We start from the raw sequence: 288,358 nt of genomic DNA on the forward strand, positions 1-288,358 counted from the left end.
CAAAAACATTCACAAGTAGCAAATAATAACACAAAGGAGGAACCTCTTTTTTCTCTTATTTAGTTATTTTTGATTTGGGGAGCGGTAATTGGCGAGGCTTGGGCAGCACTTCTGAGGGTAATATGGGGACCAGGAGGTGCCAGGAATTGAACCCGTGTCTTCTGCATACAAAACATCCACTCTATGAGTTATTTGGCCACCCCAGGATGCTTCTTTGCTAAGAAATATAATCATCCTTAAAATATCTGCTTAAGTCAGTGTCTAAAACAAAAAATAAGAAAGAGTGAGAGAGGAATTGAGATAGAGAGAGAAGAAAATTATATGCCCCAAAGACAGGAAGGGTGTTGGGTAAAGGGTTTTTACACTATTCAGGATAACTGCTTGCACTTGTCCCTCATGGGCAGGAAGCACCTCTGGATTGAGCTCCTTTCCCTAACTGTTCTCCACTCATGGAGGTTCTCCCACTCTTCCCAATAAAGACCTTGGGGCAGAGAGTCTTCTTTTGGTTTGGGCTACAGCTAGCCTGTCTGCCTGCTGCTACCTTCTGACTGCTGGCAGAGAGCTTGTGGTAGAAGTTCCTGAATCTATTTTATCTCCCTAACCTGGTGTGGATTATTTCCTGTGTCAGAGTAGCTTCCAGACCCACATCCAGACCTGTGTTTCCTATTCTCTGCACGCCCCCACCCCCAGTATAGGAACATGAAGCTTCCACTTCAAAAAGGGAGAGGAGGGCATTGGGAAAGGTAAGAGGGGACACTGGTGACAGGAAATGTGCTCTGATGAAGGTTATTGTATATTGAATGACTGTAACTCAATCATGAAAAACTTTATCTATGGGGAAAAAAATCAACTGTATTATGACCCATCTTGTAAACATGGTGTTTAAATTTAAAAAAAGAAAGAAAAAAGAAAAGAAATTTGCTTAGTAAATTTGTAAGTCTGCTAAATTCCTACCTGCCCCTGTGAGTCATCATTTCCATTAAAAGTAAAATAATTTCTTTGATTTACTAAAAGCAAGCTCTTTTTAATTTCTCATATTCTATTACATAATACCTAATTTTCTTTAGATAATATTCTGAAAGGTTTTCACACTAGCATGCATTACATGATTTGAGGAAAGCTACTCTAGAAATGATCAAGCCTATTTTCCTAATGCTAATTAGGATGCATTTTATATCTTTAGTGGCCATTTAAGTAAATCACAACTCAGCATATGAATGTCAGTGATTTCCCTAGATATGTTGGTCAAATAGATAGTTTTTATTTTATTAACTACAATTTTAATGCAATGCAAGATTGTTGTATATTATGAGCACAAAAGCAATCAGAACTGATCTATTTTTATCCATTTTGTTGAATAGTATTTTAAAATTTTATCTCTGCCTCGAGTAGAACAGTTCCCATCAATAAGAGCAAGAAAGGCTATCAAGGAGATTTGAAGTCTCCATTGAGAGGTATAACCAAGGTGGCTCTGAGTAGGCATAGGAACAGTGCAGGGAAAGCAAGGAAGAGTGCCCCAACATGGTGACCTTCACAGTAGAAAAACCAAACTTTGGTGGCTGAAGCAATAGAACAGATGATAAGGTATGTGCCTAGCATGCAGTCAAACTCCTAAGCAGCCCATAGTGCTCAGCATCTGGAGGTGCAGATGTGGAGAGACCTTTATACCACCTAGGAGGACTGAAAGTCCCTGATAAGAGTCACATTACTAACCATCCAAGCCCCATTAGTGAAGAATGGCCAAGAAGATTGCTTGCCTTCTGAGCATTGCTTGAGAGTTTCCCAAGTCTCACCAAGAAATGAAAAGCAATATTCTGTGATTCTTTTTTGTCTCTTCGTTTGTTTTGTTCTGTTTTGTTTGGGCCACACCTGGTGATGCTCAGGGGTTATTCCTGGCTCTGCACTCAGAAATAGCTCCTGGCTTGGGGGACTATATGGGACGCTGGGGATTGAACCCAGATCCATCCTGGGTCAGCTGCCTGCAAGGCAAATGCCCTACCACTATGTATGGCTCCAGCCAGCTCTCTGTGATTCTTATGGAAGATGACAGAATAAATTATTTCTGCCCAGAGAGGACTTATGTATTTTCCTTGCTTCCTTCTTTAGTGACATGCTCAAAGAATGGGCAATATATTCTTATGTCTTTGCTAACCACTAATATCATCTCTCTCTCTCTCTCTCTCTCTCTCTCTCTCTCTCTCTCTCTCTCTCCCTTTCCCTCTCTGTCTCTCTCTCTCTCTCTCTCTCTCTCTCTCTCCCTTTCCCTCTCTGTCTCTCTGTCTCTGTCTCTCTCTCTCCCCCCACTTTCCCTGGATATTCCTGGAACACTTTTATTATAATTATTTGTTTAAAAATAGCAGATGTTGGGCCGGTGAGGTGGCGCTAGAGGCAAGGTGTCTGCCTTGCGAGGGCTAGCCAAGGAAGTAACCAGGAGTAACCCCTGAGCATCAAACGGGTGTGGCCGAAAAACAAAAAAGAAAGAAAGAAAAATAGCAGACGTTTAATAGAGGATGTATGCATGCATTCCTGTGTATGTGTGTACATGTATCTCTATGTGTCTGTTCTGTGATTTCACAAAAAGAGAAAAACAGAAATGCTAAAATAATTGTTATGGACTCTAGATTTCCTTGGGATAAAGGGTCATCTGGAAATATAGTTTCTCAAAATTCTGAGTGGGCACCTTCAAAACACTAGGAATCTAGGGCAAAGAAACTTTAAAACATACAGAATTGTGCCTCAAGTATTTAGGAATCAACAAAAGAGGCAAAAGACATATACAAAGAAAATCATAAAACACTACTAACAGAAATAATTGAGGACATTAGAAAATGGAAATATGGTGATGGTGGTGTTCTTTACATGACTGAAACCCAAACACAATCATGTATGTAATTAAGGTGTTTAAATAAAATATATTTTAAAAAAAGAAAATGGAAATATACCTGTTCATGAATTGTTGGTGCATTTTATTATCTGTTACACTTAAACATAAATTTTCTTTCTTAAAGATTTAAAGAATTATTTAATATATTTTCAGTCATAGGCAAAAGAGAAGATATTAAAAAGACTATCATTAGTTTATAAAATTCCAGTTCCAGTGATATATGGTATCAGTTGCACTTTTACTATACTTACTTAATGCTGCTTTTTTGTTTTAGATAAATTTCATTTTGAGAAAGTGAAAAAATTTTACTTGTATAGTTTTGCATTTGGGGTTTTTTTTGAGAGGGGTCACACCCGGCAGTGCTCAGGGGTTACTTCTGGCTCTATGCTCAGAAATCGGTCCTGGCAGGCTCAGGGGACCATATGGAATGCTGGAATTTGAACCAATGACCTTCTGCATGAAAAGCAAATGCCTTATCTCCATGCTATCTCTCCGGCCCCATATAGTTTTGCATTTTAAATATACAGATGTATATAACATGAAGATAATCTTTCAAAATGATTCATGATTGATTTTAAGAGGAAGAGAGCATGAGATTATATTTTTGAGATGTATTATTGTAAATTAAAATTGTAGTGGTATAGGGGCCGGAGAAATAGCATGAAGGTAAGGCATTTGCCTTTCATGCAGAAGGAGAGGTTCGAATCCCGGCATCCCACATGGTCCCCTGTGCCTTCCAGGGGCAATTTCTGAGCATAAAGCCAGGAGTAACCCCTGAGCACTGCAGGGTGTGACCCAAAACCCCCCCAAAAAATTGTAGTGGTATAGAAATCTTTAAGTAAGGGCCAGAGCAATAGTACAGTGGGTAGGACATTTGCCTTGCAGGTTCAGACCCTGGCATCCATATAGTCTCCCAAACCTGCCAGATGTGATTTCTGAGTGTGAAGCCAGGAGTTATCCCTGAGTGCCACCAGGTGTGGCCCCCAAACCAAAAAATATCTTTAAGTAAGTTTTCAGTGATATTCAACAAAAACTCAACTCAATATATAAAGCAGAATTGTTCATTTTCAATGCATGCCCAAACATTTTTTCATTTGTTCAGCTAAATTAATATCCCCAAACTTTGAAATACTGTCCCTTGAAGTTCTGGCTGAAGTAGTGTGAGTAAGCCATCACCTTTCTCTAATAAACAGTGAAGTATTTTTTTTTTAGAATCAATAAAAGTCAAGTGTAAACATGCCACTAGTTCCTCTTTAGAGAAGGAAATGAAGACAGAAGCTTTTCTGAGACATTTCTCCTTGAGTCTTTAAAGACCCTTTATTGACTGATGTCTGTAAGCAGAGTCCAACTCACCATCAGTCCTCAGTCTACTCTGCACTAATCATCCAAAGCTCCCCTGAATCCTGTAGGGTGTTGATACTCAAATAGCCACAGAATATGGTCTGTCCTTGGAAATGTCCTTCTGGGTTTGCGTCAGTGGGAAAGTTCTCTCAGGCTGGGTTCTTCCCACTAATCCCAATATTTGGATAAAAGCAGAGCTAGTGACTAACACAGTTCTCTTTTTTCCCCAAGAAACACCTTTATTTTTTGATGCCTGAAAGGTCCAAGCCATTGACTCCTCTGTGTCTGTGAAGTTCTATCTCTTCTGTTCTTCAGATATCTGCACTCTCTTCACGAAAAACCATGACTTTGATCTATTGCTATTATGATCATCTATCAGCATATTTATGGACTGTCAACTTTTTTCCAGAAAGAGCTATATTAATTAATATATTATATTATTACATTATCTCTAAATATAAATTCATATTTATAAATTCATATTCATATTTATTAAGAGCATTTCATATATATACATAATTTTCTATCACTGCATATATAAATAAATTATAGATAGCTATATAGGCAGAGAGAAATACTATGGGTATTCAGAAAAAATATTTTGAAAACTGAGTGTTTTATAACAAGATGGAATATTTGAGAAGGCAAAAATATATTAGGAGCTCGGAGATGACATGAAACGGTGAAATTTATGGCTTTTCAACAGAAGATATTTCTTTGGAATATTTTAATGGGGTACTTTGGGAGGTATAAAATGCTGCCTATAATGTGTGGCATGAACTTAAGTGATATCTATGAGTTGTATTCAAAATATTGATGTATGCAACATTGCAAAATGTAACTGTTTACTGTTATAACTTGTGATGAAAATGGATGAAAAAAAACCACACTGTTTAGTAGCATAATGAAGACAGAAGTAGTATCTACTTCCTGCCCCTCTTTATGGCCTCTTATGATGCCCCAAAGCCTCACCCCCCCATAAAACCACAAACTATTTCTTCTCCCTCTTTTTCTGAACACTGCAGACAACTGATGTACCTGCTAAAGGTTTCAGCGATGCCTCCCATCTGAAAGGCCTCTATCAATCCACCTCCTAGAAGCTACTAGGAAAAGTAAATTGTGTGTGTTAGAAATGAAGCTTAAAGACTACAGCATATGAGGAATTAACTCATAACAGTCTCTCTCTCTCTTCTTCTTCTTCTTTTTTTTTTGCGAAAACACCACAGATGGGACCATTAAGCAAATGTTTTCAGACAAAGGATCCACAAGAGTGGTTCTCTTCATTTGCACATAAGTTCACCAGATATAAATCAGTTATCAAAAGTCCTTTGCAGGCTGGTGTAGACTTCCAAGCTTGACAATGTGCATACCTGGCCAGCTGTGTCCCAAATGCAGCTTAAAACCAATTCTGCAGAAAGGGCTAAGCCAGACGCTTATTTAATAGTGTTTGCTCCTGAGAATTTAGTGCATTTCTACCCCTGTCCACTGGTCTCCAAATAGTCATTGTGACAATTGTTTAATTTCCTTTATATCATAAGTCTAAAAAGAACTGTGATGCTCTGTGATGAGTACTTCTACCCAACCTCATTGTAGACAGAGGCCAAATTCAGTCAATTTTGTTTTTCTTTTCCTTACACATTCTAAGTTATTTAAGGTACTATAAAAATAAAAGTTAAATTTTCTAAATTTAAATGTCCAGTGCCCTGGAACAAAATGGGAAGATGGGAGCCAGCAGGAAGATATTCTGTCAGAGTGGATCCAAGTCCAGAAAGTGGCAAAAGGCACTCCAAACTTCTAAGGTACCTCCTTTGGGGTAGGTTGTGTCTACTCCAAACCTCCAGATCTCTGTGAGGGACTGAAAGTTGGTAGCAACAAACCTTTTAAGGAAAATAGGGTAGTCTTCATTGGGGAACTTGAATAATACCTTCACTTAGACTAGGGGAATGTCTGCTCCTGAGAATGTCTGGCCTTCTATGTTCTCCTCCAACCAACACCCAGCACATAAGCACCATCCCATCTTTTACCTGTCTTCTTACTTAAAGCTCTATCATTTACACATTGAAAATGGCAGTGACTCTATGCTTCAAGAGGTGAGTTAGGAAACCTCCCAGCAGGCTGAGGACTTTCAAATCAGCCAAACTCAGTGTCCCATATCATGGGAATGGAAAATGTTTCAAACCATGGGACCAGAGTCATGAGCACTGAAGGTGCATTTTACTAGGTACACATGGTGGCAATTTTTCAGTGTCACTCAACCTACTTCTGCATTTTCACAAGGCCTTAAGAGTTTCTGGAACTTATAAGTCTCTAGCATATGAGGAGCAATCTTGAGAATAATACAGAGTCACAGTCAACATTTTAAGAGCAGAAAAGTCCCTAGGGGTGGGGATGGGGCAGGCGCAGAACTGGGACAGGTGCACTTGGAACTTTCTCTAGGAGTAAGTAACTTCCTGGTATGTTGCTTATTTATTAAATCCTGGCTGCCTGTTTTTTTTTCATATATATGGAAGTTTAATGCCACATAGAGAGGTTTTCTTACTCTGTTGATCCTGCTTATTACAAAGAATACTCATTCATTCTATTAAATGAGTGACTATTGGAAATTATAAATAAGTGTGAGAGGGTACCAGTTATTTAGATGTCTAATTTGAAAGAAAATACATCACATCTTTAAAACAAATTAAGAAATTTGGAGAAAGTTTCTTTTTTTGGGGGGGGGGGTATCACATCCGGCAGCGCTCAGGGGTTACTCCTAGCTCTACACTCAGAAATCACTCCTGGCAGGCTCAGGGGACCATATGGGATGCTGGGATTTGAACCACCGACCTTCTGCATGCAAGACGAACACTTTACCTCCATGTTATCTCTCCTCAGGAGAAAGCTTCTTATGGCTGGAACAGTCCTCTGCTCTTTGAAAAGAACTCTTCTCAAAGCATCCTGCCCTCCCTCAGGAATGTTCTTGAGAGTGAGTTTCCCCTGTAACTCCAGGTAATATTTAACCTATATCTTTCTTTTTCAATCCATTTTTCTTCTTTATGTTACTGGATAGCACTGAAAAGTGGCTGCCCTTTAAGAATAGGTTGCTAAGTGCCCGTGATCTAGGTTTCATCACTGCTTGTCAGTACTTAGAAACATGCCAGATATAGTAATGATTTAATATTTGCCAAGATAATTTGCTTTGTCATTGATATATAATCTTACTACATATTTGTTAATATATGTGTATTATATGTCATTTATGAAATTATATCTTTCATATATAAAGAAATCAACTTTTTCACATAAATTATAGTTTATAATAAATAATTTCAAATACTTAAGCCTTTTATTATTCTCCTCTGTTGAAAATATGTTGCTCTTAATTAGAATTCGCATTGTAGCTCACTTCCTTTCATCGGAAACAACACAGAAGAGCAAGAGAAGACATGTAGTTTATTTTCTCACCTTTCTTTGCTTTTACTGAGTCAGATTTGAAAATAGAAATTCAATAGATGATGCACATAAAAATACAGGGGAAATAATTTTTTTCATTTTTCTCTGTTCATTCTCTATGTGGAATCACATGCAGGAAGTCAGTCAAATCAGACACTGGGAAGAAGAAATGACAAGGCGAAGCTGCAGAGAAAACTGGGAAATTTCCATTTGCTTGATAACTTTTCTTATAGTTCAATCTAAAAATACAAGAGCAAAGATGGGAACAGAAGAGGAGAGAAGACTACCCAGAACCAGAATTCTGAGTGTGAACATCAGAGGACAGAGCTTCCAAAGCACAAAGCTAATATAATCACAGTCCTCTATATAAGAATCTTCCATGACAGCTCTTAGAACAATAAGCAAAGCTAACTTTCAATAAATACAAGAAATAGCAGCCAGTGGCGCAGTACATAAGTCAGGTGCTTGTCTTGTGTGCAGAAAACCCCAGTTCAACCCCTGAGCATAACAGTGTGATCTCTGTGCACTGAACCAGGAGAAAGGCTTGAGTACAGCTGTGTGTGACCTTGGATAATCTTAATGTCACTGCCAGTCCAGAAAATTAAAAATACTTTGGATGAAACTATTTACAAGAAAAGCATGAATGAACATTCTAATGCACTGTCAAGAAAGGGTGAAGAGGAGATGGATTTTTATTTCTCTCTAACCTGGCTTATGGAAAGTTTAGAACTTAAGTGCTCTTATATATGGCTTCCATTATCACTTTCCTAAATGGTTCTTAGTGTCCTTCTCCTCTGAGTGAGAGAATGGACAGCGATTAGGAGCTAAAAAAAAGCTGTCTCTGAAACCAATGTTCACAGATAATGCTATCTATCCATCCATCATCCATCCATCCATCTATCCATACATGCATGATACATCTGTCCATTCATGCATACATATATCTGTCTACCACTATCTCTTCATACATACATATACCTATCATCTATCCATGTATCTATCTACACACCCATCCATCCATTCATTCAGATATATCTAAACATCCAAAAATATATCTATCATTTATCAACTTATCCATCCATGCATCCCTCTATCCATCCATACATCCTATTCATTCTAAATTCATAAATCCATTATTTTTCTAACCATCCATTTATCATCTACCTATCCATCCATCTTTTCATCCATCTTACCATCCATCCTTCTATTCATTTATCCATCCTTCCATCCATCCATCTATTCATTTATCTATGCATCCATCCATCTATGAATTTATCTATTTACCTACTAGCTAGCAAGCAAGAATCCAGTTGTGGAATTGGATGGGTTTTCTTGTTGGACTATTTGCACCCCACACCAGTAGCACTACATATCCCACACTGTCACATAAAACTCTCTTCAACATTGCCCTATTATAGTGTTTTACTTGAACAAAGCCATGTGTATGGTTACCCTTGGATATTATTTTGAAAGGATCCTCTCATTCAGGAGAAGTACACTTGTTCCCCACCCACACTATGATCTTAATATTTCATCATGATTTCTAGACTTTGCATTAGCTACAAAAAATCCTCTTCATCCCACTTCCATTTTTGAATTTTTTTTTTTCGTTTTTGGGCCATACTCATTGTGCTCAGGACTTACTCCTGTCTCTAAGCTCAAGTGTCACTCCTGGTGGTGCACAGGAACAAAATGGGCTGCCTGGCATTGTAACAAGATTTACCTGGTGTAAAGCAAACACCCTGCCATTGTATTTTTTTCACAAGCTTTTATGCAAGTCTGTAGATGTATTTGTAGAGAGATCCTTCAATAAAATACAGACAGTGCTTTGGCAATGCATCAAATGTAGCAAGCTTCATTTTATAAACATTATTTATTCAGTGTCACCTGGCACAAGATTCTTTTTTCTGAAGAAAAAAAGTTTCATTTGAATGTGATATTACAATCTTTCATTTCTAAACAAGGCGCAATCACAGTGCATTGATGGAGGCACATAAAGTCGACTCAGATTAGAAAACTTCATGAGAATTCTAATCCATGAAATTCCTGTCAGCAGTCTGCCAGATATGAGCCACTAGTGTGCAGATTATATGAGGAGGGATTGATACAAAACAACCTTCATTTACTTAGTCCCAATTTATTTGTTTAGAGTTTTAAAAAATTTTGTGCATGTAGCAAAATATATTTCAAGTCATGATTAAAATTGCATATATTACACTCATACAATTTTCAGGAAGTTACCAGTGGCATTGATATTCAAACTCATCATGTCTGCCATAGATCAAGCAGGGGAGAGGCAGTGGAGACGATGAGAGGGAAACTGGAGGTTTTGGAGGGTGGAAACATGTGCTGGTGAAAGGATGAGTGTTGACCATGGTATGACTAAATCTCAATCATGAACAACTTTGTCACTGTGGAAAAAAAGAACTCGAGATGTAGATCATTGATAATGAAGGCATGGATCCAGACTATCACAGGACTCTAAATTGGTCTCTTCAAGGTGTCCTTCTTTACCAAAATAGATTATTTTGAACTGACATCTGATGACTCAGGATATTAAAGAAAAGCTCTTGTTCTTTCCTCTAGACCTTTTCCACTTTCTCTTCTGCAGGCAGACATTGTCATTTCCCAGATCTGGCCCCTTCTCATAATTGGAAGGAGCAATGGCTGCCCTCTCTTGAGATCTGAGAAGAAGGAAATAGTGTTTGGGAAAGTAAACCCAAGTAACCACAAGATGCATACTTACCTGAAACTGGCCCCTCCTTTTTTTTTATCAATTCTTTGGTCGCTGAATAATTGATCCTCGTTGGAAAAATAATGAAGTTGTTCCATTGCTGCTCTCTTTAGCATTTTAGGTCCTTGTAATTAGGGATTTCTATCCCTACTCAATTTTTAGAATTGAAATCTGCTTAACTGTAACTTACTCATCTATGTTGTTGAATGGAATCTTTTATTTAACCCATCTAGTATGATAAGTTCAGTGTAAATATTTCACTTTACCCCCAAATTAGTGAAGTAGAAAGTTCAAAAGAATCTTTAAATATTTTTAGAAAGAATTTCTAAAAATGAGAATACAAAATATCTTCTATAATAACATTTATAGGCCTGAATATTTGATTTACTAGGTTGTTCTTTAAAAATATTTATGAACTCCATTTAACTTATATTCACAGGAAGTTTAGAAAATAATAAAGATATTTACTCGAGTGAACAAAACCTAACCCTTGTATTCTCTGCTTCTAATGCAAATAATATAAGATACTGCTATTAGCTCTACTGGGTGATATATATGTATGTATGTATGTATATGATATATATAGTTGTGTGTTCAGTTTTATCTATATTAATATTACAAAATGGTCCTTAAATTTATGTAGAAAAGATGGAATATTTTAATAAATACTATAAAAATCAGGCAACAGAACAGAATGGTGACAATAAATTTAGAGTGTACCAAAATAAACTACTAAAATTACTTATGAAAAACAAAGCATGAATAAAATCTAAATTATGGGAAAAGGACTATGGAATTTAGAAAACATAAAAATTATTCTAAAAAGTTATTCATTGAGAGACCACAGTGATTTAGTAGAGGAGAGAGAGCATTTACATTGCACAAAGCTGACCAAGTTCAATCCTCAGCACCCTATCTTAGCAGGGATAAACCATATTGGAAAGCAAGAAGTAAGCCCTGAGCAATACCAGATGAGAATAAAGAAAAAAAATAGAAGAAAGATAAATAGAGAGAAGGAAGGAAGGAGAAGAAGAAGAAAGAAAGAAAGAAAGAAAGAAAGAGAAGAGAAAGAAAGAAAGAAGAAAGAAAAGAAAGAAAGAAAGAAAGAAAAGAAAGAAAGAAAGAAAGAAAGAAAAAGAAAGAAAGAAAAAAGAAAGAAAGAAAGAAAGAAAGAAAGAAAGAAAGAAAGAAGAGAAAGAAAGAAGAAGAAATAAAGAAGAAAGAAAGAAGAAGAAAGAAAGAAAGAAAGAAAGAAAGAAGAAAGAAAGAAAGAAAGAAAGAAAGAAAGAGAAAGAAAGAAAGAAAGAAAGAAAGAAGAAAGAAAGAAGAAAAGAGAAAAGAGAAAGAAAAAAGAAAGAAAGAAAAAAAGAAGAGAAGAGAAGAAAGAAAGAAAAAAGAAAGAAAGAAAGAAAAGAAAGAAAAAGAAAGAAAGAAAGAAAGAAGAAAGAAAGAAAGAAAGAAAGAAGAGAGAAAATAAAGAAAGAAAGAAAGAGAAGAAAGAAGAAAGAAAGAAAGAAAGAAAGAAAGAAAGAAAGAAGAAAGAAGAAAGAAAGAAAGAAAGAAAGAAAGAAGAAAGAAAAGAAAGAAAGAAAGAAAGAAAGAAAGAAGAAAGAAAGAAAGAAAGAAAGAAAAGAAAGAAAGAAAGAAAGAAAGAGAAAGAAAGAAAAGAAAGAAAGAAAGAAGAAAGAAAAATGCCTTTCCATTCTGCCAACCATCCCACTGTGCTGACTACCTGGTGGGATCTCCCGCTAGGTGCAGAAATGCCCTGCCACCTCGCCACCGCCTAGACCTCGTGGACTACCTAACCTTATGGATAACTGTCCTGTGGCCTAGGACTGGATGCTCTCCACCCATCATTCCCTGAGGGCTTTTCTTCAGAGGTGAGTTGTGTTACCCACAAACAGTGGAGCCAGAGGAGCTTTTGTGGCTACATGCACCTTCTAGCCAATGAACACCACCACAACATGTAGAAAAATCCACACCAGAAGTGTGACAATGGAAAATAATGCAGACCAACACCAGGCATAGAGAATGAAGATGGCTATTCTGATGACCAAAAAACTGCTAACTACCTAGTTAGTCTCTCAGATATGGAGTTTAGAGAAGAAATATGGAGGATGTTTATAAAAAACATAGATTGAGTTGAACAGAACACAAACAAGAATCAAGAGGATATGAAGATAGAAATCAGAAAACTCCAAACTGAAATATCAGGTCTGAAAAACTCAGTACATGAATTGAAAACCTCCATGGAAAGCCTCTCCAACAAGGTAACAGCAGCTGAGGACAGATCGGTGATCTGGAAGATAAAATGCATAACAACTTCATACAGCAGAAACTATTAGAGAAAAGCCTTAAAGCAAATGATTAAACAATGAAAAAAATATTTAAAGAATGTGAACAGATGAAAATACAAGTCTTTGATGAGCTCAACAGAAACAACATAAGTAGAGTACAGGCCAGTGTGGGGTGGGGAAGGACACTTAGGATATTGGTCATGGGAATGTTGCACTGGTGAAGGATTTTATATATATATTTAAAAAATCAAAAAAAAAAGAAAAAAAAAGAAAAGATAAGGCCTCCCAATTCTTACCAAAAGCTGTAAAAAAATCATTGGAGTCCCAGTGACACAGGAAAAAACTTTCCAGGAAGAATCATTAGTCAAGAAAATCATTGCAGAGAAACTTACAGAGATAAGGACTGCATGCAACCAAATCCTATATGCCCAAAGAGTACCAGCTAGAAGAGACCCGAAGAAAAGCACCCCAGACACATTGTAGTCATAATGACGAATCCCAGAGATAGGAGTATAGAAATAAAGCAGCAAAATCAAAAAGGGAAATTACATTCAAAGGAGCATCCTTAATATTCACAGCAGACCTGTCACAAGAAACCCTCAAGCCCAGAAGGCAGTGGTGGGATATAGTGACAAAACTCAATGTAATTAAAGCTTCCCCTAAAATACTGCACCCAGCCAGATTCTCTTTCAGGTTTGAAAGAAGTATACAAAGGTTCTTGAATAAACAACAGCTCAGAAACTTTACAGATTCAAAACCAGCCTTAAAAGAAAAACTGAAAAGTCTCAGAAATGGAGCAATTGAGCTTCCATATGAGCCAGACGTCCAACTCTCTGTCATCTGCCCCTATAAAGCCACCTCATGTGCCATATCTCCAACCCCAGGTGAACGAGTCAAAAGAAGGTCACACAGGAAATAATACAGACCAGGCTGAGGTGAAACACGTGTAGTCTGGCAATCTTCTACTTTATATGGAGAGGAAGGAGCCTGCTAGAACTATTCATTTTTATTGAGGTACAGAGACCAACTCCAGGTGGGGCAGTAAGACGAAAAGTAAGTACAAGGTGGCTCAGGTTATCCTGAGCAAGCTAAGCTGCCCAGATATAGAAGTAAGACAAATTCTGATTGAGGGTAAAACCAAGTTGTAAACAAATAGATACAAAAGAACCAGGGATGATCTTTGTTTTGGATGTGAACCAGGTTGTAAAACAAACAATACAAAGAAACCAGGGATAATTTTTGTTTTGGGTTAAAATAAGGTCTAATCTAACATGCCCCAAGGGTATAAAAACATTGTATTGAAAATAATTCTTTAGATACTCATTGTAGCACCTTATTCATAATAGTTGAGATCTGCAAACAACTCGTGTTCAGAACAGATGAGGGGAGAAAGGAGAATGGTTAATACATATAGCACCATAGAATCTGTTAAAGAAAGATGAAAGTTATGAGAAAGATGGAAATCAGTGCAATTTGCTATAAATGAATAAAATGTGAGAATAGTTGTGCTGAATTAAAGACAATCAGGAATGAAGAGACTGGAGAATAATCTCAATGTGTGGTATATAAAGAAACAAATATACAGTAATAATAAACATATGGTCAAAACAGGCAACCAGGACCAATGACCTTAGGGTCTACATATCTGATCAGAGTAACACGGGCAGATAACATAATAAGAGGATATGGAGAGGACCATGGGACAGTGGTTGGTGGGTAGAGAGTTAGAATTTTATATGCTTGAAACTTTATACATTAAGAAATATTGTAAATCACTTGCAATACTAAGTGAAAAAAATGCAATGCTCTAGGAAACAATATTTCTGGGTTGGGTTTTTTTTTGGGGGGGGGGAGTGCCATCATTATTTTGAAGCACCTGTCCTAATATATTTGTTTCTATCATTAAAAAATAGGAAATGATAATCTGTATAAACATTTGTATATGTAAGTGATATTTTGGTTGTTTTCACATTAGTTTCTTCTAAAAAGAAACTTTTTGTAATGCTTTTGAAAAAGTGGAAAAGCCCTTAGTAAGAAGAGATACAAGAGAGTGACTTTTAAGACTTACAAAAAAAGTTCTTTTTTGTTGTTGTTGTTGTTGTTGTTTTGTTTTGGGCTATACCTGGTGATGCTCAGGGATTACTCCTGGCTCTGCACTCAGAAATAACTCCTAGCTTTGGGGACCATATGGGATGCCCGGGATCAAACCAAGGTCTGTCCTGGTTCAGCCACGTGCAAGGCAAATGCCCTACAGCTGCACTATTGCTCAGGCCCAAGAAAGATTCATTTTTAAAAAGTAATTGGCACAAATAGAGAATGACTTTCTCTATTAAAAAAATAGCAATCTTCTTGATCTTAAAGCAGATAAAATATATACATTGGGGGCCGGCGAGGTGGCGCTAGAGGTAAGGTGTCTGCCTTGCAAGCCCTAGCCAAGGAAAGATGGCGACCGCGGTTCCATCCCCTGGCGTCCCATATGGTCCCCCCAAGCCAGGGGCAATTTCTGAGAACTTAGCCAGGAGTAACCCCTGAGCATCAAATGGGTGTGGCCTGAAAAAACAAAAAATATATATATACATATATACATACATACATATATATATATATATATATACACACATTGGATTTTTACCATCTACAAAAGGTCATGATAGAATCAGAATTTGTTAATAGTCGACATCCCCCATCAAGAACTTAAGTTCTTTTATTTTAAATCAGTTCTCACACAAAGTGAAGCAGATCACAAATGTTTAAAATTCATTTGCTTTATTTTTCTAGTATTACCTAAATTTTATTTTATTTAACTTTTACCCCCATTGCATCTAATATTTTATTAGAAAGCATCATGAATCCAAGTTTTATTTTATTCTTAAAACTATGATCCCTAAAAAGTGCATTAATCTGTCTTATTAATAGTCTTTTAAATGACACCAGGTTATAATTGCGATACAAAGTAGTTAAGAGGCAAATTTCAAAGCAGCATAAATGAATACATGCAAGACAGATAAAGGTTTAGAATATTATAGCAAGCCCTTGAGTCTGACTAATAGCTCTCTTTGAGAAATTAAAGCAAGCAAACAAAAACCAAATTCAGTCAGTTTTTGAATGTAAACATTCAGAAATTTACCATCTTATTACTGTAAGACTGAAATAATCCATAGTATGCCTTATCTTTTGTCTTCAAAGTTAAAGTCAGTACAAAAACTTCCCCCTAAAGAATGTATTATGATTTTATTTCTTATATCTAAAGCATAAAAAAATAATATCTTTTGGGGGGTTTGGGGTGTGTCACACTCAGCATGCTTTGTGGTTACTCCTGGCTCTGAGCTCAGAGGTTGCTCTTGGCAGGCCCGGGGGAGCATATGGGATGCCAGGATTCAACCAGGGTTCGTCCTGCATTGGCCGTGTACAAGGCAAACACCTTACCGCTGTGCTATTACCCCAGCTCTATTTTTTGTCCTGATTGTAAGGAAATTTAAGTCCCCAAAGTGTGTTTATAGAGGCAGACACAGATACACAGAAATATTTGGACAAATCTGTGTCAGAAATAAATAATATAAATGTAGATAATATGTATATGGTTTTACTTAAAATTTTTAACTGAGTATAGGCATAAATATGCATAAGTAATATGTGTGTATGTTAGGTATGTGAGAACGTGTGTATGGGTGCATAGCAGGTGACTGACAGTTTATGATGAGAATATGAGTGTGGTGTGTAGCTGTGTTGTGAATCTGTAACATGAGTCTGTGTGACAGTTTTATATGAGGAATATGAGTGTGTGTGTAGCTGTTTTGTGAATCTGTACATGAGTATTATGTCAGTGTATGTCAGTGTTACCTAATATAATTATTGTTGGTATATAATAATTTGAGGTCTTAAAGTTCACCCTACTTTGAGATATAGATGAGTTTTACTTATATGTGTTAGCACACATAGCTCTAGTAGTTTAAATTTATATTATTTAAAAAGATTTGGGCTTGAAAACAGTTATTAGTTTTTTCTAAAAGTAAAATCTTCTTAGTAGAAATTTCCCTCTTCCCCCAATATAAACTGAGGTGGGGGATTCAGAGAGATGACGCAGGCTCAGACATTTGACTCACTGGAGCTCGTCCCTGGCCATCCTCTAGGGTCCTCTAAGCCTTGCCAGGAATGACCCCTGAGCTCAGAGTCAAAAGCGAACCAGGGCATAGCTAGGTGTAACCCTCAAACGAGACGAAAACCTGGCGACAGTAAACTGCCCCCACTGACGATAGCCCCGCAATGATCATGAGACCTGCTGTCCAGATGAGCCACATCTGGGGCTCTGATGTGATGCTCCAGAGGGGAGATGAACCAGAGGGAGAGCCCCCCCCCTCCCCACCTTTTGGTCTCAGAGGCTCAGCCAGTCCCTTGCCATGTTCTAATGGAGAGGCCCCAGGTCCGAACTGTCCTGCACGCAGAGGGCTAAGAGTGCGAAGATATCTGGAAACGGGGTTTTTGAATTCTTGAGGGCCTTGGAAAACCCATGTTCCCCAGATACTGCATGTGGTCCCAGATACTGCGATGTTCCCCCAGATGAACACAGGCCCCTGAACCTTGAGATCCAGTTTGAGGGGGACCCTGTTTTCGTGGGCCTGGTAAGGAATTGCAGGGTTCTAAGTGTGGTACCCAAACCCTTGAGACAGGGGAAGATAGGAACATCTGGGTTTGCATCGCTACTGTGGGTCCACCTTCTGCTGGGCATAGATCCTGAAATTAGGGCACACCGTCTTTTTCCCTGGGGAAGGAGACTTCATGCAAATTTTTTCTCTTTCTACTAATATGTGGGTGTAGCAGCGCTGCTTTCTGGGTTGTCTTGAGAAGTAACTATTCTGAGGAGAGAGCGGGAAACTGCGCATGTCTCCAGGATCTCTTCTTTTGGCATCTCAGAACCATGGGGGACATCCTGTAGCAAACATCAGATACTCTGACTCAGCTTTGGTCCACCAATACTTCACTAAGGGTCATTTTTGCTCTGGGAAGTTCTACCTGTTGGTGGTCAAAACATTCTGTGAACAGACTTTTGCTTTGAGGAGACTTAACTACTCACTAAAGTTTCCTGCACTTTTCCTGATCAAAACAGAACCCTGCTGTCTATAGCAACCAGGCACCATTACTTTCTACATTGCAGAGTTGGCTGTGACTTCGGGGAATTTCTTTTTATCATTTCAATTGTCTTAAGTTGCCTCCCTTTTTTTTTTTTTTTTTTTTTTTTTTGGGTTTTTGGGTCACACCTGGCAGTGCTACAGGGGTTACTCCTGGCTGTCTGCTCGAAATAGCTCCTGGCAGGCACGGGGACCATATGGGACACCGGGATTTGAACCAACCACCTTTGGTCCTGGATTGGCTGTTTGCAGGCAAACGCCGCTGTGCTATCTCTCCGGGCCCTTAAGTTGTCTCCTTGACCCTTCAATATGGTGAGAGGAAATCCTCCCAGATTTCCTCCAACCTCTCAATAAATTCTAATTCCCCATTTTTCTGGCTCTTCTCTGCAGTCAATCTCTAAGCCTCAAGATCTCAATGTCTTCAGCTTCCAATCAAATGACTCAAGAGATGAGTTAGATCATCAAATACCCTTTACTAGATGGGTAAGTTTTCCACATAATGATACTTTGTATGAGCCAGGTGTTTTTTGTCCTAGCGACTGACTGTAATGCTATGTAGAGTATTTACTTGAAGACAGAATGCCTGTTAAACAAATTTATCAATGAGGAAAGCTAAAGTCTAGCAAAAGAATGATGGAGGTAGTGTGTATAATGGAACTTGGAAACCTAAAAGAACTCTCTTGATTGATAAAATAGGAAAACATGTCTTGAAAGCTGGAAGAAAGGCTTCTAAGTCTGTACTTAAGGAAGATGCATTGAAAGATTTCAGAAAGTGGACTCTGAAGCTACATAGTCCTTGGATCAAATCAATAAAATACCTTGACTTGGGTCAACAGTTTATGTGCCCTAAAATTCAATTCCCACTTTCTGAAATGAAAATGTGGGTTAAGTGAGATAACAGCCATAACTCTCTTTATGTTTTAGTCTGATGTATTTTTAGGTTAAAAACCATTCCAGAAGTATAAATAACTAATACCATCATCTTCATTAGATTTTATGGATTGGAGGGACTAAAATACTATAGTCATTTGGGAAAATTTCCTGGGACTGATAGTTAATATTTTTTAGCTATATGATTCATCTAGTAAAAAATAAATAAGTCAAACTAACACCACATTTTAGAAGAATGCAGCTTTCTCTGAGTGAGTAAAACCATGATAACAGCGTGGCCTAGAATTTCTCAAACGTAAAGAACATGAGTCACATGGGACTCATTAAACTTGAGTAATCTGAGGGTCTGAGAAAAATCTGAGAAAAGTCAACATCTCAATGTCTCAGTAGCTGTTAATACTGTTAATACTGGACTTTCACAACTAGAGCTAATCTGAACTCTCTTTTTCATGCTAAAGACTAAATTTAAGAAATGTCAATAAATGGCATTATTTTAAGGCAAGTGATGAAAGGTCAGAAACATTCAGAGAATAGGAGAAATAATAGAAGGCATTGGGCATAATTACCTAGAAGCTAATTTTCCTTATTGAAAATATTTTCAAAGCATTAGGAATAATTTATTCAATCTTAAGAAAAATAGTATTTTTATGCCTTCCATATTTTGGGTGGGATAGGCAAATCATTAGCACATAAAAATACCAACTGGCATATTTAGTAAAGGTCATGTATAAAAAGGTCAAAAATGATTGCTATCTACTCAGAGATGCTAATGATAACTTGCGAGTGGTCTAATATTAATATTTAAATATATGTTTTACATCTTTTGTAAACCTTATTTCAACCAAATGTAATGAATTTAGTTGGAAATAAAAGTTTTCATTCAAAATCTCAGGTAGAAATAGATGAGATCAGTGTATAAATGATCTACTTATAGTAAATAAAACCAAATCAAAAGTAAATCCAATCATAAGAGTTCCAGAACAGATAAATGGAAAGTTTTCTAAAACCAAAAACAAATATATTCACTAGTCAAGGAATTCTTGGGTCATGGCTATAGCATAATGGGTAAGACATTTGCCTTGTACATGGCCAACCTGCGTTAGATCACTAGCACCTCAAATGGTTCCCAGATCCTATTAGGAGTACTTTCTGAGCTCAGAGCCAAGAGATTACTACAAGAGCTGCTGGATATTACCCAAAACCAAACCAAAACAAAAAGTCTATCAAATCTCAGATGCAGAGCCAAATTCTACCTTATATTTATAGTTTAGAATAACATGCATAAATTTTTATTTTTAGTATATTGATTTATTGTAATTCATGATACATATGTACACAATATTAAGTGAGAAATTTAGGATTATAGCAATTTATCATCTGATAACTCTTGTTTTACATTTAATGATACTGCATCAGAATAGCTGGCTTGGGGTGAATTGGCTTATTCTAGTGTCTCATTTTCACACTGATTTCTACAACTTTGCCAAAATCACTATTAAATAAATTACAAGTAACACAAAAACAATACTTTTCTTTAAACATTGCTTGTCAAATGTCAGTACATCAGAACTTGGATGTAGGTAGTGCCTCTCTGTAGCTGCACATACAAGCACACATATGGAGGGGATGGGTTATGGATTCTATTTGAACATTTCCAAAGTATTTTGATTTTCGCTTGGGGAAGCAGGGGACAATCAGGATATTTATCCACAGTGCAATACCATGTTCTCATTCCAAGAACTCTGGCCAAAATAAAACCACAGAGAAATGCTGAACTTGATGAATTCAAAAAGCACAAGCATCCTACAAGGCAGGGTGCATTCGAATCAAAATATTGCAATTGCTTATGCTAATATTTACATTTTAAATAAATCTCAAATGAAAGAGCAGTGTTCTAGTGATCTACAAAAATAATGATAATAGGGAAACTCATTCTCAAAGTCCAAGAGGCTAAACATAAAAGCAAAAGAACTCTGACCTATATGAAAAAGCATCAAACATGTTGGATTGTGGCCTAGATATTGCAACTGGCTGAGCTGAAGGGTTAACACTGAGAAAAAGGTGACAAATCTAGGGTACAAAATTACAATGCCAATCCCGGTCCCCTCTCCCCCCAAAGTGGTAGCTCTCAATTCTGTAATCAGCTGGAGCTCTGGAAAAATATAGCATTTAAAGGAGCTCATCCGATATCATGACCTCCTGCTGGCCAAAGTAGGTTGGGATTCTGTTTTGTTTTCTATTTTGGTGCAAGGCTGTGAACAAATTGTATTCCTTTCTCGGCCTTCGTAGCTCATTATTCTGTAGTCAGGTGAATCACTGCAGTTTGTCTCAGCTTTTTCCATCGTGGCTTGAAGCCTGAAAGGATGGTTGTGTTAGAAAAAGGCTTGTGACTCCCCAGGAGAGATCATGCCTGAAGGAGCTCACGGTGACCCTGGTTGATTGCAAATACAGTCTAAAACTCTATGAGGAGTCACACTTTCAAAATATGCTTGTTCTCTTCTAATCTATAGTGTCTTGAGTGGAGGGGCATTACTACTGGATGGCTCCAGTGCTTTGTGTGTTCAGGGATAGGTTAGAAGAAACCTATTATCAAGAAACAATGGAGGCCTTCAATAACAGAGAAAGTTGAGAACTGGATGTCTCCTTAATTCCCTGTTCCAGAGAATCATTTAAAGTACAAAGACCACTTAGGTAAGTCTTTATTTCAGATTAAGTTCACTTGGGGCAGATGGGGAAGGACCAGGTAGATGAAGAGGGAGGAATAAGTGAAGAAAACAATGGGACCCCTTTGTATCTCTTGTGCATTTTAAAGAAACAAATGGAGAGCAGGAATTGTGGGGCTGAAATGCCTTGTTATGATTTAAAAAGAATAAGCACATTACATCAAAGATTACTATAACTCACCCTTACATATACAGCGGGACATAGAGCAAAGAAAGCACGGAATGCATCTTTATAAGGCAGTTGTATAAATGATTGCCGTTCTTATTTTGTCATTGTCTATAAAACTGCCTTTCTTATTTTGTCACAATTAGAAACGGTGGTGACACTTTGGAACAGTTTTCTTTTTATTCTCAGATATTCCTTTGCATCTGGCTACTTCATAGTTTGCTTTTAGGTCCAAAATTGGAGCCTGAAAGATGAACAAATCCTTAAATACAGACATTCTTATTGAGAAACCTCACAGAAATCCACATGCTTTTTGTTCTTACAGTACATACTATATACATTTAGAAGATGCATGTATTGTGTGTCTGTTTTGACCTAAATCTCAAGAACTTACTGATTCATGATACTAAGTTGGTTAACGCTTGTTCTCTTGGAGAACTGATGCAGCCTTTGCCATAAGCAGAAACATGAGAAATCTTTGAGTTCCAAGGTACTGAGATCTAAGGTTGGGCAGCATGCATAATGACACCATTTCTCTTCATAGAGATTAATTTAAAATCCAGCGTACAGCAATATAGTCTTCATACCTGCTTTTTAAAATGCAGCCTCTGAGGATTTTCTAAAGTAGAAAAACTACTTCAAATTTGGAAAGTTTGGAAAGTTTCAATTTTGGAAAGTTGAAGATGAACATGCGGATCTGGAGTTCACTGTTGAGTCTGTGCATTTTAGAACTCCAAGTTATGCTCTGTGAAAACAAGTGCCATGTTGTAAAATTGCTTTATTTTCCAAGTACAGGTTCTAATTTTTAGGTTAACTTAGCTGAATATGCCCAGAATGTCTCCCAAAGTTGCTTCTTAGAGCTATATCAAAAATACCTAAGATAATCAAGAACATAAATTAATAAAAAGTAGATGTCTGACTCACATAAAAGATGTGGTAAAATTAAAACCTGTTAAGTCCCATATTGTCCCCTGAGCCTACCAGGAGTGATTTTTGAGAGCAGAGCCATTAGTAATCCCTGGGCATTGTGGGTGTGGTCCAAAAACAAACAAATAATAAATAATTATATCTCAATCATATTTCTAAACTTCAATAAGGGAAATCACAGTTATGCAATTTGATAGTTTTGTTTGTTTTTGTTTTCAGGGCCACCCATATCAATGCTTAAGACTTATTTACAGCTCAGGCATAATTGGTGGCTCTGTGCTCACCTCTGGAAATGCTTGGGGGTTAGGATTAGGTTATGTGTTGTGAGGAATAAACTCAGGTTTTCTGTATGAAGGCAAGCACCCTCTAAGACCTGTACGATTTCTCTGGCCCTGGTAACTTATATTTGGGGATGCTGTTCATTAGTATTTTTGGGCTTACCAAATCTCAGGGTTTACTCCTAGCTTGGTTCTGACTCCTGGCAGGCTCAGAGGACCACCTAGGTTGTCAGAGTTCAAACTTGGGTTGACTGGATGCAAGACAAGCACCCTACCTTCTGTACTATAACTCCTATTCCAGTAACTTATAGTTGTAATGATTTATCGAATATAAAATATTGATCACAATGAAAAATTTAGTAGTTTTTTTTTCAAGATATGAACTTTAAAAATTACAACTCAGGGAAGAATCTATAGTACAACAGGTTGGGAGTTTACCTTGCATAAGGTCAATCTATAGGTTTGAACCTTAGTACCGCATTTGGTTCCACAAATCCTCCTAGTAATGAACTCTGAGCATAAATCCAGGAATAAGCCCTGAGCACTGCCAGGAGTAGCCTCAACAAAAAAAACCTCAAAACAAACAAAATCAAAAATCAAAGAAAAACAACTAAAAAACTACAAAAGTTACAGTTTAGGGCATGGGATAATAGCACAGAAAGTAAAGCACTGATCTTGCAGTTCCCTGTGAAGCTCAGTCATTGGCTTCCCCAAATAGTCTCTCTTTTCCAGCACAAACATAAGTGAATTCCAGAGCACAGAAGCCAGGACTAAGCCCTAAACACTGCCAGGTGTAGCCCTAAAACAAAACAAAAAAAATGACAGTTCATTTTCTTGCCCTGTTAAATTATGTCATTTCAGTGATGAAAATAAAGATGAGCATACTAATTATGCTGAGTCACTTTCCTACTTCTATTTGCTTAGAAAATTAAATTTTTTCTTGAATGCTGTTTAGATAGACTATTTTTGGATCCATAAGATAAGGGTCTAGTGCAAGCAAACAAAGGGGGAAATATTCCTTATTTTAAAAAGACTATATGACACCTTAGAAGTAGGAACATAACTTTGCATATGTTACAGGTAGGTGAAATGCCATAGATTGTCTCTTTAAAGCAAATGTTACTACCACAGGAATCTATATGTGCTATTTCAATTCACCAGGTAAATAAAAGATTTGCAATCTGTCAAAGATAATACACTATTTACTAGCTTTCAAAACTTAATTTTACTCTATAGATAGTAAATCGTTAACAATTATCATGCTTTAGATTCACTTCTGGCATAAATAGATTCAAAGTTGAGGGAATGCAGCCAAAACAATTAAGGGGCACATATACATTTTATGGGCAATATTGTCTGATTTCAAAAGATTACTGCCAGATATTTACTTAAGAATTGGACTGAAAAGCAATAGTAATCTGAGCGGAGCTAACAGCTTGAAGAACTGGGCTGTTATTATGAATATCTTAACTAACATTAGCCAAAAGAATGAATATCATTAATAACAAGAAATAAGAGTCTGTATTGAGGAATAAAAATAAACTTCAATTTTGGTCAAGATATGGTATATGGGGCTGGAGCGGTGGTGCAGTGGTAGGGCATTTGCCTTGTACACGGCTGACCTAGGACAGACCCATGGTTCGATCCCCAGGAGTCCCATATGGTTCCCCAAACCAGGAGCGATTTCTGAGCACATAGCCAGGAGTAACTTCTGAGTGTCATCAGGTGTGGCCCAAACACCAAAAAAAAAAAAAAGATATGGTATAAAGCAGAGTGATACAAGAGTGATACTCCCCGTTAAGTGCAAGCCAGGCTGATAAAAATATAATTAAACTACAGTGTATCTTATGATTTAATGTCTCTTAAAAATGAATGAAGACCTATCTGTGAGTACATCAGAAGTTATTGAAGGCAGACTTGGAGGATTCTTGAGGATTCACCTTGACCAAGAAGCATCCTGAGTGCCAGGGAGAACAAGTAGATGAGGTTATTTATATACACATTCTAGAGCTTGTTTTTGTTCTGTTTTGTTTTTGTTTTGTTTTGTTTGTCTTTGGGTCACACCAGGCAAGACTTAGGGATTACATTTGAGCTCTGAGCTCAGAAATTACTCCAGAGAGGCTCAGGGGACCATAAAAGATGTCAAAGATTTCTCAACTCTGGTCAGCAGCATATAAAGCACATGACCTCCCATTGTGTTGCCTCTCCAGCCTGAATTCTAGGTTTAGAAAGAGAAATTTTGTGATTCATAACGTGGACAAAACCAAGGATAATTTGAGGAGTAAAATAAGCCAAGCACAGAAACAGAGACTGTATGATATCACTTATCTCTTGCGTACTTATTGTACATTATTTTCAACATATTTCTAAAATTATTTTGTTGTTGAAGCCCTATGGTTAAATTTGTGTTGATATGACTGATTTTAGTGTATATCTTTGATGCACCTCCACCACCACCAAAATGCTAGAGAGATCGATCTTTAAAAATAAAGTAACTATGAAACAACTATAGATTAATATTTGCCAAGGATACAAGGGAGCTGGGAAAAGATGTTCTGAGATTTCAACCCTTGAATTAGAAAATGAACTTCAAAAGACCTTGGGAACATCCTAGAGACTCAGGATAGTGATCCAGTGATCCATAATGTATACTTGATGTTTGCTGAAAAAAATTGCCTTGTCTTTTCACTCTAACTGAAAAGAAGGTCACTGTGAAAGGAAGAATATGATAATTAGTTTAATTGTGAGTATCTTCCCACAACTTATCAATAACACACCAGACCTCACGTTGTGCATTTAAAGGAGCTCCCAGTCTGATTCTAGATAGCCCTGGATTTTGGAGACATTCTATTCCACCCACTCATGCTCCCCTGACAGAGAATACTTTTTTGCATGATGATTCTTGTACCATCTTTTGTTCCTTTAATAACTTCCCACACTTTTTCCATAATCTTTCTTTGACTAGCGTTAATTATCCTCTAGGTTTCTTAGGTAAATGGAAACAATAATCTGCTTTTGAAAATAATTTACTCTTGGGCAGGGGAACTCTTAGCAAAGGCATAATCATGAATAGCAATCCATTAGTATTTATAATTATTTTAATTGTAACAGCATTTTTTATTCTGAACCTCAAAAGTAATTATTGATTGCTTTTATTAGCAGAATGTTTGGTCCATCAGGCAAGAATAGATAATACTAAATGATATGTATTTTATATAAACTGGGCAGAATATATTGAGTGAATTCAGTTGCTGTTATTTAGTACAAGAGCAAACCAGACCCTTAAATATAAAGGTCTGAGCTAGAAATATCTGTATATTTGAGTCTAAAAAATAGACTCAGATCGAATAAAATATGAGCTTAGTTTAACATTAGTAGTTTAATAATGCTAAATTTTATTCTGACCAGGACTTAAATACCATTGATTCACAGTTGCATGCTTACTTTTCTGTAGCCAAAAGCATTTCATCTTTGAACAAAACCTTAAGTCACCACGGATTTGCAGAACTATAGTTTTATGAACTCATCTAGGGGCCAAATAAGTGTTTTCTACTACATTTAAGTTAAAAAAAAGTAATTTTCTCACCTTTTGCAAGTAAAAGTCATAAAAATTATATAAATACTTTTTTGCATTTATTGAACTGAATGAAATTCTGACCTTGGTAATTAAACATTGGAAATGTTTTCATTGTCTTTCTCTCTTCTTCAATATATGATTCACTCATAGCAGTGGATATATGCAATTGAATTACAAATAGGGGCCAAAGAGATAGTACAGTAGGTAGGGCATTTGTCTTGATGTGGCCAATATGGATTCAATCCCTGGCATGTCATACGGTCTCCCAGTGCCTTCCAGCAGTAATTCCTAAACTCATAGAAGTAACTCCTGAGCACCACTGCGTGTGGCCCCCAAGCCAAATATCTTACAAATAGATAGAAGAAACATATTTAGAACTATATATCTCAAGGGAGGTAGGTATTATTAATATTTATACTTTTAAAAATAGTTAAAATAGCTACCAATTTTAATAATCAGGGGCTCCCATTAAAATTTACATGATAAAAAAGTTTACATGATAATCTATGAATTCCTGTATGTGTACCATATGATATAGTTCCATATAACAAAAGGAGACTCTTGGATTTAATCAATATTTATGTAGAAGAATTTTGTCAGAACTGACTATATATTTAGTGATAAAGCTTCTACAATTTACTTCAAAGTCTAATAATGTGTGCTATGGTATTTAAGGTGAGACTGTTTCCATAGTTACTTCATTGAGCTCAAAACTCTTTCTTTAAAATACAATAAAGGACGGCTTTATAAATTTTGACCTAGCACAATATTTACTGTCATATAAAATATATTTTAATTTTTCTATCAAGCTCACTCTCTCAAACATAACATTGTAAGCAGGAAACTTTGGTACTGAATCTGGAGAATTAATCTTTACTTTTAGAGGGTTTTATCAAGCAAACTAAAGGGAAGCTAGAAAAAGAACAAAATTTTTAACTTTGTAGTGTTTTATTGTCTAATAATAATATAATTTATGTTAATTCTGAAACTCATTTGCTGATCCAAATTAATGCCTGAAAATTAGAAAATGATTTGCAGTTTTATAAACCAATCAAGACTTTCTGTGCTGCACCAGAGTGATAACAGAGTCGTAGGGCATTTGCCTTGCATGCTGCCAACCTGGGATAAACACACATTCTATCCCTGGGATCCCATATTGTCCCCCGAGCCTGCCAGGAATGATTTCTGAGTGCAGATCCAGGAGTAACCCCTGAGCACTGCCAGTGAGGCTCCCAAACAAAAACAAAAAAATCTAAGATTTTCTGTGCACTTTAAACAATAAAAACTTGACAGAATGTCTTTGACTGGTCTTCCTCCCTTTCCCCAGGTCATATCTCACATCTGGGAAAAGCTAAAATATCCTTTGCTAACTCTCCAATTAATTCTGTTTACCATGGTTAAGACATTTATCATTTTGGTCCTGAGCATTCTGAACTAAAAATACAGGATGGTAGAGAAAGATTTGAGCTCTCCCTAGCAAAGATGCATCCATTACTCAGATTGTTGAGAGAATGAATGAAACTTTCTCTACCCACAGAAAGAACTTGGAGCATTTCAAAGAAGAAGAATGACACATTGCAAGTTGTCCGCTTATGTTCATTAATTCCTTGATTAGAGAGGGAAGGATACAAAATATCAGGGGTATGAAAAGATCTTTCTCCACATGTACAGTGCTACAAATCATTTTTATCTTGAATGTTTTAATTTTCATTTTGCATCTGCAGTTAAGGCTAACTGGGATGTTTTAGAAGTACTTTAAGATTTTTTTGACTACTGGAATATTCTACTTCTTCACAAGCCATCTACTGCCTTTACCTTCCTAGAATTACTTCCTTGCCATAGTGGCTGATCATTTATATGCACCAGTTCTGAGATGTAGTCCCAGGAAAATATCCAACATAATTGTACCTTAATGAAAAAGATTATTGGTCTCTAGTTACGGCTTTCATTCTCTTGAGGTAAGGTGATTTTTGTTCTCCATTTTAAATCTGATGCTATTATCAATATCCTTTAGAAATTCTACTTAATTAAAATGCTTTAGTCACAAAAACTGCCAAATAAAAACTTAGGTAGTTTTTTCAATTAACTGCATTTAATTAGAATTATATAATATGAAGTCAATCTACTGCTGTGGTTCATTCTAATCAAAGAGGCTTGGGCTTGATCAAAATAAAGAGAACATTAAAAAGTAATAGATATCAATGGGATAAGATACTCTTTTTCCTAAAGTAAATAAATACCTGACTGACAAAGGTATGGGGAAAACGATCACATTCTTGTTTTGTTTTTGATTTTGTTTCTAACTTAGCAACATTGAATTATACTATTATGTATTTAAGTGTTCATTATCAAAAATCAAGATGTGGGAGCCAAAGTGATAATGCAATGGTAGGGTGATTACCTTTTACGAAGCTGATCCAGGATGGGCCTTGGTTCGATCCCCGGTGTCCCATATGGTCCCCCAAGTCAGGAGCGATTTCTGAGCACATAATCAGGAGCTGGGTGTAGCCAAAATCCCTCCCACCCAAAATCAAGATGTGTAAGTACTATATTAAGTTTACCATTAAAAATCCAATTCCTTTCTTACTCTCCTAATTTACACTTGTCTTTCCTCCTCTTCTCTGGCAACCACTAATTGATTGCATAAAGGAAAATTTTAGTTTTTTTTGTTATTTAGCTCATTTTTAAGTTTTGAATATCTCTAGATATTACGTGAGTGAAATCTTTGTCCACTTAAATTTATCTTTCTCCACTTAGCTTATTTTACCAAGTATAATCTCCTCTTGATAAAGTCTCATTGTTGAAAATGGCAAGGCCATCTCTCAACAAAAAATGAAGTGTGGGCCTAATTTTGAAAAGTTCATATATAGGTACTTACTTAATCTAGAGATTTGGGTGTAGCTTCCCTTGAAAAAAAGCAGAACATGAAGAATAAGCAAAAAATAAGTTGAAATGGTTTTTTGACATTCAAGCTTTTTCAATATTAAGTTAGTTGAAGTTTTTATAGATAAGTACATGGAATCTTTAGAATTCAAAGGGACACAAAACTACCAAGTATCTCATGCCTTTTTGTTTGTTTGTTTTGGGTTTTAGGTTCAGACCAGGTGGTGTTCTGGGTTTGTTTCTGGCTCTGTGCTCAGGGATTGGTAGATTATGGGTGGTACTGGGTGAAAACCTAAGTCAGTCACATAAAAGGTAGGAGACTTGCCTGCTGTAACTTGACTCTAGTCCTCCAAGTCTTTCATGATAAGAATTTATTTGGTGCTGAGGAATACTATCCAGAACCCAAAGAATAACTCAATGATTTTTGTACATTCTTCACATGTGGGAGATATTTTAGTAATGAGGTTTCAATAATGAGACCATATTTTATTTTTTATCGTTTATAATGAGTCCATTGTCCATTTGTAACTCTCCTTAGGCTAGCTTTGATGAGCAAAATGTGGTCAAGAAATAATCTGACATGGAAATGGCCATTTTTCTTTTCTCATTCTAACACTTGCAATAGTTGATAAGATCCCTGATCCAAAGTTTAATTTTGTCATTTAAGTGATCTATAATTGAACTTAAAAAACAGAGTAGAAAAATGGGGTTTGAATATCTATATCAGTATATATTTTTTCTACTTCTTATAAGATAAAATACTATCAGCATCTAATTTCTCACCACATATTATACATAGTTTCATTGTAACTATGACATGGGAAGTGATATTGGTAAAATTATCTCATTCCCTCATCTTCATTTTTGTATAAGTTAAATATATGTTAAGAGAACAAGTCAGTCTACTGCTGATTAAAGGGGAGTGTGATAGATCACAGGGAAAGAGCATGAAGCCTCAAAGTATATATAAAATCAGAAGACTATACTTAATCAGAAAATGTAGTTAGGGCAGAGAAGGGATTACTAGAAAATGAGAATTGGAAATAATCACTCTGGAAAAAACTAGGTTCTGAAAATTCATAAAGTGATATTCCTGATACCCCTTCAGTAACTGTATCGCAAACCACAGTGTCTAAGAGGAAAAAGTAAAGGAGAGAAAGAAAGAAGAGCTAGAGAAATGTTTGCCACTGAGGAAGGCAAAGGAAAGGGCAGAGATGAAGGCAGGAGGAAAACTGGAAACATTGGTGATGGTAAATGTGCACTGGAGAAGGGTGTTGAACATTGTATGACTGAAACTCCATCATGAACAACCTTGTAACTATGAAAAAATCAACTAACTTATGAATAACCTTGTAACTGTAAACCTTGTAACCTTGTAAATAGTGTTTAAAGTAAATTTTCAAAAAAACCCCACAAAATGTTATGTTTACATTGTTAGAATCTATGATTTAGAATTAACTGTAACTAAATGTTGATGTTAGAATATGGTGTACCTTTGCTTAGAAATAACATTAGAAATACCATTGCTTTGGCTTCTGTACTCTGCTTGCTTAAGGAAGTTAACTGCTATAAACCTGGATTTGCTGTGAACCTAAGTGCAGCCATGACAGGCTGCAGTTTTAAGGTACAAAGACTAGGCCCAGAAGAACAGCCAGTTCTTGGAACCAGACCTTAAGGGTAAATGCCAGAAAATACATCCATATAAGGCTAAACAGTAGCTGATCGAATGCCAGATGACACCTTAGGTCTGTAGCAATGGACAGATAGCCAGATGACACAGGACCCTAGGTCTGGGGACTACAGCCTACCCAACTGTCTGTCTGATGCTACATTTGAACTACAACCAATCCTACCCCAACCTTGTACTAAAGACCAGTCATTTTAAAGATTAACTACCCAGAGACTGGAATCCCCTAGCCTAGACTGATCCTTCGCACCTTTTAAATCTGCATGGGAGCCATTCTCACGGTCTTCATTTATTGGAAGATGTTGAACCCCAGAATTATGGAATAAACTTCCTTGCATTTACATTATTGCCTGTCTCCTTGGTGGTCTTTTCGGTGATGGATCCCGAGTTTTGGAGTTTAACACACAAACAATCACATGTAATGTTAAATATTTTAATATAATAAGAAGACAAAAGTGAAGAAAAGGATGTCCTCCTCATCCTTTACCCCTTCCTCCTCTCTTCCACTCCTCCTCCTTCTTTTCCTCCTCTCCCTCCCTCTCTCCTCCCCTTCCTCCTCCTCCTCTTTCCTCACCCAGCAATATCTCAGCTGCATGCAATATGGCAATGAGTTTTGCAACCAGAATTTGTAATTTTGTAAGTCTTATAACTAGTTTAGGAAAAAAAGGAATGAGATAAAAGAGGATGCCATTTTGAAATTCATAGCTCTGTGTCTGTTAATGGGTTAATAATTAGAATCAATAAGAAATGTATGCCTCTCAAGGCAAACTCACCTATTTTAGAAATAATGCAAGGGCGACCAGAGAACTAGTACAGCTGATGAGATGCTTGTGTTATATAAGACTTAACCTGGTCTCCCATATGGGCATCCCGAAAGCCCAGCAAGAGTGATCCCTGAGCACTGATAAATATGTCATTTGGCCTACCCCAAAAGGTAGAAACAAGCTAAATATTTATGAAAAGAGAGAAATAAAGACACTTAGTTCATGCAATTAAAAGCAAAAAAAATTGTCTGTTTGGAATAGCTGTACATTATCTAGATCTACCCAGTCTATATTTTCTATACCAAATTTATAGTTTTCATTTTCAACTTCTTTATTGACAGGGCAAAACCATGCCCTGGTGTGTGTGTGTGTGTGTGTGTGTTTGGGGGGGGGGGATGCTGTGTGCTACTGCACCAGCAGCTCAGTCCACTACAGCCAAGTTTCATCAGACCAAATGATTTCCAATCATACTGTATCATTTAGTACTCCTTTCTCCTGCCAATGATGATACATCAATGCAAAGAGCCTTTACAAACCTTGAGCTATTGACTCTTGTAAACTGAAAGTTCCAGGCATAGTCCTTTAGAGAAACGTGGTCCACAAGCTCAGCTTTAACGGGAAATGCTATTTCTGTTCTGTCTTTCTTTCCCTTGTCTGTCATTTTCCAGAGCTGCAATCTATTCACCCTTTGGACTCTGGTCAGACCTGGGCTCCCTTCTCCCAACTGGCAGAAGTCCCATCTGCAAAGGCTTGCTCTTTTCCAAGAGTAAAATTTTGCATCTCTTCAATAGTCTAGTTGGTCCTGGAATGCTCTGGGAGAGATCATTTCTGTCCTAGTGGCCTGGCCCTGAGGTAAACATTCATTTGGATGCTATTATATGCAAATGTTTGGATGCTGAACTCATATGCATAGCTGACTGAGATAGTATCATTTGTATCTCATTAGCTTGTTTTGATCACTAGGCACTTGGTCTAGAAAACCCTTGGAATTCATTGACACTCCATTGACCCTGTAATACTGGAGGCGGGAAATGAGCAGCATAGATTCATAAACTCTTGTTTTTTATTGTCTAAGCAGACTTGTTAGGCTTGAAACAGGCCCTCAAAAGGCTAGGTGTCATCTGTCACTGGTTTTCTCCAAATTCTGCTTTCAGTGATGCGTTTGAACCTTCTATTCTGATTCCAAGAGGAGAAATTTTCTTTTCCAGCACTGCTACCCATCTGCATGGAGTAAAGAGTTTGAGATATGTGCTTTAAATAAAATAATGAGTCAAAGAAATAACTCAAAGAACATTATAAACATTCCTGAATGCAAGGGATAACCAGAACAAAATGTTGTAGCTTTAAAATAATAGATTTTCTAACAAAGGACAAATTCTTCAAGTTACAATGATGGCTAGAATGGCACTTAAAAGTAAAAAGTAGGAATTGAAATCTATCATCTGAATATTCATTTTCTATACTCATCTCTGTCCCTCTTCTCTCTATCTTGGAGATCTCCCTATCTTTCTCATCTATATATTTACCACCTAACTATATACCATCCATTTTTATTTGTGGAATTTTTCTTTTTGCTATTGGGGAGCTCAGAGTTATAATTTTGAAATTCATTTTAAAAGTGTTCAAAGTTATCTGTGTCCCTGTGTGGTCTGGGAAGGTGATCTTGGCTATGCCCACATGCCTTGTGGCTATAAGAAAAGGAATCTTTGAGTTCAATTTACAGGCACCAAGTTCATCTGACCTTTCTCATTTGCTTGAAAAGCTACTGTTTCTATTCAAAGCAAAGTCTGCTTGAATAGGAAAACAAAAACTCACTGTGAATGAAGAGATTGTATGCAAGAGTTCTGATCTGCCCTGCAGGTCTTTGTCATCTGAGAATCTGTGGATTCCTATGGGTTAAAAGAAAAGAGAGAGAGGAAATGTTTATTGGCAAAGATGTTTAATTACTCTATTGATGCATTGATTATTAATTTGATAACCTGTGTCTCCTAGACCTGGGAGCCAGGAGAAGGTGCCCTTTGAAACTGAAGCCCAGTCACTTATGACCAAGTTGTTCCACTTCCTTCTGCTGTGACCCTTCTCAGAATGGGCTCCCAAAAGTTGTAGAAAACACCCAGAAAGGCGATTTCCAGGACCCCAGAGAGTACTGGCTGTGAGGAAAGGCTGGTCACTCAGAACCAATCAAAAATTAGTTCAGCACTACGAAAGGATGGGTTTTGGTTTGGTTTGGTTTTGGAGCCACACTCTGCAGTGCTCAGGGTTTGCTCCTTGCACTGCATTCAGGAATAATTTCTCGTATTTCTGGGGGACATTTTGAGATGTGGGTCACCAAATTCCGGTAAGTTATACTCAAAGCAAACTCCCCACCCATAAGTTGCACTCAAAGCAAACCCCCTATTCATGGCTTTGTACTATCACTCCAGCCCCAGAGAACCTGTTTGGATGTCAACATTCTCCAAACTCCAAAAAATAAGCTTTGGAAATTTTCCTTTATAAATTTGTTTTCTCTGAAATGTCCTGCATAAAACATGCATTATCCTATCTTGACAGGTACATTACATGATAGCGAACAGCTTACATATAAAATCTTTGCCTGGAACCAAGTGTGAGATCATAGAGAATCGATCTATAAATGAATTAAAATTTTTGTTGTTGTTGTTGATGGGCCATACCTGGTAGCACTCAGGGGTTACTCCTAGTTCTGTGCTCAGAAATTGCTCCTGGCAATTGCTCAAGAAACCATATGAGGTTCTGGGAACCAAACCCTGTCTGACCCAGGTCAGCTCTCTGCAAAGCAAATGCCCTACCTCTGTGCTATCACTATGGCTCAGTGGATTCAAGATTTTATGTTTATTCCTGCAGAAAGATTTGCATTGGGTTTTATTTTTGTGACTTCCTCCATTGATGCCAGTTATCAAATGTGTATATCTGGTAATGGGGGGGACACAAAATAGGGTTAGAGACATGTACTTTGCATGCACAAAATCCTGGGGAGATCTCCAATGCAAGATGTCCTTCAAACATTGTCAGCTGAGGTCCTAGTAGTGCTCCAAAACAGCCAACTCCAGCATGCAGAACCTTTAGAAGCTTCAAGTCTTTGTAGTGGGCCCTAAACCAATATTGATCACCTATTGCATGGAGTATCTTGGGTCTTCTGAGCACAGCTAGAAAGGAAAATCAGATTTTTCAGGATTTTTCTATTGATTGCTGTAGGGGAATCTATTTTTTCTCATCAGCATTCACCTTATTAATATGCCTCTTTTTTCCCCCCTTGATCTTGTCAGGTACTTACTGGTTTTCAATAAACTAGAATTTAATTTCTATTATAATCCAATGTTTTGGGCCTCTTATATTCATACTTCATTTTAAAAACTCTTCTATTTCTTTTCTTTTGTAGAGCTAATGGTCTGTGACAAGTTGCTTTGTGTATGTATTTTTACATTAAAATTGACTTATTGATTTTTCTGTTGAGTGGACAACAAAATTAGACATTTGCTTTTACATTTTTATCATGAATTTTTAGATTTTGAATATACACTTATAATTTCTCCTTGGCTCTAATAACCATATGTTAAGTATAAAATATTTTTATTGCTATTGATGCCATTTTTTAGACTTCCAGTTATGTAACCTAAAGCTTTATTTTAGATTCTAACTTAATATTATTATTTATTTAGTGATAATAGATTCTCATATATATGTTTATTTGTTGAATTTACATTCTTTTTTTTGTTTGTTTTTTGGGATACACCTAGTAATGCTCAGGGGTTACTCCTGGCTATGTGCTCATAAATCGCTCCTGTTTTGAGGTACTATGTGGGATGCCAGGGGATCAAACAGTGGTTCGTCCTAGGTCAGCCAAGTGCAAGGCAAATGCCCTATTGATTTGCCACCACTCTAGCACCAACATTCTTTCTTTTTGTAATGTTTTGTCAGTGGCTACTAGTGTGTGAAAATTTGCTAATTTTATTTAATTTGAATCTCTACTTTTATAAATTAATTTACCATACATTTCTATTGGCCATGACTAGATTTTAAATGTTTAATCAGTTTCATAGGCTACATCAATATTATTCACCACTTCTTCAAGCAAGTAGAATTAAAGATTAAAAAAATGGAACTACCTTAAACTGAGAAGTTTCTGTAGCTCAAACGAAACAGTGACTAGAATTCAAAGACTACCCATTAAATGGGAGCAGTTGTTCACCAAATACTCATATGATAAAGTTTGGTATCTAAGGCAAGTTTTAGAATAAGGCACTGGTAGAACCTGGCAAGAAAAAAAAAACCTAACCCATCAAAAAATGGGAAAAAGAAATGAGCAGACATTTTCTCAAAGAATAAATATAGATGGCTCAAAAGCACATGAAAAAATGTTCCACATCAATAATAATTAGGGAGATGTAAATCAAAACAATAATAAGATATCACCTTATACCACAGAGATTGGCACACATTACAAAGAACAAGAACAACCAGTGCTGGTGGGGAGAAAGGGACTTTCATTCATTGCTGGTAGGAATAAAGACTAGTCCAATATTTTTGGAAAACAATTTGGATATTTATCAAGAAAACTAGAAATTGAGCTTCTATATGATCCAGCAATACCACTCCTAGGGATATACCCTATGAACCCAAAAACAAAATGTAGAAAAATCCTCTGTTTTCCTATGTTCATCAAAGCACTATTTACAATAGACAGAGTCTGGAAAAAATCTAAGTGCCTTAGGACAGATGAGTGGATATAGAAACTGTAATACATCTACACAATGGAATACCAAGTCATGAAATTTGCTTATACACAGATGTATATGGTATCTAGTATTCTGCATGAGAAAATTCAGAGGGATAGACATAGAATAATCTCACTAAAATAAAAAAAATAAAAGATAGTATGATAATAATATCCAGAGATATAAAGATGAGATGATGAGGACCAGTCTATAATAGGAGGCTTGCCACAAATACTGTAGCAGTGGAGTTAGAATAGAGAAGGGAACATTATGACAATGATAGTTGGAACTGATCACTTTGGACAATAACTGAGAGTTGAATGGAGATAAATGATATACACGGTACTCCTTCATTAGCAATAGTTCACTGTGTCTGAAGGAAAAAAAGAATGAGAGAGAGAAACAGAGAGAGGCATTAAATTCCTGCCCTAGAGGAAGGTGGGGGTTGAAGAAATTAGGGATATTGATGGCAGGAAATGTTAACAGGTGAAGGTTGGTGCATATTGTAAGACTAAGACCCAATCGTGAACAACTGTGTAACCACGGTGTTTATTTCTTTTTTACCATGGTGTTAAATAAAAGAAAAAATAATTAAAAATTTCAACTAAAATTATTTGGATTTTACCTTCGTACATGTTATTGGGGGTCTAAGTTCAATATTTTGAAAGTAGCTAGCCAATTGTGCCAACACCACTTGTTGAAGAGGATTTCTTTGCTCCATTTAGGATTTCTTGCTCCTTTATCAAAAATTAGGTGATTGTATATCTTGAGAACATTCTCTGAGTATTCAAGCGTAATCCACTGATCTGAGGGCCTGTCTTTATTCCAATACCATGCTCTTTTGATAACTATTGCTTTGTAGTAAAGTTTGAAGTTGGGGAAAGTAATTTCTCCCATATTCTTTATCCCACTGATTGCTTTAGCTATTCTAGGGTGCTTATTGTTCGAAATAAATGTCAAAAGTGCCTGATCCACTTCTTTGAAAAATGTCATGGGTATCTTTAGAGGGATCACATTAAATCTGTACAATGCTTTGGGGAGTATTGCCGTTTTAATGATGTTAATCCTGCCAATCTATGAGCAGGGTATGTGTTTTCATTTCTGCGTGTCCTCTCTTATTTCTTGGAGCAGAGTTTTATAGTTTTCTTTGTATAGGTCCTTCACATTTTTAGTCAAGTTAATTCCAAGATATTTGAGTTTGTGTGGTACTATTGTGAATGGGGTTGTTTTCTTAATGTCCAATTCTTCTTTATTACTATTGTTGTATAGAAAGGCCATTGATTTTTGTGTGTTAATTTTGTAGATGCCACCTTGCTATATGAGTTTATTGTTTCTAGAAGCTTTTTGGTAGACTCTTTAGGGTTTTCTATGTAGAGTATCATGTCATCTGCAAACAGCAAGAGCTTGACTTCTTCCTTTTCTATCTGGATTCCCTTTATATCTTTTTCTTGCCTAATCACTATAGCAAGTACTTCTAGTGCTATGTCGAATAGGAGTGGTGAGAGAAAACAGCCTTTCTTGTGCCAAAATTTAGAGGGAAGGCTTTTAGTTTTTCTCCATTGAGTATAGACCTCGATATCAGACCTGGAACCATAAGATATATAGAACAATACATAGGCAAAACACTCCAGGACATTGAGACTACAGGCATCTTCAAGGAGGAAACTGCACTCTCCAAGCAAGTGAAAGCAGAGATTAACAGATGGGAATATATTAAGATGAGAAGCTTCTGCACCTCAAAGAAAATAGCGCCCAGAATACAAGAGCCACCCATTAAGTCAGAGAAACTATTCACCCAATACCCATCAGATAAGGGGCTACTCTCCAAAATGTACAAGGCACTGACAGAACTTTACAAGAAAAAAACATCTAATCCCATCAAAAAATGGGGAGAAGAAATGAACAGACACTTTGACAAAGAAGAAATACAAATGGCCAAAAGACACATGAAAAAATGCTCCACATCACTAATCATCAGGGAGATGCAAATCAAAACAACTATGAGGTACCACCTTACACCACAGAGATTGGCAGACATCACAAAGAATAGAACAAGCAGTGTTGGCGGGGATGTGGAGAGAAAGGAACTCTTATCCACTGCTGGTGGGAATGCCGTCTAGTTCAACCTTTATGGAAAACGATATGGAGATTCCTCCAAAAACTGGAAATCGAGCTCCCATATGATCCAATTATACCACTCCAAGGAATATATTCTAGGAACACAAAAATACAATACAAAAATCCCTTCCTTACACCTATATTCATTGCAGCCTTATTTACCATAGCAAGATTCTGGAAACAATGAAGATGCCCTTCAACAGATGAATGGCTAAAGAAACTGTGGTACATAGACACAATGGAATATTATGCAGCTGTCAGGAGAGATGAAGTCATGAAATTTTCCTATACATGAATGTATATGGAATCTATCATGTTGAGTGAAATAAGTCAGAGAGAGAGAGAAAGACACAGAATGGTCTCACTCATTTATGGGTTTTTAAGAAAAATGAAAGACATTCTTACAATAATAATTTTCAGACACAAAAGAGATAAGGGCTAGAAGTTACAGCTCACCTCATGAAGCTCACTACAAACAGGGATGAGCTTAGTTAGAGAAATAACTACTATTTATCCTAATAATGAGAATGTATGAGGGAAATAGAAAGCCGGGCTGGAGTACAGGCGGGGGTTGGGTGAGGAGGAGGGAGATTTGGGAAACTGGTGATGGGAACGTTGCACTGGTGATGGGTGGTGTTCTTTATATGACCGAAACCCAAACACAATCATGCATGTATCAAGGTGTTTAAATAAAATATATTAAAAATAAAAAAATACACCAAAAAATTTCAACTAAAATTATTATTTAAAATTCTTTCTGTTTTTTGTAAAAGATTTTGATATCATTTAAGCTTTACTACATATATATATATACATTCAGAAACATAGAAATTTGACATGATATTTTTATTCCATAAATATAGGACATCCTTATTTGCTTCTGATTTTCATTTTGCTTAGATTCTTTTATTTAATATTAAAATTGCTCCTCAAATGCATATATAAAAATATATCACTTGTCAATTTAGAGTATACATTTATGTAAGACTTTATAACTTAACTTTAGTATTGTAATGTAACCCCTTCAGTCATGTTTATTTTCTAATAATATATCACCTAAGATTTTTAAATAGCTATGCTAGAAATAGCTTTCTTATCATTCCTGAATTAAATGTTGGTTTATGTTGATCAACTTCAGCTGAAAACAGCTATTAAACAATAAAATATAGGTCTACTGACTCATTTATAAATATTGTTGTATTCTAGAGAGTTGTTTGCTTTTTTGTTCTCTTCTTGCTTTTGTTTACATTCTTGGAAAAACTTTTAAAATTTGGACATAAAGATAATACAGAGGCCATGTATGCTTTGTGGCTGACTGACCCAGGTTCAATCCTCAGAACTGGATATAGACCGTAAGCACCATGAGGAGTGTCCCCAGTGCATAGAATAAATTGAAAACTCTGAATACAGTGCAGTGTGTCTCTCAAACAAAAACAAACACTTTCAAATATTCCTGTCACGGGGCCAGTATTTTTAGTACAGTAAGTAGGGGTACTTGCCTTGTACATAGTCTGACTTGGGTTCAATCCCATGCTCCCATTACGGTCATCTGAATAACCCCAGGAGTGATTCCTGAGCATAAAACCAGGAGTAAGTCTTGAACACCACTGAGTGATGTCCACAGAAAAGTTTTAAATATTTTGTTATTAAATTTTACTGTGATTCAATGTCTTTAAATATTCTGCAAAATTTTAGTTCGGCCTTCATATATAGTTTTACTTTAAGATTTAGTCATATCCAATTATGTGATTATTATCCTGAGATTCTTATTGTTCTTATTTTACTCTTCTTTCATTCTGCTATGTCCACACATTTATATGTCAATCTTCAACATCTTTTAATTGCTTTCCTGAGTGCATGTTATAAAAATACTTTTTTCATCTACTCTCTGACATTTCCACACTTATTAATTATTCTGGCAATTCCCAGTATTACTAGGGTGTTTGGGAAATAAATATGGAGATATGGTGAGTGATAGATAGTGCACTCATCTCAAGCCCCCTATGATGTTTTTGAGTCCAGGGATAGCAATAAAGCTGGGGGAAAGGCAGATAATATTTTTCAAAGATGGCTTCAACAATATTTCCAACCCTTTTTGCTTTTAAGCAATGACCCCACATCATTTCTCTTTGAAGTGATAGATTTTCTTTATCCCCTGGAATCAGAGTAGTTTATGACTATTTTGATTAGTAGAATATGCTAGAAATGGCATATTTATTACTTATAATCTGCACTTTTACTGACCAGCTAGATTTCATTTTATGTTTTTTTAAAGTTGGAATTCACTGGAAGAAGTGAACATTTTCTGAGGCTACCAAGTTATTACATGTCCTCCTATGTGGAAATCACTGGAGAGGATGACTTGAGCATGAAGATTCAGAAGTGTAAGAGGAAATAAATGAGCTTGATACAGAAATACTGATGAGACAAGAAATTATCCTCAGTTGATTTTCGTTGTTGTTTTGCTGTTGTTGTTGTTGTTGTTGTTGTTGTTGTTTTGGTCATGGCTACATCATATGAAAGAAACCACGGGGACAGGGGAAATAATGTCTTTACACATTCTTCCAATGGTGTCTTTCAAAGTCTTGGAGCAATTAGTTAGAACATGCATAGAATTCGAATCTGGAAATAAAAAGAGGCTGCTCTGAGAAAGAGTGAAAATGGCTTTGATGGGAAAGAGCATTTGGTAGAAGCAGAAAGGACACCGAGGAGACCATCTCTGGGAGTTGAAAAAATAACACAGAAATGATACCCCAAGGCAGGAAAAACATTGATATGCATTTGAAAGTGGGGAAAAGTTTACTGAAATGGGCACCTGGATAAAAATATAATATAATGCATAAAATAAGGGTAGTGTGATATATTATTTGTTAAAGACTATCCATTGAATAAGAGTCAACATTTTTGCTATCCCATATAAAGGAGAAACAAGGACAGAATAAAATGGGGTTGTTTGTTTTTCAAGCAGAATTTCAAGAAAACATGAAGGAACCAGGACTTAAGGCATTTCCAGTATTTTCATTCCAAGTCTTCCCAGTATATGAAAAAAGTAAAAATTGACATCTAAGTTTAAAATTGACTCCAGTATAAGCGTTGGATTTAGAATATGGACCATGAAATCGTGTTTTAGGATAAGTTCAGATCAAACTGGTAGTTCCAGAAACCTTTATTAAAATTTAGTTTGATGGGACTAGAAAGATGGCAAAGTGGATAGGGTGCTTGCTTGGCATGTGGCTGATCCTGGTTGACTCCCCAGAGTCATACATGGTCCCCTGAGAAGCACCAGAGAGGTCTCTGAGCACTTAGTCAAGAGAAGCCTTGAGCACCACTGGTTATGGTTCAAACACCAAAACCCAACAATAACACCTAAAATTTAGCTGGAAAATGTCCATTTTGATGTTCATGATGTATCTTTAAGATCCTCTCATTAGATATAAAGGAAAACTAAGGTTTTGAGAGAATTGAAATCCTGAACTTTATTTAATACAAGACACAGAAGGAAATCTGTCTACTACATTTTGCATATTATTGTATCTGAAGGATAGGCAACTGTACTATCTGAAGGAAATGCACAAAACATTAATGAAATTGTATTGGCAAAATAATTCAATGTCAAAGAGATGTAAGAATTATGATAAACCTGTAGTAAACCATGTCGAGATACCCAACCTTCTCTAATATGCATCAGGCCCAATTTTCTGAACCTGAAATCAACAATATTTTCTTTTCTAAAGCGTTTTTAACAATGTTTTTGCAAATTTTTGAAATTTACTTTGATACATGCCAAATTTTATCAATGCAGAAATCCCTCCACATCTTTATATTAAACTATAAAACTAAACATCTTGATGATGTACCTGTTGCTATAATTATATTAGTGGCCACTGAAATATATATGAAATAGGCATGAATATAGGTTCAGGCATAGTAGATAAGGGTCAAGTAAATTTGTGTGAAATTTCACAAAAATAGGCCGGAGGGTAGAGCAAGAGTAAGGCGTCTGCCTTGCAAGTGCTAGCCTAAGACTGACTGCCGCAGTTGGATCCCCTGGCGTCCCATATGGTTCCCCCAAGCCAGGGGCGATTTCTGAGCGCATGGCCAGGAGTAAACCCTGAACAACAAACAGATGTGCCCCCCTCAAAAAAAAAACAACGAACAAAAACAAAAAAAGAAAAAAGAAAGAAAAAGAGTCATGTTTTGGGCTGGAGAGATAGCATGGTAAGGCGTTTGCCTTTCATGCAGAAGGACTTGTTTCGAATCCTGGCATCCCATACGGTCCTTGTGCCTGCCAGGAGCGATTTCTGAGCTTAGAGCCAGGAGAAACCCCTGAGCGCTGCTGAGTGTGATCTAAAACCATTCTTTTTTTTTTTTTTTCTCACAAAAATAGATAATTCATAAAAACAAAACTTTCACTTTCTTTTGCGATATGGCATTGTGCTATGGCATAAATCTCAACAATAATGCTTAATATAAAATCTTATTTCATGAAATAATATATGTGCTATTGTGATATTTAAATCTCTAAAAAATTTTTTGTGTGTGTTTTGGGCCACACCCGGTGACGCTCAGGGGTTACTTCTGGCTATGCACTCAGAAATAGCTCCTGGCTTTGGAGGCCATATAAGATGCTGGGGATGAAACCGAGGTCTGTCCTGGATCAGCCACGTGCAAGGCAAATGCCCTACTGCCGTGCTATTGCTCTGGTCCCTGCTCTTCTATATTTATGTATTTATTTTTGGTTTGTAGGCCACACACGTCACGCTCAAGGGTTACTTCTGGCTTTGTGCTCAGAAATCACTCCTGGCTTGGGGGACCACATGGAATGCTGAGTATTGAACCCAGGACCTTCCTGGGTCAGCCACATGCAAGGCAAACACCTTACCGCTGTGCTAGCACTCCAGCCCCAAATCTTTTTAAATTTGTAAATCTTAGTCTGAATATTTATATTTTTTTCTGAACATACTATTACACAAACAAAAATTTATAGCAAGAAATTTCTGTTTCCAATGTTATTAAGCACACATCAGATATCAGCAGTATAACTATCTTACACTGGGGTATTTCTTCTAACAGATCATAAGATTTCTATTTGTCATGGATGAATGGATGTCAACTCACTTCCTTGTTCTTGTGTTGCCTGCATGTCAGTCTCTGTGTGAATATCGTTTCTCATTTCTTTCAGCAAGATTTGACAACAGGACAATTTAGTCCCCTTCTGTGCACACATGATTTCTGCTCTCCACAATTTTCTTTCAAAATCACTTGTGATTGTATTTCATTGATCTTTGTGTTCTTTCTGTGAGGGGATGATCCTCATGGGCATTTGTTCTTTCCAGCAATATTTATGGAGAAACTTTGGTTCTAAGTGTCTAAGAGGCTAGTTTGTAAGACAAACATCAGAGCTTTCTTTTCAGCTCCTGAGTAATTCAAATTGAGAAACAAATGCTATATCTTACCTATAATTTTCAACATACGAGAGTCTATCTATTATATTACAAATATAATAATAGTGTTAAAAATCACTGCACTCTTTTTGGTCTCATTATCTTCACTTATCAAAAATAATATGGGATAGTGTTGGAGAGATTACACAGTGGATAAGGTGCTTGTTTTACACATGACCAACCTGTGTTCAATTTTTGGCACCCTACACAGTCCACTGAGTCCACTGGAAGTGATCTTTGTGGACAGAGATAGGAGAAAGGCCACACACTTACACAGAGACACACACACACAGACACACACACACACACACACACTAAGATCAAGAGCAACTGGGGCTGCCGAAATATCAAAATGGGTAGGGTGTTTACCTTCCATGTGGCCAACAAAGGTTGGATCCCTGGCATTCCATGGGGATCTGCCAGGAGTAATTTCTGAGCTCACAGACAGGAGTAAACCCTGACCACTGCTGGGAGTGGCCCTCAAACAAAACAAAACAAAAAGAAGATCAAGAGCAACTGATTAAAATGAACATAGAGATCAGACAAATATGCCCAAAGGATGAAACACTCTTCTTTGTCAAAACTGGTGCCATAAAAAACTGACAAAAATAAAAAATCTTACTATAGTGCAAGTTAAGTGGTGAAATAGTGAGACTATTTCCTATACTTTTTCTAGAATAGTCATGGAAGATGGAGAATATAATAAATTATCGGCCATTCATTCTGGTGAAAGGGTTGAATATTGCGAATAGTTTACTGTAGTCCAATCAGGATTGATTCTTGTTTTCCTTTTGGAAACCTACTTGGCCAGGTGCTGATTGGTCAAGCTCAGTTTGTTCCTGGTTCTATGCTCGAAGTAACCCCTGGTGTTCCTCAGGGGATCATTTATGTTGCCATCTTGATAATGGATCAGCAGCATTCAAGGCAAGCAATTTACCCCTTCACTATCTCTCTGTTTCCCCAATCAGGACGTTTAAGTGAAAGCAAAATTATCTAGAATTTCTTCAGCAAGATAAATTTCACACCTGTATTAGCTTATGATGTCTGAATGAAAGAACGTACTCTGATTTCCAACAATAAGCTATATTTAGCTTAGATCTCTGTGGTTTCTTTTCTTTTCTTTTCTTGTCTTTTTTTTTTTTTTTTTTTTGGTTTTGGTTTTGGTTTTGGTTTTGGTTTATGGGCCGCACCAGGTGGTGCTGGCTCTGCACTGAGAAATCACTCCTACTAGGCTCAGGGGACCATTTGGGATACCAGGGATCAAACCCAGACTGGCTGCTTGCAAGTCAAATGCTATACCTGCTGTGCTATAGCTCCTTCTCTAGGGCCTCTGTTATTTTTAACTCATTTTTTTTAAAACAATATCTTTATTTAAACACCATGATTACAGCCATGTTTGTAGTTGGGGTTCAGTCATAGAAAAGAACACTCCCCCCTTTATCAGTGCAACCATCCCACCATTAATGCCCTCCAGATGCCTCCTCCATCACCTCCTGCCTGTATTTGAGACAGGCATTTAATTTCTCTCACTCACAATCATTTTCACATTGTCATGATAGTTGTTAGTGTAGTTATTTCTCTAAATTCACTCAACCCTTTGTGGTAAGCTTCCTGTTAAGAACTCAGTTCTCAAGCCCTCTTGTAAAACCATCTAGTCTCCAGACTATTAAAGTGGAACTTCTATTCTGCAGGTTTCCTGCAGAAACATCATTTTAATAAAATTTTTGAATCTGTCTTCTCTGCATGAATAAGTTATTTTCCCTTCTCTATCCTATCTTGCCCTTTGACAAAGATCTGCCCTATCTCAAAGGACTGTGTGAAGACCAATGTCAGAGTGGTTGCTAAAATCCTAGTGTTTTAAGTCATTTTCAACATTATTTCTTTTTACTTCTTTAAGAGGCATCCTTTTAGAAGGAAATGCAATAGTAGTCAAAATTCTGTGTTTACACTAATAACTATTATAATTTTATTTCTTTCATAAATATAATGGAATATTAACTGTAGATGTCAATTAAAAATTATCTCAGGAATATTCTCTTAAAATAATGTATTAATTTTAAGAAATGAGGTTTACTTTGTTTTTTAAAATGATTATTGTGCTGGAGAGATAGTACAGCAGATAAGGCATTTGTCTTGCATGATGCTGGCCTGGGTAACATCCCTACCATCATATTTGGTCTCACAAGCCCTGCCAGAAGTAAACCCTGAGCAGAATCTAGAATATGCCTGTGGAACAACACATGCAGGATCCAAAACAAACAAAGCAGGTCCAAGTAATAATAATAATCAATAGGAGCCGAAGCGGTGGAGCAGGGCATAAGGAGTTTGTCTCCCTTGACTTTGCTAGCCTAGGATGGACTGCGGTTCAATCCCCTGCATCCCATATGGTCCCCCAAACCAGAAGCAATTTCAGAGCACACAGCCAGGAGTAACCCTTGAGCATTACCAGGTGTGGCTGAAAAACCAAAATAAATAAATAAATAAATAAATATTATAAGTGTGATGGAAACATTTTATAGTAGAATGCTACTTTCTGAAATTATAATTTTGAAGGTGTTGGTACAGAAAAAAATAGCTATTTTAAATTTATTTTTATAGCAAAAGCAAATAAAGAAATAAGGACATTTCCTTATATTTTGATAGACAATGAATGAAAGAAAAATTAATTACTTTATTATTAGAAAATACAGCAGTTGTTTTCATTCTTAATTTACTATACTTGATTTAGCAACTTAAAATTTTTAAGTTTGTATTTATTGATGACCTTTTTATTTATTTATTTATTTTGTTTTTTGGGCCACACCCAGTGAAGCGTAGGTGTTACTTCTGGCTATGAGCTTAGAAATCACTCCTGGCTTGGGGGACCATATGAGACACTGGGGATCAAACTGCAGTCCATCCTAGGTTAGGATGTGCAAGGCAGATGCCCTACCGCTTGCACCACTGTTCTGGCCCATTTTTTAATTATTTTAAAATACTTTATTCTTCAAAATTACAAACATGTTTGCAGTTGGGCCTCAGTCATATAAAGAACAGCTTCATTCACCTATGCAATGTTCTCACAACCATCTCTCTCCCCCTACCGCCTGTATTCAAGACTGGCATTCTATTTCTCTCACTCATTAACATTGTCATGGTAGTTGTTAGTGTAGTTATTTATCTATCTGTATTCATCACTCTTTGTGGTGGGCTTCCCATTATGAGCCTGTCCTTTCAGCTCTAATCTCTATTGTCTCTGAGTATTATTACAATAATGACTTTTATTTTTCTTAAAATCTATAGATGAGCGAGACTATTCTGTGTCTCTCTGTCTCCCTTAGACTTATTTCCACTCAGCATAATAGTTTCCATATTCATCCATGTATAAGAAACTTCCATGACTTCATCTCCTCTGACGGCTGCATAGTATTCCATTGTGTATATGTACATCAGTTTCTTTAGCCACTCATCAGTTGTAGGGCATTTGGGTTGTTTCCAGGCTACTGTAAATAGTGCTACAATCAATATAGTTGTGCAGAGGTATTTTTGCGTTGTGTTTCTGTGTTCCTAGGGTACATCCCTAGGAGTGATATAGCTGGATCATAGGGGAGCTCAATGTCGTTTTTTTGAGGAATCTCCATATTGTTTTTTCTGCCACACCCGGTGATGCTCAGGGGTTACTCCTGGCTATGTGCTCAGAAATTTCTCCTGGATTGGGGGACCATATGGGACACCAGGTGATTGAATCACGCAAGGCAGACACCTTACGGCCTGTGCCACCTCTCCAGCCCCTCCATAATGTTTTTTTTTTTTTATAAAGGTGGGACTAGACGGCATTCCCACCAGCAGTGAATGATATTTTCTTTCTCTCCACATCCCCGCCAACACTTATGTTCTTATTCTTTGTGATGTGTGCCAGTCTCTGTGGTGTAAGATGATACCTCATTGTTGTTTTGATTTGCATCTCACTTAAGATTAGCGTTGTGGAGCATTTTTTTCATGTGTCTTTTGGCCATTTGTAGTTCTTCTTTGAAGAATTGTTTGTTCATTTCTTCTCCCCATTTTTGATGGGGCTAGGTGATTTTTTTCTAGTTAAGTTCTATTAGTACCTTGTATATCTTAAATATTAGCCCCTTATCTGATGGGTATTAGGTGAATAGTTTCTCCCATTCTATGGGTGGCCTTTGTATCTTAGTCACTATTTCTTTTGAGGTGTAGAAGCTTCTCAGTTTAATATATTGTATATTAATGTTATATAGTATATGTATTAATAACTATTTATTGATGACCTTTTGATACGGACTATGTATATTTATTTTTTGGTTTTATTGTATAAACATAATTAAACTTCTTTTTTCAAATAAGGTTAAAGCCTCATTTTCTCTTCAAACTTTCCATGAATAGAAGGAAAAATTTATAAACAACACACCTTATAACTTTGGCATTTCTTTCCAGATATCCCGTAAGCTATGCTGATCTATAGATTGGTAGCTATTATGGTGTTAATTATGAAATACAATCTTGCTTCATGTTATTTGAATCACTGTCACATGTTCAAAAGGATGAGAACAGGTTGAATAATGTGGTCTTATGAGAATTTATTCCTGGTAAAGTTAATAATAAGCTCATGCTTCCAAGAAAAACAAATTATCCTTAGAAATATTCATAAAATATCCTGTCTTATCTAAATGTAATATTTCAAAGATTTTCACTTTTATGAAGGTTCCTTGCATGGTCAAGATATATAAAGCATTGAAGAAAAAGAGCTTTCTTGATATTGCTTAAAACCAGTTCCAAGTCAGGGTAATGCAGATAATTTTCTAAAACAGCCTGATATTTGTCATTATCTATTAATAAAATGAAAAACTAGAACATTACAACTTATAACTGGAAATAATATTTATAAATCTTGAAGAACTAAACCAAATATAGAATGCACCAGAAGCACAATTTTCTTCAATTTTGTAGAATTGCCTCTTACTATAGGAGACAGTTTTGAAGATGGCAATAGTTCTGAAAATTAATGATTGCAAAACTCAGATAAACTTGGAGATTTATTATTTTCTGTAGAGGACTACATGTCTGTAGACAAACACTAGGTGATTTGAGTTTCTGCGTTAGAGGAACAAGTGTGTTACACTAATTCCTCCAAGGGTTTTTCTAAATTCCTATTTCCATTACTTATGTTAATCCTCTTAGGTTTTATTGTTAGAGGGTACAAGCTTTTAACCTTTAGAAAACCAGTGTGTCTCTCTTGGTTTGACAAGTGATCATTCTTTCCTAGTGCAGTACGTCTAGTCTGTTTCAGTACAGGGTTTGGAGAACTGTCGTAAAGTGCTAATTTCCAGAACACCTTTTATAAAAAATAATATTAAAGAATATGTTTGTTAAAAGTCATTTTAAAAAATAATCACATCTGGATAAAGCCTTATGTGCTGTAACCTTTCCTTGAAGAAGTTGTTCTTTTTTCCATAGTATTATGTTTTCTTGTTTATTTATTTTATTTCAAAAAAGAAAGAATTGAAGGAGCCTCAGGAGGATTGTTCAACAAGGCATGAACCAGAACTCAACCATAAGCAGGTGGGATGCTCTGGATGGAGAGAAGTGAAGACAGAAAGAAGGAAAAAAAAGAAAGGAAGGAAAGAGGGAGGGAAGGAAGGAAGTTAGGAAAGAAGGAAGGAGGGTAGGGAGGGAAGAATGAAAAGGAGGAGAGAAGAATGGAAAGGAGGAAGGGAGGGAGTGATGAAGGAAGGAAGAATAGAAAGGGGGAAGGAAGTGAGGGAGGAAAGAACAAAGAATGGAAAGGAGGAATGGAGGGAGGAAGGAGGGACGGAAGAAAGGAAGGAGGAAGGATTGAAAGAAGGAAGAAAGGGAGGAATGGAGGGAGGGAAGGAGAAAGGGAGGAAGAAAGGACCATCATAGCCCTGGAGGAAGAGTAAAGCAAAATCTCAGCTCTGTAAATCTCAGTGTTTGGACCAGATACAGAAAGAGCAACTAGTTTCTCAGCTCTGAGCTCCGAGTAAATAAAAACAGAATTCAAAGACCAAAGAGGCCCTTGTCAGTGTAAGAAGTTGATTTTAAGCACTGGTGCAGGAGTGAGGACTTTGAAAATTTCTTGGGACTACCCACCTTTATTTCTTTCCTAATTTCTTGCAAGATGCTTTGTCTAGAGTCTAGAAAGGTATCCACTACCTTTGCCAGGTAACAAAATCTATGTCCTGAGAAATGAAATCAAGCAAAGGGGAGGAAAAGGTTAGTGATGACCATTTCTGTTCTTGTATCTTCAAACTGCAAAGAAATGCATTGTAATTTGTAAAATAAATCCCACTTTGTGAAATCATCTCACCTATCGTATTTCTAACCCCCCCTGCCCCCCACAAACAGGTCTGAAGCAGATAGGATAGCTGCGAAGAATTAATGAACCAAGCCACTCAAGAGAAAGTCATGGAGTCAGTGGCTTCTTCCCTCCTGGTCTTCATGAGCCCGGTCAAACTGACTTTTCTTTATTCTCCCAGGACAAATTCAACCAGGCTGGAGATAGTAGAGTGAGATCCAGGTGGACTTTTACAGATCAAATGAATAGGTCTAAAGGAAAAAAGAAAGATGGGGAATGCCTTTGTTTTGGGTTAATAGCTGTGTCATCTTACAGTAATATTGTCACTGTCTGGAATTATATATTAGTGTATTGTATATTATTTCTATATAGGACATTTCTTTCTCCAGCCAAGTATAGAGATTTCAACAGTCCACTACCAACTTTCAGCATTAGTCTTTCTCAGTCCCAGATCCCCTCCCCATTGTGGATCAGCCTTCTTTGTCCTCTGTTCATTCATCTGGGAATCCCATCCAGTCCTGGGTCGCTGTGGCTTATTCCCTTCTTTGCAGTTCCATCTTTTCGCCCTCCACTCAGCAGGGTGGCTCTTCACCCTCACCTCCTCCTGGGCATGTGGATACAGAGCTCTCTGGGGGGGGTGGTGGTGGTGGTAGTCCTGTTCTTCCTGTTCTGAGTCTTCTAGAGGTGACAGACTCTAGGTTTCCTGGGGGGTTGGTTCCTCACCCTTTTCGCTTTTCTGGCGCTTTAGCTCCTCTTGAAGAGGTTTACTAGTCTCACTACCCAGCTTTTCAGTTGCATGCCTTTCCCCCAATCCCTCTCCAAAGCGCACTCTCTCCCCATCTCTCTTCTTCACTGGATGATCACAAGCAGCCACCAGCAGAGCTCTAGGATTTGCTGGGAATACAGAAGCCTCCGAAAGAGTCCTGGGGCGCGGGATCCACAACCCCAGCACCAGGACTCAGCTCAGGGGTGACGGAAGATCTGTTTTCCTCATTTCCATTTGCCTGCAGGAGACCCCAGACCCGCACCCGCACGATCCGGGCCTCCGCGCCCCCAGCGCGCGCGCGCGTCCACTGGGGCCTCCGAGCGCGCCACCGCCTGTCGCCGCAGCAGCAGGTGCTTTGGAGGTGGCGCGCGGTGGCAGCACGGGCTCGGGGTGCTCGGAGGGGGAGCACACCCCTCCCCTCCCCTTCGGCCTCGTCCCTTTTCAGTGTGGAGGTGACCCCCGGGACATCAGCCCCGAGGTACCCGCTCGCTCCCCGCCCCGCCACGTCGGAGTCCCAGTTCAGGCTTCGGCTCTGGGGATACGGGATCTGCGGTGGAGCCCCAGGATGTGGGGGCCACGGCCTCCTGGGCCCCCGCCGGCAGCAGAGCCTCAACCCCGGTGGGTCGCCCCATCTGGGCCCCAATGGCCACCTCCTCCAGGAACGTCCGGGCTTTTTGTCCCCCGACCCTTCGGGCTCAGCTGAGTCTGGCAACTCCGGGCCCGCGGGATCAGATCAGAGAGAGAGGGGCGCGCGTCCCCGAGTCCCTGGGGTGGGTTAGCATCTGAGAGAGAGAGAGAGAGAGAGAGAGAGAGAGAGAGAGAGAGAGAGAGAGAGAGAGAGAGAGAGAGAGAGAGAGACAGACAGACAGACAGACAGACAGACAGACAGACAGAGACATACAGAGAGACAGAGAGAGACAGACACAGAGAGACAGAGAGAAAGACAGAGAGAGAAACAGAGAGACAGAGAGAGAAGGCAGACGACCTCCGCCATCGGCTTGGCTGGGGTGAAAAAGAGCCAAACTTTGGAGGTCCTGGTCCTGCCCTCGGGCGCGCCCACCTCGGGGTTTCCAAGCCGGAGACCCCGGCTCAGAGCGACTTTCGGAGCCCCTAGAAAGAGTGGAGCCGCTGTTGCTGCTGGCCAGATGGCAGAAGAGGGGGTGGGGATGCTCAATCCGGAACCCCGCAAAATGGATCATTAACCCCCCCCCCCCCCCACCCAGGGAGGAGCGCCCCCGGCCTCCCCGTCGCCTCCACGCGTCCTTTTTGGGCACCGAGGCGCAGCTAGCAACCGGCCCCGGGGCGGCGCACCTTCCTTCTCCCCGACCCGGGGACCCTCCCCACCTTCCCCCACAGCCCCCAAACACTCTCGATCCCACGCCCACCACCCACCCACCCACCTACCCACTCCCGGCCTCTGCCCTGCGACTCGCCCTCCGGCTCCGGGGTTCCTGGAGGGGCGCGCAGCCCCCGACGATGACTCAGGCGCCCGCTGGGTAACTAAGTCGGCGGGCTCGGCCCTCACCCGCCCCCCGGATCCCATCCCAGCACCCAGCACCCCACCCCTCCGCGGACGCCCACCCTGCTGCGCCCCGCCAGCTCCCGCCGGGCTCGATCGAGGCCACTCGGACCCCGCCACCCACGGTGGATGGATGGATGCTCCGGGGCGCTGAGCGCGTCCTCGCCGCCGCCGCCGCCGTCGGTCCGGACTGCGCCCCACTCCTCCAGTCCTCCCCAGTCCCCGGCCCCGGCTCGGACTCGGGGTGCTCCGGCCGGCGCGATGATGCAAAGGAGGAGGATCGAGCAGCCGCCCGCCCAGCTGCTGGGGCCGCCGGGCGCCCGGGTGTGAGCGAGCGTCATGGTGGGAAGGCTGCAGGCTGCGCGGCGGTGAGCGAGAGAGCGAGAGAGCGAGGGAGGGAGCGAGCGAGCGAGAGAGAGAGCGAGCAGGGGCCGAGGAGGACGCACGAGTCGGATTTGGCTGCTGGGTGGGCTCGGAGGATCTCTCTCTCTCTCTCTCTCTCTCTCTCTCTCTCTCTCTCTCTCTCTCTCTCTCTCTCTCTCTCTCTCTCTCTCTCCCCCCCACCCCCTTCCATTCCATTCTGTGCTGGGTTTGCCTATTTAAAAACCTCTCCACGCCGCGCTCTCTCTCTCCCACCCCCCACCCCCCGCCGCCGCGAGTCTTCCCCGTCTCTAAATGGAATTAGTGGGGTTCGGAGCCTCGGGGGTAACGCACAGACATGGTCCATGGACGCAGCCTGTTCCACAGTGAGTACCTCGGATTCCCCCCCACCAGCACTGCCCGGCCACTCCGGGGGCCTCCGGGAAACTTTCGGGATGGATTGCCGCAGGGAGGAAGGAGCAGCGGGACGCAGGGAGGAAAGGGAAGGGAAGGAGCCTCTTCGGTGGGGTTTTTGGGGGGCCGTGCCGAGGGGCTGCGCACGTGCCCGGGGAGCCCGGGCCGGGGAAAGGCGCATGGGGAGAGGCGGAGAAGGGAAAGGGTGAGTGAGCCTCCAGAGCCCGACTTTAGGGGGTTTCTTCATTCACCGCCCCCCTTTGGAGAACCCCAGATCTGGAGCTTGAGCGTTCGCCCGCAGGGTTGCGCGAGGTTTGGGGGGGCTGCGCGGTGCGGCGGAGCTGCAGCCTCAACTCTGTTTTAGCAGCCGAGGCTGGGGGTGATGCTCCAGCGGCCAGTGCTCGGAAGGGAGCAAAACGGACTCCCCAAATGTGCCCGCCAGCCGCCGCTCCGGGGCTGGCTGGGCTGGGTTGGGTTGTGCGGCGCGGGCAAGTCCCCATGGGCGAGCCGGGGTGAGAGTGTTAATCCTGTGACACGCATTTCCAAAGCCCTGCCGGGCTGATGTGTTAATCAGAGTCCAGGCTCTCCCCACCGGGCTGCCAAGGGCAGGGTGTGTAGTGCAAAACCCCGTTAGCACGTCCCAGTGGATGTGTGTGTGTGTGTGTGTGTGTGTGTGTGTCTGCGTGCGTGTGCGTGCTGGGAGTGTGCATGTGTGTGTGTTGTGTGAGCGCATAGCCAATGTCCTGTGTGTGGACTCCGGTCAGGCCGGAGGAGTCAAGGCTTTCTTTCCTTTCTGCTCTGAGACGGACCAGTACCCTATCTAAGGTCTTCCTGCTTTTGCAGAAGGACAGGAAAATATAGAAGAGATGCTGGGAGGGAGGAGGATGAGGATGAGGATGATGGCTAGGCCATCTCTTGGAGTCATCTCCAACCCTCCACGTACAGCCCGTCTTTCTGCTGGAAGTGACTGTGGAGCGCCCCTCCCTCGCCTCAATTCCTGTTAAGTCCATTTATGATTCTGCACCTAGAACTCAGAGCTCTGGGGGCGATGGGTGGGGAGAAAGTCCTGAATCCAGTCCAGTCCCAGTGGATCTTTCTGAAGTCTCCAGAAGGGAAGACTGAAGGGGAACTGACTGGCCCTCGCTGCTCCTCAATCTAGCTGTTGTCAGGTTCTTGCTTTGCAAAAAGCAAGAACAGAGCAGAGAAGCCAGTCCGGGGAGAAAAGATCCCTTTGGATTTCCCCTCACCCCGAGAAGTTTCCCACCAGAGTCATCTTGGAGACTGAACAGAGAGACTCAGTAGAATGTTTTCTGAAACCAGCCTGCCTTTCTCAATGGAATCTTCTGGTTCTGAACCATGAACGTTAAGTTCAAGTTAGGAAGACAAGAGTTTCCTAGCTTAGGGGATGAGGGAGATGGGTTACTTGGAGGTTCATCATATTTTCAGAAGCAACTTTTAATTATATGCAAATATATGTGTCTCAGGCAGCTCTAGTGCTTCCTAATCAGTCTTGTTCTTATGATTTCCCTACCCCTCCATCTTCCCCCCTCCCCGGATTTGTCTGAGTATTTATTTTCTACCATGCAGTAGTCAGCATTGGCCATGTGTTAAGGCTCAGCTCCGGGGTGTGTGCTGTGTTGCTCTTCATTGTTTCCTGTTCCTTTTCTTCTCTTCCCCCTGCTGCTCTCCTCTGCTCTCTTTCTTCCTGGGAACCTCCAGCCGCCTTTCCCCAAAGTAGCTTCAAAACAGTGGCCCCGGAAGTCTCCTGGAACATGCCTGACCCGAGAGCCTTGCATGTTGCCTTTTGAGTTCTGAAGTCCGAATTGGCCCAGAGATCTGAGGCCTTCTCCATTGTTTCACTTGCCTGACTTCCTGAGAGATGCCTAAATCTTCCTGATTTCTTCCTTTTGCAGCAGTTTTACAAGTTCTGAGACACCTCAGAAGTGTAGACAATAATGCAACTAACCTGCCTAGGTATTGATTTATCTTTCAACTACTTTATGTCGGTGTAGAATTGCTTAATTTCAGTGTCTCTTCCTGTTGTTCTTTTCTAATTTTCCTTTTCTGTTTCAGTTGTAGCAAGTTTAATCATCCTCCATTTATCTGGGGCCACCAAGAAAGGAACAGGTGTGTGTGTTTTTTTTTTGGGGGGGGGGGCTGGGAAAATGCTATGGGAAGATCTTTTGCATGTGTATTTGCAAGATCTCTATTTTGCACACAGCGTCTTCATGTTTTGGAATTTCTGAACAGTTCATTGGGCAGGGAATTGATGAGCTTTGACTAAGATGACATATAGACTTTAATGCATTCATGAGTAGTAATCAGAATTTCTGTTTTTCATTTGATGCAAAATTGGATGTCTGCTCTTAAATTTAATTTTAAATTTTTTTTTTTTTTTTTTTTTTTTTTTTTTTGCAGAAAAGCAACCCACCTCAGAAACACAGAAGTCAGTGCAGTGTGGAACTTGGACAAAACATGCAGAAGGAGGGGTCTTTACATCTCCGAACTATCCCAGCAAGTACCCCCCAGATCGAGAGTGCATTTACATCATAGAAGGTAAGTTGAGAGCAGCTGGTGCTGCAGGGAAACTGGGCCAGGCCTGGCCAGCTCTTGGTTGTGGTTGGGCGATATGTCCATAAACATTACTAGATTGGCTGGAGATCATGGCATAAATACATCTGCATGAGCCCAATGACTGAAAAATATGAAATCCAGCTAGCCAGTGACATTATTAGTAATGGGTTTGAACGCTTAAATTTTGGAAACTTGAAACAAGACATCACCTCTCTTTTGGGTAGTGGATTGATTGATTTGGAATTCTACAGTAATGTAAATGTATGCTTAGTGAGAAATGTGTGAGGAAGCTGATGCCTTCTGAGATGAGTAATCATTAGAATCATTCTATATTTTGTGGTTGTTTCTTAGGTAATGAAACAGAATGCATGTTAGTAATGTTAGAAATAAATCTGGAAGGGTCTTTTCCGAACATCAGTCTGAATGAAAAGTTCCTTAGTTTGTTTTAGCAAGGATCATGTTCATACTTTTGTGCCAAAGTCAGAATTTCAAATGATGAGCTTCTTTTCGTTGTTTTTCGAAAGAAGAAGATACTCAGAACTGTTTCCTTATCTTTAAATGTTCTCCACTTGTATTTCTTTGCACACCCCTCTGTGTGCAAAGATATAAGTCTATTAGAGTTTATAAGCATTATAGAGCAGAATTTTCAGCTCCTCTATATATCTCTCACACACATAGACACAGTTATACAAATAAATGAATGTAAAAGAAGTACATGTTCTCAGCATGTGTCTCTTTCCCCTAATCAAAGGCCACGCTCATTTGATAGATCCTTCAAAGATACCTTTTACATTCAATTGACTTTTAGAATTTTTATTTAGAAGGGATCTCTCCATTTTTAAAGTGATTTTTGTGCCAAGACTCTTTCCTCTTAGGCTTAAAGTTCAACTTTTAGAAAAGCTGGCTCACTCTACAAGTTGTAGGGAAAATGGATTTCTGATAATACATGATAAAATTAAAACAAATCCTAATGTTTGATTAATATTTTTCTTCATGATTGATAGAAAAAGGGTTGAAGTAGAGAAATTTTGGGTTAAAAGTATTTTTCTATCATGTTACTATTTTCTCTGAGAAAATAGGGAAATGTGGGGCCAGAGGGATAGCACAAAGGACCTGGTTTGATTCTGGGCATCCCATATCATCCTCCCAGGCTGCCAGGGTTGATTTCTAAGTGCAGAGCCAGGAGTAACCCCTGAGCTCTGCTGAGTGTAGCCCCAAAACCAATCAATCAATATATAAGTAAAGTTTAAATAAAGAAAATAGGGAAATGTGTTTAAAATTTACAAAGAACTTAACATATATGACAACTTTTTTTTTTTTTTTAGACCAAAGCTATGACGCTCAGGGGTTACTTCTGGCTATGTGCTCAGAAATCGCTCCTGGCTTGGGGGACCATATGGGACACCGGGGGATCGAACTGTGGTCTGTCCTAGGCTAGTGCTGTCAAGGCAGATGCCTTATCACTCTGAGCCACTGCTCTGGCCCCAGTATATGATAACTTTTAATCTTGAACGTGAACATGTTTGTTTAACCCATTATATCAAATGGAAGCTGAGATAGAGTATTTTGCCTAATATAATTATATTTAACATATATAACATATACATAGTATGCATAATATTTATAACATATATAAATTGTTTTTTGAATTAGGAGTATGTTAAAATTGCAGATCATTGGGGCCAGACAGAGTACAGGGACAGATGGGCAGACAGACAGACAGGGGCCAGTGTTCAGGTGCTTACTTGCAAGTGGCTAATCCTGATGTGATAGCATATACTGCATGTGGTCCCTGTAGTGGAAGCGTCATGCCCCCATCCCAGGAGATTGGAGGGTCTGGAAGCATATGCCGATGCAGGAAATAATCCATATATGGTTAAGGGGATAAAATAGACTCAAGAACTTCCACATGCAAGCCTTCCTCTCCTAAGAAACAAGTTAGCTCAATATTTTTCCCTGAGACCCAGGGTATTTATTAGGAAGCACAAGAACACATCCTGGGGTTGAGAATAGATAGGGTAAAAAAAACAATTAAAGGATACTTCCATCCAAAGGTGCTTTCTTTCAATGAGTGACAAAGATATCCTGAACAGGAAGGAACCCAGTTAACTCAACAGTCCCCAGAGCATCTGTTGGAGTGATGCCCAGTGGTGCCAATGCAGAACAGAGGCAGGAATAAGCCTTGGACACCACTGGCTGTGTCTCAAACCAAACCAAATTCCCCCAAACTTCAAATCATTAAAAAAAAAAAAGAATCAACTACTTTTCTCAAGGAATTTAGTAAAGACCGATTATGAAACCTGGAGTTTCATTTAATTGTTTATTATTACTTTCAATTAAAAAGCATTGCTTACATTTTACTTACTTATTTAGGTTGAGGGGGTTCATACCCGGTGATGCTCAGGGATTACTCCTACCTCTATTCTCTGGAATTACTCCTGACATTTTTGAAGGATCATATGGGGTACTGAAGATCAAACCTGGGTTGACTATGCAAGGCAAGCACCCTACCTGCTGTAGTGTCTCTCCAGTCCCTGGCATTTGGTTTTAATACCTTACACAGATACACAGCTAGAATTTCTTTGTAGCTAAGCCAAAATCAAAACTGAAAAGTCGGGAAGTCAATAAAACCTCTAATCACTGATAATCATACTTCTCAACTCTCTCTGAAATGCTTCCCATCGGCTACTTTGCATTTGCACATTGATTTAATAACTATTGATTGACCAGCTATTAAGAAACTATCATTATTCCTGGAACGACTTAGAGACTACTGAATAAATTAACCATGGTAGCTCATGTGATAGAATCTACAATACAGCTTGAAGACTCTACCATGTTCAGTAAAAAAATTTAGCACGATACCAAGGGAAGGAAGAGGACTGAAGATAAAAGATGCTTACTTGAGAAAAAGGATTAGCGATAACTGTTCCTGCAGATTTGGTAATTTTGAAATCTGGTTAGTTGGGTACCCCCGATTGTATAGGGGTTCAGCACAGAACGAGGGAGAGGAGAGGAAGGAATGTCTCAGAAAACAGATGTTGGTATATATTATTTCTATCTTACCGATGAAAGAATGCGATTCAGTAGGGCGCTGGGAAATCATTTACTAGAAAAAGCAGAAAGAGATTTTGTGGAGTAATTGAAGGACACGTATATATGCTTCAGGGATTGGAAAGACCAGGTCAAATTCCAAGACTGAACTACAGAAAGACTTGGATAATGAGTCAAAAGAAATAATTAGGAAACTTCACTGGGAGTGACCAGTCCAGGGAGGAGAGCCTAGAGAAGCCTGGACTCTGTCAAAATAAGGTTCATTGATATGTCAGAAGAAATTACATTTTTGTTTATGAGGTGTCTCCTAAAGATTTTGACTCTCTGAAGGTGTAAGTCATTGAAGAAGTCTCAGCTAGGATTGCATATTTATAGGCCATAAATACAGGGATTGTTTTGAGCCTGTTAAGAACCAAATTATTCAGAGTGTGTGGATCATTATTTTCAACCCTGGAAACATTCAAATAACTGCATCTGTCTGGGATTTGTGATTTACTTGACTTTTGCTGAAGCTTCGGTATCTTCTTACTTTATTTCCACTGGTCATGCTACTGGATCTTAAGCACTGGAAGAGCATGAGGAGGAATAAGAATTTTGAGGGAGTTTCTGGCAAATAAAATATAAGAAAAGAGTATCCTTGTCTGGGAACAGAGAACCAGAAAAGTGAACTAGAAAATTCAGAAAAGTTGCAGCCAGAGGAATAGCACAGCGGGGAGGGCATTTGCCTTGCATGTGGTTGACGCGGGTTCAATCCCCTTCATCCCATATGGATCCCTGAGCCTGCTAAGATTCATTTCTGAGTATAGCCCCAAGAGTAACCCCTGAGCACCACCAGGTGTGGTCTCCAAACAAAAACAAACAAATCAGAAAAATGACTGGATTGGGCAGTTTTCATAAGCAGGAATAAGGAGAAGCTAGTGCCTACGAAGAAATGATGGTGGAAACACTGCATGGATGATGATGCAGTTTATAATTCTTGGGAACTAACTGCAGGTGATTTTAGGATGTTGTTCCATTGATGGGTTTGTGTGCAAGCCATTTCATCAAGAATAGAGGAGTGATTTGGGAGTGTCTGAAGTATATCAAGATCCAAGAAAGTAAGGCAATTTATTTTTGGTTTTCTTTGCCCCTTGTTCATTTGTGTGTGTGTGTGTGTGTGTGTATGTGTGTGTATGTGTGTATGTGTGTGTGTATGAGAGAGAGTGTTAGGATTTTGGGATACCTGGTGATGTATAGGAGCAAATTTTTGCTCTGTGCTCAGAAATTTCTCCTGGCAGTGCCTAGGTAACTCTGGGTGCTATGGATTTTGTAGGTGAATCATTCATTCAGCCCTTTAAGCCATATCTTAGCCCTACCTTCACTTCTTTTAATGGGACAGTCATGTTTTATTTTGAAAGGAAACTTCAATTCCATAGAAAAGGTAAATGAAACAATACCTTTGAGAACAAACCAGGGCAAATCATTGGTCAAGTTTCTTGAGGAACAGTCATTCATAGACCCTTTCACTGTGTTCATGGGGTGTGAACACCCCTGCAGAGCAGGGACAAGATTCTGTCTATGTGTTCATTGCTACTGGACATACTTCTATCTGAATGGGACCAAGGATTACCACAGAGATTCTCCTCCAAACAGAACCACATTTCAGATGAGAGATTGCAGACTTGTCAGTGAAAAGCTGTTGGAAAGTGAGAGCATGGGAGGTGGAGAAAATGTAGATTTAGGGAGTCAGACCTATTTGATGTTTCATATTCCACCAGAATGTTGCCTGCTTAGTCTACAACCCAAATCACATGACAGTCCTCATTTTTAAAAAGTTATGCTACTTCAAATGTTCAGCTAGGTCTTAGAATAAAGAGATAGAACAGCAGGTAAGGTGCTTGCTTGTCTTGCTTGCAGCCCACCTGGGTTTGAGCCAACAAATAGAAGTGATTCTCAAGCCTCAGACTTAGAAGTAAATTTAAGCACTGTCTAATGTGTCTCAACAACAATAACTATTTAGCTAGCATAATTTTTATGTAAGTGTTATGAGTTAATGTCTAAAAGTTGGACCCACCGATAGTGAATTGTTCTTATATGATGATGTGGAGACCCAAAGTCTGATTGATAGTGTATTTTGGAAGACAACTGGGATATTTGTTTTTCCCATGTTCACAGAACTTATGTGACAATAAGAAGGAAGTTACCTGAATGCATGTTAGTAATCATGTATTTTCTGGTAGGGAGGATAGAATTGACCAGTTTGAGGTTATTTAGCACAGAACCATTCTTATTCCTGAAAGCTTTTAAACCAGGCACTTATTGTACCTAAAAGCATTGTTGGAATTTCTAAAACTAATGGTCAGAGTACTTTGCCTATGAAAATAAAAGTTTTCTAACTAACCTTATACTGGTTTATTGAAGAATAAAACAAGCATCCATATTATAGGATGGTAGTATTTATAAATGGACCAAATGAATATTGCAGAATGGGGTTCATTTTGTTATGAAATTGAGTCTTATTTTTGGAATATGACTAGGGTTAACCCTTGTTTTTCTAGCGTATTAAAAATGGTTTGATACTCTGCAATCTATCATTATGGAAGTGTCTTTTATATTTTTGCAATCTAAATAATGGTCAATAAAATCATTCCTGAATTTTCTTGGAAGAGTAAAGCATGTTTCTTTCCAATGTCTAAAGAATAAAAAATATCTCATGTGATTAAACATATACTGGTACTTAGCTTTATTTTTCTCATTAAAATGGTCAAGTCTTTTAGAACACACAAACACATCTTTCACATAACTTTTAACATTGATTGACCTATAGTCAGTTCATTTTCAATATCATCTTTTGAGAAAACAGATGTGGAGACTCATCCCTGGTTGGCTGCATGCAAGGCAAGGGCCCTCTCCCAGCAGCATTACCTCTCTATTGCATTCAGGTCCTTAATTTTCAAGCCATCAGGGTGAAATGTAATTGAGATTTAAGAACTGGTGCTTTGCAGATGGCAGTTGTTTCAGGATGATTATTGTTGGCCCACTAGGAGCAAACCCTGCTCGGGCTGGTTTTTGCACTGTCAGGTAGCTGGGATACATCTGAAGAAGTTAAGTTAAGGGAACAGCTAGCTATTGACTAAGTAGGATAAATGTGTGTTGACAGTTTATAATTCTGGCTATCCTGGGGGCTCCTGGCTAAATATCTGTCTGGAATAGCAGAGATTTGGATTGTTTTTGAGAGAGGCAGGAAAGAACAGAATCACTAGCCAATACATTTCCGTCTTGACATGATTCCAGTGAGCTTGCAAACATCCCAGAAAACAAACTCATTGCAATTCATCTAATAAATTCAGCTAACAACGTTTCTTTTGAGACATCAGCAATGCTTAATAAAATGCTTTGTATATAGATAGAATTTTTGTCATTAATAAGTAAAGGTAGAAAGGAAGTTTTTTTCAAAGCCTGATTTTCTTGCATATTAGAAGTTAGCATTTTTTTTTTTTTTTTTGGTTTTTGGGCCACACCCGGTGATGCTCAGGGATTACTCCTGGCCAAGCGCTCAGAAATCGCTCCTGGCTCAGGACCATTTGGGATGCCAGGGATCAAACCCAGGCCTGTCCTGGGTCAGCCACATGCAAAGCAAACACCCTACCACTGTGGTATTGCTCCGGCCCCTAGAAATTAGCATATTAGAGATAGTCACTTCTGAGAGTGGTAAAACGCTAGAAAGCCTCTAACATTAAGCTGTCATAGAAACTATGGCATATGAAAAGACTTGATCTGGACTGTGTGACAGTGAGGAAAATTTGGAAGTGTGACTGGGTGAAAATATCTTCCAGAATCTTCTATGTCATGTGTGCTGATCATCACTTATAGCCAAAAGTTGCTGCTGGACTATTTACAGTCCCAGATAGACCTATGTTGTGTTCCAGAAAAAAATATTTTAATATCCCTGGATCTGAAATTTTAGCTAATCAAGACACGTACGTGATGGATCTATTTGAGGGTTCATATTGTATGTTAATCAACTCAAATCAGTTCTAACCTGAAAGCTTATATTCAGAAAATATGTTAAAAGTCACAGAGAAGGGGCCGGAGAGTTGACATGGAGGTATGGCATTTGCCTTGCATGCAGAAGGATGGTGGTTTGAATCCCGGCATCCCATATGATCCCCTGAGCCTGCCAGGAGCTACTTCTGAGTCTAGAGCCGGGAGTAACCCCTGAGCGGGGCCAGGTGTGACCCAAAAACAAACAAAAAAAGTCACAAAGAAATGCACCTTTCTTTTATCCCTAAACGTGACTCAGCAAGCTGTTAATATAGTGATTTGTTTGTTTCCTGTGTGATATAGAAATGGTAAATTTTGGTGCAAAATCATGAATTTTAAAAATCATTTTATAGAAATTCTATGGAACTCTTTTTATCATTTAGGAAACTGAATTTTGCATTTTGTATTTCTGTACATATCACACATTTCTAGAAGGTATATTCTTAATAGTTGAAGAAAAAAATGTCAAGCTAAAAATTTAAGGAAGGCCCTTCTAAGACCATTGTTTTCTTTCAGCTGCTCCAAGGCAGTGCATTGAACTTTACTTTGATGAAAAATACTCTATTGAACCTTCCTGGGAATGTAAATTTGACCACATTGAAGTTCGAGATGGACCTTTTGGATTTTCTCCGATAATCGGGCGTTTCTGTGGACAGCAAAATCCACCGGTAATCAAGTCCAGTGGACGATTTCTATGGATTAAATTTTTTGCTGATGGGGAGCTGGAGTCTATGGGATTTTCAGCACGATACAACTTCACACCTGGTAAGTAGGAACTCAATTTCTTTATTTCCTTATGGCTTTCATTCCTCTGTTTTCTATATTCAGTTTTCAAGATGTATAAGAAAACTTGATGATTTTTCCAAGCAATTTCTAGTTTGATTTAGAGCCAAATCTGTGTCTTTTCACTTAATGAGTTCCGAAAAGGGAAAAAAAAGTTATAGTATTGCCTTTACTAGGAGTAAAGTATAAAGACTCTACCTGGTTATTCAAAGCACAATTAATGAAATGGATCTCACTCCTCTGAAATTTATTATTGGTGGAGTAGTCTATATTAGTGATTGATTATATATTGAATCCCAGTGAACTTGAAAAGGCAATTGTAGAATTATGAAATGCATTCTTTCAAAGGGTATTTGGCTAATTTAGAAAAAAACTCAATGGATCTGGAAATGACCAATTCAAGCAAAAGTACCCTATAGAAGACAGATTAATATATTTTGAGAAATGCAAATATCTAAGCTTTAATGAAATGACAATCACGTACCAAATGTAGCCTAAAATGGCATTCGGTATATCTTAGAAACTATCCTTCTTATGCAATTATGCATTTTATGGCAATTTTTCTTTTAATCTGCTATTATTGAAGAGAGTCTGTGATGTGTTATGGACTCATTTTATGATGGAATCCGGATTATTACAACACAAATGATCTCTCCATCAACTATCTGTTTGGAGGGCTTTACTCAGCAATGTTCAGGCTTTACTCTTGGCTCTGTGCTCAGAGTTCACTGCTCTCATGGAAAGAGAGACCCTACATGATCTGCAGATCAAAGCTGGGTCAGGCACATACAGGATGTGAAACTTTCACTCTCTTCTCTCCCTTCAGCACAAAGTTAGTTCTAATTTTACCTGCCAGAAAGTCTCCCTGGAGCCAGTGGAGACTGGGTAGAGCCATTTTTAATGGGAAAAGGAGAGTTTCACAAAGGATATTGTTTCTCTATAACTGCCTACTTTTCAGTTGGTATATATTGTGCTTCTTAAATAGTCATAGGCAATAGGTGATGTTGGGGTATATGTAAAGTTCCCTGACATTTTTGTTCCATGTCTGGAGCTCTGGGAGTGGTTCTGAGGCTCAGTTTCAACATTCACACTTGAGAAATAATGAATGCATGTGTTACGGTGATTCTTCTTCCCTGTGGTTTGTGTAAAGTAACTCAGATATTAATGGCACTACATCTAGAGACCTTCCATACTTGGAATATTTTCACAGAATGTCTAAAGGATTGTGTGTTTAACAATGATTTGGAGAAATTAAGGAGTTTCAGATGTGGTCAGACTGATTTGCTATTTCAAAATTGCACAGCCATTTAGATTATGTGACCTGCTAGATTGTAGATATTGGGTTTATATCAATAATGATACAATCATGATATCATGATATCATGGTTTAGGGGTCTTTCATTTATTTCATCCTGGACTTGATGATCCTGGATGAAGCCCAGGGTCTAAATTGGTGATTTTAAGATGACTCTGGGGTTAGCTAAAGGACTTTATTATTTGCGGACTATCCTTGAAAGCTCTCTCTGGGCCAGCTTTGTGGAAGACTGAAATCTGGAATCTGGGTTTCCAAAGAAATCCGCTTTGTTCTGTGTTGTCCAGTTTGTTTTCTTTATCTATGTAAGATTTTACTACCAGAAATAGCAGAATGTAAGAAGTGTTGTTGGAGAAATGAAATCAAGAAATGAATTTAAGGATGTGTTGAGAATGGTTGGGTTCTCCTGTCTGCATTCCCAAGTGGAGTCTGGTACTTGGCATCAGATGGAGTACCAGGCCTATAGCACCTCCAAGTATGCACAAGTTGACATATTTCTTTGTTGTTGTTTTTGGGCCACACTCGGTGGTGCTCAGAGGTCACTCCTGGCTCTCAGCTCAGAAATCATTCTTGGCAGGCTCTCGAGACCATATGGGATGGAGGGGCTTGAACCCGGGTCTGTTCTTGGTTATCTGCACGCAAGGCTAACACCCTATCACTGCGCTATCACTCCAGGCCCACAAGTTGGCATTTTCATTTGCTTTAGTGGCACAACAATCCACCTTCACTATAGAGTCGTGATGTCTGGGCCAGGTAGATAATTAAATCTGTGGAGGAGGTTGGAAGAGTCTGGAAAGAAAGCTAGGTCCTAGGACTAATGAGGGAGCCAGGTTTAAGTTTCATGTTGATCAGCTTTTGATCTGAGCCTATGATTCCAGTGGTCATAAAGGTAAATAAAGTCAGAAAAAAGTTCCTTGAACCTTGATTCAGTACTAGCTTTCTTGTCTATTCGCTGTCCACATTGGCCATGACCCTTCACAGTTTAAGTCTTACGATTTCTGCTTGTAAGCAGGATACTATCCACACCTCTCAAGATGGCCCGATGGTGGTCAACCAATTCTTATTTTGGATGCTTTTGCATTCTGTCACTATTTATTATTTTTTTTTACTTGTTTGCAGAACTAAGGGGTAAAGGTTTTAGGAGCATATATGACTCATGTTTTGAAAATGACAACTTGTAAGGTTAGAGAGTAATATAGTGGATAGGGTGCTTGCCTTGCATGAAAAGGACAACTTGTTTGAGGCTATTTTGGGGGGGAGACATGGAAAAATAACCCCTCTTTCACCTTTTATTTTCCTGGTTGAATTGGAGGGGATTTCCATTGCCAGAAAGGTCCCTGATATTCAGGCTATCTTAGGTAGAACTACAAAGGTTGAGAGTCCTGGGAATGCAGGTAAAGGAGCTACTGGCCTCACATTCTTTTAAAAGTCACAATTTTATATGAAAGTGGTTCTACTCATTGTTGGAGGCTTTTCTAATCTATGTGAAAGCCAAAAGAGCAGTGCAAAGGCCAAGAGGTATATTTATTCTTTTTGTGACTTTTCACATCTAGAATCTGGTTTTTAAGGTCATTACACATGTTTGAGATCAGGATGCTGAGTGCATACTTGAGCTTAGAAATGGATCACAGAAGCCCCAGTCAAAATTGCATATAAGTGTACATTTATGTCCATAATGTATATACATAAATCTACATGCTTAAATATACATATGTGTATTTTTGATAGAAATCCTTAATAATTTAAATTGTCCTGTAAGGATGAGCACCTGGTATTCAGACTGTAAAAGGTGAAGAAACCAGCGACTGAGGTTTAACTTCCTACTATGCATATAGAGTAGCATCTGGCTAAGGCATTTGATTCATATCCCTAACCTGAATCATTGTTTTCTACAATGATGTTCTTGGTCTTAAGCCACCAGCTCAGTAAACCACTCATAGGCCCAAATTCCAAAGCCAGTTCCCAATGTCCACATCACTTGGCTTTTACATTCAGGTGCCAATTTTTCATACAAATGGCTCCACACTTGCTTCTAGATCTCCTTGAACTCTTTGACATGCCCACTCATGCTAAAATTAGCCTCAAAACCAACTCTTGTTGCTTTTGGTTAGAAATTTTATTTGAGTTTTTCCATGTCTGTTTGTGTTGAGGTGGTGACTGGGAGTTGTGCACCTTTGTTGTGATGCTTACTGGTTTTCACACTTGCCAGTGACTCTAGGACAGTTCCACATGGCAGAGGCCACATGTCCATGCAGAGAGTGACAGGCTTCAAACTCATGGCCTCACTTTTACAAGTGTCAATTCTGTTACTGTTGGTATCTCTACTTGTCAACTGAAGCTAGAAAAGCATTAGCCCCTCAGAGGTGACAAGTAGGAATGGAGAAGAGTGGAGAGAAGAGCCAGAGAAGATGCCATAGAAACATGCTTAAAAGTTTAGTTCTCTCTTGACATACTTGGATGATTCCTGACTTATTTTTTTCACATGGATTGTGATTATTTTGGAGGACTGTCATTACTGGGTCCACTGTGCTCTGATGAATCACCTTGGATTAGAGTCCAGCATGCTAAGAAGGATGGTGATATTGAGTAAAAATGAAGGAGAAATCAGGCAGCAGATCTCAAGGCTGTGGAAGTGAAGGATGATGGATGAAGAGGCTTCCAGAAGGGAGGAAGACTGGCACCTCATGGAGGGAAAGCTCCTGGCAGTTGCTTGCAGAAAAAGCTTCTCTTCATGTACAATCTGACTTATGCCATGACGTCTGCACAGCAGACACTCTGCCACTTCTGAGAAGGGAGGTGGATTCACAATCACTGACAGTGTTCAAAGTCACAGAAGGGAAATTGGAAAGCATAGGGAGTTTAGCAATAGCAAAGCACAAAGCATATGACAGTGCTCGTGAGAATAGAATTCTCTTTTTTCTTTTCCTAATAAGGCAGTTGTTTCCTTAAAATATTTAAATCAATTTGCTCCGTAAGAATTTATGATGAGAATTTTTTTTAATGATAAAAGAACTTTAACAATCCTGGAGTTATATTCATCAAACTCCTAATAATGATTTGCTGAAGCAGGAGAGGTATGATAGGAGGAATGAGGAAGAATGAGAATTCCTAATGAGTCCCAGAGGAATCTTTATCAGCATTTAAATAGTGATTTAATTGTTGAAAGGATACTTTATTTTTATATGATTTATATCACCAAACCTACTTCATATTATGAGATAAAAAGATAAATATATAATTGGTTCTTATGTGAATTATTAGAAGACCATCTAATTTTTCATACTCAGCAAATATTTTTTACTCAAAGTAAAAATGCTTTCTGAAACAAAAGCATTTTTCTCTGATAAAACCTACCTCCTGCAAGCTTTAAATTTCCTTTGCTACTAGAAAGGGGTCAGTCAGGAAGAAAAGGGTAACAGCATTGGCATTACCGGGGACTTTAATCAATACTAAGTTAGAAAAATAACCGAATGCTTTTCTCCTGGGGAAAGTAATCTTTCCCATCTTGTGAAGAACAAATATATCTGGTTCACTTTATTGTTTACTTCGTGGTAGAGGCTTCTGCTATTTACAGATTACAAGTGGATTTTTTATGCAATTTTGCAGTGTATGTTTATGAGATATTTTGATGGTATTTTTATGCCCAAATTGGATAAGAATAAGATTCTGTTGGCTCTAATGGAGGCACTTAACCAAAGTCTCTGCCTCAACATAGCAAATGAGTGAACTAAATTTAAACTTTGGAAGTCGGATAACATGTTCATGCACTTGAAATTATTATGCTTTGCACTTCCAACTTTTGTCTAAGGAGCTCCAAGTATTTGAAGAACATCCTCTCAAACTCTGTGTTGATGGGCTTTAAAGACAATGAAAATAAATATTGTGGTGCAGTGATTTTAATAGAATATTTTAAAGTGATTTTTATGCATAGTCAATCTAACATAATATTTAGGTAAAATATTACCATGGAGCTAGTGTTATTTAACTTATGTCATGCAAACTATTTCTCTTATTCTCTGATCTGAATGCCTGTATATATTAACTGTTAAAAGCTCATTATTTCTTAGGAGTCAAGGATGTATCTTGGTGCTAGGCTTTGCCGGTATAAGACACTCTATTTAATACCTAGCACCAGCACCATTTCCCCAGAAATAATCAACCCAGCTTTTGAAAATTTCTCATGAGTGTTCTGAAATGTGTACTGGCAAGAGAGAAAAAAATGTTGCTATTATTATTTTTTTCCAGTAACTAAAGATATTTTCCTTACAGACACCCCCCACCCCCCCAGCTCCACACATGTTACTCTGAGAAATACACAAAGTGATTTCTGAGCACTAGGGATGGTCATTGAGAACTGCTAGGTCTTACGCAAAACCTATCTCTCCCACTGATTCTCAAAAAAAAAATAAAAAATAAAAAAAGAAGAGGCTTTACAGGCTTAGATTCAAGAAGGAGTTTATTGCTTACTTTGATTTTGATAGCGATGAAAAATTGAATTGATTTAGGCTTGATAAGATTGATTTGGCCTCTTCATTCAATTTATAGTGTATATTCCAAATATACTAATGGTAAGTGCAAAAAAAATCCTATTAAGTAGGAAACACGTAATTTTTTTTGAGGCATACTTCTTATAAACTAAAGTTCATTGCATGATGCTCATGATAATACACTTCAGTCTTTCGCTGGCATTTATCCTGGAGTCCACCACCGGCAGATTCCCATCTATCCATAGAAGAGAGGATTTGGGTGTGGGGGTAGTGGTGGGGAGGAATAAGGAATAAACAGACAGAGACGAAATGCTGATGGGTCTAGGTGGGTGTACAGGAGAGAAGTTGAGAGTGGGAGAAAAATTTCCAGGATTAGCTTCCATCTGTGCAGACAACATTGAAAGCAGTCGCAAAGGAGAAAGAAGATTTTTAAGAAGTTTTCTGTAACAAAAGCATTTCTTCCTCATTTGGGTGGTTCCTGGAGAGGTAGAAAACAGTGTGTTAATTCTTCCTTGATGGTTCATGGAGGAACTGTATATTTTCAAATATCGTCTATGTAGAATGTGTGTCTGTGGGGCTATAATTTTTGTTATGAGTGTGTGATTTTTTTTAAGATCTGAAAAATACCTTAGATGATCTTGTTCCATAGGAAAGACGAAGAATCCAAATGTTTGGAGAGAAAGGGTTGTTCTTATTAATGAACTGTGTAGAAGCTAAGCCACTGCATGTTTATTAGTTATATAAGCTCTGTACTGCTACTCCTGCCACCAAGGGTAGAGAATATGACTTTAATTACATCACTTATGGCAAGTACTTTTAGTACAGTTATATTAGGAAAGTTAATTAAGGGATAATACTGTATCACCCACATTTCACCATTAACTGGTGTCTGCATTTCAAACTTTACCTTTTCCACGCTGTCTAAAACTTTTTTTTCAAAGGCAACGCTCTCAATGCCCCCTGCCTTCTCCCACTCTTAAAGAATTCTCCCTTTCAATCCATCCAAACCTGCCCTGCAAGGATTTATTTCCTGTTCTCAGTATCTTCTTTCACTGCCACGGTCAGTTGTTTGTATAATGAGTTCAGGTACTGAACACTAACACACAGCAGAAATCTTTCATTTTTTTCTGGTAGATCTACTACAGTGGTTCCTCCGAACACACAGGCATCTAAAAGTTTTGTGTATTACTTCTTCACTGCCCAGTTGGCAACACCATCCATCTCTGCAGGGCTGTTGTGTAAAGGTATGCATTAAGACCTTCACACACTTCAGGGAGTAAGTTGGCTTTGTCCCATTCCAATGATGATTCCCTGAAGCAGAGTCCTATCTGGAGATGAGGCTCATGCTCATTTGTGGTTTGGTGTCTTAGGGATCAGCTGTCCTTACTAGTTATGATCAATCACTTCATCACACAGACCCTCAGTTGTCATTCAAACATCAAAAGATCAACAACCTTCTTTGTGGAAATTGTTCTTAAGGGAAATTGCACCTTTTGAGCCAAGAATCAAAGAGAGGAAGAATGACTACATTTTTTTCCCAGTTGATGTTATCTTGAGTCTAGTTAATATTCTATTATCTCCATTTGTATTATATTAGCAGTTTCTCGGGTTCTTGGAAAAGCCTTCTTCAAAAGCCTAACATTTATTTTATTGTTTCACAGTCAAAGAATGTGGGTTTCTAATTATAAAAAGCCCATGCTTTGCACCTTAGAGAACATTATTGTCTTTTCATTTTTTTACAAGTTCAGTTTCATCATAATTTGCTGATTGTTTGAGGTTTGCTAGTTTATTTTTTACTGTGAAGAATAAATCGGAATTGCTGGAAATGTAACTCACTTATGATTGTCTGAACCAGAATTGTTTCGTTAATTTAAAAGTTTTATATAATAATAGTAGCTCTTTAGAGTTTATGTTGCTATTATTAAGGTCAATCACAGAATAACCAAATATGCCATAGTTATATTTGCTGCTGATCTTTATTTAGCTATCTATTATGCAAACACTGGAAATTCAGCATATACAAAACTGTTTCTTCTCTTTAGTACTTAGAAAAAAAGTGAAATTATGTTTAGTAGACAATGAATTATTCCATAGCAAAATCAATAAATTTGTAAATATATTAACTTCCAGAGCACTAGGAAATCAAACTAGTAGAGCATTGGATTGAGGTTTCCAATGGGCTGCTTTTAATACAAGGATATTAACTTGGATCATCTGGAAGGATCCCATAGTCACAAATGTTTTTCAGAGCAAAAGAGCAAGGTTGAAGAACCAATTCCAGAGAGATGTAATGTAAGACAGACTCAGTGATCCAACTTCACTTTGAAAGATGAAAAAGAAGGGCCAGAGTGATACAGAGTGTATAGGGCATTTTTCTTGTACATGGTAGACCTGAGTTTGATCTTCGGCATCCCACCCTTTTGTGTGTGTGTGTGTGTGTGTGTGTGTGTGTCTTTTGGGTCACACCCAGCAGCGCTCAGGGGTCACTCCTGGCTTTTACGCTCAGAAATCGCTCCTGGCAGGTTTGGGGGACCATATGGGATGCCAGGATTTGAACAGCTGTCCTTCTGCATGAAAGGTAAATGCCTTTCCTCCATGCTATCTCTCAGTCCCCACCTGGAATAATTTCTGAGTGCAAAGCTAGGAGTAAATCCTGGGCACCATCGTGTGTGGCCCCCCCATAAATGATGGAAAAGGGAACCATCAGCTAATTGTGGCAATTCTTAGAAGCTGTAAAAAACAAGGGAATTTATTCATCTTCTCTGAGATTTATTGATACACTGTTTTTAATTTAAGAAGACATAAGCTTTAGATATGCAAAACTGTAAGAATGACAATCTGTGTCATTGAAAGTCACGAAGTTTATAGAAGTTTTTACAATAGCAAAAGGAAACAGGAAGTTATGCATGACAGGAAGTAGAATGATTCTTTAAAACTTTACCTAAAATCTTATTCAAGTTAGGCAGTGGATGAGAGTGGCATATTTCTGAGATGCAGCATGCAGTAAATTGTTCAAAATTATATGAAGATGTCAATAGCTGCCTTGAAAATGCATCAAGAAATGAGAAATGGGGGCATGAGAGATAGATATGGAGGTAAGGCTTTTGCCTTGCATGCAGAAGGACGATGGTTCGAATCACGGCATCCCATATGGTCCCCCAAGCTTGCCAGGAGCCATTTCTTATTGTAGAGCCAGGAGTGACCCCTGAGCGCTGCCAGGTGTGACCCACCCACCAAAAAAAAATGAAATGAGAAATGTAGTAGAGAAAAATATATATGCCTTTCCAATGACAAATAATCATAAACAGTCTGGTGATAGATACAGTCATTCAAAATGCTGAGTTGGAGTTGCTGCATCTGTAGATCTGTATTTGGAAAGTGGAAAAGGGTGTCTTTCTTATATTGAATCAGAAAGTTTATCAAAATTGTGTTCAAGGATGTAGAATGCACATCTTAATATTTAGTGGAATACATTGCTGAGCCAGATGTTGAAGGTTCAATGTTGTTTTTTCTTGATTCTTTATGAGAGGCTAAAGGAAGACACATGTTGAGAGGAAAACTGTTTTAGCCAGAAGAAACCAACATTCTGAGACTCAAGGTTCAATATCATTTAAAATTTAGGAGACCTAAGTTTAAAATTATGTTTGTTAGAAATTTTTTTTTATTTTTGGGTCACACCCAGCAGCACTCAGGGGTTACTCCTGGCTCTATGCTCAGAAATCGTCCCTGGTAGGCACAGGGGACCATATGGGATGCAGAGATTCGAACCACCTTCTGCATGCAAAGCAAACACCTTACCACCATGCTATCTCTCCGGCCACATAGAGACCATTGTTAACAGAAGAGTAAAACACACAAGCTCAATCATAAATAAGTAAATAGAAGCTCTTGTAACTTAGCAAACATAATGATAAAAATAAGACAAATGAACTGAAAGGAAAATATGAATAAAGACTTCAACAAAGAACACTTAAGATACTGTCTTTTACAGAGAGAAAGGAAAAAAGGAAGTAAGGAAGGAATGACAGTAGGAAGGAAGAAAGAGGGAGGGTGGGTGGGAAAGGTTAGGAAGGGTTAGGAAGGGAATGAAAGAAAAAAAAGAAAAATCTAAATATATAAGTAGATAGTCTTTCAAAATAAAATTATAAAAATAAAAGATATAAATAATTCTTAGAGAATAAAATTATTCAGTGGGGTCAGAGCTATAGCACAGCTGTAGGGCATTTACCTTTCACACGACTGATCCAGGACAGACCTCAGATCAATCCCCTGGTGTCCCATATGGTCCCTCAAGCCAGGAGCGATTTCTGAGTGCATAGCCAGGAGGAACCCCTGAGCATCAATGGGTGTGTCTCCCAAACCAAAATAAATAAATAAATAAATAGAAATAAATAAAATTATTCAAATATTTGGTCTCATAAAAGTCATGTTAGAATAAACTGTATGGCTCAGAATTCCCTTCAATCATTTCAGCACAGCCTAAAATTGGGATAATATTATTGAAGCAAGACTGTTGGAGTATGCTGTCACCTGAGTAAGGCTGTTGTGAATGTTGTATTGGCAGAAACATGATCAGAGAATGTGAATGGAAAGGAACTGGTCAGTCCACAGAAGTGCCAATGTGCAAGAAGGACTTTGATAAAACTACTCAGCTCTATACCATCTTTAAAAATGGAGAAAGACTGATTCAGAGAACCTAGTTTCAAACTGACAGTAAGGCCTGGAACTCAGAAGTTAGAACAGTCTCACAGAAGTCTTCATTCACACCCTGAAATTAACTGGTTTTCATAAAATGATTGGGATTAGAGATTTTTCTTTCCTTTAGTTTTCCCTCTTCTCAGCAGGAGTGTTAATAAATCACATTATCCGACAGCCATACCATTGTTTTTGAAGTTTGGGAGATGGTTTTGGAAATACAGGTTAACATACGGAGAACACGTATCCTGGAGTGGGTTATCCTAGTAATTTATTCATATCCACTTCTATGGAGATGGTCTCTGTTGAGGTCTTGTGATTTGGACATTGAGTTAATGTTTAGCAAGTTGAGATTTTGAGACTTTCAGATAGCTTGGGATAGGGTAAACATATAGACTTGAAACTTGGTTGAGCAATAATTTGGAGCATGATAGGAAGATAATGAAGCAAGGAGAATTTGTAGCTGAAAGTCTAGAACATACAGATATGGGGTGTCACATGACAAAGGAATATCGAGGCTGTGAACAGAATTTAAGTTGCAGATTGGTTGCTTCTAAGCAAAATTATTCTAGATGATCTGGTGGCTAGAGTAAATACCATGGTATTCAGTGTGGAAGAGGTAGGCAGAGAGAGGGTCAAATGTCTTGTTTTTGCCTTTGAAAATAAAAGAAGCTTGGGATCAGGAGGGTGGTCTGTCGAGGTGAACAAATGATGCAATTCTGTCATCAATACTCCATAAAAGGGGCCCACATTTATTGACAACTTGACTTGAACTTGGGGAGACCCAAATCAGAGTTGATCTTAAGAATTATCAGACAGAAAACTTTGCATCGAGAATCCACACAACATTAATTTTAGACACTGAAGGAAACTCATAGAACACATAACACATTTTTAAAAAGAGAAGCGAAAATTGAAAATGATTTAGAATATCAGGGGTCCTCAAACTTTTTAAACAGGGGGCCAGTTCACAGTCCCTCAGACCATTGGAGGGTGTGACTATAGTAAAAACAAAACTTATGAACGAATTCTTATGCACAGTGCATGTATCTTATTTTGCAATGAAGAAACAAAACAGATACAAATACAGAATGTGGTTCACGGGCCATAGTTTGAGGACCACTGAATAATACACAAATGAGAAAAATGAATTTCTTGGTGGATCACAGAACATAATAATTGGGATCATTCATTTGAATTTCCAGACCACCTTCATCCCATGTACAGAAAACCCAATTTTATAGACATAGATATTCAACGTCTATATGTGGCTATATTGATGCCATTTAACCTCAAATGAATACCTTCAATAGGCATAAATATGTCAAAAATTCCAGCAAAGTAACAGATTGCAATTCTCTCCAAAGATGGGCATAGGACGGTGGTATTTTTGTTGGTGGCAATAATAGCTATTTGTAGAATGAGGCACCCAGAAAGCCTCTGTCTCCTCTTGGCATATCTGGCTGATGCTTTTGCTTCAAAAGAGCGATGCTGTCTGTTCCTGCTTGCTCCTTGGCTGCCTTCCCACCCATCCACAGCTCTGCTGACTTGCTTGCAATTCTGCATTCCTGCTTTCTTCTGGCATTTTCCCTACCCCGAACATTAAAACATCTCTCTGCTACTGAACTAAATCACCAGACTTATAGAACGATTGTTACAAGGCAGGACTTCTGCCCCCCCCTACCCCCACCCCCAAGCACTGAGGCAGGTACCCACCCAAAGGCTGAACTCAACTTTGTTTTTTTTATTTATTCATTTTATTTTGAAGCATAAATATGTCATTTCTGTTCTCTTCACCATTGATCATAACTCAAATCAGAAGATGGTTTCACTTCCTGGAAACGTTGCTTTTGAAATTTGCATTTCAAAGCCCACGTGAGTTGGTCTAAGAGATTCAGAGCAAAACATTCTACAAAAATCAGGAAAACCTGAAACTCAACCCAGACACCATGCTTGCGTGCAGTCTGAAAAGCTTAGGTCTTATCCCAGCTCATTTTGGAGGCAAAGAAGAAATGGTAGTGGTCAGTGGTTGTGTTGATGTCCAAAGCCCAGGTTAGCATTGGTGGGTAATGTCTGAAATGCAGGTTTCCCTTGTGCACTAAAATGACTTCGCTTGCCAAGATGTGCTGTCATAGATAATAGCTTAGCTGGTAAAAAAAATGATTCCAGGCTTTATTTGAATGTGCATATTAATATTTTCTTTTAATAGTCATCTTAAAATAACACTTCTATCTCAATCTTACAAAGAAAACTATCATTTATAGAGAAGGCAACTGTGTTGATTTAGTGATTCTCACCATTTTCCTGTCCTTTCCACTCTGCCCAGACCATTTGGATGCTTTTGGATTCCTGATCACCCTCTGTCTCTGTTCCATTTCATCCTCTTCTCTCTTTAGAGCATTTGCTCTCCCCTCCATCATTTCTTTATTGCTTACCTAAGCTGCTAAGCCTCAGGACCTTTTATTGCATTTTTTGATTTTCTTATTTCCACTTTTCTGATGCTCCCATGTTTTTACCCCTTTTTTGTTAGATAAAAGAGCTATAGAGCATATTTCTAGGTGAGCTATTCATGAGTCCTAAGTAATGAAAATATAGAAAACATGTCATGGCTTAACATATGGATCTCAACATGCAACTGTGTTGGCCCAGATTGTTGGCATGTGGTTTCATTAACACAAGCTTCAATGTTGGCATCCCCCTGTTGAGGACACACCTGTATTATAATGTCCTTGAAAATAGTGCTATGGTAATATCAGAGTGAATCTTTTGTTTTGTTTTGTTTTTTTGTTTTTTGTTTTTGGGTCACACCCGGCAGTTCTCAGGGGATTACTCCAGGCTCTATGCTCAGAAATTGCCCCTGGTAGGCTCGGGGGACCATATAGAATGCCTGGATTCGAACCACCGTCCTGCGTGTAAGGCAAACATGCTACCTCCATGATATCTCTCTGGCCCTCAGAGTGAATCTTCTATATACAAATGAGATGCTTAGTTTCCTACTCAAAATACCAGGGCCGACACTTACTTTTTGTGCTACTCTATCATGGTCTATCCTGAATTGGGCAGCAGATTTGTCTTCTAAAAATTTATTGTAGATTGAGCAATTCATGGCAGTCTCTGTTTTCTGTTAACTTGGGGGATCAAATGGTTCTAAGGATGCAAGTAATTATTGTTTTTATTACTGATGAAATGGTGTTCTATGCATGTAAGGCTCACATGTTAAATACTTCAAGTGGTTTCGAGGTAACTAGAATTTCTTCATGAGGAAAGCAATAACTAGTCATCGGTTGCTACCACTGACAGTATCCCTTCAACTAAAAGGGTTTATTTCATATTTTATTTAAAATATACTAAAATGCTCAAATTATTGTTGAGGCTTATTCATATAGGTCAGTATTTTTTTTAAATCTCAGCATGAGTCCATTTGTCTTATCGTTTTAATGATTTATCTTATAGTTTTAATAATTCCATATACCTTCATATTTCTGTCTACACTGTGTTTATGTTTTTCTCTTATGAACTATAGTTAACGAGAGATTTCTATAGCACTATAAATAAAAAATACTTCACAATTCCATGGGCACATTCAAAACTGGGCCGCAATGCTGGGTTGCCAAAGAGAAAATTCAGTCTTGGAATATTCTTATTTTCTGACTTTTGGCAGTGGCTCCTTACTTCATGTCTTAGAGTTCCACTTTCCTCTTGAGACCAGCCCTGGACGCATTATCATGATGAATTTTTCAACCTAATGAAACTGTCTGGATACTGACATGATTTCAAATGTAGCTTGATGTTTGCTGAGACTACAGATCAACCCCTGCCCGATTATTTCATAATGTCATTCAATAAGATTCAGAGATGATTGACTCATAATTGGCCTCAGCTGGACACTAAATGCTGAGATAGGAGAATGATTGAGACCAGGGTCTACTCTGGAGGAAACCACATTGTGTTTGAGCAACCAGGTCTATTACCCAGTGTGGTGAGCTTCATGTGGGGCTCATGATCGTGTGACCTGAGAATGTTGTTTCCCTACTTGCCTCATCCAACTGCCTACATCCTCTGTCAGTTCTGATGTTCTCTTTTCTTACACATCAAAGACCATCATGATGCACATGGCAGGTTATGGTCTTTCCCTCCATCAACACCCAATTTCCCCCAAAGAAGAAACTTTGATTTATATTTAGTTGTTTTTGGCTTGGGCTAAACCATGAGTACTTAGAGCTTACTTCTAGCTCTGTACTTAGGAATTACTCCTGATGGTTCTTGTGAGATCACATGGAGTGCCAGGGATCAAACCCAGAGTCATACAAGGCAAGCACTTTAGCCACTGCACTATCTCTCCTGCCTTTCCTTACATCTTTCCATTTCTAGAGACTTAACTCTCTAACAGTTGCTGATGTTTGCTAAAATTTATTTTATTTTCTTGGGTGAATAATCAAACAGTCAATGAGTGGAGTCCAGTAGTCAAAGATGGAATCAGAATAATATATTAGACCTAAAAATTGTTTAGCAATTATATAATAACTTTTGGTTAATAGATATGTGATTTTATTATTATTTTATTTTGATTTGGGGCTACCTTTGGCATGTTCAGGACTTTTCCTGGCTCTGCATTTAGGAATCACTCCTGGTATTACTCAGGAAACCATATAGGGTACCAGAGATTGAAACTAGTTTGCCCTATGCAAGGCAAGTTTTCTACCTACTCTACTATCTCTTTAGACCCAGATAGGTGACTTTAAAGATGTTGAAGTAAAAAAAAAAGAATGGGCTGGTACCAGTTCCAATTATTTATGTCTGGGTCTCCTACAAATATATGTGATTTAAAAGTTTTATTTCACTGTTACTGATTGGAGGGAGATAAAGTACTTGTCTTGAAGCTGTCTGATCCCACTTTCATTACAGAACCAATTATCATACTTTTCTGATTCCAGAAACCCAGGATAAAAATCACCAAAACAAAAAACAAAACAAAAAAAGATGTTGAAGTAAGGCTGTAATAATAATGATAATAATAATAATAATTTAATTTAGATAACAGATGGTTCTGTAAGCTAGATAAATGGCACACACCTAATCACAGAAGTGCCAAAAATACTAATATTTTTTACTTGAAAACTAACGACACGGTTGCAGTCTTTGATTTATCAGATTTTGAGAACCTATATAGTAGAAATACAATTGAATCACAGAAAAGAAAAAAAATCAAATAAAAGAATGCACTTAAGAAATTAAAAAAAAAAGAAAGAAATTCTGAGAACTCCCAAGGAATAGATAGTACAATGTGTAAGGAACTTGACTTGCATGTGACCAACTTGGGTTCAATCCCTGGCATCCCATGTGATCCCTGAGCACTAGAGATAATACTTGAGTACACAGCCAGAAGTCATCTCTGTGGCCCAGAAAACAATAAAAATGAAAGGAAAAATAAAAGAAAATGGTGAGAACTGAGATTAGTATTTGTAACAGTGTACTGAAAGAACCAATATGGAATCAAGAAAATATGTTGTTTAATGGAGTGTCATATAGAAAGATAGTCAGCAATAAACTGTGTCTAGTTATGCTCAAACTTACTTTGTGAATAAAACAAGTGCTATGTTTGTACCAGGAGATAGTACAGTGGACACTGGTGTGATTCTGTTCCCCAGTGTCTCTGTATACAGCCCTGAAGACCCTTCAGCATCAACCTGTGACATGAGTAAGCTGCAGGTCCTGACCATATCATGGGCAATCCAGGATATTTTATCCTTGCAGAATTGTTTGAGAAATGATGATGCAAGCTCTGGACCTCCTGAGCACCTCTTGGAATTGTTCACTCTGCAGAAGATAAGGGAAGGGGAGAGGCATTACTGTTGCTATCTTTGTGGGCAGGAAAATTGGCAGAGACTTGGCCAAATTTAGACCAGAGGCAAACAAGAGCAGTCAGAAGGAAAAGTCAGAAGCAAGTGAAGGACTAAGCAAAGTCCAAATAATGAAGGTGCCTACTTATTCTTAGGAAACACAACAGATGTTGGGGCCTAGGTTCTTGTCTAAGCAAATGAGAATAAGGAATTTCTCATCTAGTAATTTTTTTTTTTTTTTTTGGTTTTTGGGCCACACCCTGTGACGCTCAGGGGTTACTCCTGGCTATGCGCTCAGAAGTTGCTCCTGGCTTCTTAGGGGACCATATGGGACGCCGGGGGATAGAACCGCGGTCCGTCCTAGGCTAGCGCAGGCAAGGCAGGCACCTTACCTCCAGCGCCACCGCCCGGCCCCTCATCTAGTAATTTTTTAATTCTTGCAGGTGTGTGCCCATGTGTATGAGCATTTTATCTGAGTTTCCTTGAGCTTCTATTATCTCTTTGCGCCCAGTGGGCTGTATATATACTGATTTTATCATTGAAGTAAGATATGGTATTTCTTCTCTGTTACCTTCTGAGCTTTTCACACATGGGAATTTTCTTCTTGAGTTCTGGATAATAGTTTTCACAAAAAAAGTGGCTCTTTGAGACATTTCAGAAATGTTCTAGAATAGGCAGAGGGGTTTATAGGGAATACTTAGGTTATTTAGCTTATGTTTACTATTTTTAATATTTCTTCCTGCATAACTTTGCTCTACTCTTTTAAGAATAAGCTTATTTGTCATACTAACTCTAGAAATATAGTGTCTGTTTTTTAGAATGATTTCTTTTAGTATGTGAGAATTTAGTACATCTTTTTAGGAAATCTATTTTAGGCTGTATATGGTTATTACAGAGAAGGTGCTTACTTAAAAAGTGGTTGATGAAACTTCAATTCCTAGCACTGTATCTATTTCTCTGAGTACCATGGGAGTAATCCCTGAGCACTATTGGCTGTGAACCTCTCATAAATAAACAATAGAACTATATTTGTTTTATCTTAAAAGAACTATAGCAAGGAGTTAATTTTTTCTACGAATTCATTTTTATCCTTGCAATTCACACAGTATTGATTTTATTGCTTTAGTCACTCTTATATTTTTCTCCCCTCTCTGCTCAAAATCTACCTCATCCCCAGCTTGTTTTTATCTATTAGAAAGTTATAATTTTAAATTGTTATACTACTCAGTAATAGTCCTATTCATTATTGGCTAAAACAGATGGTTGAACTTAGAATGAAGAAACATTTTAGAAAATAGACTCGTATATTTACAAAAAAAACCGTTTTGTATCAAATCATGTGAATTTATCAGATAAAAATTTTACTCTCTTAGTTTATCTATGAAATTATCTAGAAGAATAATATGCGATAGATACAGTCATTCAAAATTAATTTCAGAGATATACAGGTATAATTAGGCAATGATTCCTGCTTTTTTGCAATGTCAGGTGTTATTCATCTTAATAAAAACAATGAATTATTGAGTTTTTATTATAGACCAGGCATTGTTCTAAGTATGCTGCATGCAGTAGCTCATTTGATTTTTATGGCTACCTATGAGGCAGTAGATCATCACGATTCATCTTTTGTATTAAAGAAGATTTAAAATGTTAAAGTGCTATGTTCAAGGTCGTCTCTCTTACAAAGCTGAGAATTGAACAAAAGAAGTGTTTATGCAAAGACACCATAACAGCTGTCACTGTGCTCATATCTGCTTCAGCTCTTAGAATTTCAGAAACACTTTGCTATTCTTGTTTGATATTTTCTGGTGGAATTTTGAGATGTTTTAGTGATAGGAAATGCCATCTTTTTTAATATATTCTATCAACTGTCACGACAAATTTCTCCCTGGATTAAAATCAAATCTTTTTGGTCATATTTCTCTTTTGTTATGGATCTTGTCATCATCATCATGATCATAATTATCATATTTTATCAGTTTAGAAATCAATGATGTTGGGCTGGAATGGTGGCACAGTGGTAGGATGTTTGCCTTGCATGTGGTAACCTAGAATGGATCACAGTTTGATCCCCCACATCCCAAAATGTCCCTCAAGCCAGGAGCGATTTCTGAGTGCATAGCCAGGAATAACCCCTGAGTGTCACTGGATGTGCCACCCCCCCAAAAAAAAAATCTATGATGCTAACATCACTATTTATAATCCATAATTTATCAATTTTCAGCCTATAAAATAATGTCTATATTAGTCAGAAAAAATGTAGTATAGTATCAGGGGTCCTCAAACTTTTTAAACAGGGGGACAATTCACTGTCCCTCAGACCATTGGAGGGTCTGACTATAGTAAAAACAAAACTTATGAACGAATTCTCATGCACACTGTATATATCTTACTTTGCAATGAAGAAACAAAACAGATACAAATACAATATGTGGCCCGCGGGCCATAGTTTGAGAACCACTGGATAGGCCATAGGGGGAAAAAATCATTCTTTTGTTTTGTTAGCTAGTCATATAGTACAATTCAAAATGCTCAAATAATGGTTTGTGGCCAGGAATGTTTACACAACAGACTGTTTTGTAAGACTCTGGGCTTGACCTCCATTATCAAACATATGTCCCAATAATAATAATAAAATAATAATATAGTAGCCTCCAATAATTTTTATTTTGAACATTCATTAGGACTATTTAACATTTTATGTGCTTGGAAAAATATTCTTTGAAAACTATTAAGCAGTGGAAAAATTGCAAATCATGAGAAAATATCTTTCTCTTTTTCCCTTCAAACTTTTATGTATGAAAAAAGCAGCCAGCTTTACTTTATGGTTTCCAAACAGAAGGCCTGTAGACTGTTTTTCTTTCAGAGTGCTTTCTCACCCAATTGACCAAGTATAACCCTGGTTTTATTTGGGGGTGACATTGAGAGCACCCTGAAATCCTAGGAAGAACTAAGGGCTGGCCAGTAGGATGCTTCAACTTCAGATCTTAGTGACTTCCCAACTTTATGATACAGAGAATAGAGGGAAAGGAGGGAAGCCAGGTGCCTGGGCTCAAGCTACACTTGGGTCAACAGCCAGATATTAATTAAAACACAACAATTAGCTCTTCTCAGCTCAGCTCTTGATTTCTCATCTGCCAAGTGCTGGTAGCAATAACAATTTTGCCAAGACTAAGAGAACATTGAGGGTCTGGCTTGATATGAATCTTTGCATCTCTCTCTTTTACTCTCTTTGGACTTTTGAGCCATACATTCCTCTTTTTCCCCCAAGCTTACTTCCAAAAATACAGCAGTAGTGTTGGGGTCTCAGACCCTAAGTATCTTTGAAGTTTGGGTGAGAATGATAATTTCAAAGATCAAAATGTAACTTCCCTGAATATCTAATGAAATAGCTGTTTTCTTCCCCACATATCTTATTTCTTTCCCTTATTTTAGGTTCTTTATAATCATTCCTTTAATATGGCATCAGCCTCCTTGTCCATGGTTCCCAAGCTAACAGGAAGAGTGACTACAAAAGGAGAATCCTACTGTCTGCTAAACAGAGCCACTGTGTTTTCCAGATGTGTGCTGCTGATGTGTATGTGTGTTGTGGTGGGGAGGGCAGGTACCTCTGGCTTTGGGTGCATCATTAAGAGAGGATATGGGGGCCCCGGAGAGATAGCACAGCGGCGTTTGCCTTGCAAGCAGCCGATCCAGGACCAAAGGTGGTTGGTTCGAATCCCAGTGTCCCATATGGTCCCCCGTGCATGCCAGGAGCTATTTCTGAGCAGACAGCCAGGAGTAACCCCTGAGCACTGCCGGGTATGACCCAAAAAAAAAAAAAAACCAAAAAAAAAAAGAGGATATGGGACTTGGATTAATGTGGACAGTGGTGGTAGCAGCTGGCAAGCTAGCAGCCTTCTAGCTGTTGTCTTAGCCCCATTCATCTTCTTCTCTTGTGTCCCAACTCCTCCTAACTACTCTGATAGGATACTTTTTTCAATCCTTCTGCCTTTAATCTCTACAACAGACACTGAGCTCACCAAGAAATTGATCTTTCTTTATATTTATAATAGCCAATGCTTATAAATATATATATTATTGTTTATATCCCAGAGCTGGAACTTTGCAATTTCTAAGCACTTGCCTTGTTTTTAAAAAATTTATTTGTCTTTTAAATTTTTTGTTGGTGCAAACACCAACAAAATTAAGTTTACAATATATATTTGTGGAAAATTTCTGTAGGCCACTAAGAGAATTCCTGAGATATTTATAAACACCCCTGATAATTATTCTCTGATTTCTTTATCTGGTATGATACTTATACTATGAAGTGTTTTCCTGGCAACCAGAGATTTGTTCCTCTTTTTTTGAGGAAATAAATATATGTGTCACTCTGAAATGCAAATTGCTCTACCCATTGAATGAAGTTCTCCATGAGGCAAAATTCCTCACCAATTAAGATTTTCCCTGAGGGCCCGGAGAGATAGCACAGCGGTGTTTGCCTTGCAAGCAGCCGATCCAGGACCAAAGGTGGTTGGTTCGAATCCCGGTGTCCCACATGGTCCCCCGTGCCTGCCAGGAGCTATTTCTGAGCAGACAGCCATGAGTAACCCCTGAGCACCGCCGGGTGTGGCCCAAAAACCAAAAAAAAAAAAAAAAAAAAAAAAAAGATTGTCCCTGAGGGCCATTGTACAGCCAGGTCAGGAGCTCAGAATCAAGGATTTGCATGTAGGAGACATCACACAGGATTCTAGGATGAGTCTTGGAGATAGTAGAGGAAGATACAGGAGAAAGTGTACAAAAAACAAAAGCTACATTGGGATAGTTTGACTTGAGGGTTTCCTTTCCTTCTCACTAAAGAAATCCAGAACGTCCTAACTGTGTATTCATTGAGGATGTGTGACTCTCCATCAGTGGAGGATGTTCCATTTGGACGCAGTGTCTGTTGGCTTCTATTTTTGGTCTCAGAAGTTATCACACATCAGGTTGGTATTTAAGATCAGCGAGCACTGCACAAGCTCCTGCTGGAGGTCAGCTCCTGGAATCTATACAACCACAACTGATTCTGTCCATGAGTGCGGGGACATTCAGAGACCAACATCATTGTATAAATGCAAAGCCTTGTGGTTGAGTTGGAAACAAAGCAACAATGCTCCCACATCCGTTGTGGATGTGAATATTGGAGCTATGTGAGTGATGAGCCTATTTTGCTTTTTGAATCCTTTTTAATATGGATAAAACCTTCTTCAATCTCTCTAATGCTTTGGGAGAGTCTAAACAGTCTGATGAGAAATGAAGGAAGAAAGCATTTCACAGACTTTTGAGACATTATCCAAAAAGGAGAGAGAGTTTCCTTATTTTGAAGCATGTCTCTGACCCTGGGGCTTATGGGCCTTTGCATAAAAGCTGACCCTGTAAAGCCCGGGCAAGTTCTATACCCATTCCTAGAAATATCTGCAAGATCGTTTGGATCACTGACCTCACTTTTTCTTGACTTTATAATAATACAAGCTTAAATTTGCTAATGGTGGTATGATTGTCAATGCTTTGTGAACCAGTAAAAATAATAATGACCAAAATAATCTCTTTTGTTTCTTTATGCCTCATTCCCTTTAACAACGCTAAATATGCCGGGATTACTATAACTATTATAGAATAATCCTTTTCTTATTCACTAGAAATTTGAATTAGTATCTTATAATTGAGATAAATAGGTACAAAATTTGTAAATATTAAATAAATAATTTAAATAATCATTTCTATTAATTATTATAATTATTCTTACTCTTAATAAGGAAATAAATAATTTCTGTATTTTTGAGCCCTTTTTCACAATGTTCAGGAGTTCTTTCAGTCCCTCTGCTCAGTAGTGACCCCTGCAGTGATTGATTTTTAGGGTCATGTGAGCCCCAGGGTTTAGAAATTAAAAGGAAAAAAGAAAAAGCAGACTAAGGCAAAAGTGTCTGCTTCTTTCTTGAAGACTTGTGAGCTAAGTCTGGGTAAAGTAGCACTGGTGGGTGGACTCGTGTGGGTGCGAGAAATTCTCACTTAAAACTGCATTTATGGGTTTAATAAGGACACTTTGATTTCCGGTGGGCCTCTTTTTCCCTGTGCAGCCAATGGGCCTTTTTGGAAGATTGAAACCTAAAGAGAAACCTCAAGTCTCACCAGAAACTGTTTCCGAGTGTCTCTAAGTGTCTATTTGACTGTGGATGGAGTTCAAATTGCTCACATTGGTAGAAACTTTTTCTGAGAAGTTTATTTCGTGCCTGACACTCACAGATTCATCAGCAATCTAGAGAGAACAGTTTTCAACTTTGGAAAACACACAGCCTTTTTTCTCCTTTTCTATTAAGTCACTTCTCCAACCATGCACTTTTGGAGGAGAGTACCTGGAAATTTGTAGAGGAGGGAAGAGATATTTGCAAGTCCTATCAGCTGTCCTTGGGACCTTGGTTGTTACGGCTAGCTTGGTCCAATTATGTTAGAAAACTTCTTTGAATTCTCTCAGGAAAGTGGATGCACAGACAGTGAATTATGAAATATGATGAACTGCACAAGGTTATGTGTGAGAACAGTGTTCTGGTTTATTGTGAAGAATCAGGGGGATATTTAGGGAATTTTTGCCAGTCACATTTTTTTATGGTATGAAAAAAATGCTCACGTTTTGTTTCTTTACAAAATCACCGCATCTCTTGTTAACAGAGCCTTTATCAGTATACTTTGTTGATCTTCCAAACAGTTCTCAAGGCTCTGGATGATTTGTAGACTTTATGAATAGATATAGTTTGACACTGAACCCAGAGGATAAAAAGAAGGTAGAATTTGCATACTGGACAGGGCTTTCTACATTGCTCGTTAATTGTGAGCTGAAATTAGACGCCGCTCCACACCATCTTGACTTCAATGTGGGATATACAGATTCCAGGACCTTTAATGCAGAAGCGTGAGATCAACAACAGAGACTGTGAAAGATATAACTGTATGGGCACTGCAGACAATGACCGGGATTAGACAAATTGGTTTGCCTGGAGCCTAGAAATGGTCTTCTGTCAGGAAACTTCAGGGGTAGGGTCTCCTTGTTCTTAGGCCAAAGTTTTTCCTTTCCATGACCCCTGTACTTTGGTGGGCCCATGCAAACAATAATTGCTACACTAACATGTTTTTGCAGTGCTCCTTTGACTCCAAACCTTTAAAAAATTGATGGTCACTATCACTAACAGGTATAAATAGCACAAACCTGAGAACAATAATCCATGTTAATTTATAAGAATTGTGTCCTTGTGGTGTCTTATAAATAATGCACTGTATGCAGTACTGAATAGTTACATCATGCTGATATATTTAATTTTGTATGTATCCTGTAATTATGTTATAATGTTTTCAGAGTACTTACTGTAAAGAACAAGATATACCTTTGATGTACTATACTAAGCATTGAATGTGTCTGAGTTTAGAATGGTAATGCTTCCTTAATAAAAAAAAAAAAAAAAAAAAAGAAGGTAGAATTTAAGATCTCAAAGCATTTCCTCTCTGGCCAAGCCCTAGGTGTCAATTCCTATGCAGATTAAGGGATTTCGAAAGAAGCCAGGTTTTCCAATCAAATTTCCATTTTGAAAGGAACAGGTTTTTGCTTTAGGGGCTATATCACGGAAAACTAACTTCCTAGAGTTTGATTAAAAAAAGTTTTTTTTTTAAGAGGAGCAATAAAAGGGACACATTTATATGAAAGAGATGCCAATCTATACCTGGTAAAAGTTTTCTTAACAACTCATTGCTACTCCTAGGCCAAACTTTGGATGTTAACTCTGAGGTAAAATTTAGTAGTTAGAAAGTTACATCTGACAGCAGTCTGTTTAAAACTGCAGGGCCTTTTAAAAGACTATAAGGATTAAAGTTGTTTTTAAAATATCTTTTGGTGCTGAGTTTTCCAGGTAAAGAGAAATTTAATCAAGACTAAATTTTCCTGTACTAATCCTTATAGTTTGAAGTAAATGCTCAAATATATACACACTTAATACAGCAGAAGGGAGATTCATATTTAGGCCAAATAAATGTTCATTAACTAAGCATGAGAAATATCACCTTCTATCAGAAGTCTTGGTCAGCCATCCATGCTGAAGAAAGGCTTCTCAACAGGCCTTTTGACTAGACTTATTAGACCTTGGGAGTACTGGGGTGACACCTGGTAGAGATAGAGAACATACAAGAAGATGCTAGTGTGTAATCTACACAATTTAACATTTAAGGGCTGATGTTATGTGTCTTACATAGCTAAAAATTGAGTCAGCATAATAACAATAATTTCCTAGAGATTAAAAAGCTTAAGGATCTTCTGCAATTTACTCAAAAGCAGTGGAAAGAAAGGATTCTTTATCAGTGAAGGCTACAGTTAGAGATAAAATAATTTGAGAAGATTATATCTCCTTAGATCAGAGAGATTAGCCTAGTTTGTTTATAAGTACCTATTTGCCTTTGTTAAAAAATAAGATAGGTTGAAGAAAAACTTACCAATGATCATTGAGAATAGTAGGTGAAAAATGAAAACCCTGAAAATCAGCAGTTAACTCCTTTGTAGTGATTCCCTTGGGCATTAAAACAAGAAATTTCTTTTATTTATAGCATATCTTCACAATGAGAAAGATAATAATTTTGACTCACATTTTGCTTTACAGAACAAATGAGGTTATTGATTATTCTTAAATCCTGGCAACTCTTTCTCTCACTTGTTTTCGCTGAGGTGCAACTGAGGTGCACCCAGAAAATTCTCACTAGGATCCGTCCAGCAGTTGAAATTTAGACATAATATTGATGATGCCTCAACCCAAGCTTGTTGAGATTGTCTTCAGACAAAACAATTGAAAACTTCTTCAAACCTATTTTTCCAATGCTCTCTTTGTGATCAGTCAATACCAATACGATTTAGCCAGAAATTTGAGTTCAAATCACAAAAACATTTTATTTTCTTTTTACTACTACTGTGTTTCCAGGAAGCCTTTCTCACTTTTCCTCTTTTTTTGTCCTCACATATTTTGTTTGCTTAGTTCTAAGTATGTCTTATACCAGTTGTCTGTCTCATTTTATACTGCTCTATATTTTGAAGCTACTGCTGGATTATGTGAAACAGAAATTGAATGCTTTTTATCCCTTGACAAAGACCATTCGGTAGTTTAGGTTACCACTTAATCAGTCTGACTGCCCTGTGCCTATTAGTTATTCCCATCTTAAAATCCTTTCTTTCCCTATCTCATTCCAGTACAAATTTTTATTTTTAAAAATCTATCTACATTACAACATCTTGGTTTTTCTATCTTTTGTCTAGAGTAGCTTAGAATTCTCAATTCATGGGATCAGAACAATAATGGTTTATAAGATTATAATTAGAGTACTTGTATTGCATGTAGCCTACCTAGGTTTGATTCTCAGCATCCCATATAATCCCTTAAGCAGAATCAGGAGCACATTTTACCTATACCGAGAAATTATTGCCATTTCAGTGTAAGCTAACACTTCCTCATCTATCCATAATTTTACTTATTTTCTCTTGGTGCAATATTACGTTGATTACTTTGAACACCATTCTGTACCTCTTCCTGACTCAAAGAGAGTAAAATCTAGTCTTCTAAGTGCTACAATGATAATGTGTATCTTTATCTCTTTCTGTCTCTTGCACTATCTCAATAGTTGCATCTCTAAGACTACCTCATATGCTATATTTCTATAAATCTAGTTCTATCTAAATTTCACACACTTCTTGTTTTTTTTTCACATTGTATTGTAATTATTTGTTGACATAATTCTCCCCACTAACCTGTGAGACTCCTAAGAAGTAGCTGTGACTCATCATTGTGTTCAAACATTAACCATAGTGTCAACATATGGAAGAATTGACTTCAAGTACTACCTCTTCCTCATCTATATATTGCTCAGCCCACTGCTGTGTCAGCTTGCACCTCCTGCTTCTTCTTCTTTTTTTATTTTTTGGTTTTGCTTCACACCCGGCAGTGCTCAGGGGTTCCTCCTGGCTCTATGCTCAGAAATCAACCCTGGTACAGGCACAGGGGACCATATGGGATGCCGGGATTCAAACCACCATCCTTCTGCATGAAGGGCAAATGCCTTACCTCCATGCTATCTCTCTGGCCCCATCTCCTGCTTCTTAAGATCACATTTTCTTCCTAAGGAAGAAACAAGATAGAATTATAATCTCTTCCTTTACTTCATATTGGGAGAAATTACTGTGAGGAAATCCTTACTTTCCCAACAATAAATTATGCAGTTATCTTTTCTTCTCATTTTGTTCTCACCTTTTTCAGAAATGCTTTCTAAATAGTTCTTAATACTGCCTCATCTTTTGGCTCAGCATTTCTGATTTCATTTTTTTGTTTTGTTTTGTTTTGGGTTTTTGGGTCACACCCGGCAGTGCTCAGGGGTTACTCCTGGCTGTCTGCTCAGAAATAGCTCCTGGCAGGCACGGGGGACCATATGGGACACCGGAATTCGAACCAACCACCTTTGGTCCTGGATCGGCTGCTTGCAAGGCAAACGCTGCTGTGCTATCTCTCCAGGCCCAGCATTTCTGATTTCTTACCTGTGCTACAAGAGCAGGTACTTAACATGTGATCGGCCTTCAGTGTTGCCCCACACATATTCTCAAACATGTATGATGGACTTGAAGATTCATGCTAATGATGCTAACTAGTCATTCCGTTTTATTAGCTACAATTTGCCTTCATAGTAAAATCTCAATTATTCAGTAGGACACTCGTGATCTTCATTCTTCTCTTTCATCTGTGTTATGAGTCCAGAACTTTGATCCATTTTTTTGTTTGTATTTTTTTTTTGTTTTTTGGGTCACACCCAGCAATGCTCAGGGGTTACTCCTGGCTCTGTCTTCAGAAATCACTTCTGGCAGGCTCAGGGACCACATAGGATGCCGGGATTCAAACCACCATCCTTCTGCATGCAAGGCAAACACACTACCTCCATGTTATCTCTCCGGTCCCTGATCTATTTTTGGACTATCCCAGGCACCACATTTTTCTCCTTGGTCTTTTTGAATCATACCTAGTGGTACTCAAGACTTACTACATGTTCTGTGCTCAGGGATCACTCCTCAAGAACTTGGAAGACTCCATGGTTACCCAGGATTGAACTTTATTTGTCCAATTGCAAGACAAGTGTTCTACCTGCTGTATTATTGCTCTGGTTCTAACATGCACCATATTTTGTTCCTCTGAGAAGGCTGTCTGCTATATTTAGAAAAAATTTCCTCTTAACCAATTTCATCTCTTTGCTTAAAATCTAGCTCCTTCGTGTGCTTTTCCTGCTTTAGCATTCAAGATTGTTCAGTCTCAGCTTGTTCTTCAAGCCCATATCATACATGCCTTGAGTATATATCCCACTTGCTTGTCTTTATGTCTGCTTTCTTTTTATATCCCAGAGAAGCCCTTGTTTTCTCTTAAACTCACAACCTTCCTTTATCTCCTCTTGCATTTTTTAAGTAAAGATTGTTCAATTTTATGTCAGTAGTAACTCACTTTATTTTACCACCAGTTTCTTCTAGCTCTTCAACTCAGGAAAACCATGAATGCTTTTTAATTCCTAGTTCCTTGATGTTGCCTATATTTAAGTTATCTTCATCCAAAAAGTGTGCACTGCCAGGTGTGGCTCCCAAACAAACATACCAAAAATAAACAAACTCTAATAAAGTAAAATAAAATAGATAAAAGGGAAGGAAAAAGAACAGCTTTATTTGCTTGTAAAATGCAGTAATATTAAGAACAGACTTGCCCTACACCCCCTTTTTTATACACAAGTCTCTGAAAGTTAAAGCAGGTGTTTAAATATCAAAATAGTGAAGTTCTAATAGAAAATGGACTCAGCATGAACCGTCTATCACTGTGTGCTTTACTGACAGGTTGTATAGATGGCAGCAGCAGCAGACTGGATGCTTCTGTTAGTGGAGTCAGATCTCAACCCTTGGATGACAGTAAGAAACCAGAAAATGTTATGTAGGAGGATTTATAATATTAACTGCCAGATGTAACAGAACTCAGGAGACAGAGTTTGAAGATATGCTTAGCTTATTGCCGTGTATTGGTTAATAAAAGCCTAAAGATGACTTGAGTATTATTTCTTAATTCTTTTGCCATATAAACTAGAAGTGCCTTTTGCTAAAAGACAAATACAAGGGAATGAAACCTTAAGTGTTTATGCAACCCTCATCTTTATGAGAGTAATTCCAATTATTCAAGTTTCAAACCTGAGACTTATTAACTATTAGAAATAGTATCTTTTCTTAAAAAATGTTTGAGGACCTACCAAACATTGTTTGAAGGAATTTTAAGGACTGAGTATTAGTTTTTAAGAATTTTAAGAATTGCAAACATTTTTTTCAGGTCTCATCCAAATGGAAGGATTACCAGATATTTCATAAACTTGAAGGATAAGCACATTGTCAAGCTAGCAGGAATGATAAAGATGTCACCTAGCTTAGCATCAGTTACTCATTTATTCATATGCTAGACACCAGGGATAAATAAATAAAACCAAAACTTTACTTAGTTCCAACCAGGGAGAAAAGGGCATAATGTGATATCTGTTTTAACAAAGCTAACATATGGCTTCAGGGAAGCAAAGAGTCTTGCATTCAGACTCCTTGCTTTTAGTTAATCAAGAAACAATCTCAACAGCTAAAAGGGAATGTAATTTTAAAGATTTTAGAAGACATGGCTAGTTGGAGGTATGGACAAACTTTCATTGCTGTTCCACCATGTATTTTCAAAGAGAAATATGACAATTTGTCCACCAACAAAAATGCAAAGGATGTGATGGTTGGAAGAAAGGCAGTGCACAAAGACATTATGAATTATGCATTTGGGAAAGTGGTCCAAGATTAAAGTTGGTTTTTGCTTTTTGCTATTTACTATGGTAACAAATGGTGTCTAGTCTTGCAACAAATTGAAGCTACAGAAAGTTTTTATGTAGGAAAATTGTCACAGATGAAAAAGACTCACTGATGGATCACAAGGTAGAAGTAAATTGCAAGAGGTTGGAGAGGTTAGGTTAGAAATGAATTTGGAAGTTGTATCATGTGCTTAGGAGAATTAATATGAGCACTAAGAACAGTGTTGGGGATGAACAGAACAAGAATTATGGAGTTGTTCAATTCAAAAACATGTGTTTTCTCATTCTGTGTACATAAAACAGAAAGGAAGTTATCTTATTTACATTTGGTTTGTGATACTTTTGAAATAGCTAATGAAATTTGGAGCTAAAGTAAGAGGGTTTTTTATTTGACACACAAAACTATAACTTTATGATGAAATAGACCATTTGCTATTCACTACTATAGCTTCACTTGTTGTATATATTTTTCAATTCTATGAGATCTGATTGTGTTAGTTACTGGTATGGCAGTGCTAGTAAAAATCATGGGTATGAATGGTATTTCTCAGCAAAAAAATATATGAAAAAATTAAGATCAATCATTTGACTGGGATTTCTGACAAGGGAATAAGCAGGTTGCTCTTTGAGTAATTTAAAATAAATTATCCAATGCATGACTACTTAAGTATCATTACAGAGCAATCTTGGGGTACAGATCCTGAAAAGCACCAAGATATCCATTCAAATCAAATGGTGATGTATAAAGTCAGATGCAACAGCAGTTAGATTTATTATTTAAGAGATCATTGATATCTCTATCAATAAAAATTCTCTGCAGTGCTAAAGGTGACATTTAGAGAACAGAGAACAAACAAGTGAATAAAACTCTGTCATTGGAGCCTGTAAGTGCAGGATGATACCCCAAGATCCTTTTTTTACTAAAGAAATAGTGTCCTGGAGGAAGAATGGGAGAGAGTTCTTTGAATCTGAGGGTCAGTAAAATCAATAATTGGGACTATTCAAAAATATTTTAGTAGTGAACATGTGTGTAGTTAAGAGTATAATGCTACCACACCAAAGTGTGGTATCAAAGTATGCTACCAAAGTGGTAGCATAGCCCCTTGGCCTCCACCACAGCCCATTGGACCTTTCTTGTCTTCCTCTTCACCCTATGTCCTCCACTTAGCTGCTCACTTCTGCTGTTACATCTAAGAATTGGATTTTCATACAAGATTTTCTACACCCTTGCTTCATTTTTATTATGTCGAATCAGGATAATTTCATTCTCTTTGTCTTTTTCCTTCTGACCTACATCACTTGATATGTTGTCTTCTAGTTTTATTCATGCTGCATCAGAAGGTAAGATCTTATTTTTGCAGTTATTTTTATTGATTTTTTATAATTCATTATGTGTGAAAAGTACTTTATTGTATATATATGTACACACACTCACTCCATATTTCCCGGCATATAAGACTACCTTTCAACCCATGAAAACTTCCTAAAAGTCGGGAGTCTTCTTATATGCCGGTATTTGGCATGCTGAAACTTATTCCAGCTTCAGGGATGAGTGATCTGCCCCGCTCTTACTTTTAAGAAGTTAAATTTTAAGACTTTTAGGAAGTTTTTTAGGGGTTGAAGGACATCTTATATGCCAGAAAATATGGTATATATCTTGGGAACTTGAGTTGTTTCTGTATCTTGGCTATTGTAAATAGCTCAACAGCTGATGGAGGTCTCATTATATAATTTCAAATGAGTGTTTTCATGTTCTTGGGGGTAGATATTCAGGAGAGAAACTGCTGGATTGTAACATAATTAATTCAGTTAGATAAGATCTTTAAGGAGTCTCTGTATAGCTTCCTGTAGAGCCTGAACAAGTTTTCTAACCTCTTCACCAGTGATTGAGGATTCCCTTTATGCCTTCATACCAGGGTATTTCTAGCACTTTTGATATTGGCCATTCTCATGTGGGAATTTTTTTTATAAATATAACTCTTCTGCCACTTCTTTAGATAATATTTGGCTCCAATAGGAATTAGCCTCAAGAAAGATTTTATTTTTATGCCTAACTGTTGCTTCTTTCCTACCCATTGTATCTCCAAAATAAAATGTGCTAAAGATCTAAGGAGATAATTTTATTTATCTTGTAGAGAAACTGCAAGCCACTTTTGAGGTCTTCTGACCTTTGCTGTTTGTGTCATTTTTTTCTCATTCTCTCGAAATTCTTGTTTCCATGTCTCGGTCTCTTTTAATGCCCAGCGTAGGTGACATTTCTGGGATTGCAACTTAAGTTCCGATCTAGCTACCAAGCCCATTTTTGGAGTTTGGAAGCTGTCCAGGGTGCTGAACGCGTGGATGCAGACACCACGTTCTTGCCAATTCCAACAGCCGGGTTGATTCCCACTCTGTCGAACCCCTGCCAATCTAGCCCTGCTGTGCCAATTTCGTATGGGGGCTGCTTCTTCACCCATGCTGTCACTTCCCCAACTCTGCGGATGACTTATAGTTACCATATTAAGGGATGAGAAAACAGTCGGTCTTTTGGTACTTTGGGGTTGATTTCAGGCACATAATGTCGAACTGGGAGCTGGATTGATTGATACAGTCTTCCCATTCCAACTCACAGTTCTCCTAAATGTGCACAGCAAGATGCCTCTTTTTTGTTCAGTCAAGTTTATTTTCCCCATGGCCACATCAGAAATATATAGAGCAGTATCTAACCTGCATGGATAAGTCCTAGGATAATACAATTTTGACTCAGACTAAATAAGGTAGTGCTCAGCTCTCTAACACATTCTTCTTTTAGAGCTATACACAGGAAAGGAACAGGAAAGCAAGAATTCTGATTGGTTATGCTCTCTCCAAAGAGCTCCAGTATCTGTACTGAGTCTCTTTGAGTGAGATGCTGGGCAAACATCATTTTGTTCCCTTGGGTTTGTATTCTGCTCTTATTATTCAGTTTATTTTTCACTCTACTTTTTGGCAAAAGAACAGATAATGTGCTTGTATTCCCCCAAAATAAACATATGCTAGAGTAAAACAAACAGACGATTTTAGCAGCTAAACTAGAAGCTGGTTGGTAAAAATCTACAGTTCAGTCTCTCAGGTTTCAACATGTCAGGTATGTTCACAGTGTGAATGAGAATTGTGATGACCACAACAAAGATAATAACAATGATGGTGTGATCATGGGACTTAAGGGCCAGTGGTAATGTCTTGTACATTTTGAATCATTTATTCTTACTTATAAAATCACATGTATATATGATGATAATTCAGGTTTCTTTAAGTTAAGGATTGTTAGGCTGATTAGTAGATTAACTACCATTGGTGGGGGGTGAGTAGGTCAAACCCAATGTCAGACAGGATTTTACCCTTACCTTTCCTTTCCTTCCTTTCATTTTCCTCACCAGGTGATGCTCAGGGGTTACTCCTGGCTCGGAGATCAGAAATTGCTACTGGATTTAGGGATCATATTGGACATCAGGGATTGAACCCAAATATGTCTTGAGTCAGCCAGGTGCAAGACAAACACCCTACTGTTGTGCTATCACTCCCACCTCTCATGTTTTTTCTTTGAATTATATCCTACAATTCTGCCTGAAATTGGATTTCTTGGAGATAAAAATCTCTCAATGCTTACTTATTTTTGAAATGTCCTTATTTTCCTATATCTTTTCAATATTCTTCTCCTGAAAATTTTAAGCTGGCAGGCATTTTCCCCCAGCTCTCAGTAGATATTATTTGTCTGTCTGTCACTTGTGGTTTTCTACTAATATGTCCATAATCCTCTGTCACTCCCTTTATTGGCTTGGACTTCTTTTTGGTCCTTTTATGATTAGTATCTTCATATTTTTATATCAGTCCCATTGGCATGAATCTCAACACAGGTTTGCTTAATTTTTATTCCCTTTATATATTAAAATTACCATGTGAGTAATTTTTTAGGTTTAAAAAACCAGTTATGATTTATTTAATGTTGCCACACTTTCATTCTATTCTTGAACAATTTATATGCAACATCCTACCTTTGGTATTTTAAAAAATATCTTCCATGACATGAACTCATATTGAGAGAATTTCTCTTAGAGATGCCTTGTGAGGTTCCCACATTGGCCAGTATCAGTGGAAAAAAAAAACATGCCCAGTACCTTTGCTTCCCTTCTCTGATGGGCTGCAGAAATCACACCTCACATGACATCTTGGTGATGCTAGTTTTTTTTTTTTTTCAAGAGACTACCCCACCCCTGATATTCCCTCCTACTGTTGATCTGTTTCCTCCCTGGTTCTCCACAAGGAAGTGAATCCCAGGATCTAGGAAACAGAAGAGTCCCAGTTCATTGTTTATACCTGAGAGTTATCCTGAGGTTACTGAGAGGAGAAAGGCCTGTGGAGAAACTGTGTGAGTGTGAGTATGTGTGTGCGTGCATGCATATGTGTGGTGCTCATACCTCTGAGTGTTTTGTATAACAGGAAACAGAAATTTACATTTAGAAGAATCATCTGATGAATCTGTTAAATAGAAATAAAAACATAGGTAACAAATACATATATTGGCAACCTAATGGTTATGTCTTTACAGTATTGCATCAGGGTGCTGCTATAATTTGCTAATTTATAAACTTAAGAATCAACCAATATATAGAGAAAGGTATGTATTAACACTGCCTGACAGTATAGTGGAAATATATAATGGTATGTCACTGAATAATATCAATATTAGTGAATAAATTGATCACTTAACACACTGTGAATATTAGACTATAGGAAGTTATATGGAAAAACATTTTAAATGTGGAGTGAAATTTAAACACACACATACACACACATTAAAAATAAAGGAATCTCAAAAGATAGAAGTCTGAGCTAGAATGTTCTGTTCTGCCATGTCCACCCATGTCTAAGATTGCTGTAGGAATGCAGATTTTTAACTTTATTGTAATCCACAATAAGATCTGACAACCTTACTTGTTCTATTATTCTCAAACCAAAATGTAATTTTATATTTAATTTAAAAGCAATTTATGCTCAGGCAAGTTGCTTTTCTAGTCACCAGAAATCAAATAAATATTTGGGAACTCTTCTCTGATGATGTTCTCAGTAGTTTACAAATATTTCCCAGAACATTTTCTATTGTTCAAGCGGGAACATAATTTATCTGTACCAATTATACAGAGCCAAATAATTGGAAGTTCTATTTGAGATCATAATTCAAAGATTGAGACTCAAGCATTTTTGAGAAGGGAAACATGAATAGTAGAACACCAGAGAAATAGAATTAGAAAGTAAGTTCCCTTCAGCCAAGTCCCAGAACATGATTAGAGCACATTAGTTCTTTGACAATTATTTCATGTGTGCCCACAAAATGTTCAGCATTGTCAGGATGGTACTGACTGAGATTAAAATAAATCAGAAAATGTAACCTACTCTTAAAGTGCCTGTTTAATCCATTAGGAGTTTTGGATGAGTAAACTGGAGTACAGAATGCTACCCAGGGCACATAAAGTTGTATAATCAAGCCACGTCCTTGTTCCCCACAGAATATTTTCTAGAATCAGCCAGAAGGCTCTTTTAAAAATACAGTGAGACCGGACCGCGGTTCGATCCCCCGGTGTCCCATATGGTCCCCCAAGCCAGGAGCAACTTCTGAGCACATAGCCAGGAGTAACCCCTGAGCGTTACTGGGTGTGGCCCAAAAACCAAAAAAAAAAAAAATACAGTGAGACCAAGTCATCCTTTTACAGCTAGGCCCACTGGCTTTTCTCTTCCATCAGCGCCTTCTATTATGAAAGTCTCCATGTTCAAAGACCAGCAAGTACATATTTTAGGCATTGGCGCTGCCCTGGAGGGAGATAAGCCTAAATATGGGAGCTGGGTGAGCAAGGAACAAAGAAATTTTGCATAATATTTAGGGGAAGTAAATGGAATTGGAGAATTTATTGCTATTATTGCCACTGCTTTTCCCCCAGAAATGGGATTAGATTATATGATACTAACGCAAACAGAAGTAAGCTTGTCATGAGTTGCTGCTATCTTTTATTTCTATGGCCACCCACATTATTTAGCTGCCAGGAGTCCAGATTTTTACCTGTTTCACATTTACAGATGCACAGAATTCAGGGAAAGTAAACAGGCTTCTAGCTCATAGCTAAAATGACTTCCTTGACCTGTGCTCAGGGTCTGGCTTGCAGTTGACAATTTATTATTTGCATTGTTGTCCATCTTCAGAGTAATATTTAAGATTCAACCCCCATGTTTTTCTTTTCTTTTTTGTATGCCCCCTCTGCAAAGGTGTTTTCTTTCACTTCCCCAAGTGCTACCAAGGTGCACATGAGCAGCATTGTTTCTGACCCGTTTTCTTTGGCATCATTGCTAATGTATTGTGGTTGCATGTCTTGTGGCCTTTCTTTGTTCCTTGTGTGACACCTGGTTTTTCCTGTAGCTTCCTGATCTTAGGAACCTCAAGTCTCACCTGCTGTCTTATTACCAGCTGTTCCTCTGCACTCAATTCTCTTACTCCCTCTAGCTGATTTCTGTTGGTGCCTTGAATGTGTTTAATTTCACACAGGGAGGACAAGTCAGGGTTGAAAATGAAGTTACTTATGTTTCTTTCTTCATACAGAATGTTGCTTCAGCTTTCAGACTTAGGGGCTTATAGTTATAAGACAACAAAGCTCTCTAAACTCCCATATTTATTGAAGCACTTTTCACAATAGCCAGAATGTGGAAACAAACCAAGTGCTGAGAACAGATGAGTGGCTAAAGAAACTGTGGCACATCAACTCAATAGAATACTATATAGCTGTTAGGAAAAGTGAAGTCATGCAATTTGTTTATATATGGAGAGATATGGAGAGTATTATTCTGAGTGAAATGAATCAGAGGGAGGGGATAAGAAAAAGCAAAGATATTATGGTAATAATATCCAGAGTCAATAGAGACGAAGACCTGTAGGACTAATCCAATCCATGGCAGCAGTGAGTGCAGTTAGGGTAGAGAAGGGACCACTATGCCTGTGAGAGTTGGGAATGATCACTCTGGGCAAGAAATGGGTGCTAAAAGGAAATAAAGTGATGTGCATGATATCCCTTCAATAACAATGCTATAAACCACTGTGTCTAGAAGAAAAAATGGAAGAGAGAAAGAGAAATAAAAAGAAGAAAAATATCTGCCATGGGGAAGAGAGGGAGGGAGGGAAGAAATCTAGGGATATTGATGGCAGAAAATTTGTAAAGGTGAAGTGTATTGGACATTGTATAGCTGAAACTCAGCCAGGGACAACTTTTTAACTGTGTGTCTCACAGTGATTCACTTAAATGCTTTATTAAAATTTGTTGGTTTGTCAAGAACATGAAAGGCCCCAGAGTATAGTGAGAAGAAGAAAATACATTGAGTGAAAGGGAAGAAATATAAATAGAAAAAGATGGTGGACTGGGGCCAAGTGATCTCAGGTGTTGTTAAGATAAGGACTAAATATTCAAGCCAGAGTTAAGAACAATGAAATAATGAGACCCAAACTTTAACAACCAGAATTAAAAACAGGTCATGTTTTTGTTATGCTGCCAGAATAGGCAAGGGGTGGTGCCATGGGATAGATTCTGGGAACATTGTGGAAGGAGGCTGACACTGGTTGTGGGATTAGTTCTGCAACATTTTATGTCTGAAATTCAGCTATGAATAACTTTGTAAATCACAATAATTTAAATAAAAAGTTAAAACATTATTTATTGAAGTAAAAAGTATGACCCACCCACACCATTGCTTCAATGCCAGCTTCTGCTCCATCAGAGTCTTTCCCATATGTAAACATTTCAATGGGATTATTATGTTACTGACCCTACCCTTATCAGTGATCACACCCTAGGGTGTGACCTGGCATTCTGCTCCCACCCTAGGGTGTGACCTGGCATTCTGCTCCCACCATTGGGTGGTACTTGATCCCACCATTGGGTGGTACCTGATTTTGGAGGATAAAAGCAAATGTCTGTGGAAAGCAGGGGCTTTTTGGCTGGAACTGATGCTGAGGCTTTTGGCTTCAGTCTTGTCCTCTGAATAAAGCTGATATTTTCACAAGCCTGACTGCCTGCTAGCCTTTTACTCGCCGCATTCACCTCAGAACCGCCGTCTGAACAGGGTGGCAGATGCAAAGACCTCATCCTCCATCCCTCCATCAGTCAATCACTCAAGGGCAGTATTGCCAAAAAGCCTCAGCATCAGTTCCAGCCAAAAAGCCCCTGCCTTCCACAGACCTTTGCTTTTATGCCCCAGAATCAGGTACCACCCAATGGTGGGATCAGAAACAGGTACCACCCTAGGGTGGGAGCAGAAGGCCAGGTCACACCCTAGGGTAGGGCACAATCACTGATCAGGGTAGGGTCAGTAACATAATAATCCCATTGAAATGTTTACATACACAACACCCATACATCCTGGGATAAACTAGAAGGTACACAGGAAGCCATCAAAATGAATTCTATCTTAGAACCCAAGTGATCTATGAGAGATGAGAGGTATGGAATTGTTTTCTTACCTAAAATCTGAAATCAACTCTCAAATCATGTATCAGTTTAGAACGTAGGCTTGACAGACTCATTGCCTACTCTCATATTCCAGCTTGACTATGTGGATGCCATATTTTCATTAATTTGTAAGTTTACCAGTCTCAATTTCAAATATTCTACTAAAAGGACCTTTGAATTAGGTTTCGTTTCAAGGAGGAAGCTCTTCCAAAGTTTGCATTGTGAGATGGACCGGGCTTGTAGTTAGTGCTTGCTAAATATTTCATGAGTCTCCTGAGAATTATTTTCACACTTTTAAAATGAAGTGAACCTGGTACGCTAGGCCCTTGGAACCAGGAGATCAAAATGCAGAGCTAAGAATGTGTTTTGTAAGATGAATCATGGGCTACAAACTATGGGGTTGGGTGGGGAAGAGTCTTTCTTAAACTAGAGATATTTAGAAGTGAGATTATGTATGCCATCTATCTCCATTGGGGTTTTTCACATTTGAATATATGAATAACTTACTACATTGTATCATATATTACAACATGTTATATTATCCATTCTCTCTATGCATATATTTATGTGTGTGTGTGTGTATATATATATATATATATATATATATGATTTGTTATAAAAGTCAGCTCACATAATTGTGGGACCTGATGGAAAAATCTAAGGATCTATAATCAGCTGGAGATTGAGGACAACTGAAGGGATTGTCTCTCAGGACCTGAGAACTAGATAGCTAATATGTCATTTAAAAAGTAAGCCAAGGGGCCAGAGTGATGACGCAGCAGTAGAGCGTTCACCTTGATTCAAGATGGACCGTGGTTTGATCTCCTGACATCCCATATGGTCCCCCACACCACGAGCATTTTCTGAGTGCATAGCCAGAAGTAAACCCTGAGCGTCACTGGGTCTGGCCCAAAATAAAATTAAAAAAAAAAAGAAAGAAAAAAAAAGTAAGCCAGGTGTCTTGGATGTAAGAGGGACTATCTTATCAGGGAAACCAAAGGCAGGAAGAGACAGAAGGTCTCAGCTCAGCAGTGAGTAAAGACATTCTTGGTTTTCTGCTTTTTTTTTAGTTATACTAGGTCTTCAGTTAACTGAGGCCCCTCTATATCAGGATAACAACCCCTAGCCTCATATTTGGCCTGCTGTCTGGGTACCTTGTATTCCAGCCAAGTGGATTAGTGAAATGGACAGTGCACTATCCAGTATGTTGACAAAACTCAGCAGGTAGACCAGATGTCTGTTAAACACAGCCCTTCTTTAGCTGAGTGTGATAGCTGGATGGAGAGCAATAGAGTTCTGTTGCCCAGTCAGGTAGAGATAAAAGGAGAAGCATGCTACCTAGTCACTAATTGATTTTGCTTTCAGATCAGTAGGTTTCCAGCACATTCATCTCCTTGTTTAATTGTTTGAGGTAAATTGTGACTAGCCAAAATTAAAAACAGCAGCTTATGAAAATTAGCCCTTACTCATTTATTGTTGGTTTCCCCTGAAACATGAAAAGTGAAGCTCATATTTTCTTCTCTCATTGTCATTTCTATGTAAATTAAATGAACATTAATGGATTCTCTGAGTTGATGGGTCTCTCTAGTTTTTTTTAATAGTAGCTGACAGCCTTGAATTTTCTGCTCAAGTACCTTTAATGTAAAATATATTCTTCATGTCCTTTTAGGACATAAACAGAATAAGAAACCTTTTAATCATGTTAATGCCAGAACAGAATCATCTACACGTCTGATTTTGTAATTGGAAGCATCTCTCACTAACAAAGTAAACTTAGAAATAGAGATTGAAAATAATTTAATTAAATAGAATGAGTTAAAAATAATTGTTATATAATATTTAACTTATATTCTTAAATTACAGTTCTTGTCAAATTAAATATACTTGGAAATTACTGTAAAGTATTTAAAGATTTTTTTACTGTTTGTCATAGTTTATATACATTAGAAACTTACTTAGACTTAACATTGTAATTCCTAATATTTGACATTTTCCTTAATAGTATTTTAGATTTTATTATTAAAATTATTTTCTTTTGGACCATACCCAGACTTGCTCAGGGTTTACACTAGTCCTGTGATCAGAAATCACTCCTGATGGTGTTTATAGGATCGTATATTTTTCAGGAGATGCAAACTCCTATCTCTCTGGTTTCATTTAAAAATTTTTAAATTAATTTTTATTTTGACCAAAGTGGATTACAAATCTTTCACAGTAATATTTTAGGTTCATAGTGACATTGAATCAGGGGCATTCCCACTACCAATGTTGTCCTCCTTCATCACTGTTCTCAGCATGCATCTCATATCCCCTTCTTTTCCCCCCCTGGACTGCTAGTATAAGTGGTCTCCTCTGCATCTAGCCTGTTGTAGATTGGGTATTGATTCTGTTGTTGTTGGCTTTGGATTTGGTGTTTAAGTCAGATCACATTTATTTCTACTTGATGTTTATACGACTCTCTGGTCATGGTACCCTCCATTATTTCTCCCTCAATTTGTGAGGCAGAACAAGATGGTTCAAGTTATGTGGTTCTGTTTGAAGAAAATAAGAAAAAAGGGGAGGTGGTAAAAATCAAACAAACAAAATAAAATGGTAGGAGTCTTTCTAGAGGCTATAAATATCAGTTTAATAGAAGAAAGGAAAAAGAAAATTTTAATGCTCAATAATTGAATTTTATTCAGACTATAAAGTCTTGTTTTCATGTTTCAGTTTTGAAGAACAAATTTCAACATGGAAAGTAAGAAGTTTTAAACGTGTAACTTAAGGAATGAGATCACAATTATATTAATGATTAAGGCTTTTAAATTTTGTGAATGAGTTAATCTAGATTTCTTTTATAGTTTAGTGTTAGCATTTTATTTTGGTTTTTGGGCCTCAGCCATCAGTACTCAGGGGTTTCTCTGGGTTCTGCATTTATAAATCACTCCTGGCAGTCTCAGGGGACCATTTGAGATGCCTGGGATCAAATTCAGGTTGGTCATGTGCAAGGCAAATGTCCTATATGCTGTACTATTGCTCTGGCCCCTATATTGACATACTTTATTAATTATACATCTTGATAGATAGTTAAACAAAACTTAGAAATGTTATCAAATTGACTCCGTTTGAATTGAATGCAATCTTAACATCAAATATTTTTGAAATCACAATATAAATAATCTGTCGATTGTTAATCAGTTCTCGATATTTTATTGAAAACTAATAATCCTTATTATTTATTTTGCTTGTTTATATTTGGGGCACACCTGTTGACACTAAGAGTTTACTCCTGGCTCTGTGTTCAGAAATTACTCCTGGCAGGCTCAAAGGACCATATGGGATGCTTGAGATAGAACCAGTGTCAGCCACATGCAAAGAAAATGTCCTCCCCACTGTGCTATTGCTCTGACATTAGGATGCTCATTACTTTTGTAGAGCAGCATTGAACAGTTAGACTATTGTTGTATATGTGCTTACATATCTGAAAGAAATATAGTAGAAATGTCCTTTGTCAGATCATTCATTCCTGCTGCAATGTTTATGTTTGTCATAAAATAGGGTCAATAATCTTATCTCCAAGCTTTTCAGAACCATTCTCCACTTTAGTTCAAAAGGAATTTGAGAAAAAAAAAATAACAAAAGAAAATATGGTTCCCTGGCACTGGCTTGCTCCAGGGTGGATTCATTTGACACCCTAACAACTTGAAATAGCAACAAATTACTTTCAGGGCAGGTTTCCCTGCCTTGCCTCCTAATGGTGAGATGAATCCAGAAGATGCTCCATATCACACTGACTTCAACATTGAGCAGGGGTCTCAAACTCACGGCCTGCAGTCTGTTTGCGGCCCTCCTTACAACATTTTGTGGCTCGTGGCTGGCCTTCAAATATGGCAGTATTCGCTTACTGAATGATCACAATAAAAATTGCATTAGTGTTCGCCCACCCATGCCGACCACGTGAACGGCCCTAGCCACCCCCTGCCTGGTTATCCCTGACTGCCCCAGGTATGGAAGCTCCACCCACCCACGCCGATTGCCCAAACGGCCCTAGCCACCCCCTGCCTGGTTATCCCTGACTGCCCCAGGTAGGGAAGCTCCGCCCACCCACGCTGACCACGCAAACCTATATATATATATATATACACACACACACACATATATATACATACATATATACACATACATATAGCCTAACACAACATGTAGATCTAGCCAGCTCAGATCTAACACCCAAGTTTCTTAAATAATTAAGAGCCCATAAAATTGCAAGCAAGCTACTAAACAAACCATAAATACCTATATCAAACAAGGCAGGTGGCAAAAGCGTGGTCTAATAAAAAGGCCCTGCAAACCAGGCAACACCAAGATTTGCAAAGAAATATGGGTAAACCAAGGAAGACCCTCACATCTGGAGATATGGAAGGAAACACAAATAAGTTTCCAAATCCACCAAAAGGAACAGATCCAAGAGATGAAGATCTGAAAACAGCCATGAAAAAAGAAATGCAAATCATGGTAAACGCAGTGAAAGAAGCACTAGCCAGTGAGTACAAGAAAACCATGGATGAAAAAATCAACCAACTAAGAGAAGAACTGCTACAGAATATGAGAAATTCCATACAAATGGAATTTAAGGAAACAATAAATAATGTAAAGAGCTATATGAGTAGAATCTCACAGCTGGAAAAGCGTATAGAACAACTCGAAGAAAAACTGCAATAAAAAACCGTCCAGGAAACCAACAAGGAAATAAAAGGCAAAGCACTGGAAGAGAAAGTCTAGTACTTAATAAACAAAGACAAAAGAAATAATCTAAGAATTGTAGGTATACCAGAAGGGGAGGAAACAGGGAAAGGGGAAGAACAAGTGGTCAGGAAAATAAAGCGGAAAATAAATCAGAAAATTTTCCATCCCTCTGGAAAGAGACCTCAATGCAATTCCAGGAAGTAAAAAGAGTCCCTAATAAAATAGACCCTAATAAGCCAACACCAAGACATATAGTAATCCAAATGGCAAAACAAACAAACAGAAAAACAAAAGAAAAAAAAAAACAAGAGAAAGATGAACTCTTAAATGCCATAAGGGAGAAAAAAACCTCAAGTACTAAGGAAGGGACATAAGAATCAAACCAGATCTCCCATTTGAAACAATTCAAGCAAGAAGACAGTAGAATGACATATTTAAATGACTGAATGAAAGAAATTTCCAACCTAGGGTCCAATAACCAGCAAAGCTCTCATTCATATGGGAAGGAAGACTAAAAACATTCTTAAATAAAAATGATCTAGCATTATTTGCACAAACCAATTTTAAATAACCTACTCAGAGATGAATTACACAATCCAAATCCCCGACTGTAACAGCAACAACAACCCTACACAACATAACTACACAACAACCCTCTCTGTCAATAATCTCCCTAAATGTTAATGGTCTAAACTCTCCCATTAAAAGACATATACTAGAGAACTGGATTAGAAAACATAAACTGGACTTCTGCTGTTTGCAAGAAACATATCTACTAATGCAAGACATGCACAGACTTAGAATAAATGGATGGAAATCAATTATTCAGGCCAATGGAAAACAAGAAAGAGCAGGGACGGCCATCCTGATATCAGACCAAATTGCATTCAACCTCAAGAAAGTGATCAGAGACAAGGAAGGTCACTACATACTTATCAGGGGAACAATAGATCAAGAAGTACTAACCCTGGTCAATATTTATGCTCCTAATGTAGACTCAGCAAAATATGTGAGGCAATTACTCACAAACCTGGAGAAACACATGAAGGGAAATGTGATAGTAGTAGGGGATCTCAATACTCCACTATCACCACTGGATATATCCAGCAGGCAGAAAAATAGCAAAGTAATGAGAGCCCTAAATGAAAAATTAGAAGATCTAGGGCTAGTAGACTTATATAGGGCCCCCCATCCCCCAAAAGAAGAATACACATTCTTCTCAAGCCCACATGGAACCTTCTCCAGAATAGACCATGCCTTAGGATATAAATCTAACTTATATAAAACCACAAGTGTAAGGATCATCAGAAGCACCGTATCAGATCACTATGCAACAGAGGTCAAAATTGATTGTAAGAAGAAACAATGGAGATAATCAAACACCTGCAGATTAAACAACATGCTACTCAACAACAGTTGGATCAAAGAGCAACTCAAGGAAGAAATAAAAAGATTCCTTGAGACAAACAATGATAAAGAGACAACTTGTCAAAACTTGTGGGACACAGCGAAAGCAGTAATTAGGGGGAAACTCATAGCAATACAGTCTTATGTCAGAAAAGAGGAAAATAACAAAAATCAACAATTTAAAGGATCACCTTAAGGAACTGGAACAACTGCAGCAAAGAAATCCAACCACAACGAGAAGTCAAGAAATAATAAAAACCAGAGCAGAAATAAACAACATAGAAACCAAGAAAACAATACAAAAAACTCAATGAGTCCAGGAGTTGGTTTTTTGAAAAAATAAACAAGATAGACAAACCACTGGCAAGACTTACCAAAAAAGAAAAAAAAAGGAAAATCACCAAAATTAATAGGATCACAAAAGAAAGGGGAGAGATTACAACAGAACCCCAAGAAATACAACATATCATGAGGTCATATTATGAACAACTATACTCAGTTAGACTAGAGAACCCAGCAGAAATCGACAGATTCTTGGAAAAATACCAGCTAACAAGACTGGAATCTGAAGATCTAGAAAATCTAAACAGGCCAATCACTTCACAGGAAATCAAAAATGTAATTAAGAAACTCCCTAAGAACAAAAGTCCAGGTCCAGATGGTTTTAGAGGTGAATTCTATCAGACATTCCGAGAAGACTTACTACCATTGATCCACAGGCTCTTCCAAACCATAGAAAGGACAAGAACCCTCCCCAACTCCTTTTATGAGACTAATATCACACTCATTCCCAAAGATGGCAAGGACAGCACCAAGAAAGAAAACTACAGACCAATCTCCTTAATGAACATAGATGCAAAAATTCTCAACAAAATTTTAGCAAACCGAATCCAGCACTATATCAGAAAGATTATACACCATGACCAAGTGGGTTTCATCCCAGGGATGCAAGGTTGGTTCAACATATGTGAATCAATCAACATTATACACCACATTAACAACAGGAAAAACAAAAACCACGTGATCATATCAGTCGATGCAGAGAAGCCGTTTGACAAAATTCAGCACCCATTCATGTTGAAAACACTCAACAAAATAGGCTTAGAAGGAACCTTTCTCAAGATAGTTACAACTATCTATGAAAAGCCCACAGCCAACATTATCCTCAATGGCAAAAAGCTGAAAACATTTCCACTAAGGTCAGGAACTAGGCAAGGCTGTCCACTCTCTCCACTCTTATTCAATATAATCTTAGAAGTCATAGCAATAGCAATCCGACAAGAGAAGGGAATCAAAGGAATCCAAATTAGGAAAGAGGAACTCAAATTATCCCTCTTTGCAGATGATATACATTGAAAACCCTAGCAGTGGTCCTCAAACTATGGCCTGCGGGCCACATATTGTATTTGTATCTGTTTTGTTTCTTCATTGCAAAATAAATATATGCAGTGTGCATAAGAATTTGTTCATAAGTTTTGTTTTTACTATAGTCAGACCCTCCAGTGGTCTGAGGGACAGTGAACTGGCCCCCTGTTTAAAAACTTTGAGGATCCCTGTCCTAAAGAGTCCACAGTAAAACTTCTAGAAATAATTAACCAAAACAGCAAAGTGGCTGGCTACAAAGTGAATACACAAAAGACAGTAGCATTTCTCTACACAAATAATGAAGTAGAGGAGAGAGAGATTAAGACTTCAATTCCATTTAAAATAGTAACAAAAAACATTAAATACCTAGGGATCAACCTTACAAGGGAAGTGAAGGACTTATACCAGGGAAACTTCAAAACACTTCAGAAAGAAATTGAAGAGGATCTAAGGAAATGGAAGAACATCCCATGCTCATGGGTAGGTAGAATCAATATAGTCAAAATGACCATCCTACCCAAACTCCTATATAGATTTAATGCAATCCCCATCCAAATTCAGACATCATTTTTTAAAGACTTAGAACAATCAATCATAAAATTCATCTGGAACCACAAAAGACCCAGGATAGCCAAACACATACTAAAAAACAAGAAGCTAGGTGGCATCTTGCTACCTAACCTGAAGCTATACTATAAAGTCATAGTGATCAAAACGGCATGGTTCTGGTACAAAGACAGAGCCTCAGACCAGTGGGTTAGAACATAATTTCCAGACATAAGCCCCCAGACATATAGTCAACTAATATTTGACAAAAGAGCCAAGAACATGAAATGGGACAAAGAAAGTATTTTCAAGAAATGGTGTTGGTACAACTGGGAAACCACCTGTAAGAAATTGAAAATTGACCCATACCTCATCCCATATACAAAAATCAACTCAAAATGGATCAAAGACCTCGAAATCAGACCCGAAACCATAAAGTTTATTGAGTAAAAAATAGGCGGAACACTTGAAGACCTATATATCAAAAAAGTCTTTGATGATAGATTGCCAATGGCAAGAACTTTAACATCAAACATAAACAAATGGGACTACACCAAACTAAAAAGCTTCTGTATGGCAAAAGAAACCATACTCAACACAAGAAGACAGGTAACTGAATGGGAAAAAAATCTTTGCACTCAACATGTCCGATAAAGAGATGATATCCAGAATATACAAAGCACTCAGAAAGATGAGCTCCACAAAACCAAATAAAGCTATAGTAAAATGGGGAGATGAAATGAAAAGACATTTCACCAAAGAAGATCGAAAGATGGCCAACAAACACATGAAAACATGCTCACCTTCACTCATCATTAGGGAAATCCAAATCAAGACAACAATGAGGTACCACCTTACACCAGTGAGGATGGCTCACATCAAAAATAATGGAAACAATCTCCGTTGGAGGGGTTGTGGTATGAAAGGCACTCTCATCCACTGCTGGTGGTAATGCCCCCTAGTCCAACACCTATGGGGAACAGTCTGGAGAGTGCTCAAGGAACTCAGAATTGAGCTGCCATTTGACCCAGCAATTGCTCTCCTGGGTATCTACCCCTAAGCCGAAAGGACATTCATCCCAAAATATGTGTGTACCACACTATTTATCGGAGCACTCAGTATAATAGCCAAGTCTTGGAACCAACCTCGATGCCCAAAAACAGATGAGTGGATCATTAAGATGTGGTATCTATGCACAATGGAATACTACATGGCAGTAAGAAATGATTCAATCACAGACTTTGCAGCAACATGGATGGACCTTGAACATATTATGTTAAATGAAGTAAGTCAGAAGATGAAAGATAAACACAGAATGATAGCACTATTCTGAAGCACCTGGAAACTATACCATATATACAACTAATATTCAAAGATCAAATAACAGGACTTAACAGGGTAGAAACTCCAAACACTGTAATACCACACATATACTGGGCAGAAGTGCCCAAAACACATGAAAGAAGAACATCATAACTCTCGAATACACATTAAACCATAAAGAAACCAGCAACTGCAGAAACAGCAGCGTAGAGTGAACAGGTATGTAGTCAGTCTGTTACTGCAAAGGCTCGTAATAATATCTTAGGGATCTCATACAAGATTACAGGTAAAGAATACCATGGGAAATCACTGACTACAACCAAAGTATTTAAAAATAATAGGTGTTAATGCCTTAAGCTTAATATACTTAAAGTATCCTCTCAGCTTTTCTGTTCACAGGCGTTCTTGGATACAACCTAAGATGGCATCTCAGAGCTAAGCCACATGACATACCATACCCAGGTTGCGTTACAAAATTGTCTGGACAAAACTTTTTAACACACCCTTTATCTTTAGGGCATACCTTCTTTTAGGACCTGAAGCGTATGACTAGCCAGACCACCGAAGTAGCAATGGTGACCTGCATACTTATACTACGGGGCCTACTCATGGAACATATTCAAGCAAAATGACTTGCCCTCGCTCTTTTCACCTCTCTTCTTTCTACTGCCTCTTCCTTTTTCCCTCCGTTCCGTTCAGGGTATGCAAATGTTTAATGCGATTTTTTGCAATTTTTTTTCTTACTAATGCGATTTTTTATTGTGAATATTTGGTAAGTGAAATCCCTTATGCGGCTCTGCCTAACCCTGACTTTGCCTCCTGCGGCCCCCAGATAAATTGAGAAATCCCTTATGCGGCCCTGCCTCACCCTAACTTTGCCTCCTGTGGCCCGCAGGCAAATTAAGTTGAAACCCCTGACATAGAGTTTGTGCAAAAACCAAGATCTGTAATGACAGAAACCTGACTGCGACAACTATGATTGAGGAGAACTTTTATTGGGAACATGAAGAAAGATTTTGGGGTTAGACAACTTAGCATGTCTGGAGCCTGTAGTTGGTCTTATGGCAGGATAGGATCTCTGTTTTTAGGTCAAAGGTTTTTCCTTTCTATTTTCCACAACATTTACTGGGAATATGCAAAAATTTCTGCCACCCGCTTTTTATCTTTTAGATAGGGGTTCCTGCCTTCTTCATAAAACCTTGGGACATGGATTACTTTGTTACTTTGTTTTACTTGATATTTCTGCATTTTTTAATAAAATTAAGATGGATAAAAAGAAAGGATGGGGGCAAGGGTCAAGTGTGCTCAGGTGCATTAGTGGAGAAAAAGAGGACAGACTAAATAGCCAAGCCAAAGTCAACAACAATAAAATCAAGATACCCAAACTATAACAATCTAAATTTGAAATGGGGCTGTTATACTATGGGGCAAAGGGTGATGCTATAATATGTACTCTTCGGAACATTGGTGGAGAGAGGTCAACACTGGTGTGGAAATGGCCCTGATACATGTTTATCTGAAATCCAACTATGAAGAGGCTCTTTTGCTTTGTTTGTTTTAAGAAATGGGCAGATCTTATTAGCAGATAAGGTTACAGGAAGAATGGGGGATGGGGTAACATGAAGGACATGGTAAATCACAATGGTTTCAATAAAATAAAAAATATATATGAAAGTAAAATGAGAAGGTGGGGAAACAAGGGAGTAATTACTCAGATTCATGACTATTCTGTGTAGGTCAGTGGCATATAAATCAAATGGCAGTCTGGGTTACTCTGTGGAGTTGGTGAAAATAAAATGTACATGTGATTCAGTATAAATAGAATTTTATAGAGATGTATGATGTTATTTTAGTAATAAAATGCATATCTTTACTAATACATGCTTATTCATAACAAAACATATATATGTATTTGACAAACATAAAACCAATTTTACATGTACTGCCTTTGCCAACTAAAAATATACTCTAACTAATATAATTTTATTGTTACCATAATAATAATATCCCAGCTAACAATCTAATTATTTGAGATAAAAAACAATCTTCAAACTTTTTTTATTTTTTTAATATTTTATTTAAACACCTTGATTATAAACATGATTGTGGTTGGGTTTCAGTCATGTAAAGAACACCTCCCCTCACCAGTGCAACATTCCCATCACCAGTGTCCCAAATATCCCTCTAATATGGGATGAATAAAGTATTAAATTCTTTAAAATAGTCCTACTATGGTAAAGAGTACACAGGTCTCATTGGGGAAAGAACAAGTGATGTTTTCATGCCTTTCGGAATGCTCATGTAGCCTCAGAATTCAATCCTTGGGGTGGGTTATTCAAATATTTATTGTGTCTGGATGCTCTTATCTCAAATTTGAAGTAGATAGCCAGAGGGAAAAAAATCCATTCTTTGGGATATTGTCTATATATTTTTTAATATCCCAAAATTGTAAGAGGCAAACACATAGGCAATTTGATCAGAAAAAAATTTCACTTTAGAAAAGCGTTTGAAGTCAATAGCCTGTTCTGATATATTTAGTGTAAAAGTCTTATTAATCTTTAAGCAAATAAATGCCTGGTGATGAAATCTCTATAATTTATAGTGATAGTTTTATTATTGCATTATATTTATTGACAAAAACAGCAAAAAATCAGAAAGTACAAGGCTTAGATGTCTTTTCCATTTGCCTGCCAGTTGAATTTGAATGTTACTGCAGATCTCCCAGCAAATATAGGAGTAGTTCAGGCCGTTCTAATGCGTGGTTGCTAGTAAGTCAGATTGGGGTCTTGTGAAGACTCAATAGAGTGAGAATAAACTCCCTGGGATTCTTTCATTTCACATGTTTATTAGCAGTCCTTGGCCCTCATTGGCTGATGACCCTGAATGACATTTTATTCCGGAGTCCAATGAGGGCTTTTGTGATTCATGAGATTTGACTACATAGGTTCTTAGACAAAGGAGAGCAGAAGTAAGATGGAAGTCACTTCTTTTTTTTTTTTTTTTTTTTTTTTTTGGGTCACACCAGGCAGTGCTCAGGGGTTATTCCTGGCTCCAGGCTCAGAAATTGCTCCTGGCAGGCACAGGGGACCATATGGGACGCCGGGATTCGAACCGATGACCTCCTGCATGAAAGGCAAACGCCTTACCTCCATGCTATCTCTCCGGCCCCGGAAGTCACTTCTTACTAAGAAATCCCTGCTGTGACAATCTGCTCCCAGTGTGTCCTAAGTCACTATGAGTGAGTGACCAGTTACTACAATAAGTGTAGTTTCTACTCAGAGGGTGGAATTACACTTGAGCATGGTGAGACCCTTCTCCAGGGATATTTCTCCTCCTCACTATTTCAGTCACTCTCTGTAGGCTTGTGAACATCAATAAACTTGTATTAAAGTTTATTAGATTATAAAACAACAATTCTCAGAATCTTGTCCCCCAGACCCTCAAACAAAAGCTAAACTAAAACTTGATTGATCAAACTGTTTTTCACAGTCTTGTTCACTTTATATGTGCTCTGGTCTTCTGATACTTGTTATAAAGACACATGGGGATGGTTCATTGAGTTTTCTGTCTCCCTTAAGGAGGTGGAAAACAGTAGGGTTGTTTGTAAGTTGGGGATTCAGCTGGCAGACATGACATGATCCTCCATGGCTGAGTGTATTTTCTCACAGAGTGACTGCTGACTCAAGGAAGATGCCTCCCACAGTGGTGACTCTCAGAGCAGAGAGAGGGTGCTGTGGGCAATTCTTCCCCTTTCTTCAGGTAGCTGTGACCCCACCCCATGGTGGCAATATTATTCCTGTTAGAGAAAAGAGGACTAGAGATTAGGTAACTCTGAGTACCTCTGGCTGCCCTGATCCTGGAACCTTGCACTAGCTACAGGAAAGCACCCACTTCCAAGAGTTTCTAAATATTCCAAGAGTCTCTAAATATTACCACAGGATTTCACAGCATGAAGTTCTCTGTCCATAATAAACATGAGAAGTCCTCTGTCCATAATAAACATGGGGTCTTCTATGGGGCCATCATCCCATAATAAATATCGGGTCCTCTGCCAGTAATAAACATGGGGTCCTCATGGGGAATAAACATGTTATCCTCATAAAAGACATGAGGCCCTCTGTCCACAATAAACATGCAGCTTTCTGCCCATAATAAATAATCCTTGGCATAATGGAATGGCTTTAGGTCCTGGCTACAATGAATATGGGATCTAATCATTGGGGCACCCCATGACAGCTGTCCTTGGAAAGGAGTTACACTTGGAAACTTCACAAATGTTTATCAACCTCACCCCTCCACTCAGTAAGTAATGAAATACCATGGGTGAAAGGGAAAGAGGAGATTTATAGTCTTGACTCTCCACAAAGTATATGGAAATTCAACCAGACTTACATGCTAGGGTCTTTGACCTCAGCTACAAGGATTTTCCCTGCCTTTGTCCCTTTATTTTTCACTCTCAGTCTATCCTCTGCCCTCTGGCATCTATCCAGGCTCCACTCTGACACTCATCCTTCTTTAAAATGGCCTCTGTCTGCAATTAAGTAGCTTTTCCAGCCTCCCTCTGGATAGAGGGTGTGAGGACCCCAAGATTTTCTCACATTTTAAATGATCACCATTTCTCTGGGTCAGAGCAGTAGTGAGGTCCATGGAGACTTGGTAGTTTATTTTTTTTGGGGGGGGGAGCACACTTGGCTGTTCTCTGGGGTTACTCCTGGCTCTGTGCTCAGAAATCACTCCTGGCAGGCTCGAGGGACCATGTGGGATGCCAGGAACCAAACCCGGGTTGATTCTGAGTGCAAAGCAAACACCTTACCCATCGTGCTATCACTCCAGAATCTTGGTAGTTTATGTGCAGATCTGTAAGACTAAATCCACTTGTCACATTTCATTAGTCTGTGTGAAGATATCCTTATCATTCTTCCCAGTCTGAGAACTAGAGCTACAGTACATCAGGGTGTGTGTGTGTGTGTGTGTGTGTGTGTGTGTGTGTGTGTGTGTGTGTGACCCTTGTCTTGCATATGACCAACCTGGGTTTGATCTCTGACATCTAGCATGGTCTGTTGAGTCCACCATGAGTTATCCCAGAGCATAGAGCTTGGAATAAGTCTTGAACATCACCAGGTATGGCCTCCAAACGAACCCACCCCTCAAACCAGTCTCACCATTGTGTTGACCAGCTGAGAAATTTGCTCCCACCCTATTGTCCTGCACACCCCAGCAGCCTAGCTGAGCTGTTTTTTTTTTTTCAGTCTCCATCTACCCTCTCAATTTCATCTCTTTCCCCTCTGTCTACTCATATTTTGTCCCACAAACCTCAAAATTCCAAGGCTACCAAGTATGATTCCAAGATGCCCTGTTTCCCAGGCCTTACACAGTATTGTAGACTTTTTATAGATAACACAACAGCCTGTTATATTCACCCAGACATTCTTCCTTGTGCTCCTGACCAACTATCTTGGTTTAATGGACACTTTTCTGTCCTTGTCCCAGCCAAATGAGATCCTCTCTGAATGTCTGGTTAGAAACCCACTGGACTGGCTGCTCAATAGACCTAGTGATGGTTCACACCCTCCCAAGGACACAATCTCTCAAACTTGTGTTTTCTTCAGTTAGGTGACTGTGTACTGGTATGCTGCCTATTTGGTTAATAAGAAAATAAATAGTTTAGATGGTTCTTCCTGGATACTTGGGTTTCTTCCATTGAAGACCATTCCCAGATGTCCCTTCATCTTATGATACTGTCTCTCATATGTTGTCACTCTCATGGACTGAATATTAGTGCTTTGATAATTTTAATACTTATATGTGCCAATCTCTTTTTGTATATTTGAGGATGACTCCCACCAGTGCTCAGCGATCACTCTGATTGTTGTTTGTTGCGACTATGTGTAGTTGGTAATAGACTCTGGGTCCACTGTATGTAAGGCAAGTGCCATACTATTTTACCAGTTCTCTCCTGCAACACAGGGACTCTTGCAGAGTTTTCTTCACTCTGGCATTTTTCCATCATGATTTCCAGTGATTTCTGCATCACCATCATCTCCATAGCATCCGATATCTGCTCGTTTGAAGAAAAGGGATTTACTATTCTTGAGCCTTGCCATTTTCCCTCTCTCAACAGTTTAAAAACTCCGAATCTATTTCCTCTTTAAATAACACATGCTACACATTTTCTTTTCTTTCTAGAAATCAGATACGATTAGCACCTATTACTCTGCCCTGTCTCCTCGTTGTCTTACTGTTTATCTTTGCATCTTACACGGTGAAGAATTTCTTTTGATATCTTTGAATATCTTTGTTAAATCTGTTGAACTTTAATTTGCACTTTTCATTTTTAAATCCATCTGATGAGTTCTTGCAAAACAAGCGCTGGGTGCTCTTTGATAATTTCTGATCCTTTGCAGGTATTTTCCATCTTATTTATATGCGCTTTATAAATGAAAGCATGATTATTTTGCAGCTGTGTTGCTATTCGCTGGAGTATTTCAAAGACTATTTCTGCTCTTTTCGTTTGTTTTGCTTCTCCCTCAGATCTTTTGCCTTCTTATTAACTTTTACTCTAAACAACTTATTTTCTTTGGAAAAGCATTTGTGCAAATGGTTTGGGGCCTACGAGGAGATTATGTTCTGAAAGGCAATAGCTCTCCTCAACCTCCACAGGCTACCTACCCATTGATGAGTGATTTAAGATTTCCAAATAACCAGGTCATATGTATTTGGACTGCAGAGTGCAACGGAAATGACAAGTTTTTGGCTAATGCTTCCAGCATAAGTTTTTATCTCTCATTTTTCAGCATTCAGCATCTAGTCAGTTTCCCTTTATGTCTGTTTTTTGTTGCTTCAACTTCTTCTAGAAGGTTGGAAAGGTAAGAAGAGCCAGATTTCCTTTTTCTTTATCTAGTGTCACAGTTTGGCCCAATGGCTTTGAGGAAGATTTATTTCCTCATTCACTGTCAGCCAAGAAAGTTCTAGATATGGTATACAGAAAGCCCCTTCCCTGAGAATTATTAAAAGTTATTGCAAATCAACCTATGTTTCTGTTTCATTCATTTAAGTTAGATCTCCAGAAATCGAGTGAGTAAAACTTTCTATTTAATTTCTATTCTGTACAACTTTGTTGCAAGTTGCTTGGTAGAGAGAAAATATGATAAAAAATACATTTTTTGCCAGCTTGATATTATCATTATTTACTTGAATTCTTGGAGTTCATCTTTTCCAGTGCTAATTTGCAGTACTGAAAATAGTCCTGAATATATTGTTTTTTATTGATTTCACTGGAGAATTCCACTAGGATTCCACTGGAGGATTCATAATATTCTAGATTCAGGGCCATTTAATCAACTTTTCTATCATTGTTCTATTAGACTAGCAACTTTTCATCCCCACACGTCATACTTAGAATATTTGCTGTCAGTAAAGCAAACTCCTTGCTTTTTCCCTACTTATTAGCAATTTTCTTCTTTAAATTATAAGGCAATTTAGCAATTGAATTACTTGCATTTCTGTTTTCATTTTCCCAGTGAGAAAGGTAGACTGCCTTTCTAGGGTCTTATCTGGAATGAAGGCAACTAGCTATCCACTTCTTTTCTGAGGCTTCTGAGGATGGTATGTGCTGATTAGCAAGTTTGAAATTCCAAAGCAAGCTTCATAGCTGAAAATCAAATTTTTTTAAATCAAGGTGCCATTTCTTCACACAATTATTCATGTTAGAGGAGTGGAATGAAACAATCAACACCAGTTCTTCTCTCCTCTCACTTTCCAACTTCAGTTCTGGGCTGGAGTCTAAGTTTTGTTTTCATAGAACATTTCCTGTTTTTTCTTTCTTTCTTTCTTTCTTTCTTTCTTTCTTTCTTTCTTTCTTTCTTTCTTTCTTTCTTTCTTTCTTTCTTTCTTTCTTTCTTTCTTTCTTTCTTTCTTTCTTTCTTTCTTTCTTTCTTTCTTTCTTTCTTTCTTTCTCTTTCTCTCTTTCTTCCTTTCTTCTTTCTTTCTTTCTTTCTTTCTTTCTTTCTTTCTTTCTTTCTTTCTTTCTTTCTTTCTTTCTTTCTTTCTTTCTTTCTTTCTTTCTTTCTTTCTTTCTTTCTTTCTTTCTTTCTTTCTCTTTCTTCCTTCCTTCCTTCCTTCTCGTTCTTTCTTTCTTTCTTTCTTTCTTTCTTTCTTTCTTTCTTTCTTTCTTTCTTTCTTTCTTTCTTTCTTTCTTTCTTTCTTTCTTTCTTTCTTTCTTTCTTTCTTTCTTTCTCTTTCTTTCTTGCTTTCTTTCCTTTCTTCCTCCCTCCCTCTTCTCTCCCTCCTTCCCTCCCTCCCTCCTTCCCTCCTTCCCTCCCTCCCTCCTTCCCTCCTTCCTTCCCTCCTTCCTTCCTTTCTTCTTCCTTCCTTCCTTCCTTCCTTCCTTCCTTCCTTCCTTCCTTCCTTCCTTCCTTCTCCTTCCTTCCTCCCTCCTCCTCCTCCTCCCTCCCTCCCTCCCTCCCTCCCTCCTCCCCTTCCTTCCTTCCTTCCTTCCTTCCTTCCTTCCTTCCTTCTTTCCTTCCTTCCTTCCTTCCTTCCTTCCTGCTAGAATGGATATTTAGCTTTCTCAAAGTTACTCCTAAATCTATAAGCCTCAAGTTTCATCATGTTGTAGCAAATTTTCATTTTTTATGGCCAATAAAATAATATTTCTTGACCTGACAGTTGGTCTAAAATGTGGTTAACAGTAATAGTATATAGTGGTATTCTATAATATATTGGCAATATATACTATTATATATGTAATATAATAGTAATAGTAGGGGCTGGAGAGGTGGTGCTAAATGTAAGGTGTCTGCCTTGCAAGCGCTAGCCAAGGAAGGACTGCGGTTCGATCCCTCGGCGTCTCATATGGTCTCCCCAAGCCAGGGGCAATTTCTGAGCGCTTAGCTAGGAGTAACCCCTGAGCATCAAACGGGTGTGACCAAAAAAAATTATAAACATAGTAATAGTAGTACTACTATGTGATAATAGTAGTAGCAATAGTATGTGGTTCCAAATGTTTGATTTTTTTCCTGATTTCTTTTTATGCTAATTTATCTATTTATTTTTTGGTTTGGGGACCACAACGAGTTAAGCTGAGACTCACACCTCAGTGCTGGACTGGGGAACCACATGAGGTGCTTGGAATTGGATCCAGGCCAGCTGCATGTAAGGCCAGTGCTCTACCTACTGTCTTTTTAACTAGGCACAATATCCCACATTGAAATAAACACAAACATTGAAATAAATCTGGCTTGAAATCAGGGCTTTGTTTGTTTTTATTGTTTTTGTTTGGGCCATACCTGGCTGTGCTCAGGGCTTACTCCTAGCTCTATGCTCAGAAATTGCTCCTGGTGTGCTCAAAGGGTATCGGACTGGGTAGACTGCATACAAGGCAAGTGCCCTGCTCATTGTGCTATCATTCCAGCCTTCAGTATTGTTTTTTGTTTAATAACAGCAAAAACCATAAACTGATAAAATGTGGAGAAATTTATTTTTTTAGTGTATTGTTTAGGCAGACTACACAATTTCTCATGTAAGTTAAATTTCAGTCTTATATAAGTGAAATTTCACACTCATATATAAGTGTAATTGTAACATCACATAGTTTTCTTTGGAGAACTAGTTTGTTTCACTCAAATAATGGGACTCAAGGCTCATGCTTTTGTGGTTTCTTTCGTATAAACTGCATATATATTCAATGTCCTATTGTTTATATATTGTACATTATTTATCTATCCATGCTCTGATGTCCATTGTGTTATTTCCTTTATTAGTTATTATTCAGTAATGCTGCTCTGAAAACCCTCTGCTTTCAATTCTTTTGGATACAGTCCTAGAAGAGGAATCATCAGGTCCTGTACCATTTGCATTTTTAATGTTTTTAGGTATTATCACATGGTTTTCCCTATGGCAATACCATATTCAATTCCCATCAGCAACACACAAGGCTTCCAATTGCCTCACATCATCACCAACATGTGTCATTTCTGTTTTGAGTCTTTTGATGACAACCATTCTGATGGATATGAGGTGGTTGGTGTCCCTTTGAAGTACTGATTTGTGATTGTGAGCATAATTCTCCTATGCTCACTGGCTATTTGAATATCTTCTTTGGGGAAATATCTATTCATTTCTATTGTTCATTTTGGAAGCCTGAAGATTGTTTGTGTGTCTGTGGAGTTTTCTTAGAATTAAGCATAACAATTTATTTTTCAGATATCTGATTTTCAAATATTGTCTACCATTCTCTGGAGATTGACTTTTCACTCTCTTGCTGTTTTCTAACATCCAAGTCTTTTGTCTCAAATCTTAGGCAATATTGCTTACACTAAAATCATGAAGAGTCTGGCCTGAATTTTCTTTAAATTATATTTTATAATTTAAAGGCTTATATGTGTATCTTTTATCCATCTTATGTTAATTTTTCACATGACCTTAAGAAATATTCAAATTCATTATTTTGCCTGTGAATGTCTCATTTTCCAAGCCTCTTTGTAGAAGAGTTTGTTCTCTTCCTTTTCAATGTGATGACATGCTTGTCATAAATCAGTCCAACGTATAGGAGAGAATTTATTTCTGACTCTTATGTCAGTTTAGTTCACAACTGAAATGAAACTTATGAGATGCAGGAGAAATTGAAATAAAGAGGCAGGTTAGGATGAAGGCTGGATGGTTAGGTTAGGATGGCAGGTTAGGATGAAGGTGGAATTGGAATTTGGAGTGGGAGATTTTTCGAAGTAAAATGAAAAATCTTGTATATCTTCAAAAGTAAAATGAAAAATCTGTATATCTTCATGAAGAAATCAAAGTGTGATGGACAGAAATTAATTTTGTTTTTAAAGTTTCCAGCTCAGGTAGTAAGAAAAAGGCTAATGACGAAAAATTAAAATTCTAAGAACATGAAATTGATGGGATCCCATGCATCTTACTTGGACTAAACAAGAAAGAATTCTTTTCTTCCAAGTTAAATTATCCAATATTGCTTTATATAACCTTAGACTATTAATTTGGATAACCCATGGATTATTCTCATACATCTTAATGAAAACAGTTGAGATATTCATATTTGAATGATGTAAAAAAATACCAAAGGAAGTACAGGTTTCAGATTCAGGAAGTACCTCAATTGGCTTAAATAATCTTAAACTGGAGCCTGAGGGAAATTATCACCATTTCACAATGACCCAGATAAATTTTTTGTTTGTTTGTTTTGTTTTGTTTTGTTTTGCTTGGGGGGAACACCTGGCAGCACTCAGGGGTTACTCCTGACTCTGAGCTCAGAAATCACTCCTGGCTTAGGGGACCATATGGGATGCTGGGGATGGAACCTACATCCTTCCTGGGTTAGCCATATGCAAGGCAAAAAACCCTACCACTGTGTACCACTTGGACCTCAGATGTTTTTTAAATACCAATGAAAAGATGTGAGCATAATTAAAACTTAGTGCCACTTGCAATCATTTTCTTCTGGACTTTCTCTGGGCTTGATACTTGTATTTGATTCATGTACTTATACTTGAGAAGATCATTAATTTGGATGCCAATGTAGATCCCGACAGTCTCCTCCTGCAAGGAACTCTGGCATATTTTATTTTTCCCATTGCCTTGATTACACATTGGGGAAATGATGTTATTTTCTCAAAGGTGGAGAATTTATAAATTTCAAGTTCAAATTTTTAATTGGTTTATAACTAGCATTCAATTTCAGACATGGGTATTCTTATGAATTAAAGTTAAAACTCCCATGTTAGTGACTCATTCAAATCTTCCAAGGAGATGAAAGAGAAGCATTCAAGGGAGATGGATGGGTTGAAGCAATAATACAGCTGTCAGGGCACTTGCCTTGCATGCAATAGAACTGGGTTCAATCCCCAGTAGCCCATATGGTCACCTAAGCATGCCAGGAGGAATTCCTGAGTGCATAGCCATAAATAAACTCTGAATGAGATTATATTAAAAAATAATGAAGAGAGATAGAAAGGGCTTGCATAGTTTTTTCACTTCTCAGTATTAAAAAGGGCCAATATTATTTACTTATAGAGAAAACAAATAGTGAGTCCTTCCATGGTGAGAGATGGATGCCATCTAGACCTCTGAAGTCATTGGTATATGTTGCTCAACAAAAAAGCCTTCTGTTGTGTTTTCACATAAAATTTTTTAGATATATTTTTTACCAATATGGACACAAGATTCTCTAATCCAGCATATGTTGCTATGCACTTAGTAAAAAGTGGCGAGTTGGGCATTGATAGATATTGAGCATGATTTGAGGATTCATAAATGTAAAGTTTCATATTAGTTTTGAGTTTGTACAGAAATAGCCCAATTTATGTCAGGACATGAAAATAGAAGGAACTGTCTGTACAGTACAGTACACTGTGGGTAGGGCATTTGCCTTGCACACTGCCAACCATGGGGTTCTATTCCCAGCATTGCATATGGTCTCCTGAGCCTGCTAGGAGTGATTTCTTTTTCTTTTTTCTTTTTTAGTTTTTGGGCCACACCCGTTTGACAACGCTCAGGGCTTACTCCTGGCTATGCGCTCAGAAATCGTCCCTGGCTTGGGGGGACCATATGGGACACCGGGGGATCGAACCGTGGTCCGTCCTACGCTAGCGCTTGCAAGGCAGACACCTTACCTCTAGCGCCACCTTCTCAGCCCCAGGAGTGATTTCTGAGTGCAGAGCCAGGAGTAATCCCTGAAGATCACCAGGTGTGACCCCCAAAACAAACAAAAAATCAACACATTCTGATGAACATGAGTGAAATATGCAGAATAGATAATAAGGAACTGTAGATAGTTGATTTGTTAAATTATTTGATCTATAATCAATTGCTGTTTAAAATCATTTCTGGTTGTTTTTTGGGAGGGGTTAGTTTTTGGGTCAGATATAAAATACTCCTGGCTCTGTGCTTAGGATCATTCCTGGCAGTGCTCAGGGACCATTTTCTCTGCTTGGAATCAAACTCAGATCAGCTGTGTGCAAGGCATATGCCCTGACCATTATACTATATCTCTAATACTAAATAATGGGTCTGAGTGACAATAATATTTCTGTTTAAAAAGATAGTTGAGGCATTTAAAAGTCTATTAACCACCCATAGCCAAACTGACAAATTATATGTGGCTGCAGTTCTTTATACTTTAACAAATCGGGTTATTTCCTAGTTTATATTTGCAAATATTCTGCTTTTAGATAAAGCCCTTATGCATTTTTATCTTAGTCTCTTAGGTAATTAGTACATACTAGTCACAGGAATGAAGCTGTCAAATGTGAGCGAACCTTTGGCCCTGGATTACAGAAATGAGAATGCCAAGGAAAGGTATTTGTTATGATAGCAAGAGAAAGAGGGGCAGGCCCTGGGCCTGGGATACTTGGGTGGTATAAAAGTGAAGTAACTGTCAAAACCATATATGAGACAATCCTAGTCTAAACTTGTGACCCAAAGTATAGCCATTGAATGGACAAAGTAAGTTTGCTTGAATTCTGAGTGGAGACCTGGCAAGATAAATGAATATTGGTAGAAGGACATTGATGGGTGATAGGTTTGGAAATTTATGCTGAAACTCTATGATTAACAGATTGTAAATCATAATGCCCAAGAAAATTTCAAATACTAATTATTTCAGAAAAAGTGTTCAGCATAATTACAGATTTTTTATATATTTTTGAGAAATTGGTACTTTATCTGAAAATATCTCGGGACAGAGTAGTAGTACAGAGGTGACAATGCTTTCCTTGCAAGTCGCCATAAAGATTCAATGCCCACAACCCTTAGTACCTTCGTGAGTGAACCCTGAGCACACAAGCCAGCAGGAGTGCTCCTGAGCACCCTTGGCATTTGTCTAAAGCACCTCACCCAGAAGAGCAAAGCTAGAACATTCTTTTTTGTTTTTTGTTTTTGGGTCACACCAAGCAGTGCTCAGGGGTTACTCCTGGCTCTGTGCTCAGAAATTGTTCCTGGCAGGCTCAGGGGACCATATAGGATGCCAAGATTTGAACCGACATCCTTCTGCATGCAAGGCAAACACCCCACCTCCATGCTATCTCTCCGGCCCCAAGTTAGAACATTTTATGCAAACTGCTATTACTTAAGCATATATTTAATTATCATCAGTACTAAAATTTGTGTCCTTCACTACTAGGCTGTTCACCCTTGTATTATCTTCCCTCCCTTGATCACTGGTTCCCATTTTCAATCTTTTTTCCACTTGTTTTGTTTCATCATGTTTTATTAATAGAACCACCATATGGTTTTTGTCTTTTTGTTGTTGTTGTTTTGTCTTTTTGGGGGGTCACACCCAGTGATGCTCAGGGGTTACTGCTTGCATCACCACTCTGGCCCCAGTTTTTGTCTTTCTTTGGAATTATTTTTCTGAGCATAGTATTTATTGTCAAGCATATTTGACTCTTTTGGAGTGTATGTTTACAGTTTGCTCTTAAGTTCATTTTGTGTAGCTATTTCATACTGCTTTTTTTATCAATTACTTGAGTGCATATCATCTTATATCCTTTTTATTCTAATCTTTACACATCACTACGTATCATCACATTTGGATTTAAAATTGTGATGGCTGGATTCTGTGGATTTAAAGGGCAGAGAATTGACAGAATTCACCAAGGTTCAGAACCTGATGAAGAGAGGTGAGAGTTGAAAAATGATAAGTAATCACACACCTTGAAAGTTGTAAGAAGCTCACTTCAGCCTTTTGTCTGTACTGGCAAAAATTCATCGATCATGTCATTCCTTGGCTTTCTCAGGGATTAATTCAGAAATGCCCCCCATGTGTTCCGATACCATATTATTGGGGCTGGGGGAGCACTTGGCATTTACTTTCTTCCTCCAGTCCCGTGTTGGCTTCCCTTGCCCAAGTCATTGCTAATACTTGGCACAAAAACTCCAGCTGCCTTGCCAAGAGCACCAGCAAAGGAGGTTCCAAAGTTTCCAATTAGAGCCATTCCAGCTCTGTTTGGAAAGATCTCAGGTTCATCCAATTTACAGGAAACACAAAAATTCTTGTCTTTAAGCTTCATCTGCATGGTTTGTGCAAATCTAGCATGTTCGGGTATATTTACTTAGCTGCATCTTGAATGTCTGCTTTTCCCTACCCTTGAGGAAACAAATGTGTCTTATAAAACAAAATTTTCAGTGGCATTACCTAATCTTTGGTGATGTCATGGGATGAGAGAGGCTATGGGTGAGAATAAGCCATCCCCAACACCCACACATACACTCACAAGTACACATACATGAAGACACACTTATGATGTGACCCGACCTCACATTTTGTCAGATTGATCAGCATGCATGGGGAATGAAAAAAATGGGTAGTCATTCAGTGATGTTGATTTGACTTTGCAGTTGAACACAAACAGAGCAAAACATGTCATATTTATTCAATGATGCCTAATGGCCATGCTGGCTCTGAGAATGGATTTGTTGATTATCTCTTTCATGGGAATTAGGATGTCTTGACTAGGAGAGGGCATTATGTCATTTGGTTAGTTTGGGGTGGTGTATCATTCAGAAGTGTCCTGAGTCTCTTTAGATAATAAACAGAAATAATAAGTTGGGTTAACTCATTCAAACGCTATTTGTTTCTGGACATTTTCTTATCCTTTGTCATTTTTTATTATTTGTGTCTTTGATAGTTTCTTCTTTCCTCAATTTTTTCTCTTTATTCAGCATTATGATGCCCTGTTTTTCCCTTGGAGGATTATTATCTTGTGACATGCTTATATAAACTGACAAATAAATTTACTTACATAATGTGAACCCCAAAATAATCCACTCCCAGTCACTTGTATTAGAAGACATACAATATCTCACTTTAGGGACTGGTGAGATGTTCAGTGGATAAGGTGCTTGCCTTGCATTCTGTCAACTTGATTTTGATCCTCAGAACCCTGTAGTGTCCTTTGAGCCCGGGCAGGAGTGATCCCTGATTGAAGAGTTGTAATTAAAACCCTAACACTTTCAGATGTGACCCCAAAACAAACAACAACAACAACAATTCTCCTTTATTTAAAAGTATGAATACAAGCATAATGAAGAAATATCCTATATTATGGTGGAAATGGAAGCAAAATATTGGTTATAACCATGCAACTAGTGTTAATATTTTTAAGGTTTATGACTAGTAAAATAATTTCTGTTACTTAGGAACTTATTAGTATTGCTATTACTAGTATTATTACTAGTACTTAATTATTACTAGTATTACTGTTACTAGTTACTAAGGAACTTACTTCTGAAATTCTTCTAAGATTTGGTTTCTGGAATATAAATGCTAATTAAAATTCATGGACTAGTCAGCATTCCCACCAACAGTGAATCTCACCATAGCTGTAAATGTGATTCTTAAAAGTCATTCAACATATTGCACTGTGGATTGTACACTGCTTCAACATTCTCTAACCTAAAACCTCTAGGTAGCTTCATAGTTGTCTTTACAACTTTGAACAAATCACTACTATTATTTCTGAACATTATTGTTCCTAGCAAATGAGAGATATTGGAAACTTAGTTTTTAAACTGCTTGAGTGACATGGTGTTTTATCACAGAGCACAGAAATATTCCTAGAACAATACTTGGCAGAAAATGAGTGAGTCTAATCAGACTCTTGCTTCTGGACAATTATAAAGTTAGACTATGGAAATAGTATCATTTTGTAAACTAGTTTAATGCTGTGTAGTCCAGACTTCCTTACAATTTGTTCTCAATAGCATCTTAAATTCAGTCAACAAGTTAAAAAAATGATACAGGTATAGTAGTTTTCAGTATTGAGAAGGAAGCAGAGAAATGAGGCTTCAGCCCTGGACTGGACACAGCCAGAGACACAGTATAGAAAGAGGAAGTGGAGGTAGGAAATTAGGGTGGGAGCAAGTGTGGGCCTTGTAGAGAGCTTCAGGGCCTCAAAGATAAGTAGAAACAATGTTTGGGTAGTATGATCATAGCCAGGGAGCATTACATCATTATATCACTCAGGATATGTGGGCATGTAGGAATCTAAGGCACATATCAATGAGTTTCTCTAATGTTATCCTGCAGAGACACTGCAGACTTACTATTATAAATAAGCTCATTTCTGTAATCAGAATGATTGGAGACAGAGTTACAATGTCAGATTTGACTCTCACATGTTCCTTTATATCAAATTTTTTCAAGGAATATTTCTATGCTCTGTGATAAAATATCATATTACTTGAGCAGCGTTAAAAACCTAAATTGTCGATATCCCCAGATTGCTAGGAACAATGTTCAAAAATATTAGCAGTGATTTGTTCACAGTTGTAAGACAACTATAAAGCTACCAAGATTTTAGGTTGGAGCATGTTGCCTTTTCCCCTGAAATTATTGAATTCTCATTTGTTCCTGTTTAAGATAAAGAGCCTCTGCTTTAATTCTGTCTCAGTTCCATCATTTAAAAATCATTTTTCTCAAAGTACACCAGACCAGATGCAATGTAGAAGTATTTTCTTAGCCCATGAATTACATTCATTGCACAAACCTGATTAACCAATTGTCATTTAGTTTTGTTGGGAGTATGCGTTTGTTCTGAAATAAACATGGCATTGACTAGGACAGCGGTACAAAATGATGTATCAAAATTCCCAGTTTATCTAAAAAATACTTTAAAAATAACTCTAAAATGTGTCTTTGTAAGACTAATTAATTTAGTGCTTATTCTAGATCTTTAAACTAATAAAGCTCTAAACACCTATTTAATCATTCATAGATATTTATATGAATAGCCATGTAAACATTCAATTAATATTTTGGTTAAATTTTTTATTCAAATGACTTTTACTCAAACATAATGTATTTACTCAACCTCACAGTTTAGTATTGAATAGTTACTGTCTAATTGTGTGTAGATCTTCAAAATGTTCACACATTTCATTGTTCAGCATGAGTCTTGTTTGTTTACATCATCACAAAACATACATGGAGATAGTATTTACAAAATTGAGAAGCTCTCAGTCCATAATGGCATATACATTTTTCTTTGAATGAAACTTGCATTTTATCATTGGCAACAGATATTGACAATTGTTTCCTATATAAAGCATTTCTTCTGCTCATAAAGAAGGAAAGGTATTTTACTCAGATACTGAGATTTTTTTTTTAACAATTCTCATCATTTTTAGAGTTTCGTTTAGGATAATTTAAAGTAAATTGCCCTTTTCCCCACAAACAGAGCTGGATGGATTGCACAGTGAATATGAACAAGGAAGACTGAACGTCTTGATTTGTGCTGAGCAAACAGTAGTCAAAGCAAATGCACCGCAAATGTTCTAAGGTTAGGAATAAAACTTTAAGAGTTATCCAGAAGTTTGCAGAGTTCTGGACTATTTTACTTGTTAAGAAGTCACATAAGTTATCTTGGCTAAGGGATCCATCCTGGCTTTAGACTAAGTCAGGTAATTAGGCTTATTCACTCACATCTGGATATCTGTTTGTGAGATACAAAAGAAAGTTCTTTACACATGTGTTGCTTCTGTCTTATGGATTATTGTCAGGCTTCACAGCATTAGTTTGATGTTTGGTTGGCAAGAAGTCACATCCTGACGTCCATTCTGAATCCTTCCCTTGATGTAATGCTTAGCTGTGGTGAACATCAATACTTTAAAGTGGTGACCATCTTTCTGGTATTTCTCCAGCTGATTCGGTGCAATAAATTAGGCTGTACTATGTTTCTATCACTTGGCTATTTTCTGTTTGAAACAATCATTTATGTCATCGACCATCTAAGAATGTTCTTGAACGCATAAAAAAATTCCTTTATTATCCACAATACTGGAAATATTACCCAAAAGCCAGAGTGCCCAGCAGCGCAGAAAGGGCCCGAATCCCCTTGGTCCAAGGTTTATCTAACTTTTCCAAGACCCCTCCCAGGAATGGGCGGGGTCTTGCAGGTAAGGTAACACCTAATATTTAGTTCCCAAGACCCCTCCCAGGAATGGGTGGGTTTCAGGTAACTACACCCAGATCCAGGGTCTCAGGTACACTACACTACAAAATCTAATTTTCTGCAAAATTCAGGGGGAAAGAACTTGCAACAGAGGACAAAGTGAGTTTAAAGTGTTGAGGACAGGAGTGGCCTTTAGAACTGGAAATAGAAGAGGGAGGTGTCTATGGAAGGAACTTGGTTGGATGTTGTTGGATGCCTCCATGATGTGGTCAGAAGCAAGAACCAGTGGAATGTTACTGGTCACTAAAATGATTTGCTACTTTATTCTATGGGCGTTGAAAACAAGGTGAGTATGATGATTTGATTGAGATGTTTTGCAAGTTTATTCAGGTGACTTTATGAAGCAAAGGTTTGGAGAGATGCAATGAGAGAACTGCAAAGTTGAACTTCATTGTGCACTTGCATAATAATGTGGCCATTGCCTTCAAGTAACTGGGACAATACATCAATCTTAATGTTCCATTTGGACTGTTCTTAAAAGTTAGTTTAAAAGGGTGAGCTTATATGTCTTTTCCTTATGGTGGCTGATTGAAATGGAATTACAGGAAAATATAATAAAGAATGAAAGAAAGAATGGAAAAGAGAGTGCAAGAAAGAGACAAAGAATAGAAAAAATAAGGAGAGATAGTTGAAAAAAGGAAGAAAGAAAACAATCAATGTTCTTTCCATTATATAGAGATAAAAATACATTTTGATTATCAGAACTGGCATTTCTCTCAACATTGGCTGGCATGAGTTCTAAAAGTGACAAATGTTAGCCTTAAACCCCGCCCCCCCAAAATAGAGTAACAGCTATCCTGACACAATCATGGAAAACCACACAAAATTAAAACATTCTAAAATAAAAAAGGATCCAGGGAGTAGTAATCATCTCTATTGTTAGGCACTAAATATATTATTTAAAGTAATATAATGAGTAATAAGATTTGTGATAACTGAGGTGGCCTAATTGATATAAAAATAAGAAAAAATGAATGTGTTTTCAATGTTGATAAAACTGCTTACCAAGGTTCTCATCAATCTGAAATGTTATGCAAAATGTAGCTCTAGTACACAGTAGGTATCAAGTGTTCATGTTTCTCTCCCTCTCTTTTGAGGAACAAGGGCAATTGCCATGGGTTGGTCCTTAACCAGACAGTCAGTGCATAGGGTCTACTCTTTGCACTGTGCTCACAGATCACTTCTGGTGGTGCTTGAACCACACATGCAGGGCAAATAAGTGTCTTAACCGTAATAATCTCTATCTGGCCCTCACATGTACAATTTTTGAAAGTAGAATCTATCATAGATTTAAAAAGAGCAGAAAATTCTCCAAAGGTAATGTCTTGATTCAAATAAATGGTGTTATCCATATTTCTGCTGCTTTATGGAAATCTTGGGCAGCATTAATTCATTCATTCATTTTTTGCTAAGGGTAAAGAAACTGTTTTCAAGGCACTTATGCCATGAAGGTTTGCATCTCAATTCAAAAATACATATCCCAGTGGAGTCCTCCAATAAAGTGATACCAATTGGCTGAATAGTAAAATTGTCCTGGACTTTGCATTTTCAACTGATCAGAACACTTTGCACACTTGTTGTAATTAAGATATTAATATGATCATCCTACATTTAGGGGTATATAGCACACCTCAGCTCCGACTTACCCTGAGCTCCAAGTTAGTATGCCTAGGGCAGTGGTTCTCAAATAGTGGGGCACACCCCTGGGGGGTCACGAGGTTCCATTAAAGGGGCCACGTTGGACCTTGGCAAACACTGTCATAACAAGCTAAGCCCCGTGTTTATGTCTCTGTATGTCTCTGGAGCTGAGAGCTTCTGTGTCCAGCTTCAAACCTTGCTTCAAAAAGCTATGCATTGCAAAACGTGCTAATTGTAGCCATTAATTCAGACATCACCTCTGATTAAAAATCAGCTTAGGGGCCGGTGAGATGAAGCTAGAAGTAAGTTGTCTGCCTTGCAAGTGCTAGCCAAGGAAAGACCATGGTTTGATCCCCTGGCTTCCCATATGGTCCCCCCTAGCCAGGGGCAATTTCTGAGCGCTTAGCCAGGAGTAAACCCTGAGCATCAAACGGGTGTGGCCAAAAAATCAACTTAAATTATTTTATATATTTTGTTTTATAGGTTAAAGTTTTTATTAATAAAGATACTATTTATAGTTGCATGGGGGCATGAAAATGTTTTCTTCTTCCTAGGGGGCACGACAGAAAATAATTGAGAAGCACTGGCCTAGGGGTATGTGTCCATGCATAAAGATATCCTAAGCTAACCCTTCGCACAACCCTACTCTCACCTGACAGAGAGCAATATTCATGGATAGGAAGAATTTTTTTTTATATAAACATGCCTATCTTTATAAAAGGTTTAATTTAAACTAATATGATTGTAGCAAAATAACTTAAATTTTGGTTATTTTTCAAATTAAGTTCCATGTGTAACCAAAATAAATCCACAAGTGTTGTGAACATATTTGTTCATAAATAAAAGAAAGTGAAATTCCAAGTAACTGAGACTATAACACATATGTTGTTTTTAAAGGCATAAAAGAGAAATGCAACTCAGAAAAGGCTAATGCACTGTCTTGTGTCAATCCTGACCTCACAATCTTTTGTGCTTCCATTCTGTTGGTGTTGTCCAACATTCTCACCACCAGCATCCCTACCCCTGATCCCAGATTGGCCAATATGAGCATGCCTGCAAACTCAGCAATGTTTTGTTGACCATTACCGAGGAAAGCCTCAAAGTACTCACAGTTTCATTTTGACATTGCAGCAACTGCATGTCTATCTCAAAACCAATTTCCTAAGCCAGAAAAGAACTCACCACCTTTCACTTAAAATAATTTGGACAACCTTCCAAAGCTCACAATACATCAAACTTTCTTAGAAATGAGTAGAGAGCCCGTGAATTAGCAGATAGCAGAGATCAAGATGGGTTGGGAGATTGGGGGATTGAGGAGAAAAGGGCTATAGACTGAGGAAGGCCTTGCATGGGATGGCAATAAGAGGAGGAAGTCTGATGGAGAAGGCCCATGCAGTCTGATGGTGAAGAGATTATCTATGCTTTACTTCTTCACTGTGTACTTGTTCAGTACCAATGAATTCTAGTACCCATTGGCACTAGCCTTTATATCAGATGGAACTTGGTGCAAACCTTACATTACTTACAGATACATTTTACCAAATCTCTTTGGTAAGAAATCATCTGTTCTGATTATGGTGTTAAGTACAACGAGTGTAATTTTGATGAATGAATGATGGAGCAGTTTTGGAAGGCTTTAAAAGAGTGACTTATTTTGGTTGGATGAAATGTGTGAAACCTATGCAATAGGATAATCCAAAGTGACCTTATCAAAAATACTATATTATATATAAATATAAATAAATTATTTTCTTATTTAATAAGCAGAGCAAGACTTATTATAGTTTTCTTCTCTTTTCAGACCCTGACTTTAAGGATCTTGGTGTTTTAAAACCATTACCAGGTCAGTAAAATAGATACTTAACTCAACTTCAGAGGCCTTTGTTTTCTGCTAAGAAAAATATACTTTCAATTGAGTATTCAAATTCCATCAGAGTGTTTGTGTTTGTTATTCTGTTCTTTAGCCTGTGAGTTCGAGACAGGCGGGCCTGAAGGCATTGTGGAATCCATACAAATCATGAAGGAGGGCAAAGCTTCTGCAACAGAGGCCGTGGACTGCAAATGGTACATCAGGGCTCCACCACGGTCCAAGGTCAGTGTGAAGGGGAAATTCGGGCTTGAAAGTCTATTCTTGCTAGCAAGCATAGCTCAAAACCAACGAGCAGGCTCTTTAAGGCTCCCAATGTAATAATTTCCATGATGTGTCTGATGCGGAGATGCGACTTTCTGGTGCAATGTAACTTTCAGAATCCCAAATAATGCAGGAAGTGAGCTAAAGAAATGGTTTGACATGCCGAAGATTCGCATGACTTTCTTCTCTTTGTATAGACCAGTGGGAACTGCTTAAGCTCTGATGCTTCTTACAAGTATGCTTACACCTATTCACCATAACTTGCAGTTTACTTGCTTTTTAACTCTAGATTTTATCTAGGGGGGAAATGGATCCAACTCATGAAATTCTTTATCTCTGACATATATTAAAGCTGGGATAATATGGGTTATTGGCTGATAAATGCCATCAATGAGATGCAAGTGGGGGCCTACCTAGATGATCAAGCATTGCCATGTTGTTGAGGGTCACCCCCATAGTGGGTTCACAGATATTTTTAGTACTTGGCTGTAAAATTAAATGTTAGCTATTTATTTTTTAATTTTTTGAGTGGGCATAATTCAAAGCTGGGTGGTTATTTCTCAACCACATCATCAGAGATATTGTGGAAAGTCACTAATTACCAGTTAACATCACTGTCATGTGTTCTAGTTTTATACCTTTCTTCGTGGTTATTCTTGGATTATACAGTTACGAACTCACATTAATGATGCATTGAAATTAGTAAATTATGTAGGAGATGCATTAACTATGCATTAAATGGAGTGAACTATGCATTGAGGTCAAAACCGCACATTACTTTATTTCATTGATGTAGGGATTCTTTAAGCTCTGACTGTTCAGCTAGATATATGAGAAAGTCCACCAATCCACTCTTATCTCTAGTTGAGTTATCTGTCAAATATAAAACTCAAGAATCCAAGGAATGAGATAGGACTACTAAGGTGTTGACAGGTTTTGGTAAACAGAAGGGAATTACCAGCACCTCTGGTAAGATAAGTCACAGGAAGATCCAACGGAATCCAAATTTCTTGCTGAATTTTCAAGAAAGTCAGTGGGAGAACTTTCCAGAATGAGAAGATAACATCTATATCTATATATTTGGATCCTAAGAAAATACACTCTTGAGGGATTTAAAATTATTTGTGTATGGCAAGATGGTGCAAGGCCATAAGAATCTGGATTGAACCTGAATGCATTGGCAATATCTAGGAAAGTGTGGGAGTAAAGTGTGATCAAATGAACCTCCTTCAAAAGAGGTTTTCCTGTAAAAAAAGAAGACAGATGGGTTGGGCTTGGGTGAAGGCTTACTTTGGAAGTTGGGCAGGAATTTTAGCAGCCAATACAGTTCCCTGCAATGAACAGGTGAAAGAATTCACTAACCTGGATAGACTGAACATGGTGATCAGATTCAACATAAGCAAATGCTGAGTCATTTTTCAGCAATTTTGAGTGTTTTTTTTTCCAATTGATATGTCCCTGAAGTTTTTCCTAAATTGGAATTAGGTAATACTTTTCCTAAGTTTGCACTTCAGAAGTTGAAAGGCCTCAAGTCTCATTCAACTCTGTCATGGGCAAGTTTCTGAATCTGAGCAAATCTTTGAAACAAAGGCATCATAAAAATGGCTCCAGTGATTCCTTCTGTAATGAAACCAAAGGCCATTGCTGAAGCTCTATTGCAATGGATTATATCCTTGGAACAGAATCCATAGGCTTACAAGCCAGTGATATTCATAGTCCTTGACCTCAGGAATAGAAGCTTTGTTTAAGTTGGCCTTCCAATAGAATTCAAGAAGCTCCAAATTGTAAACTGTACCTTGTCACTTGTCAATGTTAAGGAGGGATTCTTAGGTGACTATAAATCCTCATCGCTGTCTTCTTTTGAGGTAGATCCTAAAATTAGTGGTATTTTATACAAACCCAGAACAACAATATCCAGTCACTGTTCCTGACTTTGACATTCTGGGATCTTGGGAAAGCAACTGATTGAGTTGATCCATTGTGGCTCCAAGATGGCTCCATTGTGACAGCTTTTCTCTGTTCCATTAAAGATTAGAGAATGGGAAGAGCTTTCAATAACTAGACTAAAACAAGAAGTGAAGATGCCTGATTTCTGGGTCTTCCTATTTGTGTAGAATTCTAGAAGCTTCCAGGAATTAACTCTCAAAGCTCAACTTAAAATGGCTTCTTGCAAATGAATGACAACTGGCTTTTGTGAAAAAGTACCCAAGAGCTTTCTTGAGTTTTGCTATCATTTATTTAGGATATTTAATGCTTTTAAGTCTGTGACAAGTAGCAACTATAATATCTGATATTTCTTTTGCTTAGTAGAAGTTATAGAGTTACATTTTATTTAATTTGAATGTAATAAATCCAAAATTCTTAGAATTAGGAACACTAGAGTCAGAATAAATGTTGGAAATCCATCACTGATTAAGCTTATTTATGCGATGTATGAACTTGCTGAAGGAAACAAAGATATCTCTCAGTTCATAATAGGAGACAGAAATATGCCCCATTAGCAACTATTTCAAAGAATACAAGGCATTATATGGTTCTGAATCTGATTCATGAAAGAACCATTAAAAGAGTACTCTGGGAGATCAAATTGTGGTAACTCTTGGCCAATTTCATGAAGGCTGGACTTAATTGTGTTTCTAAAATCCCCTATTGCTAAGCAATAGGGCTGTCATTTCTCTAAAACTACTAGAAAATTAGCTCATGTAATAGAGAACAATGGACATGCCAATTATCTTTCAACAGAAGAAAAGGAGAATTTTAGTTCCATCTGCATGCTTTTAAATACTGAAATTTAGCTGACCACTTGAAACAAAAAAAGATTTTTTATTAAATATAAAGAAAACATTTGCTTTATTTTAATATGGAGCTGCCCCAAATTGGAAGCAGTTCCACAGAAGGCATTCACATAAGTTTGGCAGGATTTTTTTTTTTTTTGATAATTAAAGAGTCAAGGAATGTTGGGGATAGATGGGATTAATATTCTTGCAAGGGCAATCCTGTAGCTAGTTTTGAAAATGAATGTATGGTAAGAGACTTATTCATATAACAGAACTGGAGAATATTTATTTTCCTGATTGCCATCCTTCAATAATTTTGGAGGGGAATGTCACATTTGGTAAGACAGGAAAAAGAGCAAATTAGAAAGACATGAAAGTGTGCAGTTGAAAAAAATAGTTTTAGTTACTAGATTAAGGGCACTGGGAAAAATCAAACATTAGCTGTTATTAATTACTATTAAATATTTTATATTAAATTTTAATGTGTTGTTACTTAATATGAAAATAGTTTGAATGGAATTAGAAAAAGCACATACAATTAACCTATAAGAAGTCTGCAGTGTAGGCTTGTTCTTCAAGCCTATATGCTCCGTAGAACATTAATCTCACTTGCTGTGTCTCTATTTTTGCTTGCTTAATTTTCTACTCTGGAGAACTGGTGCTCTCTCCTGAATACTTGCATCTTCTTCTCTCTTCTTACATTTTTCTAAATAAGTTTTGTTCAGTAAAAACTATTTTACTTTATGAAAAAATAACAAGTCTACATTTTCTAAAGAAGTGGTGTTCAATTATATAATAAATTTAATTCTTATAGACAGAACTTAAAAAAGCATTCCAGATTTCAAGTCCAGTCCCTTCAGCTGTGACATCACAGATAATTAAATGAAGTTAACCTGGTATTTTCCTGATGCTATTATTGGTTTATTCTGAGTTAATGAAATAGCATTTATTCAGGCAAGACTATTTGAGCACATCCTTTTATTTAAAAATACTTTAAAGCTTCTTTTTATAATAAAGCTCTGTGATTTGAAATACTATAAATTACAATAGTATGCGCATCCCCAGTGAATCCAGGACCCACCCAGGACCCCAGTATTCCCTCATTCCAATCTGTTTCTAACTAACTCAGTGGTATGCTTTAGTTCTCCTGCTTTGTTTTCTTTGGTCTTTTGTTGTTACTTTTCTGTCTCTTATACATGAGAGAGACCATTCTGTATTGGTCTCTTCTTACCTTACTACTGACTTCACATAGCTTATTCTCCTCCAGTTTATTCCATAATGCTACAAATGACATGATTCTGTTCTATCTTGGAGCTTAATAATATTCCACAGTGTGTTTGTGTGTATATACAAATAGTATTCCACAATGTGTTTGTATGTATGTGTATATATGTGTGCGTGTGTGTGCAAATATGTACCACAATGTCTTAAGCCAATCTTACGTTATCAGATATTTGTTCATTCCATCTTGGCTATTGTAGTAAGCTTTGTAATGACAAATAATGACAAATATTTTTAGACAAAGAAAACATGGACAGAGAGAAAAGGGATAAGTCAAAGGAAGCAATCTCTGTTGTTTCCAGTAGTACAGTGGTCATTTTCAACATGGCACTTGTATTTAATAGTACCAGGGACTGTACTTGTGTCTCCAAAATCCTTAACAGAGAAAATAATCAACCCATGTGTGCTTCTGTGATGGACAGACCTTGGAAGAGAACAATGAATGGGGCTCAAAGCTGCTTAATTGGTGCATTGGTGGATACTTGTCATCAAAAAGACAACAGATACAATGAATCTGTGTAGTAATAGTAGTTGATGCCACCTATAGTTCATTTGAGGGCCAGTGTTTGGGGTCATACAGTACTAAGGATCAAATCTCAGGCATGCACTCAACCCTTGGGCTCTATTTTTGGCCTGTCCAATGGTGGTTTTTAATAAATATAAATATGTAACCCATCCTTAGTATCTCTGTGAGAGTAACCAGCATTGAGTAAAAAATAGTAAAATATTTAGAAATATTAGAGAAAATGTTATAGTGCAACTAAAAAAATATAATAAATCTCAGTTTTTCACTTAGATGGTGGAAAACTCTCCTATTTTAAACACTTTGATACTTGTATATGCATATAGTATGTCTTAATATTGTACCAAGAGCTTTGCGTGCGTGTGTGTGTGTGTGTGTGTGTGTGTGTGTGTGTGTGTGTGTGTGTGTTTGCTTGCTTGCTTTCAATTTAAGGGTCATCTACTACCCTCCGAATCCATGGCTTCTCAGTGTTGCCTCCAGGGGAATGATTCATGTTGTCTGGTCACAAAGCAAACATTTACTCCACAAATACTGGTTTTCTACTCTTTAGAAGTGTAAACTAGTACTAGAATCATGGGTAATCCTAGGCAATATCTTGCAAGTATGTGGTATTTTGTGTGTGTGTTTTTTTTCTTTTTGGTGAATACAGAAAAGATTGCTCTGATAATTACTTCCCCTTATTTTTATTGAGTTATGCCATTAGTTTAAAATATTAGAGAATTCCAGGGACTTCACTTAATATCTTTTTATCTAACTAGGATTAATTACACCCACCTTTACAGCTCCAGAGCTGCCCACCAGCCAACACCCCTCTACTTACTTCTCCTATCCACCATCGCTTTTCACTGAATCTGAGCTTACTTTATTGTTCTTTTTTTTTTGACAATGCGTTTGGTAACTCCATATATGGATAATATTATCAGTCAATTATTTTTCACTTTCCTATTTTGCTTAGTATATTTAGTTACCTTTTAGTTTCATTTTGTTCCAAATGTAAAAGTTCTCTATTACAATGTTGGAGTATAAATCCATAGTGTATATAGATGATAGCTTTTTAAAAATCCTATTTCCTTTATGGAGTTTACAGACCAAAGGTTGGATTTTTCAACTTACTTTATTTAAGCAGCATGATTTAGAATATTACTAATGACATTTCCTACATTACCGTGTTCTACACCCATCTCCACCAGACTTATATCATAGCTGCTTTATCTCAGCATTTATTGCTGAGACTGTATATTGATTCTATCTTCTTACTATTGTGAATAATGCTCAGAGAAACTGGGAGTTAGACAATCACTCAAAATAGTTTTCAGAGCCTGTCAATAGATGTGTAGATATGGTTTTCTTAATTCCTATAGTGATCACATCCAAAACAGTGGTGGCAAGGCCTGGACCATATTTTTTAAAAAGACATACAGATGATCCACAAACATATTTAAAAAATGATGTTCAGCATATCATAAGGAGATATCACCTCATGTGAATGAGAATGACCTCTGTTGTAACAAAGAAAACAAGAGATGCCTGGAGAAAATGTGGATGTGAAAGAAGGGCACAGCTATTGGAACTATAAGTTTGTGCATTTTGGGGGAAAAGAAATTTCTTTAAATGGCAGTTGACCACTTACATGCACAACACTGTGGCTTGTGTGGAACAACCAAATTAAAAGGTCTAAAATGTTTGCTTTCTGAAAGGGGGGCTGCAGAGAGAGTAGAACCTGTCAGTCAGTTTGCAGGCAGCCCATGGGATCCCACACCACATAAAGTCTCTTGCCGAGAATCCCCAGCTAGAGTGAAACTCCAGAGCCAGGAGTAAGCCCTGAGTGAGCACCAGAAGGCATGGCTCAAAAAACAAACAAGAATTCACACAAAAAAAAAAAATCAAAAAATTTTCTTAGTAAATTGTTAGATTGACTTGTTTAAAGTATAAAAATGTTATTCTGCTCCCCACTTTAATGCTATTTGGAAGATGGATATTAGTAGGAATTTCTTATATATTCTGAAGCTTTCCACATTTGGTTCAATAAATCATTTTGTCAGCTCAAACTCTTTTCAATTGATTAGAGAAAGAAGAATGCATCAAAATGATTCACTGAAGGAGAGATTGTAATCTGACTATTTTACTGGAGTTATATATTATTCTGTTTATCATTTTCTTTTTTTTCTTCTTCAGAGAGACTAAAATTCTTTGTCATTTTCTACCTTAAATAAAAACTTTCTCCTAGGGCAATTTTTTTTCTCTCTTAGTGATATTACGATACACATTTTAAGCTTGGATGGGCCACTTCAGTTATATGAAAATTTAATTATTTTTAATGATATGATATATATTTACATTGTAGACTATGGTCAAGCCAATTTTTTGGCTTAATTTCATTTTAATAGTAAAAAGCTTTAGTTCCCAGTAAAAATGAATAATCTTCAGTATTATCCTCCAGGATAATTTAAAAAAGATTTTCTTAAATAATGGATGCCTCAAAGCAAATAAACAAACCCAGGGAGTTACTTCTTTACTTTTCCACCAAATAACATTTGATCTTAGAATAATGTCCCTTATGACTGGGAGGTACTTGGGCATAAGTCCCATCATTCCATGTCAGAGTGACAGTCAACTACCTATGAAGGAAGGTCAGTGCATTTTGGCAACAGTCCGGTGATGAAGCATATTCAACCACACAAAGCCTTTCTAATTCTAGCAGTAGTCTTCCACAAACAGCATATGTATTTTTTAATTTTTATTTAAATCATTGCAATTTACAAAGTCCTTCATAGCTGGATTTCAAATATACAATATTTTCACAATCCCACCACCAATGTCAACCTCCCTCCACCAATATTTCCAGAGTCTATCCCCTGCCATCACCTAGTCCCAACTTGCCAGCATATCAAATTCACTTATAATATTGGTTGGTAAAGTTTGGGTGTCATTATTTCATTGTGTTGGCTTGGCTATTTAGTTCTGTCCTTTCTTTTTTTTAATAGTATTCTGTATTATTTATTTATTTATTTATTTATTTATTTATTTATTTACTTATTTCCCCTCCCCATTCACAATACAGACCAGGCAAAGGGCCTGGTTTGAGGTGTATATGGGGAGCATTTACTGTACCTCCTCTTTCTATACAGTCAGTGTAAAGCTGGAAGTTGAGCTCCCATACGATCCAGCTATACCACTCCTAGAGATATATCCTAGGAACACAAAAATACAATATAAAAATCCCTTTCTCACACTTATATTCATTGCAGCACTGTTTACAATAGCCAGACTCTGGAAACAGCCTAGATGCCCCTCAATAGAGTAATGACTAAAGAAACTATGGTACATGTATACAATGGAATATTATGCAGTTGTCAGAAGAGATGAAGTCATGAAATTTTCCTATACATGGATGTATATGAAATCTATTATGCTGAGTGAAATAAGTCAGAGGGAGAGAGATAAACACAGAATGGTCTCACTCATCTATGGGTTTTGAGAAAAATGAAAAAACATTTGTGTAATGTATCTCAGAAACAAAATAGAGGAGGACTGGAGGGTCCAGCTACCGACATGTGCTCACCACAGGGATTGTTTAGTGCAGTCACAGAAATAATTACACTGAGTACTGTCATAACAAAATGTGACTGAATGAGGGAAGTAGAAAGCCTGCCTAGAGTACAGGCCAGTGTGGGGTGGGGAGGAAGGACACTTAGGATATTGGTGATAGGAATGTTGCACTGGTGAAAGTTTTTTTTACATATATAAACAATTAAAAGAAAAGAAAAGATAAGGCCTCCCAATGCTTACCACAGTTTTATTATTTTTAATTAAATATATTTTTATTTTTATACACAGTGATTATAGACATAATTGTAGTTGGGTTTCAGTCATAACAAGAATACCCTCCTTCACCCATGCAACCTTCCCATCACCAATACCCCATCTCTTCCCTCCCCCTCCTCTATTTGAGATAGGCTTTCTGCATCCCTTAAGATATGAACCTCATCACAAAGAGTGGTGAGTGTAGTTAGAGAAATAACTACGCTAAGAATTATCATAACAATGTCAGTGAGTGAGGATATAGTTCTGTTTTTTCTTAATCCCACAGATGTACCTGAATCTTCTTGGCCCCTGTTCCCCATTATTTCACATGTGTCTTTCTCTTATTCCACTTTGATTATTTCCTTCTCTCCTCAATATACTCTGAGGCCAAGAGTGTTACCAAGCAACCTGCATTTATAACATTTCATTTCTTCATGCAGTTATTCTAAACACCACATATAAATATATATATATACAATATATAAAGATATACAAATATAAAAATTTGTCCTTCTTGCTTACTTCATTTACATAATATTTTCCAGTTTCATCCATGTTGTAATGAACTTCATAGTTGCATCATTCCTTACAGCTATGAGTACTCTGTTCTGTATATGTACCACAACTTTCCCTGATCTGTTGTTGGACATCTAGGTTGATTCCAACTCTTAGTTATTATATTCAGGCCTGCAAATAATAGCAGTGTGCATACATCTTTTCAGATGAGTATTTTTCTATCCTGGGGATATATACCCCAAATTACTGGTTACTGGGATTTTCTTAGTAAACACTATTCTGTTTACTAAGAATCCTCCATACTCATTATCAGTCTATTTTTTAAAAAATGGCATTGATAGGGATGTGAATCTGGTAGAGCTCAAGTCTCCCATAGCAAGGAAGTCTGTGGTTTGATTCTCACCAACACAAGACAAGTCAAGCAGTCAAGGGAAAGTTTATATAAAAGACATATAATTCTTTTTTGGAATTCTCATGTCAAGTTCTGTGCCCACCAATTTCTTTAGGAATATGGAAAAGGGCTTGCCTTGCCTATATGTATTTTATATTCAGATATTTGTGGCTTTGTATTGTGGTTTATTTTCTTTAAAAGTACAAAGACCTTTGTGGAATATCAGTATGAGGATTTCAAAATAAAACTCATATGATATTATGTACTGGAATGGAATGTTTTCAGTATCAAATGAGTTCATTCTTCAAGGGTCTGTGTTTCCTTAAAAAAGCTACTGTATATTTTTATAAATTCATAAATGAATAGTTTTATAAACCTGTAAAATCATGGATGGAGTACTTATGTACTCTATTGAGCTCAAAAAAGGCATTTCATGGGGCCAGGCGGTGGCGCTGGAGGTAAGGTGCCTGCCTTGCCTGCGCTAGCCTAGGACGGACCGCGGTTCAATCCCCCGGCATCCCATATGGTCCCCCAAGAAGCCAGGAGCAACTTCTGAGCACATAGCCAGGAGTAACCCCTGAGCATCACAGGGTGTGGCCCAAAAACCAAAAAAAAAAAAAAGGCATTTCATTTAATCTCAGTCAGTGTTCCCTTCCACTGACAAATATGTTTATTTACCATTCGAAATGAATTTTGGATCGTTTGGGAGCCCCACTTAGCAGTGTGCCAGTCTTGCCCCTGGATCTATGCTTAGGAATCACTCCTGGTAGAGCTCAAGGGATCATATGGATTATCAGGTTTCTAACTCGGGTTGGTCTTGTACAAGGCAATTTCACTAAGAACTGTACCAGGACTTGAGCCTATCATAACTGTAGATTTTTCAGAACTAATAAATTATGTTGAATTTGTTTTATAAAATTTGAAAGTGTAAATACCATATTTATATTTTGTTCATTCTTGCATATATAAAGTTTATTTTCTTAGAAATAAACTATTATTTCCATTATTTTCTTAGAAATACACTAAAAGTATATCTAGAATTTCTATGTCTGTGCTTTTATTGTGCTTTTAATCTGTTGGTTTTTACTTCCATGGTTTGGTATGGTGTCATGAACTTAGTCTTAAAAGCCACCCACCTTGATTTTCTTTTCATTAAGGAAACTAGTTTTTATCTTATGATAAGTCTCTGATAACTCACCTAACTAACTGGTCCTAAGATCCTTATTTCTATCATGTTTTTGATATATATGAAAATGAGTTCGTTAGAACAACAGTTAGGGTAATTTCCCTTTCATCATTCTATAGGCAAGTTTGACCAAGTGTTACCAAGGAAATGTGAAAAGGTGCTTGAGGCTAACATAGTTGGTTCTATCTTCTTAAAATAGAAATTTGGAGAATTTTCTGTTGAATTTTCAGGAATGTGATATATTGAGATGTTTGATCACAGATGAAGATGTTACAGGCATTTTTTTTTTTGAACAGTGCAATCAATCATTGGAGAATGAGGAAAATGAAGGCTTCTTCATGCCCATTTTTGAAGACTGTAGTAAAGACAAGCAGTTTAAAAACAGGATCAAATAATTTGAATTTCCAGGATAATTTCTTTTTTTTTTTTGTGTGTGTGTGTGTGTGATTTTTGGGTCACACCCGGCAGTGCTCAGGGGTTATTTCTGGCTCCAGGCTCAGAAATTGCTCCTGGCAGGCACAGGGGACCATATGGGGCACCGGGATTTGAACCGATGACCTCCTGCATGAAAGGCAAACGCCTTACCTCCATGCTATCTCTCCGGCCCCCCCCCTTTTTTTTTTTGTGATTTCCAGGATAATTTCTAACTGAAGAACTGTGAATATATGAAAACTGTCTCAGGACCCAAAATTTAATGAGATTCAGCCATTTTCCATTCTTTCACAATTGTGTCCACTTCCCATATCTCTCTTCTTTAAGCTTCCTCTTCAGGTTATCTGAGGGCTTCTTAACTTCCATCTAAATATGCTTTAAAGGAATACTTTATTGGAGGTGCTACAGCAATAGTACAGTGGGTAAGGTGCTTGCCTTGCATGAAGCCAAGACAGGTTTGATTTTTGGCACCATATTTAGTCCCAGGAGTACCATCAACAGTGATTCTCGAGTACAGAGCAGGGTAAAAAGCATTCTATAATTCTGTCTGTTTGTCTGTATATCTATCTATCTACATATATGTCTATATATTTATCTAGATTTATCAACTTCCCAAGGAAAAGATACTCATCATTATTTGTAGCACAAAGAATGAAATTTGGGACTGAGATCTTTGTTTCTAATTAAGTTTTTTGGTAGATGTGAGCACATGAAGTCAATTAGGGCAACAGAATAGCCAGTCAGTTAAAACAGTTTCTCTTCAAAGACTTTTAAGGAGGGATTCAACTAAACAACACACAGTTTAGCATTTAGAAAAGAAAAGAAAAAAGGAAGGGGGGCTGGTGTGGCAAGGTTTATTTTGGTTTTGGTTTTGTTTATGCATAGGCACCATCACCCCAACCTTTCAAGAGTATATAAATTAACATCATAAGTACATACCATTTGGCTAAATCTCAAAATAATATTTGAGTATTTGTAGTGAGAGTGATTTTCAGAGAAAAAGACAGAAACTGACTTAAACAAGCTGTCTAAACCATGTTAGAATGGTTACTTGTTGGAATTTTGACTAGTCCAGGTTTTGATCACAAAGTTTAGACTGAGGCATTCTCCAGGCTGGTTGAGGTTGCAAAAATAATAGAAGAGGAGATGGAGATAAAAATCCACATTTTTGAAGGTAAAATTTACAAGGATTTATGACCCAATCCATAGGAAAATCCATATGAGAACAAAACTAAATTTTTTTATTAATAAGTGAAGTTTTAAAAATGTATTGATATTGAGTCTGGGGAACACAAGATTAGAAGTTCATGAAGTAAAAGTGAATAAAAATACGATAATGAAAAATGAAATTTGAATGAAAAGCATTCCTTTAATTCATATCTGGTATGCTCTGATAAGGGTGTTTCAGGGGAAATAACATGCAGGCTTCAAATAATGAAAATGTTGAATGCATGGAGTTCAATGTGAAAGGTGATGTTATTTATTCCAGAACATTCTCAGAGCACAGGTGCTTACTATACAGTCTCACCTCAAGGGTCTATATCAATACTTTATGGACACATGATTACTCTACAGACCCATTCTGTGTTTCAAATGACTTTTCTGCTTAAATAGTGGTGACACTAGTGTTAACATGCAAGATTTTTAGGAACAAAAGTATTATACCTCCCCCACCTATATCTAACTGCCCAGACTTTCCACCCATCTCTTTATTTTACCTCAGTTTTTCTTCCTATTGCTGGCCCCCACTACTTGATTATTTTAGTTCTGAATACAAATTTGTCATATTACTCATATCCTCATCATGTTTGTATGCCACCGATGAATGAAGTCACCTGGTATTTGTTCCTCCTTCTTTGACTGACTTACTTAAAATACTTCTTTTTATTTCAAGTCAAGGTTCAGCAAACTACAAGGTTTTATTTTTTTCTTAGAGGTGCCTAAAATTCCATTGTGCAAATCTACTGCAGCTTCTTCATTGATTTATATAAAAGAATTTTGGTTGTGTTTATATTCTAGAAATTGTACTTAGTGCAACAATGAGCACAAGTATACAAATATCTTTACAGATTGATTTTTTTAATATTCAGGGGATATATACCAAAACATGAGAAAATATTGTAACCTATTTATGATTTTGTATCCTAGCCAGTGTATCCTCTATAATGTCTAGGGCAAAGTAAATCCAGGACAAAATACTGGTGAATGAATGGTAACCAGTTTCATTTGAACTTATACTATGCTTACATTAATTTTGCCTGGTTACTAATTCATATCTATACATAGTCAACTACTCGATGTAAATCATCAGATATGACTCCATGGAGTTATCTTATTATGGGAGGATCATCAAGGGTATTAGAGATTCTTTATTGCTGGTGGTCAACTTCAACTGAGTCAAACAATTTCTTCATTGGAATAGGACAAAACACTTGGTAGGCTTGTTGGGAGTATTTTAGACTATTCTACAAAATAGATTCATTGTACTTTTATTTTTTTAATTTAATTTAATTTTTGGTTTTTGGGTCATACCCTACAGCACTCAGGGGTTACTCCTGGCTCTACACTCAGAAATCGTTCCTGACAGGCTTGGGGGACCATATAGGGTGCCTGGATTCTAACCACTTTCCTTCTGCATGTAAGGCAAATGCCTTGCCTCCATGCTATCTCTCCAGCCCCTTGTTGTGCTTTTAGCTCATTAAGTATACATTTCGTTTAATTTCTATAGACTTAGAAATTATTATTTTATGGAAATTATTTTATGGCACAAATACTCATAGGTTAGCTGGATTCTAAAATACATATTTCACTTAAAAGAGGAAACTGATGTGAACATGGTTTAGCAAAATATAATCAGAGACTAGACAGTCATTTCTGTTTGCTTGGGTGCTTGTTTCCAGTCATGATTGGAAATCAATGGAAGCTGAATCACTTTCTAAGTGACTTTATCAAGACTTTGCAAACACACTCTGCTGACCCCAAAAGAATCTGTGTAGTCCAGCTGATCCTTGATTCCCAGTAAGGGAAGAGCAAAAAGAAGTAATATTTGGGTCAAATGACTCAGCCCCAGGAAATGGCACTTTTCCTCAAAGAAAGAACAACATTAGACACACAAAAAATGGTCGACTCTGATTTTGTCTTATTCATCCATTTTTTCCTTCCTTCTCTCCTCGGAAAGATAAATCATGATTGATTGCAATCAGGACTGTCTTGTGAGCCTGAGAAAATAGCAGGGGGCCGTGGTGGTGGGTTGAATGGATTCTAGTCCCTGCTCAAGTGCTTTCTTTGGGTGTCGAACAATGATGCTATTTGTGTGGCCGTTTCGCAGATTTACTTACGGTTCTTGGACTATGAGATGCAGAATTCCAATGAGTGCAAGAGGAACTTCGTGGCCGTCTACGATGGCAGCAGCTCTGTGGAGGACCTGAAAGCTAAGTTCTGCAGCACCGTGGCCAACGATGTGATGCTGCGCACTGGGCTGGGAGTGATCCGCATGTGGGCCGATGAGGGCAGCAGGAATAGCCGTTTCCAGATGCTTTTCACGTCCTTCCAAGAACGTAAGAGTCTCTGCCCTTCCCTTGGGGCGGGGGATTCATGTACATCCCCCCAAACACCTCCCACCCCAGAAGTTGATGGTGTTTGCTTCATGGGCTTTCTTTGCTTTGAGGCTCCAATCACTGGCATCTCCGGTGCCAGTGACAGGAGAGACTTCAACCTCAATTTGGATGACTTATTTGAGCATCTGCAATGGTCGCTGGGCTTCTAACAATGCCTCCTCTTCCAGTGAGAAAGGATGAATGTGGTTTGCTGGCACTGCTTTCTTTTCCTTTTTTACCAGCATCCGGGAGTAGTTGGAGTCACTTAGGATGTGGGTTGAGTCCTCATCTTATAAAGTCCTCTGGAGTATGCTTCGCTTGCAGTTCTATTTATTTTAAATAGAGACAGCGTTCCAATTGAAGTCGACCAAGAGACATAATGGTTTAGGAATAGAGTCAATAAAAAAAACCAAAACATTCAGAAAAATATGGAAAATGGCACCAGGGCGGAAGCCTGGAGTTATGTGCAAAGTACAGCAATTTTGGAAAATTATGTTCCAACACATAGTGACTCATATTAATAGATCTATTTGGAATGTTCTTGAGAACGCCTGAATAATTCATGTTTAATAAATTTATACAAATAAATATAATAATCCCAGGCTTTTTTAGTTGTAAGTACCTTGTATTTTTAAACTTCATTTTTAATAAACAAGATGGAAGTTGTTTTTTTTTTATTTCAAGGATTTTGAAAAAATATGCAAAGATTCAATCCATATATGCTAACTATTATGTAATTGTTTTAGAGTGAACAAATGGTATTTGGGCTTTCAATTCCTTCCCAGTTACTCGGATAGATTTACAGGGCATTGGGAGTAATGAGTGTTATTTGAGCTTCTTCAATATTACTGCTATAAGACAATATATTATAAGACAGTATGTTAAAGAGCCTCTGCATACTTAATTCAAACTTAACATTTGCTGACTAGACCATAATTTCTAATCAAAACATTAGTTGTAGAACATTTTAGTTCCATCAAGAAATTCTATTGAAAAGAAAACATAAACTCTACTAGAATATGAAAAGAATTCAAACTATCAGGGCATTTTTTTTTAATTTGCCAATTGATACCATATTGAGTAGATTGATAAAGAGTGCTTTATTCAATATGATGGTATTGAACATTAAATCAATTTTTTGGTGATGAAACCTTCATGAGCAATTAAAATGACACAAAAATGGGGATAGTTAGGGATCAGAGCAATAGCACAGTTGTAGGACATTTGCCTTGCACGTGGCTGACCCAAGACGGACCTGGGTTTGATCCCTGGTATCCTATATGGTCCCCCACGCCAGGAGCTATTTCTGAGCTCATAGCCAGACCCCTGAGAGTCACCGGTTGTGGCCCAAAAACAAACAAAAATGGAGATAGTTAATATAGTAGATGATATAATAGTCTTTAAAAGTCTCTCAGAATCTGCAAGTTCTATCAAAACTTCACTCCAAAATGGTATAGTGATAAGCACAGCTGCTGATCTGGGTTTGATCTCCAGAATCCCTTCTGGACTCCTGAGCATCTCTGGGAGTAATTCCTGAGCTTAGATCCAGGAGTAATCAGAGTACTGTGAGGTGGGACTCAAATAAAAAAATGTAATAGTGATCCATTTAAAATATATGTTCTTATTTTTCAAGTTTCAAGTAAAGAACAGCAGTATAGCATAATAATATTTCCTAGTTACTCACTAGGTTTATCCTATAAACATCAATATGAACCAGCACTTTTATCATAAAATCATGGTCAAAAATATCTTATGCCTAGATAGATTGTGTTTCAGAATGGGCAGTAAATATTTGAAAGGAGGGGCCGGCGAGGTGGCGCTAGAGGTAAGGTCTCTGCTTTGCAAGCACTAGCCAAGGAAAGCTGGCGACTGCGGTTCGATCCCCTGACGTCCCATATGGTCCCCCCAAGCCAGGGGCAATTTCTGAGCTCTTAGCCAGGAGTAACCCCTGAGCATCAAACGGGTGTGGCCCGAAAAACCAAAAGAAAAAAAATATTTGAAAGGAGGTAGTTGATGTTAGTTAAAATACAAATTGCACCAACAGGTGAACTATATTTAATTTTGAGAAGATAATATCTCAATATGTTTGGTGGTTCTCCCTCACTTGCAAAGTTGTGCCTTTATAAGCTCTTCCTCAAAATACTTCACAGAATGTGCCTTTTGTTTCCTATTGGACCCATCTGAGAGCTTTACTGTACAACTCCCTCCAGGTTACCCAGACCCTAGAGTTTTAGACTTGCACAGTCCTTCTTCATCTCAACTTTATCTTTGTTCCCATTTAATTTTCGTGTGTTTTACTGGGTATTATCAAAAATAAGAGGTGCATAGTTAATGGAAGAAGTAGAACAGGATGTAAAGACGCATATAAAGATGTGTAAAGGCACAAGAAGAAAACTTTGAAAACTTGGTATTGTTCAAAATGTGATGACTACATTAGACTTCTGTTAGATGATGAGGTTCTCTATGGATTCTTGTCTGGAAGGCAAGATTAACGTTTAGTAAATGAGTTATAGGAGGACATTTGGGTGTCCCTTAGGAAAATGATAAGAGTTGTGCTATTGTGCAGTTGGATGGATTCTCAGAGACTCCAGATGGACGGTGGTGGGGGTCATTAGGTATAAATGGTGTCAGGAAATTTCTTCAAAAGGAAAAATTTCTTTCTTGGTCCTTTATTTTAATTCTGCATTTATTACTATCTTTGAGTTTTTTAAATTCTACTTCTACTGAAAATAATTTATGTCAGTAGATATATTTCTGTTTTAGCTAAAACAATAGGGATTCTAGACAGGTAATTAAATTCTAGAAGTCATTGCAGTGAATGAATGGGTTTTAATAAAAAATTTAGAAGAAATGAAGTATTTTTTGTGTGTACATGGAAAAAAAATCACCTAACTTTTATATTCCAGAAAACTATTAATTTACTGAACATCCTCAAATCTGTGTCTGGGTTGGTAGATAGTACATTTTGAAGGGCACTTTTCTTGCAGGCAACTGACCTGCTGACCTGGTAGATAGTACAGTTTGAAGGGCACTTTTCTTGCAGGCAACTGACCTGCTGACCTGGGTTCTTATGGCATCCCATAAGGACCCACGGGTACCACCAGAAGTAATTCCTGAGAACAGATCCAGAAAGAATCCTTTAGAATTGCTGGTTGAGAGGCCGGAGAGATAGCAGAGCAGTAATGAATTTGCCATACCTGGGAAGGACCAGGGTTTGATCCCTGGCAACCTATATAGTCCCCTGAGCCTTCCAAAGTGATTTCTGAACATAGAACTAGGAGTAATCTGTAAGTACCACCAGGTGTACCCCCCCCAAAAGAACCCAAAACAAGAATTGCTAATTGTGGCCTAAAATCAAATGATAATAAATAATAATAATAATAATAATAATAATAATAATAATAATAATAACCTCAAATCCCACTCCATATTTTGAACGATTTCAATACAGGTCTGAGGAAAAAAGGCAGGTTGTATCAATTTTCTTGTGTCTAACTTTGCCACTTTTGAGAGGATGCTAGAATTTCTTCCGATGATCAAGATGGTTCTAAAGGTGAAAATAACTACAGCACTTGTAAAGATGATAGTTTTAGCATCATTTTTTTATGCTCTCTACACATTAAACTTAGGTTTTTCTGTACAGGCAATGATTCCTTGAAAGTAGGAAAGCTAATGTGGGTTTACACATCAGAACTTTACGAGGGAATTTTTTTTTATAAATCCTTTTTGTATAGAACATGTGCAAGAAGGGGGACATATGAAGGTCAAGAACCATAGACCATATGACAAAAGTCATCAACTTTATTGATTTCTTCTCTGTATTAGAAGCATCGTGTTATAAATGCATATACATCACTTTAGATCTTTGACAGTATTTTAGAGTCTGAATTAAATGCCAGCACTCGCAACAACAGTTGAAGAAAATAGAAGCTCTTCTCATGGAAGTCTTGCCTTTGCCAGAGACATTGGGAGCCTCCTTCCATCTTCCTTGGCCAACTCCCTCCCACCCATCACACACTGCTGCCTCCTGACTTGCTAACTCTTCACCTCCTCTTCTTTCAGCTCTGCTAAATTCCGTTGCCCTGATTCCTGGACCACTCCTCTTCACATAAGATGCTGCTGAAATATCTTTTCTTTACATATTAATGGTATCCAGACTTCACACAATAGAGAAGTTTTGACTCTTTCAGATAAGAGTAAAAAAATCAGAATTATCAGGGGTATTTTCTCACTTACTGAGAGGATCACTTTAAAATACTCTGAATGGCACTTTGACCTTCCATCATGCAGAACAACTCATTCTCTCATGAACTGGGTTATCTGGTAGACAAAGACAAGAGAGGATGTGGGCATCTCCATACAAACCAAAAAAATCCAACTGATACATTGACTTATGTTTTAAAAAATTTACTTACTTAACATTGAAATGTTTTCTGAGATATGCATCAAATTTTGTTATTTTATTAATTGGCATTATATTTTAGTATTTTATATTAATAATTTTATAAATTTCAATTTTATGTTAATATGAAATCATGATATTAAATATAATACTTTTATCAGATGAAGTACTAATACACACGTAGCAGTTATTAGAATTCATTTACTTTCTTGGATCAAAAAAGAAAATCCATAATAGACTGAAACAATAGAACAGTGGATAGGTGCTTGCCTTGCATGTGGCAAGGTTCAATCCCAGGACCCAATGTGGTGCAACAAGCCCACCATGAGTGATACCTGAATGCAGAACTAAGAGTAAGTCCTAAGAAACACTAGGCATGACTCAAAAAGAGACAAACAAACTAAAATCTAAATGTTGGTGAGAACCAGTTAGAAACATATCTGTAGATGAAGCAGAATAAATAAGTTGATTTACATAGACATGGCACCTAATGATTCTCACATTAACTATTATAAGTATGTTTTGTTTTTCTAGATTCAATTTAAGATTGCCTGGAAAAAAGCAGTCCATGTATTTGTATTAATTTCATAAATTTATCTTGGTTTAATTTTCAAAATGAAAAGGCATTGTTACTATAATTTCAATTCTCTCATATTTATTATATATGAATGCCCATTGCAAGTTTAGAGGAGACATGTAATATGTGAAATACACATGATGGAGACATTAGGTAAATAAGCTAATTCTATACAAGTCCCCTTTTCGAGTGCCTATATTTTGCATGCTATGACTTGTTAGTAACCAGATTAGCACAGCCATGTCGTAGCTAGTTTGAATTTCTGAAGTTTGGCCTTAGTAGCTCAGCTGCCTTTCTTGCATAGTAAAATTATGCCACTAACTTCTTCGCTCTAAAGACCCTATTTTTGTTAAGTGCAAACAGCTAAGTGCAAAGATATGAAAAATATTTTCTACTCCGTAGACTTCCCCTCCCCCCATTTACTAAAATGAGAAACTACTTATAATTTCCTATTTGTGAGAAAATTCCTACAGAATTTAAACTACAGATATACATAGAGTGAAGAACTCTATGTGCAAGAGCATTTAAGTTCAGAGAGGAGTTGAGTTGAGCTCAGGAACCCTCAGACAGATGAAATCTGAGCTGAATCTCAGGATTTTTTATCACTTGCTTTAGTTCATTTGTCTCTCATATGTCTCTCACATCCTTTGAGCAAGGCAGAGCTCGTGAATTATGTGGGGTACATAATATGTGGCCATTAAATCATATCTTGTGGCAAACATTATTGGGCAAATGTCAGCAAGCTTCTCAATCAGTTGACCCATTTATCAAGGGAGTTTATTTTTGATAGGTGTGAGGGAGGACACATTCAACAGTGTTCAGGAATTAATCCTGGTGAGGTTTGGGCAATCCCTAGGTGGTGGCAGTGGTAGAACTGGGAGCTGTTCCTTGCAAGACAGGTGCATTTTATATTGTACTATCTTATTTCTCTGACTCAAAGGCAGATTGATTAGATTGATTACCCTGTATTCAATGTACTTAATCACTGTGCAAAAAGTGAGGTGAAACCATGATGAGAGCAAATTGGCTGGAGGAAGAATCAACCAGACGTGCTGTGGACTGACTGCCTGTGTCAGGGCGGAATCTAGACATTCCTCATCAAAGTCAGAAATGAGCATGGGGTAAACAATGGGATTTACCCATGAAAAGGACAACATTCTGCCAGTACCCAGAATAAAGAGTTCTCTAAAATGTATGTCAAATATTTTATGGCTAAAATAAAATAGCAGTTGATGAGATTTTAAAATGTCTTCATGTATCAACAATTAAAATGAGTATGAAGGAAAATTTGCAGTCAAGGTATCAGGGCTAAAGCGAGTACTTTTATTCTTTAAAGAATAAAGTTGCTATGAAAGAATTGGGAAAGTTATAGAGTGTGCCATTAAAAATGAGGCAGCAAAAGTGAAAAAACGAAGTTATTAAAGAACAGAAATGTCCTGTCGACGTAAGAAATAAACAGCTAGACAACAGGAGTTGTAAATTCAAAGAAAGCTGGCATTGTTTTTCCTCTACCAGCCTACAAACATTGATACTATAAAATAGCTAGTCTTGGAGACGGTGTGGTGAAGTGAAAAGGTGTATTCAGGGAGAAAAACAGTTTTTTGAAAGGTTATTTAGGGCCATCTACCCAACAGGCAAAAACAGGCAAAAAGACATAATGTTTCAGCTATTAATCTAAAAAGGTAACTGAACATCACAAAGTCATGATGAATATATCTAGAGTCATTGGACCATGGAACTTGCTTAAATAGTTTATCTAAATGAGAGCACACACATTTGCAAAGTACACACACACACACACACACACACACACACACACACACACACACACACACACGAAAGAAGCCATGATAGACTGATAACTTGCTTCAAATTAAGTCACTAAATTAAAAGGGAAACATCCTAGGGCCCAGAATATGACTCCAGTGGAAGAATGGAAGAGAGATGTCTCAGCCTCCAGTGCTCCTTTCTCTGGGCTCAAAACTTGGTGCTCTCTCTACTTGATGTTCTCTCTGGTTGAACATTTTCTGTCCTTTCCCAGATTCTGGGCCTGGGCTCTGTGGCTTCTACATACACTCTTGCTTCAAGCCAACTCAATAAATTCTCCTTAATATCTTTCTGCTTCTCTGCTGAGCAGTGATCTGTTCTCAGGCTCTCCAGCTCCTCGTAGAAGAAGACTGATTATATTTCATCTCTCTTGGTTGTCCCATCTTGAAATTTTGAATTTAGTCACTTCGACAAGGTTCTTTGATTCTGGCTTCACAGCTACTGTACAATAGTTGATTTCTGGTACTACCAACAGACCATCTCTGTTGGGGAATCGAGACAATAAGGGTGAAGGTAGTGAATCTTTAGACACTGAGCCAATGGAGAATATAACGAAGATTACACAGATACCTTTCTGTTTGGTTCCCATGTTGGCTCCTATCAGTCTAACTTGTTGCTGCTTAATGAAGAAACCAGTGACTTTAAGAGAACTTGGAGCCATTTCTGAGCACAGTCAGGAGTAACCCCTGAGCATCACCAGGTGTGGCCCTAAAAGTGAGAGAGAGAGAAAAAAAGAGCTGCTGTCTTGAACCTAATCAACATTTGCAGATAAGTTTACATCAATAACAGAAATACATACACCCAACTTGTCCCATCACGAAAGCACAGATTATAAGGAAATCACTTTCTTCTGTCGCAAATCTGTTTAATCAAACACATCAACCTCCAGAAGATATAAGTTAGGTAGAGTCAGAGCACAAGAATTCCTTGGAAAAATTGAATAGCTCAGTCCAAATGAATCCTTGCCTATGGGAGGCAAAGCAATGTTCTCTCTTTGGAATACAATTTTCTTAGGAAACTGTTCATTATTTTTATTAACAAGGCATGTGTGGAATGGTAAGAATATATAATCTTAGTGAGAAGACTGGGGTGATTAAATATGTATGAGTGGGATTCAATCGAAATTTGTGAATAGGATATGTTTTTTTTTTAAAGACGCTAAATATATCTTCCTTGACATCAGGAGGTATTTTGACAGATAACTTAGGCCCATGGGAACATAGAGTTTTAGAAGCAGATACTGATTTTTGTCCAAAAACTCTAAGAAGATGATAAAGGAGATGAAGAGAAGAAGCAGAGATCTATTTCTGCCCTCAACTCTGGTCAGCATTTTTCAAATAAAATGTCATTTCTCTAATTGCACAGCTTGAGGGTCATTTTCTGTTTCAGGTATGGTGGCAGTGGGGTGGGTTCCATTTATTTGGGGAAAATAACAAAACAAAATATTATGGACATATCTGGAGATAAATGCGATTGGCGATTGTTTTTCTCCCTTTTTGAGACTTAGAATATAATGATAAAAATTATATGAACAACAACCTACATTTTTGTTGTGTTGGTTGCTGTTGCTGATTTTGTGAGCCATACCCAGTGGTGCTCAATGGTTTTTGCCAAGACACCGACCCCAGTATTGGGGACCATGTGGTTCCTCACACTAGAACCTAAAGGCCTCCTGCATGCAAGATTTGCTCTAGCATCTTCAGCAATCTCCCTGCTTCCAATTTCTGAGTCCAGAGTTGGGACTCTAGATCCTGACTGAGCATTTGCTCATCTGTGGTCTGATGACCTGGTACGATCTAGCAAAGTATAAGAGGGAGAGGAGGGGAGGGGAGTGCAGAGGGATGAGGTGGGGGTCACACCTTGTCTTTCTTGCAGGGAGACTAAAAAGGGATGTGTGGGTGAGTTTCAGGGAAAAACAGAGATATGAGCTGGCCAGGACCCAGCAAAGGAGTGCAATAGAAAGGAGGGGAGCTGTGAGGGCCCAGCTTATAGGACCAGGAAGGGAGGAGGTCAGCTCTGAGATATGCATAGAGATTTTTACTAAAAAATGTAGCTGGGGTTTAAGTTGTAGTATTTTGCCTATAGGGGCACCATTGCTTTTCAACTGGGTTTAAGCTGCAGGCTTCTGCCTATCACCTTATTTCTCACGTCTAAGCTCTGCTCTGTCTCACTGGAGGAGAAAGTGATGGGCCCAGGCACATCCTGAGCATCTGAGGCTTCAATCCCTGCCTTTGGGTAGATGCAAGTGGACTTGGGAACAGAGAGCAAAGGCCTGAATGTGCCATCCCCCCCCCACTAGCTTGCTATCTCCTCACCCACAGCTCTGACTGCTGCTGCCTTTTCATACCAGGTGCACAGCAGACCCGTGTGTCTGTGTGAGAGAGCATGTGTGATCGTGCATGTGAGTCTGCATGTGAATATGTTCAAGCATGTATGGGAAGTTAATCTGCATGTGAAAGCGTGTGCAAGCATGAGTGTGAGTTCGTGTGTTAGAATGTGTACAAGTATACATATGAGTGAGTCTGCACATGAGAGTGTGTTTGAGCGTGAATGTGAGTCTGCATGTGTTAGCATGTACAAGCATGCATGCACATGAGTGCGTGTAAGTGTGTACAAGTATGTGTGTGAATGAATCTGCAAAGAAGTGCACTGTATACAGTGTGAGTTAAGTTGCTGTGTCTAGGCTTGGCCCCCTGTGTGTTATCCGTGAGTCCGTATGAGTTGGCATGTTAATGATAGTGTACACCGCTGCATATGAATTAGTGTGCATGTCTCGGTGCCAACAGGTACCCGAGAATCTGAATGGGAGAATGAACATCTGTGTGCATGTGAAGGAACATGTTTGTGTGATTTTGTCTCCATGTGAATGGATAGATGGGAGTGAGAACATACACTCATGCCCATGGCTGAGAATGAGTGTGAGGACACGGGACTGTGTGTCTTTACCAGCACAGAGATGGAGTTGTGACAAACTGAAAGTGAACGAAATTGGGCATTTGGAAGAGGAAGAAGTTTGTGTATGGGAAGAAATGGGGAGATACCAGCTGGCCAAGGGGGTGACAGGAAGCATGTGTGACATCAATCACCAAGCAGTCCTGTGATATCATGGTTCCACCTCTCTTTCCTAGTTCTTGACAGAATGCAATGTTCTTTGATCTGCACCAATACACCAAGCCCAGTTTTATTAACTGTAAAGCAGTGATATTAGAAATATCAAGGTTTCTAGGAGAATTGGCAGTTATCTTTGTTCCATCTATAATTTTTAACATTTTTATTAAAATATGTTGAGTTGTATTTAATGAATTTGACGTTTGAAAAGCAATCAGGTGGGGAAAGGGGAGAGTGATATTGCAATGTTCATCATGAAAAATAGCCATTATTATCTAAATACCTTTCAATGACAGAACTGAAAAGTATTTATAATCAGTGGACCCAGTACTGTAAAATACGTTTATACTTTTGATCATTTGCCTCCCCACTTATCTCTACATTTAATTTCATTACATTTGTAAAGAAGGAATATTATGGGGCCGGGCGGTGGCGCTAGAGGTAAGGTGCCTTGCCTTGGCTGCGCTAGCCTTGGATGGACTGCGGTTCGATCTCCCGGTGTCCCATATGGTCCCCCAAGCCAGGAGCGACTTCTGAGTGCAATAGCCAGGAATAACCCCTGAGCGTCACTGGGTGTGGCCCAAAAACCAAAAAAAAAAAAAAAAAAAAAAAAAAAGAAGGAATATTATAACACACATGCCAGTGTTTGGGGCTTACTCTTGATTCTGTGCTCAGAGATCCCTTTTTTAAATGTATTTTAAAACAGATTTTGAAGGATTTTTGAAACGCCATACTTTAAGCTTTTCTTAATTCAGATTTGCTCAAATGTGCTCCTTTTGGGCACCTTTCCTAAAGCTGTATTGATTAAGAATCAGCAATAAATCTATAGAAACCTTTTAGGGTTTAAGCCACTTGCGGGAGCGAAGCCGGTTCACCAAAAGCTGGTGCAATCCTGCCCCCAAGTGGTTAGAATGAGAATTAATGAAGAATTAAAAGTCTGATACTAAAATCGCTCGTTTTTTAAATTAATATATTTAAGCACCATTATTACAAATATGCTTGTAGTTGGGTTTCAGTTATAAAAATAACATTTCTTCATCAATCTACTATTCCCACTACCAGTGCCACCATCACCCTCCTTCCCCACCACTCACTCATCTTTAGACGTAGCCAATAAAAATGTAATGTGAAAACGATATTTTTCATGTATTAAGGTGAAATAGAATGCCTGCTTTTTATACTAACATATCAAAGTAATTACATAAATAATTACTGTAAAGCGATTTCTTTACTGTAACTTTACTCTTGAGTGATTGGGTGTTAGGGGTAGTTCCCTCTCATTCTGTCCCTTCCCCCCGAAGACCCAGTCATGTTTTACTGATGTCATGACCTCTCTAACCCGCCATCTTCTTTCCTCTCCCCTCTGGTAATCACCTCACTCCCCACAGTTTATATTTTAGCTCATTTGGTTGATTGATTTGTGGCCATATCCAGTGGTGCTCAGGGATTACTCTGTGCTCAGAGATCACTCCTGAGCAGGCTCAGGGCACTATATGAGATGCCATAATCCAACCCAAAATCGCAACATACTACAGATCTGTACTACCTGCTAGGCTCTCTCTGGCCCAATCTAGCGTTTTGTTGTTGTTTTTAGTGGCTTTTATTTATTTTTGGCTTCGGTTTTTCATATTCCATATATGAGTGAACCTATCTTGGACTCTTATTGTGCAGATTGATAGTTCCACTCAGATTATCGAGAAAGGCTTGTTTAAACTGTCTTTCATAACAAAATCTTGAAGATAGGATCCACGGCTTCTTTATTCAGTTCTTCACTGATGTATGTTAGCATTACTTCCATGTTCTGAGTTTAGTGAACCACACAACTAAAATCACAAAGTGTAGTTAGCACGTCATGTTATATCTTCTTTCTTAAATGCCTGGAGTGGGATTCCTGTCTTAGTTGATTTTTTTGCAGTACACTTTTGAAGTTTATTTAATTGGAAGACAGGTATATTTTGTGGTGCTCAGGGGCTGTGTGTTTGGGGGTCATTCCTGCTGGTACTGGGAAGGATCAAACTGAGATAGTCCATATGCAAGGCAAGATTAGTAAGTCCATACTGGCATTCTGGCCTCAGTGTATTTTGTTTATTTTTTCACTAATTTTATATCTTAATATATTTCTTATTACTTTCTAATTTTTTTAAGTTTGTTTCTTATTTTTATTTTTTATTTAACCAACTTTATTACATACATGATTGTATTTGGGTTTCAGTCATGTAAAGAACACCACCCATCACCAGTGCAACATTCCCATCACCATGTCCCAAATCTCCCTCCTCCCCACCCGACCCCCGCCTGTACTCTAGACAGGCTTTCTATTTCCCTCAGAATCAAAGAGGATGGGTCTATTCTACAGAGACATAGGTCTCTGGTTTCTTCTATATGATTTACTATTTTCATACTCAGACATATTTTTCATATAGTACCTTTCAGGAGAGCAAGAAACTAAAAGCCTTCATCTATATAAGTTCTAAAGTTTCTTATTGTATTGCCTGTCAATGCACTGCTTTATGGAGTACTAGATTTAATTTAAAACTACTTCTGAATCATTGAAAAAAAATTTCAGTTTAGTACATTGGATTGATTTTTCATAAAAGAAAGCCCTCCTGTTCTTGAACTTTTATTTGCAAGAAAATCTTTATTTGCAGGAAAATCATTGAAACAAATAATATTCCAAGCTTGATGGAAGAAATGACATCACATTATCCATTACTTGATGTTCCAGTTTTGTACAAGGGACTCTGAACTGGGCTGCTCTGGAGTTCGGAGGACATTCAGGTGTGATTCTAGATTGGGAATAGGGAAAGGTCTTGGTGTGGCCCCATTAGCCAGCATCTAAGTGCTTTGATTGGTCAGTTCCCAGGAAGTGCTGGTTCTTACAGGTTTCAGATATTCCCTTTGACTGGGTCTAATATGTTGAGACTAGTGTGGTTTTATTTTGTTTCGTCTAAGAGCAAACACCTCTGCATCTCACCGGATTAATGCACCCAAGGGTCCTGGTTCTTTTCTGCCCAGTTCTTCAACTGGGCCTTCCCACTCCCAATAAACACAGATCTGTGAATGAAAGGCTTCACTTAACAACTGAAAAGGTTTACTAGTCATCGACTTAGTTTCTGATCATCTGTCTCCTTGGTATTGGGTGTTTCATTGTCATATTAGTCATTCAACAACAATAAACATTTTTTTTGATGGGATGTGACCAAACCTGGCATTGGTTTTAAAAAGGTTGGTCATATTCATGATCAGAACAATTTTATGTGGCAAGGAAGCTTCTTCCTACTCTAGATCTTGAAGCTGACTGTGGAAACTTATTAAGATTGGCTCAAATCAACTCAGAGAGGTGCACACAGGTTCTCTCTCAGACTAGACTATGCTTTCTTCTGGGTAACACTCTCTCAAATAGCTTCTGAGACTCCTACTAAGACTCCTATATCCACTCAGCTGTCTTTCCAGCCTTCCTTTGATAAATGAGATCTACTGGGTAAGCATCATCCCCCCTTCTCCCCCATTATACAGACGTGGTAACCAAGTTTGAGTTAGGGAGAAACTTTCTATTCTGGGGATATTTCCTTATACAGGCTTATACAATGGCTCATGGCTGTGCCATTGGTACAGAGAAATGTTCTCCAAGCTTACTTTTTCTCCACTCATGTAACCAAAAAATAACTCTTTGTTTGTGTATACATCTGTGTGTGTGTGTGTGTGTGTGTGTGTGTGTGTGTGTGTTGGAGGAGGAATGTTTGTGAAATTGGATAAAAGAGGTGAGTTTTTAAGAGTAAATCGATTTTGATGATTTACATTGATTACTAAACTAGATTATTATTAAACTAGATTAATTTTGCTGCAAATTGGTAAGATATGTATCTTGTCAGCAGGAGTGAAACAGACAGAAAAGTGTTTCTAAGGGCTAGTTTCTGACACTTTTGCTCTGATGACCATGATATTGGATATGGATACACTTCCAGTTAAATATCCATAAACTTGGCTCTAACATGCTGCTGACCTCAGATTACTTTCTTCTAAATAATTTTAATCAACTAATGAAGGCACCTAGATTGATTGAAGACCTTTTCAAATCTAACAAGGTGACAAAACCAGAAAAAGAATTACATTTAGATAATCTGGAAAGAAAATTTCAATGCACTTTCGTTGTTTTTTATTTTTGTTTTTGTTTTGGGGCCACACCCATTGATGATCAGGGGTTACTCCTGGCTACGTGCTCAGAAATCGCTCCTGGCTTGGGGGGACCATATGGGACTCTGGGGGATTGAACCATGGTCTGTCCTGGGCTAAGGCTTTTGAGGCAGACACCTTACCTCTAACACCACCGCTCCAGCCCCTGCACTTTCAATATACATCTGCACTGCACTTAGTTACAAAAGGAGAGCTCACTTTTATTTGTTTAGCATTTTATGTAGCCATTCTACTTTATAGTGATTTTAGTGACTTTCCAACTCTTTGGGGAAAGTTGATAAATATTTAAATGTTTTAAAGATACTGTGAGAAGGATTTCAAAAACACTGAATTTTACTGGATGCCTGTGCATTTTTTATTTGCTACTAAATCATTTTCCAGCCCTTTCAATCTTTTGATCTGTTCTGTGTATGTTTTTTTCTTTACGATATTCAGTATCTCCTTAACAAATCCTGACAGTTCTGCAAAAGCAAATATGGTCACCAACAGAAATACCAATGCAGATGCTCATTGAACAGCATAATTTTCAAGCATGTATGATTGCATTTTACATGATTAAGGGTATATATAACTCAGAAAAAGCCACTAGCCAATAATGGGTTGTAGCAAATATTAGCAGAATAATAATCTTAATGCTACTTAACAAAAAACTCCAAGATTACTACTCATTGAACTAACTTACATTTGTCTGTTTCTGGGTTTTCAGTGTTTAAGCATGGATCCAAATTTAAGTCAAGAAGCAGGAAAAATAATTTGCTGCTCAGGAATCATAAGGAATCCTTTGCCGACTTATTATATTTCCTATGTTTTAATATTCAGGACTTGGGTATTTGTTTTCATAAGGATTTCTCTAGAAGTGCTAAAATATGCTACATGTTTTTGTACAAAATATTTTATTGCCTGTTCTAATTAGTGTAGTGCTTCTATTCAAAAGGGGAATTTCAAAATAACTTTAGTATCTTGTTGCAATAGATAGTGTGTTGTGAGCCTCCGGCTCTGCTGGAGGCTTCCTCTTGGTTATCTACTCAGGGCTTACTCTTGGCAGTGGTCAGGACTTATTCTTGACTCTGCATTCAGGGATCACTCCTGGTGAAGCTCTGGTTACCATATGGAGTGACAGGGATCAAACCCTCATTCTCCATAAACAAGGCCTAATACTGTATTATCTTTTCAGCCTCAAGAAGGCGAACACGTTTTTTATTGTTTGTTTTTGTTTATTGTTTTTGTTTTTACCACACCTGGCATTAAGGGGTTCCTTACTTCTGCTTCTGCAATGAGAATTCACTCCTGATGGTGCTCTGGGTCCATATGGGATGCTGGGAATTGAACCCAGGTCCACTGCCTACAAGGAGCATGCCTTGTTTTATCCTTTGTTTTATTTATTTATTTTATTTATTTATTTATTATTTTATTTATTTTATTGCCCTGTTTTATCTCTCTAGCCCTTATGCTTAACTTTTGCAAAATAAAAGCACCAAGTTAAAAAGGAAGAGCCTTGTTACAGTGTCCTTTATTTTCATAGCTGAACTTCCCTCTACTCACACAATAATGAAACTGTACATCTCTGGAGAATAATTGGCATTGTTATTGACACAGAAAAATTTGCCTGGAACATGGTACTTTGAAAAGTGTCTTTGATTCCAGAAAATGATTTTTGGCAAGTTATCAATATATTCTTTCTTTTGCCATGTGATTTTTCAGGTGAGTGCCTCATGATTCCCCATCAATTATAACCCCTTTCTCTCTTTTTCTCCTTGATTTTAGCTCCCTGTGAAGGCAATACATTCTTCTGTCACAGTAATATGTGTATTAACAATACATTGGTTTGCAATGGACTCCAGAATTGCGTGTACCCTTGGGATGAAAATCACTGTAAAGGTAATTATTAAAATTATTTAAAAAAATCTTCTGAATTTGCAACCTTTACCCCTACCTCCATAAGAGGGATTGGGCATAAGTTCATGGCTAAGGTCCATGGAGTAGATAGTCTTCCACAGAAAAACTCTCACCAACTCTGAATATATAGTAGTCAAGTTAATTTATAAATTTTAAATAATAGTTGGCTTTTAATTCCTGCTGAAGTCTAAAGCTATTCTTGCCTTTATTATCCTTTACTATGAGTACTTACTATTAGAAATTTTAGTTAGAAAGGAAATTGAAGCTCAGGGAGTAGGGTGTGACTTGCTTCCAACAATACTTGGTATTTTTAATTTCTTCTTACGCTGCTCTTTTTCTAGATTTCCTGCACTAGTCATTAAAGTCTAGGCACTTAATTTTAGTTGAGGCTTCAGTTATGCTACTTAATGCTTCACTTGTGCTACCAAAATGCTATCCTATCACTTTCCTATAAAAATGATTTCCAGAGGCTGGAATGATAACTTGGAAGTAGGGCGTTTGCCTTGCATGCAGAAGGACTGTGGTTCAAATCCTGTCATCCCACATGGTCCCCCCGAGCCTGCCAGGAGCGATTTCTGAGCATAGAGCCAGGAGTAACTCCTGAGCACTGCCGGGTGTAACCCAAAAACAAAACAAAACAAAAAAAACAGACAAAAAAGATTTCCAACAAGTTGACTCCCTTTTCTTTTCACTCAACTTTGTGTTATGCACTCTGAACATTTTGTCTGTTTCTGGATTCCTTAATTCATTCAAGCTTAGTGCTAATATTGATATTAAGCTTGATGTTAACAATATCAACTTATTAATAATATCCACTTGTTAATATATCAACTTATTAATAATATCAACTTGCTAATATCAACTTATCAATATTAAATATCAGTTTAATTTCTTTTCTGTAAGTTTCATGCCATTTTATTCCTATTTTCTATCATTATTGGTTTCTTTCTCCATTGGATAAATATATTCTAGTATAACACTTTAATTTACTTAGTCATTTTACAACATCATTTTGGAGTCATTTTCTGATTGATTGCTTTGGGTTTATGGTGTAAAAAAAGCTTTGTTGAGAGATAGAAGCATTATTCTTAGACTATCTAATCATCACTTTAATTTTTTGCCCCTTATATGTATTTAAGTGTCTTTTAATATTGGGAAGTTAAACAATACATGATTTTAAATATCACTTTCCCTAATTTGATGTTTTTGGCAAAGTTGAGAGGAGAAAAGGAGTGCAAGTATAAATTCAGAGAGTTCACCAAAAGCCCTTCTGATTGGTTATGCCTGAGTTCCTATTTTGTTTTGGTGGCCTGAAATCATCATCTGACATTTCTTAATTGGTACAGTTTTGCTTTCACTTCATACATATTGGCAAAACCAATCATTTCAGCCCCATAAAGATAATTTATATTATTAAGTAATTTATATTACTCTGCAAGCATAATTGATGCTTTTTAAAGCTTAGAGAAGAAATATTTATTTATCTATTTATTTATTTTGATTTTTAGGCCACACTCTGCAGTGCTCAGGGGTTACTCCTTGCTCTGCACTCAGAAATTGCTCCTGACTCTAAGGACCAAATGGGATGCCCTGGATTGAACCCGGGTCTGTCCTGGGTCAGCTGTGTGCAAGGCAAACAACCCAAAGCTGTGCTACCACTCTAGTCTTAGAGAAGAAATGTTTAAGTTAGCTCTTAGAGCCTGTTTTTTGTCCAGGAACATGTATCTACTTGCTATGTATCTCACAGCTTTGCTTGCTGGTTTCTACCCTGCAGAAGTTCTGTGTTCTCTCTCAAATAAGCAATTCTCTCTCTCTATTACCTTACATCTTTTTAAATAAATTTTAATAAAAACTTTCTTATTTCACAAAAAGAGAAAGACAGAGAAACAGAGACAGAGAAAAAACAGAGAGAGAGGAAATATTGAACCAGACTCTTCTTGATAATTACTTATGTAATACTTTTAGGGAACAATATTTTCTTGCATTTTTATCCAATGGCTGTGTAATATTTTCATGTGCATCTGAGTTTTGGGGTTCCTTGCTGTCAGTCCCAATAATTTTCTGCAATAGTTCTTGTAAGTCGTGTCTTTCACAATTACTTTTTTATTGGTGCTTATCTATAAATGTCTTGATTTTATCTTATTTTTTAAAAAGTCTCAGACTATTATATTTTTATATATAGCCTCCCATTTGTTTTATCCCCAGTATTTTGAACAAACCACCCTTTTATCTGATGCTTTCATAATCTCTGATGATGAATAGGTTGTCACTGTTATTGTGACTTCTTTCTATATGGAGTTATCTTTCTCTTTCTTTTCAATTTCTCTTTAAAATATGTGTTGATGTGTGATTACCTTAGTTCAAATTCACCGAAATACTTGAGTCTACATATTTGCATATCAAAGTTGGACATGTTTCAACTTTTATGTTTTGTTTCCTGTTGCTTTTTATGCTTTGTTTTTTTGGTAGTGGAGCACCTGGAAGTGCTCAGAGATTACTCTTGGTTCTGCATTAAGCTCAAGGGGCCATATGGGATGCCAGAGATCAAACCTGGGTTGGCCATATGCAAGACAAGTGCCTCACTTACTGTGCTACCTCTTCTCTCCTTTATTTTCTTCCTTTTTTTTTTTGTTTTGTTTGGTTTTGGTTTTGGGGCCACACCCATTGGTACTCAGGGATTTTGTGCTCAGAAATCCCACCTGGCAGACTTGGGGGAACCATATGGGATGATGCCGGGGATTGAATGGGTCCGATCCAGGTCGGCAGCATGCAAATGCCCTACTGCTGTGCTATTACTCAGATCCCCTTCTCTACTTTTTAAACTTCTCTTAGATGATACGGATGGGCTTGTTTGTTTGTTTGTTTGTTTTTGGATCACACCCAGTAATGGTCAGGGGTTACTCCTGGCTATGCACTCAAAAATCGCTCTTGGCTTGGGAGACTATATGGGATTCCGGGGGATAGAACCGCTGTCTGTCCTAAGCTAGCGAATGCAAGGCAGATGCCTTACCGCTTGCACCACTGCTCCAGCCCCTTTGCTGATGTGTTTGATGACATTTTTTCATTTATTCTAAGCATCACTTTTCATTTTTTTCTGATTCATATTATAACTCTTGTTCAAATTATAATTTTCATTTATTTACCTTTAAGTTGCTAGTTTGTTCTCTTCTCTGAAAAGTACTATTGAATCTTAGTGAAGTTTCACTTCAGTGATCATGCACACTGTTCAAGTTGAGCTTTTGAATTTTTCTTTTTCAAAATATCTGCCTATGAAGTCAGAATATCTATGATGAAGCATTCTCCTCATATTTCAGTTTACTGTTTAATCTTGGCTTTCTATATATCCTTGAACCTAGTTCAATAGCTGCTTCAAATTCTTTGTCATCTACAACTGACTTCTCACCCTCTCGAGGCACTTTCTTTGCTTTTTTGATGGGTTCTGTTGTGCTTTTGTAAATTGCATTTTTTAATTCATTGTATGAATCGTGATATTCTGATGAAAGCTCTCAGTGAATTTATCATAGCAGCCCTGGATTCTGAACCCAAGTCTCAAGACTCATTGTAGTTATTTACTTGTGTTGGAGAAGGATTTGGCTGAATTTTGTCTATGATGACAAAGTTATCATCTGTCCATGATGATGTTCTCTGTTCTCAGGAGCACATTTTCTTCAGCCCCCCCCCCCATTTCTAACTGTTTATCTCTGAGCTTCCGGGATCTCACATCCAGATGTTAGTTTCCAAGAATTTGCAGATGATTCCTTATTATTTGTGATAATGTCCAAGAGCATAAATCTTGCAAAGTTCTTGAGACAATGAAACTCAATTTCTCTGGGAAGTCTTTGCCTCTAGCCTTTATGGTTTGTTTTGAGATAGGAAGTCTCATTTTCTGGATTGTTATGCAAAATTTGTGACTATTTCAAGGTTTGGTTTATCTGCAGTGAGTGGTCTCATCTGAAGTTCCTTCCACAAATTATCCTGTTTTTGTTTTTGTTTTTTTCTCCAGGCTTGAACCTCACCAATTTCAAATATACCATTTTATTTTAGATTTAAAAAAAATAAGGACCGGAGCAGTGACACAGTGGTATGGAGCTTGCTTTGCACATGCTAATCTAGGACAGACCATTGTTTGATCCCCCAGCATCCCATATGGTCCCCTAAGCCAGGGGCAATTTCTGAGCGCAGAGCTAGGATAACCCCTGAGCATCACTGGGTGTGGTCCCAAAATCAAAAACCAAAAAAAAAAATCACCTTATTTAAATACTTGGTTTAAAAGGTTGTTCATATTACAATTGTTTCTTTACTTTGCACTTACAAAGTTGTTCATAAGTAGTTTTAGTCATGCAATGTCCAATACCCTTCACCTGTTCACACTTCTCACCACCAATGTTGCCCTCCTGCCATCCCACCTGAATCCACCCTGCCTGCCTCTGTGGCAAATACTTTTCTTCCTCTCTCTTTCTCTCTTTTCTCTGATCTTTTAGACATTGTGGTTTACAATATTGTTACTAAGGGGTATCATACATACCACTTTTACTCCTTTCAGCACCCAGTTCTCATCCACAGTGATCATTTCCAACTCTCATTGTTATATTGGTCCCTTCTGTGCTCTCACTGCACTCTCCCACTCTTTGTGGTAAGCTTTTCACCATGAGTTGGTCTTCCTGGCACTGGTCTTTATTATCTTTGAATATTATTATCATAATATTTTTATCCCACAAATGAATACCATTAATTCTAGGTCTATCCTTCTCACTCTGACTTATATCATTCAATATAATACTCTTCATATACATCCATGGATAAGCATAATTTCATGAATTAATTTTTTTTCTAATAGCTGCATGGTATTCCATTGTGTAGATGTACCATACTTTGTTCATCTGTTCTCAGACACTTGGGTTGTTTTCATAACTTGACTATTGTGAATAGATCTGTGGTGAACATAGCAGTGCAGTGGACTCTATTGCAAAATAAACTTCAGTATAGAGACTAAAGTTTTGTTAGAGAAAACCCTGTAATGTTGTTTCTGTTCCCTGCTTTCTTTTGTGGGCAAACTTTTTGCCTTGCATAAACTCATCTTCTCTGTGTTCCCATAAATCCACTCAGACTATGTTGGCAAAAGCTCTTGGGGCCATTGGTCATTGCCCTCTGAGTCTGGAAAAAAGTTTCTGTCACTACAAGGAGAAGATGAGAGAAGGAAGAGAGTTCTCAAAGTCCACCTGCCCTGCCTTGAGCTCTGCATTTGTGATCCATAACTGTGTTGTTGAGAGGATGCAGGTGGCTTATTCCAGCTGGAGAATGGCAGGAGAGGGAGCTGCTGTGTATTTTCCCTGCTCACATCATCTTTCTGCAGCATCATGGACCTGGGAGCTAAGAGAACAGAGATTCACTATTCTAAGAAACTAGGAAGAATGTAAAAAATTGAGTGTATTCCCATTCACTATGTGTGACTCCTGGTGGAGCTCAAGCGACCTTACCTGGTGCCAGTGCAGGGGTCACTTTCATACAGGGCAAGCCCCTCCCAATGTCCTAGCTCTCCAACCCCTTAGTTGCCTTTTGCTATCAAAATATTCTTCCATGCCATGAATAAATTCAAGATTGTGAGAGCTTTCTCCTCTCTCCAGCAATAGAGTTTGGATCTCTTCCTGTACCTAAAAGAAGCAACATCATTGTTTTTCACCAGTTCCTTCCCAAGTATCTCACTACAGTCTAATAAGACTATCTGTTATTGTAGGATCGGGGGGTTCTGTTTAGGGCTCACAATTGGAGGGCTTGTGAACAGGGAAACACAGAGACTGTTGAGTCCCCCTTATTGGTTGAAAAGTCCCCTGGGCTCATTATTTGTATCCTTTTAAAAATCATTCCTGGATGATTTGATTCTGATATTAATGTGTGGTGGGTTGTTTCTTGTCTTGTCTGTCTCTTGTCCTCACTCTCCTCCACCTCTAGAGAAGAGGAAAACCAGCCTGCTGGACCAGCTGAACAACACCAGTGGGACTGTCATTGGCGTGACTTCCTGCATTGTGATCATCCTTATTATCATTTCTGTCATTGTGCAGATCAAACAGCCTCGTAAAAAATATGTGCAAAGGAAATCAGACTTTGATCAGACAGTTTTCCAGGAGGTGTTGGAACCTCCTCACTATGAACTATGCACTCTGCGGGGTACGGGTGCCCCCGGGGATTTGGTCGAGGTGGCCGATGACTTAGAGTCTTATCACAAGCTGCGGAGGTCCTCGTCCAAATGCATCCATGACCATCACTGTGGATCCCAGCTGTCCAGCACCAAAGGCAGCCGCAGTAACCTCAGCACCAGAGACGCTTCCGTCTTAACTGAGATGCCCCCCCAGCCCACCAAGCCCCTCCTCCCACCCATGAACAGGAGGAACATCCTAGTCATGAAACACAACTACTCACAAGATGCAGCAGACCCCTGCGACATCGATGAGATAGACGAGGTGCCCACCACGAGTCACAGACTCTCCCGACATGACAAGTCCGTCCAGCGGTCAGTATAACTTGGTTTCTTGGTGACACTTCTAAGCTTGAGGACTCCGATGCTTCCCTGGTGGGTGTGAGGGTGTGTGTGTGGGGGGTGGGGGTAAATCCCATTTTTGTCTTTGTGTTTTGGTTCTCCTTAGATTCCCAGTGATTTAAGCCATCCTGGGTTCTTTGTGTCTGCTCTTTACTTCTCTATGCTATCCTTTCCCTCCCAAACTCATATACTTGCCTATGTGTGTGATCACATATGATGAAAGAGTCTCCACTTATGCCTACATACATGTCTAGATTATATCTGTGCACATATGGGTGTCCATTGAGTCGGCCAGTGGATAGTGCTCATTGGCTGCCACTGGGTTATGAAAGGGGAATCCCACCAAGAGTTCTAAAATGGAAGGTAAGAGATGACTTAGGGGAAAATAATTGCCTTACCAAGAGATGGAGAACCCATCTTACTGGATAATTTTCCTATCAAAGTAAACTATTTTTCAATATAGCCTCTTCTATTTTCATACGACAATAAAAATCCCTTTTTCACCTGTCAAGTAGTTCTTAGAGTACAGTTAGATAATAACATGGGATGCACAAGTACTAAACATTTATCCATAGACGAGAAAATGTTGGTAGAAATATTTGTTTTATCATCAGTATTTTACTAGAGCATAGTACTCTAAGTACTCTTATTAGCCCTAAAGTTAGTAAACATTTTGAGGAAATTCAGTTTAAATTTATATATTTATATATTTTATATTATTTAAAAGCCAAACCCACTCTACTAATATTTCATTTTGCATGTTTAGGGCCATTGAGTTTGTTCTATGAATGTTCTTTCATTCTTTAGCCATGATCTGTCCTCCAAACTTCAATGATGTCTCATTGATTTACTATTTCTGCATGCCAATGGAAAGCATATACTTGCCATGTCTTATCAAATGTTAGGATTAAGTTTTAGTGAGTTTTTAATGTGAATATTTACTTGTGTGAAAATATGACAGTTGAGTGAAATAGCCGTAACATTCCAGGTTCTGCCTCATTGGGTCTCTAAGCAAACACGAATCTGAATACAACACAACTAGGGTCTAGAAAGAAAATATAAGGTAAGAAATACCATTGGTTTCTTCTCCCACTTCCTTGTATTCTGTTCTGTTTTGTTCTGTTGCAACTGTCTTATTTTTTTTTAAGGGAACATAGCATTAGACATTATTTCTGAGATTTCAAGTAGCATTTTATAGTCAAAAAGATAACTGATTCTATGCAAAGGCGATTGTTTTTAAATTTATGTTAGTGTTCTTATCATCAAGCGCTGTTTGTGCAAGGAATGAAAAAATATGCTAAATAAGTTAGTCTAATTTACATGTTTAGGGCAGACACCTATAATTTAATCATATATTCAAAGAAACCCAAGGTTTTCTAATCAAAATATTGAATACTGTCTCAATATGACTAAAGTCAAGGCATTTGATGTGATATTTATAGCTTTAATGTGACAATATTTTACTTCACATTCCATATTAAGTATTTGGTACTAGTTCTCCAATTTGTGTACTCTTATTTTTGCATGAATATTTAGTTTCTCTCATCATATTAAAACACAGCATGTTGTGTCAAATTTTATGGCATAAAATTTGAGTGCTTGATAAAGTCCGATGTTCCATAAATGCTGGTTGTCTGTGTTGACATCTATTTTGTTGTTGAATATTATTATAGCTTGATTTTAAGCACTTGATAGTCTATATCTATATTAGACTAATTTGTCTCCACTTAAATTTGCTTGACAGCTAATCTCTTCAAAACTCTTCAAGCCTATCAACTATTCTTGAAATAGGTGAATGCTTTTCCATGCTCTATATGACCTTGATGAATTGGTGTATTTGTATGCATTTTTTTCAATGGGAGAAAATGTTTTAACTGTGCTTTATTTTCAGAGAAGAACTATTTATACAAACATGGGGACTGTGAAAAGAAAATTCTATAATGAATTTCAAAAGTGGACATATTTCTAAATTCATTCCACTGCCTTTATCCCAACATAAGAATTACAGACATTTATTATTCCTTCAGCAAGACACCCCCGCTGCACAATGATATGTTCATTTCGTAATTTGGTTGCTGGCCACCAAGTGCTCCTTAGTTTTTAAATACATATGAGATTTTCTGGAAACTTGAAGAAGAAATTAATTCCTGATTGAGACTATCCCAACTTTATTGTCGGTTTCACTTCGTTTCAGTGTTGTTTATGTCTTTGTTCTCTGATTGTACCTTATGTGCTATGTGGGGGAAAAAAGAGACAGATTTGGATGGACTCTGTTACATGTACATTGTTTTCATTACATAGCCTGCTTGAAAATTGTGTGTTCCTGAGTGATTTTGAACATGCCACAGTGAGAGTGAATCTATGGACCATGGAAACATCAGCTAGAGATTTTATGGACTATAAACCTCTGTTGTATAATGATGAAATGGCAGCCAAAAGTAACAAGTAAAATGATTAGATTGCAATAAGAAAATTTCTCATTTTGAAGTCTTTTCCTATATCCCCTTCATTTTTCTTTTTGATTTGTTTGGAAGAAAGAGATGGAGTTTTTGAAATCCAGGTATCTTACCAATCCATGCCCTTCAATAAAAATCTTTTTTGATTAAGCACTTAGCAATATGACTGAATTGACAGTTTAAGACCGTATCCTGCATGTCAGTGTTGGATATTTAAGTTGGAAATTTCCCTTTTTCTTAGCCACATTGTAAAAAGCATGCATTATCAAATACTGCTGTTACTCTTCCATTTCTTTGTGTCACATGCTTGCTACTTGTAATTTTTCTATAAAGATCTATAAAATGTATAATAATTTCCTAACTTGAGTTAAGAGAAATGTTTTCTTCTATGACAGTGATTAAAACTGATCTAGATAAGTGCACCCCCTTTATCAATTCTTCCCCACCTATTATTAGATCACAAAATCCTCTTCATGCTGAGACTTCTTCATTGGTCTCTTCATTTTATTTCTAAAATTTTTGAAAAATACATTCTTTTTGAATAGGAAAGTCTTTTTTTAAGTGCTTTGAAATCAGAACCCCCTTTTATAACCTTGATTCCACCATCCCAACCTTGTCGTTGTTCATACACTCAACCACAATTATGATCTTTGATAACTTCCTAATTATGAAGTGTTTAATATCAAGCCAAATCAGTATATATTTTATTGTGATTGAATCTCATATGTCCTTTAGAAAGTTTGGTTTAGTGAGCGGGTACTTTTTAATTGGTGATTTGTATTCTTAGAATCATTTTTGGGAAATGGTTGTACTAGAAATCTGCTTAGCACATTAAAACAACTGTCAGATTCTATGGAATTCTGTTTCCTTAACAATAAATCTGCCTCCCCCCCCCCCCCCCCCCCGCAGTTCAACCCTGGATACTCAAGCAGGCTTCCTTCTCCTGGAGATCCATTACATATATAACTGTGAGGGATTCAGTTTCAAAGTGATGCTGAAAGGCATAACAAATAGAAATGCAGGGGCAATAACACTGTTTATGATAGAAAAACTATATAATTATCACAGCAATTCTGAAAAATCAATATTGAAAACTTCCACTGGATAATTTCCATCCTGATAAACTTGATTAACAAAAAGAGAAGGAGTTGTTGGTGACCTTGCTACATACTTTTACACAAATGGCTTATATTAAAACTGATCACTTTTTATTTGGTTTGAATGATTTAGTTACTATCATATCTATTTTATGTTCTTGAACTCATAGGTATTGTATGAAGATATTTTTGAAGTGATTACCCATGTGCCATATTACTTTCTCTATGTATAAGTCTTTATAGGATACTTCATATATTTAATGAATAATCTCAAACAGTAGACAGATCAAAACATTTTTTTCCTTGCAACAACAAAACAAGAAACATACAATAAGATGAACCACTTACCATTTACTTTTCCTGTTACCTGCCCTGCGGCATTGAAATACTAGTTTTTCTGAAGTTCACAGAACTCTACTGATATGAAAAAAAAAGTTGTACCCTAAAATCCACAAAAAATTATTGTTTTAAAATCCAACTAAAATGAGTACAATGATTCATGAATTGTGTTCATCTGTTCAATATCCATTTCTGCATGGGAAAATATTTTGATGAAGAATGAGCATCTCAGTGATACTACATAAACTATGGACATTGGCAAGATAATATGGCTGTAAGAGAAGCTAATAATTCTGCTGGTGTCTAATCAATTCTCTATGACAATCATTGGTAATTTGGGAATACTTCTAAGTGCTGGAAGACTAGGATATGGGAGATGGTCTTACAAAGACCCTAGAAAGGAGAATTTTACAAATTCAGTACATATATAATCTGTCTTATAAAAATTCCAATTGATTAGTTTTAGTAGACCATATCAGGTCAACATCCACTTCTGGGTTATCTGGCCTTGGGATTATTGCATGGAAATAAGGACTGAGATATTCCAAGAGGTTTCAAACCATGAATATTTTAATAAATAGCTATTTTTGATAAAATGAATCAGAATTGTTGTTCGTTGTGCTTTATTACTTCAACAGATGCTACTTCATAATGCAATCCCACAGTAGGCATGTTATTTTGAGAATTGTTTTTATTTTATTTCTCGGATTCAATTTCAAATTCTGGAAGACATATCATCACATACTGTCCTAAGAGGCCCCAAGTCAAGCTTTTTTTTTGTAGGGGGAGGGTTATACCCGGCAATGCTCAGGATTACTCCTGGCTCTACACTCAGAAATTGCTCCTGGCAAGTTTGGTGGACCATATGGGATGCTGGGATTTGAACCACCATCCTTCTGCATGCAAGGCAAACATCCTACCTCCATGCTATCTCTCTGGCCTTAAATGAGAATCACCCACATTGTGGAAATATGGATTATTCTCTTATTTTTTCCATTAATATATCATTGCATCTCCTTTAAACTTTGTTCTTGGCATGCAATAAATCAGCACTACTTTAATATTCATTTAAGTGATTGAATCAGTTTTTTTCTTACCTTTTATCTTTTGAAAATTGGATATATTTTTAAATTGATAATTAAAAAATCCAGGAGTGAATTTTTATCAACTTCAAAACATAATAACATACTTCAAAATAGGGTTCTGGCTCTGGTAATCTCATTATAGTAATGACAAATAATTTATTGATAGTTTGGTACTGAAAGTGAATAACATCATTGTATCCTATTCTAAAATTTGTATATTTCTGTGCTGATTGGGTCAGTTTCATATTCTGGGGGAAGAAACTTAAAATAGTTTCTTTAATAGAATCCTAACTTTAAATATATGACTTGAAAAGTTTCCCTTTTGTCTGTCTTTACTGAGATTAGAAATGCCAGTCTATTTTGCTGCATTTTTCCTCTATCTCTTTCTATAAACACACTTATGGAAATGGAGCTCAGCCTTATGTGAAAAATAATATATGTATATATATATATATATATATGAATAAAAGAAAGGGGACTTGAATTTGGTTTAGTATCATATCTATTCCATTAGTATTTACTCTGCCCTCTTTTATTTTGTTTTATTTTATTGTATTTGCTTTTGGGTAATACCCAATGGTGCCCAGGGCTTATTTCTAGCTCTGTGCTCAGGGATCACTCCTGGCCAGCTCCAGGGATCAAACCTGGGTCAGCTGAGTGCAAGGCAAGTGTCTTACCCACTGTGCTGTCACTTTGGCCCAACCACATCCTACTTAAAATTAAAGATAGAATGACAATGGGAACTGTAGCCCAAGCAGTAGGGCATTTGTCTTGCATGCGCTAACCTAGGACTGACCATGGTTTAATCCCCTGGAGTTCTATATGGTCCCCCAAGCCAGGAGCTATTTCTGAGTGCATAGTCAGGAGTAACCCCTGAGCGTTACTGGGTGTGGCCCTCAAAAAATCAAAAACAAAAACAAAATAGAATGACAAAAATATATGGTTAACATCAATGTAGTTTTATAAATAAATAATCTTATTAATTACACTTGTTTGTGAAATTTTTCTTGTTTGATTTTACTAATGAGCTTATAAAGTTAAACTAAAGCCATCTTTAATTGAGTTATACAACTGAAGTAAAGCAACTAAGGTTATAAGTGAAGGTTATTTTCAGGCTCTAATTACTTTTTTTGGTTTTTGGACCACACCTGGTGACGCCTTGGGGTGGGTTACCTCTGGCTATGTGCTCAGAAATTGCTCCTGACTTGGGGGACCATATGGGAGACTGGGGGATTGAACCACCTTCTGTCCTAGGTCAGCCGCATGCAAGGCAAATGCCCTACTGCTGCACCACCACTCCAGTCCCTAAGTTCTAATTTTTTTTAACTATGTCCACTGATTTTTTTTTTACTTCCTTTTGTGTTATTAAAGAGATAAATGTCTTCTTCCTAAGCCTTTCACTCCTTAGAGATGTGAACAATAAACTCAACTTGCCTCAGTTTCTGTCATTTGCTAGGATTGCTTTCTAGAAAGTTCTTACAAAACAGCAGCCTGGAGTTAGACTATTTTTGTTACCTATAATTTTTGCCATTGACACTCTTGTTTTCTTCCTTACTTTGTTTCTTATCAAACTCAGATACAGTTAATTAGTTCAAAATGCTTTACCACCTTTCTCTTAATAATCCCAGATAGAAACATAAACTGTCAGAGTGACTGGGACATTAAATTATAAATTATTTTAAGCATTTCTATTAGTTTATTTTAGGTACATTCTTTATTGCAGTTTCTCATTAGTGATAGTTAATAAGAGTAAAATAAACTTTTCCTGAGTTTATCATCCTGAATCTTAGGATGGCGAAAGAAAGGTGTTAGTTTAACAAGGAATTTGCTTAATGAATATGGAAAGGTGGGTGTTTAAAGGAGATAGATAAGCAAGATTAAAGTACAAAATTATTGACTGAGTTTTCTGTCCAATCATTATATGTTCAAAATAGCTTTATTTTCTGTGAAAATACATGGTTGTGTGTCTTCTAGTGAAGAATCTGGCATTAGTCTCAGAAAAAATTAATTTCTTAGTCAATGCATAGATCCAAGAGTCTGGATGCTGCTGTCCAAAGAGGCAAGAAACTTTACCAGGTAGAAAAATAGAGGCAGAGAGAGTTCAAAGGTCATGCTTTTTGTGTGTGTGTGTGTGGTTTTTGGGTCACACCCGGCAGTGCTCAGGGGTTATTCCTGGCTCCAGGCTCAGAAATTGCTCCTGGCAGGCACGGGGCACCATATGGGACGCTGGGATTCAAACCGATGACCTCTTGCATGAAAGGCAAACGCCTTACCTCCATGCTATCTCTCCGGCCCCGAAAGGTCATGCATTTTAATAGATTGGCTCATGGGAGTAGAAAAACTGTAGGAGAAACAATAAAAATAGTTAGAGGAATAGTTTGCCTTTTCATTCTAACTTCTACCAGAATAACATTGGAAAAAGCTCACATTTATTTAAGTTTCTGGTAACAATATGAAGATGAGTTATACTGTGTGAATCCTCTGGCAGTTTTAGTTTTATTGAATCAGAACAGAAAAAAAATGGTCAGAGATACAGATGAAAGTCATTGTAGATGTTTAACCGATGAATTGTTGGATGCCAGGAACTATCTATCATCTTTCTCTGGATTCTATCACACTCATTGACTAACTTGCAAAAAGTTTCCCTAACTGGCAAACACCGCCACGCATTTTTGCATGAAAATATCTCCTTGGGTATCTGAAAAGTTCTGTAACTATTATACTCTTTATTATGATTGGCATCTTTCCATTGTACTTAGGAGAAAACTGATGAGTGTTGTATTCACTTTTCCAAGATTTCACAAGGGGGACTGATAAATCTTTTTCTGAACCTATATAGACTCAGTAGAGAGTACTACAGCAATTTTTGTCACTATGCAACCCAAACCTTTAAGTCTACAGAGTGTTTCATTGAAAGCATTGATACTTGGCCATAGTCACCTTGTTATTTAATGGGTGTCCACATGAAACAAAGAATGTTGTACTTTGACTCTTTCTCTTCCCCTACAGAGCTTAAGGAGCAAAGGAAATTCATTGGAAAAATATTTTTATGCCCTGTAATGCATTATGAATAAAGCATTTTTCTAAACCATGAGTACATTTATTTTATAATCCGAGCTCAGCAAGCACCCCGCTGTGCAAGGATAACAAAGTTGAACTTGCTTAGTCACTGTGGTTTCCAGAAGCCACCAACTCCAACTTCATCGAGAACCTTCTCTCCAAGATGGCTCCCTCTCATCTGAACTGTTCGAAGATCCTCAAAGTTGGAATCATCCCAGGCACATAGACATGTCTTGAAAGAAAATGCGGGTTTGCAGTCTCAGATAATTGTTTTGTATGAATAATGTACAGGGATGCTGGGAGGGAAATATGATCATATTCATATTCATGGTTTTGGGGAGATGAGATTTTCATAACTGATAACAAATGTGGTAAAACCCAAGGAGAATCATTTCCAATAGGTTAAATTCAGATTCAAGTTTTATTTGATTTCCTACCATGTTGTGCTCTGGCAGATCATAATCTAAATCTTTAGTATTTCACTCTCTTTTCTTGTTGCTTTATCTTTGGACAATCTGAAGTCAGCTATAACTCTTGGGCTCGAGGATACATTTGAGTCTTATTAATCTGTACCCCAGAAAGAGCAATGCAGTACATTTGTCTTTTACTAAGTAGGCATTTCAATTGTTGGGCTCACCTTTGAGATCTCACCTCTCAAAGCACCTCTTCAGCGGATTTTGTTGAGAACTGTTTACAGCAACAAATGGATAGAAGTAAGGCTGATGGGGGTGGGGGAGGCACATACATGACCTATTTATGATAGGTTCTGTTTTAGGGTAAATTGGGATCATGAAACTGGAGAATGAACCAGCACTGTGTTTGATGTGTATTTAAGAATAACTGTTCCTAGAATAAAAGTATTTGCATACAACCATGTAGACTGGTCATTTTGAATATCCTTCAGAATAACTTATTAGGGCAGAGTGAATATGGATTAGGTAAGTTGTCAAGTAAGTATAAATGTTCATTTAAATTAATAAATGGCTTCATAAATCACAGAAATACAGTCCCAATCTTATACCTGACATATATTTGTTAATGATGCAATTTTGAGTATTGGTTTATACATGATATAAACTGACTTGTTTTTCTACACCATGCATTTAATTGGTGGTATAGATATATGCAATGGCAAAAAGAAATTTGAGTAGAATTATTCATCAAAATTTAATTCAATGGAGTTATATAATAGTGTTTATTATTAAAGTGTGGATCATATATTAAACAGAAGTGGTGACTGCATTTTTTCACTAACTCTACATGCCATTCTCTGTTCATGTTCATTTAATTACAAAAATACAATTTTTTTCACACAAGTTATTATAGGAGAAGGAATGGATGCTATTTTTCTGTATATTTTTTCAAATTTAGATTTTTTGTTTTTGTTTTTGTGTTTGGGCCACACCTGCCAGTGCGCAGGGGTTACTCCTGGCTTTCTGCTCAGAAATAGCTCCTGGCAGGCATTGGGGACCAAATGGGACGCCGGTGATTCGAACCAACCATCTTAGGTCCTGGGTTGGCTTCTTGCAAGGCAAACCCGCTGTGCTTATCTCTCTGGCCCCTCAAATTTAGATTTAAAGTTACATTAGGGTTAAATGTTTCAAATATTTGTATTATGCTTTATTCAACATAATTGTAGGATTTTCTTATAAAATATTCTGTTTTTTTGTAACTGAATATAATTTTTTCATGAGTGAATATAATTAAAATCTACAGAGGGCACATTTATTTTGTCATTTTTATGGACTTAATTTTAGATAACTGTATTAAAGTGAAAAGATCAAGTAAACTAATTGAAGGAAAATATCATTCTCTGTTTACATGGAGAAAATATTATGCTTAGGAAGGTAGCTCAGTGAGCTGAGGCATTTGTCTCCCATGTGAGAAACTGAATTCAGTACCAGTACCACATAGCAACCTGAGTACTGGTCTGAGAGTCCACCCAGAACACTGCCAAGTGTACCACAAAATAATTTGACATTTCTTTTTGTTGTTTGCTATTACTGTTTTTGGTTCACTCATCGATCCTCGGGTTTGTTTTGATTCGAACCCAGTAATTACTCCCAGGGGACTCGGGACCATATGGGATGCCATCATTCAAACCCAGATCAGCCCTGTACAAGGTAAACATCCTACCTGCAATACTACCTCTCTAGCCCCTGATTTTTGCCTATGTCCAATAGCAGTTTGTATGGGTAAATTTAATTATTGTGAACACAGGAGTAAGATGTTTAATATTTTAGAGCTATTTTTAATTACCAAACAACATCTGCAGCTGAATTTTTATTTTACAGTGCTGATTTTGTGCCTAGCACTAACTGTATATGAGTAAAAATGAAAATATAAAATCCTAATCTGAAAGCATCTGTTTTCTCTTTACAATAAAAAGCACTTCTACAGTAAAGGTTGCAAATACTAGCTGTTTTAAGTACAAGTAGGTCTAGTTGCAGCAGAATGAACACACTTGGTAGCATGATTGCTCATTAAATGACTACTCAGGAAAGTTACACTGACCCATATCAGGAACTGAGTTATTTCTTTGGGAGCTTCCCCACCACCACCACCACCACCAGCATTCAGTTCTTACTCCTGGCTCTGTGCTAGAGGATCATTTGTGGTGATGCTCAGGGGAATGAGCACTCTGATGATCAAACTGGGGTTGGCTGTGCTCAAGGAAAGCTGCTATCTCTTAGTACTACAGTTCTAGTTTCTACTGTTGAGTTACTTTGGAGGCATCCCTGGGTTTGAGATTTAATTTGGAAGTTCTGGTGTCCTGGTCTGAAGAAGAATCCATGTTTCTGGAGCACACAGGAATGAGGTCCATCATTTTTATGTGATGCTGCTGCTTGAATTATTTATTCCTTGATACAAACTTCTCTTAATGCTAGTATAATCTAGTGGAAATATAGCAAAATGATGCAGAACCAGTTCGTAGATAAAGAATGACATTAGAATTGTAGAGAGCCTTCATATTTGAAAATTTCACAAATTGTCTTCCTCATGATAGTAAAAGGAAACACATTTTAGTTGACTATTTAATATTCAGCATTTTCCCCTTAATAGTAAATTAAAATTTTGCAAATTTTTCTTCTATGTGGTGAAATCTAAGTTCTGTTCAGATATTTTTTTAGTAAAGTATGTTTGTTTCTATCTCTTTTCCCCAGTGAGCTGAATGGAAAATATGTTGGGAAGAAGATAAGGGCTTCATAATATATAAATATGTATTCTTTTTGCCTATTAAAGATTAATATTCTTATGAATATCAAAGTACAACAAAATTGAAATATTCTAAAATGGAGTATTTTAAGACATCTTGCTTATAAATTTGTATAAAGTTTATTCTGCTACCACTATTGTATTTTTATGCTTCCTCAAAATAAATGAAATAATCTTTACTAGTAACTATATAAAGCCAAATAAATATCCATGAGATTAAAAATTTATTGGATAATGATGAGAAACCTTTTTTGTTTTCTTAATAAAGTTAATAAAAATGGCATCAGTGTATGTATTTGTATGTTAAAAATAGCACTGAATTTGTGGCTTTGGACTCACTATATTCTTCAGGCAGAATTTGAACCAACTGGTTGGTGAGAAATTATGTCTTCTGGTCATTACCACTTGTGTCATGCTTAGATTTATGAATCAATTTTGAAGGTACTTTTTAAATGAATATTTTCAAATATTTCTAGGTGGTTTAATTATTCTTGGATCATTTTTTGATAAAAATGTTTAAGTTATAAACAAGTATCATATGTGTGTAAATCACATTAACTCTCTTTTATTCTATAATTGAAAGACAAATAAGACCATATCAACCTTTAGAACAATAATGAAAATTGCTCAAACAGGTTGATATTTGCACCTATTTCTATGATATTGAAAAAGTAGTTAAAGGGTCAGATTTTTTTTTTTTTTTGGTTTTTGGGTCACACCCGGCAGTACTCAGGGGTTACTCCTGGCTCTATGCTCAGAAGTCGCCCCTGGCAGGCACAGGGGACCATATGGAATGCTGGGATTCGAACCACAGTCCTTCTGCATGAAAGGCAAACATCTTATCTCCATGCTATCTCTTCAGCCCCAAGGGTCAGATTTTAAAGGTGATGTATATTAATATTGGGCAGAGGATGAAGACACACCTGATTGTTCTCAGAGCTTCCTTCTATTTCTACACTCAGGGACCATTGGTGTTGGGCCTCAGGGGGCTATATGGGCTATTTGTGGTGTCAATCATCTAACCCTGATCAGCCACATGCAAAGCAAATGTTTTACCCTCTGGTCTTATATCCCCAGACCATGTATTTTTAGACACTCTGTGGTCTTGTTTTTGTTTTTTTAGGGGGCCACATCCAACAGTGCTCAAAGGTTACTCTTGGCTCTGTGCTCAGAAAATACTCTTGGCAGGCCTGGGGGACCATATGGTACGCCAGAAATCAAAACCTAGTCAACTAAATAGAAGGCAAATATCGTACTCACTATGCTATTGCTCTGTCTCCTGTTTAAACTATTTGTAACATGTTTAAAGGCTGTCATATGAATATAGACAGAATGAGAAATCTAAATTTGTGATCTCTTCAATGGGAAATTTTAAGAAAATTGGGAGAAATGCCTATGCAGATGAGTTAAATACATTTGGAGAGGAAGGTGTACACCTGGCAGTGCTCCGGTCTTACATTTGGCTCTGTATTTAGGGATCATTCCTGATGGTAATTAGGGGACTATAGCTTATGCCAATACTTGAACCAAGGTAGGCTGTATTCAAGACAAACAACTTATTTGGGGCCAGTACTCTTACTGGCCCTAAATAAAATACCTCTGAAGGAAGAGGGCAAAACTCAATGACACTCAGGGCTTATTCTTGCCTCTGCTCAGGAATACTCACCCCAGAAGAGGGGGTGCCAGAGATCAATCTGGGTCAGCTGCTTGCATGACAAGTTCCTGACCGCATGCACCATCCCTCCATCTCAAAGTAAAATTTCCTGCATATTCACATTTAAATTTTTTTATTTGTGTTTTTTGTTTGTTTTGGGAGGTCACACCTGGCAGCTCTCAGGGGTTACTCCTGGCTCTGTTCTCAGAAATTGCTCCTGGCAGGCATGGAAGATCATATGGGATGCTGGGATTCAAACCACTGTCCTGCATGCAAGGCAAACACCCTACCTTCATATTATCTCTCCAGCCCCCACATTTAAAATTTTAAATTAAGTTTATACATTTTATCCAGTACATCAGGTAAATTCTAAAATATGAGATAGAATTGTATTAGTACAAAGTAAAATTCTAGACCATGAAGATATTCCAATTTTATTGAATAAAACTAGGCAAAGGAAGATTTTTTGTTATTTGTTATTGGGATTTTTCATAATTTCTACTAACAAAAAATAATGGATGGCATAATTGATATTTACATCATCATAGTTGTTTTTATATATGAGTAATGCTTTTTATCTGTGTTCATTAATCATTTTTTGTATCTGTTGCTGATCCAAGATCTTTAGGTTTTTATTGGTTTGTTTGTTTATGAGTCACACCTAGCAGTGCTCAGGGGTTACTCCTGGCTCTCTGCTCAGAAATTGCTCCCAGCAGGCTCAGGGAACCATATGGGATGCCAGGATTTGAATCACCGACCTTCTGCATGCAAGGCAAACACCCTACCTCTATGCTATCTCTCCGGCCCCAAGATCTTTAGTTTTTAAGTTTCTTAAATCATTAACTTTTTTTATTACTCCTCTTCTCATCAATCTTAACATATGCCTTAATTGCAAGTCTAATGAAAATCAGAAAGAGACCATTGAATCCTGCAAAGTAGGACAATTAGCCAGTCATGGTTGAAGACAATGAAGCTCATATATCTTAGACACACAGAGACATGTACACACATTCACATGTCATACACACACACAAACACTTCCTCAAATCTACACATGCTCATAATCAAGCATACTTCTACCACATACAGTTTTAAAAAGCATTTATCAAAATATTTCTTTAATTGCCAAAACTTACACATGCTAAATTATTAGTTAGAAAATTATATTTGGGGCCAGGAAGGTGGCGCTAGAGGGCAGGTGTCTGCCTTGCAAGCGCTAGCGTAGGACGGACTGCGGTACAATCTCCCGCCGTTCCATATGGCAAGCCAGGGGCGATTTCTGAGTGCATAGCCAGGAGTAACCCCTGAGTGTCAAATGGGTGTGGCCCAAAAAACAAACAACAACAACAACAAAAAAGATTATAAGTATTAGCATAAAATATTACAATTGATCTGTAATACTTAGTTCACAATGTGATTTTCTTGAATGTGTGAAACTTCCTTAAAAACAGAATTGTGGGGCTGGAGAGATAACATGGCAGTAGGGCGTTTGCCTTGCATGCAGAAGGACAGTGGCTCAAATCCTGGCATCCCATATGGTCCCCCGAGCCTGTCAGGAGCCATTTCTGAGAGTAGAGCCAAGAGTAACTAACCCCTGAGTGCTTCCGGGTGTGACCCCAAAACCAAAAACCAAACAAACAAAAAAACAGAATTGTAGGGGGTCGGAGAGATAGCACAGCAGTAGGGCATTTGCCTTGCATGCAGCTGACCCTGCACAGACTCGTGGTTTCAATTCTAGGTCTCTGAGCCAGACAGGAATGATTTCTGAGCACAGAGCAGGAGTAATTTCTGAGCGCTGCTGCTGTAGCCAAAAACAACAACAACAACAACAACAAACTAAAACCAAATCAAAACAAAAAACAGAATTGTAATATCAATATAACTAATGTTGGAAAAAAGGTAAAAAAGGAGAAGAACTCTCAAATAAGGGGTGTGGCTTGTTTCAAGGCTATGAGATTCCGGATTTTTTTTTGGAGGGTCACCCAAAGATAATCACATTTTAATCCTGAAACTGTGCTTAGGGAAGACTCCTAGTCAAGAAAATCATATGGGATGTCAGGGATCAAACTCTGATTGACTTCATGCAAGGCAAACTCTATATTTACTGTGCTATCACTCCTGCTCAGGATTCCAATTTTTTTTATGACTTCCCTGGCCAAAGAGCATATTGCTGGAAAGTGTTTGGGGCTAACTTCAGTTATAATTCATGAATTCACACAAAATTCCCTAGCCCTGCCACAAGGTGGTGCATGATTCCAAGACTATGTAAAGTGCATGTTCAGTGACTGGGCAGTGCTTATAGCTTAGTAAATCTTCACATAGACACTAACCTTGAACTCCGGCCTCATAAACCAAAGCTTCGTGTACAGTGACTTTTCTTTAGCTGGTCGCAGAAGATGATGCCAGCATTCAAAGCTTGGAGGAAGCTGTCACTTTGGCTGGACTAGAAAGTGAGCCACATGGCAAGCTGTTCAGGGGATTCAAGGAGATGAGAGCCCAGGCTGGCAGTCAGCAGCCAATAAGAACATAGAGCTTCAGTTCCCATCTTAAGGGAACAAAATCTGCTCTCACTGGGGAGAGGAGCTTAAAGGCAATTGTGCCAATAGCTGTTCGAAGCTCCCAAGATGCTAGGGAGGTCTTTGTGCTTCAAGCAAAGGCTAAAGAGTCAACATTCAAATTTGAGAGTACTAAGAGTCATCACTGGAAATAGTAATCCTTTATCTAATGCATGTACATTTTTCATAGCTTTTTAGCTTTTTGAGACCAAAGCATCTTACAGAATATATAATAGAAATTGTACTGTTTCTTAGAGAGGTGTGTGTAAAACACATGTCTATAAAAAGGCTGTGTGGAACTTGATGTTTAGAAAGTGCTTTTTCCCCTAACTAGCATATTCTTAGCTTAAAAAAAAATACCATGGTAAACATGTTGTGTCACACCCTCCGACAGAGTATCTGCTTCTCTCTCTCATTGGCAGGGTCCCTGGAGGATGTGATGATAGAATAGTGTATGCCTGAAAATCTGTCATTATAGTATTGTAAACCCCAATGCCTAAAATACGATTTTAAATTTTTAAAAATAAACAGCTATAGTTTTGAGCACATTCTCTTCTTTATGACAACATGTTAAAAAGTTTTGTTCTTAAATTCACACAAAAATATAGGATTTATTGTTTTTATTTGTTTGTTTATTTTGGGGAGGGAAAGTCACAGGGTTTGCTTTTTTACTCTTTCTTAAAGGTTCACTCCTGGCAGGCTCAGGGGCCAATATGGAGTACCTAGGAATTGAATCTTAGTTGGCCACATGCAAGACCCTACCCAGTGTACTGTTGCTCCAGTCCCAAATTTTAAGTTTTAAAGCACAACACCTTAAAACAATAAATTGGCCTAAAAGATATCAACTCCCAATGCTTAGCAGCCTTGGGCATATCCATGTCTTTAGCTTCCTCTGTTTGCTAATTTTATAAATAATCAAGTTGTTTATCGACAATACCCTTCATAAAGCAACTTTTCCAAGCAGCTTTCCACTGCTAAGACGCACCCTCCCACTAGAAGGCGGGCTTCTAACCAGTGGTCAGGGGTCTTCACACTCAACCAGACCTCCTGGGTTCAGTCCAGAGCCTGAGGATGTGATGCTAAATGCTCTTTTGAACACTTTGGGGGCGGTCACAAACAATTCTCAGGGCTTAATCCTGGCTCTATTCTTGAATCACTCCTGGGAGGTTTGGTGGACTACATAGGATACTGGGGATTGAACCTGGGTCATCCACAAGCAAGGCAAGTGTCCCACCTGCTGTGCTATGACCCAGCCCTCCTTGAATACATTTTTAAAGAATATTGCCCAACATTTCTAAATGGGCAATTATGAAAAAAGATGAACTTTCTGATAAATTGATAACAGTAAAGCATTTAATGGAATAAAAAGGCACTTTAGAGACCATTCTTTAATTCTGCTCTTTTCTATGGCCAAGATATTTCCCATCCCTAGAGATGAACAGCTACCAAATACATAGACATTTCAAGCCAAATGCTCACCCATTAGTCACTTGTAAGCAGGCATAATTTTCAGAGACCATAATCTTTCCTTCAAATAGATTGTGCTCTGAATGACTAGCACTGGGACTCTGCAAATTAACTGTCACTTTTGTCAGCAGATCCCAGCTCAGAGTTCTAATATTAATGCTAGAATGAGACCAAAAGACAAATGACACAAGGGATTGACTTTTTGTTTGCTTCCTGTTCCTCATTGCACAAAGCAGTTGATTCATTGCAAGTTGCAAGTTTGCTTTTCCCAGTGGTTGGAGAGCAAATCTTCTATTGCCCTCAGGGGTTTGGGGCAGCATCCTTGCTCACAACAAATTCTCCCAAGCTTCTACTCTGCTACTTTGACCTGCCCCGAATTCCCCACCTCCTCCAGCTCTTTTCAGCCTTTCGAGGCTTATTAAATACCTTCCAGCCCTTCTGCTTATCCTTCTTTGGTTTTTCCAACCTGCCAACCTCTCTTTTATCAATATCCCTCCAGAGATGGATATAGTGCTTTAGTTGGCTAAAGATGACCTAGAGAGGTTTGATGTAATTTGTGTGTGTGTGTGTGTGTGTGTGTGTGTGTGTGTGTATGTGTGTGAGTGCGCATGCTTAGGACATTAAACATTTTTTAAAGGCCTTTGCTTGCCTTATGCAACTTTACGTAATAAAATTCCACACTACAAAGAAATACATGGCTCGATTATTTCTGGAATCCTAATCCTGTACCACTGAATTTTCAGGCATATTTTTAGAATTTGCTCAGACTAAGGTCCTTTTTCAGAAGGGGTGGCCAGCCTTGGGGCTTCTATATGTCCAGAGAAGGTGTCTTGTTCTGTTTGGTATTACCCAGAGTTCCTTGGAAGGCTTCAAAGATAGAACCAGTAAGCAGCAGAATCTGAATGTTTGAAATTTCATGACCACAATTTTTTTCTATACATGACTTCAAATCTAATCACATGGTGATAATAGTTCTACTTTTTTTAAAGTCAAGCTTTGGCCAGATTGATAGCCCAGTGGTTAAGGATTTTGCCTTACATGTGGTTGACCCAAGTTATATCCTTGACATTCCATATAGTCCTTTGACCATATGGAACCCTCCTGATCCTGCCAGGAAGGATTTCTGAGCACAGATTCAGGAGTAACCTCTGAGCACGGATGTATGTGCCCCCCCTTCCCCTAAAAAAGTCACTTTTATCTGAAGGGAACAGGGAGACAAGTCTTTATGACTGATAAGTAAATTGAATCATTTGGACTGTTGACTGTGGACAATTTAAAATATGAGTCTGGATGGTTTGGGATTATGCAGAATCAAAGATTCCATTTGTCTTGCTTGAGCATATAAAGCCACAGCTAGTTTTATTTATTTATTTTTAAACACTTTTTTATATTGTTTTGAGGCCACACCTGATGGCACTCAGGGGTTACTCCTGGCTCTATGCTCAGAAATCACTCCTGGCAGGCTCAGGGCACCATGTGAGATTCCAGGAGTTGAACCCAGGTCTGTTCTGGTTGGTCACATGTAAGGCAAATGCCCAACCTCTGTACTCTTGCTCCAGCTCCTCACAGCTTGTTTTAATAAACTTATTTTATACATTCAAGACATTAATGGCACCAGTTCAATCTTTATTTTACCCCCAACATGACTCTGTGTGTACTAGTGCTTTCTAAGTAAATTAGAAAATTGAGCAGTTTTAAAGATGTACCAGAAGAGAGGAGCTGATCTCAAAAGTTTTAGAACCAGCAAAAGAGTTAGCTCTGCACAAAGCATTAAAATCAATCAAATGATCACCAAATTAAAATCACCAAATGATCTGTTCACAGAAGACATCTTCTAAGTATCATGCAGATATTTACCCAACTAAACTTTGTGACAGTCTAGCAAAGTAGTTATTATTCACTTTATTTTATAGATAAAAAATTAGGATTAAAGCAAAATTACCTTGAATCCAGGAACTATTGGATTAACCTGGTGCCACTCAACTCAGTATATGTCTTGTTACTCATGGGTTGGAAACATCTTTGAATGAAGCACCTCGGGTTGGTGTTTAGACCACTTGTTCTCCACCCCAGGATGTGGTCTGGTTCTTCCTGATAAAAATCCTCGGGTCTCAGGAAAATGCTCTCTTTCATTTCTAGCTTTCTTCGGCTGAACTACTTTCTGCTTCTTATGAGCAGAAAGCCTGCATGTTAGAATTCCTGAACCCGTTTTACCCCCTTTAATGTGTGTTGATTATTTCCTGCATCAGCATTTGCCTCTGGACCTGTGTCTCTCAAATATTCTGGTCTTGGAGCATGAGGCTGCCATCGCAAGGAACTAATCATTCATCAGGTTTGAACCTAACTTTGAAGTTTGGAATACAAATATGTTATTTTTGATCTACCATTTTTATTTTGTCTCTTGTTGATTATCTACAGATTAATTTTAGGAGGGGAGACAAGTACTGGTGATTGATTGTAACTTTGTCTTCCTAACTTAGTTTTTACAGAAGAGTGAGGAGACACCTGGAAAGATAGAAATAAGAGAAAGCAGTTCTTTCTAAAAATCACACATGTAGGATTTTCTAATTGGGATTAGGAGAACAAAAAATGAGAGGGTCTTTACTTATGCAGTGATCTTAGAGGGATGTTTTGAGGTAACTTAGGTTAACAAAGTTAGAATTGCTGAGTTTGTGGGAGATTTCTGGATTGCTGTCAGCAGTGATGAGATGGTGACTTTCTCTTGAACAACTTTCCTTGGAAGAGGATGTTCTTATTTACTACAAAGGGCATTTGTCCAACTCTTTGAGAGTAATTGAAACATAAAATCCTAAACCACTAAGTTTTTAACATCTCACTTTCTCACTCTTTGCCTCTAACTCATAATCACCTATTTCTAACTACTGGCAAACTGTCATCTTGGGTAAAATATGTGATTCTGTGAATTTTAATTTTAGTCTGACCCTATTTATTATTTTTGGAGTTTCCTCCGGTCAATAATTTTCCAAATCCCATGAAATTTAGTGCCAAAATTTAGTGCCATAAACTTTTGTGGCTTGTTTTGGTGATGATTGTTGGTAATGTACCTGATGGAAATATTTCAGCAACTCGGTAAATAAGCAGTGATTGCAGCCAAACACTTGACAGCAAGAAACTTCATCAATAAATGCTGATTGCATCCATATTAGCTGCATGGAGTAGTTTCAGTTACAGAACAGGCAAAATGATTGACTATCTTTAACCATTTAATCTATTTGAAAGACAAATCTTATAAAAAAAACAAGAATAATCATAGAAATGAATGGTATTATAAATGAAGAGTACATTGGAGGTACAACATTCTGACATACTGGGTTGCTACAGTATGTGGAACAGATGTGAACAGCATCTCTGCTAGTATGACCAAAATCTCTCCTTTTAAAAAATGAGAGAGATATGCTGCTCTCAAGGAAGAGTTTTCCTGGCAAAAGAATGCTGGGTTTGAGAAGACAACATCATAGGAGTGGGAAAAAGTTGTGGCCAAAAAAGAAAGAAGATGGTTGGTTATGTACAAAATGAGAATACAGTTTTCTTTTGGTTTTCTTTTCTTTGGTTTTGGAATTTTGGGCCACACCCAGTGATGCTCAGGGGTTACTCCTGACTTGGGACCTTATGGGACACTAGGAGATAAAACCAAGGTCCATCCTAGGTCTGATGTGTGCAAGGCAAACACCTTACTGCTGTGCCACCACTCGGGCCCAGAATACAGTTTTTGTATTGACTCCACTGCTAAGTGTGAGAAGGTTTGAGTAAGCAATGAAAGGTCATGAATATCTGACACCCTTCTATTTTGTTTCCCGTGCTCAGAGCAGTTTATCTGTGAGCAAGAGTGAGCTGGAGAAATAGGAAAACAAGTAGGGGCTAAGACAGGTTCAACCAGTAGCCCCCCCCCCACGTATACCCTAAAGCAGCAATAGGAATAATTCTTGCATACAGAGCCAAGAGTAAATATAACCAAAACTTAAAAAGACAACAACCAGAAAATGAAATCCTTGAGAACAGACAAAAGTGCATTAAATAATGCATGAGAGGCAAGATAGATGCATGGGGTTTCTGTGAGGATACAACTGAGAAAAATCAGTCACTATATATATCCAAGACATGAAAAATATACCTAGAAATGTAGGACTTGAATTAACATTGGACAACCATGAAGACCACAGAAAAATGAAACACCAGTGAAGTTGGAGCCTATTTTATTCTTGGGCACTTAAGAACTATATTGAATGTGCAACTATTTGAAAAACTTGCATGAAGTGTTTTCCCAATTGAAGTATCAGTATCATAGGACATACTATATACTTTAATGCTAAATGAATCAAAGTAAGCAGGAAGTAAGGTATGGAGTGTTTATCTCCGTAGGACGATATTTTCACATGAAGGCTGAAGTTAATTACCATATTTTCTGGTGTATAAGACGACTGGGTATATACTTTTCCTGTTAAAATATAGGGTTTGAGCTATATTTTCCATATAAGACTACCTCTCTTTCAATGCACACCAAATGAAAATTTAAAAAACATAAGAGAAAAAGAGTAAAAACAGAAAAAGAGTTAACTCACAGGTTAACAGTATATGTTTAATGAAGCTAGACTTTGGAGTGCCAATAATCATTTTATATTTGTCATTTGTAGTGAGTGACTGTGATTTTTAATTGTGATCTACATTGAGAGCAGGAACAGAGGGCTCCTTCAAGAGCAGCTGGTTGGGTTGCAGTGATTCTAGGACAGCTAGAAGTAGACATAGCGCCCCCTCTGTGTCCCATAAAAGCTGAACAGATGGCTGAGCACTGGAAAGCTGCATACCAGTGATGACACTCGGCGGCTGGATGGGATGAATCGCTCAGTAGCTCAGCTCCTCTGAAAGATGAATCAGGACAAGCAGAAGACTGAATAATGATGTCTGGCAGCTGGATGGGATGCTGCGGTAAGAGGGGGGTGGATCTGAAGCTGAAGTAAGTTTCAGCATAATGGAGACCAGTGTATAAGATGACCCCCAACTTTTAAGAAACTTTTCATGGCTTAAAAAGTCGTCTTATATGCCGGAAAATAGGTAAGTTTGTACTGAAAATAATAGATGGAATCATTTGAAAATAGAGAACAGAAAAATAGATAAAGAGATGGGTAGTTAAAAAAAACATATGAAGGCTTAAAGTGACTGCAGAACATTTTGAGTATATGACTTTTAATTCTTTTCCTATTTGTTTAATCAGTGGTATCTTTCAATTATTCATGGTGAACTTGGGAAATAAAGATTAGCAATTTATAGTTGGCTCAAGGATTACCACATATAATTGAATTGGTATGCTTATGTGTTTTTCAGATACAATTGCATTTCTTGGCACAATCCTTTGTAAATAGACAGCTCAATCTTCTTGTCATGTTCTGAAAGGCTGTAGCTAAAGACGATTGAAGAAAATATCTTGGAAATCGTGCTTGTTAAAAATCAACAATACAATTGCACTCACTCTCAGAACCAGACTTGGTGGGTCTCTTCAAATTACTTTGTGGATAGGGTAGGTGAGAGGTCAACAGAAGCTGAAATTCAGTCACAGCAAAAGCAAACAATACACATATCTCTTAGGAGAGTCTAGTTTCCAAAACAACTATGTCTACAAAACAAAACCCCAAGCTAGCTTTTAAGCATTCATTTTGGTAGAAGAATTGATAGTAAAGTTGACACCTTGGAGGCAGGGGAGGGCTTGTTTTGTTTTCATTTTGGAATTACCCAGGGGTTCAAATCCATGGCCAGTGGGCCATTTGCAGCTCTTTGTACAACATTTTGTGGCCCTGCCCTAAAGGAATCTTTTTTTGTTTTGTTTTGTTTTAGTTGTTTGGGTCACACCCCCCAATGTTCAAGGCTTACTACTGACTTTGTGCTCAAGGATCACCCCACTTTGCCTCCTGCGACCCCAGGTAAATTGAGTTTGAGACCCCTGAAGGTAGTGATTCTCCAGGCTTACTCCTGGTTTTGCACTCAGATCACTCCAGGGTCCTAGCAATCACCCCAAGTTGATAACAACTTAAAGAGAATCTTAGACATATTCTGTTCTATTTAATTGAAAACTGATTTAAAAAGTTCTCTTTTTATTTTTATCTTGGATTTTGAATCAAAACTAACTGGCCCTGTGCTCAGTGACCTCTCTGGCTGTCTTTGGGAAACCATATGTTATGTCAGGGATGAAACCAGCATTCTAAGAATTCTATACAGATTATCTTCTCCTGAATGACCTGGACAAACACAAGTAAAAGGTTTTATGGTTTAACCTATAGGGTAGAACTGCCCGGTACAGGACACATGGTTCTTTTTGAGAGAAGCAAGCCTGAATACTACAGTGAGTTCACTTAATTCAACCCAGTTGATTGTAGTGATGAAAAGGGAGATAGGAAGAAATAGAGAAATCGGGCCCGGAGAGATAGCACAGCGGCGTTTGCCTTGCAAGCAGCCGATCCAGGACCAAAGGTAGTTGGTTCGAATCCCGGTGTCCCATATGGTCCCCCGTGCCTGCCAGGAGCTATTTCTGAGCAGACAGCCAGGAGTAACCCCTGAGCATCGCCGAGTGTGGCCCAAAAACCAAAAAAAAAAAAAAAAAAAAAAAAGAAATAGAGAAATCATGATTATATGGAAAGAAGCCTGTAGAAATGATAAGATGAATTCTTGTATTGCATTTACCTATAGTTCAAGGAGTGCTTTGGGAACAATCTCAGGTAGTGCTTTGGCATGGAGTAGACATGTATATCTACTATATGACTTATTGAACTTAAATATAAGTAGTAGTAATATATTCATCAACATCTAAGAAGTACAAGGTTTAATTATGTTGATAATAGTATATTTATAGCTTATTCTATAAAATTTACCTTACTTTTTATTATTAACTTATCTACCATTTATGAAAAACAAGATTTGAGCCTTGCAATGATACAGCAACAGGAATTTTATTATAGGTAACAGTGAGAAATATGAAAATGGCATATTTATGGAGGCATACATTAAAAAAACAGATTTGTATTCACAGATCATAAAAATAGGCTTTTATTGTGAACTTTATAAGTGGGAGCATATTAAACTATTTGTGGGCAAATAAAACTTCTTGTGGGCACAGTAGACAACCAAGACATATAACACGACATCTCTGTCACTGATTTTGTCACAAAGATTAATGCCCAGAAAGTTCTTTAAAACAAAACCTGCTATTAAATGTCCCATGTAATTACTATGATGGACTCAGCCCCATCTATCAGTATCCACTAGATAAAGATGAACAACTTGCCCTGGATTACTGGTGCCCTGTAGATCTATTTTGTATGTCTCTGGGGAATCTAGAAAGTTTTATCTGTAAGACTTCTGAGAATTTAATATACAATGAATGACTTTCAAAATATACATTTATATATTATTCAACTCATAATCATCTTATAAAAAGAGTTATGTATCATATAGCAATTCATGACTAAAATTGATTATAGGCAATGTTTTCTTAGACATAAAGGAATGAATATTTATTTTAAATTTCAAAAGTATAATTTATTTTAAAATTCAATCCGGATTAGAATTTGAAAGAACCCAATCTATAATGATCAGGTTAATGGTCACTTTAAATGAGTTTTTCCACCCATATCCGATTTGGACCCATATGTATGTGTCTAAATTGTTTATGGCCATCACTATAGGGGAAACAAAAACATTGAGGGTTTTGCCTCTATATTTGGAAATAAAAATGCCTTCCTGTTCTCACAGTGAGAGATTAGCAAGAGAGATTCCAAGGGGAATCTATCCAGGTGTGTTTATGTTCACATATGGTCAGCAGGTCATGTTTTATTGTGCAAACCTGAAGAATCAATCAATGGTTTTGCTCTCATGGAATGAGAGAGCTTATCTCCTCAAGTCCATGACCCACATGTTCCATATTCAGCCCTTGACTACAAAGGTATTTTTTTTTTTTTTTGGTTTTTGGTTTTTGGGCCACACCTGGTGACACTCAGGGGTTACTCCTGGCTATGCGCTCAGAAATCACTCCTGGTTTGGGGAACCATATGGGAAGCTGGGGTATCAAACCGCCGTCTGTCCTAGGCTAACTTGGGCAAGGCAGATGCCTTACCACTTGCACCACTGCTCTGGCCCCACAAAGGTACTTTTTAATACACTTCCCTACCAAGACATTCTCCAGTGCACCAAAAATTCCTACACAAAATGTCCTTTTAGAAAGAAATAGAGAGTAGATGCTGTACACTGTGCGTGTACAGTGAGCTTATGTGTGAGTATGTATTTTTATGTGTGAATATGTGGTATCTGGGCCACATTCAATTGTAATCAGGGGCTAGATCATTCCAGAACTGTGTTACTGGGTAATGGGGAGACCACGTGGTGGCCAGGATTGATCCTGATCTTGTTAATAAGTTCAGCACATTAACTGTCTCTCCTATTGCTTCTTTGCCTTTTGGCTAAGATCAAGTGTAAAGAATATTGAGTTGAATATGGCATATTTTTCTTTAATATTAGAGGGCCAGTAAAAATTGCAAACATTCTAGAATGACTCCAGATTGCTCATTTTAGTCTGTGGTTTTCGGATCTAAATGATTTTCTTGAGAAATAATCATTTTGGCCTCAGTAATATGTGACTCAGGACATTTAAACATTTATTTTGTTTTAATAAACTCATACACTTTTATCATTCTCCCCATATCTGTTAGGGGTTATGGGTTGGCTGCTAACAAACTGTTCCTTATAGTTCTTTGTTCTTTTGTTTGTTTTTTTGATTTGGTTTTTGGGCTACACACCTGGTGATACTCAGGGGTTATTCCTGGCTCTGTGCTCAGAAATCACTCCTGGCTTGGGGGACTGAAAGAAGTGAAAAACATATTTTCCCCTACACATTCCTGATGGGAGTTGTCTGTCTCTTTCTCATGCAATGCAATGTTCCCCTAACAAACTGTTCCTTATAGTTCTTTGTTCTTTTGTTTGTTTTTTTGATTTGGTTTTTGGGCTACACACCTGGTGATACTCAGGGGTTATTCCTGGCTCTGTGCTCAGAAATCACTCCTGGCTTGGGGGACCATATGTGATGCCAGAGATTGAATGCAGGTCCATCCTGGGTCAGCTGTGTGCAAGGCAAATGCCCTACCACTGTGCTATCAGTCTGGTTCAACACTTTCTTATTCTAGAAGTCTGAATGTTCATCCCTTGGGCCTGACATGTTAATATAATGGGGAGGATCAAACACAGACTGAAAGGAACTTTCAGATGTTAATTCTGAACTTTTGCATTTGTGTTTCCTCACATGGTCAACTCAGAATTGATGGGAAAAGTAGGCAATACATGTTACAAAGAAAGAGAAGTAAATAATTGGAGATTACAACACAATTTCCTTTACATCTCTACAAATTTACCCTTTATCAGAAAGGTCCTTCTATTTCTGGTGTGAACTTCAGATCTAGAACTGGTGATTCAAAATGTCTTATTAGAATCATAGAAATCAAAAAAGTCATTGTCATCAAATACACAGGGTTCAATCTTGACAGTAAAAATATTTGTGGGCCAAGGAGCTAATTTAAAGGTGTTTAAAATATGTTTTTCAGGTGATCTCTCATACTTCCAGAGCACTACTGAGTATATTAAAAATATTAAATGTAAACACACACATGAGAATTCATTTGTGAATGATCATGGAATCACACAAGATTCCTAAGACAGCTCCTAAGTTGGAGCATTGGTGCATCTCTTGTTCACCAATAAATATGTCTCTACTTTAGTTTCTTTCTTTATCAATGAGATATTGATACTGGAAAAAATATGCAATTTTATTGCTTGCTAATTTTTCTTTCTAAAAGACATATTCACATTTTGGAAATGAGACTATATTATGTACTTTTTACCAGATATCTTTGATACTGAAACTTTAGCTTACATCTCTGTTTTCCTTAAGCTTGTATAGTCTTACAATTTATAGTGAGTGTTAGATGTAATAAATAGAATTATTTTCTTTTACAACTCTAGTGATATTTAATATCATTCAGTTCATCAATCTGGGCATTATTTCTTCATTATAAGAAAGAAAGATATGGAAAAACATTGTAGAGTATAGTTTCTGAAATCATAAAGCTCAACTTTTCAATTTAGACTTTAGTATGAAGTCTCTTTTTCTTTTCATACTCTTTTAAAGCCTCTTAATATAAATTGATTACACGTACTATCTTTGAACCTAAAATAATTTTTTGGCTTCCATCTAAAGTGAACCTACACTTAAATTAAGTTGCAAACGTTTAATAAACAACACAAGGAATATCATATTTGTTATAACCCATGTTATATAATACCAGCTTTACCTGGCTTCCCCACTTTGATTGATTGTTCTATAACATTCCAGAATCTTACTAAAATCAATAGCTTTCTTCAGTTTGATGTGACTATGAACAATAAACATACCTTTTTACAGTAAATAATTATTCGCAAACTCCGGTAGAGATCCTAGAAATTAAGCATTGGAATGTTCACTTAAGGAAGGAAAGTGCCTACACAAAGTTCCATACAGTCAACTATATAAAACTATATATACATACATTTATATTGCATAAGTATAAAATTTAAGTGCAGGTGAGAAATAAAAATAAAAACTTATAAATTGAGTCTTGTGAAAGCAGACAATTCCCTATTGAATTGAAAGAAGTGTGTTCCTACATGCATGAGCCTAGTCTAGGGGAGTTACATATCTTCTCCCTAGCATCTCACAGAGAAAACTTCCTTTTCTGGAAAAGTCAGAATGCAGGTTCTTGGGCTACAAAGCTCATGCTATGTAGATGATTTGGAATCCGAATGTTGGAGGAAACAGTTTTCCAGATGAGAAGACCAGCCTTGATCTTCCAGAAAGAAGGTGAGATTAGAAGATCTCCCTATGTCCTGCTAGCAGGTGCCACCAAACTGTCAGAGGGACTCATTGCCACCCTCAGAGTCACCCCAGTAGATAAAGAGACCCATACTTCCATTTCAACTCTGCTGATTGCCATTCTAAGGAAAAAGTTAAACAAGAAGGAATGATTCTTCCACGGTAAGCACTTTCATTACCCAAAGAAGGAGTACAAAGCCATGGATGTATGCAACCAGAAGGGGAAGACAGCACAGGTTCAGTGGAGTGAGCAAATCCCGTTGGTAAATAGAAAGTAAAGACTTATTACACGAAAGTAGGTAGATGTGAGCATTGTTTCTGGCCATCCTAGATAAGGGCAATTTCCAGCTTTCTGTCACATAGGGCAATTTATTGAATTCAGTTTCAGTGGATCAATCTACTCCCTAATGCCACTCCCTAACTCAGTAATGCCTTTTCTGCAATATGCCAGGCTGTTCAATGTTGTTTTTGGCTTTAATAGTTCATACAGCTGTCGATCAGCTTTCAGCAAAATTAATTTATCTCTAAGTAGTTTTGAAGTCTCTTCCTTTTTGTTCACTGCAATTTTTGTTTCTCATCCATCTCTGTGACTGACATTCAGATTAAATTTTCTAGTCTGACGTCCTCGGTAAATCCGCCCTACTTTTGACAAAGCACAGTGCTGGCCCCTATATTTCTTTGGTGACAAATAATCATTTGGGAAAATGATAGTCTTCATTACAATAACTTATTTCTTTGTATTTTTATTGCAAGAATATTGATTCTTCAAGTGGACATAGCATTCTTATGTGCATGTTTAGGCATGTGTGTGTGATTTATAATCATCACTGTGTTTACTACCTAGTGTTCACTGCTGAAGGTGCATGATGCTTCCTGTATCAAGTAACTGTTCTGCTTCACTGACATTGGCATCCTCTACAGAAACTGAGTGTCTTTGTTGGCTTCCAGAAAATTCTTGACATCATCAGTCTTGGTGGTTTCTTCCTGTCTTCTTCACTAACTATACTCTATCTAATGTTGTGACAAAGAAGGACTTGTTTTTTTGGTTATGTATCTCCATTGAATTAGAATAGGGGAGAGGTAGGGATGGCCCAATATATTTTATTGTTAGAATCCCGCCCAAATTGAATTGGATTAGAATTCTAATGGTAAATTAGAATCCAACTTATATCATGTGCAATAGGAATTTGTAGAATGTGATTTTAAATGGCTCCCTCTACATGGTCTTTCTGCAGATCAGAGAACAGACCGACTCTTCTCCTGACTTGTCCCACGATGCTCTAAGTCCCTGAAGTAAACAGCTTTAGGCTTAAACCAGACACATCTTGGAGCCTCTGCAGGGCAGCTCCTCGTACCAAGCCCCTGTTGTCTTCAATACCAGCTAAACCTGAAAGTGGGAAGCCCTGTCTTTTTAGGAAACAAAAGAGGAAAAGCATGATCTCCTTAGCCATGATAGAGAATGTTAGAGTGTGAGAGAATTTAATGGTTTCTTCAAACAGGCTGAGCCTGAGAACTTAGGGTCTTGGAAAGAGAAAGTCTGAGAGAGCCACATAGGCAGCTCATTACCTAGTCCCTGCACTCCAAGCCTTGGGTTTCTCTGTTGTTGCAGTAGATCAAACACATCCTTTTCGGCTTGTAGAGACTTTGGAGCCCTTTCATGAAACCAGATGGGCTCTAATTAATGCAGGAGCTAGTACACAGCCTCCTGCTTTTTATTCCTAACTGGCAGCCTAAGAGGCATTTGGGATTTACCTAATGAATCGATTCCAGGAAACTAGTGTTTCTGTGAATTAGCTGCACGAAATGAATAGAGGGAGCATTTAAAGGACTTTGAAAACCGAAGCGAGAACAACAAACTCAATGCTCTGCCTCGTTAGGCTCTTTGCAATGAAACGTTTTTCTTTCTTTAGGAAGAAGAGAAACGCTGTTCACAAATAGCTGCTCTCCAAATCTGTTGGACATGCCTAGAGTTTCTTCCTTTTGCTTCAGCATATCACATTTTTCAAACCTCTGGAAAGGCGGGACCATGTTCAACTTCTGGGTCTGCCTGGCCCGACTCACACAGGAAATCATGGGGGATTTCTTCCAGTGCCACTGGGATTGGCCAACGGAGTAAGATTTGGGCATCCCAAACATTCCCTTTCTTCTTTTTCCACTTGGTTTATCCGTGCAGAGCCTGAAGTGGAAGCAATTGTTTAGATTCTACAAGGACACATTTTGGGCTTTTCCTAAGCCCCTTGCAGCTCCCTCTGATCACCCCTTGGTGCTCCCTGCATGCTTCTGGCTGGCTCCAGTGATGGGAGACCCACATCTTCATTTTGCTGATCAGTGCCCCTCCCACTCATCATCCCCTTCCTAGTAACACAAAGCATCAGTTAGGTGAGAACTAAGACCTCCGTTGTAGAAAGGGGTTCCTCTTGCTGAACCCCAATTCAGATGCAAAATCATTTGGTAGTGGGTTTTCATTACTTTTCTTTTTTGAGAGTCTATGAAAGAAGCAAAAATGGAGATTTTTGTAGTCAGTTCTCATCTAATGTCTAGGGTCTTATCCTGACAGAGTTCTCTGGAGCTCTTGAATACTCACTTTTATGTTTCAATAGAACTTCCCTTTGAAAGAACTTTCAAATCACTTAAAAGCATTTTCTTCACTTCCTCTTATGAGCTACACCAGTTTCAAAGCTGACTTTCTACCTCGACTATGTCTAAAATATTGTATATAGTTTTAAAAATATTTAAAAACATACTTGGAATTGCTGTGTCTAAGAAGAATGGTGCCATTTATGAAAACAGAATGGATAGCTTTCAGTTTATTACATGTAAAGGAATAATTTCTGTGTATTAATAAGGATTTCTCAAAATGCCTAATTGTGGGTTTGGTTCATTAGATTTCTACTGTAAAGAACTGTTACCCTCTTTATAAATGACTCCTAAATTATCAATAGGAACTAAGAAGTTTTTTGTAAAGGCAAAAAGACATAGTAGAGTGGGGATAATAGGTAAGGTGCTAGGCCACTTAGCTGAAAAGTCTTTCCATGTCTCTGTGATGTTTTAGTTTATTGTCATTAACTAGAAATTCACTAATTATTATACAATTTCACAGACTGATGAAACTATGAACATAAAATTCTGAAGAGAAGTTCTGAGCAATAATAGTGGGTGGACATTTGCCTTGTATGTGGCTCACCCAGGTTCAAGCTATAACATCCCATGTCATCTTCTGAGCACTGTTTGAACAAATTTCTGAGTGTACAACTAGGAGTGGACCTTTCACCCTGCTATTGCCCCCTAAGATATAAAACAAAACAAAATTATGCTGAAGATAGAGGTATTGTATAAAATGGAGAGCTGTTGTGGAAATTTTTCTTTTTTATTATGTCTAACATTTTTATTAAATTAATATCATTATTTAATCACCATGATTATAAACAGTTTGTAGTTGGATTTCAGTTATGAAAAAGAACACCCCTCTTCACCAGTGTAACCTTCCCACCACCAAGTCTCCCCTTTCTCCCTTCTCCCCCACCCCGCCTATATTCAAAACAGGCATTCTATTTCTCTCATGCACTACCACTGTCATGATAGCTGTCTGTGTAGTGTAGTGGTGTACACACCACTCTTTGTGGTAGCTTCATATCATGACCCAGTCCTTCCACTCTTAACTCTATTGTCTCTGGGTATTATTACGATGGAGGTTCCCCAAAAATCTGGAAATTGAGCTACCATATGATCCCTCTATACCACTCCTAGGGATATACCCTAGGAACACAAAAACAGAATACAAAAATGCCTTCTGCACACTTATATTCATTGTAGCATTATTTACAATAGCTAGAATCTAGAAATAACCCAGATGCTTGATAACACATGAGTGACTAAAGAAACTATGGTACATATACACAATTGAATACTATGCAGCCATCAGGGAAACTGTAGTCATGAAATTTTCCTATACAAGGATGGACATGGAAACTAGTATGCTGAGTGAAATAAGTCAGAGGGAGAGAGATAGACCAGAATAGTCTCACTCATCAATGGGATTTAGGAAAAATAAAATACATTATTATTGTAGCAAGATTTCTGAGAAGAAATTTTTGTCAAACACAAACTTCAGTCTTTCAGTTTGTGGACTCTGAGTTCTTTGAAAGAAAACTGGATCTGAACCTGAATCGTGATGATTTGCTTTCATTTCTCATACTTGCATATATTTTGCTGTGGGTAATTCTGGAAAAAGTGTTTGCTTCACATTGGTAAGTACATTGCAGGGAAGTTAGCACATTATTGTAAATGATTTATAATTTATGAATTATTTCCTGAAAAGTGACTTTACAAACAGATGCTGATAATATAACATGTGTATATATAATTAATATTTTGAGAAGCATTTTTTCTTTATGAACAAAGTTTTATTAACAACATGCCATATAATCTATAGAATTTCTGTTGCTTGATATCACACAAATTAAAATTTTATTAAAACAGAGGGTTAAGGAGCCAGAGCGACATCACAGTAGTAAGGCGTTTGCCTTGCATGCAGCCAACTCAGGACGGACCCTGGATTGATTCCCAGCATCCCATATGGTCCCCTGAGCCTACCAGGAGTGATTTCTGAGCGTAGAACCAGGAGTGATTTCTGAGCGTAGAACCAGGAGTAACCTCTGAGTGCTGCCCTGTATGACCTCCCCACAAAATATCAGAGGACTAAGACACTAATTGATCTTTGGAACAACTATACTTTAAATAAAGTTTCACTAATTTATAACAGTTGAAACAGATTCATTATAGTTCAATTTCCAAATGTATCTGGATCACTATGAAAAGTCTACAAAACCTGTATTTAAAGAAGATTGAAATGAAATTAGAGTACATGTAAATATAATAAGTTGAATGATCTTATAACATTTTCTGTTATATGTACTTTCTTTAGCTAGGGATTGTATTAATCAAGTGTTATGCCTTATCTTACCCACAAGCTGCAGTGGCCCAATTAGGTCATGTTACTGCTGCTCCATTTTAACTATAACAGCTCTCAGATTTCAAAGAATTGAGAATCTTGCCAGAAGTTATTCATCTGGGACTGAACCCACATCTGCTTCACTCTAAAGCTCATGTTTTTCAGAATATTATGGTTCTTCTACAATATCTTGCCAATGTTTTATTGCCTTATATTTTAATGAGAAACCTGATATATGGTTAATATTCTACTTTACAACACATTATTTTATCTTATTTTAACTGCCAAGATTCATGTTTTAATTGTGGTAGCTTTGATGTACACTATTATGATGACTTTGGAGTCCAATCCAATTCTCTTCCACTGGGATCTCTCAACCCCTTAATGCTTTTAAAATGATCTCTTAGTACAATCTCATAATAGCACAATTGTCTCTTGATTAGAACAATGTTATCATATAGGATATACAATTATAATCTGGTACCAATGAAGGACTTGACTTGTAATTTTTAACTAAAATAGGTTGACCATTCAGTTTCAATCCATGTGTACATGGTTGAATAGAAAACTCCAGGTGTGGGGTCTTTGATTGCCACCCCTTTCCAACTGAAAAATCATGAGATGTTCCTGTTATTGTAAACAAGTAAATTCTGCATGAACTCTTGCTAATTATTAGAAATTTTCCAATTCAATAACATAACAAAGTTAATAGTCTTTACATTTAAGCTAAGCTTGAACATTACTTCCTTGTAAGTGTTTTTACCCATATTACTGAATCTAATTATTCATCTAGAAATGGAAATTATCATGCTTATAAATACCATAATGGGGACTGTAAAAATTAATTATAAGGGTTTAGCTTATTAAAATCACTGATAATTGCTAAGGATCATAGGTATGGAAGCCATTAGTTAAGGAGTCTTTTCCCTTTTAAACACTCAATCTTTTAAAAGTTTGAGTGTAAATGGTGATAGAAATCTAATAGAAGGAATAATGTTACCAACATAACAGTTGTAATTTATCTAAAACAAGTGACTCTCTATTGAGTGTAATTTATTTATATTGTTGTCCTCACTGTGCTATTTCCTAAAACAATCTTTCTCCAACTGCATCTTGTTGACTCAAATTGTGCAGAATCATCTTCTGCCTATGACTGAACAGAAAAATACTTTTATTCTGATTGAATAAAGAAAAACTCATTTGGTAAATCAAGTTTCTGCTCACTTGTAACCCAACAGAGCTGACCTCTCTGGGCTCCCTATGACATAACTAAAAACGACAATACTATGCTGAAAGTTAGCAGCCAAAGTTAAGTGTATTTTTTCTGTGGTGTAGGAAAAGGACAACAGACATACTTATTTAAGCAAATTCTCTCCTCTTCAAGCTCTAAATCCTAAACAATTTACTGGCTAAATTGTTGCTACCAAATATTAAAATATAAGACCAGTGTTAAGCATTGTATAGTACATATGGTGATGGGTCCCAAAAGTAGGAATAGAGGGGCCGGGTGGTGGCGCTGGAGGTAAGGTGCCTGCCTTGCCTGCGCTAGCCTAGGACGGACCGCGGTTCGATCCCCCGGCGTCCCATATGGTCCCCCAAGAAGCCAGGAGCAACTTCTGAGAGCATAGCCAGGAGTAACCCCTGAGCATCACAGGGTGTGGCCCAAAAACCAAAAAAAAAAAAAAAAAAAAAAAAAAAGTAGGAATAGAATTATCAGAAAATCCAGTGATACCACTTCTTGATACCTATCCTTCAAACACAAAAGCATCAGTAAGAAAGGATTTCTACACCTATGTTTATCATTAGACTGAGTACAATTACCAAGATATAGAAACAATCCAATGCCCAAATCAAGATGACTGGATCAAAAAGTTGTAGGATATTTGCACATTCAAGATCAAGCTGCCTTGGAAATAGCATTCTAGGGTATAGAATTAATCCTCAGGTTCTAAAGCCAGGTCACTGCAGAGACTGTGATCTAGGAAATAATACATACATACATACACACACAGGGAGAAATGGATTCAGGAATTTCAACAAGTAAGCCTTCAGCCCCTAAGAAGCAGCAAGATCTGTGTGAAGTCTGAAAACAAAAGAGAGCATTTTTTCTGAAAATTCAAGTATTTATTAGGAAGGAACAGACCACACCCAGAGGTGGGATTAGTTGATCTAAACACCAATCCAAGGTGCTACATTCAAAGCTATTTCCAACTAATGAGTAACAAGGCATATACTGAGTTGGATGGGATGCAACTAATCCTACAATCAAATCCCACACTAGGAAATTTAATAAATGATAGAAATAATGCTGCATGTATTTTGATTGTGAAACTCATTCCCAGCATTTGTTTCTATGTTACATGTATTGTGTTGCATTGTAAAGGCTCCCAGAGTCTCCTTAAGATATAGGTACCACTGGGTTTTCCTGTGAAGCAGAGAAGATGCACAAAGGACAGACACATTTGTAGAATAACAAACACCAACACAGGGAGTGTGTTGGTCAATAGTCACCCAAACTTGATCAGTGTTCACAACCATGCTGAGGAATGAAAATGCATTGAGTTTAATTTGTAGGAAATAGGTGATGATGCAAGTGAGGATTATTCTGCATATTTGTGCAATATCATTTAGAACTATAAAAGGTTTGGATAAATAAGAGCCAGCTAGGAGATCATAAAATAGAAATTCTACTATTCTTGCTTGTTTAGGACACACTATCCCTTATTCTAAAATGAAATTCTTGTCTATTGTGGTTAGAAGCTGACCCCTGAGAAAACAGAGAAACTAAGAAGTTTGGGGTCTTGCAGGAGATAGCAGGGTTGCTCAGCAGCTGTGCTAGGATTAGAATCAAGTCCTCAGAGCCAGATCACACATTGGTTGAGTGCTTTGTGTTCAGCTAGATTAATTCTGTCATTTGGAAAGCCCCAGTCCACAGAGCATGGCCCCTTGATGGAAGGATTTGGAAGCAAAGCTGGAGGGAGCTTATAGCTGAAGACAGTGAATCAGAGCAATGCCAGCATGTAGCTGTCAACTTGTAATCAAACCCTTGATTTCACTGTGGAAATTTAGGGTGTGTAAGAGCATGTACTATATACACACTTCATAAAAACCAACAAGCCTGTCTTTTTCCAAGGCAGTGCCTCTGGGAAATTGTCCCATTAATAGATGCCCTAAAATATGGGTGGTAACAGAATAAAGAAAGGCCACAAGAGCTGAAAAAGTGCAGCCAACCAGGAAATGAACAGAACAGAGGTATTTCCAGTGGCCTTTTCCTTAGGGAAGTTCAGTCCTAAGCAGGAAATATCCTAGAAGGAGAATTCAGGCTTAGACTGATATGGGGTTCCAACACAGATGGACTGGAAGGAAGAGTCTTGTCAAGAATAGCAGAGAATTTTCACAGATTCAAGACTATTGTTTCTCTGTCCTATGTTCCCCATGTCTACAGAAAATTATAATTACAATCTCATGAAAAAAACTTCTGTTTCTCTCACATTGTATCTGGAAATTATGGACCTTCTGATGATTATAGCTCAGGGTTTGCTGGGGGTGTACTACCAGAGGTGCTCTAGGAACTATGTGGCCCCAAGTATTGAACTTGGGATTTCTACATGCAAAGCAAACACTCCATCACTTTGAGTTTTCTTCCTGGCCTGATATTTGACTTTCTGTTTATTTGTTTTGGGATTGCACCTGGTGGTGCTCAAAACTTACTCCTACCTCTGGTTCAGTGTTAGAAAGCGGGGGATAGAACCCAGGCCAATCACATGCAAGGCAAACACCTCATTTACTGTAATCTCCAGATACTTGTATGGGTTATTTATTTATTTATTAAATTTTTTGGTTTTTCGGGCCACACCCATTCGATGCTCAGGGGTTACTCCTGGCTAAGCGCTCAGAAATTGCCCCTGGCTTGGAGGTACCATATGGGATGCCGGGAATCGAACCAAGGTCTTTCCTTGGCTAGCGCTTGCAAGGCAGACACCTTACCTCTAGCACCACCTCTCCGGCCCCCGGGTAATTTTTTTAATTGGATCACAATCAGATATTTTTCATAGAGGAGCGATGTTTTAAACTGCATTGTCCTCATCATTATTCTTGTTTTGGTAACTCAGGCATTGCCCAGAAACTAAGCAATTTATGGAAGGAAAGAAAGAAAGAAAGAAAAAGAAAAGAGAAAAAAGAGAAAGGAGGCGAAGAGAAAGGAAGGAACGAAAGGAAGGAACAAAAGGAAGGACGATCTATTAAATGAGACAAATAAGAATACAAAACAGAAAAGAGAGGTGAGAAAGGAAGAAAAATAAGGAGGAAAGAAAGTAAAGAGGAATATCACATATCAAAGAAACAGCCCCACATGCATGCTAGACACCTAGTTAGATTCTTGCCATGAAAACAAACACAAAAGAATCCAAAAAGATTTTTTTATGCTGCTGACATTTCAATTTGGTGCTTCATTTAAATTTTCTGAGAACTTTTATCTCTTTTTTCATTTGTTTGTAATTTAAAGAAATTATATTGTCACTTTTAATTCCTTGCCAGGTAATTTTAGCTTCTATATTAAATGCTATTTGTAATCTCTTAGTTGGATTTTCTCATGATAATGGAATGTTTTCTGATTTTTGGTCTCAAGAATAGCTTAAAAAAAAAAAGAATAGCTTTAAAGAGAAACCAAGACATATGGGGTATTGTCTTGTGACACTATGTGTATTATTCCAGTCTATTCTCTTAACTGTTCCTCTCTTGTCCATCCCAACAGGAAAACGTTCAGGACCTTGTCACCTTTGTTGAAAGACTAAAAAAAAATCCAGTGTCCTCAGGCAGGTTCTTGATGATCCCTGGAAGGAGCAGGGGTCATGACTTTCAGTAACTTGGAGAGAGACAAAAAAACTTATTCTTGCTGTCACTGAAGAGTAAATAGCCTTCCTTACTATGGGAAATGTCTAGTGTTGACCATCCCAGTGCCTCTGACACCTCCAGAAAGGAGGCAGACAGCAATTCACTACTGATAAGGCTGGCTGGCATCCAGGTATACCATGTGACTGTCTTGCAATTATCCAGCTGAATGACACTAGAATACCCTGCCAGAAGGTTAAATCACTTAGTTCACCATCAGGGAAGAACTCTAGGTCCCTCTTGGTCCCTTTCTTGATGGAGCCTCAATTTTCTTTGATGGTATTTGCCATAGTAGAGATTTACTGAAAATTTGGTGTTTTCCCAAAATGCCTCTGTGCAGACATCTGCAAGAATTCATTGAGGGCTTTTCTCAACTCTGCACATATGTGTTCCTGGGCTGCTGGTTCAACTCTTTAGCCCCACATGTAGGAAGAATCGAATCTAGTCACTTTCTTCATTGGAACTGAAGGGTGCTAGATGGTCTCTTCACCTTTTAGACTTCCTTTATTGTGTCTTCCATGCATATGTTCAGGCCTTTATATATTGTAAAATATCTGAGTGTGATTCATATAAAAAGAAAAAAAATATTTTTGTTTCTTCTTTAACAAAACAATGTCCTCTTTTGGGTAGAGTTTTCTTTCTAAAGATCTACAGAGTATATCTTTCCTACTAGTTTACAGAGATAAAGCCAGGCTTTCTGCTGACAATTTTTAAGATACAAATTACCAGCAGTGGAAGTGGAGTGAAGAGATACTTCAGAGCCTGGAGTTGCATTGTAGATCAGGGGATACAATAACTTTAGGGAAAGAGTCATAAAGGAAATGAGCTAGAGGCCTCTTCTGTGCATAATAATAAGTCCCTATTGTCCCCAAAGGGACTTATTCAAATGAAGTCAACAGGCCTGACAGAAAATTCAGAAGGATCAACAAAGGGCCAATCCTTTTTGATCTAGTTATTATTAGTTTTGAAGCTATTTCCCAAATTGTCACTGCAACCACTTTTAGTAATTTCAGATTCAACACCAAATTAAAATTGTATCTCAACATATGACCCTTCTAATTTTAATTTTTACTGATACACAGTTTTCAGTTCTGCTCACGTGAAGAAGGTGTTACTTGTTGGTTCATGATCTAAAGCAAATGTGTTCAATTTGTTTAGCATAAAATTTTTAGTTCCCTGAGAAAAACAGAATACATTTTTGATCAATTCAATATTGACATAAGAATTGTCAATATTAGTTTACACTAAGTGGGTATTAGAAAGAATAATGATTATTTAGCTTTTGTGTATAATCATTTTCTATATACCTAACTTGAGAGATATTTGGGGAGCAACTTTTCCTTCATTTCAGAATTGAAAGGCTCTGTGGGATTCAATCCTTTTTATCAGATAAAATATGTCATCGATTTCTATTTTTATAATTGTTTCTTGAGATGAGTTTAAATATTGAGCACCAAATTAATGGTTTATTAAAATAAAGATTACCTTACATTTGAGATTGTCACACAAAAAATTTTCTTCCTCAGCTAGTATATAAATGATAAATACTAATGTAAAGCTATGAATAACTGTGCTGTAGCACCCGCTCTATTTGGGTACAGGAACTATCACTTGAGGTTTGACTTTCAAAAGTTCAGTTTCCCACAGCGGGAAGAGCACTCACCTTCCACACAAGAGGCTCACGTATGACTACAATGTGATTCTATTGGGAGAAAATTTTTTTTCAAAATTTGGAGAAAAGGATGTGAAATTTAAAAGATGTCTCAAGTCTACCCAATTTTTATACCCTATTTGTGAGGTACATTATCAGAATACCTGTTAATTTTAATAGATAGATGGATGGATGGACAGATAGATAAATAGATAGATTGATAGATGATAGATAGATAGATAGATAGATAGATAGATAGATAGATAGATAGACAGATAGATAGTTAAGACAAAGTGTTTATCTGTCCTTGCCTTTCAGGTGTCTGCTTTTTCAGTAACTTCATAAACAAGTGGACATATCTTAACAGTTTGATTAAAGTGTTTCCAGTGCACCTATCTGTCTTTCAGGATCTTTCAGGATCATCAATACAACACTCATCACACACACACACACACACACACACACACACACACGTAACAGAGTTGCTCTAACTAGAAGACTGACTTTGACTTGGAAGACACACAGGATTGCCGCTGAGTCTCCTGTCACAGATATTTCATTTCTCTTTTCTCATCGAATTCCCTATTGACCATACAGCGGGATGGGAGGCTGGAGAGAGTGGATTTTGAAGAACTGATTGATCAGGAGGGACCTTCCTTGGAAGAAAGGAACTTCAAAGCATGTCTGGATCATCAAGTTAGTTTGAGTCCATATGTAGTAGACACCAATGTGAAGGAGAGAGTGTTTTAAGAAAGCAAATTCTGGCACTGTTCTTCAGACTCCTGTTATTCAGTGAGTAGAAAGTCACAGCTGTTATCTTGCAGCTGCTGCCAGCTGTCCTAGAATTAAACTACGATTTGATGGGTTCATACTCACTCCATGAGGGATCAGTACAGTTTGCAGTTCCCTAATTCTGATGGCTCCATCCTCACCCTTCTTAATGAAGTAGAAATAGAAATGGCAGGCAGCTGGATGCACCATATATCTGTTTCTTTTGCATGTGGTCAGTATCAGTATCAACTGTCTTTATATCTGTTAGCAGCAATCATCCATTCCATTTAATAAATTTATACACAGAATAAATAGGGGCATAACTGACATTGTGCAAGGGTAACTCCTGGCTTTGATTTAGTACTCACTGATGGGAGTGCTCAGGGGACCAACCATATGGGATGCCTAGGATCAAAATTAGGTAGGCAGATTGCAAGGCCTATTGACCCTATCTGCTGTGTATTCTCTCTGTCTCCTAAAAATAGGTTAGCTCTGATAAGATGGTACTTGAAATTTATTTTCTAAAACATTACCAACAAAAACACAAAGTTGAGAGACTTAGAAGTGTCAATATAAATCTACAGTAAACTCTTTTAAAGAATCACCACCAACTGTAGCTTTTATATTTCAGGAAGTATAAGAGAGACATCTACTGGAAAGAATAGGGCATGTCTTGATTTCTGATGAAATTTTTTTCCCTTCATGGTAATAAATAATACATCTATATTTCAATTAGCCTACAGTATTTTGTGGAACATTTCAGAGATCAACATATTACTATAATTCAAAAAATATCTTGACTAAAATGTGAATACCTTACAACAAATTGTCATGACAAGACTAAATTTGATTCAAATGTTGGATACAGAAACCACTTCAATACATTAATAAATGCTTTCTAAATGATACCGAATAAGGAGCTGCCAGGATATACAGTTGTCTCTTGGTGTGGTACATATTTAGATGCTATGGCCATTCTTTAGAGGAGCTGAAGAGAAATAGTTCTTAAGTGAATAGAAGTCACTATAAGACTTACTGGAAGCTCAGTTGTATGAAAGCCATAAAAAAAACCCAGGTTCAGATAAATGGGTTTGGAGTAATTTATCATGAAGGTTAATCTGGAAATGTGCAAGGGCATCTTAGGAATCTTGCAGACGGGCTCAAGGCAACTCCCTCTGAATACACACAACATTAAACTTAGCTTCCCTGAATACCTTAGATTAGGTGATTTGAAGAACAGTCATTGTCACAGTCCAGGAGGAGGAAGTCAAAGAATAGGACTCTTGCTGTCATTTCCTAGTGAGGACCCTCTTCCTGCTTTTTCAAATAGACCCTTTTGCTTTATCAATCTTACACAGTGGACAGAAGAAGATTTTTAACCTTTGTATTTTTTTAATAAGTGCATTTTTGTTCTCACGATAATCTTATCCTCCTGACTTAAGCCTAATTGGTTCCTACCTCCAAACATTGTCAGATCAGTAATTAGACTTTCACATAGGAAATTTGGGGGAGACACTCAACCCAGAGAATTCTAGTGTTATTTATTTATTTTTTCTTTAGTTAAGTCACTGACAAACTTGGTTGAGCTTAAGTCTTTAGAACTAGCACAAAGCTTGTTTAGACAGTTAGCTTGGATTTTAAAGCAGAAATTATAGAAATATAAGGTAGGTGATAATATTAGGGTGATAAAGACAGTTAGCTAGAATTTTAAAGCAGAAATTATAGAAATATAAGGTAGGTGATAATATTAGGGTGATAAAGCATTGAATTTACCTAAATTCATTGGTTTAACATAAAGTTATTTTGTTAATTTTAAAAGAAAAGTGTATAACATAATTGATGAATTATATATAATAATCAGAATTAGTACAGATAACCCTACTGTTATATCCTGAGCCTCCCAAATGATAATATTGTGAAAAGCTAAATTTAATATATTAATCACATGGCTAAGATTTATAAAAAAACCTAATTTTATCACATATCCCCAGTTGCTCTTACATCCTTCCATGTGTTGTATCAAGTGCTGTACAATTTTATCATCTGTGTAGATTAATAATGTAAAATTAATTTACATTCATTTTAGGCCATTGAGACCTTGAGAGAAGACACATCATTTTGAATATTTATGACATGTCAATTTTGTATCATCACATTGAAGGGCAGATATTGCTTATGTGCCAAATTGAGTGGAATATTTTCTCAGAGGGGTCGATGGGAGGAGAACATAGACTTTATCATTCACATAAGTTGTGTTCTAGAAATTTGTTGCTTAACAGTTAGCTAGAGTGTATACCTCAGACACTTCTTAAGAGAGCAGATATTATAAGTGTTCTTACCTAAGGGGAGGAAATATGAGATTCCAGCCTGCTTTCAAGCCAACCAACTGTCTTGGAATGATTAGAAAGATGATAGTTCCATAAATTAGATCATTACATATATAAATGGATAAAGGAGCATATATATGGGTAAATGGACAAAAGATAAAAGTAATGATAGAATGGGTATTTTAATGGATGACCCAAGGAGGATTAGACTAAATGGAAATCTTTTTGCAAAAATGATTCTTGAGTATCACATTCCCTTTAATATTTCCCATTTACTTATGAACAACTTTAACATCAGAGACAGACTATATAGTCTTCCTATAAACTCAAACATGAATTTGAGAGAATAAACATAGCATCGTTAAATATTTCTGCTAAAATACTTCCTCACTTTGAGCTATAGGGTGATCAAACACTGACATTACTAGTGTTTAGATTTAGTTATAGAATATGAATTTTCTAAGGAGACACAGAATACAAAATAACACAAGGTTCAAATAACCTCTGTAAGCAACAGCATGTAAGAAAATTTAAAACAGTTGATAGAAGAATCAAACCTGGGAAGACAATTATAAAACATCAGCACACTCCTGTTTTACTTGTATTCTATGATGACCCGATCCTAGAAGAAAGATAAGTCAGTGTAGCTCAGTCAGCAGAGCAGAGATTAAGACAGTTCTTAATCCAGTGTCATACAAAGACACTAACTCCAAAGTATATAAATTATTAAACACCAAACTAAAGAATTACAAAAAACTTGGGGGTTTGGGGTAGCTACCATGTAAAAAGTGTTCTGTTTATACAATATGTAAGTAGAAACTGAAATTCTGAAAAATATGCTTTAGATGTGCAATAAAGATCAATTTTTAGTAAAAGTTATCTAAATAAACCTAACTTATTCTCTTAGGAAGATACCTTTTATTCAAAGACATTTATTAACTGTGTAGGAGCCCATAACATTCCCCAGACATCATTCTATTATATTTTTCATCAAATGTGGTGCACAGTGTTCTTTGGATCAGCTTGGAGACAGACTTCTGTTAGATTATCAGAGCACAGGTGAAGAATCAATGCTTCAATCAGTCTTTGCTCTCTGCAGGTACTTTCCAAAATGCTCCACATGTAGTTACTCAATTAATCTGCACAACAACATAAATCTCAATGTGTGCTGGTTCCTGCTGGTTTTATTCTCCCATCACCCTTCAGTATGTTTTTATACACTTCAAAAAAAAATGCCAATAGGAATCTTGACTATAAATTGTTTACTTTGCCCAAGGTTTTATAAATTTCTGTTTCCTAAAGAAACATGTAAAAACAAAAACAAAACAAAACAAAAACAACAACAACAAAGAAATAGGACTAGAGAATGTAACTGGCTTTAATGGTGAAGGAACAAATGATTTTTCCAACCCGTGAGATTTTTGGTTAGATGTCTTTCTGATGGAAGGCAATTAAAGGATTTATTTTTTTTAAGAAAGCATCATGACTGACATAATTATAAAATAAATGTATGTTAAATACTTCAAATCAGTTAAAACATGTTCTAAAGATTTAGAATTGCCAATGGGTAATTGCACAGTGGATGATAGCTACTCCTTTGTGCCTGGAAAACAAAATTCAATTAAAATATCAATAAAAATATGAGGCCAGAGGAATAATACAGAGTGGAGAGCATTTATCTTGCATATGACTGGCCCAGATTCTATCCCTGGAACCCCACACAGTCTCCTGAGAAATGACAGGTTTAATTCATTCCTGAGTGCAGAGTCAGGGCTACCCCCCTGAGCATCATAGGGTGTGGCCCCAAACAAAAATTGAATGAAAACATAAAATAATCATACATGAAAGCAACATATTTGCAAGGAATTCTAACTCTATAATGAAAGAACATGTTAGTTATGGCAATGAAGAAGCGTCATCTGGTAAGACATAATAGTTCCACCAGATGGCACAGTGTCATCTCTAGTTAAAAGTAAACAAGAACTCAGCCCAAAGATAGGTAAGTCCAGGGGGGTAAAGCACCTGCTTTGCACGTGGCTATTTGAGGTTCAATTTCTGGTTCTTTAAATAGTCCCGTGTCCCCAGGAGTGACACCTGAGCACAGAATCAGGAGTAATCACTAAGCCATAAAGTCACTTATAGTGTGGAAATATGCTTAATAAGCTGTATTTCTTCTAGTCAGGAAAGAGTAGACGTGATGCTCTATTGGCCAAAGTCCCACTTTACCAGTAAAGGTGGTGAGCAGGGGCAGGAGGTGTAGGTAAGCTCATCAGCATGAACATCAAAGTCAACTTTGCATTATTATAATATCTGCCAACAAAATATCTATAACTCTCCTTTCAAAATGAACTGTTATCAATTTTGAAATTAATAGTTAGCAACTATGAAGCATGTATAAAGTGATAGGAACAGAGATGATTTGTAAGTGTGTTGGAGGGAGAGTAGTTCTGTCCAGGTAGATAAATTGAGGAGAGATAAGAGAGAAAACAGGGGCAAAGAGAGAGAAAGAGACATAAGGGGAAAAGCACAGAAAAAGAAAGAAAAAAGAAAGAAAGAAGAAAAGAGACAAAGAAAAAGAAAGCGAAAGAGAAAGAAAGAAATAAAAAAGAAAGAAAGAAAGAAAGAAAAAGAAAGAAAGAAAAAAAGGAAGAAAGAAAAAGGAAAGGCAGGAGATAGCATAGCAATAAGGCGTTTGCTTTGCATGCAGCTGATTCAGGACGGGTGGTGGTTCAAATCTAGGCATCCCATATGGTCTTCCGTGCCTGCCAGGGGCAATTTCTGAGTGCTGAGCCAGGAGTAATCCCTGAGCACAACACCGACAAGAAGTGTGGCAAGAAAGAAAAGAAAGAAAAGAAAGAAAGAAAGAAAGAAAGAAAGAAAGAAAGAAAGAAAGAAAGAAAGAAAGAAAGAAAGAAAGAAAGAAAGAGAAAGAAAAGAAAGAAAGAAAGAAAGAGAGAGAAAAAGAAAAGAAAGAGAGAAAGAAAAGAAAGAAAGAAAGAAAGAAGAGAGAGAAAGAAAAGAAAGAGAGAAAGAAAAGAAAGAAAGAGAGAGAAAGAAAAGAAAGAGAAAGAAAGAAAGAAAGAAGAAAGAGAAAGAAAAGAAAGAAAAAGAAAGAAAGAAAGAAAGAAAGAAAAGAAAGAAAGAAAGAGAGAGAGAAAGAAAAGAAAGAAAGAAAGAAAGAAAGAAAGAGAGAAAGAAAAGAAAGAGAGAAAGAAAAGAAAGAAAGAAAGAGATAAAGAAAGAAATAAGAGAGAGAAATAAAATAAAGAGATAAAGAAAAGAAAGAGAGAGAAAGAAAAGTATGAAAGAGAGAGATAAAGAAAGAAAGAAGAAAGAGAAAGAAAAGAAAGAAAAAGAAAGAAAAAGAAAGAAGAAAGAGAGAAAGAAAAGAAAGAGAGAAAGAAAAGAAAGAAAGAGAGAGAGAAAGAAAGAAAGAAGAAAGAAGAAAGAAAGAAAGAGAGAGAGAGAAAGAAAAGAAAGAGAGAAAGAAAAGAAAGAAAGAAAGAAAGAAGAGAGAGAAAGAAAAGAAAGAGAGAAAGAAAAGAAAGAAAGAGAGAGAAAGAAAAGAAAGAAAGAGAGAAAGAAAGAAGAAAGAAAAGAAAGAAAAAGAAAGAAAGAAAGAAAGAAAGAAGAAAGAAGAGAGAAAGAAAAGAAAGAAAGAGAGAGAGAAAGAAAGAAAGATGAAAGAGAAAGAAAGAAAGAAAAGAAAGAGAGAAAGAAAAGAAAGAAAGAAAGAGAGAGAAAGAAAAGAAAGAAGAGAAAGAGAAGAAAGAGAGAAAGAAAAGAAAGAGAGAGAAAGAAAAGAAAGAAAGAAAGAAAGAGAGAGAGAAAGAAAGAAAGAAAGAAAGAAAGAAAGAAAGAAAGAAAGAAAGAAAGAAGAAAGAGAAAGAAAAGAAAGAAAAAGAAAGAAAGAAGAAAGAGAGAAAGAAAAGAGAGAAAGAAAAGAAAGAAAGAAAGAAAGAAAGAAAGAAGAAAGAAAGAAAGAAAGAAAGAAAGAAAGAAAGAAAGAAAGAAAGAAAGAAAGAAAAGAAGGAAGGAAGGAAGGAAGGAAGGAAGGAAGAAAGGAGAGAGGGAGGGAGGGAGGGAGGAAGGAAGGAAGGAAGGAGAGAGGGAGGGAGGGAGGGAGGGAGGAAGGAAGGAAGGAAGGAAGGAAGGAAGGAAGGATGGAAGGGAGGGAGGGAGGGAGGGAGGAAGGAAGGGAGGGAGGGAGGAAGTGGAAGGCAGAGGCAGGAAGGGCAAAAGGAAAGTAGCCTCCTTTTCTGAACTTGCCTGCTCAAGTGCGACCTGTGTGAATCCATCTCATAGTCTCTGCTCTCAGGAATCAACACTTGATTCTAAAACCAGGCACTGGTTTCAGACACTGCTCCCTGCTCCTGCGAGTGTTCCCGCAGAACTACCTGCTGTGCTTCTCACTGTCCTCTCAGCTGAGCTCCTTCATGGGACATGCTGAGAGACCCCTAGGCTTCAGGGCCTGTAGTTAAAGAACAAGACCACACAATAGGAGTAAAGCTGAACAAAACTATTCCGTTAGCCACAAACCCCATAATGACCTATCAGAGCTGTTGCCTAGAGGAGATAACCAAGTCAATAAAAGGTCACAAATCAGATTATATATGGAGGGGTTATATATGGAAGGTTCTAGATTCTGATGATCTTTAAACTGAGTGTCTGTTGTCTAAGATACCTACTGTATTTTCTGCGTATAAGACTACTGAGCGTATAAGACGACCCCCTAATTTTGCAGTTAAAACATAGGTTTAGGGCTATATTTGCTGTATCAGACAGAACGTCCCTGTGCTGCAACTGTATGTACCACAGTGAGCCAATCACAACAAGCAAAGGTTCAAAGGTTATACTGTAATAGACTTCCTCTCTGACTCTGGCCAATCTGAGCAGGCTTTTGACAGTGTAGATTCGGGTTCAGAACATTGTCTAATTTGCATGCATAAAAAGCCTGCTTGGATTGCCTGAGTTAGAGAGGCGGTTGGAGCAGCCTTGCAGTGATTGGTGCAGGATGGATTGGAAAATTTGTTTTGTGGCAATATTCAGACAATTTTCGTTTAGCGGCATATTGAAACATTTTTCGGGATATACTCAGCGTATAAGATGACCCCCGATTTTCGGTTGACTTTTTTTTGTTTCAAAAGTCGTCTTATACGCAGGAAAATATGGTTCCTTCCTGCTGCTCTCTTGTGTCCTTTCCAGACAGGCTACCTAGTATGGCTAGGTAGCTTGGGTTGGTGTGAATAGAAACTTAGGCTTGAGAAAGAGAAGCCTAACATGTGGTCTTTACGAAATGGCATCCCTTTTTGTGGAGAACCAAACAGAAGCCTAACATGTTGTCCTTACAAAATGGCGTCCCTCCTTGTTCAGAATTCAGGGTCCCACAACCCTCTCTCCCATCATGGATCCCTAGGAAGGGGTAAGAGGCTGGGTGCCTGCATTGAATAGACTCAGTCCGTCTTGCAGTGACTACAGTTGGCTGACCAGGGCTGTGTCCTTCTTGGTGAAGCCATGAGGGGTGGTTGTGACTTTCTGCCCCACCAGCTGGGAACCAAGAAAGCGGGACTCCTAGGCTGAGGGTGGTAGCCCTGTGAGTTCAGATGAGTCCAGGAAGGAAGAACTAATGAGGCTAAAGTCCTGAGCACTGACTAGGAAAAAGTATTAAGCACGTCCAGGTGGAACCTAAAAAAATTCGAACAGTCCAGACGGCCTCAGACTTTTATTTCAAATTTGCTTGAGATCAAACGGGATTTATTATTTAACTTCTTTCAACCCAAAGCATACATCTGTCCAATTTATTAGAGATTCCAACTTCTTAAGGATAAGAAATATTTTCATTAAAATTGAAGGAAATGTGTTTTAGATAGTTCTTACAATAGTGAAAATTGTGAGGAGAAATCATATTATTCCTTCTTTCTTTCTTCAAACCATTGAGGAGATTTTAGATTTAGACAATTAAGACATTTTAAAAAGTTAGGCAATATCCACAAATGGCCACCAGGGGACGCGAGCGATTTTCATATGATCTTTTCTCTTAGAAAAAAAGAAAAAGAAAAAAGAAATTTCTAAGACACAGGCTCTCTGCTGGAGCTTGGAAGCCTGAATCGTAGCCATCGGATTGGAAATCTAAATTTAGGTGCTAATTATTTTTTAAATGTTGTTGAAGGGGTTGGGGAAATAGGACAGCAGACAGGATACTTGCCTTGTATGCAGACAAACCCTGTTCTATTCCTGGCAGTATATGTGGTCTGGTGAGCACTACCAGGAGAGACCCCTGAGCACAGAGCCATGAGTAAGCCCTGAGCACCACTTGATGTGGCCCCAAAAGTGAAAAGTTATTTTTAAATGTGGTTTCAGGGTTAAAATGGAATTATTCAATGCCAATTTCCACGTCTCTCTCTGTGTGACTCTAGAATCAGTGACCTTAAAAGCAAACACAGGACAGAGACTTGCATGCACTTAAAAGTACTTCACCACACACACTCACAACCCCTCCAGAGATCTATTGCAAGCAAAATAAAATGCAATATTAATTGCAAAATACATCTTGACATCCTGTTTCCCATCCAATTAAAAATTCATGCTTAGCTTCTACCTTGTTGATGCATTAACTTTGTGTTATTAAAAAAAAAGATCTCTTGGCAACTGCCTCTTTGTCATAGAGGAGAACATGGAGAAGAGTGAGGCAGGGCCAGCATGTTGTCCATAGATAGCCTTTGCTAGTGACAGTCAAATGTGTTTTTACAGGTGAAGGGAGGAAAAACTCTACCTAGCTCTGTGCTGGATTCTCTCTCTCTCTCTCTCTCTCTCTCTCTCTCTCTCTCTCTCTCTCTCTCTCTCTGTATATCAAGCAAGATCTTGGGTTTGTTTTTCATTTTAGGCATTTATTACTTGGCAGTTAATTGCCAGTTAATGATGTCTACTTAGATGATTAGATGATCATTTAACCCAGATGACCTTGTATATTTTTTTTTAATTATTTTCCTTTCTTATATAGGCTTTTGAGAGGAAGTGGAAAGTCTCACTCCAAAATATGCCTCAAGACTGGGAAGATATGAGTTCTTGTCTGCCACTTGCCCACCCAGATTACAACCTGGTACCACATGGAGTTCCCAAGCACCCAGGAATGACACCTGAGCACAGCTGAGAGAGAGAGAGAGAGAGAGAGAGAGAGAGAGAGAGAGAGAGAGAGAGAGAGAGAGAGAGAGAGAGAGAGAGAGAGAGAGATGTTATCTGACCCTTTGTCATAGATTTTTTCATAGGTTGGTCATTTTTGAGAAAATATATTAAACATAATTGACTGAATAAAAATGAATCCTTGCCAGAGACGTTTGTATTTATAAGGGGGGATTTCCAGTCACAAGCAAGTTCCTCTGTGGGCCAGGAAAAGAAGGACGATGACTAAAATCTATAGAAATTGTCAACAGAAAAGGCAATGCTATTAATCAACATATCAGCTTAACCTTTGTTTATGTTATTTTTCTTCCCATAACTGCCCCATTCCATTGATTTTTTTTATTATCTTAAATGGAGATAATGCTAAGAATAGTTCCAAATTGGTGGCTTTAGTCACTTTGTGGAATCACTGTTTCCTATGTAGGTATTTCCATGCATTTGTTTTTTCATGTTAATGTGTCTTTCCTTAGTGAGATCCCAACCTAGAGGAGAAACAGGGAAAATTAGTTTTCCTCCAGAGATTACTGGCTTAAAACCATGATATCTCCTGGCAAGCCAACTGTTTATTTGATCAAAGATTTCAGCCTCTTCTAGTATTTAATTTGTATGCTTTTCAGGTGATGGTTTTGTCTTTTCAAAATAAGCACCTGTGTGACTGAGATAACTATCTTATTTGTCTGATGTAATAAGATGTCATCTAAAGAAATGAATGTGAAGGCAAAAAAAGAATTTTATATACTTACATAAGTTATGCTGCATCATTTGAGAAAAACTTGATAAAATATAGTGAAAAGATCACTGTTTATGCATAAGTAGAAATTTAAAATATTGAAGGCAATGTGAAAAGATTTATTCTGAATCTGAAATTAGATGAATTTATAATATTCTAGAATCCTGCTCTTCTAAAGGAAATTGGAGATTATTAAATGAATACTTTGTTTTCAACTTAATATAAATGTCATAAAACTTCAAAAAATAAACTCAAAAGTTCTGGCCTTGTACTGATAGTTATAAATGAATGAGTGTCTAAATTAAAATAGTTTAATATAACTAAGTTCACATTTTTGAATTCTCCATTTTAACATTTACTGATTAATCTATTTGACTCTCACACTAAATATATTAAAGTGATACATTTATTTTTTTAATTCCATGAGAATATGATGCTAGCAATTAAGAAATACAAAGGAAACAAGTTATAAAAATAGATGTTAGTAACAGCTGACTATACATCACTGGATCAATATAAAAATGACCTCCAATAATTGCACAGAAAAACATGATCATTGAACTTCCTTGAAATAAATCTGAGTAGTTGTATATGAGGTGAAAAAATGTAACTCTCCAGGATAATATTTAGAAATGATATCTCCAAGATGAAATTGTATCTATGATGACAGTTTGCTCAAACATCAAAATAAGATTTAAAAGTATTCCTTAAAACCCTCTGTAACCAGTAGCCTTGGTTGTTTGTAGCAGGATGTGTTCTACTGAAGTAACTAGTTGCTTAGTAGAAGGGATTTATTCATAAATAACAAGATAAGGCTGTTGGGAGCAGTTGGCCATATTCCAAGCCTAGAGAAGAAGTCCCCTCTATAGAACTTAGAATGATGGTTCCTTGTAAACAAAGTCCTCATTGGCTGAAAACAGTATTTCCATGTGTCGTGACCTCTCATTGGCTGAGTTGTTACAGGACCGGAAATCACTTTCCTTCTTTGGCCTGGAAGCTTGAAGCTGCATCACATCTTAGAGGAGGGTTGACTCCTGTTTCTTCCAGTGAATTCTGCATTGTGTTCTGACTACCAGCATCTACAGAAACACTAAGTTTTTTTCCAGGACTGTTTTCTGTTTTCACATTCGCCAGGCCTTCCAAATATTTCAGGAAGAACCAGCAATAGTAACAGTAGAAATCATGTCTCATCTATGGGGTTAGAGGGTAGTATGACTAACAAGTCACATTGTCTGATTCCCTCTACATACACCTCTTCAACAATGTCTGTAAGTGCTTCCAACAGGAGTTCCCTCTCCCTTACTTGGGAATTGCTTTGCATATATTCAGCATGATACAAATTTTTTATGGTTTGGCAAGCACTGAGCCTGCAGTACCTCAACAAAGGAGCACAATCCTAAGTGTACAAATATATGGATGTGGAAACCAGAACAGGCATATTCACACCTTCACATCTGCCTGGTCCTTCAAAACAGTCTGCGGGGACCCAGTGAACTGTAAGCTAATGGAAGTTGTAGAGGCTGATCTCTCTGTCTCTCTGTCTCTGTCCCTCTGCCTCTCCATCTCTGTCGTGATCTCTCTCTCCATCCTTTCTCTCTCCGTGTCTCTGCTCTCTCTCTCTCTCTCTCTCTCCGTGTCTCTGCTCTCTCTCTCTCTCTCTCTCTCTCTCTCTCTCTCTCTCTCTCAGCCTCAGTTCAGTGGTAAAGTCAAAGCACTCTGATACCCATTTATTCCAGGAACGAACTGGGTTTCAGAAGAGGAAACTTAAATTGTTTCTCCAAAGTGAGAAGCCATCTCAATAGCAGTATTAATTCAAAGTAATTACTCTTCCTCCAGTATCTCTTTAAAGTATATCTAGCATTAAAAACAAACAAATCTATGAATACCAGCCCTTATACTTTCGGTAGAGCATGTAAATTAAACTTCAGAATCAGAAGAATATAGTTTTCTCTAATTAAAGGCAGATTGTCACCTCTGGGAAGTGGAACTACAGACTAAAGAATTGTTTTCAGAGATTTCATAGTTCATTTCAACGCATCAGTGTGGTCTGCGTGCTATATAGAGAGGTAAAGTAAAGGAATTGAGGACACAAATAAATAGGGAACAATTTAGGGAAAACACTAACCTTAGGAAAGAGGGATTGTGGGCCCGGAGAGATAGCACAGTGGTGTTTGCCTTGCAAGCAGCCGATCCAGGACCAAAGGTGGTTGGCTCGAATCCCAGTGTCCCATATGGTCCCCCCGTGCCTGCCAGGAGCTATTTCTGAGCAGACAGCCAGAAGTAACCCCTGAGCACCGCCGGGTGTGGCCCAAAAAACCAAAAAAAAAAAAAAAAAAAAAAGGAAAGAGGGATTGAGCTATAAAATGAGTTTAAGTTCATTAAGGTTTATCAATTTATTCATATTTTGCAAAGGTGGTGCCTCTTGCAATAAATGTTGCTTTGTAAAAATGATTGCCTTCCAATAAATGTTGATGAATTCTTCGAGCAAAACAAAAATTATCTTTAGATTTCCTGCTGCAATAAGTTCCATCACTTTCCTGTGCTTTCTTGAGTATTTAAAAATAAATCAATATCATGCATGGTTGTATGATGAAATAGCTCCGCGTTTACCAAAAATCCATCCTCACTTTCCAGAAACTCATAAACATCCAATATAAATAATGGTTTCGAGTTTCATGGCAGACATGAGAAATTTATAGATAAAAGACGAGCCCATCACTTGATTTAGATGCATCTCAAGGATTCATTCATCAACCCTCTAAGGTAATTCTGTGCTCACCTCACCCCGAGCACTCACCCCCTTCCCAGCAGACACTCACACAATCTCACAAGACAGGAAGGATATTTCATGTTGTCACACATTGTTCAATATCCTTCATTTTAAAGACATTTCTTATCATTCTATGCCATTTCCATGAGACATTCCAAAGATCAGAATCCTGCAGCCTGGGGAATGAAAATGTGGTGTTTCTTTTAAAGGACATTGAGTTTCAGGTGTGACATATGAATGCTGCTCACAGATCTGCTGACTAGCAAATACAGATGCAAGACTGGAGAGATAGTCCAGATTAAAGGTTAAACTACTTTGTATGCAGATGGCCCTGGTTTGATGTTGGCTGTACATGTTCTCACGCACACCTCCAGAAGTGACCCCTGGAGTGATCCCCCCAAAACCCTGTCTCCCATAATACTGTTGCAAGCATGATATAGTACATTCATAGTTCATTCAGAGAATTCTATCTCAAGTGTTTTATTATACTCAATGGTCATTTTTCCTTTTGTTTTGGGTCTACATCCAGTAGTTTTTAGAGATTACTTCTATTTCTATACTCAGAGATAGCTCCTATTAGGGCTTAGGGGGGCCATATCGGTGCTGGCTATCAAATAAGAGGCAGTTAGCACCATCCTTGCTGTACCATATCTTTGGTACCCGGTGATCATTTTTCTTAGGGAATGTATCATGATTTAGAAGGTCCATTCTTCCTTTTTTCCCCCTAAAACATTATGAAGCTTTTCAGAAATGTCAGCATCACTGTCTTAATATCTAATATATTACACAATGATTGCCTAGCCCAATGATTGTTGACTTGCTCCATTCCTCAAAATGCTGTTTTCCATAGTCTAGTAGTGAGAAGATCTTCTCAAGCCAATGGAAATTTGGTGACATCTTCCATCATTGTGTTTGGGAATAGTGTAGTGTGACAAGGATTTTGCAAGGTGACATACACCCTCTGAAGTACTTACAGTCTCACTATTTTTAGATTTTCATTTTGTATATTATATATTCTGAGTAATGTAGAGCCATATTGTTTTATAGTATTCCCATTTAATGAATAATGTGTATTTATCTCTGATGGAGGCATGGAAGTTACTCAAACCTTTAAGAGTTGTTAGGATGGGGTGCTACAGTGATTGTGGAGCTCTGGCAGTGTGCAAATTATGAAGCTCATGTCCAGGGACAGGCTTTTGTCTGGCTTGGGGGGGGGGATATTGTAACCATCTTTGTGTTTCAAAATATCTCTTTCTGTTGGGCTCTCAGCATTTCTCTGAAATTTCCCCCATTGTTTTCACCTTCTGATTGTCAATCATAATCTACCCTATTGCCCTGGAACCTCTGTATTAGACTTGTATTACTGACATCTAGGTGTGTAAATTTCAGGTAAGACAAGCATTTGTCTTGTACTGAACCATTATGTTATCTTTTATTTTACTGTTTAGTGCAATTAAACCTATGTCTAATTTGTACTGGGCATCATCATACTTCTCTGTATGATGAGAATGAAGAACAGATGATACTACTGCTCTCAAATTTTTGCATAAATCCATTCATTCAGCTGTTTTGTGCTCATGTGTTTCTACACACACTCAATCCTATACTCATGTGTGTTGCATCCTTTGTAGAGATACCAAGGTCCAAATCACAAGCAACAGCTAGAATAAAGTAGAAGCATAGGAAGGAAGGAAGGAAGGAAGGAAGGAAGGAAGGAAGGAAGGAAGGAAGGAAGGAAGGAAGGAAGGAAGGAAGGAAGGGAGGGAGGGAGGGGAGGGAGGGAGGGAGGGAGGGAGGGAGGGAGGGAAAATGTACTATGAGTTTGCCAAAAATTCTGTTTCTAGGTTTTAGACTATGCTCGCAAGGAAGACAACTAAAAAGTCTCACAAAGACATAACTTATATTATACCCAGTGATGAGTATTATGTTGACTGGGTGATTATACATTTGGGGTTTCCTTGGATGGTTCAATACCTGTTTGTTTGAGGAGTTCGCCTTTCTCTGACATTTTCATAGTCTCAGCAGTTCAGGAGCAGCTGCTCTGCCAGAGTCTCAGCAGATCACGACAGGCTGCTCTGCCAGAGAAAGCTATGAGTATTGAGAAAATGGGACCATACATGTTTGCCCTCATGGAAAGGGGGAATTTGAAAACAGAAGTGGGTTTCCTTTGTTGTTTATTTGTTTGTTTTGTTTTGGGGCAACACCAGGTGATGCTCAGAAGTTATTCCTGACTATGCTTTCAAAAATCGCTCTTGGCTTGGGGACCATATGGGACTTTGGGGATTGAACCCAAGTCAGTCCTGGGTCATGCCACATGCAAGGCAAACACCCTTCCATTGTGCTATCACTTCGGGCCACAGAAGCAGGTTTCTAACTACCAATCTAAGGCTGGATCATGGCATCCTGTTTGGAGGGGAGTGGTTCTTTCACTCCATCATATTCTGATGACTGTACTGGCGAAATGAACTGAACCACTCAGTGGAAGGGATCGGGGAAGCAGACTTGATGGTGCCTCTGAACATGAGGGGCCGATGGAAATCTATCCCAGGAGGAAACACTGCAGTCAGACGCTGTGTTGTTGTCCTGCCAACGAGCTGGGGAGGCCGCTCTGTTGGCACAGGAAACTGAAGACTGGCAGATCTTCACAAATGCAGAGTGTTCGAAGCAAGGGATCTTTCAGATCATCACAATGCAACTGTTGAAAAGTCAGTTTAGATTTAGATGAAAAGTGGAGAGTTTAAGACAGTTTAAGATTTAGATTAAAAGTGGAAATTATCCAGATGTCCATCAAGTGATGTTAAACTAAATGTGGTCTATTCAAAAAAGGTCACATTACAGTAATGATAGTGATTTTTTAATTATAGTGATTTTTGACCCAAGGGGTTCATATGCTTATTTACAGTATATCAGACATGATATACAGTATATCATAATCACAGAAATATTATGCCAATTGATGAAAGTGAAACATGGTTTCCTCAAGTATGATGTGTCTGTTGTAAAAGGTGGAGGAGAGGAAAGTTCTAGAAAGAAGGTTGGGAAAATTATAAGGGCGAATGATTTCTCTAATGTATTGCATTTGGGGAGAGAAAGAAAATACAGTTCACTTCAGTTGTGGAGTCCCATAATTCTTGAAATATACTCTCCAAAATGAAATCATGTATTTTGTAAAGGTGAATTTTCTTTCATGTAAATTATTTCTCAATCCAGACATTTAAATGGGGGTGGGGGGTCAGCATATAGTTTAACAAAATGGAAAGCTACCTTATTGAAGTGAAAAGTTTTTCTTTCTTCTTTTTGGGAGAGGGTTGTCGTACCGGCAGTGCTCAGGTGTTACTTCTGGCTCTACGCTCAGAAATCACTCCTCGCAGGCTCGGGGGACTATATGGCATGCCGGGATTCGAACCACCGTCCCTCTGCATGCAAGGCAAACGACCTACCTCCATGCTATCTCTCTGGCCCAAGTTTTTTCTTTCTGATTCAGAAATAAATTACTTTATTTGTGATTTACAGCCTGTGTCATAGAACTATGCAGAATTGTTTGAGCTGACCGCATTAACCACCTGAATCAGGCAAACTGGCTAAACCCAGGGCCACAGAATGATAGTGCAAAGCTTTTCTCGTGGAAGAGCAGGTCCATCTTCAAATCGCACTTCTAGGCTTAATTTAATAAGAGTGTCTCTTTTACGGGATCAGGACCAAAACCCACGTTAACCTAAATGAGCACAATTCAGCACAAATGGAAATACATTTATGTAAGCTCCATATGAATTATTCAGTGTTCCGACACCAATCTGATTCTGCATTCAGTTCCTTTCATAGAGGCTACCCAACCCTTACACAAGATTCGACATTTGCCAAGTTTGGAGTGAACCTTTTTGCCTGTCCAGAGTAGGTAATAGGACATGAATTTCCCTCCAGATAGTCGGTTGCTTTTATGTCTCAATAAAATGGCAAATGATGAAGGCTGCTGAGTTTAAATGACAAAACCTACATTTCTGTAATATGCACTTGAGGAGACTGAGGGGGAAGCAAAAAGGTTGAACCCTCTGCCCTAAAGAACTTACTTCAAACTGCTCATAAAAGTTAATAAAACTATTATCCAGGTCAACTAGATATAAATATATCAATGTGGGTCTTAGAGACTGCTTACAGTTTATTCTAGGTCTAAAATTATTTGAAAAAAAAAAGTGAAATGATTTGAGTATGAGACAGAAATTTCCATTCTGGCATCAATAAGCAATTAACTACTCCAGTTCCTTTAATGTTACAATTTTTTGGTTTGGGGCCATACATGGTGATGTTCAGGGGTTACTCCTTGCTCTGTGTTCAGAAGTTATTCCTGACAGAACTGGGGTCTATACAGGATGCTGGGTATCAAGTAAAGGTCAGCCATCTGCAAGGCAAATGCCCTCCCCACACTGCTATTGTTTTGGCTCCCTCTTCTTACATTTTTAGTATTAAAATTTTGTAGTGCAGAGGCCAGCATGGTGGCACTAGAGGTAAGGTGTCTGCCTTGCCAGCGCTAGCCTAGGACTGACCGAGGTTTGACCCCCGTGTCCCATATGGTCCCCCAAGCCAGAAGTGACTTCTGAGTGCATAGCCAGGAGCATTACCGGGTGTGGCCCAAAAACCAAAAAAAAAAAATGTTTTTTTGTAGTTCCTATCAAGGTTCTATTGATCCCAAACAGTACCATGTAGAAAATAATTTGCATTGTTTTCTCACCCTTTATTTTCAGATTGACCTCAGGTGATTAAATCTTGGGAAGAATAATTAATGCAAAAGGTGCAAATTGCACCTCTAAGAATTTTTTTTGTTGTTTCATTATTTGGGGGTCATACTTAGCAATGCTTAGAGGTTACTCTTGGGTCTGCACTCAAGAAGTACTCCTGGTAGTAGTCATGGGACCATATTTGATGCCTGGAATCAAACCTAGGTTTATCCATGCAAAGCAAATACCTTCTCTGCTATATTATCTTTCCAGCCCCTGCTGGATTATTTTGGATTCTAACTCAAACCTTTATCCGTATACTAATTTCTTGCTTCCTCCTTTTTATTTAGTAATTTCCTGTTACTGGCCTGGGTCCTTAACAGAGACCCTGGATGTCTGTTTGTTTGTGGCATTAATTACCTCATCTCCTTAGCCTGTTCTTCTTTGGCATTTCAAGGTAGGACCCTCTTCTTTGTTTCAAGTTCTCATCTTTTAGGTGATCATGATTCTTTGAGAGGCTCCCAACTTCCCCTGCCCCCACAATGTCAATCCATCATATGATAACATTCATTTCTATTTGAAATTTTTAAAATAAAGTTTGTTTTGTTTTTTTTTTTTTTTTTTGGTTTTTCAACTACACCCGGTGATGCTCAAGGGTTACTCCTGCACTCACAAATCGATCCTGACTTGGGGGATCATATGGGACACTGGGGGATCGAACCATAGTTCGTCTTAGACTAGCAGATGCCTTACTGCTTGCACCGCTGCTCCAGCCCCTCAAGTTGAAAATTTATTTGACATGAAAACCCCTCCACGATAACTACTGACACCTGAAAATTATACTATGATTGCATATGAAGAATTCTGAGCTTACTAGCCGAGACAGAAATTCTGCTGTGTCAGGGTGATGTAGAGAGGACTCTGCAAGGAGAAGAGGCCACATGTGTTCTGGAAACCATTCAAGAAGAGTGAGCTAACTCACCCTGGCCTCTCCTCTGGGTAAGATCCACCAGATAAAGATTACTGGGTTCTGATAGCAGTGAGCTTGGAATCCACCCGCTCTCTGCAGTATCTGTGTCATGCCTGGCTGCAAGTTTATCAAGAGGCAGCTCTGAGGATTGAAGCCCCATCTGTAGCAACTGTATCTTGAGTCTATTCCAGCAGGTGAACTTTGGCATCTAAAGGCCCAGATGGTGCATTAAAGAGGGAAAAATGTTTTTCTGTTCCTGAGCTGGCATGAAGGTCCCTGTCATCTAGCCTCCTCCAAGCAAACAGGGATCCGTACTCCTGAAACAGATTGAAGTTGCTACAAGGAGGGAATGGGGGAAAAATAGGGCCCTGTTAATTAGATCACAAGAAAGGAGGTCCAATACAAGATTTCCAGGAAGTGGCCACTTCATATTTTTTCAAACAGAGCATATATAAAAATAACTTGAGATTTAAAATGCCAAAGAAGGTACCAGAGAGGTGGTGCAAGTGGTAAGGCATTTGCCTTGCATGCAGTAATCTAGGATGGATCATGATTTGATCCCCCTGCATCCCATATGGTCCCCCAAGCCAAGAGCGATTTCTGAGCACATATCCAGGAGTAACCCCTGAGCATCACTGGGTGTGGCGCCCCCACAAAAAAGAGCAAAGTTAGGGGAAACCCCTGAACACCTTTTGTGTGGCCACCAAAATAAAGAATAAACAAACAAAAAATGACAAAGAAAGAATGGAAAAATAAAACAGGGGTTAAGTTACATGCATTGCATGCAACTGACTTTGTTTTGATCTCCAGCAATATAAGGTACTCCAAGCAATGCTGGATATAGCCTGTAGACTCACCTAGATTATCCAGACAATTCACATCACCTCAGGGCCCAGCTGAATCACATATTTGGGCCTTTACATGGAATTTCTGGCCCAGTTTGCTGGGGACTATAGAATAGACACCGTGGGCCTCCCTCCTCCAAATGTACAATGATATTATATTGTGATGGGACAGAAGGTTAGTGTTAGAACAGAAAGAATACTGTAACTTCTAGAGACACAGGCATCTGAATAAGGTGCAAAGATGCTCATTACCAGCTAGTTCTAAGATTTCTTGGTGTGAGTGAAAATACATGCACAGTTTGAAAAGGAGAGAGCCAGAGTTCCTTAGCCTCATAATCAGGGTTGGGGTTCTCTCTGGTGAAAAGACCATGAAAGTACCCAACACCCCCACCCTGCAGTGGATCTGGGTTTCCTCACCAAAGAGTGTTAGCAGCTTTGAAAAAATAAAATGATAGAGAAAGGAACCTTTATCTGCCATTAAAACCACCCAGATGGAGATCTAGAAAGTAGGTACCTTATCATGAAGACCCCTGTAGTACAGGTCTGTGAACTGATGGTCTTACAGGGTCTTACAGGTAAGATTGATGGTCTTACTATGGCTTAAAAAAAAGTTTTAATTAAGATACCGTTGACACAGAGAGGACCACTTATACTAGCAGCCTGGGGGGTGAAAAAGAGGGGGACAAGGGATGCATACTGAGAACAGGGGTGGAGGGAGGACAACATTGGTGGTGGGAATGCCCCTGATTCAATATCACTATGTACCTAAAATATTACTGTGAAAGATTTGTAATTCACTTTGATTAAAATAAAAAAATAAACAGAAGGCAATAAGAGAGCATTACATATGAAAAAAAAAAGATAGCATTATTTCTAGTTGAGTTTTAAGCATACTATTTCCCAGTATGAGAACCACCATCAGGTCAACCTCCCTCCACTAGTGTCCCCAGGTTCCCTGTCACACCACTTCCCACCCTCAGCCAGCCTCTTTGACAGGCACCTTTTGAAGTAGGGAAATTGTGGTTGGAGTCTCTTGTTTTTATGATCTGAGGTTTAGATATTTAGCTAGAAGGCTTCTATATACCACTTGATCCCGGGCCCCCATAATTTCTTTTCTTGTACTTCTTACTTTCCACCTCAATTTCTTCACTTTTCTGCCTTTCCCCTTCCTATATTCAGGTATTAGGGGTGATAGAAGCATCCCCCATTTTCTTTATTGCATTCTTTCATTCAGGTACATATCACAGATAAGTATGATCATTCTGTACTGGCCCTTCTTCTAGATGATTTTACTTAGCACAATATCTTCCTATTCCATCCAAGTTGTGGCAAATTGCATGGTTTAATCAATGCTTGCAGCTATGTAATATTCCATTGTGTGTATATTCACCACACCTTCATCATCCACCCATCTGGTGTTGGGCACCTACTCTGATTCCATATCTCAGCTATTGGACTTAGTGTTGCAAAGAATAATGGTGCACATGACCTTTTAAATAAATTTTCTTTTTTTCTTTTTTTTTTTTTGGCTACACCCAGTGACACTCAGGGGTTACTCCTTGCTATGTGCTCAGAAATTGCTCCTGGCTTGGGGGACCATATGGGATGTCGGGGATTGAACCAAGGCCAGTCCTGAATCAGCCACATAAAAGGCAAATACCCTACCTCTGCACTATTACTCTGGCCCCTGAATGAATTATTTTTTTGTACCCTAGAGACAGTTACCCAGGAATGGAATTGCTGGGTCTCGTGGAAACTCAATTTTTAGTTTATTGAGAAATCTCCATACTGTTTTCTGAACCACATCATGATTTTGATTGCTTTTAATCTATATTCACATTGAGAATACTCTGTAGTATTTTCTGTATTTGTGAAATCCTTTAAGGACCACCTTAATACATATTTATGAAATTCATTCCATATGCAGGGCATCTACTGCATGATGTAATGTGGTTTTATTCATTTCAGTGTCAAAAGTCTACTTACATGAAGTTGGGATACAAAGAAAAATTTGTAGGATTTCCCGTCCTTTCCTATATTTGATTCTGTGAACCCTACAACCCACCTACCACCAATTGGTTTTAGGCAGATGATTTCAATCTCTTATAGTTTAAACAGCTTCCTTTCCATGAATGCTTTGAATATATATAAGATAAATTTACTCAGGAATAGCATAACTCAGATCTCTGGGTTTCTCAGTCAAAATGCTTAGACTATGGGGTGGAGTGACAGCACAGCAGCAAGGAGTTTGCCTTGCTGAGGGTGAAACGTGTAGTCGACAGTTTTCTACCTCATATCTCCATCCAACTGCTTGCCAGAACTGCCATTATTATTGAGTCTAGAGACTACCCCTAGCTGGTAAGGACAGTGTAAGAACACCTGAGCCAGTCTATTCTAGGTTCACAAATAAGACAATCTCTGTTTGGGGGTAAATTTAAGTTGTAAACAAACATACAAAGGAACCAGGGTGACCTTTGGTTTAGGTAAAATGCAGTGAAACATAACAATGGATTGTATTTTTCAGCAAGGGTTTGGCCTGTGTAAGGGCTGATAGCGCCACTTTGATAATGTCCCTGAGGGCCTGGGTTAATTCTGTTCCCTGAGTGGGTTCCTGTCTTGTTTCCCCAAATAAAACCTGCACTGTATGATCATTTGTAGGGATATCCTCATTCTAGGAGAATGAGCCTGCAAATTGCATTTTTAAAAGTAGATGTCTATAAGATGTTATGACAACTTCTTGAACAAATGTCACTGATTGAACTTTCATATCCGTGTTCTTCTTTCCACAAATTTTCTCTACGTCAGGATATTTTATGTGAACAAATTCTGCATGGTCGGGAATGGAGCAATAAATGTCAGTTTCTTAACTATCCTGAATGGGATTCTCTGCCCTCTCTGCTGCATTTCAGACAATCTTTGGAGTCATTAATGAGGGATTATCAGGAAAGAACTAGAATATTTGAGTGGCAGCTAAGGGTGTGACAAATAGCAGATGAATTTAAGTGCCTTTTCCTCAATCTTTATTTATTTATTTTTTTGACAGTCCTGTAGTCTCTGAAACACTTAAAAGATGTTCTTGAGTCAGTCATCGGGAGAATTTTATTTTCTAATTTAGCTCTTACCCTGAATCAGAATGGTTTTAGGGTTTTTCTAAAGTGGCCCCTACACCCTCACTTTGAACCTGTATATGGTAAAGTCAACTTTAACCCTGTTACCTCTTCTCTTTAAAGAGAGTGTTCTCTTGTACTTTATCTAGTCTGAAAACTGCCTCAAGTTTTATTAGCATGGTCATGTTTTTCTTAATATTTTTCCCAATATTAATTCAAAGTTTGTACCTTAAAGCTGTTCATCAAAAAATCTATGTTATATGCCGGAAATAAGCAGAATTCTTCTAGAGGCTCTCGTCATCGGTTTGAGAGACGAAGGAGAAAAAGAAGGTGAAACACTCCACCCCTACGAAATGAAGTGTCAAATATCTATTAAGAGTTCCAACAATAACGCTAAGCACCACAAAAACAGAACAAAACAAACAAACAAACAACCAAAAAAAAAACGCCTTGGTCTTGAGATAGGCACAATGGCAGAGCACATGAAGAGGGAAAAGAAGGGGCCAGAGAGATCACATGGAGGCAAGGCGTCTGCCTTCTCCTCTTCAAACAAAACCACATAACTTGAACTACCTACTCCTGCCTCCCAATTAGAGGGGGAAATAAAGGAGGCATCAGGACCAAACAGGTGTAAGACTACAAAGTAATAGGATAGGTACAGAGGGGACCACATATTCTAGCAGCCCTGGGGGTGAGGGAAGAGGATATGGGAGGTAGGACAAAAACAGAGGAGTAGGGAAGACAAAAACGGTGATGGGAACCCCCCCGATTTTGTGTAAATATGTACCTAAAATATTATTATCAACAATATGTAAGCCACTATGATCAAAATAAAAATTATGTTAAAAAATCTATGTTATATATTAATATAATCATATGCTTATGTTATATGTAATATATTTAATTGTAAATATAAATATAATAAATAAATATAAATGTATAAATATTTTGACCAGATGAGATAATTAAATAAGAATTGCTCAATAAGGTCACAAGCAAATGTCACTTGAGGAAAAACATTTCTATTAAAATGATGGAAAGTTGTTTATGCTAAAGAAGCTTTTAAATATATTTTTAAACACAACCCCAAGAAAAAAAAGTTTATGACATTATTTGAGAGCAAATTAAATGGCACTGAACAAATAAAATTTGTGTGAGAAATAAAAATTTCTTTTGAGGAATGACTTAAATAGGATGAAAGTTATTTACTCTTATTGAATAAACAATAATGGGTTGAATTAATGCTCAATGTAATGATCATTATGGAATAGTTTTAAGTAAATTTTAAAATTAATCTAACATTTGCTTAAAGTAAATGTATACTAAGAGGCTTTGAAAGCCTTCAAATTGCTTATTCAGCACATTTTAAGTTTCTACCCTAAAGAAGCTTTCCTCTGGAACATCAGGACTTTGGTACAATGGTTCCCACTTCAATGAAGCTGATTTGGTTGGACCATCTCAGGCCCTCTCAATTTGGCAAAAGTCCCCATGTCTAGGGCTCATATGCCTGTATGAATATGGCCAGTGCCATTATCTAGTCCATGTCTACCTATCCCAACCACATTATCTTTGCCAGAACCTTATTTATTCCATAAGCTGCATATAAATAGGGGACTGGAGTGACAAGGATATGACGTCTATTAAAAATTCTAAGTTATTGGAACCGGGATGATAACACAGTGGTAGGGCGTTTGCCTTGCACATGACTGACCTGGGACAGACCCAGGTTTGATTCCTGGCACCCCTGAGCCTGCCAGGAGCAATTTCTTTTTTTTTTTTTTTTTTTTTTTTTTTTTTTTTTATTTAAACACCTTGATTACATACATGATTGTGTTTGGGTTTCAGTCATAAAAGGAACACCACCCATCACCAGTGCAACATTCCCATCACCCAAGTCCCAAATCACCCTCCTCCCCACCCAACCCCCGCCTGTACCCTAAACAGGCTCTACATTTCCCTCATACATTCTCAATATTAGGACAGTTCAAAATGTAGTTATTTCTCTAACTAAACTCATCACTCTTTGTGGTGAGCTTCCTGAGGTGAGCTGGAACTTCCAGCTCTTTTCTCTTTTGTGTCTGAAAATTATTATTACAAGGGTGTCTTTCATTTTTCTTAAAACCCATAGATGAGTGAGACCATTCTGCGTTTTTCTCTCTCTCTCTGACTTATTTCACTCAGCATAATAGATTCCATGTACATCCATGTATAGGAAAATTTCATGACTTCATCTCTCCTGACAGCTGCATAATATTCCATTGTGTATATGTACCACAGTTTCTTTAGCCATTCATCTGTTGAAGGGCATCTTGGTTGTTTCCAGAGTCTTGCTATGGTAAATAGAGCTGCAATGAATATAGGTGTAAGGAAGGGGTTTTTGTATTGTATTTTTGTGTTCCTAGGGTATATTCCTAGGAGTGGTATAGCTGGATCGTATGGGAGCTCGATTTCCAGTTTTTGGAGGAATCTCCATATCGCTTTCCATAAAGGTTGAACTAGACAGCATTCCCACCAGCAGTGGATAAGAGTTCCTTTCTCTCCACATCCCCGCCAACACTGTTTATTCTCATTCTTTGTGATGTGTGCCATTCTCTGGGGTGTGAGGTGGTATCTCATCGTTGTTTTGATTTGCATCTCCCTGATGATTAGTGATGTGGAACATTTTTTCATGTGTCTTTTGGCCATGCGTATTTCTTCTTTGTCAAAGTGTCTGTTCATTTCTTCTCCCCATTTTTTGATGGGGTTAGATGTTTTTTTCTTGTAAAGTTCTGTCAGTGCCTTGTATATTTTGGAGATTAGCCCCTTATCTGATGGGTATTGGGTGAATAGTTTCCCCACTCAGTGGGTGGCTCTTGTATCCTGGGCACTATTTCCTTTGAGGTGCAGAAGCTTCTCAGCTTAATATATTCCCATCTGTTAATCTCTGCTTTCACTTGCTTGGAGAGTGCAGTTTCCTCCTTGAAGATGCCTGTAATGTCCTGTAGTGTTTTGCCTATGTGCTGTTCTATATATCTTATGGTTTTGGGGCTGATATCGAGGTCTTTAATCCATTTGGATTTTACCTTTGTACATGATGTTAGCTGGGGGTCTAAGTTTAATTTTTTGCAAGTGGCTATCCAATTGTGCCAACACCACTTGTTGAAGAGGCTTTCCCTGCTCCATTTAGGATTTCCTGCTCCTTTATCAAAAATTAGATGGTTGTATCTCTGGGGAACATTTTCTGAGTATTCAAGCCTATTCCACTGATCTGAGGACCTATCCTTATTCCAATACCATGCTGTTTTGATAACTGTTGCTTTGTAGTACAGTTTAAAGTTGGGAAAAGTAATTCCTCCCATATTCTTTTTCCCAATGATTGCTTTAGCTATTCGAGGGTGTTTATTGTTCCAAATGAATTTCAAAAGTGTCTGATCCACTTCTTTGAAGAATGTCATGGGTATCTTTAGAGGGATGGCATTAAATCTGTATAATGCCTTGGGGAGTATTGACATTTTGATGATGTTAATCCTGCCAATCCATGAGCAGGGTATGTGTTTCCATTTCCGTGTGTCCTCTCTTATTTCTTGGAGCAGAGTTTTATAGTTTTCTTTGTATAGGTCCTTCACATATTTAGTCAAGTTGATTCCAAGATATTTGAGTTTGTGTGGTACTATTGTGAATGGGGTTGTTTTCTTAATGTCCATTTCTTCTTTATTACTGTTGGTGTATAGAAAGGCCATTGATTTTTGTGTGTTAATTTTGTAGCCTGCCACCTTGCTATATGAGTCTATTGTTTCTAGAAGCTTTTTGATAGAGTCTTTAGGGTTTTCTAAGTAGAGTATCATGTCATCTGCAAACAGTGAGAGCTTGACTTCTTCCTTTCCTATCTGGATTCCCTTGATATCCTTTTCTTGCCTAATCGCTATAGCAAGTACTTCCAGTGCTATGTTGAATAGGAGTGGTGAGAGAGGACAGCCTTGTCTTGTGCCAGAATTTAGAGGGAAGGCTTTCAGTTTTTCTCCATTGAGGATAATATTTGCCACTGGCTTGTGGTAGATGGCCTTCACTATATTGAGAAAGGTTCCCTCCATTCCCATCTTGCTGAGAGTTTTGATCAAGAATGGGTGTTGGACCTTATCAAATGCTTTCTCTGCATCTATTGATATGATCATGTGGTTTTTATTTTTCTTGTTATTGATGTTGTGTATTATGTTGATAGATTTACGGATGTTAAACCAGCCTTGCATTCCTGGGATGAAACCTACTTGATCGTAGTGGATGATCTTCTTAATGAGGCATTGAATCCTATTTGCCAGGATTTTGTTGAGGATCTTTGCATCTGCATTCATCAGTGATATTGGTCTGTAATTTTCTTTTTTGGTAGCGTCTCTGTCTGGTTTAGGTATCAAGGTGATGTTGGCTTCATAAAAGCTATTTGGAAGTGTTTCTGTTTGTTCAATTTCATGAAAGAGTCTTGCCAAGATTGGCAGTAGTTCCTCTTGGAAAGTTTGATAGAATTCATTAGTGAATCCATCTGGACCTGGGCTTTTGTTTTTCGGCAGACATTTGATTACTGTTTTAATTTCATCAATGGTGATGGGGGTGTTTAGATATGCTACATCCTCTTCCTTCAACCGTGGAAGATTATAAGAGTCCAAGAATTTATCCATTTCTTCCAGGTTCTCATTTTTAGTGGCGTAGAGTTTTTCAAAGTAGTTTCTGATTACCCTTTGAATCTCTGTCATATCAGTAGTGATCTCTCCTTTTTCATTCCTGATACAAGTTATCAAGTTTCTCTCTCTCTCTTTCTTTGTTAGGTTTGCCAGTGGTCTATCAATCTTGTTTATTTTTTCAAAGAACCAACTTCTGCTTTCGTTGATCTTTCGGATTGTTTTTTGAGTTTCCACTTCGTTGATTTCTGCTCTCAGCTTTGTTATTTCCTTCTGTCTTCCTGTTCTTGGGTCCTTTTGTTGAGCATTTTCTAGTTCTATTAGCTGTGTCATTAAGCTACTCAGGTAAGCTCCTTCTTCCTTCCTGATGTGTGCTTGCAAAGCTATAAATTTTCCTCTCAGTACTGCTTTTGCTGTGTCCCATAAGTTCTGAGAGTTTGTGTCTTTATTGTCATTTGTTTCCAGGAACCTTTTTATTTCCTCCTTGATTTCATCTCGGACCCACTGGTTATTGAGCATGAGGCTGTTTAACTTCCAGGTGTTAAAGTGTTTCTTCTGAGTCCCTTTGGAGTTCACAAATAATTTCCAGGAGCAATTTCTTAGTGCAACCCCTGAGTCCACTGGTTGTGGCCAAAAAACAAAAACAAAGAAAGAATAAAAAAAAATTCTAAATTATTTTTGAATTCATAGAGAGGGGCTGACTGGTTTTCTAGGTCAATCTTAGTACACAAGGGACTAAACATGATTCATGATCTTGACATATTTAACTGACTCTAGAAACAAAAACAGTGGTGATAAAAAACATGCATATGTCTGATTACCTCAGGCTTTATTTGTTGAATTGATGCTTTAATTTGGAACTCTGTCTTTTGTCTAGATTCAAAAGAGATTATTAATTATTTTCTTTCCATCTCCTGTTTCCTCTAGTTTTATGTGATTAACTAAGAAGGACCCTTAGTAGTTCTCAATTACTGGTTTAAAGTATGAGAAGACTTCATCCTGCTGATGCTTAATTTCACTTCTCTTATATTTCTCTGAAGGCATGCTTTCTCTCTCTTTCTCTCTCTCAGACATACATACTTGCATGTGCGCATATTCACTATATAAATTAGTGGGAGAAGACTCAAAAATCACATTTTTCTAATTAAAACCCTTTCAGAAGAAAAAATCATATATTCACTTTATCTCAGTCAAGGTAATGTCATAGCACATTCCCTTTAAACTTCTATTCCTTAGAACTTATTTTGTTGCATAGCAATGCCTACAACTAATGAGCTAAGCTCAAAACAGAACCTTCAAAATACATCGCAGCTTCTCTTGAAGTTTTTGAGCATTCTGGCCTGAAGCTGTTTCAGTGTGTCTGACAATGTGCTGTTGAATCAGCCATCACAAAGGAATCTTAATCTTGCCATAAAGCATCAGCCAGGCATCTTATACTGGGAAAAGTTCTCTAAGTTGAAGATCTAAAATCCCAACAAGTTTTGACGGTAGGCAGTTATTTTGTGCTTGTTTATGGCTTAAACCATGTTGTCAAATAATGTGCCACTCCATTTATGCTCTGATTGATGAGGCCGGAAAAGCCACCAGAATTTCTTGGGGTATATGGGAAATTCTCTGGATTGAACCATCTCAAAGAAGCATGGCAAAACAACATAGTTCAAGATACATTTCCATTGGCAAACCCAACATAGATCAGTGTATAAGACCAACTAATTTATGGACCAGTTGAAATGTGTTCATCAGTATAATTTAATTATCAATGTATAATAGGTCTAACTTGCCCAGCAGCAAAGATTGGAGATCTGGTATTGAGCTAATCCAAAATGAAACTAGATATTCCATGATAGTACAAAAGTTAAGACATTTTCCTTGTATACTACTCACCACCTGGATCCCCCATGCCCTGCCAAGAGTGAGTCCTGAATGCAGAACTAGGAGCAAATCAGTACATTCAAAGGACTGTAAAGTATGGTCAAAGAATACTCCTTCTCCACCCCCCCCCAAAAAAAAACAACAACAACAAAGAATGAAAGCAAAATAATTTACATGGCAACTGATTTAGAGATTGCTAAAATAGAGCTGTTTTCTGTATCAGATCAGGCTGGAGATGAGCTAAGTGATTAAAAATAAGTTAGAGGAAACTGAAGCACGTTCCTATCAGAAGCCAATGCTAGCAGAGTGAGGAAGAAACAAAAAAGTGTTAAAAAGGTAATGGAATAAATCGTTAAGAACTAAATGAAACTTGAGGTTCCTACATGAGTTTTTTGGATCACTTCATGGAAGTGATAACACTTTTTAACTTTTAATGCTTTGTGGAAGCTATAGAATTTCCAAATAAGTTTATTTCAGCTGTCATTCCTTTTGCTTAGATGCCTATCTTGAATTTTACGTTATACATGTTTATATAGATATGTACTCTCTCACACATAACATGCACTTACATAAAATATAAGTGGATACTCAGAGCCCTTTTTCTCTCTTTTCCACACTACAGCAATGGCACGGTCACACTCCTGGTTCCACAGACAAATTGGGATCCTTTTCTTTATGGGCAGATGTGATATTCCTTTTTTTTCTTAGCAATCTTTTATTGGCTATCCTGTGCAAGACAAGGAAACAATTCTATTCTCTTTTCCACACTTTACTTGTTTACTTAATTCATGTTCATTTAGATCATTGTACACCATAATCTAAACAGTTCTTCATGCTGAATTTGACTGTTGTAGAGACCCTTCTCCCATTTCTCTCAGGGATGCAAGCTCCTTATGAGTAGGATAGCAGCAGTATTTAGGAATGATGGATGCTTAATAGATGTTGACCTCATTGGCTGAAGTCAATTTATCTATTTCCTGTTTCCCTCCCAGGGAAATAGCAGAGATCTGGGATTCTCAGAGAACCACCCTGATTGTGTTGACAAGAAGAGCCTTCCTGTCAATGGAGCTGTTCATCCCAATGTGACATGCGGCACTCAGATGTCACTTCCTATTCAAACCAGCTGGACATGCAGCTGCTAGAGGCTGGATGGTGGCAACAGGGTTGGTCTCCTAAGGGAGACAATTCTCAGCCCTTTGGTGTTTTCAACTGGTGAAGGAAGGTGTTCTTTGTATGGCTGAACCCCAACTACAATCATGTTTGTAATCACAGTGCTTATATACATTATAAAAAAAAAGAAAAACTGAAAATAATAAAAATTAGTTACTTCCAACTCAGAGTTTAGGAATGAGAATTTATTGGGGGGCGGGGGAAGAGAACTCTCCCACACAAGGCTGGGCAGAAAGCGAAGTCTTGATGGCGACTGTCCAGGGTTGTGTATGCAAATTAAATGTGTGCTCTTCTATGGTGAAGCTTAGAGTGTCTGTCATATGGGGACTGGAAAATTCTCACTTTTGTTTCTCAATTTGACTAAATTCAGGTCCTCAGAGCCAAAGTTAGGAGAATCTGCTGACAATCATAAATGTTCTAGGAAAGTATTTTAAATCAGAGTCTGTTCCAGCCTCCATGTATCCTAGACTAAGTGTGAGCACCAAAAATTTATGCTGAAAGATTTTATGGAATGAATAACTAAAAGTTGGTATTTTGTGAAAAAATATTGTGTGGCCACAGGGGGCCACTGTGGTACAACGATGAATTGGTGATCATAAAATTACTGAGGTGACTTTATCATATATTGGTACATGACCCTGGAACCCAAAGTTCTTGTTTATGTCACTAGTATAACATTTCTCACACTTGCCTATGCATCACAGCACTTATACTGTAAATCTCCCATGCCTTGTTTATTTCAGCATTCCCATCAGTGATAACACTTCATACTGCGTACAGTAATATTAAGTCAAATGCATGAAAGATTAAAAAAAAAAACAAGGAATGAATGTATGACTGACAGGGGTGGGTTTTACAACTTAGCTTCAATTAGGTATTCATGGTTTCTTAACTCACTCATCTCAGAGGAGCACAGCAAATTTGTTTGGAAAGTTTTGAAAAACCCACCAAGATCAGTGAGTAAAAACAATCACACAGAAGGCACAACTAGCACTCTGAAACTCAGTAAATTCTTAGATAATGATTCATCACACCATTGTGAGATACAAGGATTATCACAAATTGAACTTTATTGTTCTACTTTCTGAGAATTCAAATTCATTTGGCCATTCATATTATAGCAAATAATATAAAGTAGACTTGATATTGGGAAACTATAGATATTGGTGAAGGAAAGGTCATACTGATTGTGCAATTGGTTTTGAACTATTGAATGTCTGAAAGAATTGTATGGTAAACAGCTTTATAAATTAAGGTGTTAAAATTTTTAAGTGTGAATAAATATATATATATATACATATATATATAGGATACCATTCTAAACTTCAACCCCTAGGCACTGTTAAGCACCTGTATCTATGCAAGTTTGAACCATATTTTCTGAATATATTCCAGAAGAATTTTGTTGCTGTTATTATTGTGATATTTTGAGGATATATTAGATAGAAATTCAAGCTTCATAAAAATTATTTTTGACAAAACATATGATGCATATGATCCAGATGATACACAGAGATTCTAATTTCACAACACTTTCCTTAATATTTGTTAATAAGAAAAGTTGGGGCCTATCACTGTAACTTTACTCTCTAATATTGTATTAGTGTGTGGAAAATACCTTAGTTTTACACTCCCATTATGATATATGTATTTCAAGATCATCATGCCAAAAAGTGCTTTGGAATAGATTTGAAATGGATTTTGAAATGTATATTTATGGTAGATTTAGTTAAGAGCAGTAAAACAAATACTTTTGAAAATTATGCATTACCTTTTCGATTTATTTTTAGAATTCTTATGTAATCTGGTTTCAAACTTGCAATCTGCAAAACCAAGAAAGTTGAATTGTTGAGACTATATATTGTTTGACCCAACCATCAGGATAGAAAAAAGATGAATTCCTCTCAGGCTGTCATTTTCTTTTTCTTTCCCCCAGAGCTCAACTACCATAAATAGCACCTGAGTTGATCTATTCCCAAAAGAAGGCAGGTATGGATTAGTGTAGAATTTTTAAGTTGCTAGGAAACAGAAATGCCCCGTTAAAAAAAAATGAGCAGTCTACTAAAAAAAAGAAGTTTGCAAAGCTTCTAATCTCCTTGTTAGAATGTTTATGCCACAGAGGTCCTCCACAGGAAAGCATATTTTACTGATTTCCTTACAGAGAGGAACATGTAGCCTATTATTAGATAGGTAACAATTTCTTCTTAGTCTCTCCAAAGATTTTTGCTTTTAGGAAGAAACAGTGTGTAACTCTTCCTATGCTTTTGTGCTTGAAAATTTAGTGAGAATTATTTTCACACAACATGCTTATTAACCTTGTATTAATTTGAGTATAAGTGAATGCATTATCATACATTACAAAAAGAGAAGAAAAAATTATGTAAGGTTTTTTATGTTCCTTGGATCTTTGAAAATAAAGCAGCTAACAATATTTTAAAAAGACAGTGAAATGATTGCAGGAAAATGTATTTTTGAAAGACTATTGGACTATCCATTAAGAGACCATGTAATCATCACAGCTGCCAACAAAGTAAGAATCGTGGCATTAATATGCTAAATGTCTTGGATTTTTAACTTTCTCATATAAATGCTAGAAGTGTGTGTGTGTGTGTGTGTGTGTGTGTGTGTGTGTGTGTGTATGACTGCATGTGTGTTGGAGCAGCAGGTTATAGAACGCAAGATTCTAATTCTCATCTAGATGGAGATATTTCACTTACACATCCAACCCATCATGTATAAATACAATATTGTTTATTGGACAGACTCTACAGCAATATAAGAATCTATCTCAATAAGTAGTAATAGGAAGCAGGATTTAAACCAGGAAGCCTAGACAGGAATCTGGGCTGTGAATGAGTATGTACAACTTGACCTAAAAAGTTACAAGCAGAGATGGGGGTGCTGCTTTTTGGTGCCAAGTTAAAAAATTAAAAAATGTCTGCCAATTCTGTCACCTCTTCTTTCTATAGTCAAGCCTTAAGAATTAGCTATCACCAGACCTATGTTTATGAAAGGCAGATGCAGGCATCTTTGATTTCAGAAAATCCACAATGTAACAAGAATAATAAAAAATAATAATAATAAAGAAGCAGGTAATAAAATATTTTCAGGCAATTATAAAACTGGAAATAAGGACAGGACTAAGCATAATGGTTTTATAACACTGAATTAATTTTCCAACTTATGATGATCTCCTTCTTTTTTCTACTCCTTATATTTGTAGCCTGACACTATAAAACAATTTTTTCCATGGCATAAAAAGCAACCACCAATGACTATCTAGATCTCTAAGGAATCAACAACTTGTATAGGATGAAATGTTCTTGTAAATCTATAGTAAAGGTTCAGAATTTTCTTTTGGTTGGTTTAGTTAGGTTCTTCTAGCAAACACAAAAGTATGTCATATGAAATGTTATTTTCCTTTTTCAAGCAAGGGCAATTTGCTAATTTTATAACTTCCTATTTCCTCTTTTTGGTTAAGAATAAATAGATGGGTTCAAATGCATTCCTAATATAAAATATGGGATTATCAGAAGCACTCAAAGATACTAGGAATTATTTACCTTGAATAGTAAAAAATGAGAACTATATATTAACAACCTTTGTTTTTGGAAAACTCTGTCAAGTTCTTTAAGTACCTATGCAGAATTTTATATGATCCTTATATTAAAAAAAAAAAGAAGTGAGTGAAGCCAAAGCAATAAATTTAGGTTTGCTAAGTTGGAAAGACTCATTATTGATTACAAAGAGACTATTTCTTTTTGCCTCAATTTCAAAGAAATAAAATTTCACTTAATCAGTAGGCATCAGATTCACAATTCAGGTTAAATATATTTTTCCTGTTTCAATAAGCATCTCTTGAATCTTTTATTTGGGGAAAAATCTCTTGAGCAGTACTTGTGGGAGGTGTTGGGTACTAAGGACATTGGAGGCTGAGATGTATCCTAGATTCTACACCAGTAAGAGTGCCCTAAGCTGCTATGATGTGCAAGTCATCCCTGCAGTGGTTGAGAACTATGTGGGGATAGGAATGAGGTTGACTACATGAAAATCACATACCTTAACCCCCTCACTCTTTCTAACACCCCCAACCCCCCTGAATATTTTCAGTCTCTAAATATTTTCAGGAAACAAAGTTGTCTTCTTTCACTTTCTACTAACCTGCACCAAGACATATCCTATTAACATTCTTTTAATTAATGACTTTTCTTTTCTTTCCCCTAACTTCTTTTATCTTGGGTGGGGATGTCACACCCAGTGGTTGTGCTCAGAGGTTATGCCTGGCTCTGCACTCAGAAGTCGCTCTTTGCAGGCTCAAGGGACCATAGGGAATGCCGGGACAGGGAATCAAACCACAGTCTGCCCTGTGTTGACCACGTGCAAGGCAAAGGCCCTACAGCTGTGCTATCTCTTCAGCCCCTCCCCTAACTTCTTAAATTTTTTTCTGTGCTCTAATATTGCATCTAATTTTCTATATTTTAATTTCTGACATGCTTTTCATTTTGACTGTGAGTATCTCTATTCTTATGCTGCTTTTTATACAACAAACCATGATGTAGCAATTGTCATACTATCAATTCTGCTAGTCCCATTGCCTAGTTAAAACCCTTGAGCACTTAGTGATTTGCTTTTTTGGTTAATCAATGATGAGGGATTGATTTTGTTATAAAAATAGATAATCTTGAATTATATTCAAAAACATCTAGACCTTTGTAAGATCTAATGAATATAGTATATATAATCGGCTGGTCTTTACCCGGCTTCAAATGGAGCAGCATAGCCAATAAGGTCAATGGTCAGCTTCTTGGTATGGCAGGCACATTAATGAGTTCAAGGTCATACATTTGATTTTGATTCAATGAACCTTTCCCCATTCCACTGCTGTGGTCTGAATGTTGAAGCATGACAACCATCCAAAAAATAAAGGTAAACTCAGGCTGGGTAGAGGTAGGGGAAATCAGTATGGTGAATGGTACAAGGATTCATAAAACCTCATCAGAAATAAAGGAAACAAAACAACTTATAATGTAGCAGGTAAGTGATAGTTCAACAGAGGGGAATCCGACAGAGTTTTAGTGCTAATAAGATTCTTGGAATGCTGTGTAGAAGTGATCGGTGACAAAGTCATGAATGTAGAGAGAATGCTAAGAATACCATTAACACCAACCTCACCAACCTCTGTTTTTCACTTCTTCCAAAATTTCATAATAATGTCAGCCCATTGTGGTCACAGAAAATCTGATGAGAAAGTTCTATGGAAGACCACCAAGCTCAGTGAGACTAAATAGTAACCCAGTAACCCAGAAGTTCAACTAACACCTTGTCTGCATAAGGGCAGCCTAAGGCAGTGGGTGAGAAACTGGAGACCCTGATGGGATTAGTGTTTAAACATTTACTGCCTGGAAGAACTGTATTATGAACAACTTTGTAAGCAAGATTTTATAATAAAAAGACAAAAAAATATCAATGGGTGCTGTTTTGACCATAGTAAGAATCAAAAGACACTGATTAAAAAGTTAGACAAAAGTCCTAGTGCAGGCCCTGAACTTTTGAAGAAGTAGTGACCATCAGATCACAGAGATCCCATTTACTCACCTGAAAAAGACCCCCCCCCCCCGTAAAAGTTATCAAAGGGCTAGGTTTAAAAGAAAGAGGAAGATGGGAGAATGGCTTTGTTTTGGGTTAATCACTAGATGTCATCTATACTCACCTACCTCCATCTGGATCCATTGGCTTAGAGTCTGGCTTCTATATTGTACATCAAGGACTCATGATGGTTTTCTTTTTCTTTTGATGTTCTCTCTTATTTTTTAAAAATAAATTATTTAATTGAATCAGTATGAGATACAGTAACAAAGCTGTTCATGATTGAATTGTAATCATACAATGTCCAACACCCTCCACCAGGGCACATTTCCTGTCACCAATGTCCCCAGCTTCCTTCTTGCCCACCCCACAGCCTGCCTCTGTGGCAGACTAATCCAATAAATGACGTATGCATTTCCACTAATAAAAAAAAATCCTCTTTAAAGTAGTAATAAATTAGAACATAAGACATAGTTCGTGTTTATTCTTTTTGCAAGCAAGGATTTGCTAATTTTTTTGTTAGCAAGGATTTGTAATTTTTCTTTGTAACCATGCATATGCCATCTATCATTTTGAGATAAAATAGAATGAATATTTACTATCTAGGAAAGGGATCTTCAGTCACAAGGTGATATGAATTAATTCAAGACTCTTTTCCAGAAGGATTTTTTTTTTTTGGTGTGGACATATCCAGGAGTAAGTAGTGGCTCTATTCAAGAATTACTCCTGGCTATTCTCAGAGGACAATATGGGATGTCAGGGGTCAAATCCAGTAAGTTGTACACCAGGCTAACACCCTACTCACTACACTATTATTGCTCCAGCCTCTCAGAATTTTTGCTGAAAAAAAAAAGTAGACAAGAATGTCACAACCACCACAAAGACTGAAGGTGAAGATACTAGGTGGGAGCAGTTATATTTGATGAAAATTAATTATGTTTTCCATATAGCTTTTTTTTGGAAGACTGGTTCACAAAGCATACAAAATAGAGTTAAAGCAAAATATCCAGCTGTTGTTCTGAAAGAGAAGAAAATACTTATTATTTTATTTTTAGGATTATTCATTCATGAATCTTTGTTTTTGTTGTGTGTGTGTGTGTGTGTGTGTGTGTGTGTGTGTGTGTATAGGGGGGTTTCACACTCCCAGCTCTACTAAGGGCTTACCCCTGTCTCTATGCTCAGGAATCACACTTCAAATAATGAATATTTTCATTTATTTAAAATATAAAGGCCAGTTTGTGACTCTTAACTAAACATTGTTTTGATCTTAATTATTAGAAACCTAAGTATGGTTCAACATAGTACTGAAAATCAAGGTAAGAGACAAAATTTAAGGACTAACACACACATTCATACAACATGCTCATATGTGCTCTGTGTGTAAGAGAAAGAAGAGAGACGGGTGTGTGTGTGTGTGTGTGTTTGTGTGTGTGCACGCACATGTGATAGTATTGAATAATATTGAAAATTCCTTAGCTTAACCCAATGCCACAATAACAAAATCTACAAAGCCTTTTTATTTTAGAATGTATTTATTTAAACCAAGACCAGGATTCACATCCTTTCTCTTTTTTTTTATGACTCTTTAATCTCATTCATCTGATAATATCTTGCCTTCCCCACTGAGATTTTTCCATAAAATATGACACATTCTAGATGTGTTTACTGGATTCCTTGGGGTCATTTAACTTTCTCTGTTATGTTAGATTTCACTTGTAAATTACAGTTAAATTTCAAGGTTTGGAAAGGTTCAGTATCTCAACAAGGAAGTTTTATAGATGCTGGGGGTTCTTCCCTTAAATCACACCCGAATGCAGTGCTCTGACTCAAGGGATGCTTAGCACTTTTGTGTTCACAGGAGGGTGGGTTTATTCCTTTTCTAGAAAGCTCAGTATTAACATTTCCTTTAACTAACAGTTCAATTCCTACATATTAGTTTCTGTGTCACAAAGCCATTACTTGTTAATGTCTTCAAGACTGTCACATGCAAGAGCCCTAGAAGGAAGATCAAACCTGTAAAAACATAGCTCCAAGCTCCAAAACTAGGACCTGGACAGATGCGGGTATGGAAGCAAATGATAATGCAGGAAAAAATCCACATAGTGAAAGGTTGCAAGAACAGGTTCAGAAATTCCAACACTCAAGCCAGGAATTCTACCACACAAGCCTTCTTCTAAGAAGAAAAGCAGCTTAGTGGAGGAAGAGTGAAGAATGAATTCTTTCCTTCCTCAAACTCAGGCATTATTAGTAAGAACCAGACCACACCTTAGGTGGAGAAGAAATACTAAGTAAAGAGGGATTCAGTAATCACATCACCAGATTATACTCTAGGGTGAAGTATGAATACTGATTAAAGTAGGACCAGTAATCCATCAAACCTGGATATAGCCAGCACAGTCTGATGTATTATGTAGTTTGTTTTTGGATAAAAACACACATGGTCTTTGGAAACTACCTGACTTAGCTGTGACTCATGGCTTTAGGACTGAACTAGTTCTAGGAATAAGACTGGCTATGTGGAACACAGGCTACAAATAGTCAAGTTGTGATTCAAAAAAAAAAAAGTGCTGAGGAAGTTTCTCAGTAGCAGAATACTTGCTTTGTACAATCAAGGGTTTACTCCCTACCCTAGAAGAAAAAAAAAATGACCCAGAAAATATATTTGAAAGTAAAATTGGAATAAGATCAAAATGTACTTGTATATTACATAATATAATTAGAATAATCCAGTAGTTAAAATTCTTCATAATTATTAGAGACTGTTGGAGAATGGCATAAAGAAAGAAAAGTTTAAGAGGTCATGATTCTTTGGTTCTGTTTCAAGTGAATGCAATGAAGCCAACAGAACATTTCTTTTCTAATTCCTGAGCCAGTCCCAGACAGCGAGATACAGGGATATGTCTAGGACAGCTGTAAAGAAATGTCTTGTTACGGGAGTATGGAAAAATCTCCCAATTTAGAGAAGAGCAGAGATGTGACCATTGACCCTATGCAGTTATTCTGAGAGTTAACCGGTCAGGTGATTTTACCAAATGCTAAATGCACCAGAATAGCTGTCACTCACCACCTCATTCCTTTTGGGATTCTAGATAATATTGTCATTTGTACTGACATTCAGACTCCTGGTGATTGTTTTCTAAATATTTTGAGGTTATCCTTTTAAGGTAAGCTAGAAAATATATTTCCAAAAGAATCACCATCTCCTTAAAGAAAGGTGGTTAGGAAAAAAAAGAAGCAAAATTATCTCATATCTTTTCAAAGTACCTTTGCTTTCTTGTGATCATTTTCAGCCTGGAAATGCAATTTGTTCTTTTCTTGAAGTTTTCTAAAACTTTTGTATTTACTAAGACTGCTTTCAATTACTGTCTTCGTTGATACCGGTTGAATGCCAGCCTCTGGTGGCATTTCACAAGATTTTATTAAAGTTTTCATTCCCTTATGTTTAATGGCATTACATGAAAAGAAATGACAGTGCTGTGAGTTGCTTGGAAGTTTAATTGCAAGGGCCACTTGCCTGTTCAGATACCTTTAAAATTATGTAAGGAAATCATAACTCCTGGCAGCAAACTAAGTTTTTTTTTTTTAATAATGTAGAACATTTCAAGAACCTTATACACTATTTGATGAAGAAGACAGTTTCAATTGAAATCTAGCAATTGGGAGTAGATTGTCTCAAAGAAAAGGAAGGAAAATTTGGGCTTACCACAGAGGAGCTCTAGACACGGTGAACTTTACAGTTCCTCATTTTTTTCTGAAAAAAAAAAAAAAAGTATAGGAAAAAATTAGTCATCAGTTTTCTGGAAGCAAAATTTCCAATAAAGTTCAGCGACATCGGTTGCCATTTTGTTCACCCAACATCATTGAATAATAAAGTGTATGGTATATAGCAAAGTAAATTAAATCAAGTTTGAGAATCCTTTCCCATGTGCTTGTTGGACTGGGGAGAGGTCTTTGACCCATTAGGTTTAATGACTCATTGAGGGGTTTCTGTGAAAGTTAGACATTTTTATTTATGGAGGTCAAATATTTAAATAAACTAAAGGATTTCCCAAAGGCCCAAGAAAAGGATTGTATTAAGAAGGGTGAGCCGAGAGAGAAGGGGTTGGGGGTGAGAGAGAAAGACGATCCCAATGGGTTATAAAAGCAAGGGTAGTAATTGTCATTAGTTTTTCTTAGAATTCTCAATCGGCTGTTTTCCTTTGAGATTTCTGATGCTTGCAAGCTCTTGGCCTTGTTGACCTGACTTTGGTCACATCTCTCGTATAAAGGGTGGCATGATACTGGAGCATCAAAGACCCTTAGTCAACTAGATTATTGCTTATCCAGGTAACTGCCATCTAGTGTTGGGAATGGATGATCCTAGAATTACAGGAAACAGGATCCAGGACTTTTTACACTTTAAAGACTGGGTGTTTGTTTGCTGTTGTTCTTGTTTTCTATTGGTGCATATATGTTGGATCAGTTCATTGCTAAGCCAAAGTTCACAGATTTCCCGATTTACAAAATCTCAAAGTAAGACTGACATGGTGACTCATTGGGAAGGCCCATGCTTTGCATGTATGAAAATGTAGGTTTCATCAACAGCATTGGGAAAGTTAAAAAAAAAAAAAGATTATTTTCAACTACTTTGAAGACTACTTGAAGATCTGGCCTGATTATTTAAACAGGTGCAGTATGAATGGTAATTTACCCCTTTTTATACTGGCTGTGCTGTAATATTTTATAGAAAATTCAGATTAGCCTCTTAAAATCACTCAAAGAAATCTACAAGAAGTTATGGCAAGAATTTTGCACCAGAAACTTGAACAAAATATCTTCTTGAGAACCTAAAGAGCTTACGTTTTTTGAGTCTGTTGACTGAATGTTTCCACTTGCTGAACTACAAGGCTGAATCCTGTGACTCAGGTCCAAACTGGGTGGATTCAGAAAGTGAATATTCCTTCTGGAATGACATCCCAGTTTCTTCAAGTGTCTGATTTTATCTTAATGAATCAGCATAACTCTTAATATTTTCCAAGGATGTTCTGGTAATAAAAACATCCAAATCACAATATTGGATGAACCTGTACACCTTATTACAATGTTGGGAAATAACTCATGTTCATTTTAAGTGCACAACCATACAAGTCAAAATATGAATGCTCCCACATACACAAACTTACAATCAACCTTAAACCACTCATTCAGTCAGAGAGAACTAATTTAATAATGAGTTTACAAACTCATACATTTTTTTCTTCTTAAATTTTGGATTACTTATTCTGTTATCAAGTAGGGGTAGTGAAGTACAAAGTATATCATTAAAATCTATGCTGACATAAGCCCCAGAACAATCCATCAGGGTGCTGACACATTCAGTACTTATATGTAGGGCCAGAAGAGGACTCAAAGAGTTGGGGTGCATAATTTGCACACATAAAGTCCAATCACCACTACTGCATGTTTCCCTGATCACCTTTGGAGCAACAGTTAGCACTGAGCAAGGACCATCCTTTGAGAACTACCAGATGTGGCCCCAAACCAAACCAAACCAAACCCTCCTGTATCTTATTAGGTGACTAATGGAAACAGCTTCCAGAATCAGAGTAACACAAAGGCTCTCTTAGTGAGTGAACTTGATTAAAATGTCACTGATAATTTTCAAACATAAAATCCTGAAAAACATCAATATAAGAATCATTCAAAAGGCAAAGGAATTTGGTTTTTCTTGAAACTTAAGAGGGAAGATGTTAATTTAATCCAAAATATATTTTGGACAAATATTTACACATACAAATGATTATCAAATACAGGTCAGGATAATACACTTGATGTAGTATACTCTGATATAGTATCCATAATATAGTATATCATTTAGAATGTAGTATATTCTGAAACTAGTGAAGGTGAGTAGAATAATACTGAAATATATACGAGGGATTTATCAAATTATACTGCATAAAATCTTATACAGTTGCACCATATAAAATATAATAAAGCCTAGAATGTGTCCAATACATGTATATTGTGGAAAACTTCCTTATGATGGTACACTAATTTTAAAGCACAGTTCTATAAGGAGTTTTATTTAATGCCACGAGACAGAGAACAAGTGGGAAAAATCTTTGCCTGGCATGTAGCTGACCACAAATCAAAGCTCTAGTACCATATGTAGTCCCCCGAGTACTGCCAAGGGTTTTTGACTGAGTACGAGATCAGAATGGGACTGCAGAGATAGTTCATAGTACATCATAAGTTAAGGGGCTTGCTTTGCACATGACTAATCCTCTAATCCTGATTTTATCTCTGGCACTACAATTGGTTTCTTGAACACCACCATAAGTGATGCCTATGCACAGAGTTAGGAGTGAGTACTGAACACTATCAGGTGTGTCCTTCAAACTAAAGTCTGTATGAATAGATAATTAATTTTAAAAATAAATTCTGGATGCTAAATAATGTTGAGGTGACCAAAAACAGAGAGATAGAGAGAGGAGAGAGAGAGAATAAGAAGAGAGATTGACCAAACAATTGCTGCAAAGTGATGATCAAATCAACTCAATGATCAGCAGAATCCTGCCAGACCACACCACAATGTTATTTAACTCAGCAGAACCCAGACTCAGAAAAACAGAATCCACAGGGACGGTATTGACAATCGCTCTTGACTGCTTCTACATAGCACACAATTTCCGAGCTATTTATACTTATGTATTTTGGCCTCTGACTATAGCAGAAGAAGGCTCTGTGCCTCTTATATTTTTCTCAGGCTCACAGTGCACAACAGTAACACACACAGGGAGTCAACAATTGCCTCAACACTTTTCTTTCATAAAGAAAAGAATGTAAACCTTTGTTATTTTTTGTTTGTTTATGGGCCACACCTGATGATGCTCAAGGGTTACTCCTGGCTCTGCACTCAGAAATCGCTCCTGGCTTGGGGGACCTAGAATTGAACCCAGGTCTGTCCTGGGCAGCAACATGCAAAGTAAAGGCCCTACTGCCTACTGCTGTGCTATAGCTTTGGCTCCAGAAAATAATGTAAACCTTTGTAACCTTTCAGGCAACATCAGGAAAATCTCAAAGACAGTTTCATGGGAAGAAAATAAATGCTGAGTTGGGGCTGGAGAGGTAGTAGTTGAGTAGAATGCTTGCCTTGTACTACCCCTTTGACCTGGGTTTGGTTCCCAAAACCTCATCTAGACTTCTGGGCTCCAAGAGAGTAGCCCTTTAACCAAAATGACAAAAAATTAAAATTAAGCATAGTGTTAAATTGAGTTAAATTTAGTTTTTTCATAAGAGATGGATCTTTGTTTCCATAATAATTGTGTGTCTAAACACAATTCTTATATAAACACTACTTGGGTAGGACAGCAGATCCTTTTCCTTCAGGAAGATCATGCAGAAAATCAGGAATAATCCTGGTTAGCCACTGGCTAAGTGACACCAGGATCTAAGAGCATTTTCTATAACAAAAAGAAAAATAAGCACTAGTCTTATATCACTATTATCTAACTCAAACTCTCTTGGAGACTTTTAATTTTTTGAAGGGAGTGAGTCACACACTTAGCTGTACTTGACAAATTCCTGGTTCTGTGCCCAGAAATTCCTATGGTGGTGCTCAGGTAATCTTAAGTGGTGCTGGCAATGGAACTGGGTCAGCCACATGCAAGGCAAGAACTAAAACATCTCTACTGTTATTTTACTCAGGCCCATTCTTTAAAAAGCTCATAATTAATTCTTTTAAACCTATTTGATAGCCTTTATCAAATTTCTATATAGTATCTACATTATTTTTCTCAATGTAGAGTAACTGTCATTTTTAGTAGAAAAGTATTTCTCTTATGAACAAAAACTCAACAGACTAAATTGAACATCTTTTTTTTTTTTGGTCTTTGGGACACACTTGATGATGCTCAGGGGTTACTCCTGACTATGCTCTCAGAAATCGCTCCTGCTTGGGGGACCATATAGAAAACCGGGGGATCAAACCCTGGTGCATCCTAGGTTAGTGAGTGCAAGGCAAATACCCTACTGCTTGAGCCACTGCTCAGGTCCCAAATATCTTTTTTATTTTTTTAATTATATTCAGGTCTTTAGTAACAGTAAATTAGGACCATTCCCACCACCAGTCTTGACCTTCCTCCACAATAGTTCCCCAAATGCATCCCAACCCTCCACTTCTAGCCCCCTGGACTACTAGTGTAACAGTTCCATTTTGTGTTTAGCTTGTTATAGTTTGGGTCTCTTGATTATGTTGTCATTGACTTTGGTTTGGGTATTTAGATATTAATTTTCCACTCAATGTTCCTGAGACCACTTGGCCCCTGATCCCCATTCACTTCTTTTTTCTGTTCTCAATTTGTAAAAAGATATAGAAATATGAGTCAGAGGCAGAGAGCATGGCCACCATCCCTTTTAAGTCTCTGTGTGCCCAATCACCCAGCAGGAATCGACCCCACATTCCCTTTTTCCTGCTGAGCCAGCCTAGACACACCAAGGACCATAATCTCTCCAGGACCCACACCCGGACCCACACCCGGTAAGATGTCCCCACCCAACAAATATAGGGCCAATTCCTGCTGGGTGATTGAACACCCAGAAACTTAAAAGGGACAGTGGACATGCTCTCTGCCTTTTTTCTGCTGAGCCAGCCTAGACACAACAAGGACCATAATCTCTCCAGGACCCAAATCGGGTAAGATGTCCCCACCCAATGAATTGGGGCCGATTCCTGCCACGTGATTGGGCACCCAGAGACTTAAAAGGGATGGTGGCCATGCTCTCTGCCTTTTTCCTGCTGAGCCAGCCTAGACACACCAAGGACCATAATCTTTCCAGGACTCACACCTGATAAGATGTCCCCACCCAACGAATGTGGGGCCAATTCCTGCTGTGTGATTGGGTACCCTGAGACTTATAAAGAATGGCAGCCATGCTCTCTGCCTCCTTTCTGATGAGCCAGCCTAGACATACCAAGGACTATAATCTCTCCAGGACCCACATCCAAAAAGCGGGCCACTCCGCTTCATTCTGCAACCGTGCTTATCTTGTAACCCCTGAATTCTATTTCTGCACATTGTAAGAAGCAATCTACAGTCTTACCAATGGAGTAATTTTGCAGTACACCCCCATATTTACAGAAATCAAGTTGGCTCCTCTAATAATCTAAAATGTAGGAAATAGCTAGGTATCCTCTCAAATAAGAAGTTTAGAGTAAAATTATAAAAAATGTTCAGGCAGCTCTAAAAAGCATTGATAGACTTGACTGGAGCACAATTAAGCATCAAGAGGATTTGTCAACTAAAATTAAAAATTTTCACACTGAACTAACAGATCAGAAAAACTGAGCTTATGCAATTGTTGCCAGGCACGGGGTTTGGGGAGACTCCATGCTGGAGGCTTTCTCCCTAGGCTGGGGAGTGCTGGGAGGCTTGGCAGGCCCCATAGGCTAACCCCTCTTTTTCCCCTGGACTCTAGGCCCTCCCTGGGTGCCGGCTCAGGTGGCCAGAAGTGGGTTCAGGTGGATTCTTAAGGGTACTCAGGCTTCCCCCCTCCCTCCATACTCTAGGGGGAGAGGTGCATGGGGAGGAGGGTGGGCAGACATCTGGCTTCTGGTTTCCTCTTTGATTCTGGAGACCAGCTCTTGCCAGGTATGGGGTTTGGGGAGGCCCCATACCGGAGCCCTTCTCCCTAGCCTAGGAAGCGCTGGGAGCCTTGGCAGGCCCCCAGCTGTCCTTGTCTTTTCCCCCTGACTCCAGGCCTTCCCTGGGTGCCAGCTCAGATGGCCAGAAGTGGGTTCAGGTGGACTCTTAGTGCTCCTCAGTTTCCTCCCTCCCTTCGTACTCCGGGGGGGGGGGAGGTGCATGGGGAGGAGAGTGGGCAGACATCTGGCTTCTGGTTTCCTCCTTGATTCTGGAGACCAGCTCTTGCCAGGTATGGGGTTTGGGGAGACCCCATACCGGAGCCCTTCTCCCTGGCCTGGGGAGTGCTGGGAGGCTTGGCAGGCCCCCAGCCTTTCTTGTCTTTTCCCCCTGACTCCAGGCCTTCCCTGGGTGCCAGCTCAGATGGCCAGAAGTGGGTTCAGGTGAACTCTTAATGGTCCTCAGGCTTCCCCCCCTACCTCTCCCTACACTAATGGGAATGCCCTTTGGGAGGAGGGCGGGCCGTCCCAGCACTGGTTTATGTTGGGACAGTCACTGGAATTTTTTTCTCCTTGTTATCTTATTGATAGTATTGTATGCATATATTTTATATATCCATAACATCCATCTTGTATTGTGACCTTGATACTGCCCTACAGAAAAAGAAAGCCTGTCTTGAGTACAGGTGTGGGTGGGGTGGGGAAATTGGTGGTGGGAATCCTGCATTGGTGAAGGGGGGTGTTCTTTACATGACTATAATCATAAAACTACAATTATATTTGTAATCACGGTGTTAAAGATAATTTATAAAAAATATGGGACAGAAAAATGATTCAAGTTCTATTGTTCTATGGAAAAGCAGGAACCCTTAACTAGAATATAAATAAAATTAAAAGATGAAAAGTAAAAAGAGGGGAAAGGGGCAGATGTGGCTTTTTTTTAGTTTTTGCATAGGCATATCAAACATTTGGGAAATTAGAAAGAAAATTTCTTTGACCTAAGAGATACAGGGTGTCTCCACCCATGAAGCATATTGTCAAAAGATCAACTACAGACTCCAGGTATGTTGGTTGTCCAACCCCAAAGTCACTTTTTAAGGTCCCAGAAAAAATTCTGCTCAGTAAAGGTTGACAAAGTCAGTCTTCTGTAGTTAGAAATCTTGGTTTTTGTACAGTCCTAGGATGAAGCCTAGGATAAACTCTTCCTTTGTGGTCCCAGGATAAGTTCTGCTTTGTCGCAGTTGTTGTAGACAGTCTTTTGTAACTAGAGATATTGGTTATTGTACAGATCCTAATTAGGGAAGAGCATCTTCTGATTTCATGTCACCATTGGGTGGTGATGTAGGGCAACCTGCCCTTAGATCAAGTTGTTGTTGTTTCTTCATTCTCAGAGTGTCTTATGGACCTACCTTGAGGCAGGTTTTGTCAGGGCAGCATTCAGTTCTCCCCCAATGGGAATTTGAATCCTGGTGCTGGTGCTATGATCTGTGCCTGTACCTATATAAGGATCTGAGGTTTGGGGTTGAGTGATCAATGTCTGATCCATTGAGGCCCAAGTCAGGTCTATATGACAAATGATCAGGGTGTAAGGCAGCCCTGCACTATAAAATACTTACAGTCTTATCCCTCCCTATTAGATAAGAACTTCTTTCTATATGTAAGATTTCCGAATTTTAGTGTGTCTAAGCAAAATGGAACAATACCACATGATACTCCTGTTGCATGTGGGAGTAAAAATAAAAAGCTAAACAGTTCTTTAACTTGACTGTAACTTGAGTTTATAACCAGACCAAGACTTTTCTACAAAAATTTTTTACTAAGCAGATAATATTGGGCATCTTTGTTGTCACCATTTCTTCTAACTGGTGCTGGAGTCATAGACAGTGGTAGGACATTTGCCTTGCATGTGGCTGACATTAGCCATACCTGGGTTTGATACCTGGAATCCCATATAGTCCCCAAAGCCTGTCAGAAAATATTTCTGAGCACAGAGCCAGGAATAACACCTGAGCACTGCCAGGTGTGACCTAAAACCAAACCAAAACAAACAACATTAAAAAAAAACACTTAAAATTGATTCTGAGTCAAATTCATACATATTATATATAGCTTTTAAGCCTGGATAACTTTTATTTTACACACAAAACTAGAATATATATATACACATTTTTCTACACAGGTTCTGCAGAATGAGGCAGACATTATGAATACATAACTCACAACATTTTAGAGTCATGAATATCCCGTCCAGTTTAACTTCATAGTTTGCCTAACTGAAGAGGTTCACAATTAGATGTAAATAAAGGTTGCTTGCCAGAAAGCATATTAAAACATGATGCATTTTAAAAATGTGCTTATTAATATGCTAATATCCCATTTTAGAAACTAGGTAACTGATACATTTTATTAAATGCACTCAATTTATTATAAGATAACTAATCTTTATGTTTTTTTTAAAAACTGAAAGTTTATTGGAAAGTTAAAGGTATTGGGGCCAATCAAAACCCCAATGAGAGAGGGTCAGAAGTAGGGTTTAATTATGGGAGAGGCAAAGCAGAGAGAAGCTAGGGGCCTTATAGCTAGCTCTCTAGGCTGAGAGAGAGAGAGAGAGAGAGAGAGAGAGAGAGAGAGAGAGAGAGAGAGAGAGAGAGAGAGAGAGAGAGAGAGAGAGAAACCCACAGTTACAGTAAGAGCAGGTGTCAACCAGAGAAAGCTTGAGAAAGAGAAACAGTAGCAAAAGCAGCAAAAGCAGCTGGAACAGGGAGGCAGGCAAGCAGTTTCTCAGGCAATCCTGCCAGGGTCCCCAGCACTTCTGCTCTGGCCTTATATTCCCCTGTATCAACTACCCTCCATTGGCAGTTACACTGGGAGGCTCATAACTAATGTTATCATCCTTAAAGGAACAGGAGCATACTTAAAGCAGAAGGACTTAATGCTGAGTCTCTTCTTTTAAAAAATCTTAGGGCTTCTTTCATATAAAGAGGAAAGACATTCTCTAGCTAAGGGAAACAGTATAGTATTAAGATCATTCTGATTTTCTTGTTGGTTTTCTAAATGGGAAATCTAGGTTTTATTGTTTCTTATCAGTGGCAGGAATGCTTAGGATACATGCAAGGATATGTGCTCTTTCTTTCTTCCTTCTTTCTTTTTCTTTGTTCCTTCCTTCCTTCCTTCTCTCTTCCTTCTCTCTTCCTTTTCTTTCTCTTCTCTTCTCTTCTCTTCTCTTCTCTTCTCTTCTCTTCTCTTCTCTTCTCTTCTCTTTTCTCCTCTCCTCTCCTCTTCTCCTCTCTTCTCTTCTTTCTCTTCTTTTCTTTTTTTTTGTTTTTGGGCAACACCCAGTGACGGTCAAGGTTACTCCTGGCTATGTGCTCAGAAATCATTCCTGGATTGGTGGACCATTTGGGACCCTGAGGGATAGAATAACGGTCTATCCTAGGTCAGCCTCGTGCAAATCAAACGCCCTACAGCTGTGCCACCACTCTGGCCCCTCTCAAAAGTCTTAAGTATTGCCTTTTAGTCTCCTTGAGTCTAAAATGGGGCCTATGGCACAAGCATCTCTTTGCCTGCACTAGTCCAGGAGGTCTGCAGTTCGATCCCCTGGCGTCCCATATGGTCCCCCCAAGCCAGGAGCAATTTCTCAGCTCATGGCCAGGAGTAACCTCTGAGCGTCAAACGGGTGTGCCCCCACCCCCAATGTAGAATGGTGCAATTAGAGCTATAGCTCAGCGGGGAGGGCATTTGCCTTACTAGTGGCTGACCCATGCTCATTCAACAGTATACCACATGGTCGCCCAAGCCCACCAAGTACAATTCCTGAGCAGAGTCAAGAGTAACCCCTTTAGCAGAGCTGAGTAGGGCCCCAAAATCCAAATAAACAAAAACAAAAATGTAAAATGGTAGTAATTTAAAAAAAAACAAACAAACAAAGGAGATTGTTCACAGCAGCTGGCAAGGGGAAACTGAGGCTTCTTTTCTCCTCTCCTTCTTAAAGATGAAACCCTGACTGCAGTCAGGAGACGGGTCACCGAGACATCCTAGCTACTATCTGGGGACTTTGGGGGCATGAATTGGGCCCAGCACAGTCAAGGATTCTGAGGATGAGGACTGTCCACAAGTTGATGATAACATGGTTCAGTCAGAATCTCTGAGGTTCCATATTAACCACCCTCTGTGAATGGCTTACAGCTTGGAAGAACCAATCTGGCTGCCTCCTGCTAAAAGTGGTTGAAATTTGGGGTTACCGTAGAAACCCTGTGAAAGAGTCATGGGAACCTTTGAGAAAATCAAAAAATGCCCAATCTGGGCTGCATCAGTATCTGTAATGTGAAGAATTCTGAACAAGACAAGTTTTATTAAGGTGTTTAAGATGCGTGGGCCAAATGTTTTAATATGGGTTAAAAAAAACAAACCTCCAATCCTATTTAATGCCTTACCTGCCATCTTTAAAGTAATTCTTCTTTTAATACCTCATTGATGGGGTCAGATTCAGTAGCTGAGAAAATTCACTCCTTTGTCAAGTAACTGAAGGAGAGTGACAAGGGCCTGGTATCTCTTTAGAGAAGAAAAAAAAAAGAGAGAGAGGAAGAGAGAGATGCTGCCTGAGAGACAGAGGGTAGGGTGCTTGCCATGCCCATGACCAATCTGGTTCCATCCCCAGTTTCTCATCTGGTCCCAAAAGAACCACTAAGAGCAATTCCTAGTGCAGAGCTCAGAGTAATCCCTAATCATTGCCATGTTTGACCCATAGCACCCCTCCCAATTATTTTTTTTATAAAGACGACACCCACGAGACTGGAGGCTATTGAAGTTTATTCTTTTCTTTCAGTGTTCTTTAAGCAAAACTCCAATCAAAGAACCTTGAACAGAACATAAGTACTTAAAGCCAAATCCATTTAAAAGGGTGTGGCCAGTCTGAGTTTTAACTGAAATTTTATTATCCTTCCATAGGACAAGAATTTGAGTTTTACACAGATTTCAATATTATCAGGGACACTATAATGTGAAATTCATCAGATGCTAAATATTTAATTCTCTAGCAAATTTCTGGAAGGCTTTTCACTGTTCATAGTTACCAGGGTTGCCCAGAATACTTTAAAACAGACAGAACTAAATTTTTCTTTCAGATAACTTCATAAAACACTCAGCTCTTAAGAGTAGATAAGTGCATTACATGTCCTTATTTGTGTATGAAATATTTATTGCATTATATTTTTATTATATTGTAGTATTAAATGACATGATAAAAAAATAAATGTGATTTAAGGCTGCATATGATGTATATAATTCATACTTAGTTTTCAGTAGCTAAAACAAAAGCAGAAATAAGGATTCACTTTAAGTCCTTGAATTCACATATTAAAAGATTATTTTCATTAAACAATAACTTACTAAGATAAAGTGAATATTTTTACATGAAGTCAGGACAGCCAGTCTCAGAATAATATACATGTGTTACATTTACATGAAGAAAACTATCCTTATGATATACAGTAGCTATTTTAATTTGAATTGAGTCACTTTTAATACAAGTTATTAAAAATCCAGAGTATATATATATTTTTATAAAACAGCTTATGTTAGCTTGGTGAAAATATATTTTAGATTTCAGGAAAAAATCAAACAGCTATACATATAGAAGAATATTATTTAAGAACATATATTTAACTATATAGTAATTTGTCATAGTTTCAAAAGCACTTTATATTTAACTTCATATTCAATCAGCAATTTTATTTTAGCTGACAACCTAAAATCAGACAGTCTATAATTTACTGTCAATAGATGACTAAGGCTATGGTATGTACATAAAAATTTTAAAATAAATGTTTGGATCATTCAAATCAGACAAGCAATTCTCTAACCATCAGAGCCATTGATATGCCTGTCTAATTTCCTAATAAATTGATCTTAAATAAGGTTTCATACATATCAAAAAGTTGACATTTTCCTGTAAGTATATTTTGTGTAAAATAATAAAATAAAATCATGTACATGAATCAAGAGTTTTCTAGTAAACTATAAAAATCCACCCTTACATTAAAGTACTCAGATTATGTTAAAAGTTAAATAATATCTATGAATATAGACAATGAGGGTTATAAAAACATGTCACATATTTCTGTTCATATTTAATTGTGTTGTGATTTATTATAAAATCTAAACTCTAAACTAAATGCATCTCATAGTTGGTTTACAAAGTTTTCTTTAATCTGCAGAGGGAAAAAACATAATTCTATAAAACTCACCCTGAGTTGACTCAGGAGACATTCCTCAGAAGCAGTGAGTTGTTCAGAAATCAGAAAAATTGTAAAGAAGACTATAAAGAAGGATATAATCAGAACAACATGAATCTGGAGGCTATTTGAAACAGTTCTTGACAGAGTCGCACAAGACATAATATCTCACAAAGGGATTTCACCATTGCACCAGAGAGATACATGATCTCAGGAGACATTCTAGATATAAATTGTTTAAAGTATTGAAAAGCCACTGAAAATAAAAATAATAATATGAACCTGTAAGGCAGCCATGTATGAAAATAAATATGACACTTTTCTTCTGGAACCAACAAACTTGATAACTATGAGGCTTTCAAGGAAATGGGTTGATAGCAGCTTGGGGAAGACTTGCATATAAATGAATTCTAGGGTTCATTGCCTTCACCCTGTTCACATAGGACTTTTTCTGCATTGGGAAAAAGATGGAGATTATCTATCTTGACCAGGATTTTCTCCCCTCCAACATCTCATTTCTGGTACTAGCCCACTTGCACAATGCTGCATGCAATGGCAGTGTCTGTAATTCTGTACTGTTTCTACAAGTGCTTCCATCATGGGACATAACCCCTGCAGAAGAAATAAGATAGACCTTTAACTTCAAAGGTAGGGATATCCCAATGACTTTTGATCACCTGAAAACATGTTGTGGAATTTTAACTCTGTGCTTGAGATTGAAAGACGGAACGAGTTCTAGAGTAAATGACCACAGGATTTCTGAAATATGACTTCATAGGGAATGATACTTAATACTATAGAAAGTGAAAAGGCAGAAACGTTATACAGGAGCTTGGAAGAAAGTTGAATAGGGCTCCCTTAGCCCCATTCCTATAATGAAGACTTTTCCTGGGACAATATCGGGGAACAGACCCATTATTGATGGAATCCATTAAAAACAGGTTCCTTGTTGAAGATGGGACCTGATACAAAGAGAATATTTGACTCAAAGAACACACAGGAAAGCCCTGGGAGACCTTGAAGGGCAACTGAGACATAGGCCTTTTCAAGCCAAGACATGTCAACTGTCATCACAAGTCATCTGCCTCATGCAGAGATACATGAGGTAGAGCTTCACTGCTCACTGAAGAAATGACCCATACTTGGAGACATCAGGACCTGGGGTAAACCTGTGTGTGTTTCAAGCAGACATTATGGTGGTGGTACCTATCAAGATGGCCTTTAAAAGTCCTTCAGAGCCTGGTATTTATCCTGGGATGAGCAAGTCAAACATATCTGATGTCAGATATTAAATCTCATGGTCTTATCCATGCAACTGAGCCAGAATAGAGAGTTAGTCTTGTTGGATTGGAGCCTACACACCCAGCCTCATTCCATCCGTATTTCAGATTGATAGGCTCAATCTAGAAAACACATACATTTTAGGCATGTGGAGGTTGATATTTGAGCAGGTAAATGATGGCTGGGTACATAATCAACCCAAACGAATTTCCATTTATAAAAGAGCATCTTCCTGTAGCCTGCTCCATCTTTCCAATGTCCCCTTCTAATCTCATATCTGTGCCCTAGATATGCCCTAGGCTGCTCACAGCCTTGTCATTGGGGTTCACAGACCTTCATCTAGAACCCCAGTACTCAAGAACTGAATCCTGCCATAAGCTACATAGGTTTGTCTGGAGCTAGACACAACTTCCTCCTCAGCAACTGAGTATTGACCGGAAGTTTGGCAAAGTGAATGCACAAGATCAAAATTAATATGGGAGAAAGGTCTCCTAAAGAAAACAAGGCTGTTGACAGGTGTTTGAAAAGGAAAGCAGAGATGTGGGAGAGGGGACCTGGTAAAGACGTGAGGAGAAAAACAGAAGAACAATGCAAGTGCCAGCTCCTTTATTCTCTGTATTTTCAGCCCCCCAAGAGAAAAGACATCAGAGGTTAAAATGGATATTTATACCGAGTTTCAAGAGCTGTAAAGGAAAAGAAGGAATTTTTTGACATGTTTCTCTTTCCAGGATTTGTTTACAAGGAACAAAGCAATTGCCCAATGAAAAGTACTGTGGGAACAGTTATTCTAAATTCACCAAGAATAACTAAGATATTTTTCTCAGTTACAGAAGCCTTGGAGAGAATAAAAGTTACAGGTAGATAGATGGCTCATTTTTGGAAAAAAAAAAAAAAGGATAAAAGGTTGCAAGACAGTTGAAAGAGTTTAGGGACTTTGCCTTCAAATAGGCCAGTTAAAGTCTGTTCTTTTTGGAAGCAGACCAAGTTCCAAAAAGAAATCGATTATACTTCTGCAAGATGAGTTAGAGAAAAAAGTCTGTAATATACTTAATGTTCCAATAAAAGGCCAGAGTGATGGGGGTGTGTGTATGAGGATGATGGGGAGCAGAAAAAGCCAGAATTCAAAGGGTGAATTTATAGGGAGAAAAGAATCCTGTTCAAACAAGCTCAATTTCAGCAGAGCTCCATAAGTAGTATCTGGACAAGCATTTTTGTGTGTTGGCACACTCTATGCAATGTTCTGGAACACAATTTCCAGGCAGAGCAGAGAGGAAGCACAGGCTGATGTGGAATCATTGAAAATGAAGGAACCTGTGCCACCACTATGAGAGAGGGGAGACTCTCCTGATAATCCTGGTCCTCAATTCAGGGGAACACTGGAGTAAGAGGGACCCATGCCTGGTTCTACATTTATTAACCTTTCAAGGCCTATCATTTCCAAGAGCTAAAAAGTGCCAAATTCTAGGGCCTGAGCACAACAGAGCTTTGTCTCATGGGATGTATCTGGTGGTGAAAGGTAATGTTCCTAGGATGTTCCTAGGAAAGTTCCTAGATGTTCCTAGGAAGTTCTGGTTCACTGGTGCTTCCTTCCCCTTTCCAAATCATACTATTTCAGTATGTTTGTGGATGAAAGAAGAGAAAGAGTGACAGAATGACAGAACACAGATTCAGGGGGAAAAAGGGGGAGAATGAGAGAAGAAAGAGAGAAGTCCATATTTTTAATTGAAATGAAGCCAATCAATCAAAATTAAAATCTACCCTGATGACCTCAATGTAACTGGTTGCCTCTGTGAAGATTGTGTTTCTGAGTACTAGAATTTAAAACTTTAATTTATGAATGGATATATGAATGTGATGAGCAGGAAGGGGGAAAGTTTATCCCCTATGAGACAAACCACATACTCATGAGGTACTTCTGGATAAATGGCCACTGTAAACTCTTCTCCAATGCTGTGAAAACCTCAGAGCCTTCAATGTCAGCCCATCCTCTGAAGATATAGGTGGGCAAAGTTCCCCTCACACCTGCTGAGTAGTTTTCTTCTCCAGATCCAACGTACCCTACTGTATCATGGTCCCAAGCCACTCAGCTTCTTTCTTGGCTGAAATTGAATTTACCCACGTTTTCTTGGCACCTACTACAAAAATGGAATGAGGTAGTCTTTAATTCTAGTGAACTTTGAGAATTTAAGTTTTGGACTCAGAAAAGTGGGCACAACCAAAGATGCCTATTTGAGCCACACAGGTGCATCTCAAAGACATGCCTGTAGCCTCTGTAGCCCTTGTAGCTCCCTGTAAAATATCAAACTGATAAGTATGTAAAAATGTTGTCTTTTATATAGATGAATATTTCTTTCACCCAGAATTTACCTATTTTAACTTTAAGGTGATATAACGTATCTAAAATTGGAACCCATGGTTTTGAGGATTATTGAGTTGAACTGTGCAAAGATTCTGAAAAATTTGACCAAGTTGGAAGAAAAGCCTTCAGGAGAAAGAAAGGGATGCATATGGTACCTGAATACAGTTGGGCATTGTGACAAGATCTGCTCTGGACAGGGCAATCTGGTTATTTCCATAGCATTAGCACTATGACTAGTGACTCCATGCTTCCATATTGGATCTGAAGAGGAGGTATCTGTAAAGGTCTCTAAGTCTGCTTAGCCACTGACACACAACTGACTTTATTTGCTATGTGGTGATGAATTCAAATCAGTCCTGACTCCTTATTTTTCACTTTGATCCCTAGGTGGTTTAGCACAATAGACACTTTACAAAGCACAACTACCTGTACCACACCAAGCCCTCTGAAGCAGAGAAACTGCCCTTGGGAAGAAGTATCTTCCTTGTAAGGAATGAATGGACAGTGACCTTATCATCTTTCACAAACCTGCTCCCTTTATCCTTACTCCAGAGACTTTCAAATGCTCTGATCAATCTCAGATGCATTGGCTTTCCTGAAGAAGAGATGAAATAGTGAAATGTCTCCTGTATACCAGATCTATCACCTAGAAGAAAACTTCCCACAGAGGTTGGGCTGATCCAGAGAGAAGTTGTAGAAGGTATAATGGTAACACTTTCTGTTTGTTTGTATAAAATAAAATCTACACACCTTGTGAAGTCACCCCACATACCATATCTCTAACCCCATGCCAATGGGTCTGATGAAAGCAGTGTAGTGGTTAAGAATTAATAAACCAAGCCAGTTAGAAAAAGATGATCATGGAGTCCATAACTTTTAGCTTTGTGGTCTCTGCCTCAGACAAAATCCAGAACTGCCTCTTTCTTTATTGCATCAATACCCATACACCAAGGAGGGGTAGGTCTCGAGTAATCCAGGTGGGCTTTTATATATCCAAAGAGATATTTATAGGAAAGAGGACTATGGGGAATGTTTTGGGTTAATAGCTGGGTGTCATCTTACCGTTTGATTTTTAAAAAATCCAGTAGTGGGGGGTGTGAGTGACATATTTTATCAAGAATGAGCTGGTAGATTATAGAATCTTACAGAAATTTCTGATCTAGAAGAATTAAAAGTGAAAAAGAAAGTTTAGTCTCTCATATTTACCATTTAGGGGAGCAGCAACTAGCTTATATGCATGAGTAGTGGGCTGAGACCATAATTAAGAGGAAGATGGAAGTCAGGGTCTGGAGAGGATTTTGTTCTTGAGTTTTCCTTGTAGTGATTCTAATAAGAAAGAGAATGAGTTTATGAAGCTCTTAAAGAGCATATTTGAGTTTCCATTCCACTCACTTATTAAGTGGATTTGAAGTAGTCTTGATTTATGGAGAAACAGTAATTCCAAGGCACCAGTAGCGAATCTTTGTCCCATGAACATTTGACTTTTTATTGTCAACACTGAATTGGGGGTGAGTATTAAATGACAATATTTCCACTCAGTAATAGCACTTTATGACATTTATAAAGCCCTATTAATAAAACTACTTCATATTTCCAGCTCTATTTTATGATTTCTAAATACTTATAACGGGAATTGGAAAAAACTGACAGAAGACAGAGGACTCAGTTTCTAAACTGACTGGGCATTAATAGGTCATTAAGAATGTCTCATTTGTCTTGAAAAGAAATTATGAAGCATCATTCCAAGAAGAGGAAGGGTAAGTCAAATGTGCTGAGTTATAAATTAAATACAAGGGTGTGTGTATCTCCACACCATGTTCAAATGTCACTGCACAAGATAGATTTTCAGTGAGTAAGTGATAAGGCAATCATATTTTGCTTGACTGAAAATTAATTTCAATTAGAAGCTCCTTTTGAAAGAGGATGAAGGAAAAGTTAATTTATTTTGAAAGATAGGGTCAAGTATTTAGATATGACAAAGACCTAATTAAATACAAAGCAGGATGACATAGTCTAGAAATGTTCTTCAATCTAACCAATTCATTTATTTTGTGGGAAACTTAGTTCTAAAGAAAGACTGTTAGCCTTGGTTTCTAATTAGGGGCTTGCCATTTCTTTTACTTTATTTAGGCTAGACAGATTTCTAAAAACCTAAGGACTAAATCCATTGATTAATTATGTACCCTAAACAACAAAAAGTATTTTATCTCTATAAGATGAAACTGCAACTCAGGTAGATAGAGATAAAATAAAGACTTTAAATTAGGAGAGATGAATACAAAAAAAATGCAATTATTGAGAAAAAATTTCTACAATATGATAGAAGCATGTTGACTCAGTAGGCCTTGGTTTATAAGAAATTATAAACGGTCATTGACCCAAATAAGCAGAGACTAAAATCTTTGTTCTAGCAGAGCCAGGATACTACCAGTGACAAATTCATCAGGCTCAGGAGGGACCCTGGGAATATACAATATGCAGAATATACAAGATCCCAGGGAGGCGAACCCATGACATGGGTTGGAGCCACACTCAGAAGACGATTAAATCAGTCAGATAGTCAATTCCAACCATGGTGGCACTTCTTCAGAAATGCTCACTCCTTGTCATAGTGTGCAAGGTATGGAAGCAAATGCCTGAGCTATTAGCACAGGTATCAGATGTTTATGGTTTTCTGTATGACTCTACAGCAACGGTCAGAAAACTATCAGTGTTGATGTCAGATGCTATGTTTACAAAAAGAACTTAGGATAGCTTTTCAAGAAAATGAGTTATAATTATATACATGTACATTATATATACTATTTATACCAGAGTCAGTATGATAAATAGAAATCATGAATGTTATTTCATTTATTTGGCGTGATATGTTATAGGAGAAGTCAAATCAATCTTTGCTTTTGTGGTATTAATTTTTTTGAGAACTTGGCAAATCGATCATTTTTGTCAAGTTGTTTGCTGACTGTTAAACTTGAGGGAACAAATGAACAGCTCTTAGCAAAGGAAAGTAAGGAGTATATTTTTATGACCCAGCAGTCTATTATTCTGAACCAGGAAATAGTAGGAAAAGAATAAAATATGAATCTGAGATTATCATTGTAAATGACTCTTAGAAAACTGAATGGCTCTAGAATACACAGATACCATTTCACCTATTGATTTGCAGTGAGATACCTTTTTTAGTAATTGGAGTTGTGAATTCTTTGTTAAAAAAAGAAATGTTTTTATTTATTGAATTAAACCCTGAATAATTGCCGAGGTCTGGTTAAAAATTCTGATGATCTGAGGCATTTTAAGTACTAATGGCCCTCCTTTGTTGAAGAGGTAGTTTATTATTTATAAATATTGGAGATTTAAATAAGAAAGACCTTTTTTTTTTTTTACACAATCTAAATACAAGTTGTAAAGGATGTGACAAGGAATGGAAAAATGTAAATAATTAAAGGGAATACAAGGCAAAGATGGAGCAAAGGGATCAATATTTTTCCTTGGGTATGAAATATGTATACATGACCCAGGCAAACCGTGCCCCCAACCTCAAGTACAGTTTTTCAGCAAAGGGGTCACTTAGGCAGTCTTTGCCAGGGTGTAAGTGACCGTGATTCTCATCCCCTACCATGCCCCCATGCACACACAGAAAGCAGTATCTGAAGGGCAGTATATTCCCAAAGCAAGGCAAACTATAAGAGTCATGCAATGGGAGATGTCTTGGAAGAAATTGTACATTCCTAGGAGTAAAAGGGCAATACCTAGTTTACCCTTGACTCCTGGTCATAGAATAAAAAGGAGGGAAGAATAGCATCTGAAGTAGAGGAAAGAAGAACAAGACTAGAGGTGATAGTGTTGGGCTAAGGGGCCTGAGAACATCAGTGGTGTAGAGGTGTGGTCTATGTATCTATCGAAAGAGCTAACAAGTTCATGCGATCCAATCTACAACAATCAAATCTGAAAATGTGCCTATCAAGGAGGCAGGTTGGGGGTGGAAGGGAAGGCAAGATGACAGGCCAGAAGTGTTGGTAGAGAAAAGTTGGCACTGGTAGGATTAATATGAGAATATTATCTGCCTGAAACTCAACTATGAATATAGGTATGAATAACTATATGAATCATATATGCCAGGATGAAGAAAGAAGAAGTAGAAGAAGAAAGAAAGAAAGAAAGAAAGAAAGAAAGAAAGAAAAAGAAAGAAAGAAAGAAAGAAAGAAAAGAAAGAAAGAAAGAAAGAAAGAAAGAAAGAAAGAAAGAAAGAAGAAAGAAAAAAGAAAGAAAGAAAGAAAGAAAGAAAGAAAGAAAGAGAAAGAAAGAAAGGAAGGAAGGAAGGAAGGAAGGAAGGAAGGAAGGAAGGAAGGAAGGAAGAAAGAAAGAAAAGAAAATAAGGAAAAAGAAAAGGAAGTAAGGAAAAAGAAAAGGAAGGAAGAGAAATAGAAAATGAGAGTAGAAAGAAAGAAGCAAGGAAGAAGGCAAGAAGGAAGGATGAAAGGACAGAGGGAAGGAAGAAAAAAGGAAAGAAAGAAGGAAAGATGGAAGAACAGAGGAAAGGAAGAAAGGGAAGAAGGAAGGATGAAAGGTAGGAAGGAATAAAGGAAGGAAGCAAGAAAGAAGATATAAAGGAAGAAAGGAAAGAAGGAAGAGAGGGAGGGAGGAAGGGAGGGAGGAAGGAAGAAAAATAGGAAAGAAGGAAGGAACATTACGTCCTATTATGATCCTAGACCTGTGTTCCTAATCCAGAGGGAGGTCAGTGTAGGTTTTGGGTACAGATTCTCTGGTGAGGCCTAGATTGGGGAACCTGCAGGAAGAGGCAATGCAATTGGGTGCCAGTATCACAACAGGCTAGGGTGCCAACTCTCTCTCCTGCACTCAGGTCCCAACTTGGAGTGCCAGGAGCCCCACTCCTCTCCCCCACTCACTCCCACCTGCACCCCACCCTGAGTAAACCCTCCCTTAAGATTACCCAGTGCCCCCTTGCCCTGTCTTTTCTCAAGAGATGGTTCTTTTGATTGGAACTGGCCCTTCCCTTTGCAGCTGCAGGACTTGTCTCTCTGCTGCCTTTGAAGCCCTGGTGGTCCCTGGTGGGGTATCCCTGCTATCCATGAAGTAGTTGATGAGTCAGGTATAGGGACTCTAAATTCATCAATGTCTTCCTGTGGGCAAACAGAAGTATTTCATGTAAAGACAAATGGGACAGTTCAAGTCTAATTTCTTCCTATACATGTACCATCTGAATTGAATTTGGAATATTTTCTTTTTAGATCAGTATTATGCCATTCTTTCATCTATGTTTCAGAAGCACAGGTCGTTCTAATCCTATTCTTGTTCAGAATTCCTTGTAACTCAGTTTACTCAGGAAAAGAATGGATACTTACCTTTGTAGTGTGGCAGAAATTTGAAGGCATAGATTCATAAGCAATTATTCATATAGTTGAGCATTTATAATATAGAGAATGTTGTAATATTACCATAGCAAATTCCCAGATAGTTTTGAATTAAGGAAAAAATAGTTGGATGGGCAAAGAAATATAATATAGATATATCTAGTACATATCTGAGCTCAGTTTGATTCGTGGCACCATATGATCATCCTAAGCATGACCTGGTATATATCTGGGAACCCCCAAGAAATACTGGGGTGTCCCTGGGGGTCATCCCTATCTGTGCCTGAGCATTGCTGACCTCAGGGCATGGCTCTCATAATTGACAGAGTTCCCAGGAGCCAGACATCCCAAAAACAAGTTATGTGAATGCATAATACAATGATAATGATTCTGACAGATTTAATTTTCTGTATGTTGTCCTCTCTCCAGAATATTTGCATCATTTTGAATTATTTGACTTAGAGTAAGATATATAAACAGATCTATTTTACCACTCCCCATGATAGTCTTGGTGTTTTCTGAAGACTTGTTATGCATGGCTTACTTGAATGGGTAAGAACAGAGCAAAAAATAGTTATGGAAGAGCCAAAGAACTAGTACTAGAACTAGAAGTAGGGTGCTTACCAAACACACATCTCTCTGGGTTCTATCCCCCACACCCATCTGGTGTGGAAGATGCTGGGAATGTTATCTAAGCACAGAGCCAGGAGTAAACCCTGAGCACCACCTGAAATGGCCCCCAAGTGAACAAACAATAGTTACAGAATGTAGTTACTTCATTTTCGAAAAGACAAAATCCATATATCAAAATTACATGTCATGTACAAATGTCATCTTCCTGTTACCAATGACTTTTGTTCTTGTAATTCTTGTGATTTTTATCATTATGCAATATAGAAAGATCCTCCATTAACAGTGAGGTCAATTCTACTCAGATACAACTTCATTAATTTGGCATTCCTATATATTCATTTCTAATGCCTTTATATTTGTCCTGATCAACAATTGTTATATTTTCAAATAATTAGGGTTCTGAAGATCCCACAAAATTACTCTGGTGGGGAGATCCAAATCAAGACAACAATGAGATACCACCTTACACCAGTGAGGATGGCTCACATCAAAAATAATGGGAACAACCTCTGTTGGCGGGGATGCGGTATGAAAGGCACTCTCATCCACTGCTGGTGGGAATGCCCCCTAGTCCAACACCTATGGAGAACAGTCTGGAGAGTGCTCAAAGAACTCAGAATTGAGCTGCCATTTGACCCAGAAATTGTTCTTCTAGGTATATACCCCCAAGTTGGAAGGACATTCATTCCAAAATACGTGTGCACCCCACTATTTATCGCAGCACTCAGTATAATAGCCAATTCTTGGAACCAACCTAGATGTCCAACAGCAGATGAATGGATCATTAAGATGTGGTATTTATACACAATGGCAGTCATAAATGATACAATCACAGACTTTGCAGCAATATGGATGGACCTAGAACATATTATGTTAAACGAAGTAAGTCAGAAGACAAAAGATAAACAGAGAATGATAGCGCTATTCTGAAGCACCTAGAACATACACCTTATATACAACTAATACTCAACAATCAAATAACAGGGTATATCAGGGTGGAAACTCCAAACACGGTAATACTCAACATATACTCGGGAGCAGTGCCCAAAATACATGAAAAAGGAACAACACAAACTCTTGACTACACATTATACCACAAAGAAACCAGCAACAGTAGAAATAGCAGCATAGAGAGAACAGGTAAGTAATCAGCCTTCTACTACAAAGGCCCATAATAATCCCTTGGGGATCTTATACAGGATCACAGGTAAAGTATACCATGGGAAATCACTGACTCCAAAGGAAACATCCCATAACACTATGGTTTAATGCCTTAATCTTACTATATTTAAAATAACCTCTCAGCTTTTCAGTCCACAGGCGTTCTTGGATACAAAGGGTGGACAAACTAAGATGGCATCTCGGGCTCAGTCACACGAGATACCATACCCGGCTTGCACTATGAGAATGTCCCAAGAAAACTCTTTCACATACACTTTATCTCTAGGTTATACCTTCTTTTAGGATTTGAAGCATGTGACCAGTCAGACCACCGAAGCAGCAACTGTGACTTACAGACTTATACTACAGGCCCTACTCATCGAACACATTCAAGCAAACTAGCATTCCCTTGCTATTTTCTCCTCTCTTCTCACTACTTTCTTTTTTTTCTTTTCTTTTCTTTTCTTTTCTTTTCTTCTCTTTTCTTTTTTTCTTTTCTCTTCTCCATTTTTTCTAATGTATTTTCTCTTTTCTTCTTTCCTACCCCTTCCATATACTTTCCCTTTGCCCCACTTTGGAAATCCAACAATCCCTTTACTCCTCAATCCCATCCAGACCTCCAACCATATTGAAACTCTTCACCATTAGTTCTTTTTTTTTTTTTTTTTTGGTGGTTTTTGGGTCACACCCGGCAGTGCTCAGGGATTATTCCTGGCTCCAGGCTCAGAAATTGTTCCTGGCAGGCACGGGGGACCATATGGGACGCCGGGATTCGAACCGATGACCTCCTGCATGAAAGGCAAACGCCTTACCTCCATGCTATCTCTCCGGCCCTCACCATTAGTTCTTAATCCATTAGGCATCAAGACTGACCTCTTACTTCAACGAACCAGCACCCAGCACCCAAGCAAAGGGACACCCAGTCAAACTCACACCTCGCCCCCACCCCCGCAAGAAAAGGCAACCAACTCCCCTGCGGACTCATGCTGCACGGCCCTCCCTACCAAATCCCCCTACCGTGGACTGTTACTTGAAACTGGACTTAGCTCTAAAAGTATCCCCAATGCAAGAACTCTTACAAGACCTCCCTGCTGCAAACCCTTTGCCAATCTCAAGAAAGCCAGGGGGAGTGATGGAAAGGTGCCTGGGAACCCACACACCACAAGAAAATCCCAAAAGACAATGGGGAAACCTATACTTCCAACATAAGTATAAGACCGGTATTGCACCACCTCTTTACCTGCTTTTCTCCAAAAGTAAGGTAGTCTCATCAATCACATGGTTCCTTTAATTATTTTGTTAATTCATTATTTTAAATGTTTGTTCTACATATACATATGTGAGCACATATACTTTTATTCCTATTTTTATCTTGTTTGGATGTGTGACCTGCTTCTGTTTTCTTCTCTGTCCACCCCCAAATGCACCGACAATATAAAGTAGCACCATTTCTCCCTGCAAAGGCACACTAAAAAAAAGGGGAAATCTTACACATAAAAAAGAGCTCTTATCTACTAGAGATAAAAACTCATACTTATTTACAATACAGGGATATCTCCCACCTTGAAAATATGTCACGCAGACCCAACTTAGACCTCAGGTGATTAGACACCATCCGTCCAGCCTTGAACCCTGGATCCCAGACATAGAATGGACACAGTTCTTCACAACAGCTACAGGAAACAAATCCCAGCCAGGACATCCTTAATACCGCTGGTCCACCAACAAGTGCCAGCTCTAATATGATATCCTGACAACAAAGAAAATGGGAAAAAACTTGACCTAAGAACAGGTTATCCTACCTCACCAGCTAACGACAAGACAAAAATCAGAAGACTTGTCCAAAAGCTAAGATCGCGATTTACAAATGACTGGCTGCTAGAACCATGACTGGACTGAATATATCTTGCGACCAATAAAAAATCCCTAGTCTAGGGTTTGAAATACGACCCACAGAACAACCATGATCCCCAGTTCCAAAGGTCTGGCAGAGACAATCTCAATGGAATGGGGCTTCTGGAAACACAATGAAAGACGCTATCCTAGGTTCCATCCTAGGATCAGTGCAAAGACCAAGACCACCAACCACAAAAGATGGATTAAAATGACACTGAGGGAACAGAACTTCTAGAACCACAAAGAAAGACTTCATCATAAGACCCACTCCTGGACCTGTGCAGATAACTGAGATCTCTAGATACTGAGGTCTTATTTCATCACCCAGGACGAAGCAGAAGTTTTTCAAACACCACGAAAGCACCACTGGTAGAGTAAATGAACCTGAAAGAAGTCTATAGTTAATTCCGTGACAATATACCCCAAGGGTGGAGAAACCCCATAGCACTTATGCCAAGTGAATTCCTTTTCGAATGACCCCAATATTTACTGTGCCAGTGCAGGAGGGGAAAAAAAGGCAAAAAGCACAAAACATTTTTTTATCTTTTATATATTTTTTCTTCATTTATTATTATTATTATTATTATTATTATTATTTTTATTTACCTATCTACTTTTTGTTGATTTCTTTGTTTTGGTGTGGATATTGAAGTTGTTGTCCCCATTTATATTTATATTGTTTTTTTTTTCTTCTTTTCTTTTCTTTTAACTCAAGACCATGGCTTATTTTGTGGTGCCTATCGTTATCACTGGAGTGCTCACTGGATATTTGACACTTCTTTTTGTACTGTTGGGGTGTTTCACCTTCTTTTTCTCCTTCATCTCTCAAACCGATGATGAGAGCCTCTAGAAGGATCCGCCCATTTTCGGCATATTAGACTTTTACCCCAGTTTATTACTTTTATCTTCTTCAAATAAAACCACATAGCTTGAACTATATAGTCCTTCCTCCCAGTTAGATGGGGAAATAAGGGAGGCACCAAGACCAAGACTACTAAGTAGTAAGCTAGGTACAGAGGGGACCACATATTCTCGAAGCCCCGGAGGTGAGGGAGGAGGATATGAGAAATAGGATGAACACGGAGGTGTAGGGAGGACAAATCGGTGATGGAAACCCCCCTGATTCTATGTAAATATGTACCTATAATATTATTGTCAACAATATGTAAACCACTACGATCAAAATAAAAATTATATTTAAAAAAACTTACCCTGGTGCCATTAAAAAGAAAAAAAATTTTTGGTTACACCCAGCGTTGCTTAGAGGTTACTCCTGGCTCTGCACTCAGAAATCACTCCTGACAGGTACAGGGACCCTGGGATTTGAACCACCATCTGTCTTGGATCAGCTGTGTGTAAGGCAAACGCCCTACCACTGTGCTAACTCTCTGATCCCTAAAAATTTTTTTAATTCCATCTCTTACTCCTTTTTTTCATCATGGTTTCAAAACTATTAATTCCTATTTGTCTCTGCTTCTTTGTTTAAAGAACTCTGTTTATCAACTCTGTGCTTTTTATGTTTTTGTTTTGGCTTATTTGGTTTGTTTGCTGATTTGGGACCACACCTGACAGTGCTCATGGCTTACTCCTGGCTCTGTTCTCAAGGATCAAACCTAGTGAGCTTCAAAGACATATACGGTGCTGGGGATAGAACTTTGGTCAACCATGTGCCAGGAAAGTGCCTTACCTGCTGTTCTATTACTCTGAAACCCTCAACTCTGTGCTTTAAGTGAGAAATTATTTTACTAGAAATACTAAGAGTGTATTGAGTGCTCAATGTTTCCTTTCCCTCCTTATTTTGGATCATTCCCTTCCCTGTTTTTGTTTTGTTTTGTTTTTGGGTCACAAAAGGTGGTGCTCAGGGTTTACTCCTGGCTCTGCACTCAAAAATCACTCCTGGCAGGCACGGGGGACCAAATGGGATGCTGGGATTCGAACCACTGTCTGTCCTGAATCAGCTGCATTCAAAGCAAATGTTCTACCACTGTGCTATCTCTCTGACACCCTTTTCCCTGTTTTGCATTCTACCCAGTCATATTCTACACAACTCTGGCTACTATCTTATCCTTGCATGAAAAAGAGAAGTTTAAACTTCTCTACAAGTCCAATAACCAATGATAAAGCTCTATACTATTATTCTTTATTTGGAATTCATGAATTTTCCCATAGGATCTTTCTAGGCATTATAAATACATATGTCTAACAACCCCCAAAAGACCAGTAAAAGTGCAGCTTCTCTTTTAGTTAGGAATCTGTTGTTTAAATCTTTTTCTGTTTTCTTTTTTGAAAACTGGATACTATTTTTATCTGTAACTCTCAGCAATCTGTTGACCTCCAACAACAACCAAAAAAGCAACTGGTTATTTCACCAACAAGATGGCTTTGTTCTGAAACCACCACACAAAATAAAGGTAATTTGGGAAGTATAATCTCATGAGGAGACTCAAGTGCACTTCTCAGGACAAAAAAGTCAATACTTCTTATATCAGTTTTTTAGAGGGGCTATTTCTAGACAATGTGTCACCCCCTTCTCCCTTCTTCCTGCAGGAAGAACCAACATCTCTGATACAAAAGAAGTTTGATATAGCAGAGGGAACTTTCTTCTAGCTTTGGGGCATAGTTAAGCCATGTTTCTGTATATTTGTTTTCACAAATTATTGCTAACTAGCCTTCAGGTGCTGAGATATTTGACTGTGAACATTTCCTACTTTTTCTATGTTGCTGAGGATCTCCATGAAACCAGGACTCATCTTATTCTAGTTTGTTCCCCTAAAGTCAGTGAATCTTACTGCTCCCTTATTGCTACTCCTCACCCCTAAATAACCTGTTGACCAGGGCAGTGTTGGTTTGTTAGTGGCCCTGCCATCTACCAAAGAAGGCTTCTAGCTCCTGTGAAGCTGGTTTGGAATGTTTCTGCCCAGGAAATCCTATGGGTCTCTCTGTTTCACGTGTTTTGCCGAGTCTAGTGCAGAGTGTGCTGTTTCCTGAAGCTCAATGTTGTTCCAGTTTCCTGAGATTCTGCTCAGCATTCTGTTTGCCTGAAAAATGCCTCCATTTCCATAAACTTCAAAGATCTGTGTGATTATCTACCTTTGTTGCCTTCATCCTCCATATATGAATCAAGTTCCTTCCCATCACAAAGCTCCTGAATTCTCCCCGGTGCACACTACTGAGAACTGCAACACTTTCCTGTCAAGTCATCTTTTTCTCCTGGGTCTGTGAGGGCTTTGAGCTCTGACACAGTGTTTGTTGAACCCATTGATTGACTAAGCTTGCACCAAACACAGACTACAACTTTTTTTTACAGTACGAGGAAAATTGGTTCATAATATTGTGAACTCACTAAAAACTCATAAATTGTTTAATATGGTGAATGATTTGCTCTGTGAATTTTTGCCTCAATTAAAAAATAAAGTAGAGGAAGATGTATGTCTGTGCATTTAAAATACTTAAATTGAGGGGTAAGTAAGGTAGTACAGAAGGTAAAGCACTTACCTTGCACAGGCCTGATCTAAGTTCAATTCCTAGCAGCCATATTGTTCCTTCAGGACCTCCAAGAGTGAACCATTGAGGGCTGAGTCAGAGTAAGTCTTGTGTACTACTGTGTAAACCTGAAAACCAAAACCAACAACCAACCAAAAATACTTAGATTTACTTAATGGGTGAATAAAACTTGATTTCAGGAAGCAACTAAATTATTTCAAAGATCCTACTCTACTGGTGGTAAACTGAAAAAGTAAGTCCCTCACATTTGTATTTTCAAAAACTGATATAAAAATTCCTTGGAAATTAGATGAAAGTAAATGACAGAATGAAAAATTTCCTATGTGGATTTGTTTTCAGTAAAGCGAAGTAGAAAATAATTTCGTAATACCTTTATAGATAACTGAATAAGCCCACTTCCTTTTCTTGGAGTCAGAAATAGAAGACCTATTCAAATATAATGTCATCTTTATAATGATGATGACTATAAGAATATTAAGTAAAGACTAACAATGTCTTCAGGAATTTTCAGAGGTCCTGTAAATTGCATTAGCCAGTGGTTATAGTTGCAGAAAAGAGAAAATTGAAGTCTTTGTTTTTGTTTGTTGTTTTGGACCCACCCGGTGATGCTCAGGGGTTACTCTTGGCTTTGTTCTCCGAAATAGCTCCTGGCTTGGTGGACCATATGGGACACCCAGGATCAAACCCAGGTGTCCTGGGTCAGCTGCGTGCAAGGCAAATGCCTTACCGTTGTGCTTTTGCTCTGTCCCCCTAATTGGGAATCTTTCTAAGTTGCTTCACTATTTCAGAGGTAGCTGACATGGTGAACAAGGAAGACTTAAGCCTGAAGAATTAGCTTTGAGGGTCTGAGGGGCCACCTCTGATTGAGGCATTGCTCAGGGAGATTTATATTTATATAAATATATAAACATATATTTATATTTGGGGAGAGTCAAACTCATTTGTGCTCAAGAATCACTCAGGCTGGCGCTCAAGGGACCGGCCAGAGGTGGTGTTGGAGATGGAGCCCAGGGTTGGAGTCTCATGCAATCATTTTATCTTCTCCCCCTGGCACCAAGATTTACTTTGTGGGGGGGGGGGTCAGGTTCTATCTCAGAAGTAGAGTTTAGGCTTTGTTTGTTTGAGTCCTCATGTTTCATCCTGGACACGCCCAACAATATTTAGTTTCTGGGTAATATATTTAATCTACATTTAATAGTTATATAAAATGTAAAACCCAATTGAAAACCAATTAAGCATCCAATGAAGTCAAGTAAAATGAGAAGCTTGATTTTTCAAATAAAACAAACACAATGACAGAGTTTTTAAACAACAGAACTTGGAAATAAAAAAAAAGGAAAAAGAACTTTTTTTCTTATGAAACTTCATAGTTTTTTAATCATCTATTTTCAGAGTGAAATATCATTAATTTAGTTCTTTTGGCTATAGAAAAATTGATTTGCACACACCCACATAAAATAATAAAATATAACTGTCATAATTATCCTCTGTTTTCTTCTTCCTTTTCTTTTTAATTTTATTTTATTGCAGTAGGAACATCAATTCACTTTTTAGATGAACAGCAGGAAGGAGTGATTGATATCTCAAAATGCACATTAAGTGAACAACAAGGCAAATCAATGTATGTATTTGAGCTTCCAAAGGAATTACATTCAAATAGTTTCACTATTCTCTCCTTTATTTTTTTTAGTTTTCTGGATAAAATTGCCATTCTTTGCCAAATTGATTTTAGAAAATGCCTCTATAAATATGAAAAACTAACAGAAAAATAAACAAAAAAAAACTTGGAAGACTTTTAAGAAGCCACACAACCTTATTAGTCTCTCACAATATATGTGCTTTGGATTATTAACATGCCTTCAGGGTCATTCTAATTATCACAAAAAATAGCTCATGCCTAATCTGTCTTTATGGTCTACATATGTACCTGGACAGTGCGCATGTGTAGATATTTGCAGTTAAAGTACAAATGAGGAAATGGTTTAACTGTTCACTTAGGGCTTCCTTGGCAAGTACAGAAAGAAAAAAAAATGGAGTTAAACAGTGTCCCCCATTTAAGCACCGCCAACACCTGCTATACTTATTTTTTTGTTGAAGAACTTTCTTAGATAGTTAATGTCTATTTATATGGTAATTGCTCCCAAATCCATGTCTCTTCTTTCCTCCTTTCATCTCGATTCCATTTTCACCTTCTAACACCAGACACCAACATACTGGGTAGTACAAATGATCCTCATGAATAGTGCTGAGCAGATCAATACAAGGTTCAAGTTGGACTTAAGTGTAATGCTTAGCAGTTCATGAATTAAAATGAGATGAGAGAAGACAGGCGAATTCTAGGTCATTCGTTTTCATTTTGTGATTCTTTGCGAAGACCGGCCTCTTATCGGACATGTCATTTCAGTGAGCTCTGCCCTCTGCAGGCTCTATGGGTCCTGGGTCCATCTCAATGAATCCTGGAGACAATAGAAGGCCTTCATCTGGCTTTGTTAAAACTCTGATTTGATTAACAGTCTGTCTGGAAGCAGAATTAAATTCTTCCCCAGAGGGCAGTGGAAGAAGAGCTAAGAGGGCCTAACTGAGATTTATTTCAAGGAGAGCTTGAGATGATTGAAAGGGACTCTGGTCTTCCCCCTGGCTGGTCAGTTGCCCCAAAGCTCCAGAGTGAGTCCCCAAAATAAGTTCTTGGGCAATTTTTTTCTCTCCACTTTTAAAAGCAAAATTAACTTCCCAGGACACTGGGAAAAACCTAGAAGTTCTCAGCAATGGAGCCTGTTTGCTTCTGCAGAATGATCAGGGCTCTGAGCTCTGGTGGATCCACATTCCCCGTGGGATGGTCATGAAAGTAGGGCTTGTGCACTTTGAGAGATACCTGGGTTTGGATGGGATATTAGGACTTGGACAGAGTCCCAAGGTGAGACTGATACCTTCTATTAGGGAATACAGAGTTCAGCACTCACTCCCACTCTGGGTCAGCCCACACTTTGCTCTTTCCTTTTGTCCCCCTCACTGTGCCATGCAAAGACAGAGATAAATGACACCCACTGGAACCAGAAAGCTGTTGGTACCCATCTCTTAGTGTGCTGGTGCTTTCATTTTGTCCTTCCTGCCAGCCGAAATGGGAGATATGAGCATTTGTTTATTTGGGTTCCTTTTATTTTTTTTTTGTAGGGGAGTAACCCAGTCATACTCAGGATGTACTTCTGGCTCTGTACTCAGAAATCACTCCTAGCAGGCTTGGAGGATCACATGGGATGCTAGGGATTGAGCCCAAGTCAGCCATATGCACAGCAAGTACCCTTCCTGCTATCCTGTCTCTCTAGCCCCAGACATGAGCATTACTTCTGTTGCTGAGATCTATGAATGGATTTGATCTGCTGTCCTGGTGGTGGAGACTGTCTTCTCTGCCCACTCATCCCTTCGTGGAGCTGGTAGGGAGAAGGAACAGGCCACAGCGGAACATATAAAGCAAAACCTTAGTTGTGAGTCCAAATTAGGCACCTTAGCTCCAAGAGAAAACATTATTCTTTCTTTAAGGATTTATTGTCATTTTCAGATATTGGGTTTTTCTATCACCCCAGGGTAATCTGGAACTTTCTTCCAGTGCCTTTCTTGAAAATTAAAAAAAAAAAGTGCCTTTTATTTTGGTGGCCTTTCAAGTGTCCTTGCTTGAACTGGAGTGACATGAGGAGTCCTGGGTCCTGCTTCATTAGAGGGTCTTTCACACCATACAAACATGTCCACATCCACACAGGCATGCATGCACACATGCTTGTTAATTCTAAACAAGATGTAGAGCTCATTCTATATTGGCCATCATCCATGCATGTCCTTGCTTCTGGATCTGGCTCTCAGGACCCAGGAAGAGTTTTCTGCTATCTCTTATCACAGAAACAAGAACTGTCTGCTTCTTATTTCCACGCAAGGTATGCCAACCCTTCTCTGACCACAGTTGGAGGAAGTGTGAGAGTGTGTCGAAAGGAGGCGGAGTTTCAGGAAGCTTCAGCAAATCAGAGAAGTACAACTTTTTCCCACAGAGTCCTGACTAATCTTTATCTGCCATCTCTCCCAAGATGCCAATGAAGTCAATTCCTCAGCCTCCCCACAGAATTAACAAATGATGTGTTTTGTCTTTTTGCTTAAAGACAATTTCTTTTCCATTGTACTTTCCTATACTTGCAGACATTCCTATTCTTCTATAATGTCTCAATGTGTTCTTTAAGTTGTTCAAGTCATTTAAACATATTTGTGATACTATTCTTTTTTCGTGCCTAAGGTTACAACAAATTTTTCATTTAAATCTCCAAACTGTCTTAAGGTTTTGAGAAGTAGGAGAGAAATACAGCCAAAATAAATACATAAAATACTAAAATCATTTCAAGCCATATCTCAAAGTTGTACTAATATCTATTTTTCTAATTCTTTTTAAAATGGAAAATCAGTGCATTTATATTTCTTCTTACCAGACAAGCTTACGTAAGACTAAGTCAGTCTCATTAAGTAAGTTTTTGAAAGTAGAAAGAAAACTGGTATTAGAAACTCCTAGAGACCTAGAACCCATAGTTTAGTAGTTATTGTTTGTGGAGAATTCATGGAGAATAACTACCAGAAGTTCTTAGCAGCTAATGCCTCAACAGCAGATTAACAGAATCAGAAAGCTTTTAAACAACAATATTTCATAGACTTAATATTTTGAGATGAAAACCTCACTCATATCTGACTTAATGTCACAAAAGGTCACATGATCACAAATTGTCCATCTAGTTAAAACATCTCCATAAAAATAACAATATTTTTTTAAAAAAGAACTTGACGAGATGTTTCTAAATTTTACATGAAAATGCAAAAATCCAAAAATAGCCAAAGCACTCTTAAAGGAGAAGAATGTGGGAGGACTTGAACTGCCATATATAAAGTGAAATTCTAAAGCATATGGTTCTGATGCAAGGGTAGACAGGGAGAAAGGCAGAAATAGAGATCCTCCAAATAGTTCCACCCAGATAGGAAGACTTGATTCATGATAGAAGTGATACGTCCAAGGAATAAGACAGAAGAAAAGTATTCTTTGTAGGCATGCAGAGACAAGAGAATTCCTTCAAAAAAAGGGGGGGGGCAAATAAGCATCAAGTTTGAACCCATATGTATCAAGCAAACAGCCACACACAAATAATTCACAAAATTATAAAGAAACTGCATGCTGCTCTCATGACCATGCACAAAAGAAACCCACTAATCAAATTCAGTTGAAGAAATACTTTTATGCTTTCAGAATAATCAAAACTCGTTAAGAGAATGCACAGATATACTAAAATAGAGAAAATATGATTAGTGAGAAGACAGTAACTTCTTCTAGAGTCTTGGCTAACCAGACTTAAACTTTGAAAGAGTTAAAAGAGATATATAATTATAAGAGTAATTTCAGAAAACACAGAAAAATTTTAGTTTTAAGTATAAAAAATTAATGAGAAAATAGTCAAATGAAAAATAAAAGCAGGAATAAACAAACGTTACAAAGGTTAGTGGGGTTTTTTTCTGCAGTGACTCAGGAGTCAGAAAATGGGCAAAAAACATGTTTTAGTTCTTTAGCAACTCAAAAAAATACATTACACAATCCGACTCACTGTTCATCCACAAGGATAGCTAAAATCCCAAACACTGAGGATGGCAAAAATAGAAACCTCATATGTGGAGGCTGGACATGCTAATTGGGAGGGGGGAGAGGGCACACCCAGAGTTGCTTGGGGATTACTCCTGTCTCTGCACTCAGTTATCACTCCTGGTGGGATTTAGAAGACCATACAGGGAGCTGAGGGTTGAATTCCAGGTCTGTTCCTTGCCAGGCAAACACCCCACCCACAGTACTATCATTCCATCCCCTGACATGTTAATTTTTTGTATATGCTGCAGAAATTAAGAAATGCTGAATAAGTTGAAGACACCATGTCTTATGACTAAGCATATCATTCCTCAGTGTGTACTGTTAACAAAACAAGTTATTCTGACTCTTGCTGAAGTAGAAGATGATTTCAAGATGATTGAGGTACTGGGCAAGTGGGGCTGCATTGCCAAAACAGTAAAGACAACAGGGGATTTATAGTAAGTAGCAAGAGTGAGGAGGTGGAAAGAATCAGGGAGTGGAAAATCACTAAGCAGAGACATCAAAGGGAAGGAAATTCCAAGAAAAGCTACAATGTCAAATTCCTGCTCAAGGCAAGGGCAAGATCTGCATAACAAGGTGTCTGATGGGGAGCTGGACTGTAGGTCAAAGAGGGAAGAACCAAGGTGGGGGATTAACCAGAACCTGACTGCCCGCAGGATCTTTGCTACAGTCTGAATAAGAGAATCTCGAGGTCAAAGCCCAGAGAAGCTAAGGGCTCAAAAGAGTCTGACTCAAGTTTGATGGGGGGGTGAACAAATTTTGTCATCTTCAACAAAAACTCACCCTGTGTATATGCATGCGCAAAGCTATGTGTTCTCAGAAGTATTCACAGTTTTTTTTTATTCACCATCCAGCAGTGGAAGAACCAAAAAAGTGTGGAAATCAGTAAAATGTGGCAATCAAAAAGTCTGACACCATATTTCACAACTTTGAAATGAATGACCTGTCCTTAGAAGCAAATAAGATTCTCAAAATGCTTGGTTTAAGCAAATGAGGACAGGTAACATATACACAGGCATGATTCCATTTATATGAAAGTAAAACGCAGAGAAATCTATGCGCTAACATTTAGACTCAGTAAAAGTAACCATGGTATCCATCCGATTTAAGTAAATGGTGATTTTTTAGAGTTAAAAAGAACAAAGTTTTTCATTCTATGGCAGTAACCTCATCTTATTCTAGCTCTAGAGGTGTGAATGGTTGCTTAGATGCCTAGTGACAAACCAATAAGTTGCATTTTTTCCTTTAGAATATTGTTTTTTCATGCGTTTCTATTTCATTACCACAGGATTTGAAATCTATCTTAACTTATTTATGTATTTGTTTTGTACTCAGGCTCCATTATTTGTAGTAGTATCAGAGTCATTATTTTGTAGTAGCAAAGCACAGTATCTTACAATTGCTTCCATGATCCTGCAGTCCCTTCACTCTGCCCCCAATGTGCTTCAGAGCTTATAATCAGTATGAAAGTTATTCAATGTTTGTTAGCTTTTGAAAAGAAACACTGGAAGTCAATTTCCCACATATAGATAGGAGCAAGTACCCATTATCACGAAACCTGTAACTATGCTTTTTCTAAGACTATATTACATTATAATTTTTTTTTAATTTAGGAGACAAACTCAAGTAGGTGCTCAGTGGTACTAAGGGTTGCCTCCATACTAAGTCCTCATGAGTTCTAGCTGTACTTAAGGGAGCTGGGATCAAACCCAAGGCTACTGTGTACAAAGTATGTACTAAAGTCAATTGGGTCATCCTCTTATTTCTATGCTCAGGACTTAAATGGCTAAGATGTGTTGTTATGAAAGTATTTATTGATTGGGAGGATTAACATCATTAAAATGTCAATACACCCAAAGCATCATACAGATTTAATGCAATCCGTCTAAGGATATCCATGATATCCTTCAAAGAAATGGATAAAACAGTCCTGAAATTCATTTGGAACAATAAATATTATTGAATAGCTAGAGCAACCCTTGGGAAAAGAAATATGGGGAGCATCACTTTCCCCAACTTTGAATTGTATTATAAAGCTATCATCATTAAAACAGCATGGTATTGGGATAAAGACAGACCTTCAGATAAGTGGAATAGACCTGAGTATTCAGAGAATCTTTCCCAGTCATACAATCAATTAATCTCTGATACAGGGCAATAAATGCATAATGGAGCAAGGAAAGCCTCTTCAACAAGTGGTGTTGGCACAGCTAGTCAGTCACTTACAAAAAAATCTAATTCAAACCTTCATCTAACACGATGCACAAAGGTTAAGTCAAATGGATTAAAGACTTTGATATCAAACCCCAAACCATAAGGATATAGAACAACATGTAGGTAAAACACTGCACAATATTGAGACTAAAGGCATCGTCAGGGAGGAAACAGCACTCTCCAAACAAATGGAAACAGAGATAAACAGATGGGATTACATTAAACTGGGAAGCTTCTGCACCTCAAAGGAAATAGTGCCTAAGATACAAAGGCCACCCACAGAATGGGAGAAACTTTTTATGCAATAACTATCAAATTAAAGGATAATATCAAAGATATATACGGTACTGACAGAACTTAAAATGGGGAGAAGAAATGAACAGACAATTTCTCAAAGAAGAAATACAAATGGCCAAAAGGTACATAAAAAAAAAGGTTCCTCATCACTAATCATCAGGGAGTTGCAAATCAAAACAACTATGAGGTAGCATCTCACGCCACAAAGACTGGCACACATCACAAAGAACAAGACCATAAGTGCTGGTGGGAATGTGGAGAGAAGGGAATTCTCATTCACTGCTGGTGGGAATGCTGTCTAGTTTAATCTTTATGGAAAACAATATGGAGATTCCTCAAAAGACTGAAAATTGAGCTCCCATATGATCCAGCTATATCACTCCTAGGGATATACCCTAGGAAAACAAAAATGCAAAACAAAAATCCCTTCCTCCCATCTATATTCATTGCAGCACTATTTCCAATAGCCAGAATCTGGAAACAACCAAGATGCCCTTTAACAGATGAATAGTTAAGAAACTGTGGTACATATACATAATGGTTTATTATGCAGCTGTCAGAAGAGATGAAGTCATGAAATTTTCTTATACATGGATGAACATGGAAACTGTTATTCTGAATGAAATAAGCCAGAGGAAGTGAAAGAGACACAGAATAGCCTCACTCATCTATGGCTTTTAATAAAAATAAAAGACATTATTGTAATAATGCCCAGAGACAACAGAGATGAGGACTGGAAGGACTGGCTCTCAATGTGCATGAAGAGTGGTGAGTGCAGTTAGAGAAATAATTATAATAACAACTACCATGACAATGTTAATGAGTGAGAGAAGTAGAATGCCTGTCTAGTAGAATCCAGGAGCTGGGGGAGGAAGGATATGGAGGGCATTGGTGGTGGGAATGTTGCACTGGTGAAGGGGGTGCTCTTTTTATGACTGAAATCCAACTACAATCATCTTTGTAATGATGGTGTTTAATTAAAAATATTATTAAAAAAGGAAAGTATTTATCATTTGGAATAGAGAAATAAAATCCCAGTTTTACATTTCTAGCCAAGAGTATTACAATAGCCTATCAGAATTCTAAAGTATTTTAATTTCATTTTCTCCTAAAGTTTGTTTCTCCTTACTGACATCCTGACTTTGTTCAAATATATAGGGAAACATTATATGACCAGAACCATTATGTTTATAATACAGTAGTGCTAGAGAAAAATAATATATGAAACCTTGTTTCTTACTATGTGTTTAGAGCTATTTTATCAATAATTGTCTAGTTTCTAGAATATTCCTAAATTCTCTCAGCTCACTGACACCTTATACTTTTAAAATTGAAAATTGCTAGTGACTTAATGGTACCAGAGCCTTACATGAAAAATCATCCTTACAAATGCTCCCATCCATTTGAATTCCGGAAAACTAACTGTACCTATT

At 37.8% G+C, this 288,358-nt stretch overlaps 1 protein-coding gene and 1 pseudogene across 6 annotated transcripts; one reads left to right on the top strand and one right to left on the bottom strand.

The window, feature by feature from the left end:
* The first annotated feature begins 52,500 nt into the window (after window positions 1-52,500).
* NETO1 (neuropilin and tolloid like 1) lies at window positions 52,501-173,502 on the top strand. Of its 6 annotated transcripts, none has more exons than XM_049781761.1 (12): window positions 52,501-52,971; window positions 55,097-55,351; window positions 55,451-55,504; window positions 55,796-55,933; window positions 63,545-63,793; window positions 133,311-133,352; window positions 133,474-133,601; window positions 147,879-148,107; window positions 164,019-164,132; window positions 170,100-170,658; window positions 171,674-171,748; window positions 172,430-173,502. In XM_049781761.1, exons 2-11 carry the CDS (start codon window positions 55,333-55,335, stop codon window positions 171,732-171,734), a joined length of 1,593 nt encoding a protein of 530 aa, XP_049637718.1. In that variant the 5' UTR covers window positions 52,501-52,971; window positions 55,097-55,332; the 3' UTR covers window positions 171,735-171,748; window positions 172,430-173,502. The 6 variants fall into 6 exon arrangements, 5 of the variants coding, with proteins under 5 accessions (XP_049637718.1, XP_049637716.1, XP_049637714.1 ...); XM_049781759.1 differs by having other exon boundaries at window positions 55,291-55,351; XR_007499585.1 differs by lacking the exons at window positions 52,501-52,971; window positions 55,097-55,351 and adding an exon at window positions 53,164-53,349 and having other exon boundaries at window positions 172,430-172,476; window positions 172,577-173,502.
* On the bottom strand, window positions 141,258-141,369 carry LOC126021231 (uncharacterized; annotated as a pseudogene).
* Window positions 173,503-288,358: the final 114,856 nt, after the last annotated feature.

The sequence above is a fragment of the Suncus etruscus genome, chromosome 10, assembly GCF_024139225.1.
Source record: "Suncus etruscus isolate mSunEtr1 chromosome 10, mSunEtr1.pri.cur, whole genome shotgun sequence".
NCBI classification, from domain to species: domain Eukaryota; kingdom Metazoa; phylum Chordata; class Mammalia; order Eulipotyphla; family Soricidae; genus Suncus; species Suncus etruscus.

What these genes read in the sequence shown, in the direction of transcription:
- NETO1 (XM_049781757.1), top strand. Translation starts at nt 53,322, where the DNA reads ATGGTCCATGGACGCAGCCTGTTCCACA. An exon ending in GTGCATTTACATCATAGAAG is followed by an intron (nt 55,934 to 63,544) that starts GTAAGTTGAGAG and finishes GTTTTCTTTCAG; the next exon opens with CTGCTCCAAGGCAGTGCATT. An exon ending in TGTTTTAAAACCATTACCAG is followed by an intron (nt 133,353 to 133,473) that starts GTCAGTAAAATA and finishes TCTGTTCTTTAG; the next exon opens with CCTGTGAGTTCGAGACAGGC.